The following is a 271,774-nucleotide window of genomic DNA, read 5'->3' on the forward strand; positions in this document are numbered from 1 at the left end:
CACATGAAGGCGCGTGCATACTTCAGGTTTTGACAGGGCTCTCCTCCAAGAACCAGACCTCAGAGGAAGCCTTTTTTTTTTTTTTTTTAAAGGGGTGTGAATTAAAATGTCATGAGCTCAAAGGGGAAGTCCCCCCCACTGCATCCAAATGACAACATGTGCATTGCCGTGCGTGAGTGTTTGCCAAACCTCAGGATACGCAGGCGCCGCATCGATGGGCTACTTTTTTTTTTTTGCTCCGGGAGGGCGAGGATGGATGGAGGTGGAGGTTGCAGAGTGGATCCTATGACAAAATAAAATAAAATGCCTTTAATGTCAATGTAGACAGGTTCATTCTATCAATCCTTTATTATCATTCTAAAGATGCGTGCTTGATCCTCAGAATGAAATTTTTTTTTGGGTGTACATCCTGGTCTTTACTCTCCCGCCTCTTCTGGTGGAACTCACGGCGGGGGTTTAAAAATAACCAGCGGGCCGTTTTCTCGGAGGCAAAACATAGGGTGCCCGCACCCTCCAGCGCCACCACTTCTATTTGGGGAGACGTAAGACGCTCCAGGGGTGGGAACTGTTGCCTCACAACATGGAGCAAAAAGATGGTGGGGGCGGGTGTTAAGTCTTGCGTCTCGGGGCACTTATTGTAAATGTCGCTAATAGTTAGCAGACGCCGCCACCTGCGTAAAAACCAGATGGATTCAGGGACGGCGAGCTGAACAGACAAAGATTTCTTTTCTTCTTCGTCGACTCGTGCGTGCAAGGCCAACTATGTCCTCATCGGCGGACTAAGTATACAGTCCTCCGAGCGGCGACCACAACGCACAGCTGGCGTGGAGCGAGACCCCAGTGTGTCAGTAGCGCGGTCAAACCGGGGGCCCCCGTCTCGTCCTGCCTTGTTTTCGACTCTCGGTCACATCCTGGCATGTGGACGCGGCTGTCTGCCGGTCTGCTGCAGACAACTGCCCCCCCCCCTTTTTTTTTTCCAGCTCCTCTCACAATGCAAACTCCTTCCAAAGCGTTGTTTCAAACCCAAAATGGCCGACTTCCTGTTCACTATTTGCCAAAATGGGACTTATTCTCATGATCTCCATATATTCTAAAAATGAAACCTCCAAACAATAAAAAAAAATGGCTAGTATTTGTCCCAAAAACATGAATGTCATGAAATTTTTTTGCTGACGCCGCATTTTTTTTTTTGGGGCCGCCGCTTTCTGTCGTGCGAGCGACCACAATACAAAGTGCTCAAACAAAACAGTGGCAGTGTAATACAGAAGTTACGTGACCGCAAGACACTGCCGTCTAAATAAAGGCAGGTCAGCACAAGTAAATGGCCGGGTTCAGATTCAACAATGTGACACGGAGGGGGGTCACGAGAAGATAAACTGGACTACAATTGTGTGAAGCCAGTCCAGAGATGAACAATGACCCGTCTGTACACAACATATTTTATGCATGATGCATTTTCAAACATGATAGTTGTTTTTTTTTTCAGGACAGACATTCCCTCAGGCAGAGAATGCACAAATTAGATTATATTATTCAAAAACAAAAAAAATGATTCGAAAGTCTGTCTATTAAGCTTCCCGACTGCCATAGCTCGTCACAAAGCCCCTGACAACAAGCATCTTTCATCCATAATGCGACACGAGGAAATGATCACATCAAATCTAATTAGCCTAGACATTTTTTTTTTTCAGCTAGAAGCGAGCCACAAAAAGATCCCCGCTGTCAGCGAAATGATTTATTCACATCCGATTACAAATCATGCCTTGCCAAATATGTTTTCTTTTTCTGGCCCACGGAATGACCTTGGTAAGGGAATTAATTGCTTTTGTGGTCAATTGTACATGGAAACAAAATGGCGGCTCGATTACAAATGGTGGTTGCAGTATTTAGGGCATTGGATTTTTTTTTTGCACAGATAAATTGAACATGTCGGACATATCCGCAGGATGACGGCAATAACTTTAGAGGAATAAATAATAATGATAATAATAATAAAAAGTGGTGATATGGTATATTGTGACTCATCTTGCTGTGGTTGTAACATGGCAGGATCGAGCCATTTTTGATTGTGGGGTAGTGAAGGACATTTCCGTTATGTCAAAAATGGCAAACTGAGTCCAAAACCAAAGAGAAGAACGGACTTGTTGAAATATTCCGTCTTATTTAGGTTATGGAGTTCTGCTTTCACAATATTGTTACCTTCAGGCTAACGATTGTGAAATCAATATAGAGACGCATTTACGAGACTTTTAAATTTCATGCCAGATTTTTTTCTGGGCTTGTTTTTTTTTATTTTGATGTCTGGGCTTGATTTAATCGAGGTGATGCTGAGCTATCGAGACATGTCGCTTGTAAGCAGACGCTCGGGGGCAACTTTACTGATCTGCGAAGAATCCAAATCTTATTTTAGAGATGCAAAGGAGTTGCAGTGTGCCAAAAAAAACAAAAAAAGTCATATCAAGTATGTTTTCCTCAATGATACGTTCGTGAAATCATGCAGCAGGATTGCGTTCTCTCGCTGATGACGATTGTTTAACGAGGACGGCGTGTACTTAATACCCCCTCTCGCGTAACCCACTTTGAATCAACGGCTGACCTACTTCTTACGCTTGACCTGCCGCCGCTAACGGCGTTGCCGCGCTAGCTCTCTATCCTATCCCCCCCCCCCCCCCCCCATCTGCAACACACTCGCCCAAACGTGTGATTGGATGCAAATCCGACGGAGGTGAAAATAAACCAAGCGTTCAAAAGTAAATATTTCCCACGGCGTTGAAAACATCCTCTATATGCACGCTCTTGATTACTTGTGTAAACATTGAATGTCACATTACGTGCTATGCTCAGTGACCCCGAACTTTGAAAAAATAAATAAATAAATTGCTAGTTCAATTTAGGCTTCAGAACCTTCTGGCGCAAAAGTCATAAATCAGCTCGGGGTGCGAGGCCCGGCTCATGAGCTCATAGCTTTCAGCTGTTTGAGGAAGTATTAGCCGCTCGTACAAGTGGCGTGATTGCTTAGAGAAACAGATTTATGTCCCAAAAGACGAGCGGCTGGAAACTAAAGGAAATATTAGTGCGGACATTTGTAGGAAAGGGGCCCCCCCCGAAGAAAAAATTCCTCAGCGAGCAGATGTATGGACGAACGGCATATGCGTACATATGTTGTTTGTGTGTGCGCGGCGGGCGTGTTGTCGCGTTGCGTGCTTCTCCAGAAGTCCGTGTTATTCCGTCTCCTCCTGGCCGCCCCGGTTTACGGAGCTATTCTGGGAAAATCCAAATGATAGTCTTTCGGCGTGTGGTCGGCCCGTTGCGGTAGCGTATTTGTACTTAAAACCCGGAGCCTCCTGCCTCTAACTTCCCGCCCCGCTCTTCTTTTCTAGTGCATTCTTGATGTGACTTTTTGTGAATTACATTTACAGGACATCTGAGATTTTATTCATTTGTTCTGTCCTGGTGGGCCTGGTACGAGTAATTCATCGGACAGCAATGAGCCAGGCATAGTAAGTAACAAATAGGACAGGACAGAAGGAGCCGGGACAATTAAGCTAGCTAGCGCTAAATTTTACGAGGAAGGGCTGTGACAGGACGGTAGCATGAGCCAGGCAAGGCAGTCTGTCTTTTGTTTTTGTCTCTGTTGCTGTGTGCATAGACGTCCCCGATGCATCTAAAAACATACTCCAACATTTCCTGTCTCTCCCTCCAGGCCTCGCCCGTAATTGCTACCTTCACCTACGACGCTGCCCTTGACATTTTCACTCTGTTTGACGAAGGAATGAGGCTAATGTGGCTAAAAAAAAATTACTTTTCAAGCCAAGTGACTTAAGTCGGTAGATGAAAGCCTTCTAATGTGCCGTCAGAGCCAATTGGCAGCGGATTATATTTTTAACTTTTCACTCGGACCCCAAAAATACCAAGATGGAGCACGCCGACTTGTTTGCGCTACGCTAACATATGTTAGCGTTCAAAGGAGAGCGCACTCCGCTTGTCAAAACCGAGATCATCGGCGGTGATTTAGCTGCCGGCCATATGTGCGATAGGAAGCAACCGCAAAGCTATTTTATGCACGCGTAGCCATTTATAGGGCGAGGAGCCATATTTGGTCACCTCAATAGATGCCACGTGCCTGGCCATATAGAACATTAGCAAACTTTGCAGCATTGTGGACAGTGCCGAGCGGCACTTGTGTTGCGATGACCAACTCGGCTTTGCATTACATCATCGCCAGGCTTCGTCCCAAAAATAGCCGGGCCGAATCTGCCTGACACGTCTCATCATTGGAGAAACTAAATTTAGAGCCTCCACGGTGAGATTAATGGACTCCCCCCCACCCCTCACATGAAAGCGCTCTTTAAATCATACAAATGTGATTTTTTTAAATCTCTCATTCATCTCCGCTGTCATCTCCCGCCTCACCCTTTTCCTCGCGTCCTCTGATGGCCTCGACTTCCTGCGTAAGCGTTTTGGCCTGGGACGACGCATGGAAAAACAAAAAACATAACACTGGCTGACATTCTGCTGTGGTCCATTTGTGTGTGTGTTTCGTCTTCTTCCTCCTCTCTGAGCTACAAAAAAAAAAAAGCGCCACTCTCGGTGCAGTCGCATGGTTACACACGATAAATAAATAAATATGCATAATTATGTAAGTTGCCTTTGGCTCAACAGCGACCGGAACTGCCACCGCGAATGATACGCTAACGTCTTTAAAAACTTGAGTCCGGGGTGGAAAAGGCGAGGAGCTTGCAATAACAAATGTACAATACTGTTCATTTTTTTTCAAATATAAGTCTCAAACTAAGTGGGATGCTATCTAGTGGTTGCAAGTGTAATTACACCTGATATAAATGAGCGTGTTGGACAAAAATAGTTACTCAGCGTAAAAAAAAATAAAGAAAATACAGGGCATCCAAAAGAGATAATCATCAAGACATAAATCTAAAAGTTGAAATAACTCCACCCGAACTGACAAAAACAAAGTTAGCCCGCTCGACTTGTCATCGGCTTAAACAAGTCCACGACAACAACAAGCGAGAAGCACATTGATGACCGTGACATTTGGGATAATCCTCACAAACGCTGGTTTGCATGTAGAGGAAAAGGTCAAAACTTTTTTTTTTATTTTGGCCAACAAAAAGTAGACTACCCGCACCGTGTGAACCAACAAGCTGGAAAACAACAGAAGAGACAAGAGCTTGTGTCCGCCTCATCCCGTCCGCCATTGCTCATCTCGGATCAGCGGACGACATTCCGCTGCTCGCCTCTTTGGCCTTTCCACACTCCCCCCCCCACCCTTTTCCTCTGATGTGTGTGTGTGTGTATGTGTGTGTGTGAAAGGGGGCTTTATCAGGGGCTGTGAATGGCGCGGGTCCGCATGGAGCCAGTCACAATGGGCCCGTCATCAGAGTTGAGCAGAACCCGTGAACAGAGGAACAAAAGCGCCTTTGGCTAAGAGGGGGCCCCCACTCGCCACTCTGCAAGCAGGCAGGTGCACCCCCCCCCCCCCCACACACACACACTTGGGATTCATACAGTATGGATTTGCCACCCTTCTTTTTTTTGACTAGCATCACCAATGGTGTGTGGGTGTTGTTGTGTAAAAGCGACCCCCCCCTTCCCCCCCTCCCACCTCGACATGCCCTCAGTCAACGTCGGGTTACTGGGTGTGCGCTTGCCTCCGTCTTTTCTTTCCAACATGACCAAACACGCAAACCGTCATGAATGTCTCCTCATTCTCTGAGGGCAGCGCACACGCTATCAAAACAAGCGTTTTTTATATTTCATCGATATTATTTACTACTTGGAGTCTTTTCGGAATGTCTCCCTTTACTAATTATTATTATTATTTTAACTTAAGATACTATTTTACTTGTAGGTATTCTTAACATTTTTCTACAAATAATTTGTACCAAATTATTTATACGAGACTACTTTTTACTTTTGGGACTTATTTTTGGATGATTTATGACTGAATATTACTTAAGTATAATGTCAATCATGATCTTGGTCTATTTTAGTTACCCCCAACGCAGCAAAAGGGTTATCTGGTAGCTTTAGCTTTAGCGGCTAATCCTCACCACTCGCCTCTCAACTAGCACAACAGCTGGATGACCCGTTTACAGCCTTTCCCTGACCCGCCTTTGCCACATATGGACACCATCGAGCATGATGGATTTCTCCCAGTGGGCTTTGGTGCGCCTTCATGAAAGCTTTGTTCATGCTACTCCAAATCATTACACTTGACTGTAACAAAATGGTATTAGCCCAGGATTAATCCGGGGTCCATGTTGGCCAATGGGATACTTCATAGACCTTGCTGGCTGCTGACCTACTATTAATGGACTGCAGACGAGAGATAAAAGGCAGAGAAGCTTCTGAATCTGGAGAATATTAAATTGACATTTACATGGGGAGAACGTTCTGGAGATAGCTAGCTAGTTAGCCAAAGTTGGGGTCTGATCATCAATTGTGAATGATTGTGTAAGCGGCACTCCACGCAGACAAGTCAAGTCGTGCTTGGACTCATTTTTTTGATCAAGTGATTCCTATCGCACTTGCGTACACACACGTACGACTTCTCCACACAAAGGCCGTTCTCAATATCAATTCATATTAAAAGATAGGCCGCGACATGAGCGTGTGCGCACTGCAAATTTCACCTCCACTTGATCCCACTCAGGAAAATCAATAATTTCATAAAAGCAGCTTAGCCACACGGGCACGGGGTCATAGTAGCTGCAAAGCACCCCCCCCCCCTCCCTCCCTCCACCCGCGTTGCTCATATAATGACACATATATTACATACATTGTGGTCAGCCCATTGAATTACATCGAAAATATATAATATATATATATATATAATATAGTATGGCACTCACCAATGGGGGTTGGGTGAACTCACTCGACAAGGCAGTCGTATCCCCTCGAAACAGGCTAATTTCAACAAGACAAAAAAAAAGAGAGTGTAAAATGTGCTGCAATTGAAAATACTCGGAATATTTAGCTAAAACTAGGACCTGATTACCACTTCTTTGAAAGCCAGTATTTTTAGTAGAGGATTTCCACTTTTTTTTTTAAGCCTTGTTTACAAAGCAGGCAAAGTTTAGTCGTGTATTTTTATCCGCTCTAAAGTCTTCCTTTTGATTTTTTTTATTTGCGTTCATCTGCAGCATGACATAACCATTTTTATTTTTTTTTTGGGATAACAGTCATGAGTTATTCTCGGGCTTAAATTTTGACCAGATGCCCAAAATGTGGGCACATCTGTGCACATCCACCAGAAAAAACACACAGACACATTGAAGGGAGGGGATTACTGTTAAATCTGCAGGAAAGAGGAAAGAAGAGGCGGCGATTAGCCAACATTGCGGTGACTTGCGAGAAGGAAACGACACGGTTGCTAATAAGAGGCCTGACAGGAAATGTAACCTTGTCAAAAACAGACCAGCTTGACAAGGAGGAGGAAAAGTCCACAAAAACATCCGCGACAGTCTTAAATCTTAATGCAGGTGTGCCTTTCCAAAGTTTTCATTATTATAATAATATTAATTATTATTATGATAATTATATTAGTATTATAATTATTTATTTACATTTTTTTTGTATGCAAATTATTCGATTTCAGCGTAAAAATGTTCCCATTCTTTCACTTCAAAATAAAAGTTTCCTATTTTTATTTTTTTTTTCATATCCTCGGGGTGTTTTGACAAACGCACGTTATTGCGGTAACGTGGGACTTTTTAAATGATGTGTTCATAATAAGCCACTTTTGGGGGAATGTAAATAAAAATGACGTTCTCCCGATGCACGTGAAACACCGATGCCAAGATCTTGTGACTTTTTATATGGTCCAAATGTTGCACAGCTGTGCAGGGATGGAAGGAAATGTCTTTAATTTGCCCTTCAGAGTTGATAATTGCCCCTGGCAAAGTGCGTCACGCTCAAATGTAAATATGCGCTCAGCGTAGAACAACAGTTACTCACTACATGTTGTTTTATGTGTGGATTAAGTCAGTTCTCCAGAGATTTGGAATTCATCAGAGCTCTCGCGCTGAAGGGTGGAGAGGAAAGTTATGTGCGAGCATCGCGCGCACGTCACCCACAGGCGCGATACGAGACGACAGGTCATGATCGGAAATAAGAGCGTGTGGTGGGGCGCGCATTTTAAGCTCTTGGTTTGCATGCGTCAACGCGACTGTCAACTCCAAACTTGTCGACCCGTGAAAATGCATCTCATCATAAAAAAAGCATGGTGGGACAATTGAAGTGAGACATCAATTTTGGTGTGGGATCGAAATATACTGGAGGAGTCACTGGAATGGAAAGTTGCCTGGAACAGAAGGTCACCCAACCGAGCTTGTTTTTTTTTTTTTCGGTCACTAAACTGTAATCGGTCTGGTTGTTTGACTCACCTTTATCAATGATTGACAACTTGCGAAGGGGGGGGGGCGGGGCTACGGGTCATGATGGAGGTTCTTGAGATGGCGCTCGAGAGCTATAAACAACAGCGTTAGGGTGATATGTCAGATTGATTGGAATAGAGACATGTCAACTATTTACGCATTTTTTTCCAGGGGGGGGGGGGCACCTGAAGGCCGTTGATGGTAAGCTGGGAACATTTCCTTTTTACAAGCGGGCCATCTGGTTGCATTGTCGGGGACCAGACGCTGCCATCGGTGCTTGGGGAATTCTCCTTCGCAGATGGGGCCCGTCTCACACTTAATGACGCCCTAAATGAGAGCAGCATCGCATTGTTTATTGTTTAAATCAAGACTTCCAGCAAAAAAAAAAAGAAACAAGGTTGCACTTGATGCTGGAGTTGGCAAACAAGTCCAAACTGGCAGACGGGATCAAGTCGGGGAATAACCATGAAGTGAGAATCTGGAGCAATCAAACTGACATTGTTGTCAGTAGGCCTCATCGAGTGTGACTCACGCCGTGTGCATGAATGCAATCGAGTGCCAAGTTATACGAGGGTGGGAAAAGATCGATATGGCAACACACCACAAAAACGTCACGGATCCTTCTACTTTCTTGACACACTTTTTTTTTTTTACGTCACTTTTCTCTGTCGTGGCTCGGACGCACGAACTGCAACATAAAAAAAAGCTGTAAAACTTAAATTGAAGCACATTTGCAAAATGACTTTAATTGTCATTGTTTTTGCTCATTCCTTGATCCATTTACAGACAATTTTTTTTTTTTTTTTGAAGTCATTCAAAGTAAACACATTTCTGGCGGTTGTATTTAAACATTAGTAAATGCTTTTGATACCTCCTCACTCCACCATCGATAAGAGCACATTCTTTCGTTTGCATATTAAGATCCTACAAACAACTCCTTAACAATTTTCTAAGTGCCACAAAACTGGAAAAAAAGCGTAGACGCACGCACCCAGTGCACATTGATGATGTCTGCGCAGTAAAAATCCCCACAAGTTGAGAAAATGGCACAGTAGCTCAATGCAATAAATAAATCAATCAAATAAATAAATAATACATGTTAAATAAATTCATGTTTAAAAAAAATAAAATAAAAAAAAAAGACCTCCCCCCCTGCATTTTTGCACATTCACACAACATCTGAAGCTTTACTTTGACAGTCAAAGTCAATATAAAGGAAAATCTCCTCAGGCTGGATGATGGGCTGGTTTCCATGGCAACTAGCCAGCAAGCGGGCTGATTGGCCGAGCATCTCTTAGGCGGCTACAAAGTGGAGGCTTACAGGGCCACACTGAATGTAGCTTTTATAATTCCTTTGTAGGCGGGATTGGGGTGGAGTGCGGGTTTGGACTTGGTGGTCTTGAGTGGATCGGGGGGGGGGGGGGGGGGGTACAATAAACAGGGCGGACAATCGTAAAAGACTTTGCTGCGACCCCGAAACATTTTTAAGCACATCTACTGCACCACGGCTACGCAAGGGCCATTATCCAAAGTGTTCTTGAGTTGTGAAGGCAGGAAACAGGCAAAAAGGTCTCACGTCAGCGCTCGCTATCCTCTAACAAAGTCGACTTTATTTTTATTTTTTTTTCCATTACAATGATTTCCATCCCCATGCTAGCATTGTCTATATCCGGCACCATTTCTGTCCACATCCGGCACCTTTCCAAAACATTCTTAAGATATCTTGATGCTAGCTAGCATTGTCGGTATTTTTTGTCCAAGTTGTAGTCTGCATCCGGCACTATTCCATAGAAATGTAAACATACAGTACTTAACCCATCCCAATGTCGTCTGGATCCGGCACGGTCCCGTTAATCCTCCCAGGAGCGAGTCAAAAGATGCTAAGGCGGGTCTCCCGTGTTGCTTGAAACGTCACGTGACCACAACAGATGGAGGAAGGAGGGAAGATGGGGGTATTTTTCTGTTCATTTGGATTTCACGGCGTGTATTCGCCATCCCGCCCCGTCTCGTCTCGTTATGACAGCAGGTCGGCGCTGGCGAGCAGCATGGCCGCCACGGTAAGCAGGAGTCGGTCGCGCGACGGGCTGCTGCCGCTCACGCTCTTCTCCAACTTGGGGACTTCGGGGTTAAACTCATCTGGAGTTAAAAAGTAAATAAAGAAATGAAGGGAAAGCAAAAAAAAAAAAAAAAGAGCGTTCATTCAGTGATTCACAGACATGATGCAACTATCAACAAAGCGCTAATTATCATCAGAGTGTTGCTAATCTTGCCAATTTGTCTTTTTTTTTTTTTTTTTTTTATTCGAATTATGTTTTTGTCCTAAGTGTGTGTATGTGTGTGTTCAATCAGGACGAATTAGCGCAGCCTAGCCATTGATTAGAGCCGACGAGAACATTAGCCGCGGGCCAAAAGAGCTCCGAGAGGACATCTTGGGTTATTCGGCATAAGAGCGGACGAGAGGCGCTCATTAAGCCGGCGTCGTATTACATCCACGAGGTCAGTCGAGAAAAGAGACAAACGTGAGGTGATTTTAACACGCAAAATGGTCGTCGTGGCGCTTTCGGACTTGTTGATCAAGTCACAAAACTCTTCACTGAGAAGCCATGAGGCATTTTACTGTTGACCTTTTTATGTTTTCTTTAAAAAAAGAAAAGACCTCAGGCTCTCGCTTTTTTTTTTTTTTTTTTGGCAACCGTTTGACCTTTTCAGTCATCAAACCAAACCCTGTTCTTGTCACCCGTGAGGCCCGCAAGCTGCCAACGTCTATTTTGGTTGTCTTTACATATGAATGAGTGATCTGCTTATTGCGGCCCCCACAAAAATGCGGCGGCGGGGAATTCAGTCACAGCCCGACGCGACGCTTACTGTCGGGCCCTTAGCGCGTCACAGTGGCGGCGGCGAGGCGGTTCAGCGCAATGGCTACCCGCGCGTGTTCGCCCGCCTACGCCCCGTGCGGTGTTTTCTCTGCGTAAGCCGTTTTCCCCCCAAAAATCCTAAAACATGCCAGTTGGGTTCTGAGAGGAGACATAAATGGTCAGATTGATGCTGCACAGACTCCACGCTGTAAATGTTAGTGGGCCGGAACATGCAGTCAAGGGCTAAAGAAAAGGTTAGGCCGCTCATAAAGTGTCTTTAAAAAAAAACACTTACACACAGGAAATACTCAAAATGGCTGTCAGCAATGACTATGCAATTCATTCTATGCTGCTCTTTCTCCCATGCACGTTTTGGCCACTAGGAGGTAGTATACTAAACATATAGAAAACTGCAGCAATAGTGATTCTTTGGAGATGATAAAGAATTGATGACTATTGTCTATGGTGTTTTGTGTTGTTTGCTAGCATTAAGCTAACAAAATATAAATTGCAAAGTCATGAAATAAATGTGATTCTTTGCAGATGATAAAGAATTGATGACTATTGTCTATAGTGTTTTGTATTGTTTGCTAGCATTAAGCTAACAAAATATAAATTGCAAAGTCATGAAATAAATATGATTATTTAAAAAAAAAAAAACTTGCTGTCCCTGAACACTGTGAAGCTTAATTGTAATGTCCTGTTGGTGCGCTATTGATTTGTCAAATCGTCCTCGGCTCCCCTCCCTGAGCGCTCAAGCTAACGCATCCAAGCAAGGCGACACATTGTTTTACGCCTCGCCGGGAGTCCACGGCGGGATTTATCCAAGCGGACAGCCCCCCCTTCTCGCCTATCGACTGATGTGTCCGATCTCGCCCGGGGGGAGTTCAACGTGGCATGTTCGTCTCGCGCTTTGTAAAGTCGAACCCGACTTTGACCTCGTGTTGGAAAGCTTGTTATGACATGAACGTCTCACACGGTCGAGGGTGAGTTTTATTATCGAGACGACAACCACCCATGAAACATTCGGATATTTATGTAGCTAAGATGAAAAAAATTCAGTGTATGGGAAATGACTCACCGATGTTGTGTATTTTGATGCTCGGCCTCACCGTGTAGGCGCTAGCCGTCTGGCTGGAGTCGTCGTCCGAATGAGACACTGAGATAAAAGCGACAGCCAATCAAAATCTTAAACGGTCGAACTAATACTCGACTGGGGATCGTTTAAGAAATTCCGAAACGTGATTAACCCCAAAACAACTGCGTCAAAAGCCAAATCTGGAGGAACCAAAATGGCCGACAAGTAGGCGCTATTTTCTCACCGGTAGAGCAGCAAACGTAGACCCTCATCCTCAAGCAGCTATGGCCATGGTGGTGATGAGTGGGCGTGGCTTAAGAGCAGGTAGACAGTGAGTATCAGAAAAATAGAGAATGGATTTGCATAATCAATACAATGACACTTTTCAAATCTTCACAGGAGTATCCCACTATTGCTGTTGTTAGCCCCGCCCACTTTATCATGTATGTGCAGACTGACATATGTAGAAGTACTCTTGTCCCACGGTGAATTCGTAGCCTAGCGAGAAGGCGCTGTAGCGTTGGAACTTCTCGGAGAACTTGATGGGCGAGTGCGGCGCGTGCGGTCGGTTGCACTCCCAGCGCTTGGAACCCAGCCGCGGGTCACAGGTCAGGTAGCCGCGGTAGCTGACCATGTACAGGATGTATTGCTCGGCCACGCTGCGCTCCAGCGTCCCCCGCAGGCTGGTGTTGTAATGCGGGCAGTAGATGTCCAAGTAGTCGTTGACGCTTACCTGCACCGTGTAGCCCTCCCGCCGCAGCCTGGGGGGAAAAAAACCAAAAAAAAAACAAACACAAATTGTTAATAAAAAATCTAATAATAAAGATGAGTGGTGTACAACCTTCACACCATTTGTGAAGTGCATAGTCATGCCCAGAGGTGTAATACTACAATTCACCAGCAGATGGGAGTATTGTGCTGCTGTGGTGCTTACGTCGCGACGCCGGCCTTCCACACTTTTGTTTTTTTTTTTTTTTTACATCAGAGCTCATCTCTACTTCTCTACACCCGCGCACACACAAGCACAGAGTTACACAAGCGTAACCATGTTATTAGTGGAATCCTCCAGAGACGAGGCTATTTAATTAGAAAATGAGGAAGGAGAAATTTCTTACCTTGATCCTGATCATCTTTCCCATCAGAGCGTGAAAAGTTGCTTTTTTGTTTTTACCAGTCACTCATTCAGAACGTCACAAACAAAAAGGCAGGGGGGGGAACAGACTTTTTTTTTTTTTTAAATATGACAATTCTCATTAAAGTGTTTTACTTGGTACAACTGCCCTTTGACCTCATCTCATCTTTTCTTATGTTACGACTTTCCTGTGAATTTACGACATCGTAATATTCAGACAATTTTCAAAATGTTACGACTTTGATTTCCTAACATGCGCATCTCGGCAGCTTTACGTTTTTGTACGATTTCCCACTAAAACCTTCCGGGTTAATCGACAAGGTGGAATAGGTAAATGCATAAAAGATAATGTTCCTCAATTTCACCAAGGGGGGGGGTTGTAATTTTTTTATACGGAACAAAGCGACGGATGACCACAGCAGCCTCGTATTGGCTGCCGGGGGGGGGGGGGCATTGCAGGCCAGATTTGCCTCAGCACTTCTACTCCACCCCAGCTCGGCTCTGGCGCTCCCGATCGAAACGTTGTAAAACGGCCTCTTAATTGTAGCACTAACTCAATCAGCCGGGACTCGCAGGACGAATTCTGTGTATGTGTCCTGATGGGTAATGAGTTGAGGGAATATCTTAGCTTGTTGGCTTTTGGGGGGGGGGGGTGCGGGGGTGTCTTGTTGCGAGGATCGGCTTTTGTCAAGTTGTGAATGCTACCATGATTATTCTGGGGGTGGGTTCACTTGACATGAACGTAATTGCATTCTGGCCCTGGATTATGATTTTGGGAGAGCGTACAGTGAGTTAGCGAGAGTGCAAGAAGCAGTGGAGACTCTTTCTGCATCAGCAAGTCAAGCTTCTCCACATCTCACAAGCCGCATACATTATGCAATACTATCTGTGCCATCCTTCCGACAGAAACACACAACTGATTGCCGTACATTGTGTCGAAAAAAAAAAAAAAAAAAAGATCCAATACCAGTTGATCACGTTACAAGTATGCAAGTTGCTAATGTAATTCATAAAAAAGCAATTCATACCTGTGAGCTGGAACCAAGTGAAAATGATGGCGGCAATGCACTACTTTTGTCTCAATAAAGCTCCTTCCAATCCTAGCCTGTTACCAAGAGGCCAAATGAAAGTACAACTGGCCACGCATTCATTCTTTAAGTGTCTTAATAGGTGCTGCTGTTTTGGTTAGCAACACAACGATATATATATATATATATATATATATATAGCAAATGATCACCAAATTAATTATTCAAGAAAAATGAAGTAAAAACCCAAAACACACCACCACCACCACACACACACACATCGACATGCCAAGACGTCCTAGGTACGGCCCGCATTAATAATTCAAGGCTTTTTTTTTTTTCTTAAAATAACCCGTCATCCTTTTCAGAATTTCTCTTCTGCTGTCGCCTTTGCGCAAACACGCCCGTGGCCGGCAGAGTGGTCATGGAGTAATTATTTACACGTTGCGCCAGGGAGCACTGATAAGGAGCCCTCATGGGAGATGGTGGGATGCGGAGGCAGCATTAAGCGCCGGGGGGCGGGGCCAGGCTACAATGGAGGGCTTTTTCTTCTGAATAATTGACCGGCCATGGCTTAAGGTTGCCTCGCGTGCCTTTGCACATCACCTGGATGTTTGCCACCCCCAGGCGCTTACTCACCGCTCGCTCTCATCGTGCAAAAAAAGTGTACGGTACACACTGTATCGCCTCAGATAGCATCCGGGGGCGGAAACACATTCACGCTGAATGAGACAGGAAGTGGAATACGAAAAAAAGGATGAGCCACTGACAACTAGAGTGGGCTTGTAACTAGAAACGGCAAGCTTCGCCTTCAGGAGAAATGATCCCGTTCTCATGTTTGGAGGGGGCAAGCCGGGAGATGGAGAGAAGATTTGATGCAAGGCGGACGAGCGAGTCTTCGGAATACAGAACAGGCTGAGGCCAGATTGACTCAGGGATGGAAGGAAGCTCGTGTTAACAAGCAGGCTACAAACTCCATCTGCCGACGCCGACAGACGGCCGCGCTCACAACACTTCCTCTGAAGCAACATTCTTTTTTTTTCATTTTGTGAAGCATATCTACAAGGTGCAACCTCAACAAGTTGAGTCACGTTTAAAAATTCATAACCTACTTACTCTTATTTTACTTCAAACTCACAAAAGCAAAGCTGTGACTAAGGCGAGCCAGAAACTGAGCTGCACTGTGTTTGTTTACTCTTTACAAATACAGCTTGTGTGTTTGTGTATTTACATTGTATCCTTCCCAAATGTAAAAAGCAGCTGGTCAGATTTGCCATCTTGTGTACAAAACACAAAATGCAAAGCCTTGACATTTTTTTTTTTTTTTTTTGGATTGAGATGAAATGTCACATTAATGACATTACCGGACAGGAACATTTGTTTCGTCAAACATGGAGAGCTCGCCGGTATTAAAAGAGTCTTCAGTTTATGACAGCGGATGTTCACTTTCAAAACCATTTTGATAAGCACAGTACATCAATAGGATCCACTCGAACACGTTGACACCTCTTGAACTTTCTCAGGCGGGTAGAAAAGTTGCGGACGCACGCCGACGGAATCAAAAGGAGACCGCTTGGCTTTGTTAATCCGCGTTAATCGCCTCACGCTGTCAAGACTGCGGCTGTCTGGATGAAAAAGGCCAGCCAGCGTTGCATGGCCAAATTGGAGTTAGAAGAGGGTGTGCACACTTATGCAAGCACACCATCTCAGTAGTTTATTTTTACTTCAATTTGTAAGTCACTATAAAGGTAGGAAATATTTTTGAAATGATTGATCATTTTCATCACAAAAACTGGCATTTGAACAAGGGGTGTGTAGACTTTTTATAATACATAACCAACCTCGTTACAAATTTATATCAAGTTGCTCAAGATTTGGCATGGCTCAGCTCAATTTCAGCCAGGAACTCGCCAAGAAGGAAGATAGAGCTAAAATGTCCAAAGGGGCGGGGGGGAGAAAAACCCAGATGAAGGAATATTAAGGCAGCCAGATAAGACTCGAGCCAAAACGTGGAAAAGCCAGGGAGGGAAATTGAAAGATGAGAGCGGAGATTACTCGGAGAAGATGCATAATGCAAACACAGGTGGCTACAAAGGGGAGTCGAGCTGCTCAAGGTGGGGCCGTATTGAAGTCGCCCTGATTTGCTTGCTCAATACGCCGATACGGGTTAAGCTAGGGTGGGGGGGGGGGGGTAATGTTGTGTGAAAGCGTCGTGGCCTTCAAGGTTTTCCAGCAAAACTTTAGTGCAAAGCGTAGCCGTTTGTGGAGTCTGCCGGCGGGGGGTGCAGACGGAATAGTAATGACTGAGAGCTGCTGATTAGAATTAAGGAGAGACACGCTGGCGCACAAAAGCCGTGATTGGCCTCAGGTAGCCTCCGCATTCCAAATGTGACCTTTGGTGGAGCTTCCGCCGCCATCTTGTCAATACAGCGGTGCCTTGAGATGACTCTTGAGTTTCAATCGAAATTCATTTAAATGCCATTCACGTTGAAATGAAAGCATGCTTCAAAGTATCGGGGATCGTGGAGTCTGCTGATACCAGGCACCGATACTAAAAACAAAAAATCATTGGCAGTGTTGGGACATTTAAAATGATTATTATTATCTGAAGTGCTACATTTGCGCAAGCTAACAGGTGTCACATATTGAAGACACACACACACACGTTGCTCATTGATGACCAGCAATGACAGCCAGGAGACGGTGGGAATAAGAAGAGGAGAAGAAAGGGCGATTTAGAGATTGCAAATGAAAAAAAAAAAAAGTGAGGGAAAGACAGACCGAGAGATAAGAGGATTCCCCCCCCCGCCCCCCCTCCCTGTCGGCCTTTATGATTGTCTCCCTTCCCCCTCGTTTCGTGGCGTCTATCGGCCGCTCGGTAACCTTCAGAAGAAGAAGAAGAAGTGGAAATGATGAATTGCGAGAGGGGGGGGCAGATTAGCAAACATGGATGGCGTGATGAAAAATGACAAATAAGGAAGGGGGGGGGGCAGAGGGGAAGGTGACATTGTAGTGGTGGGGGGGTGAAGTGGAGACGCCGGCGGCTTTTAGTCGCTGGAGGACGGCCGTGGGTTGACATGGGAGGAAGGCACTTTGACTGCTTCCTGCTGGGAAGCGCAGAAGGTGGCGGCTAACCTGCGGGGAGCCTCCATCTACGTGCCTGCACCTCCAGTGGCCCGGCCAGATAACCTTCACGCCGCACCGGCTCGACACGTTCAGGCGGAAGGTGTGCAGTCAGTGGAGCTGCAAAAACAACCAGAACTTTGCCCTGATGGAGACACCCCGGAAGGTTTGCCATTTAATTCCATTTATCGCACTTCACTAAGGTGGATTTTACACGACATGTGGAATTTAAGATTTATTATCCCCCCCACAAAAAAATATATATATAAAAAAAAAAAAAAATATATATATATATATATATATATATATATATATATATATATATATATATATATATATATATAAAATATATATATAAAATAAAATATACTATAAATTTTATAAATTTTAATTTTATAAATATATAAAATATATAAATATATATATAATATATATATATATAAAATAAAATATACTATAAATTTTATAAATGTAAATTTTATAAATATATAAAATATATAAATATATATATAAAATATACTATAAATTTTATAAATTAAAATTTTATAAATATATAAAATATATAAATATATATATAAAATATTATATATATAATAATAAAAATAAAAATAAAATATATATATATATATATATATATGGATTAAATTTGCATAATGTTGAAAAATAATCATTATAATGTATGACATGAAAGATGACTCAATCATTGATAAGAACCGTTTCGCCTCGGTTTTAAGTTAATTATCTGCACTCTTAGATGAGCTACCTGACACACGCGCACACATCGCCGACTCAGCACAAGGCGCTCGAGTGACAGGCACAGCGATCCGACGGGCCGCCTCCCACGGGAAGCAAAAGGCACTCATCCATACTGATCTTAAAACAACACCCCCCCCCTTCCTTTCTCCTCCCCCCCTCCCCTCCTGCGTTCCATCACTGTCATTCCGTCTGGCCCTTTTTGTCACTTTCTCCAAATATGATCCTTTATTTTGTTTTCCACTTTATATATCTCTATTCAATCACGCCATCATCCGTCCTCGACTTCCAAGAAGTCTGCTTGACCTTGTTATTTACGATGAATAGCGAAGAAGTTTTGTATTTGGAAGTCTGGCATTTTCATACAAATGAACAGCCCCGTATTTAAAAACAGCAGGCTCCGATTGTCATCTCCACTCGGATGGCGAGGAAAGCGTTTTTGTTTCTTCTCGTCCAGCGTTTGACAAATGAGCCGACAAACGGACCGCTGGAAAGCAACAAAAACGAAACAAATAAACAAATCTCGCTTAACTGAATGAAATGGCGCGATGAAGCATGGCCGAGCTATTACCGATGTTTCCGGCAGAACGCTTCAGCTAACCCTCATCTCTTCGGTTTTTGTTTTGTTTTTGGTGGTCTTTCTGGACTCTACATTGACCCTGACAATCTCCAGCCACCGGGGGGGGGGGGGGGGGGGGGGGGGTCTTGTCCTTCTGCGATACTCCACTGCACATTGCTGCAAGACCTCCTTAAGGGAGCAACAAGAGGAAGAGGAGGATGAAGATGCCGGTCCAGTGTATTACTGATAGCATTACGGTCGCCATGGCAACGGTGTGTGGAGGAGGCGGGATGGTGATGGTCATGACGACTTGGGGGGTGGGGGTCGAAACGTGTCAATCCATCACCTCCCGACTTTTCAGGGTAACGCTTAAACGGCCCCTCACTTAGCAAATCTAAACAAAAGCATGATCGCAAATGGAAAAGCAAGCGTGAGCTTCCACACGGCGCTCGCCTCCGTCCGAGTTTATTACAGAGGGCAGTTCAGAGGGCCAACGCCCTCCATTACACCCATGTCGCTTCAACGCCGACTGCTAGTCAACAGTCAATACACAGTTGGAGCAGTCGAGCGCAACCGAGAAAGGGAGGGAGGGAGGCAGGGGGCGAGCGAGGGGTATCGGATTGGAGCAGAACGTCTCAAACGGTTCCAATTACACTTACAGCAAGTGATCAATTAGCCCGGTGCAACGGTTCAATCAGAGGCTGCTCATTGCAAATGGAAATCAGCGCCACTCTATTTCCCATGCGTGGACAGTGCCAGGGCATGATGGGTAAAAAGAAAAAAAAATAATCTTTTCAGCCTTTTTAATTGTTGTAACATTTGCCGTCGCTCCATCGTAATCTAACGTGTAGCATCACTGATCAATAGGAGATGCTATCGAGGATTAGCCCGGCCTGACGCGCGACACGGCGGAAGGATTAGCAAACGTTAGCTCCCGGGTCACTTCCTCTCTATTTCGCTCACAGCAGCCGCTAATTCTCGAATTAAGAGCAACCTACTTAATATGCTAATTGTGGCCTTTTCAATGAATAATCCATCATTTTTCATGTCAAGCCCCCACTTGCTTAAAACAAGTCCAATTTGGTTTTTTTTTTTTCTTCCCATTGTCCTTATCTGGTTGCCAGGTGGATTGGATGCCTGGCGTTGCGGCCAAATTGCATTGCGGCCATTTGGGAACAATGAGCGGCAGGAATACGCCCACGCCGGTCCACGCAGCAATGGCCGCCTCTTGAGTTCGAGTCGGAATGCAAATAATTACGCCATTCGTACAAACGTTGAATCAAAATACACTACGTTTGCATATTTCCTCTATAACAGTTACTACCTTCCTATATGATAGTGCTTTGGCGGCATCTTGTGGCGATTAAGGCTAGCAACTAGCATTGTTGCTCTTTGGCATTTCAAATGAAAAGAGGCGGCGTGTTCGCAAAATAAGGGCAGATGGATATTTTGAGTCACAAGCAGTTAGGGCAATCTGCTCCACTTAGCCACCAAATGGCTTGCAGACAAAAAGATGCTCGCTGCATTATTGCACACAAGACACCATCGACTTTTTTTTTTTTTTTTTTTTTACTGCAACGTCATCCTGTCGTGTTGCTGCTGAGTTTTGAAATACACTTGTTCTGATGGCCAAAGAAATACGTTTCAATGGTTCGAGCATCTTAGTCAATAACGGCCAGGTGAAGCTTTGCCTTCCCCGGGAGGGTGACAGACATCTTCGGCGTGGCGACGGGGGCAGATCGGCCTATAAGCTGTCACAAAAACGCGCCAGCCTTGACAACGCGTTCCTGTCGCTTCTCCCCCGCCACCTTCAACTTCCTGAGGAACATGTCACTTTATTTATTTTCGGCAAGGCAAAAAAAAAAAACGCAATTACTGGTAAATAAAAAGTCCCCGCCGCTGCCTATATGTACCTCAGCGTCTGGGATGATTTCTCACAGGGTGTATTTGTGTCTCACTAATCCTCGCCATGTATCGCCGGGGTGTTTCCAAGTGGATATGACGGCTGTTGCCAAAGCCCACGCAGTCGTCTCCTGCTGACCTTCGCCGGCTCGCCAGCACAAAGGCATTCTATAAATTCTCAAACGGAACTAAAAAAAAAAACCGATCATGTCCTGTCATTTGACTTGAAATCTACTGTCAACCTTTGAACAAGCGATAGCAGACAGTTCTTTTACTCTTACTTATCGATCCGACCTTTTTGATGTATTTACTTCCAGCGAGGACAGCGACTACTGTAGATTTTTATTCTCACTTTCTTTTTCACCTTTAAGCACGACAGTTGAATTCTAATGGCGTAATTAAAGGCCCTCCCGGTATGTGGCACGTCACCCCCGCAGTCATTTTGCTCTGCCTGCACAATTCGCCTTGCCCATTAAACACATTCGGAACAAGGAATTCGTATAAAAGCTGTGCATATGACGCAGAGACGCACTCAACTATGTTTACAAGTACAAATATGATGTTGGTATAGAAATGTGGCATTGATCGAATGGAATGAATAACAGTCAGACGTTGAAAGAAAAACAAGCAAGTTTTGCTCAAAAGGGTTTCCAACACGATAAAAAATGGAATCTGTTTATTAGCATTTTTTTTCTCCTCCCTCTCTTTAATGGTGCTTTTGCAATCAGTGTGATTTGAACGGAGCGTGATTGCCAATTGTACGTAACAATGAAATAAGTGGCCTAAATATGTTTTTGTTGGTCTACTGAAAAACAAAACAAATACGAGAGAAGCTCAATTTCATTCTAATTATTATTCCTCACTATAGTATGACATCTCCGACTAAATGAATTATTCATTTTTTTATAACTCCCCATCATCGATCTTCCATAGGTGTGATATCACTAACAAACATTCCAGTCGATAGCTTTTTTTTTTGGAAAGCAGTGAATTAATCTGCCGTTAGTGCCAGATCAGCAAAAAATGATGAAGACAAGGTCCTCGACGCAAATCAGTTTTTGACAGTACGGGGCTGCTAATTTGTCATACTAGCTCGACCGTCAACATGCGAGGTCGTGCGTTTTGACGCACATTTTTAACGAGATGGGAAGATAAGTCGGCCTTCGCCTCGAGCTGTCACTCAAAAAAAAAAAAAAAAAAAACACTCCACTGCACATCTGTCTCCTGAAGTATCCTCCGTTATCAATCAATGTAATAATCTCACCGGATAATTAAGAAGAGACGGCGATGGGTGGCGAGAGCCGCATGCGATCAATCTGCGAATTAGCGGACCCGATTATATCCGAATTCCAACTCGGGTTTGGCAGATGGCGAAGTTTAGACGGCGTGGGAGACAGACACCCGGCCACGTTGGTATCGAGCCTCGTAATTGGGAATTAATGGGACGCTAAAACTTTTAATTCCGAGTTTCGGCCCGAGGGGGACAAACATACATTTGCATACAAATGAACACAATTTCCTGTTTGTTTGTGTCACGGCAAATACAAAAGGACGCAAGATAGGAGAATAAAGTGGCGGCTCTCAGAAAAGCGACGAAGCGAGCACTCCAAGCACATTTTGTTTTTCAGATAGCACTTGAGCACGTAACTTTTTTTTAAGATACCCTTCAACAACAACAACAACAAAAATCAACACTATTCACAGAAAATTGCAACTTCATTAAAATAAGGATAAAGCACTTTTCGTAACGAGCTGCAAAAAAAAAAAAAGCACCTGACCGCTCAACTCCAAACGTTGCTTCTGTGTGTGCGTTTGAGATATTTGCTACTCCGATGCTCTCCTGGGGTGAACCTTTCTTTTGGCTGCTCTCTCATTTACACCTGGAAATAACAAGCGAGGGAGAAGCTCTCTCCCAGCTCAAGAGCCAATTAAAGTGGACTGATCAGAGACGGAAGAAGACAGAATGACACTCATCCCGGGGGGGATGGTGCACAAATGCTAATAGTAAAAATGGGGAGTGGGGTGGGGGGGTCGTTTTGCAGTGTAATTAACAAATAGTGTCTCTGTGGACCTTTTTGGTTCCTGATCTTTCTGTGCTTGCACAAGCGTTTTGCATGTCAATGACTTGCATGACTATCAAAACTCCGCCAAGGTTGAACCCGTTTGCGTTTTGCTTACAAACCACGAAGAAGAAGTAAGATGGCCAAGCAAAAAAAAAAAAAAAAACTTTGGGGGAGGAATGCTTGGTTAGATAGCCAGCCGGAAAGCGTATCGCAGAGCATGCACGTCGCCGTCGGGCCGTCCACCACCGACCTCATCAGATTGCATATTCAGCGCTCTGATTAAATCTAAACTTAATTGGACTGGATATCTGGTCGTGATGGAGAGCTCCCCCCAACCGTTTAACCCGCTCTGTCAAGTCAGCATGGGGAAAGCCTGCCAGGGGAATTACGAGCGGGTAAACGAATACCAATGAAGCGGACCACCATGCGGCGTCCATAGGGCCCTCACTAGCCAGACGGAAACGGACCGCCTCGGACGATACGGACACGGCCCTCCTTAATTAGCACTCATAAAGACACTAATTAGCTTGATTAGTTGTCTTTAAGAGTGCACGGAAGCAAGAGTGGCTAATCAAAACTTTAATCAATATGCCTTTTGGGCAAGGGTGGAATAATCAAATGGACTTGATGACGAGCATGTCTACAATTTCCGCTTTTCAATTCGATTACTTACAATCTTTGTGTTGAAATGATGTGTTACTATGTGTACTTTAATGGCACCAGAGGCTTCGTCTATGGAAACAACACCAGCGGGTATTCGAGCAATTTTCACACTAGGAATCTATCTTGTGTGTCACACTTGCTTTTACCGCCATAAACAACAACCTCGGGCTGGATGAAATATTGTCCTCGCCACGCTGCTGGACTCCTAACAGCCCGGCCCAGGTCGTGCTGCATTGCCTACTGTGAAAATAAATAAATAAGTAAAAGATTTAAAAAAATATATAACGATTTATTCCTTCTGTCATTTGTGGCTCGTGCTTTCATATCATTCCATCTTCAACTGAGGCGGTATCTCAATTATAATAAAATATGAGGTAATTACTGCACGCCTTGTACTCAGAAGTCGCCCTTGTGACTAGAAGAAAAGTTTTCCTGCACGTGCCCATATTTGGTCATTGAGTCAAAATTTATGAGGAATATTTATTTTTGGCGGTGCATTAAAACAATTTGCACAGACTGTAGCTAAGGCGCTAATTGCGCGGAGGCGAAGCTGCCGGTATTTTTACAAAATCAAATTAAAACTACATTTGGACATGACGCGCATCCATCGATCCCGGCTCACAAAGCAACCTTGTTGTGTTTTTTGTTGTTTTTTTGATGGGCCATGCACTTACGCTTATTCGCTTAGCCTTTTACAACATTGCGATCCATGTAAATCGTTATTGATGCTTTTACCGCGCTCAAAAGGAAAACTAGGATTCAACTTAATTTCCATGATCAAATCCTTGGTCTTTAAAAGAACACAGAATTCAGTGAGAATGGTTCTTTTGCAAAAAAAACTTTCCCATTTCAACATTTGACCAGATGAGCTTTTTGTCCTCATTCCAAACTCGGTTACAAAAGGCTTTGCAGCCACACAAACAAGCCAGATGAAAACCTCGGAGAAGAACAAGAACACCCCGACATTAATCAGGTTACAGTGCGGAATGTAATCCCGACGAGGGAGAATTCAATTTAAAAATCCAAAGAAAAAGGAGCTCGCTTTACAATATTCAATCAGTGCAATTCCGCTTGCTCTTGAATGCGTAGCCCTCGCTGAGTGATGCGGCCCGCTCCAATGAACACCGGGGGGGGGAACAAAAGAGGCCGAGCTGCAGGTGGACCGATGTAATCAGGTAGCCAAGTGTGCTCTGCGCTTTTGTCTCGGGGTACCGGTGCACACGAATAAGCCGGCCCCCGTGTCCGCATTAGCACGGATCAACTCATCCCACCGCCTATACCGGACCATTCGGAAATAAAAATAAATAAAAAAAGCTGCCCGTGCACTTTACATCTTTCTACGTCAGCCTCCGTGCTGAGATATTGAACGTTCTTTTTCTGGCAAGGAACATCCGACTCTGCGTCTCGATGAGCCCACGCAGCAGAAAAACACTTGGCGGACAGCAAGTAGGACAACACGTCGCAAAAGATTTGGCAAAAATGTATAATAATAGCAAAATTGCTTCTTCTAGTGTGCATCTTGGCCACTAGAGGGCAGTATAATGCATGAGTAAATATCGACATGAAAATCTGAAAAACTTAAAACTTAATAGCAAAAATCAATGCTAGCTTTGTTAGCACGTTTATGACATTTTGCATTAGCTTTAAGCGAGTTGACAGGCTAGTTATGTGGTTTGGTTGAATTGGCGAGGGACGGGGTCATGAAATACCACGTGGGGGAAGAAGGCGAGGCCTGCTGCCACCTCACGATGCTCTCAAGATGTTCCACATCATTGGCAGATGGCCTCCGATGCGAGATGATTTAATGGCCGGCCTTCCTATGTGTGTGATTTAGTGTCTAACCGTGTTTGTGTGTGCAGATGTGTGTTTTCCCACCTCCGTCAGCCATTAGCGGCGACATCTGTAAACAGTTGGCCAGTGACGGACCTGGGCGACAATCAAAGCCATTACAGTTGGAGCAAAACCATATATGTACCTAGATACCGATGCCGCCTTATTTTGGGCCAAGAAAAACCCTGCAAGAATCATCAAAGTGGAAATTGGGTAGCGGGAATAAATCAAAAGAGCACACAGCGACGCCAACGGCGTGTCAAAGCAGCTTTTCGTCATTCCCGGCTGCGCGTTATCATAAAAAGCCATTTTCAGCACGTTGGCACGCACAGCTTGCTTTCGCACTGATCTCATTTCTTGCAGCTGTGCCGAAGCCATCTGCACTAACGCCGCGCTGCCGCGTTGCGCCGCAGGCTCAAACATTAAGTCCGAAGAGTTTGCATCTCGGAAGGGAAAAGGAGCCGCACATTTTGAAATGGTGAAGGCCGCGCCGGTTCCCTGATGTAACCTCGTAGGATTTGTCTGCTTTTGCTGCAAATTGGGTCACTTTTTGCATTATTTTAGCTCCCGCTAGCGCTCGCCTGAATTCATTAACGTGATCACTTTCTTAAGCGAGCTAACATCAATTCTCGATGCTACCAAACGGCTAATTAAAATCGATTCATAAAATGAATGATTGAATCTTTGAGGGTTTTTTTTAAATCTTGTATCCATTTTTTTGTATCTTATTAGATTTTTTTTTATATTGACTCTTTTCTGTTTTGATGTATTTTGATTAGATTTTACACACTTTAATTTTAAAATTTGAATTTATAGGCGGGCTCTGATTGGATGATGACTCTCCCCACCATTTATCGGTATATCCTCATCAAAGTATCACTTTGGCTTTTGGGGACATATTTTCTCCTCATTTGAAAAGTTCCCACAAGCCGTAAACGCTGGTCCGCCAAAAAAGCTTTCCGCCAATCCTTAATATGAATCATCTGCCGTATTTGTAGTCCCAGCTGAGTAGTTTTGGGGGGGTTTGCGGGCAGCAGATGGAGCTTTTGGTAATGAGAAGCAGGAAATTAAAAGAAGGGGGAATTGAGAGGGACGTGCCCGTCTGGCTTGAGACGAGGCGGGGGAGAAAAAAAAAAAAAACAAGAAAATAAGCAAGTATGAGATAGAGGCTGGCGATAGGGGGCGAATACAAATGGACACACGGGATGCGGTGATGGGAGCCAGATAGACGGGAGGGGCGAGTAAAGGGAGGGGGGGGGGGGCTTGTTGAGGTTGTATGAGGAGAGCACATAAAACATTGTGACAACCAGCGACGGACTAATGAGACAAAAGGCATCGATCTCGCCACTATGCGGTCAATCGGACCTTCGGGGGACTGAGCCCAGACCTAAATGCAACTGGAAATATTGCTTGATAATTCAACAGTAAAAGTTGATGAAACAAAGTCATTATTAGATGAGTATTTTTTTTGTGAAAATGATTTTCAGAAGAGTTTGCAAAGATGTTTGAAAAATGCTGTGTGGGGGGGAAGATTTGGACATAAATTTGCCCATGCGCCATAGGTTGCACACCATATGGAGAAGGGCGCAAAAAAAAAAAAAAAACCAACATCCACGTTCTCTCTCGAGGTAGTTCATGCTTGCACAGTGTGAATGAACGACCACGAGTGTGACAAACAAAGAGCAGCACCCGCCCAGGCAGATCGGCGATGTGTTAGAATAATTTCAAGAAGCTGCACACTTACAATAGGTTGGAGCTGTTCCAGTAGACCGCGTGCCGGTTGCTGCTCCTGGACGGTTCCAAGTTGGACAGCACCAGGGTCAGGACGCTTAGGCACACCGTCGCCACAGCCATTGTCATCATCGCCAATCAAAAAAAAAAAAAAAAAAGGAATAATCCAGTCGGACACTTTGCACAATAGTTGACCGCATCCGAGTTACGTTACGTTCAAGTCAAACGCCATCGCGACGACGCCTTTCTTCACTTTGGCACCACTTGGTCTTCTTTTTTTTTTTTTTTTTTTTTTTAAATGGTGCACAAATTGAGCTGGAGTTGTTTAGAGGAGGAGCTTGCACAACTGCTACCTGTCTGGTTGCCTCCTGTCTGGCTGACTGCCTTGCCTGCCTCTCTTTCATTCAGCAGCGCCACTCGCTGGATGCGTGCGCGCACACGCCGCCACGGACGCGCCCTCTCCATGCACCCACGTGTTCATTTTCTGCACAAACGCGCGCGCGCACGTTGCACCGTCTCACGCACAAATAAACACACCACGATTTTAAGCGCATCTGATTAAAAGTACAAATGTTCTAGTAGGCTTTCCCTAACGTCAACAAACACTTTGGACTACTTAATTAACTGTGCAATATGGCGATGTAAAAGCAATAATTCATCATCTCCCTTTCCTGGCCCCTCCCCTTTTCCTTCACTTATCCTGGTTGCTACTACGGGTTGCCTGCCACCTGTCAGGGAGCCCGTGCTGAATCTGGATCCGCATTAATGATTCAACGGGAGCTGGAGCACGGATCTCCGTGTTCAATTGTCTGCTCGCTCCATTTCATTACCCGCATGCAGCGATGTCAGGTCGGATGTTTACGGCCGTGTTTGTCAAATTCTCCCGTCGCCATGGTAACGTCAGTCCAACGCAACTCTCGGTTTGCTTTGAAACTTTACGATTGTGCTGGCAAAATGAGAAATAGGATGGAAAAAGTAAGGTGTGTAAATTATAGATAGCTTCCACTGAATAGTCGTCAGAAAAATAAATACTCAAGTATAGATACCCGAAATCCCCCCCCAGAAATTTTTTTTTTTTTATCGCTGAGAAAATTGAATATTCAACACCCAATCCTGCACACAGTGGTTGAAGGTTAACTAAGGTTTGGATTATTATAATTATTAGTAAATGGGGGGAAAAATGCGAAATAGAAATGGAGGCAAGATGCATTAGGAGACTTTAATTAACCTGTTTAATTCTGCCTCCGGTGGTTGAAACCACTCTATCAGCCTTGCCATATTAATATCTCGCTTAATTCCAAACATGAAGCATCTGTCTGGGTTGGATACGGTCGGTCAATTTCGTATCTCGTAATAGTCTTTTTTTTTTTTTTTGGGCGGAAACGTCATTGGAAAGTAACGAGTAGCCTGGAACATCTGCGGCTACAACACAGGAACAAAAAATTCTAATCTTGGTCAATGTGAGCCAAAGGAACAGTGAAGAATGACTCACAAGTATGTGATTGTTATGCCAAACATAGCTCGGAGAGAGATGTTGACTTTGGGACTGTATTTAAATTCATTTTTAATCAGAAAAAAAAAAAAGATATGCATTATGTAAATTGAGCAAAGAACTCGACCATGGAGGGAATTAAACCAGCGAGTCAAGGTTGCTCTGTACGACACATGGCGAGTCATGACACGAACGAGCCAGAGGCTGAGCTGCAGCGTTTTTGTTTACCAAGTACACTTAGCACCCCGGATGACCCCTCCGGAGGGCAGACGTAAAGCAGTGCGTAGTTATCTCTCACGAATCTTTTCGTCCGCATCTTTCGGGTGCCCTCCAAGCCCGTTGCCGTGGCGACGAAGAGCAAAGCATCATCCTTACTCCCCTCCGTTTGTGACACGCTGACATTTGTCATTCTCTCTCCACCCTCCCCCCTCATAGAGGATAGTGACAGATATATATAATACAATATATACGAAGCCCATTCCGCCGTTTGCCCGTAAACTGATGATGTCTTGCTTTTTTTGCGCCACGCTGCGCCAATGAAAGCGAGATGAAATTATGGAGAGTGACATTTAATATGTTTCCGGGACCCGGCGAAAAGCAGCAGAGGCCGGCGGATGCATATTTATGATGTGTGCTTTGTGCGGGTGGTAAAGCTATGCTGGTGTGATAAGTTATTGAAGACATTTGTTCTCGGGATGCTGGAGCTTTCCCCTCGAATGAACTTTTACCTTTGATTGGGACAAATTCATAAATGCGAGCGGCGTGTTTATTATATAGATAATTAGTTGTCATCAATCAGTTTCAGCGCTTACTATTGATTCCCTGACCAAATTTATTCTGCATAAGCAAAATTGATGAAGGGAGGGAAAAAAAAATGTTTTGCTCCTCTGTGGATTTTCCTTCCTCATTTCCGACGCTAATCTTGTTTTTTAACGTTAATTAATGTTCTTTTGATTGAGCCGGATGTTTAAACAATGAGTTCTTTTATTCATCCGCGAATTTGTCACCGAATGTATAAATTTGATTTATTAAGGAAAAAAAAAAAAGTGGCAAAAATAACAACGGCGGCGACAGCGGCCTTTTTGAAGTCAGGACAGATGGTGACAAATGAACATGTGTTGAAATAAGAGCATAAAAATGTATTTCGGTCTCCTTTCATCATCTACATTTTTTGTAATCCCTGTGATGCGGTTCACTCGCTTTACAAAAAAAAAAAAAAAAAAAAGGTTCAAGTTTATTTCCAAAAGACTCAACAGATATAAGTATGCCATAACAGTCTCACATTTGTGGAGCCAAAATTGCTATCCAAAGCTATGCATGGCATAACAAACGCAATGTCAGCAAAACAATCAATCATAAATAAATGATAATAAATAAATAAATTAATGAAAAAAATATACATATATATGATAAATAAATGGATAAATAAATGTAAAAATATATTTTAAAAAATACCAATAGATGATTTTAGGAGTCTCCAGTAAATTAATAATATAAATAATAAAAATCCCCATCACACACCCTTGACATCGCCCTTTTCGCGGAGGCAAGAAATGCGGCGAACCCAGCGGCCGTGCGATTAGTTTGCTGCCACAGCAGAAACGGAAAAGTTCACGAATGGAGAGGGCAAGGTTAAAGAAACGGCCAAAGAGGAGTGGCAAAGACGTGGATGCATTAGAAAGTGTATGAGGGCCCTTTAAGTGTCCTGGCCTGAGCTGAGGGTGCAGTGCGTCCATCATTTTGTCCCCTCGAGTGCCGCCCACACTTAACCCAGCCCACGTTTGCAAATGGCTAATCTAATTGTGATGATACAAGCGGAGGATAATGTCATCTGCCCGGCAATCAGGAACAGTGCTCTTGAGGGATGAAATGCACTAGAGAAAGCACCTACAGGGGGGGGAGGAAGGGGGCGGGGTCACTATTCCGTTGAATACATGAGACAGGAAATGGATGAAAATCGTATGTGACCGTAATTAATTGGGATTTTTTTTTTTCAAATGATCAAAAATGTTTCTCCAATTCCACCTGTTATTTTCTCCCTATCTTGTTTATGTTGCTGACTCATCAAGTATTAGAGGAGACAAATAGTCATCCCTCAAGTGATAGCACGAGGTGTGCTAAGTGGCCTGATGAATCAGTCCCGGGATTAGTCAAGCCTGTCGCGCCGCCTTTAGAATAAAAATGGACTCCCAAATCAGTGGACGGCATGGACCGGAACAGGGAACATTAGGATTAAGCTTTGACCCCTTCTCTGATAGCCTTTTGTGTTCATAGAGAGGTCGAGTCACGCTAATCCTTTACACTCACCTATCCGTCTTTTAATATGCCGCTAACGCTAAAGCCGCAACGTCTTTCGGATGGACGCCACGTGCAAATGTTAGGTCGAGAAGAGAGTCTGCCCGGGTATAATAGAGCGCGTGACCTTTTTACATTTTGCTCGACAGGAACGAGAGCATTTTTGGGATGAAAGGATGTACGGTCGAGGCGGATGACCGGGGTCTCGAGGGACAAGGAGAAAATGTCAGAATTGAGACGGGGGAGCAAACGTGCTGGATGAATCTGGGCTTTTTTTTTTTTTTTTTCCTGGGTGGGTTTTACTGCGAGGGAAAATAAAACAAGATGACGACGGCCGGATCATAACAAGTTATGATTGGTCTCCTTCCAGCCATGTTATTGTATGCTCAGGCACTATTAACTCTTATTTTTATGACTCGGGCTACTGTTGCCAAAAGCCGGACTGGATTTTAATGACTCCGCTATATTCGTAGCTTGCTAAGAGAAGAAGAAGAAGAGAACCACTGAATTATCTCTGTTATGTAAATAATAATCAACCAAAAATAATAAATACTAAATAAATAAATAAATACATAAATGATAAATAATACTAAAAAATAAAAATTAAAAATATAAAAGTAAAATAAATAAAAAAGTATCGACCCAGATGTTGGAAGTCTCTTGATTTATTTTGAGGCCAAGTATCAGAGTGACACATGGCAGCGGGCCCAGATGGTCTGCCTGCCGGCTACTCGGGATTTCCATCATGTCCGACTGATGCTGGGGTCACCGGTTGCTTGGCGACAGCCCAAAACCTCATCCGAGTGATGCCGCCACGAGGTCACCGTGTCAGGCCAGACCGCTGCCCCCCCCCCCCACGCCTGTAGGACCACCGGAACCGGTTGACCCAATTAGCTCGTTGAATAACTGGCGCGCTAGTTTTCTGTCGACTCCGCTGCAACCTTCTAAGACCTTCATGTTCGACACCGACATGTTTGTTAATTAGCCTCATTAGCAAATACAACTATTCAAATCTAATTTGTATCGAAATGTATCAAAATGACTAATTGCTTGATTTTACTTAATGAGGTATAAAATTGACATTTGGTTGACAATAAAACCAAATAGGCTCACAAAAAAAGATGCAAAACAAAGACAAATAATATTTTTCAATGGAAAAACAAATACGTTGGAACGTTTATAAGTCGAAGGTGTACCTAATTCAGTGTCCGATGTCCTCTAACGTACTATTGATTTAAGGGTTGCGCAAGGGAGGGAGGCGGGGTCATGCCTCTCCGTCTTCCATTAAGGTAATGAGGCTGCCCTATCGTTGCCTTGCACACCTTTTGTGGCCCCTTGAATGAATAAAAGCGCAAATAATTGAGTTGCCCTTTAATGCCGAGCTCAAACGGGCCGCTCGTAAGGCCTCGGGAGGGGATCCGGGGTATATTCGGCGGCCGTAAAACTACAATCTGGCCCTGCAGATGTTGCGCGCTTTAAAAAGAGACCATTTAGGCGTAGGCAGCAGACGTTTTTCGCAACATCGCCCCAAAGGTTGATGCCCACCCTCCGCGGCGTCGCCCGCCGAAGGCCTTCTCCGAGGACCTGTTTTGTAGTTTGCTAGTTTCTATTAGCATTTTCATAAAGGGCAATCGAGTCAGCGCGTCAGAAAACAGAGAAAAGGTCACCAGGTTTCCTGAAGCTTAAAGTCGCCTCATATACACACACACACACACACACACACACACACACACACACACACACACACACACACACACACACACACACACACTCCATCACCTGGCCTGCTGCCACGGGCCGCTTCTTGCCAAATTGAGGGATTGCCCATTTTTCTCCTCGCTGACATTAAGGAGGCTCATTTAGCAGCAGCTCTGGCAACCTCGATAGGACCCGAACTTGACCTTTAGCCTAGCGAAGCCGCTAGAAAGCACCGTCGGAATTTAGCTGGAGAATGTCCCGGAAAAAAAAAAAGCTTGGTAAAATATTGATCCAGAAAAGCATCATCATACCAGCTACAGTGACGCAGTAAGAAATTATTATGAAATGTTTTGTTTTTCCATTTCAGCGAAACCTAGTTTTAGACACATCCTGTTTGTAACGCATCAAAGCGTACCGATTTTGCTGTTTTGTGATTTGTGTTGTTTTCAAAGTCTCCTCTCACTTCAACTGTGACTTGTTCCTCTTATCATCAAGGCGTTATCATCACCTCCACACTCCTCCTTCAACCCTGGCTGCATCCTTTCTTCCCTCTCTCATTACCTATCCTCTGTCCTTTTTTTTTTTTTCCCCCTCCTTCTGCCAAGCGGGTAAATAAATCACAGAGAAGCCCCGGGAGGAGATAACGAGGCGACGGGGGATACATTGTGCTTGCTGCAGATGCGTGCACATGCTTTTTGCTCACCGGGTCAGACCACGACAATACAAAAAAAAAAATCCTGCCAAAATCTATGTGGGGCGAACCATTTAACAGTGAATAACCTTAAACATGGTTGAACAGTAAGGTTTGTCCCGAATCATTCGTATCAGTCCACTAAAATACAAAGAAGTAGCTCACAAGCTAACGTGTCATCACAACGAGGACGTTCTGGTCAATGCTAGCAAACATGCTTTTCAAGAGTGTTTGGGGCAGTTGGACCATTACGCAATGTTTTGTTACTCACGGGGTCCTCATATTGCCCACCCCTTTGGAGGAGTCACACTGACGACTCAGTAGCACTTTAGCTTTGTAGTGGGACGCCTCCGCTTCAACCGCCATCTTAAATCGATGTGAATCAGCAGCGGTACATTCGTTTTTCATGAGACCACCTACGACTTGTGTTGCTTGTAAATCGCCTCTGAGGCAGACGCGAACCCACACACACACACACACACACACACACACACACACACACACACACACACACACACACACACACACACACACACACGTGTGTGTACAATATTGAAACAATCAGCCCTTGCTATAGATAGTTTTCCCATGACGTCACACAATGTCAACGGTCGACGCATTGCTTTCTTCCGGCGCTTCTTAAAACTCTTGGCGAATCCTAAGAGTGGTATTTATTATTTGTGTATGCTTAAGTTCTATTCAACCTTTAAGATTTGAATATTTGAACTGTTTTGGCACATTTTATTTGCTTCATTTGAATCGACATTCATTTGATCCCTCTGGTGTGTGCTCCATGGCCAGCAGGGGGCTGTATAAATACAGATATGCATTCATATTGTAGTCTCTTTGCAGAGGATAAGGAATATACGCCTCCAATGTTGCTCCGATAATTGTTGTTAAAGGCTTACTTATTATATTCATTTAGCCTTGTCAGTGGCGTTTATCATTGTTTGTTAGCATTAAGCTAGCTGACAACTGTAAGGCAAAACGTCAAGGAAAAGGGGACAAAATAGTTTGCCGTGGCCACAGTCAGGTTTGTTATTACAGTAAAGAAAGATGTGGAGGCGGTGGCAGCAGGGTAGCATTAATATTAAAAGAAATGAGGTGTGAAGAAGGACTTTTATGAGGCTTTTTTTTCTCCCCGCGCACTCCTGCGGGGGCTCTATAATTCTGTGATTGCCGTGCACGAGAGGTGGGGGGGATGATTACGCGCTTCCATTCTGCCCTCGCTACACTAACGACAAAAATAAGGTGCGAGGTAGAGGTCACGTCGTCATTGTGTTGCGCGACCACTGAGTGATTGCACACAGAGGCAATCACGCGTTTAAGTGGGCCACTCATGTTGCTGCCGTGAAGGGAGGTAAGACCGCATGTCATTCGTGTAAGTAGGTGGGAGGTATGTGAAATGACAAAGTCAAGCTTATATTACTGACAGGTGCTTACATTGTATTCCCCGAGTGAAGAAATACACACAAGAGGTTCAATGACTACCAACAAGTCAGGCAAATGTTTACATTCCGCGGTTATGCTAGCTTACATTGCCTGAATGGACTATTGTTATTTTAGTTCAACAATAAATTAAAAAAAACAAAAAAAAACCAATGCAATACAATGACAATTTGAATGTATTAAAAAGAAAAATGAATGTGTCCGAGTCTCTCGAGCTCATTCGAGAAAGATTTTGTTTGGCCACTCGAGGCCCGGAGCGAGCGTTATCTCGGCTCTTCTAGTCTCAGGCGACGCTGGCACGCTTAATCGCGTTCAAGACCGGCAATCCTTCATCACACTTCCTCATCTCTTTCCCTCTTGCATTGATCGCCTCCCTTTCATTTTTTTTTTTTTTTCCTAGATAGCTAAGCGTATTCCGCGGGGATCCCCTTCTCGCATGATGCTATGTATCGCGCCGCATTCAAATAGATCTACTGTACGCCGCTTACGTTGACAAGAGTCATGATGCGAGTGAAGACGTATGGGGATTTTTTTTTTTGCAAGGAGCAGGGCAAATATACATAATTCATTGAGAGGAATAATAACACGTGAAGACGATAGAGATGTTGGAAGAAGAAATATGGCGTTAAAAGCTCAGGAGGATGCCGTGACAGAATATCAGTAATGCTCTCATCGGCATTAAAGTGTCCATGGTATCTTTTTTTCAACGCAATCCACTTTGTATTCATTTGTACTTGTCTCGTTCTAATATGTGGGACAACGTGCCAACACAATGAAATATAGTGTATGAGAATGGACAGCCAGATTTAAATAATAATAATAATAAGAAGGGATCTAAAATTGAGCCTTGAGGGACACCGCATAGTCAAGAGTACTTCTAAAATCTTTTAAAATGACTATTCTACAATTGACCTAAAACCAGAATGATATCTTTCATAAATAATACAATTCCTTTATTCATTTACAATATATCGACAGCAACACAATGTGGCCGCTCCCTGAGGACATCACACAGAAAAGCCTTTTTGTCTTGTCTGTGTTTCTCAGAAGCAAAGAAAAGAAGAGAAAAAAAAAAAACAAAGTGAGGAGGACGAGGTGGAAGAAACTTGGCAGTTTCCCGCTTCTTCTCATCCTAAAATATCCCAGCGATGGTTGCCCACTCGTATCCTGCCGGGAGCAACTTGTGTGTGATGAACACACTACTACTACTACTACTACCACAACGAGAAGCCGAAAGCCAATATAATGAAACACTACAATATCTTAATCTCGAGTATATTAAGACAAAGCCTACTCGCATTATGTGTCGTTTTTAATTAGGACTACATCGTAGAAATGTTAAGTCAGCAACTTGCTTCTGACAGCTTAATAAAGAGCAGACAGTCAAGAACACAAAGGGCAAATTCAAATTTTACTCCAGCGGGCCAATCACTGTTCATTTCCTCTTATGCCAATTGTTGTCCAGTGCTACCTTTTTATTTTAAGATATCAAGGATGCCGATACGTAAACATTACAATGAAAAATTTGGGGCCTATTACAGACCCTTGAGGTACGCCATGACTTATATATTATAAAACGCAATCAATTTTTTTTCCCAAGAGTGATAATACGATCAAGGATGTCAAATGGTTTTTTTTTTTTATAGATGTATATTTTTGCTTGTATTAAAAATCCATGTGAATGGACAAACATGGCTAATACATTTCTGATATTGTAGTTGTGTGTGTGTGGTCTTTAGTGTGTTTGTGTATTGCCATTCAAAAGGCGCGAGCTCTGCGGGGCTGCGATAAGCGTAAAGATCAAGATTTGGCGTTCTCCGCGAGGGCTAATTTTCATAATTAATTAAAGCGAGTGGTAAACATTCGCATCACGCCGCCTGATAAGCTTCCCCCTCGTCGTTGCTGGCGTCGGCTCGCCCGTTGGCTGCGAATTCATCAGCTATTGAAGTTAAGCGAAACGTTGTTTTGGTCGTCATTGACAGGCTGGCAATCACCATGATGAGCCTGATGTTGCCTTGATGATAGGCGTAATCAGACTCCTAATGTTCTGTCAAGTTTTCAGAAGCATCTTCTTTGTCCTCTTATATTGACAGTTTATTGAAGGCGAGCAAAGCAAGATTATTCAAATACATTTTTTTTTTTTTTTGGTTTGTTTTAACAATCCCCTATGATTTAGGAGCTTCTTTATGAGCCGCGACAGCAGATTTTATTCCCGGCATAAAATCAACGATTCATAGCGAACGGCAGAAAAAAAAAAAAGTGTTGAAACCTTGAACCGAGAAGTTCTTCAGAAAGTTCGATTGGTTTGCAGTATCTTGAAAAATATTTGGTAAACAAAACCGACCAAAAAACACTTCATAAAAATAAAAACACAAATAAGTATATCGATAAATATCAGACAAACGTTATTTTTTCTCACTCAATAAAGGAGCAGCGTGGCGAGGGAATAAAAGTAAAGATACTTTGCGGTTGATGAGAAAAAGCGCTTCAAACATTTCCGTGGCGTTGATACACAAAGGTCGCAAATATTTTCCTTTTCTTAAATGTATCGGGGGAAAGGAAGACAAGCCAAACGTAATAACAACACGAGTCTGTGACATCATCTAATCCAGATCCTGAAAAACGAAGCTAGTTCGGGAAACATTAACCTGTAATAAAAACAGGAAAAGACCGAAACTACCCACGCTAACAGCCTCGCTCAACGTCAAGGTGGGTCCCTTGAGAGAAACCAGAACGAGGTGGAACTCGGTCCGCCGAGGCCCCGTGGGGACGCCTCGAATCCATTACGGCGAAAACTACCGATATTTGATCTCAATGCTGGAAAAGAAGCTGTGTGTGTGAATATTTGAAAAGCTCTCATCATAATTTGGGGAATATTAAACAACATTTGCCCGTTCATGAAAGCTTTTTCCATGTTGTTGTAAAATGCATTGATTAAACATGGCTGCCATTATTTGCCTATACACTGGGAGGAGGAAAAAAAAAAGTTGAATTAAACTATCCTCCAGCAATTGAGAGCAAACAATATGGAAAGCAACGTTATCCGGATGTTGTAATGAGTTAGCGCAGGTGTCAGTTGGGTAGCTGTGTGCAAAGCGTAACGATATATTTTCCTCTTGCCTTTTTATGCCTACTTGTGTCTGTCTGGCCCACTTTCCCAGCTAAAAGGCTCCCGGGACGAAGGAGGCGAAGCGAGGGCTGTGAAGTCCTGAGAGGAATTGTAAATCTCAACAAAAAAAAAAAAAAAAAAGGGAGGAGAGAAATGTAAGAGCCTAGGGGGGGGTTAAAAAAGGAGGTTGGCGTGTTCCACGCAGACGCCGCCGAGAGTGTGAAAACTCGGAGGCCAATTGCCGGTGCACGTTTTTTTTTTTATTAAAGGCAAAGAAGACGTACGAGACGCCGGGTAGATGGTGTGTGTCACCGCCAAATTTGATTATGAAGCGAGCCGGAACGTTGCTGGCTTGGGGATGTGTCAGGCTGTTCAAAAAAAAGAGGAAAAGGAAGCCAATGAGGCTGGAATGAGAGAAAAGGCGTCACCGTGATTGAACGGCTGCGGGAGAAGAAATGAAAATAGAGAAGCCATGTCAGCAAAGAAAAGACAGATGACGCTTCATTGACTCGGGGCCCACGTCGATAAAACACCAAAAACGAACTTTTTAGTGTTGACACTGCAGGTCGTTGGCGTTCCTCCGTGCGATTGGCTACTCTGACCCAATTGACACTTAGTACCCGTTTTTCTTCCCCCTGATGAAGAAATAACGAGTCGACCGAAACACAACCGAGGCGAAGGAAATTTCGAGAAAAAAACTTTCTGTCATTTGCACACCTGAGCACGCCGAGCTCCTAATGAGCCCGGGCTTTACAACAGGGCCCATTAGGCTTCCATTTTTTTTTTTTTTTTTGGGTCCATATCTCCTCTTCCACCTCCCGAGGGGATTAAACACACAGAAATCACGCTAACGATCTGTTGATATGCAAGAAAAGTCGTCAGCGGCTCGATATCGTTAGCAAATCTCCCGGCGCGGTGTAATCACGCGCCGATAGATTGGCTTTAATGGCGGCGGCTACTCGGCGGGGTCAACTAACGTCACCCGGAACACCAAAGCATGCATCAACGTCAACGCTAGCGCCATTAGTAGCGACGTATTTGTCTTCAAGGCTCATTTACGCGCAATCATTTTACATCCACGACGCCGACCTGGACTTGGCGTCGATGGAATGTGTAGCGCCTGCCTCATTATTTGCTGCGAACGTACAGAAACTTCAGTCGAGCGCAATTAGCGCACATCTTTAATTAAGACCGCTGAATTATGTTGTTTTTAATCTACCATATGTTTGTTGAAATTACTTTTCCGGTCCAGATCATATTTTACTTTGTGTTTGAAACTCGTAAAAAGTGGACTTTGACGCCAGTGGCAGTGCTAGAGGGGTGGCCACGGGGGGCACTGACTCCCCCCTGAAATATGCATGGAGGAACCCTTTTGGGTTTATATTTTGATTTTTTTTTAGGGTCAAGCATGCATAAGAAAACGTTTTTGGGGAGGCGGCTAATTGAGACAGCGTGTTTGTCCGACGCCGAAGGCCGTAATATCTTATCGATCGGCAGGCCTTGTTTATGTCACGTTTGACGGGGTGTGATCAATCAGGCCTTGGCATTTTGATTGATCACCAATACGCTGTCACCCGTATTGATCGCTATGCTTAGAATAATGTTCCCTAAACAGCAGTGGGGTGAAGAACAATGTGCTGAGGTGGTGGGAGCGTTATCGGCGCCTGGGATGAAGCGAGCCGCCGGCTTTTCCTTTCACGCCGCACTCCTTCCCGTCTCTGCTCATTATCCTTCCCGGATTTCTTGTCATTTTTTTTTTTTTCCTTCTGTGCATTGCGTCTTTCCTTCGTATGTGCGTGTGCGCCCTGGTAGCGCCCGATGCTTCACTCCATCCATCTTTGTCGGTGTGCAGCCCCCCCGCCCCCCTTATTCACATCCTCCCGGCTTGTTCCGCCGCAACCGAATTTCTCCTTGACCTGTCGTTCTTTGCATTTGTGCAGAACGACATCACTAAAGAATACAATAAAAGCTAGCGAGAGTAGCCTCAGATCAAAAAAATAAAATAAAATGAAAGTAAATGGACAGTATCAACCAAGCGGACAAAAAAAAAAAAAGGGCAGCTGCTTTTTGTTCGCCCCTTTTTTTTTGTTCTTCTCTATCTGTCTCGTGAGCTTCAGAGGAGGCCCAATTAAAGCACTTCCATGCTTGCTACTCGGCTCAAGCGAACCTCTCTCCAGGGCCGCTAATTAAACAAGCCTTCTTCTTCTCTCCCGTCTTTTCGTCCTCCATCTGCCACCTCTCCCGCCTCAACGCAACCTTCCCGTCCGCCTAGACCATCTTATTCGTCCCGGCGTGGGGGCTTGATGTCCGCGCCGGGACGGCCGCCCGAGTCAATTTGTACAAAGCGCCGGACTTGTTATTCTCTCCCGATGGCGGATGGCTGCTGGGCCGTGTCCGCCGTCCGTCCGTTGACACTGACAGGCAGCCCTGTTAATGGGGGTGTCATGTTAGTCCCGCTCGTGCTGCTTTCACTTTGTACACCCTCATCACCGTGCCAAGAGACTTCAACGGTGTCACGTCGCTTACCGTGGAAACGTCCTTTGACTACACGAGAGCGGACCGTTACTCCCTTCCCTCACCCCTCCCCTACCCATTTAGGAGTCCCTGTTTATGCCTGTGAAAACTCACCTAGTCGCAGTTTGGCAAATTAGCTTTTTTTTTTTTTTTTTGGCCACTATTTTGAGATCCCTTAAGACACAGGTGTCAAACTCAAAGCCCGGGGGCCAGATACGGCCCGCCATATCATTTTCTGTGGCCCGCGAAGACAAATTGTGTATCAAATTTGTGTGTCATGACTAGAATTGCAAATTGTCTTCATTTTAATATCTTTTTTTAAATATTTGACCAGTATTTACTCGTCCGATTTGAAAACGAGTTATTTGTCCATTTATTTTGTAGCTTTTACTGTATATAATACGAGGTGCTCATAAATTTATTTGGGTCGACAGTCGAAAGAAGCTGATGACAACAATGCGGCCCGCCCCCCCCCCCCCCAAAAAAAAAGACTTTGACACCCCTGCCTTAAGATGTTTAGCATTGTGAAAAACGCCGGCCTACATCATTGTCATTTAAATGTCCGCAGCGCCGCACGAGAAAATAAGAAGTTGTTGTTGCATTGTTTTTGCCCGCCTCCATGTCGAGAAAATGGACCCCAGGTGAGTGTTATTTTCCTGTTCAGGGCTCCCCCGATGGTCTCAATAAAGGGGCCAAATATCTCACAGGCAAGCCTTCCATTTGCAGGGGAAAATAAATGCCTCCCCGTGGACAAAAGGGGCGCAGATGCTCATTGTGATTCATGCACCGCCGCCACAAAGTCACTCCGGACCGACCAAGGTAATTAGAATGCTCTTTTGTTAATGGCTCTCCAGCAGAAAAACATATCGAAACACACCTGGTGAATTGCCGCATGCACTTACTGTACGCTGACAAAAATATTGGGACGGTGACAGGCGTGAATGGGAATCATTGTTGTGGATTTAAAATTGGGGTTTTGTTTCATTCCGTATATCGGGTAAAATAAAATTCCTTAATGGGTCTTCCAGAAGAAAAACATATCGAAACACACCTGGTGAATTGTCGCATGCACTTACTGTACGCTGACAAAAGTATTGGGACGGTGACAGGCGTGAATGGGAATTTTGTATTTCAAATGTGGGTTTTGTTCCATTCCGTATATCGGGTAAGATAAAATTCTTTATCCGACGCCCTGGGAATCATGTAATCTGTGAAAATAATGGTTTTTAAGATAAACCCGAGGCGTAACACTTTGGAATTCGCCGAGCAGATCGGTGCGCACTCAGCTAGGCCCAGTAAATAGACACATCCCAGCAGACTGGGATTGCATGGCAAGAGATTGTACCTTGCTCTCACTTTGTCCACAATTGATTGATAAGAGGTTTTGTTTCCCTGACGCCCACCCCCACACAACTCCTTTCTCCCTCCAGCAAAACTAATCCCACAGAGACTGGCGGGATTCCCACATCTGCCATCTTACTTCTCTCTTATTTTGTCATCCCTGAAGTGGCAACTAATCCTGCAACCCTCTTCCTTTCCCTTCATGTTTTTATGATCTGCTCCCACCAAAATAATCTCATCCTCTACTCCCCCGTGGTCTCCTACCAACTCCCTACTGTTACTACACATGGACATCAAGGTATTTACATGGTGTATTTCACACCCCGAACACTAGGTGGCGTCTGCAAACGTCTGGCCTGTTAATCACCTTTTATTAGATCATTAAGGAAATTTTTTAATAATTTTAATTATGTACGGGCAAAATGGTAGAGCAGGTAAGTGGGCTAATGGCGACGGCCCCCCCGATGAAGCAATTATCTTTGAAGCGAGACATCCTGTTTGAGCCAGCGGTGCAAGTATTGTCAAGGAGACCGCGGCGGCTTTGACAGCTAATTCAAAAAGAGAAGAGGCTAAAAGCATTAAACGACGAGATAACCGCCGCTTGTCATCACCCGGGAGAAGATTACAGTTTTCACGTGCGTGCCTTCCATCCATCCACTGATGTTTCTCCTACGATAATGCTGGACATTTTTTTTTTAGCATCCCCCCCCCCCCTGCTGCTCGCCTGTTTAATAGCTGCTAAACTCTGCAATTTTTCTTCCTTTTTAAGTCATTAGTTTCTCGCACTTTCGGGCTCCATCTGTGACACTGGCGAGAATTTGAGAAGTCTCACCCACCTTATTTCCATTTCAAACAACCCAACACAAAGCTTTGGAATGACACACAAATTGCAGCATTAATATAGTCAAAGTTTTGCGATCAGCTGGGGACCCACACACACACAAAAAAAACAAAACAAAGAAAAGCATATTATTGCCTACACTGATCATTTCGGCATTAAAAAATAACAAACTGAGTATTCCAATGAATCTCTGTAACGACCCAGGCTAAACCTATTTAGGTAGCACTTCTCGCTACAGATAAAAAAAAAAATCCTAGCAGGATTAATAAAGCAATTATACAATTATTTTCTGTAAATGGGTCAATTTTGACTACATGTCATCCAAGCTAATTCTAAGCATGCACAAATGAACAAAGCTACATTGGATGTTGTCTCTTTCTGGCAACAATCAACACAATGAAAGTCGTACATGTTGCCATGCATTATTCATTATTTTTTTTTTCCTTCTCGACCATTTGACGAGCATCACACCCAAATGTGTTTGTGGATTACAAGCAGGGGGGGGTGTATATGGCGCCTATCTCTTATGCAAAGAGGCTATTTAGCAGACACCAGGGAAGAGCTTTAGTTCATAAGCTCTCATCGGCCGCGTCGGACATCCCCGGGGGAGGCCGAGTAGCCTCGCTGGTGGTCAATATGTCAGACGGCGGCGTAATGCGTCATGATGAATCTAAGCGGCCCGGCCAATTAATACCACTTGGGTTGTTAGAGCGCTTGCGATTGATCACTTTCATTTCAGAGAGGAGTGGCTGGTAAAGATCGGCGGCGCTGATCAATAGAGGCCGTTTGCAGGCTTCGACGCCATTTTGCCGTCCGATGGCGTTGTTCTACACAAAGAGAGCAGTCAAACGAGTCGACCCGATGCCGTCATGAGTGAAAATGAAGATGAAGCGCTCGGTTATGTCGAAATTGATTTTGAGCTTGTGTCGTTTGGTTGAAGGGGATTTTTTTTTTTTGCATGTTTACCAGTGGTGGCTAAATGCAAGGTAAGCAGAGCTGCATCGGCAACACAGTTATGTTCAAAAGGGACACGTCAGGGTTGGAATCCAAACCAGATCGATGACTGGTCCATTAGGGATTTTCTTTTTTTTTTTATTTTATCAGCAAAAGTGCTCGGGGAAGGCTGCCTAATGCTCGGCGAGGCACTTAAAGAGATGAAGTCGAGTGAGGCCTAGCAAAGACGTGTCAAGGATGAATTCCAAAATGCTGCTAGAAATGGCATGCCTGGCTGGAAATGACCTCATCGGGACTTTTTGTTGAACAGGACTTGAAGGTAAATGTATTAAAAGGGGACATCTAAAGAACCAACACTTTCCTGTAAGTGATGCTCTCAATTTGTCTCATTAAAAAAAAAAAAAAAATACTCTCAGCGCACACTCGCAGCTGACAACGAGGCACTCTAAAGGAGCTACGCTAACCTGATTCATTTCAACTAACAGATGTTGGTTGATGCTGCTAATGTGTATTACAAAATTTAAAAAAAATCAAAAATGCTTGTTCAAATTGCTGGCAGGTATCCATTTTGAAGCAGGCGATCAATTTAAATCCACTTCACGAATTCACCGTCGCGCTCCAGCGACTTTAATGCGACGTTTAACACGACGGCTGTAAAGTTTCATTTATATCCTCGTTTGGTCCTTCGCCGCCAATTCTCCACATCTAATCGGCAACACTCGAATATGAGAGTGTGATTATTTTAAATCTCAGGTGAGAACAAGTCTTTTTTTTTTTTTGCCTTAATCCAATCAAGCGCCATTGTTTTGGTGATCTGACGTGTTGGAAATTGCCTAAATAATTCAGAACCTTCACCTAAAAGTTGTGAGTCATAAGAGGCGACGGAGCATTTTGGATTTTCAGTAGCTAAATAATATATTTCATGGGGAGGGGGGGGGGGGGATGCATTATTCATGGCTTAATTTATCTCAGGTTAGTTAAAGCATAGACTCGTCATTCTAGATCTCGCCTTCCCTATCTCACTCTATCAAAGTTCTCGAAGGAGACCCACCCCCGCCGTGTCCGCGACACCCAGACATAAATACTCTTCTCCCTCTCCTATCTGACCTTCTTTCTCGCCTCGCTCGGCCTTTTTGTACTCTTCATCCAGTCGCTCCTGTCTCACCTTTTACCCTTTAAAAAGCCCCCCCCCCCCCCCCCCCCGCCACCCCCCCCGAGCCATCTCTCACTGCTGTTAAATCTCCTCCAGTCACCCTCCATCACACCCCTGCTGGCTCATTTCAGTCCATTTTAAAAGCTCAATTTTGTGGTATTTTGTAATGTCGATGACGTCTTCTGAGTTCCATTTGAAAGATTTCGTTCCTGCCCAAATTCAACAAAGCAGCACTAACAGTCCCTTAGGACAAGAAATGTACTTTTGAGTTCAACATAAATTGTTTGAATGACACAATTTTTCATTTATTGTGACATGAAAAAAAGGCTGCCAATATCTTTATCGAGCATTCCAGACCAACCATGTAATAACTTTAGCCACTATATAGAAATAATAATCGTAAAAATAATCTAGGCATGTTTTAATCGCATTTATGGCCCTTAGTCTTCCAACACACAAATAAACATTAATTGCTTGACAAAAATATTGTATAATGCAACTTTGAACAATTCCGTTTAAAAAAATATATATATTTTTTTTGGTAATATACATCAATGATGACGCTGAAATGTATATATGCACATCACAAGTGTGTCGAGTTTAGAAACATGTCAAATTATAAAGCTAGGTGATGACTTTTCTTTTAAATTTACACCGGTGGCACCACCTACCGGACAATAATATAATTACACCCAGAGTAGACATTTTAGAACAAGTTATTGTTTAAAAAGCGGAAAACTGCCTTGAACCCGGACCCCACAGGGGAATTTCATTTACAATACTTATAATTCAATACTTGATGCTACAATTTTGAAGAAACGTTACCAGCGGGTTTGAAACGTTTTTTTTTTTTTTTATCATCATGAATTTTTAAGAACAGAATTTTTAGCCACTTCTTGTGGTATCACTGCAGTAGTATCGACACACTTTTACAATATTTACGGCATTTCAACTTTTAACACTTGGTTGAAAGGTGCAAAGCAAGTACGAAGACAATAACATGGCTGCCAGAATCATTTTTCAAGCTTTAGGAGTGGCATTCGGTGACATTTTCCACTTTAATCCAAGATGCAAAAAGTGTATGCGGCCAACTGGATGTTTACCGCAGGCGAGACTTTGGGACCGGAGGATAGAACTAACAACCTAGCAGGCACATTTGGAGTAAAAGGTCACCTGTCACATAAATTGGCTCATTTTGCCACTCTTTGCTATTCGGTAAATACAGCTCGGGTTATCATTTGCCTTTACGGCAGCAACAGGAAGCAATTTTAGGAGCTGATTCGCAGATAGCGGCGGCAGATGCACAAGCTTTTTTCCTAACGCCCCATCACACCTTTAAGGCTTGCAAGATTGCGCGTCTGGATCTCAGCGGGAAGCTGCAATTGCCGACCGGCCAGCGTGATTACCTCGGAAATATTTTCTGGGAATTGTCAGACGGGCCTAAAGTCTTTCTTTGCTACATTAGCTTTGACATGTGGCGTTGACCCCCTGCTGTGCCGAGACCAACTGAAGCAAAGTCAAAGAGAGTGCATCTGGGATTTTGTTTGCTCACAGTACTGAAAGACCAAAGTAAATAGCTAACGGATGGTTTTCTTGCAAATGGAAGGCATGAAAAGAAAAATAGGGAAGTTCAGAAGATGAATACCAACAATGTCACAAAAAAAAAAATCAGTTTAGTACAACAAAAGAGCAGACTGGGGGTTTTGTACTGTCCCCTATTGTTCACATAACAAAAAGAAACCTTAAAAATAAAAAAAAAGCAAATTTCAGTCTATTTTAAAAGCTCAATTTTGTGGTATTTTGTAATACCACAAAATTGCCCCAAAATTATTTTGGTTCATAATTTGTTTGAATTCATTTGATAAACTAAGTCAGATATTTATAAATAAAAAGATCACATGCATGTGCATTTAAAAACATTTGATATTTATTTCATAAACGGCACAACATTCATAGATGCCGAGGAGCTCGTGTTCACAATTAGCCTACATTCCGGCATTTCATTCTCTTGCAAGGGGATGATTTATAAAAAAAAAAAAAAAAAAAAGCAAACAAGAATGATCAAATCCACTAAAGCAGCTTCCATGACAAAAATCAGCGAAACATTTATTTTCACCTAGCAGCAATGTCACGCCGCATGTCCGTGATGTTGTCGGATGAACACCACAAGTGAGGTTCCAAACTTTACTTTTTGGCTTTTCCCCCCTAGAGCTCGACCCAATATGTAAAAAAGAAAATTAACCGCAAATAACTTTGACAGAAAGATTAGTAGACAAGCATAGCAAAAGTTCAAAAGTCTATTTTTACCCCCATCAAAACTGAAGTGATACTTTGACTTTTCTTCCATTATTTCATAACGCCGATGATGTTCAAGTCATTTTACGATCGCCCTTTTCACTCCACGACATGATCCATTTCAAGTCAGGCCAGTGCCACAAAGGAGCTTTGTAATCCAACAGCACGACTGCTAGTTTTCTTTCTTTACTTTTGGTTGGGCAGGGGACGCCTGAAGAGCAAGATGTGTGGCTCTGTGGGGTGGGATGATAAAAAAGTGGATTATTAAATAAATTACGTGTAAAAGATTAGAATGTATCATCAACTAAATTGCCATTAAATTACTTTGATTTATATATATATTAGAAAAAATATGGTTACTATGTCAAAATTGGGGGGGAAATTAAGATATTATTGTTAACTTACTGTCATGTTGAAGGTCATCATTGTTTTCAAATAACTTTGCTGTTCTTTTAGTGAACTTGGAAGCAACTTGCCCGACATCGAATATCAAACTGAGCTTTTCTTTTTTATGAGTGCAGAAATTGTAGTACACATTTCCAACAATAAAAACTCAATTGTTACAGAAACACCTTTTTGATGAATACAGAAGTAACAACCCACAATGTTCTGCAGTTATTAAAAAAAAAAAAAAAGGAGATTTTTAATCAAAATGGTGGCAATATCTGCACAATGAAACCACAACCATGACAGGACTATATTATTTTATTTTCAACATTTAGATGCCCTCGTGTGCTTAGAACCATTTGTTTCCATACAATGAATGTGACATTGTCATTCCAAAAACTTACCTGGGTGGCACTATGAAATTGACATTTTCATTCCAAAAAGCTAAAACTTACCTGGCTGGTACTATGAATGCGACACTTTCATTCCAAAATTAATAACTTAGCTGGCTGGTGCTGTGTACTATGAATGTGATCATTTTCAATAAAATAAATAAATAATAATAAAAAAAAACAATAATAATAATAAAAATCTAACTTACCTGGTTGGTGGATCATGTAGTGCACCCATCCTTGGCTCTGCTGCACGCCAAGGTTCCTCCATTCGGATTCTGACATCAAATGAGTCTTTGGCACACGCTTTGCTATGTCCTTGGGCAGCATTACGTGTCTACATAATTCCACCAAAGAAATAGAGAAAAAAAAAAATCACAAAGCCTGCAGGGTTTCTAGCAATTGGATTTTGCCAACCTAATTGGTTTGAAAACTACAAATGTACTTTAGCCATGCACATACCTGTATTCATATTTCTCATCGTCATATTTATCAGAGTAGTATATCTGTTTGTGCGACATGTTGACAGCCTGGTGGAAAGGAAATAAAATAGCGTCAAGGACAGCTTCAGGAAGCAAATTTTTTACTTATCAACTTAATAAATTGTTAAATGTAACCGTTTAGCGGTAAGTCGTCGGCAATTTACGTTTTATCATTTAGCTAGGTCAGCTAAGCTAGCCACGAAAAGGCGAAAGATGAAAAATTTGACGTCATGAAAGTGGCAAACAAACACGCAAAGTGTTGTAAAAAAGTACACATTTTACCTTAAACGATTCAACAGAGGTATATTTTGGAATTATTGGAGTCTTCTGTTGTGTTTTTAGGAGCTCGACGGCTTTGAAGGTGGCGCTCCCTTGAGTTGACCCTACAATAGCAACGAGAGCCCGCTTCACTGTTCAAATGGACTTGGCATCGTCTCATTGGCTGACACAACCTGGAAGCCTATTGGTCCAATTGTCGCGTCGCGGAATGATGACGTTTCTCAATGGCGCCTCCCAGTTAGCCTGATAGCAGGGGCGACTTCCCTGTCAAATGCAATTCAACGTGCAAACAAGCCATAACTTGCTCATTTTCCAACGAATTTATTTACTTTTGGGGTCCATTACAAAACGTGTGCTGTATAAGCGGAACAATTTTAAGAAATACTTTTTAGTTTGGGGGTTATGATCCACATGGAATGCGCTTATTTGCTCTCAAATTGTGTTGGTGCAAAAAAAAGATCCGTTTTATTGTACATTTAAAACATGACGTGCTGTCAAAAGAGCATTAAAGATGACAAAGTTGACATTTTGCACTATTAATTTGCAGCCCTTAACTGTGCCACAAAATTCAAGCTCGACATGGTACACTGCTTTTTTTGCAAAAGCACAACTTATTACTGAGCTCAACAATGAACAGTAAGGTCACTATTTTTACTTAACTTTAGTTTAATGAAGCAGTTGTTTCTTCAGAATCCCAGCAGTCATTAAGAATAAAGCACTTGCCTCAAAGAATCCAACTCGTTCATTTAGCCAAAACATTTTATTGAGAAACAAGAAACGGAGGGCGGCGGTTACATCTTATGCCATGGTGGCATCTTTCTCCCGCGCTCCGTCCCTTCGTCACCTCTTCAATGCAAGAAACATTTTAGTGCTGCTTCCTCCTGAACGAGCACCCTGAGGAACACAAGTCAAGAGACCAAAAAGTCAGTGCTCATCTGTCAGCTAACTGCACTCTGACTCCAAACACAGAGTTTAAAGGCTTGTTCTCAATCTTCGAAAGGGGGGGAACCGGTGGTCAAGCTCAACCCTTCTGCAAACTGAGGTTTATCTGGCACATCAGTGAGACTAGAAGACCACCAAACAGGAAATCCAGTCACGTAGTAGTGCGGGAAAGCAACAAAGCTAATCCACATTTTACTCTTCATAATAAAGGATAGTACTAGTCAGTGGTACCTCGACAGACATTTGAAAACTAGAGGTGCAACACAAACAACCTAATATTCTTGATCCTCTGTGGAAAAAAAAAATATATTATTGCAGCTTACACAGCAGTTGTGACAGTCTTCAAACTAACATTTTTAGCCTGTGGGCTCCTTATGAGTTCTTGGGGGCTACTTTGTCATTTGCCTTTAGTAGAGCCACAAATGTATTTTCTAGCTGGGCGATACTGACCCTCTGTTAGACGTGCTTTTCCGCCTGTGGGCTGACACAAGACCGTCGAGCAGCCGACACACAGCACGACAGTCTGCGCGTGGCTGAACACTGTTGTAATCTTGTAGCATCCTGCACACACACAAAGTCAAATTCTAAAACTGAATTTTGCCCTAAAGTCATTTTGCAACGTTGCAGCATCTTACCTGGACATTTGACATCCATAAAATAAGAGTTGGGACTTTGAACAAGGCGCTTCTTCTTGTGCCTCCTCCTTGTCTCCTCTGGAGATGGGTGCAACAAGTCTTTCGCGAGCTATTAGGGCGACATTAAATCATTGGCAATTGTGGTGTTAAAGGCGGGACATGATATGGTAGTGATACCACAGGGTGGAGATTTAATTGAACCAAACCGGTTGTTCCGAATTTGTCTTACAAGTTGGCCAACTTGATAGGTTAGGTAACCTGCCCGTTATTTTTTAGGGACATTGAATACCTAATAAATGTTCTTAAAAAGCGACCCCCCCCCAAAAAAATGGGCCATTTATTTAATGTAGAGAAGCACAGAGGGAGTCTTCGAAGAACAAGGCTCGGCACGACTCTCTTCATGTTTGCCGTGTGCGCGCCGCCATCTTGAGCCTCAATGCGCTCGAAAAAAAATGCAGTTTAATTTCGGACAAAGTGCGTCTACAAGTCAGCAAGGATGGCTGAGGAACGCAGGAGCGAAATTGCATAGGTCTACGCTAAACGTAGGGCCGCAAACGGACGTCAAAAACGCTATTATACGAGGAGAAATATCGTTAGATAAGGTGGTGCGGATACTCACTGGCATGTTGGCGAGGAAAGCCGCTGCCGAAAAGGAGGAACGACCGGAAGCGAGGCCTTAATATTCCTCGTTGCGTTCAGCTTCTAGCCGGAAATGACGGATTCGGTGCGACCACCGCGGCCATCTTGGTGAGGTCGAAACTTCTACAACAGGCGTCACTCTATCGACATCTTCTGGTCAGTATCTGCCAGTGATCACTTCCGGGAATCCAAAACATACGAGTTTTTCCATATGTATTCTGTGCCATATTCTAATTTAGTTGCAGGAATAAAACCTAAAAATCAGAACTATTGGACTTTACCTTACTTGTTCCAAACAAACGAGATAATTAAATCGTTGGGCGATGACGTCACCACGCAGGTACTGAGTACACCTACCACACCTGTCATGCTAACTTCTTTGTATCACTTCCGCCTGTGACGAACGATTAAAAACACAAACCAAGTTTTCACTTTTCTCGACTTAATTCGACTCACTTTGGTGTGTTTGGGTGGACTAACAAGGTGAGTGGACAGTTTACATATATTGCTGTTGTTAGTGTGCGAAAGTGGGCCAAATAAGTTTCAAATTCCTCCGCATTTGTTTTTTAGCTCACACTTGCGTCGATAATGCTCAATAGGTTTGTTTGATTTGGTTCAGTTCCCCACACCAACAGTGACGTTCAAATGTTCCTGTCAAAACACAAACTGGTATTTAAAGGTTATTAACGCTGGTAGAGTTTACTGTCAGTATTTTTTTTTTCGAGTTTACTCTGGTCAGACTTTGTCCACAAGTGTCACCATGAAGTAGCTACGTATACAACAATTACTTCCTGCTTTATTCAATGTAAAATACAGGTAGGTTTTAATTTTAAAGTATTTAATAAAACATAAAATCAAAAAAGGATTAGGCGTGATAATAACATCCCAAGTCACAAGCGTGATTATATAAAGTCTGCACACCCTTATTCAATTGTGTTCTTCTACAAAGATGAGTCATTTCAAAAAATCTTTTCTAGTATTATTCTGACCTCTAACTTGTACAGCTCAATTGAATTTTTCGAATGTTCTCATCATGCAGCCATGACCTCGTAAATAACAAAGCAGAAAATCCTTGCATTTGAATAAAGGTGTAAGGACTTTTTTTTTATACCCTTTGACATTGTCTCAAAGATGTTGAAGTGTTTACTCATTTTGAAATGTTAACTTCTCACAGGGGAAATTAAATGATGCTACGGTGTATGTGGAGGACGTATTTTTGACGGCCTTACAACTTAGCATTCACAGACAATTTTGCAAATTTTACTTCGAAGAGGATTAAACATGTCTGGCCCATTGTCCGACGAGGAACTGCATAAGCTTCTGCCAGTCGGCCCGATTGCACCAAGCCAACTGACGGGAGGTAACAAGATTGCAGAAGATGATTTGAAGGAAGAAGATGAAGAAAAAGTAAAAACAGAGGAAGAGGTGGTTCCAGGAGCCAGCGACGCCACCCTGCCGTGGCCTGGCGACAGGGGGAAGAAGAGCGAAGACACGGACGGCGTCTCATCGGGGGTTTGCATGTCCGACACCGATGACAAAGACGAGGGGCTGAGCAAAGCCAAGTGGCGCGAGAGCATGCCCGAGGGCGACAAGTGGAGAGATGATCTGGTTCCGTCGCCGAGAGACAGCAAAGGAGATGGATCCCTGGCCGACGATGAACACGAGGAAGAAGAAACGTCCAATTGGGTCTCGGAGAAAGGTACCACGGGTTTCACTCCTCAGGTGAAAATAGTGCGGAGGCAGTCCAGTGAGGTCGTCCCCCAAGAGAACAAACTGGACGTGGACATAGATGATCACGATAAGGAGAACCCGAGGGAGTTTCAAACGCCGCCAATTTATAACGACTGGGATGAACAGCCAGACTGTGAGTAGATCTCGGAATCAGCATCGCGGCGTTTCTTCCATCGTATTCAAAGTGCATCCGTGTCGTGTTTAGCTTTGTGCAGCGAGAAGCTGAAGTTGGCCTTGTGGACGGCATCAGCGGCGCTGGTGTTTCCTTTCTTGGTGTGGGGAGGATACGCACTCCTGCCCTTTGACTCCCCACTGATGGGCAGCGCCCCCCACAGGGTGGTGTACACACTGCGATGCGCCATCTTTGCCTCAGTACCCATATTGCTTGGTAACGTTGCCTCTTAGCGGTCATCCTGGGGGAAGATCAAGTTCGCATTGTGTTGTTTTTTTTTTTTTTTTTTTTTAAATCCATTCTCACTGTGTCGTAGGCGTGCTGGTACACGGCGTGGCCAGGGTTCGCTACGGCGAGGTGACCCCTTCCTTCCAGAACAAAGCGCCAAATAGAAAAGTGTCAGTGCACAGACATTACGTCAGCCAATCGGTGGGCCTCTTCCTCTTCTACTTCCTCCAGCTGGCTGTGTTGGCGTCCTACGTTAGCCACAATCTCGTCAAAATAGTGCCGCTGCTCACCATCATCTTCGTCTTTGGAAGGTACTACAACACCACCATCACCAGTTTTGTATGAAAACTTGCATACATAGTGGATTTTTTTTTCTCCCCCCCCCCCCGCCTCAGGTTGATCTACTGGCTGTGCTTGTCGCTGGGCAGCAGCGCCCGAGGCCTTGGTTTCGGTCTGTCCTTTTTCCCTATGTTGGTCATGCTGGCCGCCAACCTCTACTTTGTCTGCTCCTCGACGGGGACCGATGCCGTCTTTGACGTGGAGCCGCCCGCCACGGCCTCTCCGCCCCAGCAGCGTTGGTGGGGCTGAGTACTAACGAAAAGCTATCTCGATATATTGCCCTCGACATCCCTAAACTCGCATTAGACTGGATTGAATTTTGATCTCCTACAAAATTACTCAAACAACACTGTACATCTTAACAGCAACTGTAAATAAATCTTTTTATGAGGTTGAAGTATTGCAGATATATTTTTTTCTGTCGCTTATTTATAAGCAGCTGATTTGTTTTGAAAGTTTGGAATGTTTAAACGAGGCCAATCAATACGTGTCGAGACCTGAAAACTTTTCGAATAGACGAAGCACACAGGTGAACTTCACTCCGTTTGTCATTTAATATATAAAATACAGTAAAACATACGCAAAAAGGAGAAGGTTTCAAGGGACTTGGATACTTTGGTACAACAAACACTTTTTCTGTAAAAGCGGTATAGAATTTCAATAACATCAGTGCATACTTTTGTATATGAAAATATACACAAACTGTATATCGTTCAAGAAAAAACAAAACGGCAAAACATCATCTTTACATCAAAACCCATAGCAGACTAGCTCAACACAATATATTAGCTATAAATTTCATCTTTAGTATTTTATTTGCTACATCATTCTGACTGCGTGTGACATTACGGTTACCTGCGTCCCATGCGTCTAACCATGTTTGAATTTTCACCAATTATTATTTTTTTTCTTTATAAATATATTCTATATCTGGATGAAAACTGCAGCATTTAACTGGTACGTTCCTTTTATTGCATTTGCTAATACCGCATTGTCCGATCGTGCAAGTTGCTTTGAATCAAAAAGGAAACCAGTTTGGATGTGGGTGAAAATGATGAAAAAAGACAGTTCGATGTTTCGGAAATTACAAGCTTCACAAACTAAAAGGCTTTCCTAGATGTTTGGCGATGCACTGAAGCGGCACAAAGAACTTGAACATAACATCATACACAAGTAACAGGGGCCCCCAAGTGTGTTTCGCTCCCCTTCGTCGAGATTTGTCAATTGACCACAAGGGGGCAGGATTGAACCAATCGGAGTGGTGTCACTTTGCAGTCAGCTATTGCGAACTGAGCTTGTTTTGGCGTCTCCAATAAAAAGCAAGGTACATTTGATGCAGTCTTAATTGAAAGATACTTGCTTATTAGTTTTCTTTCGTCATGTCATTGCTATATAATATTTTTTTAATCTGAACATAAAATAAAGAGGGGGAAAACAACTGAAGTTCATATGATGTTTTCACTTGTCAAGGAAAGTCATGCTTGTTCAAATTTTGAGGTTTGATTTAATTCTGTAAAAAAAATGTGCAGGGATAAAAAATATGTATCGTAAAATGTCGATACGTGCTTTTTATTGGACAAACTCAACTAAATGGTGGATTTCTTTTGTCAATTAAATAATCTTGTCAATGTATTCTATTTTTTTGATATCATGCAATTAAAAAAAATCTCAACAATAAAATATTTTGGCAACAATATCACTATCAATTTCCAATGAAAAACATGTATCTTAAATTGTGGAAAAAAAATGAAAACAAAAAAATATTTTTCGTAAGAGATAAAAAACCTTTCCGATGTAAACGATGCATCTGTTAATTAAATGATTTTTAAGATGCATAAAAAGTGGCGCACAATGATATTTGTAACGTGCTGTCGCTATCCACTAAAAGGAAAACATTTTTTTTTTTTCCATGATTGGCAAAAACTGCTTCGTCTGAGACATAGGTACATTTTTGGCAATACATGCTGAATTATTTTTTTGTGTGTGTTAACTCTGAAAACAAGTCCTGCTCATCATGCCGACTTTGATTGTCCAATCAAAACATAACACCGTGGCTATCCTGGGGTTCAAATTCACATTTGTCAAGCCCCCTTTTTTTTCTTTTTTTTTCTTGCGTGATATCGATTTTGAAAGAAAGTGAGTTTTAAAATGTTGTAATGCAATAACAGTCAGTTACAGAGCTTACTTAGCATTTTAAAGCTCTGCTAGAAACATCTGCTTTTTGTTGGATTTTTCTTTTTTTTTTTTAAATCAAGAGTTACAACACAGCTAAGCGCTGCCAGTTCATGTGTGGGCTTAACAGTCAAGTGACCGCAGACGAGTAGGCGTGATTTTTTTTTTTTCGGGTGGAGAATATAATTGGGGGAATTGGTGAATAAGGTCTGACGGAGTAGACATCATCTCTTCTAGTTTGACTAAATAACTTGTGCACACACACACACACATTCACGCACGCACCGAGATAATGGCGACGAAACAAATTGCTATTTAAATATGACATCAAACAATCTTTTTTTGACTTTACTGGTTGCCGTAGAAATCGGGCTAAATGTGCCTTTAGATATGAAGCTAGGCTAACGTGAAGGGCAGTGATTGTGTGCGAGTGTGTGTGTTGCGTTTCCAATGTGCGTGTTGGATGCGTAGCAAAAAATGACAACAACACGACCGAGCAGGCGCTAAGTGGGGGGGGGGGGGGTACGCTACCCAAACATATCGACGTCACGCTTGTTTATAATAATAATAATAGCGGACAGATCCACTGAGTTGACATTATTATTTTTTTTGTGCATTTTTTTTTTTTTTTTTTTAGGGCTAACTGGCAAAGTCTATGCAAATATATGTACATACACGCGCTTGAGGCCAAAAAGCTAACGGAAGCGTTAGAAATATAGAAATTGTCCGTTCACTTTGGGGGGGGGGGGAAACCACAGGAAAAGAAGATGGGAGGGTGAGCTCGTGCAAAAATTTGGACATCAAAGTTTTGTAGAGGGTTTGTCTACAAAGTGACGGATCTTCAGAACCAGTACTGACGGAGAAAGAACACAACAGCGTGTCTTGCACAACAGCCAAGTCGTAAAGAGCCACATGGGCGTCGGGGTTTTGTGTGCGCCGCGTTTCGTTTTGGCATTCCGAGGACTACGTCGGCCTGAAGAGCTTCCAAAAAGAAGAAAAAAAGTGCAGCGTGGGAGGGACTTGCTGAAGAAAGGGAAATGTTGCAAAGGGGGCGGCGTTCGCAGGGAGTGATGTCCGCTGAATGTGGACTGAATAAAATGGAGGCGAGAAACATCTCTCAAAGTTGAAGGGACCCGACTGGAGGTTTTTTGAAACCCAAAAGGCTTCTTCACTTTGAAATCTTAGGTGTGGACTTGACCTAAATAGCTCGCCATTTTGTTTTTGATGTTATCCAAACGATGAACCTTGCCTTGTCGTTTTTCATCCCTTGATGAAATAAGCACCAATTAGATGACTTCAAAAAATTGACAATCAGATTCCTACTTGTTTGATTTAAGTGTCCACTACAAAAATGTTTTGCCAGCCAGACCAACGATTCTGAAGTGAAGAAGCTTTTCAGATGGAAGGCCAAGTGTCTTCAAGAGTCCACTTGCCTCTGTTCAACTTCCGAAAAGTACACAGACGCGAGCGATGGTGTCGAGGCTCAAAGCGCGCTGCTGCCGAGGCATTTGAATGCAACGTCCTCACATGTGGCGTGTACGACGTGACGTGACGTGATGTGTTTCGGTGTCGTCCAAACCTCCCTGCGTGCTCTCCCTCGCCGCTTATGTGACCCAGGTGTCCAGTCTCATTCGCTTGATGTTGCCACCCTCTGGCTCCGGCGAGGGGCTGAAGTCAGAGCGGCCCGGCCCGACGCTCCCCGTGGCGGTCATGTCGGCGTTGTTGTTGGCGCCGCCGCCCGTGTCCTCGCGGTCGCTGCCTTCGAAGGAGCTGGCGTTGCTGCTCACGCTGTCTGCGGGCGAGCGTCCCGTGGGCGGCTCCAAGCACAGCAGTGAGCCCGGGTACTGAGGTGGCGCCGTCAGGGTGGCGCCAGCGGACGGAGGCGGCGGCACTGGCGGCGGCGGTGCCGGCGGAGGGCAAGGGGTGCTGCGGTCCCGGCCCGGCGACACCGGCTCCGACTTGATGCTGACGCCGCTGCTGGTGTTGACCGTCAACATGGCGCCTTGAGGTATGTGCGCCACCGGCCTAAGTGCAAGAACATCACCAAATTAAACTAACTCAGGCAAATGGTATGACATCATATTTTGAAGGCACGGCGTAAAAAACAAAACAAAAAAAAACACACCAAGAAGCCATTTTCAACAAGCCTGTGATGCATTCAGGGGGCCCTGTGGCTTGACACACAAACGAGAAAGTTCCAGAAGTGAAAACGCAACAATTTGGATTCTTAGCCAGAGCACCACAACAAAACAAAGACGCTAATGCTAGCATGCTAAGCTAAAAGACAATAGTTTACATGCGTTTAGTGCTTAACGGTGGAATCCATATCAAATCAAACTTGGCGACAAAACCCGGTTGCTTCGGTGAGTTCTCATACAAGTAACGGCCCAGTTCTGACTCGCGTGGTACGTTGCCGCTGTCTTATAAACCAGGGACCCTCGTGTACCTCGAAACTTTGGATAGTCAGAGGAAACGGAATCCCCCACTTGAAATGGCAACTCTGATTAATGATTGTTGAACTCAAAATGTTATGGTTAGTCTGTAATCACGTTTTGTTTTGGAAGCTTCTGGTGAAAAATGAGTGATGTGTGATATTGGCAATTCACTTCCAGAACAATCCGACACGACAGCCCTGGAAGGCGGCGTGACATGACGTGTAAACGGGACAACGCATGCGAAGGAGGACGGCGGGTGCGGGGATTTCAGCCAAAAAAGCGGACATGATGACAAACGGGGGGAGGGGGGGTAGGAAAAGGAAGTGGGATACAGTACCGGCCCAACCACTCATCTCTACCCAAGAGCAGGTTGGACGGAGAGCCCAGACTGTGGGGAAGAAAACAAAAGGTTGGAGCTTTCCCTCCCACCAAAAATGCTGAACCAGACATAATTGAGCGTTATCATCAACAAACCACAATCAGGACAATTATGTCGTCTGAAACAACACAAACTCTTCCGTGCTAACTGAGGGGGAGGGACTCAACACTAGAAAAACTCCCAATGACCACAATGACACATTGAGTTCCTTCCTGCTTCACTAAAATTGAAGCAAATAAATGTGCAGCGGCTAAAAAAAGACAAAAACAACCTGACAGGGACAAACGCAACACCCACAGTGACAACAAATTGTGTTTTGTGTGTGAGGGATTCTGTACAGAGTCCATCACTGCTACTTTAGCAAAAAAAAAAAAAAAAGGTTTCGCTATCTTCCTTACAGCCACAAGGTGGCGACATTGGACGCACGCACTCTCGCAGACACACAAGACAGGTTTAGTGGTGGCCGTTCACCTCAGATTGGCAGCCAGACTGGACACCTGGCTAGACAGCTCGCTGCTTTGTTTGTCCACGCCCCACATGCTGCATGGCGACAAGAGCACAGAGTACACTTCAAGGACCTGCCGTTCAAACTAACGTCTCCGAGCCCAACCGCGTAAAGGAGCCGGCCGGCCGGCCGGGGGGTGGGTTGATTTGTCTCTTTGCGTCGCCGACAATAAATAACCCAAAAAAGTTGTTTTTTTATTATGTAGAGAGTGAAATGGTGAAATGTTGGAGAAAAAAGGTGGAAATGTGTCGTATGAACAGCGTGCGTGTGGATAAGAAGGAATAGCTGAGAGGACTTACACCAAGTTGCTGAGCGACGCAAGATTGATTTGCTGCTGTTGAGTTTGCTGCTGCGGCGGCGGCGGCGGTTGCTGTGAGACGACGGGCTGCTGCTGCTGCCACGTCGCCAGGCTGGTTGGCAGCAAGCCGCCGGGAGACGCCAGGGCGTGAAGCGCCGTAATGTCTGCGCTTGTCAGCTGGTACTCTGCGTTAAAAAAAAAAAAAAAAGAATGAGGACAAGGATTTTAAGTTGAAATGAAGATCATTTGGATTTTCAATTGACCTGTGTTGTATGCCGTGGGCATGGCGGAGAAGGGGAGGCCCTGCGCTAGGAGGCTGGGCGTGGCCACCGACACCACGGGCGTGGTGAGGGTCTGGGCCACCTGGGCGCCGACCGCCAGTCGCTGGGCGTTCTGGGGAGAAAGAGAGTTGTTGTTGTACATTTATTTGTAAAGGCTCACGGTGAGACCCAACATACTCAATTACATTAAAGGCAATTGGATATTCTCATCTCATTATTCCTGAGAGGCTTAAGTCAACCGCTGAGGTCCTATTAAAGTGATTGCTAACCAAAACAGCAGTCCTTACTCATATCAATTTCAATCTAGAATTTACTGCCCTTGAAGATTTGACCCCGACGATGCCTTTAATGTAATGGCAGGAAACGATGCGTGTGTAAACTATCATTGAAGAAGGTGAAGATGGATGCATACTTGTCGGTGAACGAGGATCATGCCAAGCGGCGTTTCCCTCTTTTGGGTGTAAAGAGTACAGTAAAGCCTCATCCATTTGAAGATGACCATTTCACGGTCGATTGTTCAAAGTTTTTTTTTTTCAAATTCATCTTTCCCCCCTTAACCCCAGTGATTGAGGGTTGACTGTACTCATTTCTTTTTGCTAGTAAACTATCCTGGATGATGACGTTTATGACACTAGGACCAGAGAACAACAGTCATGAGGCCTGAACCGCATGCAGTCACACACTGAGGAGGATCATCCCGAGAAACGCCACGGAAGCAAAGAAAAAAACAAAAACCAAGCAAACAAAATCGACAACAAAACCAATGTGTTTTCTTTTCCATGGCGACCATGCTAAGAGGCGGACATTCACCTCATTTACCAACTCCAGCTCATCCTCTGTCTGCAAAGGGTGGCAACAGAGAGGGGTACATGTTTGTCAAAAGTCACAGGGCTTAAAAGCAGGAGAAGGTGTGGCCGCCTCACGCGACAGGCCGACGGGAAATACGGCGTTTGGTCTATGTGTGTGTGAACCACAAAATATGGTCAGCGGCGACACCTGCAAGAATGCGGCCGGACTGCCCGCCGTTGATAAATGACAAACACGCGACGACGACCAACAAAATAAAAAATTAGCGGCTCACCATCTGCATGAGGCTCTTCCCGCCCTGCGAGGTGATGACGCGGAGGTCCGGTTTGCGCCCGCTGACCATCTGGGGGCTGGCGGGCGGCGGCGGCGACTTGGCCGGGGCCACCTTTCCCAGGCTGTTGCCGTTGGACACGGCCAGGAGGCCCGGCGAGGCCCTGGCGCTAGTGTAGCCGTTAGCTGCGCAAAGAGGTCGGGGTGAATACGTCGTCATGAGCAAAAACGCAAATGAAACACTTACGGACTGGACTTGGACAGCCTCCGTTTGAATTGTTCAGGTCACCTCCCAGGAGCGCACCTGTTGGATTCAAAGGAGAGCCAATTCCCGATGAGCGCGCACACAGAAAAAAAAAAAAAAGGTTCGCGCTCGCCGACTTCGGCGGAAGCGCTCACCTGCGCTGGCCGGTCGCTGCGGCAACCCGGGGGAGACTGTGTTCCTCGGAGGAGCCGGTTGCTGTGGCGACAGGAGGTGGGTGTCGGCGAGAGACGACGCCGTCACGTAGGAGGTAGTTACCAGCGCGTTGCCAGGGTTGCTGAACTGCAGCGGGCTGGGATTGGACGCCTGAACGGTGACGGGCATGGAGAAGGTCTGCGGCGGAGCCGTCGACTGCTGCTACGGTTCAATTGACGCGCGTGGGTGAGTGAGTGACGCGCGCAGCTTTGGAACTAGAAGACCGCATTGATTTCACACTCACGCCGTAGCGCTTGAAGAGAACATCCAGGTCTTCTGTAGTCTTCCGAAATTTGTCATCATTTAAGGGACTTTGATCGATGGAGTCTTCGCCGTCCGGTTCCGGACTGTCGCAACCATTGAAGCCTTTCTTTCGCAAAGTCTACAAATGCAAAAATAAAATAAAATAGATATGTCAGCAAAATTTGATGCTGTAAAGTGTCAAGTACAATTTGACGTCACCTCGATGATGTCGGCGTTGGTGCGGCTCTCGTGTGGCTCGTTGTACTCGGTGTATTTGAGCAGAACCTTGTCCATGTCGGTGCTGGCGTACTGGAAGAGCTTGTTGGCGTGATTAAAGATGATCAGGGCGATCTCGCAGTCGCACAGCACGCTCAGCTCGTACGCCTTCTTCATCAAGCCGAATTTGCGTTTGGTGAATGTCACCTAGGCGCATCGACATGATTGTGATCAACATTTTCGCCAAATTGAAAAACAGCCTCGACCTTTTTTTGAAATGTGTCATTGAAACTGCTGTTATTTCCTTTGCGTGCAAAGTCTCGGGACCGGGCCCGGCGTATTTCGTTTCAACTTCGCCACGACAGCTGCTCGCGCAAGTGCACGGGTGTCAAACATGCCGAGCATTCAGCTGCCAGTAACTGGGATGAAACTGGAAACCGCCGCAGTCCTCAATCTAACTCGGTCAAGCTTTAAAAGTTCACTCAGCGTTTAGTTACAACCTGGAGGTCAAAAACAATCCTCACTTACCTGCTTGTTTCTTTCATCTGTGATCCGCTGGATCTGAATCTTTTTCCTACCCATGATGCTTAGAGGCGGTCAACTCAAGTAAAGAAGATCTTTCTCTCTTTCTCGTGCAGTCCTGAGAGCTTTTTTTTTTTTTTTTTTTCTTTACTGCGCTGAATAAAAAAATAAATCAGATGCTGGAGGGTGGCGGAGGACAACAACAGCAGCGATGCTGGCACATTTCTCTGGCCAGGTTGAAGGTGAAGCAACGGGCGGAAGAAAACCGCTTCGGTGAAATAGCTGACAATGGAGGAGTGTGTCGCTCCTCACCTGCGGGGGACACACACACACAAAAAAAACCATCATTAAGTTGTTTTTCGCTTTCAAACACGAGGCGCTAAACTCGCTTGTTCATTGTCCTCCGTGGTGTTAACGGAGAGGCGAGGCAAGATGATGCGCTGGATGCTGAGTGATTATCTAGAACATAGCTGTTCTTATCTGACATTATTCCCGAGGGGGTTTGGAGTAGATGTGTCACACAATGACATCTTTCTTCTTGCAATATAGTATAAAACATCATCTTTGATTGGAATGACTCAGGCCCTGTGAGCGTTCTGAGCACCCTCATTAATGAGTGCAATTGACACTTTCATGCAATGTACCCCCAACTTCCCCCTCAAGGCACTGACGGGGCTCACTCAATTAGAAGCGGCCCGGCGTACTGATTGGACTCGGCGAGAACGAGGTCAATTCGGTTCTTTAATGAAATTTGTCCAAACTGAAATTCATCTTGTCAGATACCCGGAAGGAGAAAACCACAATGGCCAACTTGTTATTTCAAAAAGGGATGAGTGGGGGCAGTCATTTGGTTTATTACAGCGAGATCAAATTGGTTAAATCAGCCAAGTGATGCTCAAGTGAGCCTGATGAAGGGGGGGGGGACACAATCACGCCGAGGGTCTTCATCTTTCTGTTGTGGAGTGCGCTCATTAGTGCCACTGACCTTTAAGTGGACTACACACTAGCCAATGAAACATGGCTGAGCAAAACACACGCACAATTATTTCCACTTCGTGTTTATTTGTTGCAATACCTCTTTGCGTAACCTTCACATCAACATAATGGCCAGCAGGGATTTTAGTAATGGTTGTTAAATCTGCAACTGGGTAGCAACCAATCCAGGGCTGTACCTGGACTCTCTCCCAAAGTTTGTTATCTTCAATTGTCTCACTAAATGTAATAAACAATGGATGGCTGCATAATCTGAATGATATTAAAACAGAATCACATCAAGTCAAACTCATTCCAGGTAAATATTAAGATTCGCCGCCTCCAGTGAAGCCTCAAGGACAGAAACGCAACGAAATGTGCTTTGATTAAAAAATGCTCTTTGAGTGGATCTCACAAGTTTAAAATAAAAATGATTTTTTTTCACCCAATTCTATAGTGTGGACATGTTTATTACGGTTCATATAGCATTTTTATGGGGAAGACGTCGTGGTGTCCTTTGACAGATCGGAGACAGACAGGCCCCACTGACGCACGAGACTTACCACTAGTGTCATTTGGGGACATTTTAGCAAAACTTGAACCGTGGGAAAATAAAACGCAAGTTAAAAAAAAAAAAAAATGACGTTGAAGCGAGAGTGCACAGGAATCGAGGCCATTAGACAATCCCTCCGGAACGAGCTGCGGCCGACAGCCATTACCTTCCGTTACAACTCGATGGACACGCACTACTTTAATTCACATCACAGAAACTTAAGTTTGATTAAAGAAGCGAATGAGCGTATTGGATAAGAGATATGAGTCGTATTGCATTCGAGATTTAAATAAGCAAAGCAAGCGGCGGCAATGGGGTGCAAAGGAGGAGGGGGGGGAAGACGCAGGAAGGAAATGTATCACTCCACTTACCCTGAAATATTGCCGATTAAAAGCCCACACAAGACACGGCTGCCGGGACGGAATACTTCGATTAAATTACGCTTGCGTGACGTCTCGTTGTGAAAGAATCCGCGACATTTTATTCCATTTCATGTTTTAAGTAACTATACTCTCCACCAAGGCGACACAGTGCAACCAGCGTATGATAGACGTCATTGACATCAGATTTTGATGGACGTCCGCGCAAGCCAATGGGAGGCAGAGGCAAACTACATCTCAGCCAATCGGCGCTCATCACGCAATCGCGGCCCGGTCCCACAGGAGAGGACGTGACGGTGACGGCCATGTTGTGCCGTGGTGTTTGTATCCCTCCGCCACAGTATTTACATTTTGCATGATTTTTGCATGTGGGCAAAAATATCAGTGGAGACTAAAGGCGCTATGCTGGTGTCCGTTAGCTTATCTATTTCTGCACATCCCCCCATGCTACTAATTCAGTGTCGAAAAATGACAAAAACGACGTTTTTGTCGCCGACATTGTCCTGACAGACGTGACGGCATCATATCACTGCACACTGTATGACGTACACGCACTAAGTGGTTTCTATGGACATGGTGCAGAAGACTCAATATTCTGTTTATCGTCTTTAGTTTTTCGTGCTTTCATTTCACTTCATGTATGTGGGAAATATTCAGGCAGTCCGTGGGTTATATCAGGTGCTAGACTAGTGATTCTCAAACTGGGTTTTTTTTTGGACCACTGGAGTTTAAGCAAGCCAAAACTTGGGGTTCTGTGAAATATTTTGCAAAATAGAAAATGAATTAGGTCTTTTAACGTTTTTTTAAAAGTGCATTCCAACAAATGGATGCTGGAGTGCCCATTAAAGCAATAAACCAATTATTCCTCCCTCCCTTCGCAATTTAAAAAGCCCTGAAGGGATTTTAATGTATCACAAATATGACATCCATGCATGAGTATTTTTTTTAAAGGTGTGTTATTACAGTTTCCACTATTGGAGGATGAAGGATGGACGGGTGGTATCTTTTCTGTAATGAAAAAGCATTGTACTGTAATGTTTTTGTAATGAGCGGCTTTGCACACTTTGGCCCGACGAGGGCGCTATTGTGTCAAAGATCTTGGATCATTCCAAAAGTTGTCATCCATAATCGGTACACACGATGGCAGCATTGTGCCTGAAGAAATAAATGCTCATCGCTTTCTTGTTTCATAAAGCGGATTATTTAAAATGACTCGTATCAATCTGAACCATTGATTTAATCCAAATGAATATATAAGATAAATGGGCATTTAAATTCAATACACATTACCGTGAATGGGCATTACAAAAGTTCTACAAAAGGCATACATTTATGCCGAGGGCAAAAAAAAAAAAAAAGCTTTCACAGTTTAAGAAAACAAAATAAAAGTATCTTGACAAGTAAAATTCTCAAGTTAAATTTTCATTTGATTTTAAGTTTAATTATATTTTGTAATCATCAAATATATTTTTAAATATGCATTTGTCATTAAGTTATGTATATTGGTGAAAAATCCTGTTGAGGTGTGTTTTCCAATTATATCAGATGTAAAATAAATTTAAAGTTATTGTTTTACAACCAGAGAAATTCAACACTGCAGCTTCTAATTGTTTTCATGCATTACTGGTACTTCCATTAAAGCAGTTATTTAAAAGGTGTGATTAAAAACATAGATGAGCTTTCCATTTAGTCCACTATTGTGTTGCAGTGGAGATTTATGGCTATATGTTGCATTTCAATGTGGACAACACTCGAGAGGTGCAACCTTCAAAGAATTGAGGATACAATTTCGAAATTCAACCTGAGACTTCCTGCAGCACACCATTCTTCCATTCCATTGGGGGCCAATGATTTACCTGAGGAAAAATAAGTAGAGAAAATTTAGATGGAAGAAAAAAAATAACATTGTATGACAGAGTATGTAGTTTGTTCATAATGTCAATGAAAAGGAAACAATGAGTTGTATTTTTTTCATTACAAAAAAAAAAGATTAGTACACACTGCTGAGGCCATCTGCATACTGTTGCTAACCAAAACAGCAGCAGGTTCCGAGGCGTGTCAACAGTGAGCACATATTGTTAGTGACACAAGTTGTGGGAAAGTCCGTCGGCAAATAAACGCATGACTAAAATGTGGAGTTGCATTTAAACGGTTGAGAAAGTTGCTTTAGAACAAAAAGGAAAAAAAAAAAAAAGAATGATGAGTTGGATGGCGTCTAAATGGTGCTGATTTGCATGTCTGGTGCTACACGCTGTGCATATTTTAGTGTGGAGCAATGTGGCTACTCATTGAGGTGGTCTAGACAGACATGACATGGCCGGGTCAACTTCTTGCATGCAAATGTTCAGACGACATGACTGCGCACACACACACGCACACACAATGGTCTTTGGGTGGATTGCCTTTCATTGACGGACTCCCAACATTTGGGATTATCATGTTAATTAAGGGAACCTTGTCGAGACTGTGGCAGACATCGGCATCTTTGCAAAACGAGAAATTACTTCCCGATGTGTTTGCAAGAATCTTAGATCTTTTAAATGTGTTGGTTGGTATGAAACTGAATTTTATGGAGATCCAACAATTTCGAAGTTCTGTGTATCGTGTCCATGTAGCTGTTATACTGACTTGGTGGATATAACCTAATAATGATTTTTTTTTTAAATGAGAGACCACATTTATTTAAATGTTATTAAATTGTATTATTATTAAAGTATTTTTTTTAATTTTAGGTTATTCATGATATTCTGCTGAATTATTTTTTTCCTTTTCTTAAAAAAAAAGCTCAACTGTAGTTTGCATGTTGTATTTTTTTCTGCAGTATTTTTTTTTTCAAATTAAATATAGAAAACACAATTGACAGATATTGAAAGTGAGCAAAAAAAAAAGTCCTTGATAATTCATAAAGTCATCATTTTTGCTCCTAACCCCTACTTTGGGGGACCCCTAACCCCAAATTGAATCCCTTAAGATGCTGCAATGATAAAGATATAAAAATAAAGACCTTTTTTCCCATTTTCTCGCATGTCACTCAAAAGTGAGCGTTTGTATCTTGCGCAGAGGCATCTCAGTGGAGGATGAGGAGGGTGTGGACCACTGACTCACAAAGAGGGGGCGTAGCCTCGGGGGGTGCATATATGATTTAGGACAAATGAGTTGCTCGTGCACTCCGAGCCACTCGACGCTGCGCGCTGGTGCTGATGGTGGCCATGTAGTTCTCTGCGGCGTGGACCGTGCCATCTCCCCCTCCTTGAATGGAGGAGGGAGGGGGCGTGGGGGGGTAAGAGGATGTGATTTTAAGAAAGAGAGAAAATCAATGGACGAGACCGTCGGGACGTCACTACATGCGCCGCTCGTGGATGCTCTCATCTGGGACGCCGGCCGAGGGACCACCGGTAAGAAAACGTCCTCACGCGTGGATTTTTTTCAAGCGCCGTCTGGAAGGCGTCTTTATGCTATAGGGAGGCTGAGCGAGGATTTACACACAGGCCCGTGTTAGCTTGTCCCGCATGAATCCAAATATTTTTGTCGGGGGGAAAAAAAAAAAAGTGAGGATGAAAAATAGCTTGGAGTTTTTGCTACTTTGTAGAGTTTTTTTTTTTGGTGTCACAGGTGCATCTCTTGCACGACCTAGAAGACAAGTTCATCATTGTATTTACTCTTGCGAGGTGACGCCTTATTGCGTATATTTGAGAGATTAGCGTTCAATAGCTCTACAACTGCGTGTTCGGGTGCACGAGCATCTTCAGTTTCCAAAAAGTGCGCAACCATGGTGCCCAAAAAAATGTACTTGAACTCAGCACATCTACAGCAAATCTTTATCGACATGCACTTTATAGGCACTTTTATTAAACATAGCTTGAAAGTTTGCATTGAAAAAAAAAGGAATTGCACTATTCTGGAACTCGAGTGTAAAGTCACAGTTGACACAAAGCTCAGTGTAAATTGAAAAAAAAAAACAATTAAAAAGTATTGTATAAAATTAAATAAATTAAAAGTAAAATAAAAGTATTGTATAAAATAAAATAATAATAATAACAAAATTAAAAAGTGCTGCTAAATATAATAAATATAAATTCCACTAATTGTGCATTGGGATCCTTTTAAGGTAAAAAGCATGCCCCCCTTTCTCTTCTCAACCATATATAGTGCACTTGAACTCAACAGTTGCATTCAGGGTTCACGCAAAAGTCCCTCCGCAGCGTAATTACATTTAACGAATTACAAAACTGAAAATGAACAACAACAAAAAAATCTGTATTTAAATTTAGCGATTGCAGTCGTTAGGTTTCCTACATGAACATGCAGTATAATTGCAAACCGATGAGTCTTTTTAAGACAAAAAAAATATGCACACACACACACACACACACACACTATGACGACGTGCATTATTACATAAGGCCCTTCGCTTCATACCATATTGATCCTTTTGGACCATTGTAATGACACTAATCAAGATTTTTTTTATTTTTTAGGAGTTTAATTTTGCCCTCAAGCCATACATGAGACGATAAAATGATGTTTTCTTGTTTACGACCTCTAGGATCCTCAACTACAAAAGCCTCATGGTTAAAGTTGGATTGAGTAAGGCGCCTCTTCTTCACAGAGGTAAGTTCTATATTATGATTATTAATACACAGGATTATTACTTTTTTTCCCCCACCCCGCCCCTCAGTTGACAGCATTTATGGCGCCTTTTTATGTTCCTGACTACATTTTGTCATTTTACTGCCACAACACACATCGCAGTGTGGGCCATCTGGGAGGACTACGAGTGTATCGATAATATATTGTCATTATAAAGGCTATAAATATGTATTTTGATGATACTGAGCCTTGCTTGCATGTTGGGGAATGTATTACATATTCTATACACAGATATGATTTAAAGATTACACAGGAAAAGTCGCTTTTGCTATTCATTCATATTTGAAAGTTTCACACAAACAATAAAGCTCAATTGTCTTATTCGAGAAAAATATAATTGACATATGGATCTAAAAAAAATTAATTACATAGATAGTTGCTATCTACTTAATCTGTGTATATGTGCGCGCAAGTGTGTGTGTGAAGTTATACAGGCTAGTAGTATTTTTTTTGCACGTTGCACATCAATTAATTTTTAGTGGCCTTAGTGTGTGTGTGTGTGTGTGTGTGTGTGTGTGTGTGTGTGTGTGTGTGTGTGTGTGTGTGTGTGTGTGAGTGTACTAATTAGTGATCACACTTCTGTGCCCACGCGGTAATGACGTCACTCTTGCTCACTGTCTCCTCCCCCTTTTTTGCTTTGAAAAATGATAGGAAAAAACCCCAATTGGCAAAAACATAATTCTAGAAAAAAATGAACATAAACGATATTTCAAAGGAACTGTTAAAATGATTGTCAAACAGATTTTTTGAAGAATAATTAAATGAATCTCATTCTGACACCTGATCCTTAACACAAGCTAGGCAGCATAAAGTTAAATATATTGAACCTTTAAATGTTCTATCATTTTTATAATTTACATTTTTTTGCTTGGTCCTCGCAGTTGCACAGGAGGCTTCATAGCATGCGTGTGTGTGTTCAGGCCCGAGGGGTTGTCTGTTATCTTTGGTTATCTAGCTGTATGAGTGACGTACATTCTTCATAAAGCTAGATAACCGAAAGTAACAAGAATCCCATTACATGCCTGCACCGATGAAGGAAAATCAACAAGCGCACGCGCGACACCATATGATGTCGGTGGAAAAAAAAAAAAGGTAGGATGGTGTGTGACAAAAGGGTGTGAGACATGCTAATCACTATTGGAATGGTCCTTATTTTTATTTTTTAAATGTATATATGTGTGTGTCTATACACAATTGTTTGAATGACGCACAACTTTTGCGTGGTAGTGAATGAATAATTTTAGTGCAATTTTTCACATTTTAAGGAAAGTTACAAAATCATTTCTCAGAGGGCCTTGATAAATTTAGGAAAAAAATACAATATTTTCATATTTTATAAATTGCCCAAGTCCTTTTTTTTTAACACTTTCATAAGAAAGAAAAGAACACAACACATTTTACACTTTACATTTTACATCTGTTGGGCCTTATCAGGTGTTAATACACTAGTAACGTTAAAATGACTTTTAACACAAAATAATTTGCTACACATAAGCTGTAAATTGTGGCAGTATTGTTCGAAATTACCAAATGGTGATCTGACTCTTGTACCGTAAGTCATTTACAAAAGTTTATCACACATTTATGGCAGATTTATTAACCCTTTCATACACTAGCAATTAGTTTTAACCCAAAATTATGACATAAACAAGAGCTGTAAAATTGCAACATTATAAAACATTTATGAACGCATTCTATTTTTAGATTCATCTCACAAAATTCCACTCGTGACATCTTCCCAAAAGAAACCTTGCTCCTCCCTGACATACGCCGCAAAGCTCGCGTACTACTTTCCTATTAGACGGTGATGCTTTGAGTAAAAAGCACATCTTGCGTCATCTTGCGGCCATTTTGTAGGACCTCTTGTGTTAAAGTGGTTTGTTGTGACCGTTCGGTTTGACGTCGCAAAAGTGTCGACACTTTTTACGCTATACGTCCTCCTTTCGCTTCGCTTTCACGTCATTCACGTATTTTCTTTCTTCTGTTTTTCTTTTTTTTTTTTTTTACCCCAGCTTGCCTTCTCAGATGGTCGGGCCTGATTTGTATGCATTTGCATAATGAATGTCATTTGCATGCTCGGGGGCAGACCATACCATGAGAATGGCTGTGTTGTGTGCGTGTGTGTGTGTGTGTGTGTGTGTGTGTGTGTGTGTGTGTGTGTGTGTGTGTGTGTGTGTGTGTGTGTGCTCATGCATAGTTAGTTAATGTGCGCGCCATATATTAAGCTCACGCTAATGTACACGTTTTTTTTGTTGTTGTTTTTATTTTAATACACAAAATGACCACGTGTGGTTTTTGTAGCCTTACGACGTGTGAAGGAAAATAACGTGTGTGTCGGTGGTGGCATCATGCCCGCCACGGCAATGCGACTCGCTCTTCAATCCCATAATCCTCCTCGCTCTTCCTCCACCCCGCCCTCTCCCACGCATGCAAGTCGCAGCCCTGCCACCATCTTAGGAGAAAGACTGGCACAAAATGGCAGCTTGTGAGAACGTGCATTGATGACCACCCCCACTTCGCCTTTACATTAGCCTACGCGCTTTTCCGTGCCATTGCCCAGCCTCGAAAACGTTGTTAATTACCGCCGCTGTGTTAATTGTAGCTCAGCCCGCCCCACCCCGAGGGGACGAGAACGGAGGAAGCTGAGCGGCGATATCTTTTAGGTGTTTGCAATTTTTGAGGGCAGCTGCGACTTGCTACGCTTTTCTTTGCCGTCCGACATTTTGTGTCACTTCGGCATGACGCTTGAGATTTTTGGGGTGTAAATAACACCTGCCAGGTGCCGTAATTGGCAAAAAAATTGTTAGTATCTTAAAAAAATATATCAAGTATTGCCCTCTGAACGAGTAGGTGGGAAAAAGATTCCCGCTCGTACGTGTTGCCATGGAGATATTTCAGCGTTACACTTTGACTTTCACCCCTAACTGCAAGAATGTCGCGATTGTCTATTTGTTTGGGCGTTTTCCAACGGGTATAAAAGCGGGAGGTTCATGATTCAAGATGACTTGTGTGTGTGTGTGTGCATGGGTGGGAAAAAGTAAGTAAACGTGAAAAGAAGAGGATGAGGATGGAGGGGGGGGCAGATAGACGAGGCCAGGCAGCCCGCGACAGTGAGATCTCAATAGTGAGGGGCCTTCTTTGTGCTTGTGTGTGAGGTTTATTTGGGGCGGGGGGGGGGGGGTGTTTGTTGGGGGGGGGTCCTTCCCCGGGTCCTCAGACAAGCGACACATTGTCCTGCCCAATGCGCGGCGGCACTTGTGGCGTAACGCCATTATTTAGGCCAGTGGAGGGAGCGGGAGTCTAGCGAGCAGCTTAACCAAAACGCCAATTAGAGCTGGAAGGCCTTGATTAATGGACGAGGGAGATTGGTAAACAATGGCGGCCATTGTCCGAGCGGGGCCCCCCGCCGACCAACCCCGCGCCCCGTCTCTAACGCATAGACCCCTACCCTGCTGATTCCGTTCTCACAGTCCTCATACAGACGAGCCAGTTTCACACAGAGATCCAGCCAAAGAGTCGCATCTACGCCTAGCTTGTCACGCCGCAATCAGCTAGCTGCCGTTAAACCTTTATGAAATCCAATATGGCGATGAGTATATAACCCGAGGGGTTCCTCCTCTTTTATTAATCCCCCAACCACGCAATGCTTTATTTAGCGCTGGATTTCAATACAGCCTACACATTGTTTGATGTTTTTTTTTTTTTTTAAAGCATATGAGCTGCATAATTAGCCCGCCACGTACGCCAATCAGGACTGTTCCGATGCAGGGTTGCTATGGCGACCCAATCAGGGCTTGTAACCCCCCCCCCCCTTGGAATAAGAGCGTGGGAGAAAACGTGTTGGGTAGTTGAGACAATGACGGAGGGATGAGGAGGAGGAGGCTGGCGGCCATATTAGTGTGCCATCTGCGGGCAGTAAACTATAGTTTACAATGTGTGGGGAGCAAACAAAAAAACCCGATTAAGGCTTTGTATTTATTTAGCTTCTCGTTATATGTGCAGATTAGAATAATTCACCTGTATTAATTAGGTCTATATAATCTATTTAATATACGCTTTCTGTCTTGCAGGTGGCTTTTTTTCTGGACCGCTAAAGCTGAAAAAGTGGAAAAAAACAACAGATGATTGGACTTTTTTCAGATGGACAATGTTAAATACTTTGATAATATGTTACATATCATTCTTTGAAACAATAATACGTGTAGGAAAGGTCAAATTATTGTGTTAGCATAATTATTTGCATTTCTTATTTAGTTGGGGCAAATTAGACCGAATTATATTAATATTTTCGAGTTATGTTTTGCTTGAAAATGTTTCATTTGTGTAATGATGGTAATTTCATGAATGGACAATCTGATACTATGGAACATATTTGTTTGTGTTTGTTCCCCCTTTTTTTGCACATATTTGCTGAGTTTGCACGTTAGCGTCTTAATACGGGTTCGGTAAGTTTATGAATGTATTTAAGCATATGTGCAATTTGAAAGATTGTAATTTGAGTCATTTTGATTGTCATGGCATTTGAAATATTTTGTGTTACGAGTTTGTAATGATAATTGGCGACTCGCAAATGACCTCTGACCTTTCAATGCACACATCCAGAGCTCTATTTGCACAAGACTTTGTACTATGCAATTTTTGTTCCTGTTGTTTACACGCTCAATAAAAACATGTTTACAGTGAGGCAATAAATGTCTGCATCTATTTTGTTCATCACTTTTCTACGTACTCTGGCGCATCGCCATAAAGTGAAATATTGTTGAAAAGCTTCTTTAAATTTAACCTGTGCGCCAGAGTCACATCTGGAGGCACAGCTGTTCTCGGAGAGACACAGGCCACTGCTTCTCAGACGCTGTTTTGATTTTTAGATTTAGCCAGAAAATGATGCAAAGGTCATTATGTGACGAATTTAAAGATGTCAACCATAAGCTGTTTTTGCGACTTCACATAAAGATTTATTTTTATTGATATGAAGTCTACCCAGGAACAAGTGGAAGTGCAAAAAATATATATCTTTTCCCGCTTCAATTCAATTATTACTGCAACTCTGAGCACTATTTCAAATTGTGTAAACTCGAGCATCCTTGACTCTGACTTATTAATGAGACCCTGAGTCCTGATGAATGAATGAGGAGGCGGGGGGGGGCATATGAGCGGTCGGCCCGCCGGCCCAGACGGCGGAAAAGTTACGGGAACCGTCTGATTATAATGGAATCAATAACAAGACAAAAAGCTCACGTCTGGGAGGGAGAATCGTGGGAAGTGCCGCCAAGAGCCTGATTAGCATGCTGCCTAGCGAGTCCCTGTTGGAGGGCGGGCGGGACCCTATGGTGAAGAATGGCTATAGGTGGGGGGGGGGGGCATGGAGGGGGCCAGACTGAGAATGTGGAAAGTCAAGGAAGACAGCTTCACAAAGACTGACATGGTGCTCAGGAGGGGGCATGTGTGTGAAGGAGGGGGGGGGGGTACTGGAGGGGTTCCTGGGGGCCGTGAAATCCGGCAGCGTGAGGGAAACGAGTTCAAGTTCAAGAGCAAAATGCCGGCAGATGAAGACAAAATGCATCCAGGGGGAAAAAAAAAGGTGGTGTGACATCTATGTGGCAACAATTTATTTTTGTGAAACGTAGAAATGAAATATTACATTTCCTTTTTTTTTTTAATACTTTGAATGAAGGCAAACAGATAAATTTCACTTACGTGGCGCTTTGGCAAGCAGCGGAATGCGGCAGGTGTCTTGGGATGGGCTCAACGAGGAAATGATTTCCACACAGGTCAGAGGTCAATAAACTTGAGCTTAAAAGGCCATCTGAGAGGGTCATGCAGAGCCACCTCCCACTGCACACACACACACACACACACACACACACACACACACACACACACACACACACACACACACACACACACACACACACACACACACACACACGGGGTCAATTATGTGTTGTGAGGTGGTGAATTAGGGAGGAAGTGACCATTGTCCATCCGCCCCTAGGGGTCAACATCTTTTCATGTCATGCTCATTTACTGCCGCCCAAATATGTATATCAGAGTATTCGTAAAAAAAAATGACTAACAGAAAGAAGAAGTCAATTAACGAAAACAAAACAACTCTCCCAATGCAATCACCAAATCGTACTTTTAGTTGAGGATGTTCCTTGGCTGATTTCTTCAATGTGACAAAGAGCCTGTGAGTGAGAGGAGCATGCATTTTGACCTGTCGAGCAAAAGCGTTCCCAGACCATCGATGGCGACGAAACAATAGCACGCGCCTCGCTCGTTGTAAGGAACCGTTTGGGTCAGACGGCGCAGACGGTCAAAGAAAAGGCAGGGGAGATGAGGCCCTTCAATACCATCCTCGTGTGTGTGTGTATTGTTTTCATATTTTTTTTTCCAATATCGAAACATATTCCAACAAGACACTCATGTATATAATGCTAAATAAGACTCTATAGACTCCAATAATGCTACGCTTGCCATAAATATAAGCCAGGGCTCAATTCATTTGAAGAGAAACTGGAGTTTGCGAGAAAATGATCAAGGAATAATGTGGAGAAACGGTAAGCATCAATTTTAGTCGCCATCATGCGTTTAAAATAGGGCCCAGTATGTAAGTGAGGGGTGTCAGGAGCACACTTGTAATGACCACTTATTCCCACTCACTCTGCCGCCTGGAAGCAGAAGCCGACAGCTCAACATGGACGGCGCTCTACTGCTGCCGCTGGTGGGGAGAACCGACTGGGAGTTCTCCATCCATCCCAGCTGTAGCTTCTTTTTTTTTTTTTGTGTCTGCAACACACAGAGGAGAGGGTCAGAGTTCAAATAAGTTCACAGGATGGAGGTTCTTTCACATGGTAATGGCTCAAAGGGGAGTAGCAGACAAACACAGCAATGATTAGGACATTGTCGCCAAAGTGTTTGTTTTCAATGCGACTCTCTCACGTTTGATGGACGCGTCGGTTTAGCGAGGTGGATGGACGTCAGGGACTTTCGATGATTCGGCCAAATGTCAAGTGTGAATATTGGGCAAGAATGAATTCTTTAGCTATTCAACTTCCACTGATTAAGAAATCATTAAAAAAATATATATTTTGCTATCGTAGTTCCAGAACCCTCCTGAAGGACATCAGACCACTTAGTTCCAGAACCCTCCTGAAGGACATCAGACCACTTAAGAGGGTTCCATTGAAATCTGTTGTTGGATGATTGGTAAATTGCAAATTAGAAAATGAACGCACACAGCCCGGCTAGCTCAGTCGGTAGAGCATGAGACTCTTAATCTCAGGGTCGTGGGTTCGAGCCCCACGTTGGGCGCTGACCTTTTTGCTCTCTTCGCAATTTATTGCAACCATGTTCACAATGGACGAAAACTATGCTGATTCCACGTCTGGCAAGATGGTGGTCGAACTACGCAAATGTTTTCCAATTTTGAAGTCCGTACAGCAACCGGCACCTTTGGACTGTATTACATAAACGCTAGTAATGTGCCGGAATTGTATCGCCCGGCTAGCTCAGTCGGTAGAGCATGAGACTCTTAATCTCAGGGTCGTGGGTTCGAGCCCCACGTTGGGCGCAATCTTTTAACATCGCTCAAATTTAATTTCTAAATTCATATTAACTAATGACATGTTCTGCAACGGCAATCAATCCTTTTTCATCAAACGTGATTTCTTTCATACAAAAAGGACGCCTCGGGGAATGACGACATAAAAGGCTGTATAATACAAAATCAGATCACAGAGACCTCAAAAGGACGCTTGTGGTACTGCAAGTCTTAACACTGACCACTGCAGGAGAACATTTATTTAAATCGTCGTATTTCTGAAAACAGAGCAATTTAGACCAAAACAAAAGTGCAGTTGAAAACTAAATATAAAAAAATTAATTAAAGACAAATTGAGGCAGACTGAGCACGACAAAGAATGTTGCTGTTGTTTTGTTTGGCAACAGATTTGGGAGGTGATTAGATCCAATTAAAATAAATAAATAAATAAACTAGAAATCATCCAAATTCTCTCTTTCTATGGTTAAATAGAACAAGTGACATTTTGCTATTTGCTGTTAATTTTTCAACATAGATATTTAGGGTTAATCAATCTCGCCGAACAAACGGTTTCACCTCCCCGACATACTGTGCGCTCAGCATGGGTTCAAATTAGAACCTGTTTGTGTGTTCACACCGCCGCCTGTCAATCCGTCCTCCCCCCACGACGACATAGTGCAAATTGGTGCAGCGTGAACACAACCACTCCTCCTGTGCCGTAGGTCTAATTAGCCAGGATTAGAGGAGCCATTACCACGGCAAATACAAAATGTTGGATGAATTCAAAACTCTCTATACTGTATTAACATGATAGAAACACACCAACACTGATTTTTGTAATTAGCAATGCTAACAGGCTATTTGGCATTAACTTGACTCGTTCTATTCCAGTTAACACCAGCTATGGGTCATTTTCGGGTGTCAAGGACCTTCCATTCACATGCCTTCAATTTGGGAGCTACACGTGCTTGGGTCAAAAGAGGAAGTCCACAAGGAGTCCTTAAAGGTTGGCTTCTGTTCACACTCCAGAGTGACCTCTTCACCTCAAGGTCTCGGGTCACAATACGATCCCATCTGGAAGGGTGAGTTATTTGGACCCATTGACAATTGGGGGGGAAGAACAGCCAATTACGTTATTGAAGGGCCGAGAGGAACACCTTGACACACATATTGGGTGCCAAGACGTGGGGGTTTTGCCACTATGGGGGGGTGGCTTCAAGTTAGTTGCTTTGCTCAGAGGCACACTATAGTAAAGAGCAGATCTGGGTATTTCATGTATTTTACATTATTATTTGGGAATTCATGCTTACAAAATAACTACTTCAAAACATGTTTAGTATCAAGGGAAATCAAATCCCAGAAAGGAAAAGAGACATAGGAATAAAAATACGTTTTCCATATATGAAAAAATAAATATAAATGGGAAATGCTATTTTCAAACCACACTGCCAAGCCCTGCAAGAGGCTATAAAATAGCATTACATTATTATTACAGTTTTAGATATATCACCACGTCACTAAACTAAAGAGAGCAGTTCGCTGAATAAGAAACGTTAAACGCAAAATAACGAGAAAGGTACAAACGTAACATTTCGCTTAGAACGGCCACATTCTGTATATATTTGAAGCAATGGCGCTACCTTGTGGTAATAAGACAAAACTGCGACTCCAATGTCAATATAGTTTTGTACACACACGTTTGAACGTGCTTCACTATTTAATTATTTTATTGAACTTAAACCCAACGACAAACACACAAAAATACAATGCTGCCATCTTAACGAGGCTAATTTGGCCCAAATGCAAACACACGTTCACGTTAAACATTCGAATTATTCAATAACTTTATCAAAAAGACAAATATAAAATAGGAACACAAAAATGAACGCTTACCTTTTACAATAACACGTACGTTGAGGTCACGGGAGTAAAATAAAAAAAAACAACTTAAAAACGAATTTTGTTTTTGTCCGTCGTTAAGGCGCGTCAATTTTAAAAGACTTCCTGGTGTGTGACGAAGGCATCTTTATGAGATCAGTCACGTGACCCAATTATGACTTTAACTGACTTTGATACACATGTCGTTACGTCATTTATTTAAAAATATCAACAAAGATGTAAATGTACACCGTTTTGAACGTGCCAATAAAACAGAGCATTATCTTTTTAAACGTAGGATTTCATTTCATTAAAGTATTACACTGAATAAATAAAAATAAACCTCTCAAGGGTACATGCTTAAAAGAACATATCCTAACAAGGATACAACCTTGTAAAGACATAGTAGCAAACAAATGCATCACTATGGTCATTTATCTATTTTTGCTTAAGAAATAAAAACTACAAGAGAAAAGCACTGGAATAAGTGAACCATTTATTCTTTGCTCTGTTCTACAAAACTTTATTACAACATAAAGCTGATGAACAAAACTGCGTCTCCCAAAAACGTGCACAGGATTGTTTTGAAAAAAGCGGGTATGTTACTTGACACTTTTAATATGGACAAACAGAAAACATGAGCGCGTTGTGTATGTAATATTGACGTATTAGCACCATTCTGCAATATGTATAACTAAAGACGGTTTGCCATGTATGTCAAAAAATCGGTAAAAGCACATTTTTTCACCTTGTCAAGTGAGAACAGCAGAATGTAATGTATATGGCAAGAAAAGTGTGCAAATGTTTTCAAAACTTGATGTCCCAGTAAAGTGGCGGCTCCGTGGTGGTTTTAAAAACATCTTGAAATGCAGCCAGATTGCTATCCGTCGATGATGTCATTTCAGCGTCAGGGTTTACCGCGCCGTTCTCTGAAAGGAGATGTTTGTATTTTTATTTTTTTTTTCTTTAATCAACAGCCATCAAAAGTTTCTCCTTGCTCTCACCCGGAATGCACTGGAATTGAGGCCTCTCCCAGCTCCCTCCGGACTTACAGCGGATCAGCGGATTGAATCTTTGTTGGAACCCTCGAGAACAATAATAACGTACCACGGCGTCTGTCTCGTAGCGCTGACGAGGTTTCCCGAAGATGGAGGCGTTACGGACCTTAGGCGGCGGGCCGCATGATGCTATGGAAGGAGAATAAAAATATTACCGTATTTTCCAGACTATAAGGCGCACCTAAAAACCCAAAACTTTCTCAATAGCCGACAATGCGCCTTATAGTCCGGTGCGCCTTATATAAGGACAAAGTTTTAAAATGGGCCATTCATTGAAGCTGCGCCTTCTAGTCCAGAAAATACGGTAATCCTATAAATGGAATCTTGAGTGTGCTAAATACGCACATGTGCTTTTCTTGCAAGTGTAAGCCAGGTGGTAGTTGCAAGGCACGTCGCTCCAGCGGCCGTCGTCGTGCCACACCATCACCACGCAGTCCTCGCCGGACAGGAAGTAGCTGTCCGGCTGGCCTCGGTACCAGTTTTCGTACAACTGCGGGAAAAAAAAATCACCCGGTAGATTGCTGATTATCGGAGAGAAGTAAAAATCGGACACCAAGCGTTGGCGACTCACCAACAGGTTGCCGTCGGACCATCTAAAATCATTCTCGATGGTTTTATCGTTCAAGCCGGTCCACTGGTACTCTTTGTAGTTTGCTGGCGGCGATAAAACAACATGAAGGATACACAATGATGTGAAAATACAACGTGGCACTCGTACTGTTGATGTAGTTTTGCTCCTCGGGTGTCATGATGGAAGCCAGGTGGGCGCCCTGCATGCGGCAGTGTTGCTCGGCCACTTCCCAGCTCAGACGCTGACTGAAGTGTCGGTAGCAGAAGCCGTGGAACTTGTCCCAGCCCGGTTCGCAACGCTCCAGTTCTGGAAAGAATATCGTGTCAAGTGGAATGCCCGATGGGGTGAGGTCAATATTAGCAAGCTCACCCAGGTCACACAGGTCGCCACTGTAGGTGGGCAAGCAAAGACATTGAATATGACCTTCACGATCCGTGCAGGTTCCTCCGTTGAGACACGGGTCATTAAAGCAAGCATCTGGAACACAAAGAGGGAATTGACTTTCTATTTTTTGGGGGGGATAAGCTCCCGAGATCCACCTTGGATGCTTTGATATCACCGTTGACACCGTGCAATGTTTTACCATTCGATATGATTTTTTTATTGTTGACTCGAGGGCACAAAATCATGTCGCTGCTTGGAGAAGAAAAAAAAAAAAAAGATATTCAACATAGAAATTAGAATTAAACAGGAAAATATTACATTCATTTTCTATACAATCAAAATATTTGTTGTGCACGATTCAATACATTTACAACATTGTGCTTCTAAACATTCTAAAAAAAAAAAGCATGACATCATTATGTAAAAGTGCTAAAATTCAATCGTGACTTAATAAAAAAATAAAAACATTCAACATAGCGAGAATCTCTTTTTGGTTACTTGCTGATTGTGATCATACATTTAAACATGTCAGCGTATTTTATGACAATACTTCACAGAAGTCAAAGAACGAGAAGGAAAACATCACAATGAACACCACAGGACAGGACAGTTCGTTTCCCAGTTGACGGACAAAAAAGAGACACAGAAAGACAAGGCGGGACAGAAGCTCAAAGTTTTTTTTAGTGCGTGGCCAGGAGGAGGAAAACAGTTAGGCCGAGGAGAGTGATGTTAGTGTTACCTGCGATTTTAACTTTACCGCCCGCCGCCACCCTCTCGTTGGGCAAAACGCGGCCGCTGGGAACCTGGGTGGGGTCCGGTTGGTGGCTCGTTGATCTCCAGGGCTCAGTTGTCTGGCGGAGAACGTCGGGAGAAGTCGTAGTGGGAGGACTCCAGGTGTGCTTTGACCGCCATGTGGTTGTCCTCACGGTGGAAGAGACGGAAGTGCTGATTTCCAAGTCCTTCATGGATTCTTGAGGTCTAGCCGTGGTGGTTAGCAGAGCCCAGTTGGCCGCTCCGGAATTGTACGGGAAGACGGTGATCTCCTCTTCGAATGACTCGCCGGTGGAAGTGCTGCCGTCAAGGGTTGTGGTAGTTTGGTGAGTTTCCGTATCGAATAGTGTGTTTTGGTGGAATGGAGTAGAATTTTCTCCAATGATGGAGATGATACGGTTTTCAAACTCCCTCGTTGGTGAGATGGTTTCACTGTCGTAATTTGGGCTGATTGTAATATCGGTGGATTCTTCGGGGTTCAGCGTAGAGTTAAATTCAAACATCTGTGTTGATGTTGGGCTTTTTTGGGTTTCGGTTTCTTTGGTATCTTTAATTGTTGGGCTAAAGTGAGTTTCAGCTTTTGGGCTTAGCGTATGTTCTTGAAATATTGGTGTGAGTGCAGATCCTTCTTCAGAGCTTTGTGATGTTTCGGATTCTTCGAAGATCTGTGTTTTGGTTTTATTTGTGATTATTAGCGCATATTTATTTTCATGTTTTGGGGTTGACGTCGCTTCGAATGTGGGTGGACGTGTAGATTCGTCTTTTGGGTTAGCGGTAGCTTTAGCTTCAATTATTGTTCCGACTGATGAAGCATCCTCTTCTTCTGTGACTTCTTCCATTGTGGATGGTATGCTAGCTTCTCCTATTTCCATAATCGTATCGTTCGCTTCCTGCTCAATTGTTGTGATGTTTACATTTCGTGGAAAATTCCACGCAAAACTTTTGGAAGCATTGATTTTATCTGCCATGGTATCTTCATCGATCTTCTGCGTGGTGCTGGTGGTTTTGTTGAAAGCAGTACGCCCTGGAGCTAAATGAACTTCAAGTCCGCTTGCCTCCTCATAGCTCACCGTGGAGCTGTCAAAGAGAACTGATGGTTGCTCCGTTGAGGTCACAGAGTCTGTAGACACCTCGGAGGACATCTCAGGAGCTTCGGTGGTGGACGGGCTTACCCTAAAAGCGGTGGACATGGTTGGAAGCAGCTGTGGTTCTTCGCTATCTTCAATTTCCAAACTGGTGCTTCCCTCCTGTGTGGAAACAGACTCCCACAAGTGTGAAGCTGTCGAGAGATTATCTTGAATGCCTGTCAAAGACTGTGAAGAAGCATCGGTGGGGGAGGGAGAAGATGTCTGGAACGTGGTGGATTCGGACTTGGGGATGAAGGCCAAAATGGTGACTTCCTGATGACTTTCTGGAAAAAGATATTTTTATTTTAAATACTAACTATCAGTCTTGGTAGAACTTGAAGATATTGGATTCTTACCTTGAGAAGAATCTCCAGAGCCACTCAGAGGGATCAATAATGAGGAACTATCTGCAGGGGTTTCCGTTGTTGTAGGTTCTCCTTTCTCCAGAGTTACAGGAGCTTCCAGAAAATCCTCTTTCGTTTCATCTTCATACATCTCAGTTCTGTTCAAATCCAAATCTTCAAATTTGACTTTCTCTAATGGCTGCGTGCTTTCAGACAAGTTCTGGCCATGGGTGGTGTTCAACTCATGGAGATTTGTTGTGCTTTCTATTTCCATTAGCTGCTGAGTAAAGTTCTGATATGAATCTTTGATGTTGTAAAAAGTGGACTGGAGTGAAATGTTTTGAGGGGAATCGTAGATTTCCGTGCTTTGGATATTGTTATTTAGACCTGAGTCGTATTTGTTTTCGGTAGAAGATGGGTCAAAATCTTGAGCATCTGTGGTGGTCAAAGAAGGCTCTGATGTGGTGGACAGCAATGTCAACTGATTTTCAACGATCTTTTCTTTAGTGGGAGGGCCCGAGAAAAGGGGTACGGTTTCTAAAACGCTCAGAACCTCCCTTTCGATTTGTTCTGAACTTTGCCCAAGTGGGAGTTCTTTGTCTTCGTCCATTAAGATGACAAGGTCTTCTTCAAGGGTGCTGGGCTCGGGTGTGCTCGTGACGTCCATGGTTGTGGAGTCGGTCGGTAAAGGTCCAGTTCCTGGAGATGAGATGTAAGTAAGAAGTCAGATTCAAGACATTTTATTTCAGGTTTTAAGCAGAAACTCAAACGCAATTCATCCCAGAATTGTTTAAATTAAAAAAAAATTTTTTTTTTATTTATTTAGCTTGGTTTCCAAATTTTTGAATTGTCCCGCCCACCAAAATATTCAAGTTTCGAGGGTCCACAATGGTTACATAGCAGGTCTTTTGGTCCACAAACCTCTGAAACAATACACGTCGTACAGATGGGATGGTTCTGGGAAGGCCGTTCGGTTGCTGAAGCGATACACGGTCTTGACACCCGCCGTGGGGCCTCCACAGCGCTCTCTGGGGGTCCTAATGGGGTAGCGAACGCTGCCGTCAGAAAGCCAGCCTCGGCTACAGTAGTCCAGACCTTCGCTCCACGCCAGGTAAAGTTGCGCAACTGAGGCCAGCTGAGCTCTCGCGGCCCTGCAGTACGATTGGGCCCCTTCATAGGACAACTTCTGTGGGTTGGGGTCGTGGAACACCTCCCCTATATATAAAGCAAATATTACAAAATTGCAAAAAAAAAAATACGACGTTGGATAGGTTGAATGGGTGTACCGTGCATTTGTTCCGCGTAGCAATATACGTCAAAATTATCTTGTGGAGCCATCCTCCCGTAATTTCTCACGCCTGGTTTTTCGACCATGTCTCCATCGCAACCTTTGCGAGGTCTTTGGATCGGGTATCTAGGGAAGTGGTGCAAAAAAGTGGAAACGTGTTCTCCTAAAGTTTCGACTCAACTCATGCATTGATGAGTTTAACGTACCGGACAGTCTGGTCTTCTAGCCAACCTGCGTCACACTGCTCATAGCCATCATAATAAGCCGCCCGAAGCTGGATCGGATTTGCAATTTGGGCCCCGATGGTCTCACAAGCCCTCTTGGCTTGATTGAAGTTGAGAGCATATCGACCCATGGAGTCCCTATAGTGGATTACGACACCTAGAAAGAAAGAAAAATTGCAAAAGTACTGTATTTTCCGGACTATAAGGCGCACCGGATTCATTTAATCATTCATTCATTCATTCATTCGCTGATTCATAGTCTTCAGCGGGCCACTTATGATTGATTTCATGACACAATGCTTCGGGCCAGTTTAAATTTAGGAATTTGGTCCATATATAAGGTGCACCGGACTACTGTCGGCCTTTAAGAAAATTTTAGGTTTTTAGGTGCGCCTTATAGTCCGGGAAATACGGTACTGGAAAAAATGGTCACTTCCCACTATTGATTTTCATTACCTTTGACCTTGAGTTGGACGATATCGCTGCTGTCATCCAGGCCTTGCTGCACCTCGCAACGATAGTGCCCCGAGTCACCGGAGCGTGTTTCCAACAGCCGCAGTGACAAATCTTCCCGCCGGGAGCGGTAGTTGAGCAAATCGGCGCGGTCTCGATACGCCTCGTTGATTTTCACCCTGTCGCCACGCGCCACCAAGATTTGCTTCTCAGAACCGCCGGACAGCAGCGTCCACTTGACCCTCGGCAGCGTGAGAGGTGACGAGGACGCCGAGCAGGGGATGATGACGCTTCGGCCCAGCGGGGCGTAAAGGACGCCCTGGTGGGAAATGTTCACCCGAAGAGGCGTCTGGACGTCGTCTGGAAAGTCAAAATAAGACGTGAGGATTTTTTTTTTTTTCTTTTAATATTGATGTTAAGAGACAAGGATTACTCACCGTTTGCAGACGGGAACTGAGTGGGAAAGGTCAGAGAGAGATGACAAAGTGCACCGACAAGGGCGACGATTCTGCCGAGACAACGACAGCCATCACTCAGGGTTGGAAGAACGTATAAAGATAATAAAGAAACATGATCCCCCCCCCCCCCTCCTTACTAGTTTCAACTTTCCAATTTCACACATGTTTAAACATAAAGAGCTGTTGCTTCAAGGAGCACCCACTAATCTTAACTCAGATTGAGTCATCCTGAGTCATTTTAAAATGGCCGCTAAGCTAACCGCAAACCACAAACAAGTACATTACATATATGTCCAAATTTTCAATTCAAGCAAGAAAAAGAAAATACAGAATAGTTTGCAACTTTATCAGGTTGATTTTTTTTCAAACTTTAAAGACAAAGCTGAAGTTTTTTGGGGTTTTTTTGTGTAGTGCTCATTTACAATCAAATTCAGCCCTTGTGTCAAATTTAAAAGATTAAGCGCAGAATGACAAAAAAAAAAAGTTACAGCCAATGAGCTTTCCCCTCTGGGAACTGTGAATAGCTGAGAATATCCTCCCATGGAAAATGAGCGGACTGGTCGTTGAAAATTGGACCATCACCGAAAACCAAAAGACCGAAATAAACATTATGCTTGGAAGTTGCGTATCAAGAAAACTGCAGATTTCTTGCACAGCCACTGCTTTCTCGAATTCTGCCTGACAAAAAAAAAAAAAACAATCACACAAGTCTGCGTTGAAATCATCCCAGCCTGCCTAGGTGCTGCTGTTTTGTTTAGCAACTGCTATTTGAGGAAATAAAGCATTGTGGCTTGGACAGGGAAAAAAAAAAAAGTTTGGTTCCCAAGTCCAGGCTCCAAATAACCGCAAGCCATGCAGCATCTCCAGCCGATGGCACCTTGCCACCATTCTGTCACCAGTCTGGCCCTGTTATTAACCCTCCCAACAACCAGTATGCTCGCTGTGCCCTCGTACGACCTCCCCGGGCAAGCCGACGTCGCTCGTTCATCACGGAAGATCTGCTCTCGCACGTGCACGTAATTACACTTTACAAGGGCTAGTCTATACTTTGTCGTCGTAATAGAATCCGGGGAATGATCCCGGAATTCCTTCAATGCGAGGAAAATGGAAGGAATAATCGATGACATACCGATTGGTTATTTTGACAACTTAAAAATTAAGTGGATTCATGATTTGTTTACAATGGTGCAAGTACTGCATGCCAATCAGATCAGTGGACAACAAGTAGCAATAAAGTTGACTTTTTCAATTGCTTTGGCCCTCAAAGAAGCTCATTGAGGGCCAAATAGTTGTCCTAGTGTGCGTTTCCCGGCCAGCTGGGTGGGCCGCGACCCCACATCACTATTAGTATGCTCCTCAAGAAAAGCGAGAAAGAAAGCCATGGCAGCTGCATAACACCACTGTGCCGTACTGAAAAAAAAAAAAAAAAAAAAGCAGCTGAAAATGCCTCTGGGTGGAAATGAAAGGAGGCACACTGGCACATTTGCTTGTTTGTTTTTTTTTCCCTCCCCTTTTTACTTCTTTTGAAATTACAGACAGTGCTGTCTCTTGCTTGTGGGGCCTTCATTGCATCACTTTCACTTTGGGGCACATACAGCTTGTCACCAAAACAAAATGGTGCGCAAGAGAAGACCCTTTGAAAGAGTAGGACCCGCCACATGATAAAGAATTGAAACGTGGTGCCATTTTGCAGGACAACAAATGGCGTTCAAATGAACAGCCCTGAGCTCTGTCGCTTTCACTCGACTGGATAACGGCTGACCTCAGGCCAGTGGAACATCAACTGTCCTCCCTTTGCTCCATCTTCTTACCTGCCCATTAAGCTGCCAAATGGGTGGATCCCTAACACTGGCCCGAAATCTGAACAACAAAGCCTAGACCGAAGAATTCACATGACTGAACAGTATTTCATAAATTAAATGAAAAATAATATATATTATAATATATAATAAGATAATATATTCATCCATCCATCCATTTTCCATATATAATATAAAAAATAATATATTATAATATAATATATAATATATTCATCCATCCATTTTCCATATATAATATAAAACATTATAATATAAATAATATATTCATCCATCCATTTTCCATATATAATATAATATAATATAATATAACATAATATATCCACACTCATTTTTGGTCAACCCAAATTAAGACAATAAAAATTTTAATTGTCACCTGAGCCACAACTTGCAAAGTTTTCCCTTCAAAGTAAATGTGAATCATTTTCCTCCATTGAATTGAATGGAAAGTGATGCACTGCAAACCACAGACAGGGACAAAAAAAAAGACAGGAACGGGGGGGAAAAAAAAACAAAACTTCTCTAACATTTAGAAGACAATGAAAAGTAACCAGCTGCGTGCACTTACTTAAAAATAGAACTAAGGGCGAGGAAATATGTGCAAACAATATCTTAGCGGATTCCTTTCAAGGCTTGCACCATCAATAACAATTCTGAGAACCTTACCTGAGGGTTTGTAGCTGCATGGTGTCGCCGGTGTTAATAAGCGCCCGGGTCTCTCTGCTGTGGTGCGTTTTGAAAAAAGTGCATGTAGAGGATTGTGTGTGTGTGTGTGTGTGTGTGTGGGGGGGGGTTTAGTTGCACCGCGCTGCAGGTTTCGGAAGGGAGCTGCGACCCGCTCGATGCGCTCGGGGGAAGAGAAAGAGAGATGCAGTTGAAAGTCAAACTGCCTACTTCTTCTTCTTCTTCTTGCGCATGCTTGGCAAGCAGGGAGGGAGGGAGCGGGGTGGTATCAAAAGCCTCATGCTGATGTCCTGATAGTTGAGTTTTAACCTCCAGGAGGAATCTACAAACACATAAAGGTCCGAATTTGAAAGATTTTGTCAGTTGAATAGTGAGTCAAAAAATTGGTTGCATCATTAGCTTGATCATTAAGCTGGGAAATTGTTTAAAATATGACTATTGCAGCACTCATTGGGTAGTCGGTGGTGGGGGGGGGGGGGGGGCTGCTGTTTTGGTTAGCAACAGAGCTCTTTTGTAGTCTCTCTGTGGTCCAGTGAACGGCGCTTTGTACTGCGCACCTGAGGAATCTAACACCCGGACACCAGCACGGTGCGGTCTGAGAGGCCAACGTCAAGGCTGACCCGGCGGAAAAGAAGAAGCGCCGCCGTGTGTGCGTCCTCGTTGGTTTGCCAATTCCATTTTGCCGCTGTTAAAAGTGATCTACGCTGGTTGTTAAACGGAGGAAAGACAGAGGGAAGGTCATTCTAACATGTTTGAAACTAAACGGCAAATTCATCATTCATGTAACCACGTCATCTATCCTAACCTATGAGTCACGTATCCGCCCTAATTTACTAAACCAGATAACATAAAAATGCTCTTTGGCTTGGAATCTCACCACACCGTCAAGGTCACGCGCACACAGGAATCCATGTCAATTAAAACAAACGCAAACGACCTCTCCGAGTAGCACGCAGGCTAACGTGACATTTTCCAGCGTTGCCTTCAAACAACTCTATGATTAAAATACTGCCCAGTTTAGATCATTAGGTCACTGACATGACTCCAACGCAGCAATTTGGGTTCCTCAAAGCATCTTCAGATGTTGGGGGGGGAAAAAAACCCCCAACTCTGCACGTTTAGTACTAAATATGTCTCGTTGCATATTTTTATCACAAAATGTTGCAATTGTATGCCAACGGGGAGGGGGGGGGGGGAGAACAAAATCTCCTCTATTCACCTTATCCCAGACAAACACTTTGAGTCATTTTTCCTCCTGTAAGAAGCAAAAGAACCTCAAAAGCTACTTTCCGCTGACTGGCCAGTTTTATTCCCTCTTGGATGTGAACAAGACAAAATGAATGGGGATTTAGGGAGGGGGGGGAGAAAAAAAAATGCTGCCCTCACCACCACGTTGGCCACGTTACTGCAATGGCGACTAATCTAGACTATGACGCATTCAATGACTTAGGCAGCTGGACACGTAGTCAAAAAATAACTTTTTTTTTTATAGGACATCACGGAAAAGTAATTAATTTTTTTTTTCATGAACGATTTCACATTCGTCACTGTCATTGATTGTAAAGTTGAACTTACCAATTTGAAGTTTAAGACATTTTTCATGAGTTGTAAAGGGAATATTTCAAGTAGAAATTTTAACATTACAAAGAAGTGCGGCATCATTAAACTAACAAATGACTCACCCTTTTGATAGTAAAGTGATCTTAACCTGGATAAAGGTGAACCTAAAATGGTAAGAGGAACATAAATCACTAATTTGCAGTAACAATTTTAACATTTCGGTCATATGAGTGTAAATAAAAGTAAGATAAAGCTTAAATACTCACCCAATGATGATGCAGGACACAAAACTCGGGTATGTTTTTCCTCAACATCGGTTACTACAGAGAACAACTATTTAAAAGCCATTTTGAACAATTTTGATGAAACTTTTTTTTGTTGACACTGAAATAACTGGTCTTTGTTTGACTTTTTTTTTTCTCAGGTTGCATGTAAGGAAGAAGGGGCGTATCAACAGGATGCCGTATACGGCGTTAACAGTCAGTTTTATTGCATGTGGGCTTTTGATGAAATCATTGCCAATGGTTAGCATAGCAACCGTGCTGTAATTGGCACTTAAAAGCATGCGAGTTGCTTTAAAATGGAGCATAATGATTTTCAAGACCCCAGGCTGTGCAGGTTTACCCCCCTTAAAGATAATAAACCACCAAAGTGCAGGATTCCCTGCAGGGATTCATGATTGTGGCCACATGAGGAACGTCAATCCCATTTTTTTCCTGTCGCTTTCTCTCACGGTGAAAATTCCTGACCCGTTACTTTTTTAAATTATACGTCTGCCTTTGGTTTTCAAAAGTGGAAGTTGTGCCGTGCAGTCAACAAGGAAAAAAAAATAAAATACAGACCAAAAATAAATCTGAGTATTCCCGAATAAATGTGAAGACTAAAGTCAAGTTTCTCTGTTTGGGCAAAAAGATGCTTGTGACATTTATTCCTGATATAACAACAACAACATACAGTCCTTAAAACAAACCATCCTGTGATGGATTTGGTGGAAACGAGAGTCCTGGCTCAGTACCAGTATGTGGGCCCGTGTCTCCTGTTCTCCTGAATGCCCATCTTCTCCATCACCTCCTCCTCCAGAGTCTTCAGAGAGGGCGTGTAGGTCTTCTCCAGCGTGTCCTCTGGGCTGGTGTCCTTGGGACCATCTGAAACAAACACCAGAATTGAGAAAACAGCAAAATAATGAAATCAATGATTTCTTCACCTTTCCACTGCTCAGGGACAATCCCATCCCGTCGCTGCACTAACGGCTTGGGGATGATACGACCGGTCCGGAGCGACACTCTCACTCGCTCGCCCTCTTCTGTGAACCTCCACTCCACCTCAGTCGGCTTCCTGGAAAAGAGAGCGTGGGGGGAGGACGGTAGAAATGTTTGATTTAGTTCCAAAGTACGTCAGTTTCAAAGAGTGAACTATTTAATGCGAGAGTGAGAGACACACCGAAACCATTACAGTCAACTGAATTACTATGAGACATCTGTAGGAATAAGACTTTAAAATAAAACTTAGTGACAAACTTGGAAGTACCTGTCGGAGGGGTCCACGAGTTCAACGTCCCGGAGCAGGATGGGAGCTTCGCTAGCGATGTAGCTCCCACGATAATCGCCTGTTTTCCCGATGTATCTGTAATGCTTCAATACAATCAACAAATTGATCAATGTTTTAAAATATTTGTTAGTTGTAGCTTGCAGATGAGCATTATTATATAGATATTAAAAAGAAATTCAAGCTTACTGTGTTTAGACCTTCCAATATGACCCAGTTTCTGCGTCTGAGGACTTGGATGACTTTCCCCTGTTTGCCTTTGTCCTTCCCGGATAGAATCTCTACCTGAAGGACATCACCAGACGAAATATTTCATGACAAATATAAAATATTTTTTTAGCAGCATATGTAAAGGTGATGGTGTGTTTTAAAGACAATTAAAATGGCAGCCATAGCTAACACTAAATAAGCCATTTTACATTGAGTTTGTGCTCACCGTGTCCCCTCGAAGTACCCACCAGTCCTGGTCGGCGATGGGATCGACGAACACCTTGTTCCGCCTCTTGCCCGGCGGATTGCGACGCTTTGCAGCAAAGGTCCACGGCCTGTTAGTACCGTAGCGGTAGTCCTTGGGAACCACCACCCGGGCGGCCATGGATAGCAACGCCGTCAGCCTCATGATGCCGATCGGGCGCTGAGGAACTGAGGAATGGATGGAAACACAGTTAGCCGAGATTCCAAAGTGAGAGATGCTACGCTAACGTGAAGGTAAATTGCGAATGAACGTCATCTGTGTTTTTAAGAGTAACCATTTGCATTTGTGTAGGCTCAAAAAATGTGAGAAAACAACATATGAACGTAAACCAAAACAAGTTTACGACTCTTACCTTCTTCTCAATGTCACGCAGCGTGGAGTTTAATAAGGCAGCAGCGCCACCTTTTGGCCTGGAAGGTCATGTCTTTTACGCATGCGCAGTGCCCAAACGGCGTATGGCAAAGCAATAATTTTGGCGTTACTGCACATGATCCAATCTACATACATGTGCAGTTATCAAACGATGTGTCATAACTGTAGTTCGAACATTTTATGGATCTTAAAATGAAATTGAAACATGTTACAGATTACATATTTAATTATACAAGACGGAGCTAAAACAATATTCTTTATTGTAAACATGTTTATTAAATGGACCAGCGGCTACAATATTAAACTAAGTGCAGCATATTAAAATAATGGAGAAAATAAAAGCAACAATTACTCAATTACACTCAGAACAAATCAAATTGCCATGTACTTTAAGTAGCAGAATGAAAAACAACGTGATGTGTGTCAAGGTCTCATAATGACAACATTATATACACATTTTAATCTATTTTTAGTTGTTCTTATATTTCATTGACTCCCGCTGGACACATAACGGGGGCGAGTTGTGGACCAACGACAATGTCATATATTGAACAAAACAAAAAAAAAGAAACACTCCTTGTTTAAAACATCACAATGTTGTTCAACATAAGACATGTACATAAGCACAGTGGTGGTGGTATAAAATGCAAGACTCAAATTCCAGTTAAGCAATTTTGAAGATCGATAACTAATTTTTTTTTTTTCCCAGATGCCTCACTACAAAAACAAACACTTGCAAGCACATACCGTATTTCTGCAAATTGGTGGCCAAGATGAAGAGTTCAATTAATTGTGGCTATTGCAACTTATACCCAGTGAAGAGAGATTTTAAAGCTTAAAGTTTTAGCACTGCCGTTTCGGTTGATTAGAGTATGAACTGAGATAACTACAGTCAACCGGGTCACGAGTTAAGGAAATACGATACATGTGAAAGATGAGGGGGGGGAAAAAAAAAAAAAAAAAACGTCACAGTGGTTAAACGCAATGCAGTCAAATGTTCACAATTACATCAACACTTTATTTTTTTCCTAATCATATTTAATGTCTGTTAAGATGAACTTGAAGAGTGTCAATGTTTGAAATTGTTTAACTGGGCTACACGCTAACATGGCAGAGCATGCGGGAATGTCATTCAGTTTCCGAATATGACGGCGGTAAACGATCCTCAGAAGTAGTAACATAATTAACGCTTAAATTGTTGCTCTGAGACAGGGTCTAAATATATATATATAGATTTAATTTATATATATTCAATACACAATCAGATGTTAAATTATTCACACGTGGGCACTCTCAATGAGCACAACATCACCAAAAAGGAAGCAACCAAACAGCACACAAGAGCAATGTTGAATGGCAGGGTTTCCCCAGAAACAAAATGGACGCCAACCGCCGTGACGTATTCATGTTTTATTCGAAGTGAGAATTGACGTTTTGTTGTAAATGCACATCTTCTGTGTTTATATACATTTGGATGTGGACGTGATGTTTGCCGACGGGTACTTTGGGGAAACCCCAGGGACGTAAACGGAATTACAAACTGAGATCTCCGCATTTTGAATGAAAGTGGTGGATGCAAAACAACCAGCAGCGAAACACTTCAATTTAAAGCTGAAAGCATGAGTGATTTTTTCTTTTTTCTCTTACCATATACAATATCACAATATCCATGATCGAAGACCTTAAATGAGAGTATTTTCATATCTTGAGTGACCCTTTTCGCTTGACGTCATTTCTTTGACACCTGGCCGTTCACGCTGCGTAATTACTTAATTGCACTTGGAAATAAAAAATATGTACACACCAAAATCCCCATTTATAAATGAGCCCCAAACAGCTCCATTGGTTTTGATATCCGATTGTTACTGTAACTATTGGGATATATGATATCCCAATTTGACAAATAAACATTTGCTTGTCTATTCATACAAACCCCTTTTTGTTTTGTTGAAAATATTAATTGAACTAGTGAAATCTGACTTCTTGTACGTCATGGCGTCCACGCTTCTATTCCAGATGAGAAGCATCTTACCGGGGTTCTTTTTTTTTTTGTAGGAGGCTGATGTTAAGCACTCTCTGTCACAACCTGCAGTGGTGGGAAAAGAAAAAAAAAAGTTAGTATGACTCAGACTGTATCAGTTCAATTGAAAATCTGCTTCTTTGTCCTCTAAAAATGTTTCCTACTCTTCCATTAGAACGGGGATTTGGCGCCACCGTGTGGCATGTTAGGACATTTCAGAAATGGCGACTTTTTGCAAATCAAGTAGGATAAGTTTCAAAATGAATGTACATGTGTGAACTTGTGAATGCACACGTGCGAAGGTGAGGAATGCAAACGTAAAGTAACTTCCTAATCCAACCAAGAAAGTTGTGCTGATTTCCAAGCCTCTCGAGTGTATTCCCTCAACTTGCCTTATCTGCCGTTTGCTTTCCGGGCGCCGCGGCGTTGTCCTCGGACGCTTTGGGCGCGGCCACGTCATTGACCTTGCCTTCCACCTTCACATTGTCTCCGTCGGAGGCACCCTCTGCGTCCTTCGGCCGCTTGGGCGACACCTGACAAGAGGCCGGACAGACTGGATAATAGTACCAAAGTTTACCATGGGTTTGGAACTAGTTAGCAAAAAAAGCTAACAGCTTCCATTCATTTTCAGTTTGGATACCAGTCTTGTGATTGGTGGCTGACATTGCTGTCTATGTGATGTGCTCAGTAATTGCCGATTGTTTTTCCAATATAAGAAATAAGTATGTGCGAGATGTTCACCTCAGCCGACTCGTCCACCTTGCGCTTGTTTCCCCCTCTGTCGTTCTTCTCGTCAATGACCAGGGCGCCCTCGTCCTCGTCACTGCTCCCCTCCGCGTCGGCTTTCTCCGAGCCGGCGGCTTCTTCGGACGCGTCGTCCTTCTTTGACGACTGCGAGAGTATTGGCGCAAGATTTGTAAAATGTTACGTTTGAGCCGAGTACAGAAGAGCGCCGTCTCACCTTGTAGCCTTCGTGCGTAACGGTGGGGTTGTTCTCAATCTCCCAGAGGCCCTCGGCGAAACCTTTCCTCTTGTTGGCCTTTCCGAACTTCTCTTTGCATTCATCGTATGGGAACAAGTCCTTAGCCCCGAGGGATGCCCTGAAAGACCAAACGCTTATGTAAAACCTTCTGCTATGTCTACTTAGATCACAGCAAAACCTCTCAACACCACTTGTTTCTTCATTGTGTGTCCCTCATTAAAATCATCTGGTGTAGTCATGAAATTCTTTATATTTTCCTGAAATAGTCGGAAAGAACAAAAAGTTACTGCTGTTACTTACGTCTCGTGTGTCCCAAAAAAGAACACCTGGTACTTGTTGGAGGGAAACTTCACTGCTCGCTCTGGGAACTCGTCAATCTGCAAATAGAGGAGCAGATGTTCTCCTTAAATGTTACAAAATGGGACAAGTAGTTAATTGGAAATAATGTCATGCCCTGTTAGGAATGTGCCATGTGTTGATAAAATTTATTAAGAACTTGTGGGCACTTCCAGGCCAAACATTACAGACCTCCTGTAATTTTTTTTATCATCATTTTCGTTTGATGACCCAAATGCTTACAAGAATACTTTAATGTTGATCATAATTGTGCTGTTTAAGATGGCAAAGATTTTTTTACGCAAAGCGTTTGAGCACCACTGATCTACAGAAATGCTTCCAGCATTTGACTTTGATCCCACGACCCACAGGTTGGAGAACCCCAATGTTTGCATGGCATCAATACAAAGATTCAACGTGTTTGTAAAGTAGCTGATGTTTAACTCATTTAACGTATTCTCCCAACGTCTGCAAACGGCTTGTTATGCTACGCAGACATTAGTCAAGTGGCACCTGAAATGACTAAAAGCAGAAAACGTAGCGATAATTGTCATTTCAAATGGGCTCTTAGACATTACGCTTGTGTACGCTAGCAAGGGAGCTAGTTAACCAATAAGCGCGGTAGGCTAACACGCAAGCTAGCAGGCCTCTCATCCAAACAAGCGCCGTTTCAATGAAAAAATAAAAAGCCTGGCATATTCCGCAATGGTGCCCGTGGAATGGCGCTTACCCTGGCGGGCCAGTGCGGGTAGCCCTTCATTTTGGCGAAGACCAGGTCTCCTGGTTTATACTCCCGCTGCCAGTTGGACCTCGGCATGTTTTTTTTCCCGCAAAAATCGGCGTCGAGACGTCGTCGTCAGAGCGGCGAAAAGGGCACTCGGAACAGGATTATACACTACACCTGAACCCGGCGTCGTTTTTTTTTCTTGTTTTTTTTTTGGAAAGAAATCAACGGCGAGAACGAATCAGTGATTTTTTTCCGGCGTGAAATGAGCGACTACGCGACCTTTGACGTTTCCCCCCCCTATATCGCAATCGTTATGTTGTTGTTTTTTTTTTTAATAGCGTCGCCCAATCCGTCGGCGCTGGTTCTCAATGGCCAGAGTTTGAAATTGAATCCCGCTTTTCCCTCCAACGGACGCGCCTCCACCAAGCAGATAGCGATGAGGCTGCTTTACACACGCCGTCCATTAGGGGGCGCAACTATGTCAGTGCTTGCTTTGTAGGCCAGATGAAGAAATGATTGACGTCATTGTCCTGCGACTTTAAGTGGAAAGACTGAAAAACAAAACATTTCGCTTTGTTGACTCCGATTCCAAAGAAAAGAAACATGACCGTGTGCAACTTTTTTCTCCAAGGCCGTTGTCGTTACGGTGATAAATGTTGGAATGAGCACCCGAGAGGAGGCGGTGGAGGATATAACAACTATAATCGCTCTTCGGCTCCGCAGCAGTCCCGAGGAGGCGGAGGTACAGTACTGAACTCAAGGCAAACTATTTAAAGACGAGGCTCTTATCATAAGTATTTAGAAAGTTTAGTTTAGAGTCTAATTAGTGTGTTTATGTAAAGCCAACATTGTGCATCAGATAAGACCAATGTTGATTGTTTGGCGTATTTATGTTTCAGGTTATGGCAACAAGGTTTGGGTGAATCCCTCTCAGCAGAAAGGAGGCTTCAACCAACAACAGCACTCCAGCCTAAGGGATCACAGGGGCGATATAGGACAGGACGTGAAGAGTTCCGAATTTAGTTTCTCTTCCCCAAACAGATTTTCAGCACTCGGCAACAATAACAACTTTGAGAGCGAACGAAGGGGAGGAGGGGGAAGAGAAGCGACGGTAGCTGGTGAAGAAGACGATGAACAGAAACTGTGAGTCTGCGTTTTGTGATATTTTTTATTTGACATTTTGGCCAAATACAGCAATTCCATACGTGTTCTTTTCCTGATCATCTAGGGAGATCATTCAGAATGACATGAAGTCTTGGGAGAGCTCGGGCCAGTGGGGCTTCTCCTGTTATGGTAGCTTCAAGACACAATTATCTGGTTGGTATCAAATACATCATCTTTTATTGAAGAAATTATCATTTATAACTAATCTAGCTTTCTCCCCTTTGTAGGTTTTGCTGATCTATCTCCAGAAGAGGTTCGACTGGAATATTACTCAACCAAAGCATCAGGAGACATGCAGAGTTATGTAGGTGTAGTATTTTTGTATTTAAAGTAACTTGTTGTGTGTATTTATATGCTGTGGTTCTCCCGATCCGTTTCTTTTAGGTGAGTGGTGTCAATCTGTTGCTCAGTCAATGGAGAAACAGAATCCAGGAGCTCCTGCGAATGAATCCACCCACTCGTGCAGCTTTGGTGAGACACATCACCCTTGAGCATATTTTTTACACAAACATGGTGTCTTGAAAGGCTCATAATTTAAGTCTAGGTACTACTCTAAAACACAGGAAGTGAAGTTTTGATTTTTTTTTTATTGCAGCTTGCAGAACTAAAAAATCCATCACATCAGGCATCGTCAAGTGGCTTTGTCTCAACAGCTTCCGGATTTGGGTCATCTTCATTTGGTTTGGGCAGCACAGGTAATTTCCCTTTGATTTATAAAATGCGAGAAACCCCACCCATTGTGCGAATGTTTTTATTTATTTAGGATTTGGAGCAGCACCAGTCCAGGCAAGCAGCACTTTCAGTTTTGCTGCTCCAGCAGGTGGATTTGGCTCCTCACCAGCGCCAACATCCAAGCCAACGTTTGGCACCGCCAACTCAGCCCCAACTGGTTTTGGTGCCCCCCCCTCGTCGTCTGCTTTTGGCTCTAGCGCTCCTTCACCTGCATCGTTCTCCTTCGCTTCACCATCCAGCAACCAGCCGGCGGCTTCATCTTCAGGATTTGGCTCGGCCGCGGGCTTCAGCTTCTCCTCCACTACCAACGACAACAAAGGCTCATTTGGAAGCGGTTTTGGGTCCGAGGCACCTGCGGGAAGTTTATTTGGACAGTCGAGTTCCTCCGCGAGCGCCGCTGGAGGTGCCTCGGACATGTTGTTCTCCCCCGAGAGCGAACTGAGCCCCGAAGAGCTGGATCAGTTTAAAGCGCAGAGGTTTACTCTGGGACATATTCCCTTGAAGCCTCCTCCTGCTGAACTGCTCCGGGTTTGATTTAAAACTTCAAATTATTTTATGATCACACCCAAATAAAAAAAAAAACATTGATCTGTTTTCCCCGCATTTCAAAAAGGATTCATTTTGCATTATGCAAATTATGTGCAAATCGGCCCGCCCCTTGTTGATTGAAACAGGTGCATGGATTAGGAGTAAAAGTTTGTTAAACTTTGTCAACCGTGCTTACAGGCCACAGTTTGTTTTGTTTATAATTTATGCAAACTGTTGGTTTTGATTAATAATAACTGTTCAGATTATAAACTTGTTGCATATCGCATGCATGCACACACTGAAACGAAGCAATGGATCTTGGAAGGAAAGTGGTTGGGAGACCAAAGTCCTCAAAAAATAAGTCAAACAAAACTTTTATGTTGGTTGGCAAATTATTTGTTGCTACCTAAAAAAAAAAAAACCGTCAGTTTCTCATTTTTTGTATTGGACAAAAAAAATTCTGCGTGCTTGTAATATAAAGTTGTACTTCCACATCAAGCCACACGATGTCGCTGTTTTCCCCACCTCGACTACCGTCTCGCTTTCATCCCATTCCTTTCTCATCCTCAGCAGCGCCCCCTCGGCTCTGCTCAACCCCACCTTGGATTGCAGCTTCAGAAGCAGCAGAGTGCAGAACGAAGACGCCGTGCAAAGCTTTTTCCCCCTCCAAATTTTTTTCACCAAGACGTCAAAATAGCACTTGAACGATGACATTAAATCACGCGGGACACAAGCACAACATCATTTGACAACCTGCGACCTACATCGCTCCTCTTCTTCTCCGCTCCTTGTGGTAAGTACTCATGCAGTTTCAGCACCACAATTGTGCACAATGCAATGTGCTGTCACTGGGATACAACGCACGTGATCAACCGAGCATCTTTTATTATAGCTCACAATGTAAAATATAAAAAAAAAGTGCATGACTGAATGTGGAAATTGATTATCTTCCAAGTATTTAGCTAATTGGCCCGTTTTGACATCTGACAGTAATTTAATGACGTCTGCTTAAAGTCACTTAAATATTTCAAAAATTAAGTATTTCTTTTTTTGTAGATGTCATTTTTTTTTTGTACAGGTGCTCCAAAGTTTAATATCACAAGTGTCTACTCAAAATGGATTTGACAATTTACTAAGTTGTGTTAAATCAAGAAAAACATTGAAACATTTTTAACATGTATTTTTGTATGTTTTTAATTCTTAATATGTTTTAAGGGTGTGTGTTTGGGTATGAGTTGAGGGTGTCAGGCAAAGGGAGTGCAGAGCACATAAGCATATAATTCTATAAGGACATTACCAGCACGCACTTTTCAGATGGCTCGTCCTCTCCGCCAAGCACTAGACGGGCTGGGCCACACTCATGCTGAGGTGCGAGATTATATCAGATGGCACACACACACACACACACACACACACACACACACACACACACACATGCATCCAGACATTGCACCTTAACCTCCCATCTGTGGGTGGTTAGTGTGTGAGGTCAACATTTGTTGTTGAATTGATTAAAAAAAAGAATAAAAAAACCCTTTTTGAAATTTATGACACTTGCTACTGTCAAACTCCACGAATGGCGTGACTACTTAAACCGGCTCAGAGGAAAGCAAGCACTTTTTTTGGGGGGACGGGAGAAAAAAGGATAATTATCCATGTGCTTAACTCCTGAAATCCAATGCCTGGCTCCCACTTGATCCTCTGTGTAATCCACCGAGACAGTCAAACTGGGAAGAGACTCAAGCTCCGGATAGCTTGTCTTGCGTAGAACAAACGTAGTCTTTTCACTATAATCGTACAAATAAATATTTTGCAACTCCTCAAGACCCTTGAAAAGTAAATCCCAAGATTTATTTTGAATGACTCCAAGTAAATAATATTGACATGTTGCTTAAAATCACATGCAAAATGTTGATGATAATTATTGTAAAATCATTCTTGGCAAGGTCTGCCAGATTTTGCGCGTAGCAAAAGTGATGACTCCGGTCTCTATCGCGAAACGTTTGAAACGAAAGCCTCCTTGCTGATAATCATCAAATCCCTTGGCTCCGTGTGTATCATTTTGAAGGCTCATTTGCTGGGCCGCTATTTTACACGCTAATCCCCGCTCAGCTGAGCTAGCGATATAGCGTTCTCTTCCCCGCAGTGAATTGATACCCCCCCCCCCCCCCCCCCAGTAGTCTTTTGAAGCCTCCTACAGAGCGTGTCTCTTTAGACAAAAATATTGGGACGCCTACACGGAGTAAAAATGGCTGACATTGGGTCCCATATGACTCGGTCAGCAGAAATGAGTAGAGTGAGGGGCCGGGGAAAGCTAGACATACAACAAATGGAATGGAGGGAAACTGGGTTAAGAGTGACGTGAGTGATGAGGTCCAGCGCTTTCCTGACTCATGGCCGCGTTCCCCGGTGACTAATGTGGTCAGTGACACATCTCGTCTCCTTCCCCCTAGCCTATCGTCTCATGATGGAAGTCGGCCTGGGGGCACTGTGGCGCACCCCACTCTCATCCATAATCCCATTTTAGAGCAATAGTTCCTCATTCGTTATCCTACGTACTCATCGTTTTTATTTTTATAGGAAGGGATCCCTCAGGGATGCGTTCCAGGCCCACTTGCAATCAATGTAAATATGTAAAAATGTCTTATGACTGTGATTCCAAATGTCAAAAATCCTCTTTTGATCAACATTGTGACGATGTGGCGTCTTTTCCAGATGTCCCCCCCCCCCCTCAAAAAAAAGCACAAGTTATTTCCATCCAAGTCTTAACTTCTAAGGACGTATTAAGGGCAAACTCACTCTACACTATATGTATTATTGAAGACATCCCGCAACAGGAATAAGTGCTGTAGCATAAATAATATGTGCATTCGTCCGTACAACCGTTCACCAGTCTGTTAAAAAAAAAAAAAAAAAAATGTGCACACAGTCAGAGTGCATCGTTTGCTTCAATTTTGCTTCCTCGATAAGTCAGGATGCATTAAAAGGGATTTGGGTCTAATTTTTATGAGACGCACAAGTATGAGATCTGGTGATAAGGTTGAGAAGAAGCACGGAGGTTTAGGGAAGATGTCACGAATGACAAGGGGAATTTTTAAAAAGGTCATTCTGATGTAATAAAGTATGATCAGATAGAAAAAAATGGCGTGTGAAGAAAAAGGCTGGGTGACATAAGAGAAATTCTTGGGATGCTTTGATGGCTCTCTTGTACAGTTGAAGTAAATTTATGGAGTAGATATGAATACACATGCGAGCCCAGCGGCAGTTACTGTTTTATGTTGGAGCCAAAATATGATTGCGGGGAAACACGGGAGACAAATAGAAGCTGACAAGGTTGCCCGCCAACAGCAGGCCATCCCTGACATTTGTGTTTGTGTGACTGGAGATTTTTCTTACCACCCACTGACCACCACCTCTTTGTTTTGCACGTACTGTGAGTTATTTTGAGAGCTTTAGGAGAAGGTAGTTGTACCTGCTTTCCAAGTCTTTGTCATTTAAATATGGATTTGTTATGAGTTAGTTAGCTCAATAATAAGTTATTTGTATTTATTTATAAAAAAATTTTTTATTTGTTTTATTATTTTATTTTAATTTTCTATTTTATTTATCATTTATTTTTTATTGATATATTCTTCAGTACTTATTTTAATTATTTTCATTTATTATAATATATTTTATTTATTTTAGTTATTTTTATTAATTTATTATTTTATTTATTTTTATTTTATTTTATTTATAAAAATTATTGAAATTTTTGAATGTTTTTCACTCACCACCTTATTCTCAAATCATATCTTCAGTACTTATTTTAATTATTTTCATTTATTATAATATATTTTATTTACTTTAGTTATTTTAATTAATTTATTATTTTATTTATTTTAATTTTATTTTATTTATAAAAATTATTCAAATTTTTGAATGTGTTTTTTTACTCACCACCTTATTCTCAAATCATATCTTCTCATCTGCCGTTTCCTCAGCACCCCCACTCCAACGTTCCTGCCCAGCCCCCCCACCGGTCCTCTCAACCAGCAGGACCATGATGCTGAGCAGCTCGGTGGAGGTGCCCAGCCCGGGCGGATTGAGCAGCCTCAGCGGTCTGAGCGAAGCGGCTCGGAACGTTGTGCGCTCCTCTAGCATCTCGGGGGCCATGTACAACCTGGAGAAGAGTCCTGGAGCCGGGGGCCCCGAGTCGGCGTCTCTGGCCGGCAACAAGAAGCGGCGCTCCAGTCTGGGGGCCAAGATGGTGGCTATTGTAGGCTTGTCGCAATGGAGCAAGAGCACACAGCAGCTCAACCAGCACGGTCAGTCATTTTCACCATCCGTTTTTTTCTTTTAGTGTTCTTCTAGAAGCGGCAATATCATGTTAGCAGGGGGTGAATGATAATAATAGGGACGTTATGTTCTCCCGCGGGAATAATTATACAGGAGATTTCATACCAGAGCAAACACAAAGGCCTTAATTCCTGTTAGGGATAACTCGTCACATTTGGTAAAGGCCCATTTGATTTTCAAATTTCAACCATAAAAAAAATTGGGTTCATCTCACATTAATATTTTGGTCAGTTCAAGTGCATCAGTGCCCATGTGACCTTTTCAGATGTCTACAATTTACTTTCTGCTTGCCTGCCTGCAATGTGGCTGGACATTGACTGTGTTTATTTTTTGGGAGACCATTCAGCCTTAAAACTCAATCTGAGTCTTGTCGCTATCTGCTCTGTAAATCCAGCAGAGTGTGACATTTCATAGGTCCTGGTCCAGATGGATTTTGTTCAAATGCCAAAGCACTTCATTTAGCAGAAAACGATTTTCTGTTGCTTTAAAAAGCTTAGGATTGCATAATGATTATTTTTTTATATATATATACCAAGTTTCTCATCAAATAAACACAGCTTTCATAGAGATGAACAAACAAACCAAAATGGTTTCGGCCCCCTCTATTTTAAATCCACGTTTTCTCATCCGTGACAGTAAACGGAAGCGTGACGAAAGGTGCGTGGATGTCCAACACGCGTTTGTGATGCCAGCGCTAACAGAGTCACCATATGTCCCACGAGCGGCGTAAACAGGAACACATAGCGTTATTCACGTGGCCGCACGGATTCATCTGAATCCCAAATCAGACACATGGAGTCTTCCCCACCGCAGTGGGAATTCGCAAATTCATCTTTTTGTCAAATTTTGTGGCTTCTCAACCCTGAATCTAATGTTATAAATAATTATACAAATATATATATAAAATATTTTATTTTTTATTTTTTGACATATATATATATATATTAAATATTTTATTTTTTATTTTTTTACATATATGTATAATATATCTAAAATTATATATTTTTTACACACACACACACACTTATTTATTTATTTATTTATTTATAAATATAATCTCCACGAATGGCTGGTGGTTCTTCATGCAGACAAAACAAACAGCAAAGTAAGCATGAAGGAGGAGGCTCATTGTGGCCGAGGATGTGAACAAGAGGGAAAAGTGTAGTGGTGGTGGTGGGGGGGTGTTCTAAATTTAGATGTTCTCAGCTGCCAGGAGAACATATCTCGCCTGGAACTAAATGAAAGGATCACGCACCCACCGTGCGTCCACCTTGGTTCGTATTATGGCTCTCCTTGTTATGGTGGCGTCACCTCAGCTTCACCTCCATGACGCTCAAACGTGGCTAAAAGCACAAAATGTAATAGCCACTGATGGGATCATGTTGGGAAATTACACAACAGCATCAATTTGACCAGGCCTTGTAAACTATCACGCATGGCAAAATCTGTATTGTTCTAACCCAAAAAAATAATCGTAAATATAAAATTAAATAATAATCAAATATAATAAATAAATAATAATCAAATATAATATAAAGTAAATATCTATTACTTTATAGAATTCTCTAAATTCAGATTTGACTGTGCACTGTTAAAACCTATTTGGAAAAAATGGCTGAAAATCTCAGGAGATAGCAACGGAACACTGCATATTACATAAGAGTGATCATTTATTCTGTTCAAGAACTCTCCCCTTTAAACATTGTGCTTCATTTCAACCCTTTCAAATTAAATAACAGGATTTAAAGCGGAGGCTTAACACAATGAATCGAAATGAATACTCTTCAAGCGTGCTGAGATGGTAAACGTTAGAGTGTTATTGTGTCTGTGGGCCATGTTCTGGTCATGGTCCATTTTGTGAATTGGATCCAGTCAGTTCACAAACATCAGCGGAATGAGCTCTTGAAGTGTTTTTTTTTTTTTTGTAGAAAGCATACATTTAAAAAATAATGGCGGACATTTTGAAAAAAATCCTCATGACACAAATCCGTGTGTGAAATGACGCAAACACGCCTTGGCTGCTCCATTTCTGCCCTTTCGTGCTTGATAGATTTTCTAATTCGAGGATTTGTGGCTTTTTTTTTTTTTTGCTCAGTTTGTTGCTCTAATTATTGCCTACTATTATCGGCAGCACGGAAAAAGGAGCTCACAAAGTATTTCCATAGGTTTCAAAGAATGACTCAGTCAGTCTTATCTCCTGTAGCTGTGGCTCGCACGAAGGGCGACCCCTCTTGAGACTAAGGAGCGCTAGATTAATGGAAACCGGGCAAAAATAAAGATGTTGATCGCAAACCAATCACTGCTTGGCAATCCGTCTCATAGTTGGCTCAATTATTTTTAAATCGTCTTTTTCAATCTCTGATAATGGGCAAGCCGAGACTAATTTTGGGTTTCCTTTTTATAAGATGAATTGTGCAGCAGGAAGATGCAAGCACCAAATAGGGTAAAACCAAATGCTAATGAATTAAATCCCCGATGAGTATGCCCTAAAAGTCAATAATACTGTATTTTGACCTCTAATTAGTTCTGTTTTCATTTGGTAACTGTGTGTGGGGAAAAGGGGGGGGTGGTCTACATCTAGCTCTTTGTGAGTCATCAGTATTTTTGGCAGCAGCACTTGAGTTTTCACCATGCTGCTTGTTTTTGAGGGAAAATCTCTCCCTAAAGAAAATCGCTTTAATTAAGATGACTCAAGCCTTCTTGAAATTTGACTGGAAATATTTCACAATAAGCTCTCTGTCGGGTCACACCTCATCTCCGGGTGAAAGCCATTCAAATGGAACAATCTCTGGATTTTTTTTTTTTTTTTTTTTTTCGACTTGCCTTAAATGCAAGGTGGCTGCTCCCCTTTTGAGTCACTGGCTCTCTCGATAAATGTCGACTGAGACCTTTCTCAGTACTCTTAAAAGCTTTCTGCTCCCCACTGGTGCGATTCAGAGGCTACAAAAACAGTCACGAATGTGAACTTTCAACTTTTCTTGCTCCCTTGATAGAAATACAAAATAGCTTATGACTCACAGATAGAAACAAATTTGATTGTATTTTTTTTATTCAACTAAACCGTCTAAATAAGCCTAACAAAAGTCTTCACGCTAACTTTGTAAACGCTAACCATGTAAATAAGTCTAACCAAAGTCTGATAGCTTCATGCTAACTTTGTAAATGCCAAACATGTAAATAAGTCTGATGAAAGTTTGCTAGCTTAATGCAAACTTTGTAAATGCTAAACATGTAAATAAGTCTGATGAAAGTCTGCTAGCTTAATGCTAACTTGTAAATGCTAACCATGTAAGTAAGTCTAACAAAAGTCTGATAGCTTCATGCTAACTTTGTAAATGCCAAACATGTAAATAAGTCTGATGAAAGTTTGCTAGCATAATGCAAACTTTGTAAATGCTAAACATGTAAATAAGTCTGATGAAAGTCTGCTAGCTTAATGCGAACTTTGTAAATGCTAAACATGTGAATAAGACTAATGAAAGTCTGCTATCTTGATGCTAACTTTCGAACATCACAGTCGGGCGATTGGAAAATTGCATAGCTAGTAACTCTAAAACTACTTTGCTGCTACTTTATTATACTCAGACATACACTCTTTGAACTGCTGTCACATTTGCGGCCAAACACCAACACTTGATTGAGTCTTTCGTAATAAAACAAACAACCTGAAGCGACCTACTCCTTCTAAAAATTACGAGCGTTACATCATTTTCCCAATCACAGCTTGGTCAGAGAGAGATTCGAGCACAGCTGATATGCAGCCATTATGTTCAATCAAAGATGGTCAAGAAGCTGTGCAATGAAACCTTCAAATAAACAACATCAACAATACAGGAAATTGCTCCGGAGAACGGTAATTATGTTTGTGTGTTTGGGGGTCTCAGGGGTAAGTGTGTGTGTGTGTGTGTGTGTGTAAAAAAAAATAATAATGTGAGCATTTGGTGCATTGAACCAACACACACCTCTTCTCTCAGCCAATGTAAACACACAGGCGGGCTTATTTCTAAATCTGTTTCATGGCGTCGGCAGGCGGCTGCTGCACCACAGGACGCTCTCGGCAGGTTCCTCTCCCAAAGCCCAAATGACATTTTGCTCTTAAGCCCCATTGCAACAAATCTACAAAATGGTGGAAAAGGTCATGCTAATTTTCCTATTAACCTTTTTTTTTTGTGTGATTTTTATTTCCTTTTTCGAAATCATATAGCTCTCTCGTATTAAGTTAAATCAATATGATTAATACATTGACTAAATTGGTTTCCTCTCATGTACTCCGCATAAAGTCCAGTATTCCGGGAGAAATGACTTGAGAATTAGATTGGCCTTTTTTTTTTTTCCCTCATTGTAATGAAGTGACATTATACAGCAGCCACTGCAGCATATTAACTCATCGGCAGACATCCTGCACTACATGAAGAATTGCCATTAGTACAAATCATTTCCCATGCAAAAGGCTAATAGCGTCTTATTGGTCACTATTGGACGGTAGACAGCCTGTTTTACAGAGATCTGTTTTCAAAAGACTAAATGTCAAACATCTTCAAGCTCTGACCCTCAAAAGCTCTCGAAAAAGGCTTCATAAGAAGAAATAAATATAGCCAGAGCCAATTTTGTATCTTTCTTATGTAACTGACACAGATTCAACTACAAATAATCTCTATTTTTACCTTCTACCTTTTTGAAGCTTTTTTTTTTTTTTGGCTACCGCCAAATTTAGCAGAGAGGCTCAGCAGTGAAGACGCCACAACAAAATCTTTGATCGCAGACACCCGTGCTTGGTTACTGTTGCTACGCGCGGCGGCTCGCTGCCGTCACGGGCGCATCCAATAGGCATGTCGGCGTAGGGAGGCTAAAAACAGCATTCTATATTACAGCTCATAATGAGAAAGGCTTCATCAGTGTTCTCTCCAAATGTCAAAGCGGCTTTAATGATCCTCACATACACACACATCAAATATATGCGTACTTTTGTCTGCAATTGAATCAATTAATTTTCTTCCACCATGTGACTTCAACTTTATCATCTCATATCTGGATTGTTTTCTTTTCATACCTTTTATGTGCACAAATGTTTCTTTGAATTCGATGCGGCGTGTTTTCTGCAATCTTGCACGTCTCCTGGGGATGAATTATTTCTCATATCAGCAGACAATTAAACAGCCTCTACTCCAGTCGCTTATGTAATGGTTTTTTTTTAGCAATCGGATTTATGTCAGGCTCGCAGTCATTACGTGTTTGTTTTGGCCTCGGAATAAAAAGTGCGGAGCGGAAAGGAAAACAATGGATTGAATGTGCATTTATTGGTTTGATAAGCAACTCGATGCACTGGCGGAGCTAGGATTTTTTTCCGGGGGGGGGGGGGGGGGGGGGGATGGAGGGGGGCCAGTCCCGTGTGTCTTCCAATCAGCTCCCTCAGCCACCTGTGTCTTTTCCAGGTGTTCCTCAATGTTTCTATCTGGGGCCGCCATAAGCTTTTAATTTGAAATGTTTACTACGAGACAAGAAGGTAGATCTAAAGTTAGACGGAGGAGATTTTAAAGGCCAGGAAAAGGCACTCGAAGAAGGGGGAAAAGGCTGGTCGAGGCTCTTGGTGCAATGCAGACCGTGTTGCCATGGCAATGGAAAAGGGGGAGAGCGCAGAAAAGGAGGAGGAGGGGATTAAAGAGGAAGGAAGCCATCGCTGCATCTTAACAGGGTGCTGTTTTGATATGAAGGGAGAGCCACGCTAATAAATGAATCAATAGTTGAAGGAGTCGCTACTTGATGCATCAAAGAAGGCTATGGCATCATTAGGAATTTAATTAGGGGGATGACTTTTTTTTTTTTTTTTTTTCCAATAATAAGGATGAGCTTGTCTCCATGGCGCCAGCTGTCTCAGGTGGCATCATCTGCTTCTCGATCAGAGTTGCCACAGCAGCGCTCGAAGTTTGCTAGCAGCCACTTGGCGTCACTGTCGGCTACCTCGTCCTCCTCCCCAAGTCTCACTGAAATCATTCCGGTCCCATCACGCGGCTTTTGTTTGCCCTTGGTGACTGTTCCGGGGCTGCGGTTGTCATGGCGATAGGGGCGAGCATGGTGAGGGATGCTTAATAAGCTTGGAGTTGTTCAAGCCTAATGAAGTCCGATGGCTGGACCTGAGAGTTTGTTTTCACTAGCAACGAGGGGCAAATCCAGAGTCGATCAAACAAACACTAGATGTTGACGGAAAACATACAAAACCTCAAAATAAAAAGAATCAAACATCATTAAAATGCTCAAATAAACCTCAAAGTCCACAACCATAAATGCTAATGTGCTAACAGAAATGAGCATGGGTGTTACGGTAATAATAGTGTGCACATGACCTTTGACCTTTTACATTTCTCATTAGACGGTGGGACCAAGAAGCTTCGTAGCACCATCCGACGGAGCACGGAGACCGGCATCGCCGTGGAGATGAGGAACCGGGTGACGCGACAGGGTAGCAAGGACTCCACTGACGGCAGCACCAACTCAAACAGCTCGGACGGAACGTAAGCCATCCGCCTCGTGCGACCGCTTCACGCGAATCTCCAGCGTGTCAACTCAATGAGCTCTCCCGTCTAGGTTTGTCTTCCCTACCACACGCCTCGGGCCCGAGAGCCAGTTCAGCGACTTCCTGGACGGCTTAGGCCCCGCTCAGATCGTTGGGCGGCAAACATTAGCCACGCCTCCCATGGGTAAGCCAAGTGCAAGGAGAAAAAAAAAAAAATCAAGCAAAAAAAAAAAAAACCGAGGGGAGCGCCCCGGTGATAATCCTTTGTACCGAGTAATGCACAAGTATGTAAAGTTATCAGGCATGAAATGTGATTCGTTAAAGGAAAAGCTCTGAAAGACTCCGGAAGGACACATAGTGGACATAGATTGTTCTATGGCTCCCTCTAGTGGAGACAAGTGTCAATTGAACACTTCATAGCCTCAAGACGATTTGTTGGCTGAAATGTATGAGAAAAATGTGTCTCTCTCTGCAGGAGACGTTCATGTTGGAATGGTAGACAGAGGAGGCCAACTGGAGGTGGAGGTCAACCAGGCCAGGGGCTTGATCCCCAAACCGGGCTCCAAGAACATCCCGGGTACACCGACCTCCCTGGGATATGTGCGGCAAAATCGATTCGAATGAGTTAATTATTATTTTTTTTGCTGCACCGTATTTAGCAACCTACGTGAAGGTGTACGTTCTGGAGAACGGTGTGTGCCTGGCCAAGAAGAAAACCAAAGTCGTGAAGAAGAATCTTGACCCCAGCTACCAGCAGCCTCTGTTGTTTGACGAGAGTCCTCAGGGAAAAGTCCTCCAGGTATCCGACTCACTAATGATATTTCCGCTGACGTCAGAGTCGTCTCCATTTTGTCCACGTGAAATAATTTTTGATGTGTAGGTCATCGTGTGGGGGGATTACGGGCGTATGGACCACAAGTGCTTCATGGGAATGGCCCAGATCCTGTTGGAGGATTTGGACCTCACCGCGACAGTGGGCGGCTGGTATAAGCTGTTCCCTACCTCCTCTATGGCGGACCCCAGCATCGGACCACTCACTCGCCGTCTCTCGCAGTCCTCCCTGGAGAGCGCCACAAGCCCTTCTTGCACCTAAAGCTGAGTCACTCATATTTGTACATAGCACTCCAGACTGTACCTCGAAGCGCAGGAGCCGACGTACACGCTCCTCTGAACGCGTCGAGCAATTTTCTAAGTAGGGGGAAAAAAAAAAAAAAAAACTCATCCATTCAACATTTTACCTGAAAACGTAGCATTTTTCCTCCGCCATATTCCAACATTCCCTAAGCGAGTGCCATAACCTGCATTTTGAGGTTCCACAATACCATCCCAGGGCCATACAGATGACACTTTCTAAACTCTCTATGCCAAACATTAGAAGAAAAAAAAAAAAAAAACATTTTTTAAAACCAAAGCAATTGTTATTGTTGTAGTCTTAGATGAAGCAGTCGAACAATATAAAAGTATGGATATGTAGCAGAGCCAATGATTTAGAAGTGACTTTCTGCGGGTACAAAATGGCCGCCAATATTTAAATGAAGGTATGTGAGGCTATTGTACAGGGCGGGTTTGAGTTTATACATAGTTATGCATATTCACATTTAGAGTTTGTTTGTACTCGCGTGTATCGGCCTGCATGTTTGCTTGCGACATTTAAAAAAAAAAAAAAGCAAGATGGTGGATAAAATATGGTGATTGAAAATTCTGCCTTCATAGTTCTGCCACAGGTGCATTGTGGGAAATATGAAGAGTTGAATTGAAGGTTTTTGGAGCTTCCCTTTTTCCTGCGTAGCAGCATTTGGAGTTTTGCGAGGCTTTATTTGAAATATGATTGAAATATCATAGGAAGGCGACACCAACAATATTGGATTTTACTCACGTGTTGCACTACGCTTCTTTTAAAGACGGCACTTTAATACTTTGACATGTTTGACGCTGTTTCTCATGTAATGTGGCGATTGCTTTCAATTTGAATATTAGCATGGAAATGTAACTAAAACGTTGCTTTATTTATTTATTTTTTAATTGGCTTTATTCATTTTTCACCTTTATGAGAACATCAGAAACAGGTCTGGTAGCACTTTCGATCTGACACTTGCATCTTAATAATAATAATAAAAAAAAAACCGAATTCAGCATAAGTTGTAGCGGAAAACTTTCACGTAGTTTTTCAATAATTTCAAGCAAATAATTGACATTTAAAAAAAAAAAATGTTTATTGATGGAACCAGCACTCAATTTTACTAAATCTTTTTAAAAGTGACATGAATTTGCATGTTTTTACCGCAGTACATTCCGTTGATCAGTACGAAATGAAGCTCACATTTGTATTTTTACTTTCCCTTCACAGCACTTGAGAAATCCAACAAAATTCCACTTTGGATTTGAATATAATGTAATATTTTCTTGACATGATCTACGTACGGTATTGTAGGGTATTCTATACAGTATATATATCAAAATCTTCGTGTCTTTTTGTGGCATGATAATGTAAAATGAGTACAAATACTGTATTTGCACACAATCTCTTCAGTGCACCTTTTTGTGATTCCCCAAAAACTTTGATGATCCACTCTTGTTAAAAAAAAAGAGAGAGAGAGAGAAAACCACCTTGTATAACATCCATGTTCACTGCTGAATGTTTACTTCTAGGCAAAAAAAAAAAGAATTGCTATGTAAATTCCAGCATTTTGAAGCTTGTATGAACGTGTTTAACTTTTTGCTGTACAGTGCGGTCGGTCATTCTGAAAGCGGAAATGCAAAGTTATCCTCGAAAAATATTTTCTTTATTTCCGAATTTCCAAATTGATTGACTCCCGCTAGCAAAAAGCAAAATGTAATATTGCCTTTTCATCAACATGAGTGTTATTGCTTCCAAAAGCAACAGGGTCGACGGTGACAGAGTTGAGTCCAGTTCCGGTGACTTTTTTGAATGTGATGGTACTGAAACGGGTCAAGCGTTAGTGGGAGTGTTTTTATTTTTATTATTATTATTATTATTTTTATGCTGCACTCTGCATGTCAAGCTTTTTCCACGACAGCTTGACAATGAGATTTGAATGTCCACATCCGGCATTTTTCAACCAAATTTGACTTATGTGCAAAAAAAAAAAAGTACTGTACGGTTAATGAAGCTGTTGCAAATATGTTTTATTTTTATAATTCAAGAGGAATTTTAGAAAGGAGGCAGTGAGTGGGCGGGGCAAACCCGTGACGATGAGGGCTTGTTCAGTTTCCAATGGCCTTATTACTCTTCTTGATGATTATTGTATTTTAAAAATCAATGCTTCACTATGACACGTTTGACACAAACGTGTTTTGCTTGAAATATTGTTACAAATATTGTTACAAGAGTTCTATAAACACTATATAGAGAATATGTGTGTGTATAGTTTTCTGAATGTATTTCGTAATCACCGATAACAGAAGGGTGGTTGAGGGACGCATGCGCAATGTTATTTTTTTTTATTATTATTCATCTATTGTAATTGCAATGATAACATTTCCCTAAAAACGATGAATTCCTCTTTTGGTTTGAGTTTTATACGTGAAAATTATCGCATGCTTACACTGATTTTTTTTTTTCGATGGCGTCGGAGAATTTTGAAGAATGCCGTCGAAGTCACTGAGCGGTGAGGGATTTTGAAGAGATGCTGGGAAAGGGAAGATGATTTTTTTGTTGTTGTTGTTGTTGAATTTTTGGTGTAAATTCCTGCAAAATCCAATTAGAAAGTTGGACCCTAACCTTAAAGTAGCATTGGCTCTGCCAATTTTCTTTCGGCAATAAATATCGACTGTAATCTAAGTTGCTCATGAAAATACATACTTGGAGACTTTTAGCATGTAATGCAAAGATAAAGTAGTAACTTTTTTAAAAATCCTAGCGCCCTCAGCAGCCTTTTTCAAACTACTTTTTATTGTAGCAAAGCGACATAAACATACCATCGTCTTATAATGTTCTGTTCATGTCAATCTGTCGACTTGTCTCGTGTCTATAAAAGTCACGTGAGCATTTATTTGATAGTCTTAAAATCCAATTACGAGTCACTTTATCAAATTCTAATCAAAATTTGTTCATATTTGCAGCCATATTTAGGAAATAAAAATAAATACTTTACCAAAATAATTTCTCCCAAAATTAATAAAAAAAAAAGTGAAATACAACTGAATTGCACTTAGCTAGGAGCGCCTTTGTCGTTTTGCAACTGCTCTGAATTATCTTACGAGCAGTATACTTCTGCAGCTTCCGGGTTTTAAGGCTATTGAATAAATGGCTTTTCATGTTGCGAGACCACAACAGACGATACTTAACCCCCCCCCCCCCCCCCCCCGTAACCCCATTTAAGCTACCTGCAAACCATTAATTCCCGCGCCAGCAAAGCACAAATTTCCCTGAATGCAACAAAACAATTTAAGGTCGCACACACACGCGGAACAGATGAATACCTCGGCGAGGCTACAAAAACATTCATCCACATTACTGGTGTTGGTGGTCTTCTCTAACTGGCCTTAAGCTTTCCACTAGCAAAAGGGCAACGTGTAGCAGAGCCACTTTGTGATGGGAGAATGCATCTCACGATAAATGTAGAGAAAGCGAGGAGCTGTAATTTTCTACCTGTGCTTTGTAAATGTTTTCTATGTGCGGTATTTGATAATGTAAAACTGGTATTTTTGTGGTTTGTAAGCTGCAAAATTGATTACTTAAGGTGCACGTTGGTTTTTTTTTTTTTAAGAAAATGCTATCAAAATGGGGATACAAAAAAAATGAAATGTTCATTTTGGGTTGAAGCCTGTATTTGCATGCCCTTTGACCAAGCAGTCAATAAAGTACATTTGAATCACTAATACTGATGGGGTGTGTCCTGTATTTGGTTCAGTGGGTACCACAGATGGCGGCAAAGCACTACTTTTCCCTTAGATAACGCAAGGTCAGTCAAAATCAAATTTCTCCCATAACAGCTGCCACAAGATGGCGCCAAAGATTATTTTCCATCAACTGATTAGAATAATAAATATATATATATATATATATATATATATATATATATATATATATATATATACATACATATATATATACATATGTAAAAAAAAAAAAAAAATATATATATATATGTAAAAAAATATATATATATAAATAACTTTAGCTGGATCAAAAAATTGTTAAATGTGATTATTTTCGATCCAATTATTATAATAAAAATAATTAAAAATAAATAACTAGCTGGATCACAAATAGGTGACAGAATATCTCATATTGGTGACACAATTTCTAAGAATGACCCGTCCCCAGAATGCTCAAAATAGAGCTTTTAATCAAAACAAAATGTATTCATTCCATTTCCGCAGCATCTTATCTTACATTCTCATAAATGTGTAAATGAATATGACACCAAAAAGGCAACAAAAAAAAAAAAAAAAGTCCTAATAGAAAGTAGCTGATAAAAGTCTTGGTTGAAAAACATAATATACAATATTTACCAAGTATAGATACATTCCTCTTTACTTTTCTTTCTTCTTTTCTGTCACATAAAACAAAACAAGAATAAAAAAGATAAAACAATTATGATTTCATGCATCGGGTCAGGAATACATTCCAACCAGGATCGGACATTCCCCCCCCCCCCCTAAAAAAACAGTTATTAATTTGTCCTTCACAAGGTGTTTTGGTCCAATTGTAAAAACATAAGAAAGATAAACAACGATATAATTGCATTTTTCAATTCTGATCTGCCCTTGACACAAACGTACATTCAAGCCATGAAAGCAACATAACATTTTACATTCTCGGCATGCAGTTAAGTGGAAGTGTCATGATGTCATAAACTCATAATGTCATACTTTTTATTTACAAACATTCCGTTCAAGTCTCCATGAAGCTTGTCTTGATCTTTGGTGTGCCAAAATCCAGTTTAGATTTCTTGCGTACTGCCGACCCAATATTGATTGTAAAATAAGGGACGATTAGCTGCCTGATTTTTGTGCATGTAGGAACTCGTCAACATAAAATATAGAAGCTATAAATGAAATTAATAATAGTTCATTTTAAATAATAATAATTAATTTGATCAAAATTCATTATTTAATTAATTATTAATTTAATTAATAATGAATAAAAATGGACAATTTTGTAAATGTGACTTGCAGCTTGAAAGGGGAAAAAATACAACAACAAAAAAAGAGACCAAAAATACTTTTTGACCCTGTTGCTGCAAAACATTCCAAAGGCAAATGTGGACTTTTGTGTCGCTTGGCCGAGGCAGGAAGTAGATTTGGGCCAGCGGCTAGGGAGAGGAAGAGGTAGTTGTACTTTTCTTATTATCGTCTCCTCTTCAGAAATTGGAAATTGGAGTCCCGTCCGCACGGTTCTCGTAAGTTCACTCTCAGGGCGGATCCAATTTATTTCCAGACGTGTGCTGTCATATGCGCTGAAGTCGGGGCCGCTGCGTTTCCCGAGGCTTGACTATTACTGGTGAAAAGATTCATGCCGGACATGTGCTGAGTCATCTGGAAGGTATTAAAACACATTTACAAACTTTATACTGAATTGTTTTACTAATAAGAACAAAGACGTACATGTCCAATGTTCCACTGCTGCGGATGTGCCATCATGGCCGCCGACGCGGCTTGCTGCTGCATCACCATTCCGCTTTGCTGCTGTGTCATGGCGCCGTTCTGCATGTTTAGATGATGTCCGTGATGAGCCAGGCTGCTTTGGGCTGCCATCAAGCTGTTGTGCTGCTGTGACACGCCCATGGCTCCGCCCATCCCGCCGACCTGCGCTAACGAATGGTACGAGCCGTACGGATGTGTCGGGTATCCCATTTGGTTTATGTACAAACCTGTCGGGAAAAAAAAAAATATTACGACCCCATTGTAATAGCGACTTGATGAAAATCGCTAACCATGAGGGGGCGCCATACTGCTAATGTGCATGGATGGGGTGGAGCCGTAAAGGGACAGAATGGAATCCTTGGATAATTTCCTGACGGTCCCTTCTGCCTTTTTGGGTGTCGGATCCAGGAAGAGGCTGAGATTTTCAGGCACGGAGGCGGTCACTCTGCTCTGAGGCAAGAAGGTGGAGGCAGCCTGGAATCGACGTACGTTGTTAGAGAACCAAAACCAAAACTAGATCAGAATCTGAATTCCATACTGTGCTCTTTGTGGAAGAAGGGTTCGAATCTGAGAGGTGACTGAAGAGATCCAACGGATTACAAAGTGGACTCTCATGACTGCCTGGAAGACCATTCGATGTTGGCGGACTTGGAGCAGGAGCATCTAAGAAATGTGACAGCTCATTGATCAACTTTGTCAACGACGTTAAGACGAAGAACACGAAAACGGTACAATACCTAATCCCAGCAAATCCGTGACACACTGAGAGTCTATCTTTGGGCTGACGTCTTTTTTCTGTCCAAACCAAAAAAAAATGATTCAGCACTTTTTATTTTATCCATCAAACACGTCATTCATACTTACAATTTTCATTTTCTCAAACACAACCGGTTCCTTGGGGATGTTCTCGCAGCTCTTTTCTTTCTGTATTCACAATGTTTTTTGTTTTTTTTCCAGTTCTGAAATTTCCAGTCATGCTGAGATGATGCTGACTCACCCTGAGCATCTGGATATCAATGACCTTATCCATGTACTTTTTCTTGTCGTACTTGTCCCTGATGAAGTTCTCGGCCGATTGGTCGCTTTCGGGCCGTTGGAAACATTCGGGTAGAAAAGCTTCGTAGAGACGTCTGGCCTTTGCGTTTCCCATCTCCTGCACACACTGGAGTGAACAAAATATAAGCATGGTATGGAGTGACTATTTGGAATGACCTTAAAGCACAACCTGGACTTGCTCTTGCGTCCACTGGTCCAAGTTGACAGACTTGACTTTGGAGATGTGGACCCCGAGATTGCGATGAATACCCGCGCATCGTATACAGATGAAGATCCCCAAATTCCACGAAGACCATCTCGGACCTGCGACATAGATTGATTTCGACTCAATGTCGGATTTCGCTTACCGCGCGGACGAGATGAATCTGATTATTTTTAGTCCAATTAGAAAAAAAGTCATGCCTGAGACCTCAATTAAAAAATCCAATTCAGCAGGGAACTCATTTAATCTTGTGTCCAATGAGATAAGTAGCCTAGATAACTGCTTCTCACTTTTTACTGCAGTGTGTTTCTTTCAACACTAGATGGCGGTAAAACTCTCAAATTGTCACTTCCTCAAGCCTTCTGATGCAAGAGGAACTTTCGTACAGTATTTGTGCAGGGGTCTGATGACACAAACGAAGAATTGCATCAAATCTCGGTTCTATTTTGTTTTTTTCTAGGGTTCCAATATATTGTCTTGGGGAAATAATCATCCACCAAACAAAAACAAATGAAAGGTTAAGACATAAGTCTGTCTGGTTCAAGCATTAGCTGTCACGTCGTCTAATCATAGAATTACTGAGCAAATCCTGCTTAACTGTGAAAAACACTTGTGAGGGATTACCAAATATGTCTTCTTGACATATATCATGCTAGCTTTAGCCTCTTTATTGATATTCACAAAAAGAACATGTCAGGGTTAACATATGTCCCATGCAAGGCCCCACCCATGAAGCTAATTATGCACGCGTGGTCCTGATGTTTGTAAAGGTAGCATAGCAACCAGATAAGCTCTGAGCTGGGGGAGGCACGAGATGATTTGGACGTGTGTGTGTGTGTGTGTGTGTGTGTGTGTGTGTGTGTGTGTGTGTGTGTGTGTTTGTGTGCAATGAATCACACTTGCACACTGCACCACGGTTTGCTGACAATCTGTAAGAAGTTATGTTATTTACCCGAACCACGTACACCTCCGGGTACGGTGAAACAGAAATAGTCGGGAGAGTAGGAGTCAAAGTTGGTCAAGAAATGAAACCGCTTTGACAAATGCATCTGCAACTAGCTTCGATAACATGGCAGGAAAAACAAAACAATAAAAGATGAAAAAAAAAAAAAAACACTACAATTATACAAGATGGCATCAAAGTCAAGCATTTTATCATGTAAAAATTTTCAATTGGCTCAATATTAGTCGAAAAACATCATGGAGCAAAAAAAAAAAGTTTGCTTTAATAGCCATTAAATAGCAACGGCTATGCTAATCGCTATCCACAGAAGTGCAATAATAACACTCGCGATTCATTTGCAAAACACACTTTCTGGCTAACACACACACACACACACACACGTGTACAAGAGGGCTGCAGGTGCATATGGCTCATTAGCCGACATCCCACAAGGATAAACGCTACTTTCGGCAGTTAATCCCGCAGAGCCGTAGCGCTGCTTACTATCACCGCCCAGACATGTGGCTCTGCAACAATCTCACTCATTTCAATGTCATTTTTTTTTCCTTCCACTTCCCAGCACCTCAAGCCCTCAAGGTGCCCCTAAGCTATCTAGTGACCCAGCAGTGCTAGTTTATGCTAACAAGCAGATGGACCCTAATTGATAATTCATTTCCATACGCTCCCACCATATGCTTTGCAATGTGAGGACCAACTGTTATATTTTGTTGTTCAATTACATGGTGAACCTTGTTTCTCTTTGTGCTGTATTCATTTTGGCTGTGTCATCCTCTCCTTGACTCTGTGACTCAGGGGATGCACAGATGAAAATCCCTCCTTATACCTGACACGTGAGGGGAGGGGCCGAGTTGCACGACATCAACAGGTGACGTCCACACGGCAACACAAAACAGCCAAGCTATTAGATTGAAATGAGAATTTTTATTTCGCAAGTTATCACAAGAACTATTTCTGAAAGGGGAGACAGTGCCCCTGCAGTCCCCCCCTGTAACTCCGCCAGTGACTTGAGACTCACAATGAAACAAATCGTATTTTTTTCACAGCAACATCGTCGCTTTGTACACACTCGTGTGACCACTTCCTCTTCGAGCACCCCCAAGGGAGGGAGGGAGGTGAGAAATGCACAGTAATCTTTGTCAGGCTAAATAAGATTACAAGCAAACCCAGATGAGCTGAGTTGAGAGGCGGATGTGGAGCGGACGAAAGCTTTTAGGTCGAGTTTGTGAGTATGTCTGTGATAGAAGCTCGCTCACTTAAAAATGCACCAATCACAGAGAAGGAAGAAGAGTGCCAGTGTATTCATATGATTTATTATGGAATCATAACATATTCACTTAATGATCAATGAATTGTGGTCTGTGCAGACTTTTTAGGTTGCATTACTGGAGCGGTTCAGAGTCTTTTTTTTTTTTTTTCAAATATTTCGAAAGAGAAACAATTTAGATGTGGTTGCAAAAGTGTACACATCCCCTCCAAAATGTTTTACCATTTCCTGTATGATTCCATTTAGCTACATCATAGCCATGTGAGACAAGGTGGAAAGGACTAATGAATAAATCACAACATTAAAGCACTCAAGAGCCCGCTTACTGATTCTCATGAAATATTTATGCGGCCATCGACTCTAAGTTGCATTTTGCAGGTAAATAAGAAACACACACCTGGAACCTGCTTAGTCATTCCACAATTCATAATCTAGTCAGGATGCCAGCAGCGACTTTTATTGGAGGATTTATAGCCGAGATGAAAGTGCTGCTAAGTAGTGAGCGAGGCAAAAAAGGGTACTTGTGCTCCCATCGAATCATGTCTCTTAAGGTTTCATTTGATATTTTGACTCTTGTCTGACTTTCCTGCTTGTGTTCAAAACAGAAACGTTTAGCCACGTGGAAAAACAGGTTGAACAAATAGAAGCCGTCGGGTCAATTTAATGGACACACAACAGAGTCCAAAAGACCAAAAGAAGGTAAGACAATTTAAAATACTTGAGTCAAAATGGCATTTTTACTTTTCTTTAGTTCATTTCAAGAATGTCAACCTTTTTACTTTTATATTTGGCACCCCCTATTTAAGGCAGTGAGTAGTTTTTTCCCACCAGATAAGGTAATAAAACATGCATGATAATATGACATCATAACGTTCTTAACCAGCTTCGAAGCTTCCTTCGTGTTTTGTTTTATTCTAAATAAAAGATGTATGCAAACGGCATAAAATTAACGACTCGCCATGAGACAGCAATGCACGGTATGCAGGTTGCGGTTCATGCAAGAAAACGGGACCCACCTTTTGATTCGCAATCCGCGCAGAATTTATTCTCCTCCAACGCCAGCAAAGAGTTGAGCACCGATTGGTACCGGTCGACGTCTTTCACAGATTTTCCCGTCATCATTGCACAATAGTTGACCTCACCCCGGTCCACAGCAACTACGCCGTCCGCGGATTCTCAAATAACCTCGCTGATTCCGATTCCTGGAAGCGGTGAGTGGCACACTGGCGCTGGGATGAGGAGGAAGATGAGGATGATGATGTTGAGGATGGTGGTGGTAGGGATCGCCTTAAGTCAAACAGCATGCGGCTGTCTGCAAGGACTGGACTGTTGTCTCATCCAAATGGATATTTAATGAAAGCAATTATTCATGAGAATTTAAAATAAAATACAAATAATAAAAAAAAAAGAATAAAACCCATACCACCGCTGACTTTTTTTATAGTTCCAAAATACTCCACCCTCGCCCCCGACTTACACTCGCACTAAATATGTAATTGATCACAGCAAGACAAACCTCTGCTCTCCCCAGAGACATCAAGTATACAGAGATTATGCCTTTCTGCAGAACCATACGTCAACTCCGCTGCCATATTGGATGTGGCAAGATGTTATTTGCGGGTTTTCTTCTTCTCCTTCCCTCCTGAAGACCAACCCAAATTTAAGTTATAAATAAGTGTTTTTGTCCTGTACAATTTTGGCAATGTCTTCCCTGTAATATAAAAAGAAATAACGTATTTATGTATTTTAAATTGGAGTAATTATGCCTTGAAATTGTCTCCCAAAATACACACAACAGTAACTTGATTTTTTTTTTGCCAATTAAGTTTGTCTATTTTGTTTCTTTCAATTACAGTACAATTTTGACACGTCCAAATAACACCCATTTCAGCAATTCCTATAGCGGCACTGCCATCCTGTGGTCAATACAAGCGTGACACCCTTGGGAAATTTAATTTTCTGGTTGCTATGGTTCCTCCTAAACGCAAGAGGGCAGTCTATAAATGGGGAGTGTAGAAAAAGCAAGCGATGAAGATGTAAACGGAAATAAAATGATATTTTCTTCAAAACAAATTGAGAATTTTGCTCCTATTTTTGTAAAACAGTTCAAATGGTGCGCAAAACTTACCCGATATTGACCGTGCTATCAAAATATATTTTATTATGTTTTTTAGTGCTTTGTCGACGAGCGGACCTCTAAAATGAAAATAAAAAATCAAGAATAACCGGAAATTGTTTTTTATAACTACAGCTTGATTGGTGACAGCTGTGGCTAATACGGAAATAGTAGCATCGTTACGAAAAAAGCATTAGTAGCCTGATTTTTATTTTAAAACCGTATACATATTTACTGCTTTCCAAAATGTCTCGACAGTCCAACCGCACAACAGACAGCAAGAAAATGGTATGTTGACTCCTTTTTGAAGAATGATTAAAACGTTACAACGTAGCTCGAACAATGCTAACCTAGCATAAAATGCATTCGTTTACTGTTTAACTTGTTACTTGTTTAACCCTCGCCCGTTTACGCATTTGCGTCGTGTCAAATTGAACTGAGAGAACGAATATGTTGCATGACTTTATTCCTTTGCAGAATTCTGAGTTATTCACACTAACCTACGGAGCTTTGGTCACTCAACTATGCAAAGACTACGAAAATGATGAGGAGGTTAACAAACAACTGGACAAAATGTAAGTGCTAAAATCTGTCAAACGAGTGTGTGCAAGGTTGTTTTATTTAATGTTAATTTTTTTTTAACCCTACAAATGTTCAGGGTTTTACTTTTTTTCCTCACAATTTTCTCTATTTCCAAAAGTTTTTAGAGGAGTTACATCATCAACTCTTTGAGATGTGCTTATGATTAAGGGCTATCTAAATAAATCTGTCTTAACTGCACATAATGTGCAGCAACTTGCATTAAATTATGGGCGTTCTCGCCTTATGTTTCCTGACCTCAGATCAGTTTGTCAACATAGTTCAGTCGGCCAGCGCATCAGAATCGGGACCTTGTAGAGAATTAAAATCTCCTGCCAAATGTTTGAACCCCCACCATGTGTCGTGTCTTATTACAGAAAAATCTCTGTTTGACTTCCTTTCTTCCCCCCCTCCTTCTCGCTTTCATAGGGGTTACAACATCGGAGTACGTCTCATCGAGGACTTCCTGGCACGCTCCAGCGTCGGCAGGTGTCAGGATTTCCGAGAAACTGCTGATGTCATTGCTAAGGTGATTGGACTCTTCCGGGCTAATCAGTGCGTGAAGGTCTTCCGAACAGAACCAATAAATCTGATTTAGAGGAAAGGCATCTTGATGAGAGGATGTAAAACGTTTTACTTTTACACCCATATACAGTAGCTAGCAAGTTTGCAAAAATGATTGAATTGCCTTTTTGGACAAAAATAAAAAAAATAAATAAAAAACTTAAGTCAAATTTAGTTTAGTATGCCTTCTTATTGACCTTCATATATAGCATACAGCTGGCCAGGACATAATCCTGTTTCCATTTCCTATAAAACATGTTCACGGCTCACTTCCTTTCTCCTCCGTCATGTTTTGCAAAGGTTAGCCTTCTCTTTGTGACCCCAGAAAAAAAAAAAAAATTGGAGAACCGTGTGTGCAACTGCAACACTGCCACCTGTTTTGAATGAATTCACTGATTCTTTCTCATAACTAAGCAGACCGCAATAGAGGCATGGATGAAACAAAACATTGTTCAGATCATAAAATCGCCCAAATGAGTATTTTTCCGTATGCATTCTCACACTGTGCAAGAGCAGAAAACGCGTTTTAATTTTCTTGGCTTGTTCACCCAGGTGGCGTTTAAAACCTACCTGGGGGTCACCCCCAGCGTAACCAACTGGAGCCCGGCCGGAGACGAATTTTCGCTCATTTTGGAGAGCAACCCGCTGGTGGACTTTGTGGAGCTGCCCGATAACCACAACACGCTCATTTACTCCAACCTGTTGTGTGGTGTCCTCAGAGGAGCTCTGGAGATGGTAACTTCATGTCACGGAATGGACACTGCAGAATAAATGTGTTGGATTAGTCATGTCCAATGTCACTATTGGTTTGAAAATTAATCTATGCCTGCAAACAGTCGCGTGAAATCTCAAATATACATATTTATTTAAAAAAAAAAAAAAAAAGGCCTAATAACGTAACAAGTGACCTCGTTTTTTTAAAATGATTTATATTGAAACACCGCCATCTACAGGACTAAGGTGGAATTTGAGCCACTGAAAATAGTATTTTAGTAAGTCTTGCTACTTTTACTAATAGTTGTGTGTGTTGAGGCACTTTACGCAATGTTCTAATTCGATCTAGATCTGATTTCATATTTCAAAGCCATTGCCTTGTGTTCATTGTCGTACGAGCGAACTAAAATGTGATGACACTTTCCAACGTCCAGGTCCAGATGGCTGTGGATGTGAAATTTGTCCAGGACACCCTGAGGGGGGACAATGTGACAGAAATCCGTATGAAGTTTATCAAGAGGATTGAAGAGAACCTCCCCGCAGGAGACGAGTGATAGACTGACAAGTGGAAATTCTGCATCGCTAGCAACAGTTTTGTTTCCTGGAAAGCGACAATTTACAGACTGGAAGAGACAGTTGAGATTGACTCAAGACAACACTGATGTGTGACCCTGCTATGCTATGGATAAAAAAAGTACGCTTACATTTTATCTTCAAGTGCAGGTTAAAGGGGGCTGGCTTCCCCCCCCCCCGACTTTGAAACACAATGAAATAAATATGGTTTTATTTTGCTGTCATAAATCACTTATGACAGTCACTTATGAAAGTTGTATTATATGCTGCCCCCCTCTTTTTTTTTTTTTTTTTTTTTTTAAATGTCCATTTTCTGCCAGTTGTCTTAAATGTTAAATTAACCTCTATGCTAATAAATGTCACAAATTTGATTTGCAATTTTTTTTTCTTCCTAAACACAAACAGCTCCAGTGCACCGTTTTCATGTCGACGGCTCCTCAAAGTCCCGCAGCCAGCCGCCCCTCCAGAGGTAAACAATAACGTGTGTATGCATATGTGTGTCCACTGGGAACGGGCAACTGGTTCTGGTCGTCACACCTGTGAATGGCTTGATGGTAACAAGAAGTAATGGACAAACTTCCCATTTATATGCACTGCAAACAGATGGCTAGTCACACTTAAAAAAAGAAAAAAAACTAGTTCATAAATATCTCGCATTAGGAGAAAAATATGGGGCTATTTTTGTCTGTAAAGCAACGCAAACAAATTGAGTTCCTTTTTTTGTCGAAAACGTGTTTTCAGATAGTCCGCCAGAGGGCGCTGTTTACATGATTTAGCCGCTTTAGCGATGATTCTTCACCGTCAAAAAACAGAAACGGTCCACTTTGCATTTCTGCTCCTTGAAAACGATTCTGGCAGCTTCGAGTGCCATATTTGAAGGAGTTTAATAGTGGGCCTGCCAGTGCACATAAATCTTAGGATACAATATCAGGTTTTGAATATGGAAAGTCAAAACAATCCATAGCGGGTGGCCGGTGCCAGTGTGTCGACTCACTGGCGCATCTCTCTCCTATCGGTTATCAAGTGAGCATCATCAGCATAAAGTGGATTTGTATCTGTTATTTCACCCACTACTTTTTTTTTTTTTTACGTTTTTACCCACCCATGAGCCCCAGACATATCCTATCCGACATATTTCGTTTTTTGTCAATGTCAAAAGCAGGTCCATTTAGTGTTCTGAAATGGCCCACTTATTTCGTTACAAATCTGTCCATATTTTCCATAAAACTGATAAATAGTCCCAAAATACTAGTAGCAAATGTCATAAGGCTGAGACAATGTGCTCCGGTTTGATTTTAAGCCAGCTGGATTTTTCCATGTGGTCTTTATGGGAAACAAATGGCGGAAAGCACACTGTGACAGTCGAGCCTGCCGTAGTCTGCTGTTGACCTAAACAAAAAACAAAAAAAAAAAATCCAGGACTGCTATTTACTGCTCATTTGCATATTTGATAGACATATATTGAATATTACTGGCCATGTCTTCACAGAACTTGAATGTTTAGTGGATTTTAGTCACTTGGATCTCTGCATGGTCTTTTTTAAAAAAAAGTTTTTGGGATGAGGAACTGCTAAGCCACCTTGGCCCTGCTTCCAATTTCCTCCAGCTCCTTTTGTTCTTGGTCTTCTCTCCTGGATGAAGATTTTTTTTTTGCCATGTTCCTTATGGTAGAAGCCTTGATCCTCTTTATATTCGTGCCCCATTTTCTCCGAATACTTTCCCCAACCTTGCTTTTCATCTTTTTTTTTTTTTTGGTTACTGAAACCGCAGCCGTTCAAGCTGGAATTTCATGTAACAGCCGCAGAAGTTTCCAGATTGGAAACACTTCACTTGAGGATGAAGTGAGTAGGCGAGAGAGAGAGGAGGGAAAAAAAAAAAATCCAATGTGTAAGTTTACACCAGGCGACCTTGAGGGCAAACTGCACCTGTCCTCATTATTGCCGGGGCCCGTTCCTCGGAACGCAAGCTAATATTTACACGGCTTTCAGAGGCAGTAACGAGAACATTAATTCCAATTGAAAAGCAGGAATGCAAACGTTCTGCTTTGGCTCGGACTAAAATCCAACCAGGCCTTCCACGCCGCAGCTGCGGCAGGCTGGATGTCACCGATCACAAGTTGCAAGCTTGAAGTCAATGCGTGCCACCGCTTTGGGTGACAAACATGCTGCTAAATGGTTTCATCCAGCCATTATTATACCATGTTTCTACCACTACTGGGGAAAAATAAGAAAGCTATTTAATATCCATAATAGTCTATGAAAATATTGCTTTCAGCCTTTGTATTTTTCACATCGAGCTATTCCTAACATATGTTTTCGTTCAACGCCGTTTGAACGGCACAGAAGAACTAACATCTTTTTTTTTTTTTTTTCTCAACAATCCACTTGACAGTAACCCGCAAGGTCTTATTTTATTCTAAATGTTGTTTTTGGATGATTGTTGTTACGAGTTGACAGCTAAATCCCGATTCAGTGTTGTGATGTTCCTAAAAAAAAAAAAAAAAAATTACATTCCTCGCCATTAATCCACGATTTTTATGTTTGCGTTTATCCTGTCAGATCCGCCCATGATTCCTTTGATGACTTGGGTTTCATAACTTTGCATTCAACTCGGCTTGATCCAATTCACATTCGTCATTTTTCCGTTCACTTCTTGCCCTGCCGTTTGCGTGTATCTCTGCAGAATAGACCTCTAATCAGACTGTCATTACCAATTTGGATTTTGACTTATCATCTGATAGCTTTCCCGAAAAAAAAAAAAAAAAAAAAAAGGCAAAGATATAAACCCGGAGGGAAGATTATTTTGCCAATTTGTTTAGAACTGCTTTTCTTTCTCATTGTGGTTCTTGGATGTTTTTCCAACTTTTAGATCATATATCTCGTGAAATTTTGCCTCCAAGTCTGCCTTTCCCATCCACCCAAGCAAGTTGAAATCAATTGAAAAATTGTACACACATATTTTCCCATGTCCTTGAACATTACATTTAATTTTTTTACATCCCTTTAGATGAGCTTTGCACATGCCTTTGGCACACGTGACCCAACACGGCGCATATGCTTCACCTGTTAGCCTCCATATCCACTCTCCATTCAACACGGGAAGTGTTGAAAGCTCACTTCACGGTCCTCGTAAAGAACAAACCTTTTTCCAATTAGCCTCCCGTGTCGTTTTCGGTCAGGCTTGCATCGAGTGCCAATGTTTGCCAGACCGACACCCGCTGCTACTCGCCCCCAGAAGAGAGAATAAAAGATGAGCCTGTCAAAGACTGTGTAGCATTTTGTCAGGACTCCCACGGCGTAGGCAGACTGTCAACGTCCGCATCAGTCAAACGGTTTAAGGACACTCATATGGTTCCTATAAGAGGGAGGGGGGGGGCAGATTTTTTTTTTTTTTATGTCTGCACCGGGGCAGACAAAAGGATGCGTCATGTCAGCACCGTCATCTGTTATTTTCATTTTACAGCATGCTGATTGTCGCTAATAGTGCTTTTTTTTGTCTCTTCTTCTTGTAGTCTTTCCAGCTTCCACCATGTGTGTAATGTCCTCCATTAATCACATCAGCCAGCAAGGGAGACAATATAATTATTTTTATAACCAGTGACACCATAATTGTATACCCAAAAGGCATTTTTCCCCCCCTATAATACTCTACACATATGTATGTTGTGGGAGGCTCTGATTCAAGCTACTGTATTTTTTTTCACAGGCTTTGAACTTTGGCTAAATTTAGTCCAGTGCGTCTTATTTATGGATTTTTTATTTTATTTTATAATTTGTGCATATTCTCATACATATGGTAATTAAACAATAAAACACCTGCGGCTTATAGTCCAGTGCGGCTTATATATAAAAACAGAATTTTGTTTGTTCAGAAATTACAGTAATTATTTGAATTAGACAAAAACAATCAAAATATGAAGTAGTGTCTTGGAAATATAGCAATGTTTATACACGAAGGCCAGTCCCGTATGTCAGTGCGTTGAAATATCTCTACAAGCATAACATGAATTGCCATGAAATGGCAATGTGTACGTTGGACATTTATGCCCCTCACATGAATCATCCCGCCAAAAATACCGACTGCTCGTAAATGCCGCTTTGGAAGTTCCCCGGGGAATACTTTGCCATAACTCTGTAGCTCACGTACCTCCACGAGGTGAATATTTTCACAACTCTAGTTTTATGACAGCTACTGGGCTACGCTTAATATATTCCCCGTCAGTTCTTGTATCCCGTGCGTGTGTGTTTTGTCAAAGTGGTCATATTGCATGAGAAGAATTTCCCGGCACAGTACAAAACAAAAATGTCACTTAGTATAGAAACTCAAATCATGATCTCGTTTCAATGTATTCACATTTAGTTACATTGTGCGTGCCTCGACTTATTTTGTTTAAATAATTGGCAATGGTTAAAAATATACATATGTAATATTTTAAATGTAACAATGTATGACTCTGCCGTCTTAATTGGATTCAACTCGTTTGTGTGCCAAGAGTGCCACAAACGAAGCTGTTTCCAAACGAATTTCAATTTTGAGATTGAACAAATTAAAGTCATATATCAAATTTTGGACCAATTAGCTGATCTTGAATACTTTTTCAGGGCTTACTTGATACTATCTTATTCGTTTTGGGGATTGCCAACATTTTTTTTCCATGTTAGGCCTCATTTTTGCTCGAGTGACCTTTCGAAATGTTGAACAGAGAACCTCTCTTAAAGCTAGATTTGATTAAAGTGGGTTGGGTGGGACATGTGGTAATGGTTGCTTTAATGAAAGGCAAAAATTAGGCCGCAGTCGAGTGGTCTTGGTCAGAGGCACTTAGCAATCCCGACGGCGACACCTCCGCCATGAACGACCACGAGGGCGGACCCGCAAACGGGCGCTGAAAGGGCGGACTGTTTACCGACACAACCCCCTCATTGACACCCACCTCCGGCGCTGCACGGTCTGGGTGAAGTTTACAATATCTAGGGGGGGAGGAGGGGGACTTAAAAAACATGCCCTGTCACAACTGGGCTAACCCCCAAAAAAATGTCACTGATTTGCGACAACACACCCGCCTGTCGTCGTCGACTAAGGTGGGAGCAAAAGCGCTAACAGAATATTTATATTATGATGACATCATCAGGTAAGATGATGGAGTGCTGTGTCATGCTTTGTTTGCTTTTCCAGCGCTAAGCACATTACAAGTCATAGCAGCTCCGGGAAAACATGTCAGGATAAGCCACTTTGATGCACGACTGAAAAACATGAAATAATACAGTAACTGGAGAGAGAGAGAAAACATAATTGTAGCGAGCTGTTGTCAATCACATCTCAGCTTGGCCACGCGCCGCTAACGTTACACCTCGGGGGAATCCTGTACGTTCCAGACCCAAACGTTGAGGTGACGTTGTTCCAAAACGATGTCTCCATAGCAATGACAACAAACGGGGCTTATTATAAACCATAAGTCACGATCTTAAAACATCCCAGCTACCGAGACCACCCCTACTTGACAAAATATTAAATGAGTGTAATTAATTTTGTATGTTTCGAACAAGCCTGACAACTGGCGGTAATTAGAAACACATTTAATGCAATCAAGCAGTAAGCGTTAAATACATTTGTGGGTCATATGATGGATGCTTGAATAGTCCCATTGTGACCCTGCGATCAGCTCTTATATCATCACAATAAGAGTGTCGAACGTTAAAGACGGAGCGTGACCGCCACTATTTATAGCGATGATGGGGGGAAAAAAAAAAAAAACTGAAGTGGAGACTAAGAGAATGATTGTAGTTGACGATGGTTAAGGAAAGAGTGACAACGGTTTGTTGAACAGCGACTCTTTCATGAACATGTCTTTCTAGATTTTCAAAAATGCTTTACTGCATACTAAAAATAGAGCCACTCCTGGAAAAGAACATCTCATATTTCCATATTCACTCATACTTGTAAACTGTATGAGGCTTTAAATAAAAATGAGACATATTAAATAAACAACCGTTGCAAACGGTAGAAGGGCTTCGTTTAGAATGACTTAAAAGCTCATTATGCTTCCATAAATGGAACGTGTCGGAGGTCATTTTGGAAATGACGTCACCTGTACAGTTGGACATTGACATACTCGGTGTACTCGTCTACAAATACATTGACTCCATTGAGTTGTATTGAATTACTATTAATCCGTTCCCGTCATCCAAACGACATTTATTTTATTTTGTTTTCTTTGTTGTTTTCAATTATTTGTTGTAAATCAAACCTTTTCAGACCAAGTGAAATTGATGACACGTGACCTCCAAAACATTTGAATTCATTTCCAAGTACTTTTGAGAAGTGCCTGTGGCATGACTGACAATTGGATGTCCACCATTTTTATTCCAGGTCACTGAAAGATGGAGTTGGGAGGATGATCATTTCCTGGCACAGCTCGTGGATGAGGTCACTGTAGGAAAAGGAAGCGGAATGTACTTGCTTGACCTGTCAACTGGATATAGGAAATGTGAATCGTCATCTCGGAGCAAGCCAGCACAAGGTCAGTCTGGGTCATTTTCTTTTTCGTCACACCAGATGCAACTGGGACTTGGACAGTTCAGGTTTGAAGAACATATTTTATTTTTCTATCTCCCAATCTGACTAACCAAATTCTTGCTCTGGTACCAACTCGAGAATTCTGACCCCTTTAGACCTCTTTTGGGTCTGGCTACACATTATATATATATCTATCATATCACATAATTGTACCCCCTGACCCTAAAATTCTAACTTCCAATCCTCCTTGAGGTCTAAGAGTGTAACTTTTGGACTAGCAGAACATACCGCTGTCAACGAACATGAACCCACCACAAAAATCTCGCAAGGTCAGCAACTCATAAGGACCTTAATTATAAGCTCCAAACAAACTCAACGGCTAAACATTAGCTTGCGGTGACAAATTCCAGTCCGGTTCTGGTTCTGTTGACACGCTTATCATTGGCAGAAAAACAACTCGATTATTTATGAAGTCAACGGCCGAGCTCATTTGACGAGTGTAAGCAAACAAAAGTCGTCCTACAAACAAACGCCGGTCCCGTAAACCCAAGCAGGGCTTGAGGTGAAACCGGAGAAGAACATTACACTGCGGTAGGCCTTGAGATAGCGACGAGCCGGCACTTCGGAAATGAAAGCGGATCTTCCGAGACGCGGGATTTGGAATGGTTGTCTAATAGTGGTGCCTCTATTTGTATGAAAGGGAAAACCGCAGGCAGAAAGTCATCTGTAAGTCATTCTTGAGCCGTTTCTCGGTAATCATCTTTTCAACACGCCGTTGCCATCATCGTCTTTCGCTCATGTTTTCAATTGCATCCCTTTTAGCTAATATTAAAAATTACCTTCAAGCGCTTGTTGACACACAGCGCTCTTCAACGCGGGTATGCTAACGCCTAGCGAGCGAGCGGGCCCAGCCCTTTTTTTTTTGGTAAAGCCCTCCATCTTTATTCTCCACCAACTATTATTATGCTTGCGTATTTCAATCGGCGAGCGAGAGGCGGAGGAGGAAGGAGAGAGGAATGAAAAACACAAGGTCATTGAGAGAGATTTCTTTCTTTCACACAATGTGTTAGCGTAAGATATTCATTTCCTCTGCGATTCCTCCGCCTCCCTCCAACACTTTGTTTTTCTTCTCCATCACTGTCAGCGTTTGCTGGCTGAGGTGGTCCAGGTCGCATCGAGTCCACCGGATCCCGTTTCGATCTTGGAGCCGTCCCTCCCAATCGGCTTCCTCAACGGCGAGCCGCGCAGCTGCGCTAACTCGACCTTTGCGTCGCACTTCTCCTACGCCAAAGGCCATTAAGAGGCGCGTGTTTGACGTCCCGCCTTTATTTTACCATTCAACTAAAAAAAGACAATTTTATTTCGCTAATTTGTGAGATTTAAAGCTTTGATTGACCGTGTAGCAACAAAGCCAGTCACATAATTCATTGACGTCATCTTAATAGTTTGATAACAAGCAAATGCAACGGCCGTAATTTTCCTCCTGTTCTGTTTCTCCTCACCTTTAAAGTTGATCCGCTTAGCCAGAACTAGTTCTTCAAACTTCACGGGTTTGTCTGTGAGTTATGAGACAGTCTCATCATAAATCTGCAAAGCAAAAGCTAACAACAACGCGGTTGTATTTCTAAAGGCTAATTATTACAGCACATGGAAAACGAATTTCTTCCATGTGGCAAGCAGAACGATTCAAAGTGCCACATGGTTCTTTTGTCGCTCCCCGCGCACAGAGAGTCCATTTTCATTTCAATCCTTAATGGGCTGATTTCATCAGTGCAGACAATCAGGAAAAGGAAGAGGATGTTTTGGAAATCCAGACCGATCCAAATGAGATCTACTTTCCCAAAACGGATGGAACTTAATATGCCGATCCGAGGCCACACAAGTCAGTCAGGTGTTCGATTTATCGTTGTCTGGCGGGCTGGATCTCGATCAACCTGGTCTATTTACTTTTTTTTTTTTTTTTTTAAAGTGGGTCGATAGAGGAGCGAGTTGTGGCAGGATAACTTGGCAATAACATCCTGAGCATCTGACACTTCCTGGCATAACCGAGCTAGTCACATGACCCGACTGATTGTGACAACACTGCATCAGTTACTTCTTTTTTTTAAAGTTTCTCAAAAAAACATTCAAGTTGTATTCCTCACCAAAACTGAAAATATCTAGCGCAGTGGTTTTTCCATGTGTTGCTAATTACCCGACAATACGCAGAAGTAGCCAGCAGACCTCCAGCGCCAAGGAGAAACATTGTTAAGTATATTAGACTTTGAGGTTAAAGGTTTAACAAAATAAAAGCCACTCCACTGTCTTTTCTCGCTGTCCTAAAGCCAACGCTGGCTGCCTTGCAGACTTTCGGGTCATGTTTGCAGCTCTCTCTGGACTTTTACTTACTCGCCAAAAAACTTGTCGTGGCAAGAATGAAAATACAGAAGTTGCCTCCCATGGTTGATGACGATCAAATTGGGGATATTTTTTTATTTTTTTCCCCGTAATCATACATCCTCAAGAGGGTGATGTACATCTTCATGAAAGTCAGAGTAGCAAGGTTTTTAAAGTCCTCCAGGGCTAATTCGGCAGCTTGGGTTACTTCAGCTCATTCTTCCCTCCTTTTTTTTTCCACATGCATAGGAAAACTAAGTCTGACTAAGAGGTGGGCCGCGGTGGATCGGATTGGCCTTGGAAAAAAAAGACAAACGTACCGAGCCTTTGACACGTTTTCCCGCTTTCATCCCGGCATCTCCTTCTTAGTATGCCTTGCTATATGTAGCACTTGGCTTGCAACATGACCTTGTTGACCTTTCTTGATAGGTCGCCACACGACTGCATTAGACTTGATCACTTTGGCTTCATAACTTAAAAGTACGCAATAGCGTTCTCGTTTTATGTACTCAAACATTTTTTGACATGAAACATAAACGAGCCCAGCAATTCATTCAACTGTTCTCATCTGCAGGCCATCTCGGCTGCACAGATGTTCCCTCTCAGGGGGGATATCCAGGATTTGAGGATTGTTTTGAAGCGTCGGGCCAGTGACGCGCTCCAAAGCCTTTGGAGATTTCAGTGGCGGACTTAGACGGAGTCCATTCGCGCTGCTTGTTGAACTCCACAAAAGATGCTGAGCTGGTGCTGACAGCTGTTTTTAAGTGAGGCACAAAATGTGTATGCGTGTCGATTTTTTTTTTTATTAAGACTAACCCACTTAACCTCTGACTTTTTCACGACCCGTTTGAGTCTTTCCGATATTTGCAATAAGGCCGCTCCCGTTCCTAGTAGTCAAATACAGATGCTGTGTCACGGCCTTCTGTGTTTGATTTCATTTTTGAATCGGTTCAAAATCCCGAGTCGACGGCTCGTTTTACACTCCGATTCATCTAATCCCAAGTTGACAGTTGGCAGCTTCCTTTTCAACGTAACGGGAGGCTGAAAAATGGACATTTTAAAAGGGTGTTAAGGAAAATATCATGATCAGTCGAAATAGTTTTTGCTTTTTTGTTGACTTTCACGCCTATTGGGGCATCTGGTTTCCTTTTTTTAGGTTTGTTATCTAACTCGCAGCGCCCACTGCAGACAAACGTACACAACTTGAGGATTTCAATGTGTTTCCATTTTGAAAGCACTCTGGAAAAATAAAGTCCCGGCCAAGTGTTATTTTCTTTCTAAGTACACTTGAGTGGGTGTTAAAACATGCAAACATGTTTTTTCTTTATCTGTTGCGAGGGCCATTGGAACCGCTTTAGATGGTAAGAACGACAAAAAGCTTCAACAGAGATCATCTCGTGATTTAGTAGGGAAATCAAATACCGTGAAAATAATTGAGCTGAAAGCTAAATTAAGACTGTTCGGTTTTGCTTAATGCTTTTTGACTTTGGATTTACATGGCTGAACTTGTTCTCCGTTGTAGTCGAGCTCGACCAATCAGACGCGAGTATTAATTGGCTCAGGAACAATTCCATCATATGCAAAGTTAAACCAAATGTCAAACACCGTTGAGGTAAAGAATCAAGAGAGTAATTAAGACCAGATTTTTTTTTGAAAATGTTCTTAAAATGAAACGTCTAGACACAACAATGCCTCCGCAGCTGGGACCGGTGGCACCGAACACTAAAACCTTACATTTGATCCAAACAAGATGATTTCCTTTTATTTCTGCGGTTTTGAAAATTTCCACTGCGTCGTCGCCGAGCAAAACTCTGCCGTTTGAAAAAAGGATGAGGTCGGGATTCGTTGAGGTTTCAAATGGGAAACAGACCAGCGGGGGGGGGGGGAATCTTCCAGGAGTGATTATGTGGGACGGCGAGGTCGGGAAAAACGTGACGTCTCGCCCCCTCTTGGGACTTGAATACTTTCTGCATTTTCTGACAATGCTCATATTCAAATTATTTTTGTATCACACGGTGCCGAGCTGTTCTGGCAACACATCAAGAAACTGTAGGCGGACGCTTATTTTATTAAGAGTGAGAATATGATCCCTGCGATTTTCTATCAATTGTCATAATGACTTATTTGCTTACGCAGCGATTCCTGGCATAGCTTCATTTCTGGCACATGCTAATGTAGCGTCCTGTATTATGCTGGTGGTCCTTTCAGAGTTCTCCTTTTTGTATTTACTTTTGGCCAGTAATCGTCTGCGTGCATAGAGGTCAACTATTCCTATTAGTTGAAAATTATTCCTACTTTGTGTGATGACTTCAAGATGCTACCTGTTTATCAGACAGCAAAAATAAATGAAAGAATGATGGAATTTTTTTTTTGTGTGTGTGTGTGTGTCTTTGCCACGCTCGCAGGATACAGCAGGTTGGCTTTTTTCGGTGGCATGGAATCGTAATGTGAACCGCGTGTGCCATGACTGCTTCTTCCTCCTGATTTCATCGACATTCCTTCCCGCTTTCATTTGGCAGGCCGCTTTATGGAATATTTCCTTCATCATAATATCCGAATGATTCTTCACCTTTGTGAGCTTGAACTTGAATGTATATCAAATTCTCGCGGCGCTATGTCGCGTATTCCTCACGTCGGCTGATGTGAGGCACATCTGTACCCCAGCTGAACGTTCCCCGAGGCAAAGTCTGCACTTTTTTTTTTGCCTTTCAACATCGTGTGTGCGGAGGTGTGCATGCGTTTATGTCCGCCAGCTACGATAAAGCAAACTTGAAGAGTGATTGGGGGGCGTAAAAAAAAAAAAAATGAATGGATGTCTTTCACAGGGGTGTCAAACTGTGGCTGGCGGGGGCAAATTTGGCCCAATCAAGTCATGTGACGCACGTGAGATGGCCACCGTTGCTCTGTGCTTTGATTTATTCGACTGAGTCCCTCCTTTGAGCATGTCCATGCATGCTTCATTGATGGCGGAGGTGAAGCTAGTGACCTTTTTTTTTTTTAGCATCGTTTTACAGTCTTGTAAAGACGAGACCACCCATGAGTCGGTTACACTCTGCGTAAAAACTGAGAATGAGAAATACATTTTTTTTTTTTTATATGTTCACCTCAAGGTTGTGTTTATTGACTCAATTACAGCGAGTACAGGGCGTCTATATGAAGCAAGTCCTTGATTGTACAAGAGAGCTTTATTTACAAATGCGTGTTTCGCGTATGAGCGACGTTAGCTTGACGCTGTCTGTTGACCCGAGAAGAAGGATGCTTCTTTAAAGTGGGCGAGGTGTTTATTTAAGTGGAGGCCATGCTTTAAGATCTACTATTTGCACCTTTTTATGCTATTCGAACAACCTTGGGAGAAAGAATAAAAGCACTCAGCCGAGAAATAACCGATGGATTGACTAGCGTCGAGCATTTGGCTCTATTTGGCGAAACGATACTAAAAAAATAATAAATAATTAAGGTTGTAACCCCAAGATTAGGGAAAGCTTCAGAGGACAAACCACTGATGCACATTTTGGAAGCATTTAAATAGGAAGCTGGGAAGATTTATTTCTCGACATCACTTTCTGCTACGCCCGCGCCTTTGAGTCTTTATCTCCTTTCGCATCTTTTCCAAAAGTAATTTATGAAAGTCTATAATTTTAACAAGATGGGTCTGAGAACAGTAAAAAAAAAAAATCTCATCCCATTACTATGGGATTAAATTATTTAAATGTGTTTTTGCCATCAGTGGTCAAATTTATTGATGTCTACTTGAAACTTGTAATTTACAGTAAATGTTCCTTAAATTGAATCCAGTAGAGTTCACACTGTGATATGTCTCCGGCCACCAACAGTATCTTTTCTTCAGTGTTGTTTTGAAAAATAAAAAGTACATTCTACTATCTGGGCTTGAGTGCAGACAGGATATTATGATAGGCATACTTTCCCCAAACAGGAAACATTTAAAGGCGAGTAACAATGTGGTTTGTTGTGGATCTGGTTTGTTTAGACCACAGACGCCCCCCCTCCTTCATGACCCCCATTTTGATTGTATGCAAATTCGTGTTTTATTTTGACTCGCTCCTTCAAGTGATGAAAAGGAATTAGTGTCTATCTGATTTTTGTGAAGGCTTATCAGACCAAGTTGTTGTGTCAAGTCCATGTTGTGTTATCACGCAGGAAGTGGAAAGTAGAAATAAATGACTGCAAGCTTACCAATGCAGTCCAGTTGCAATCAATTTATTGCACATAGAGGGAGGTGACCTATTTATAGATTTCATCCATCATCTATTCCAAAATTGTCCTGAATTTCTCGAATACTATTTTCATAATATAGTGTTGCAGGAAGACACTTTTACTGTGAAGGTTCTTCCATATTTGGAGTGAACTTAAATCACAAAAGCCAATACCAACACACCAAAAAAAAGAAAAATTCTTCCATGTAAGGAATTCAAATCATTGGCAAATATTTACAAACTCTTTTTTTGTAAATACATTTCTGCGGAATGAAACGACAGCGGTAGGGAGGAAAAGTATAGATTGCTTCTGCTGCAACCTTTTGAGAAAAAAAAATAAAAAAACAAGGATAGAAAATGAAAGGGTGGGGTGACTGAGAAAATTAAAGGAAAATAAATGGGAGGGTTGAGGGGGGTGGAAAAAGTGAAGATGACTGGAGCCTGGAGGGGAGTGACCGCCAGGCTCGCTTGAGATGGAGTGAGAGGAGAAGGTTGAGCGACACGCCGATATGTTGAAAACCTCACAATTGACGGTGTTTGATTTCCCAAGTAATTACCATTCCTCAGTCTCGGCACATTCCCAATCTGGGCCTATCTTATATCCATGCCGCATTCCCTAAATGATTAGCTGGACCGCTGGTTTTCCCAAAAAAAAAAAAAAAAAAATGGCGCTTATTCGATCCAACAGCGGCTCCGCTCAACAGCGTGAAAAGAACTGGCGTCAATGACCGTGTTTTTTTTTTTTTTGTAGTTTGAGAAACATAAGCGGGCATCCAAGTGAGCTATGACTTAAACCCGGTAGAACTGGAGGTGCGTCGTATATCTCCGTCACAACCTGGCGTGGGAGAGATTCGATACCGCCGCATGCGGCCGAGCGCATCAGCGGGACCTCGCACTCTGGAGGTCCAAAGTCCCGCTGCGATTCCGTCAGTCCGCTCATCAATCACTGTCGGAGGCTTTGCCGGGCGTCCCTGAAGTTTGCAGCTCAATAAAATCGCACTCATATTTTCCGATATTTTCGCAAGGGCGGCGTGTGAACGAGCCTTAAAGACATGCGGGAGCTATTGCACATAACTTCCATGTCCCAGTCCGCTCCTATCGCAGGCCCCTCCCTTCCCGTATTTTCATTAAACCCAATGTGCTTAATTATGACAATGAAAATTTCCTAAACAAATAGCCGAAAAGCTTTTTTTTTTAAATGGAAATAACGGATTACTTTATTAGTATCTGACTCAAAGAGATTGTATGTATTTATTTGACTTGATGGAATAACGGAATGTTAAAGAGGCCCCCGTTGAACCCGTGGCTGCGGGTTGTCGTATGAATGAGCAATGGCGGCCGCATAAAAGACAAGAGCTTGCTTCACTTGGAAATCTCTCGGGCATATCATCAACATTTTTTGTTCTTCCACAGACGGTGGATGTTTATAGAGGTGACATTTGTGTATTTGCCGAAGGATAAGGGGATGAATTGAGGCAAAACAGAGGAGGGGGGGGAAATAAATGTGTGAAAACAAACAGTGAATTCAGATGCAAGGATGAATATAAAATACATTTTCTCTCGCTCTCTTCCAAGGCCCATCTTTTATGACTTTTGAATGATGGCTGTTCCAACCTTGGTAAAGCCATTATTTGCTCTTTTTTTTTTTCCACCTCCTCTGTGAGAGCGAGAATAAATATGACGCATTTCTCTGTTCCAAACCGGTGTCCCAAAATATTTCTTGGTGTTGCGCGTTTTTTGGAAACATTTACATTTGATCAATACATTTGGCGAAAACTTCCCGGGAGACGGCTGACTTTGCAAAAATTTCCCTCGGATGCTAATAAACATCTCACGTTTGTGCGTTCCATTTGAAACATTCATGAAGAATGTTCTAGTTTTTCTTTCTTTTATTTATGTTCCAATGTGACCTGAACTGACGACTCCTTTGGGTTATAAATCAAGTTGAAAATGTGTTGGACCAGACGTCATGGAAACGTCTACGAGTTGTGAAAGCAACAGGCAGCGTATTCGACATTGTTAAGCGTATGGCCAGACCACAGGGGGATACTGGGAGAATAATACACTTCCCTGGGCCAGCATTCATCTGTTTTCATTTTTTCCCCGATAAATATTGGCCTTTTCTAAACTGGCCCTATTGACTTGTAGCAAGAAACTCAAATGGGAGACAGTATTTGAACTTCCAGGTTGAATCGAGGTCAAAGGTCAGCTGTGTAACGTCTGATCTCGACAATGCATCTCGAGGAGGAAAATATTCTTCACCACAAATTGCTTCTGATTGAACCACTGGCTGTTTAGAAAATAATTTTGGTCCTTTTAATCAAAATTAGCTTCTTGATGCTCTGGAAAAAAAAAAGACAAAGAGCAACCCAAAGTATCAAATTCTGCTGACGTCGGGTGTCCGCATGGACGAAGTGAAACAAGGCAAATATTCACCGGTTAGGGTTTATAGGCCGCAAACCTCAAATAAAAAGAATAAAAATATCCACATTGCTCCGGAATGACCTCATTCCTTATATGGCATTTCCTGAGCGGGAAGTTAGCGGAGACATTTTTGTTCCACCAATGAGCTACTTTGATACGGACTCATGTCTTTGCGATTTGTTTTTTGATTTGATTGACGTGTGTGTGTGTGTGTGTGTGTGTGTGTGTGTGTGTAGCGCAAGTGTTTACATGGACTTGATGTCTTCATTTGACGTAGCGCTGCGGTGGGGCGCTCCTTGCTGTGTGGACTAAGTGTGTTGCCGCATACTGCTGTGCTAATTTCCTCATGCGTGAGGTCTCGCCAGATGAAGTGCTACATGTGGCCGCGGTTACAAGTGTTTTCAAAAAAAAAAAAAAATCTTCACACCCCCAGTCTCGCCTCGCCTTGTCACCACCGCGAGCGAGAAACAAATGGAGCCTAATGGCATTCTTGGCATAGTTGCTCGTATAGAGACGCCCGTTTCCTTCTTTGGTGGATCTGGGTGGTGTGGCCTAGGCAGTCTGGAATTTTTGGGCCGGGAGATCAGATCAGCTTTGATTTATCAGGATGTACTTTCTGGAAAGGTGTTTGCACGCTCAGAAGTGTGTAGAAAGCATCAATTGGAAAGTGGAGATTTGGGATTTTTTACATTTGAAGCTCAAGTTACTTTTATGGATGAGTAGAGTTGGAAATGGATGGAAATGTTCTGTAATTTTTTTTTTTTTCGGTGTTCTGTAGTTCTTGTCTTTTTGTCCGTTGCTAAAAACAGAGTTTAAAATGAATACGTACAGTCATCGGTGTTGATGGCGACGATTAGTCCTCAGGAGGTTTTTTAACCTTTTGAGAATTGATGTGTTATTTAGAGGGAAAAAAAAGACATTTGGAAAAAAGTGGCTGGAGCAAGCGATGCCTAATGCACTTGAACAGATTCCCCATTGAAGGCTAAGTTGGGCGGGGCTGCTGAGTCAAGGCGGCCATGTTCACCTGCGTTGGTTTGCTTCGACACACACACACACACACACACACACACACACACACACACACACACACACACACACACACACACACACACACCACCTTTACTTCTAATCTCAACAAGGTGTTCACCCGCCCCTGAAAACATAAACTGATCTGGCAAAGTTTATCAAAATAAAGAGTGAGGTGAGTGAGCCGGTTTTTGCTCAGGACTGGAGCCACTCTTGACACACCTGTTTTTTTTTTTTAAATGGAGGTCTGGTCCTCTGGAGTCTTTTAGTATGTTGGGCTGCTTTTTGTAACATTTGGTTCTAATCTCCATTTATTGAATGTTGCACGTATTCCCTTGTGATCCTGTTTTTACCACAACATCACTTTTTGCTTTTTTTTTTTTTTCCATTTGGAAAAAAAAAACGATGAACACCTCTTGACTCAGCCTAAAAATGCCTCGCATTCCATGCCGATTCTCCGCTGTGGGTCTGCTCAAATTAGAAACGTCTTTCTCCTCAGGTATCAGGTCCTGAACCTTCCAAAAAAAAAATAATAATAAAGCTGCTAGCAAGATTTGAACGTAGCCTCACCCGCTAGCTTCATACCTGCCTTAAAACGTTTGCGAGTTCCCAGGACTTGTATGAGCGCTGCGGTTCCCGTGAGACTCCAATCTTTCTAATGAGAGAACCTTTCAGGCTAGACGTTGTGGGCTCTGGCTCAAGTCTCCAGCCCATGCTGTTCCCACCACAAAGAAACATGCCAAGTTATTCACTCAGACATCTCTGGCCAAAATGTCTCCAACTTGACTTTCTGTCCACCGCTCTCTTATCCACTTTGCTACTACTTTATTCACTTCTTCCAGATTAAGAGCCAAATATTTGATACAACAAAGGAGATACATCTCAAAATGTAAATGGATGAATCGTGCAAGGTTTGATATATCATGTTCTATTTCCAGATTGTTTCACGCTGCTTTGGCCCTCAAGACTGTTGTCTTGAGTACGGAGATGGAGTGCTTTAATACTCGACATAACTATATTGAAATATTAATCTTTGGGATAGAGTGCTGGATGGAACAAGCCGCAATGATAATACTCATAAACCTTTTACGAGACGTGTTTCTTTTGAAATTTATAAGAAATTGCCTTTGTATGATTATATAGCTTAGCAACACGACCTGTTGTCCCGTTTCACCATTTTTATACTTTCACATTTGTCTGTTAGTTGTTAGGGCTGCAAAATAAATAAAAAAATTAAATAATAAAAAAATAAAAAAGTAAGATATTAATATCTAAATGAAATAAAATTACTTTAAGGGCTGCAATAAAATAAAATAAAACAAAATAAATAGACAAAAAATAAATCAATACAAAATAAAAATTAAATAAAGATATTCAAGTAAGATATAGATACCTAAATGAAATATATTTTTCTACTTTAACCCTACGCTACCCTAAACTCATAACAACATGTAATTGCTGCACGCAATCAAATATATTTACGAGAAACGCAACAAACTAACAGACATATTTGGACATATACTACGTGCGAAATGACTTCCATAAATCTTGATGGGTATAAATTTGGCCAACGCTGCGGGCAAATACGTCTTCCAGGATCATTGCTGTGCTTGGCGTGTCTGTTGAGTGACGGTGTTTGCATAGCATGTGATAGCTCGGGCTAAGCGGCAGAGAGGAAATAGCACCAGCAAAAGGGTGGCCAGTTGTGAAGGAGGTGCTCCATCTGTGCAAACAGCACCAAGCGAAGCCAGTCATTTATTACCTCTGGTCAACAGTGAAAAATTTGGGCCCCGACACAAAACAGGAGGCGGCTCGCCAGGTCCGTTTGGGCCAAGTCGGTATGTAAGGTGCAGACTTATTTGTGGATTTGGAGGTGCCGTGTCTTCTACCATAGCAACAATTTTCTCTCTTTCATGTGCGCTCGTCTCTCTCCTTAGCAGAGCTCTTAAATTTTGCGAGAGAAGGCTCAATGACTCTTTTCTTTTCTTTCCCTCCTTTTTTTTTTGCTTTCAAGAATGTCTGCAATGCTTCCCAGGAATCCCGCCTTGTTGACTTTGGTTTGGGATAAAAGGTACGGGTCTCCTCTGTTCTCCCGGTTGATCCGAAAGGTGATTAGGCCGGCCTCAACGTGAGCCCGTGCATAACCCCGCACGCTGGCCCAGACAGATTACTCCACGTTCCTGTGTGCTCCCAGATAGATAGATAGAGAAGCTTGCTCCTAGAAAAGTCAAAAAGGTCAACTGTCACTTTGTGACTTGACAGATGGCCGCTACTGAATGGATGGAAGTTCAGAGCAGTATTTTGTCATGTTGTAATCAGCTCTTAAATCAAACTTTAAAATAAGCCCCAAAAAACTCCCAGGTGCTAAAAATGTCACTTTTCCCATTGTTTCAAGAAATTAGTGGTGTTTTCAAACGATAAAATTTTGGGAGACGCGCCCGCCTCTGTAGGATCAACAAGCTTGTGACGGAGTGCCAGAGACAGGAATGGGAAGTCTGAAAGGATTGCAAGTTGGCTTTATCTAATGTTGCTTTTGGTCCAATAATTGGCAGACACAATCTAAGATGACAACAGTTTGATCCATAATAATGGTTTGGATTGAGTCGTCCAATAGGATTTGACCTTCATAGTTGTCCTTTTCCCTCAATGCTTCAATTACCATCACCTCTCCTGACTAATAATGTATCAGGACGTGGGTAGAAATATTGAGGTGGGAGGGCGGGTTCACACTTACCATGCATGCTTGAGAGAAATCATGATTGGCTTCCAAGGGCCAACAATAATATTGTGTTTAATCTAGATATCATTACATGCAGAAAAGCATGCGGGATTCAAGGTCACCATTGTGTTGCTCAAGCAGTTTTTCAGTGGTCTTATGATGAGCTGTTTCCTTTGGAAAACCCAACCCAGGAGAGTTCACAACATTAATAAAGTCATTATTTCAACTGTTTTGTTATTTTAAGATCAATTTAAATGAAAAAAAAACGAAATTATTTTATAATAAATAATTTAATTCAATAACAGTAGTATTATTAAAATGAAAATTATAAAATAAATCAGAAAATAAAATTTGAAAATAAAATTTAAATTAGAAAATAAAATAAAATATATATTTTAATTTAATTTAATATTAGTAATGATATTACAATTAAAATGATAAAATAAGATTATAAAATGAAAATATAATAATTAATTAAATTTTTAGATGTAATAGTGTCGGATGAGTTTGTAGACATTTTTGTTTGTTTTGGGGATTATGACGTGTTCTATTGAAGGCAGGGCATCAAGTACTCACGACAGGACTCACCCCCCCAACCCTGAATAGATTAATTTTTATCGCGAAGGTTAAGAACTCCAAGCGTCATATGCATCTTTTTAAATCATCCCAAATATTGATACTAAAAATGTTAGCCAAAGAGTGATTTTTTTTTCCCACAGCTGATGCATATATATATATATATATATATATATATATATATATATATATATATATATATATATCAAAGTGCATCAAATGTCTCGATTTATTTTGGAGCCCAGTCTGCACTGTTTTCATTTGCTCTTATTTAAATGTTCAGGCACGTGAAGTGCCTCCAAGCCGTGTTTATTTGCATGGAGCGAGATCCCGACGCGAGTGGTCACTGGAGACTCGTGTTGAAACATCCGTGCCAGCTGTGAACACACGTACTTTAAAACGATCCCTTTTTGGGTCACATCACTCAGGACTCGTGTTCGAGATGTCGTAAAAGGTTACAAAACTAATGTAGAGGAGGAGGAGAAGAAGAAGATCGGATACGGAGCTCACAGCGTGCCATGCCATGCGATGGAGCCGAACCCATCGTTTATGATTTCTGCATTACAGGCACCGGGTGCCAAAAATTCCCTCCATGGAAGGAATGTCCTCCTAACCAGCTCCATGTGAAGTGTTTAAAAGCGGACCACAGCCCCGCCGGTTGGGTTGAGGGCTCAACCTTAAACACACACACGAAATACGGAGCCGATGACGAGCGAAAGGAGAATGTGAGAGATGTCGTGATTGTAGATTAAGAAGAAACAAAGATCTGGAATTTTAGATTAGAAGAACTGTGCTCGTCCTTGGACTCAAGGAACAAGGGCAAACGTTTCCAGATCGGTTCTGAACTCCATTTTCGGGCTGGTATCATCAGACACCAGATGGAGACGCTGTGGAAAAAAAAGTGAACACGAGATCAGATTCCCAGATAAAACCAATTGTAGTTAAGTACAAAGCGGTTCTCTGAGATTCGAGATCCTAGCTTTTATTTTTGAAACATTAAAGACGGAGCCATTAACATAATTTGGATGGATGACTAATGACGAATCGTTCCCAACCTTTTCCAATATGTGTCTGGTAATCCCCTCTTGTTTATTTTCTCATCATTTTCAAATCCCAAGACCGCCCTTTTTGCGTCTTTCCTGAACACACGCTCGCTCGCTCGCTCCCACACCTGCGCAGCTGACAGAAAAATTCTGACCTTGTCCTATACGAGCTCCTGGCCCGTCGCTCCAACAATAATGTTTATACGTCTGTCTCAGGAAAGAAAAGACACGCCTGCTGCTCGCGGCTAGTCAAAGCAGGAAATCTACATGTCCCGAGCCGGCATCTCGTGAAGATAAACACCCCGAGAGTGTACAAAACAGGGACAGGCCAGAGCAGCGGGCGTTTGGAATCCGAGAAGGCGCTAATTGGTAAAAGTGAGTCGCCGTGTTGTCGGATGACAACTTGGAAAAATCACATTCGACGTGTAAAGAATGGAGAAATACCAAACGAAATGTGCTGAAATTTTTCTCGCACCTCGTATTCCGTCATTTCCCACCATAGAAATAAAATCAAACGTTTTATTTCAAAGCACCACATTGCTACATCTCAATTTATTCTCTTTGGCACTTGGTCGTTTCTCGTAAAGCTGTTGTTAGAGCACATCTGTCTCTCCATCCATGCAAGTTATGCCCGTTATCTGAATCGGGTTTTGACGGCGTTCTCCAACTCGACGCCTCCGTGGGTGGTCCCTTGCGGCAGTTTGGATGCTACGTGTTAGCGAAGAAAAGCTAAAGGCCCGCTGTCTGTTTTCATTCACATATAAAAAGAAAACACAGAAGGATGATATCTGTTAGCTAGCGCCGTAGCGTCATGCTAGTTAAATCAAATCACTAAAAAAAAAAAAAAAAAAACATATTTAAGAAAAAAATGGCTTTTCATATCCAAAGCAGATCGATTTGGTGAAGCGAAGACATTTTCATTCTGGGACAGAACATCAAGTACTTTTGGGCTATTTTATTGTGACGTACGTAATCCTGAAAATTTAGAAGAGTTCAAACAATACTTGTGCCTTTGGGTGGAGAAACTCGAATGCCATCTTAGTGCCGTCTTTTCTGTCGTGAGGAAACAAGTGGAGGTCATTTATTAAAAAGTCAAGTCATGGATGAAACTCTTACGCCCAACAAGGTCACTTTGTTCCCGCTTTGTAAGCCCGGCGTGATCAAGGCGGCAAAATGATCCTCTTTGACAGTTGAGAATTCAGAAATGGTTCCTCGCTGAGTCTCGGGTTTTGTGTTCTTGAAACGTTTGCACATGGCGCGTTGGAAATACGAAGCGGCTCACGTGACGATTCGGAGGTGACGCCGGCGTGATTTCTCACTTTGCTGATGGTGGGTGGCGGAAACAGCTGTTTAGGGAGGAGGTTCCTGTGAGCATCACGGTCAGGGTGCGTCATAAATCGGAAGTTGACCCCGTGTGTGTGTGTGTGTGTGTGTGTGTGTGTGTGTGTGTGTGTTTGTGTGTGTGTGTGTATGTGTGTGTGTGTGAGCAGGCCGCTTGATGCCATCGTGTCACTTTAAAGACACAAGTAAGACAAGAGGTCGGCAGGAGGTCAAGTGGCCAAATGTTTGTTGTAACAGACTCGTACAAAAAGTAAGAGGACGACGGCGAGGCCCTCACCAAAGCCTATGGGAATGTTTCTTCGTGTAGGGGTCAAAGGTCAAGGGAAAAGCTTGCAGGCACAGCTCATTGTCTCTCTTGAAATTTCACATCAGAATTAGATGAGGCCATCTTACAGATGTCTACTATTAAATTGAACATTTGTAATTTGTAAACATGTTTTGCGTGAGTTGATCCCACAATATGGAACTTTTGTCGCCCCCTTGTGGTAGTTGGAGAACTTTCAAATGTTTGTATTCTTTCAACTTGGGCATGTCTGCCTACTGCAAATCTTGCATCACCGACTCCTGTTTTGTGTTCTCCTTTTGTAATCCTTCCCTTCAACACTGAGGTGCTTGTTTGAGTTGCTGCTTGCTTTTTTTTTTTTTTTTTTTTTTTTTGGGTCAGTCTTGCTCACAGCTGCTTCAGCCTACGCAATTGCTTCAGTGAATTCTGCTAAACTAATCATTGCTTGTTTGCATAAAACACATCTTGAGCCCGGGGCATGGGAAATCTGGATTGTGTGAACGGCAGACAGATTTGTCTTATGTTCAATCAGTTCAATTTGTCTCAACTTGTTTGGGCTACAATTGTCTTTTCCTCACTGATATCAATTAGGTAAATTGCTGGGGGAAAATTACAGTTGAAAAGTGCAGTTTCTGAAAATCATAATGTGATTTTTATACAACTAAAAAGCCAAGTGTGGGGAGTCTCTGTTACTGACATTCACGTGAGTTTTCGCCACAAAAATTCCATTTCTACTTCCAGCTGCCACCAATCTGTATCCATATTATATCTTATTCACTTTTCCTAAATAGCCACGCTAGCACTAGCGCAGTGCCAGCTGAGCATAATGGCAGAATCCCAAAACCCTCACAAAAGAATTTCCTTGGACAAGTTGGGTTTGAAAGCTCTTAATTTTTATCCAGCATATAAAATCACATTCCCAATGGCGTGCCATGGCTTTTTTCAATGCAACATTCCTTCTTTCTCATGCTGCCTGTCCACCAGACAGACATCTTTGACTAACACCATCATCCTCTTCCACACGATAATTCCCTTCGCCTTTTGTGCACGTGTGAATGCCTGACATTCCTTTGAGAGGCTACAACAAAGGTGAACCGCATCACCTGAGTGAAAATGGTTCTTTTCAATCCACGCTGGTGGGAAACTAGCGACGTATAAAAGGCCCGAAAGAAAAGAGCGAACGCCCTGCTGTCCTCGTGTGAACTTTAACCTTTCCAAAAGGTTGAATTCAATTCCAGACCCAGTTGCATTCAAAAATGGGCCTTGAGCTATCTGGGCTTAGATTAAAACGTATTATACCAATTATCAACATACAATCCTTTCCTCAGAGTGAGATTAATTGAAACGAGTTTGACCCTAAAGTGATTTGGAATCAATCTCACAAGCCGTCTTTCAACACACGCCAAGCATTCACCCCGAAAACCGAGCTTGGACACACACCCCTTTGACGAGAACAGATCCACCCCCCCCAAATTTGAAAACATAGTGGGTCTATGTTTGGTGGGTGTGGTGTACAGGGTGGAGTGTATCGGTTACGCCAACCTGCCTTTCATGACTTATTTCGGGAAGACTTTGACGTATATCAAGGCTGTGTGATGCGACGGAACGGTTTTGCCAGATTGTTTGTTGACACTCCTAACTGCTGGAATGGAATGAAAGGGAGAGTTGAGTTGAGGGGGGGGTGGAAAAAAAAAAAACATGACATCGTCAGGTGCGTCTTGTCGGGAATGTTTCACCTTGTAAAAGTAATAGCGGAGTGGGAGGTGACTTTTTGCTTTTCCAAGAGGTGTGGAAGGGCTGACCCGGAGTTTTGATATATATTTTTTTAAACGGACTATAGCTATGGAGACGATGTGGTTGCTTGTGTTTTCCCTTTTTTTTTTTTCCCCTTCTCAAAAGAGGGAGTGCGCCAAACAATAAGGTCCCACTTGTTCCCGCAGGAACACACACCCCGGGATGAATGAATGGCGGGCCTAAAAGCCACACAGGGCTCCTATTGATGACATCATCACTGGGCATCTGGTCACTCCACCCTTTCCACCTTCAGAGAACGATTCAGTGAGGGCGACGCTCACAGACGTGACGGCGAGGGTTTATTTAGTTTCACATTATTCCATTTCAACAGCTCATTAAGTGTGGACCCATAAACATTTGAATTAATTTGATCATTTAGCCCTTTGGGCGATAATCGGTTTTGAATCGTAATTTTTAATCTTTTAAACAATTATATGCTTCCAACTTTTTGGGAACTACACTGTGTATTTATTTATTTATTTATTTATTTATTTATTTATTTATCTATTTATTATATTCATTTATTTTATTTTGTCCACCTGCTAATTTCTCTTAAAACGCCATTTGGGAATTGCTCTGATTTAATATTGCTCGATGAAGCACCTGGCACGTCATCAACCAAAAAAAGAAAGACGTAATCGATGCAACGATTAGGCGGGCGAGCTAGCTATCGAATGCATCGCTCGGGGTGATTAACCCCGAGAGATTTGGATATCATGTAACAATTATACGCAAACAGCAGCAGCGGGCAGTGAGGGGAAAACAACAAAAGGCCTTCTGTGCGTTGCGGCGGTTCCCATGCAAGCGTTATGTCATGCCGGGAGATTATTAATTGCCCATTGGAGCTGCAGGCAAGGGAAGAAAAAAAAAAAAAAACTGGGAGATTTTCGGATTAACATCTCGGGCTTGCTAAGTGCCAAAATCTACACGTTGAATCCCAGCAGCAATGGGATGATTTCTGGGGAGGTTTGACGTCTTTTTTTTTTTTTTTCCTTTTGGCCCTCCTCTCAAGGCTACCCCACCCCATCCTGCACACTCCCCTCGTCGTCCGGCACGCAGACACTCGCTTTTTGTACCAAAGGGGGGTGAACAATCCCGTCTGTCTTTTCCCAAAATAAGCCTGCGAGGGATCGAGGAAGTAAGCCAGGGAGATTGGTCCAACGAGGTGCTCGGCCCCCCCGGTTATAAGTGGTGCTAGTGGGAGCGCACCCCGATCGGACCCTCAGCCTTTCAGCTCGGGACTACCTGAGTGCCTGATCAGCAAAGAGTTTGACTTTTGGCACTTTTTTGCTCCCTCTCTCTCTCTTTTTCTCCCGCTCCAAACCTGCTCCCTCCTACTTTCCACCCTGGAGTACGGGAGAGCGTAGTTTGGGAAGGTGCTCCCCAGACCTTCGTCTGGACTCCTTCAACGGGGCACAGAGAGGATTTTCCCCCTCTTTTTTTTTTTCCCTCCACTCCATCACATTCTTACTCAGCCCCAAAAAAGCACATGGATTGATTTTGTTCTTTTCCTCAGGCGACTTTTAAAAACCAGTTTGCTGCACCTGTGGTTGAATTTTTTTTTTTTTTCTTTCTTCTTCGCTGGACCGGTTCAAGGTTCCAGAGGGGGCTTCATTGAACATCTGATGCCACCCCATCCCATGGGAGACACACGTGGCTGAAGGTAGACGAGAAGATCCACCTGAAGATCACACCTGTGTTGCCCCCCCCCCTCCATCTCCTCTCCGCCTTTGAACACTCTGAGCAGAAAAAGGTAAGCCCATTCCGACCTTCTCCATCGTTTTGTCCTATCACTTGCTGTCTGTCAAAAACAAACTTTTAAATTAGTGTCCATAAACATATGATGTTGAATTAGGTGGAACATTTCGATACTTTTGATCCTATAGTGAGGCTTGGTATCTATTTGGTGGGACGTGAAGAAACAAACAAGCCACAAACACGTGGCCCTTATTTTATTTTTTGCTCTTTTCTTTTTCAACACCGCTTCTCTCTCTGCATCCTCCGGGGACGCCACTGGCAAGCGCCACCGCATTCCATTGAAACGACATCCGTTTATTGCAAACAGGAGGTGAAGCTGTTCACTTCTCAGGTGTCCCGACAAAAGTGTGAGGGGAAAATTAAAAAGGAAAAAAAAAAAACATCCCAGGCATAAATATCTGCATATTTCCTATGTTGTTGTATTTTATTTTATTTTTTTGGGAGTGCACAATTTGTAGAATGAGAGTAACAGAAAGAGGACAAGCGCTGGAAAAGTGAGCGGACTCGAGTTGTGATTTCCAAAAAACAATTGGCAGCCTCCATCTGTTTCATCTGGATGTGCGCCCGCCTGTGTGTTGCATGCCTCGAGATGACACTCCATGTGGAAATCGAGTTTCGCTGCAGTAGTAAAGGACTTCTAGGACCCTCCGTTGCGTTGACTCGTAATTCAGAGCTTGTGTTGAATTGTTCTTTTGATGATACTCGCATTCTTTGTCGCGGAAACGCACCTGCGGTATGGTGCCGTAACCACGGCAACCTCTTTGGCATGTTCTCCAATGTGTGCTCGCCAGGCGGCCAATCCTAACAGTGCAGGCACACGTTTCAACCAGATGAACTCGTCTTCCATCACTTTGACATATAGAGCCGATTATAGGTCAGAACATGCTGAAGTGATGTCATAGCAAAAGAAGTATTTTTTTTGCAGGGGTCGAAATATTTCAAAATGACCACCTTTTCTGGACAAAATGAGAACTTTATAGTAAAATGGACTGCATTTGAAAATAAATAATACATAAAATAAGGCGTTAGCACCTTTGGTCCACGAGAGGGCAGTGTTATAAGTGCCCCCTTCCGCCTCTAAAAAAAATATATAGAACCAGAAAAATTACCATAAAAAGGTCAACCGGTTCATTTGTTTGGTTTAAAAAGATGCAAGAGCAACAATAATATATTATAATTGCTCTTGGACGCCCTCTAGTGGTTGAAATGTCTTTAGCAGGTGCTTAGTTTGTTTATACCTTAGCGTGGCTCTGAACATTTTGCATGTGAGGTAGCTACCTGCCTGTACTTATTTGCTTTGTTTGGAAACTTCAGACGCTCCAAACATAACAAATGGAAGAATCATTTCAGTGCCTGAAAAGTCATTTCTAGTCAATACCACCATTACCAATCGGTGACATGAGATTGACTCGGTCTCATTAACATGTCTTCATCTTCCTCGTGGGATGCCGTTTTATTTTTCTGTCGACACAAACGTGTTTGACACATCGAGAAACCATTAACATGCGCGCGTGCGCTTACGCACGCACCCAACCCGCCAGAGTGAAAACATGTCCCTGCTTTTAGAACCCGGCCAAGGCTCATGCTTTCTTTCAAAGCGTTTTCCTGACAGAATCCTTTTTTTTTTTTTGCCCGTAATTACAGCCACATTAATGCATTGGCTTTTTAATTCCATTCTATCGCTGATACTGAAGAATGGCTCGGAAGTGGAATGGAAACATTGACTCCATTAACTCCTCCGCTGCCGTTGACGTGAATACACGTCACGCTTCACTTTGTACTCCCCTGCCAAGTGGATTCAGATTTAATCGCCTGAATTTGTTTTTTCGTGAACAGTCATTTTTCCCCCAGTATGAGTTGAGTCTTAAGTCTCTAAAGTCTCTCCCACCTAAAAAAGCGACTCGTCAACATGCTCTGTGAAGCTTATCGCTAGGCTCGCTTAGCAGACATAAGCAGGAAAAAGTGGAAAGCTTTCATCGTTGCTTTGTTTCTTGACTTCCTTCCACACGTCTTCCAGACGTTCCAATCTTTCCATCCTGATTTACACACTAAAAGTGCCAGACATTGCTTTTAGTCACCGAACCCAGAAAAGTGCACAGGCTAATGTTAGCCGTGGAAATTAGCATGCGTAAAATCTAAACAGGTAGATTTATTTAGCTTGCTCACTTCATTGCCCTTCGTTTCATGACTAACTCGTAACAGGGGTCAGCACCTGAGTTGTATACAATCCCTCTTTTCATCCTACGTTTATTTTTATTATTCCGCTTTGGATGCAGAAGGCTGAACGGATCCGTCTCGAGACGGGTCAGAGGCTAAGAAATTGGAAACAGGTCTTTCGGGACCATTTGAAACACTCCAGACTTTGTTATTGTTTAAGTCTCAGCCCGATTTAGACTCATGCGAGGCAGTTTGTTGGGAAAAAAACATTTGTTACGCTGTTAGAATAATTTTAAAAAGCCGTTTTATTTCAGCACCGGATGGATTTTCGAGTGACATTTGTGTTATCCGAATCGCTTTCTGTCTGCCCTTTAACTCGAAACCGACTAACAGAGTTCGTCCACATCTAAAATCCAACTTGACTCCATTTCGCCTCCCACCGAGGTTTGAACACAAAGCCAATTCATTCTTTAAAGTAAACCGGCGGACATGTTGTGTGGTATTCCTTCTCAAAAATCTAGATTTGTCATAAGCTATTACGTGGCGGTTTGTCCAATTTAAAGTGCGTAGCCATTTCTGCCCGCCGCGGCCCCGCGTTGAATTAGTCGCTGAAGAAGTTTGACAATTTAAGAAAACAGCCAATTTGAGCTTGAGACGTTACGATATCCCATGATTGTTGCTTGGCCGGCCGCAGGATGTTCCTTCTCTTTCGCCTTGGCTCGGAAACTAAAGGCTCTCTGTGCAGACTGAGCCTGTTGAGCAACATGTTTTATTGTGCAACCTTCCTCGGCATTAGGCCGGCCGGTGTACAACACTACCGGTTCTTTTTTTTTTTTTTTTTTTGCAGCTTTTCTTTTAATCATTTCCTGTAATCAGCAGGGGGAACAATAGGGAGGTGGGAGGGGGAAAGTGTTCACTAGGCTGAGTATACATCAAGAATATTTATCCCTCCAAATTAAAAGTTCAAGAGTAGGATGAAGTGTAGAAAAAAGGAAACTCGGTAGGAGGAGCGTTGGATTTGTTGGGAAGCATGTGGCGCCTTTGATCGGGCCCGACGATTTGAGCCTTTGACAAGAGAAACACGCAATTGGTGGGTTTCGTTTTGCCTGGATTGTGCGACTCCAATTCTTTGTTTACCTCCTTCGGGAACACCCGGTTCGTTTTTCCAATAAGCTGGCTTAATACCTCAAAGCTGCAGCAATCAGCTAAGTCATTCATAACATTCTCATTCAGTTTTTCAAAATAGCACATCCAGTCACTGTCTTCCTTTTTTTTTTTTTTTTTTAATCTACAAGACGCCTTCTCCCGGTAGCAGGGATGACAAAAGTTCATGGAAGTCTCCAAGCGGCTATTGCTCATCATTTGCTCCAACGGCTTCTGACGGGAAGGCTTGAATTTACTTCACGTGGAGAAACTCCACAAGTATTTTTCTTCTCTCTCTCTCTCTGTCATTCAGGATGAATGTTGGAATTTAGCTTGCCTTCATCATTCAATCCAGCAAGCATTTTGTTAGGGAGGGTAGACAATAAAAACACACAGACATGTACAGACAACCAGACAAAATAATGCAAGGTGATATTTCTTTGGCTGAATCATCTGGTCGGCAGAACAAGAAAAGAAGCACTCAAGAAAATCAGCATTGGCAAGATTCTCATGTAAACCCAGATGCTGGGGCTTTGTCTCCCCTATCGGTGGAGACGTGATTAAACATCTGTGTTTATGTGATAAGCAAATTGTAGCAGTTAGCTTGCGCGACGCCATTTGAGTTGTTCTCAGGCAGACATTTGACTAATACACGCACAAGTGAGGAGCAAGCAGCCATTATTAAAAAGTGCTTTTTTTTTTTTTTTAAAGTCATACGTTCTAATACATTCTCCAAAGCGGAGACACAAGGGGAGGAGCGAAAAGAACAACGTGACAAGCGTGTTCACAGCAACACGGGGGCGAGTTTATCCGTCAGCCTCGGATCTCAAATCTTCATCCAAAGCCAACAAGCACTTTATGCCGCCTTGCATTCCCGCAAGTGTTATTCCGACATTTGGGTCTATTTGTACTGCTCTTGGATGAGGGGGCTGCGCAAAGCCGTCTAAACACAACTCTCATACCACGATCTGTGTTAACATAGCTGGCCAAGCGCAAATACGGAGACATCGCTAAAGCCTCAGCATCTTAGCTTCCTCAATTTGACTGCATGTCTCCCGATGAGTTTTTTTTTTTTTTTTTTAGGAGTCCACTCGGAGCACAGATCAGTCATCTTTTGATGAAGTTATTGCACCCTAGCATTGCTCAATTGGGAAGGTCTCAAATTCTCCATCTGGTAGCAGTTTGAATCCCCACATCAGTTTCATCAGGATTAATGTTGAGACCTGAGAGGGGCTTGAAAAAACAAGTGCAGCTGAAAAGACTGGTTACATTTTTTATTATTTTTTTGTGCCGCTACTGTGACAATAAACACACGGCAGTCGGTGTTGAGTGTTTTGCATGACATCACGTTTGGTGGCGGATTCATATTTTGTGACTCAGGCGGCATCTTGGAAGAATGAGATGATGCATGCGTTCACCTGGTTTTTATTTTATTTTACATTCAGACTAATGACAGAGAGAATCCAATCCTGATTTGCTTTTGGAAGCTTCTGAAGTGATTCATTTTTTTTTTTATCTGAATACAGTAGTGAGTTGAGATAAGAGCGGCCCGAGCGAGATTGAACGGTCGGATGCTCCAAGCAGACCCATTTATTCATGAATGATGATTTGAGATGAGTGTTTGGAGTTACGAGCGTGGTTACAGTACAAATTAAACTTGTATCTCAAGGTGAGGTCAGGGATTGACACTGCAAAACAAAACAAAAAACAAAATGTTCACACTGTCAAGAACCCAAGCAGGTTTTTAACATCGACGTATGTTTTCAGATTTTTTTCCCCCCTGAAATTCTTAATGAATATGTTGGAAACATCCCATAAAAGGGAATTGCAATTCTCCCTTTGAGTGACATCGCGCAATAAACTCAGACCAGTGATTTATTCACCATCACGTCATCTGGATTAACATCTTAAACTGAGCCGAAGAGGAAGTGCGTCTCCTTCCCAGTCTTATAAAAATTAATATTTATTACTCCCTCCGCAAAGATCCTTATAAAAAAAAAAAAATACCCCTCTCTGTGTTTGCGGTAAAGCACCACCGCAAAACAATGAAGAGTGACAGCGCGCGCAAACCTGATCCCGGTTGAATGACCAGCTTCATAATTAGCGATATTTCCTATGACGTCATAGCGGGAGGGCGTTTGAGTGACAGGTGATAAACGGATGGACAGTCGAGAAGTGTGAAGTGGGAGCAGAGGCAACAGGTTCAAAGCGAAGATTAGCAGTTGGTTGTTTTTACAGTCTTTGAGGGTCGCATTCCTCCCCGGGCGCAGACCTTTAAATCCATCCCGGGGATGTTTGAGCACAAGCTGTAAATGGATAACAGAGGATTGAGTGAATATGTTTCGCATCAAACGCCGCCGGGAGGAGCGTCTTGCCAAGTTGCGTTCGATGATGAACGCGTCAAGCAAACGCCTCGTTCACAGCTCTCTTCCGTCACCGCAACAGGATTTGAAATCCCCCCCCCTCAATGTCAGCGGTTTAAAACGACCAGGTTATTATCGTGTCTAGCCTTGGAGAGGCTGGACTTTTTTTTTTTTTTATTGGCTCTTGGCGGCGCTGCAAGAATTCCATGAGCCAGGTAAACAAGCGCACCGAGTTCATTCAAAGCAGGACAATTATGGGAATTTTGTTGTCATTAAATGCATTTTTCCTTTTTTTTTTTTTCATGCTTTTTGCATGATGAATAGCAGTCAAATATGACATTCTGGCAAGAAAACCAGACACATTGTGTCCCGATTGTTTCGAATTTGCAGCTGCAACATACGTGCAACATCTTGAGAATAATTTTACAAATATGCACTGATAACCCGTTGATAGACTTTTTAGATTTTCATCTCGAACATAACAAATGAAACACCCCGTTGCGTATCTCCAGATGGCTCCGTTGTGGCGAGAAATCAAATATGGAGATCTGGTTTGAATAGAAGCGCAAAGCCATAAATCACACAGCGGGGGGACGATAAACCCGGTCCACCATTTGCGTCAAGGCAACTTTTTGGTCACACACTTTTACTTCCTCCACCGTGTTGAGCAAAGTTTAATTATTGCTTCTGGCAACCTCAAGACTCTCTCTGTCTCCATTTGATATCAAGCAAACAATCAGCAGTGAATCAACAATAAATAATTTGTCTTTTGGTGAATTTCCACTTGCAAAAAAAAAAAACGTGTACTGTACTACGAGTTTATGTTTCTAGTGCCTGCTTTGCTCGTATTCCGAGCATGCGGATGAGTTTTTGGAAGGAGTGAGGCCAGTTCTGGTAAAGTATTCTATAGCCAAAAGCTAATAAAGTCGTTCACTGACCCTGATGGGAGGTGCAGGAGCCCCTCCTGCGTGTGAGTTGGATTTGAAGGGGGGGTTCTTGTGGGTTCTTTTCTCCTGGAGACTAAAGCATTCAGCTGTGGTCGGCAGCTTTTTAACAAAGTGATCAATCAAAAGAAGGCCAATCAACAGCTAATGGAGCTCAACTGGGATTCAGCTCATTGAATTTCCATTCCGACTGGAAGTTATTTCAGCAAGTTTCATTTGGACCTCAACAAGAAAGAATAATATAAAGACTCAAGGGCAAAGAAAAATTTTAGCTCAATGCGCTACATATGCCAGTGAACTCTGAGTTTCAAAATAAAATGCTAGCTTAGCTTTGACTGATTAATTAATCGATCGAATGCGAAATTGTTTGATTGTGACTGCAAGTTTAGTTGTTTATATTTATAGTTAATATGTCAAATGTATTGTTATATTGTGAAATGCCTGGAACGGATTAATTGAATTTACATTAGTTTCTATAGAAAATATTGCTTTGCATTTTGTACATTTTGGTTTTAGTCAAACTTTCTGAAGCGAATGAATCATAAAAACAAAATCCTGCTGTATTTTGATTGGCAGCAGTGTAATACGATTTGTGCAGGATGCATTTTGGCTCGCCTCCGCGCACGGACGGCCCTGCAGAGAGCTCCCAGGCTCCAATGCTCATTTCCTGGTTGCAACATTTTTTGGAAAAGCCCATGGCACTTTTTAGTCAATTCTTTTTCACTCAAGACCATCTTGTGTCACTTTATATCAGCTTCATCTTCGATTAGAACAATGATCAAACAATAACTCAATATTTTGTTCAGTAGCCTGAGCCTCAGATTTCCGCCACTGATTACTAAACCCTTTCTTTCCATTTCAGGCTGAAAAAAAAAAAAAAAAAGTTCTTTCCTTCCATGTTTTTGTTTGCTTGGCACATGCGAAGCTGTTTCAGACGGCAGAGGACGCTTTGGTTAGCTAACACGGCATCATGTTGTTAGTGGCTTGCGACGGGCTCAGCGTTGCAAATCCTTTGATAGAAGCAGACCGCAATGAGGACGTTCCTCTTGGAGGCCATCCTTGGCTGTACTTCTTCCTTTTCCACTTCCAATGAACTCGATGAATCAACTGACTTCATAAAGCACCACGACAAATAATTTTCTTTTTTGCTCGACCGTCTTTAAAAATAGCGCATCTGCTTTTGTACTCAACTGAGGCTATTACAAATGATGTCACGAAGAAGGCCAAACCCCTCAAGTAGACCCCCATCTGTTTTTTTCCACACTGTCCCTGTCCTCACGCGTTCTTCTCCACCTCCTATTTCCTTTTCAATTGCCTCCATTTACGCACTCCATCAGCGTCCACTCAACTTTTGCTAACCTGGAGGAATCCGAAACGCGACCAACCCCCCCCCCCCCCCCCCCCCCAAAAAAAAAGGATGATGAGACTCCCCTCTCCATTAAATGAGGTGTGCTGTCTTTTCCCTTTTAGCATCAATCCAGAATATATTCAAATGGAACGTGTAGTTTCCTCCAAAAGTATTGGAACATCAAAATAGTGCTCATATTCAAAATCCCCGTTGACTGATAGCGATCGGATGTGTTCGCTTCTGTTTTTCTTCGGCAAACTGTAAAATCCATTATTATGCATTTGTCTAGACTTGTGTTTTTTTTCCTCCTCCTGGTGCTGAAAGTTCCCAAGACACAAATGTTATGTTAAATGAGGATAGCTGTGGTGGACTAGAAGCTAGACCACCCGTGACTTGTTGTGTGTGATCATGGTTGATTAGGGTCAAGGTCATAGCTGTATATATAAAAAAAAAATGTCTTCCAATCGAGGCGCCGCGCTTTTCTCCTCAACGTGACACCGAATCCTCACCCCGGGTATAGCGTTTATCTCCCCGCGGGCTTGCGGTTGAGGAAATAGCTTCGTCGTCTGGATTCGAAAATGAAGGTCGAGTCGCTTCACCTCGGGTTCTGCTGATTTCAGCGGCGGGTCGACGGCGGTTGGCTTGCGGCGTCTTCTGTCTGTCTTGTCTCGATATGTTGCACGGGCAGAGAGCTATCGTGACGGGTACCTGGGATCTCCTGATGAATCACATTTGGAGCAAAACCGCAGACCCCATACCAGACATATTTATGTGCCAGCCAGCCTGAAAGTCTTCCAGTAAATTAAAAAAAACGCTACACCAAAAACTGCTCTCTTGGCATCTCTGCCATTTTGACATTCTTACTTTCACTATCAATTCAGTTTGATCGGTGTTTAGTCGCAGGGGGAGGCTGCAGACGTGTGACTAATTCTTTAAAAATGCTCAGTGACCCAGGCAAAGTTTTTTTTCAAGACTGTAAAACACGAATTGGACTGTCGAGCTCGTGCGGTTGCTTGAAAAAAAAAAAAAAAATCGACGGCGGCGGCACCTAACGCCAAGCTATAAAACAGACTTGATCTCGGCGCAGATGTGGCAATGAAAACACCTTCAAAAAAAAAGTTGAGTCAAGAAAATCTTGGCTTTTTCTCAGCGGTGGCGTCAAATCACAGGTTGACCAAATATATGCAGATGAAAATCTGTGTGTGTCCTTGTTGCTCATATGGTTTTCCTCCTCTCATAAGCGCTAATAGTCGTGTTTGTTTAGTAACTCTTATCCCCCTGTACAACTCTGAAGGCCGCTTAATCCGTCCGTTCCTCGCTTAGGAGGCACGGCGTTGAGTTTTTCACTTCAGCTGTTTTCTTTGGCGCTTAGACCGTTTCAAGCTTAATGTAAGCATCGCACATCATCTGTCGGCAAAAAAAAAAAATAATGCATCTCTGGTGGATTTTTGACCTGTCATTTTCTTTCAGTTCATCCGATGCCTGGGATGCTGTCCACCATGCTGCTGACCCTCGTTTGTGTGCTCCTGATGCTAGGGGGGCGTGTCTTTGCTGGAGGCTACCCCCCCATGACTCACATGAAGTACATGCAACCCATGATGAAAGGACCCGTCGGACCACCGTTCAGAGAGGGCAAGGGACATTATGTCGGTGAGTTGTGCTCTGGCCTTTTGCAGCAATCGGCATGTTAGCTTTTTTTTTTTTTTCAGAATCCTCCAGTCCAGCATCTGGGAGGTCTTAGTGCACCTTGTTTGTAGAAGTGACTTAAAGTAGCCATCTGGATGCTGTTTCTGTGTTGTTTGTCTCGCATTCTTGAGTTCTGGGATGGAGAAAAGTAGGGGGAGGAGGGTTAGTGGAAGAAATACAATTCCGTTTAGTCAGGTTAGAATGCGGTAATCCCTAAATTGTGCTTTGTTATCATCAAAATCATTATCAGGGTCATGAAAATGACTTTCAACGACTCCCTTTGTTTCGTCCCAAGCACCACCATTCAAAGATTGCGTTTACAATAGGAACCTGTATATGATCAATATATGAGTCAGACAAATACTTTTCTTTTACTGCCGTCTAGTGGTTGTACGTGGTGTGTACAACTTTAAGTCAAACTCGTCATTGTTGATGAAAACAACAGTTTTGATCTCTGGCCTTTTACGTTTTGGTCTTAGGTTTTAAGAATGTCGATTTTTTTAGGTACAATTGTGATCTTAAAGGTTGCATGTTGAATTAACTAATTAACTAATGTTTTAATTATTTCTTTTTTTAGACAGGCCACCCATGGTAGATGTAAAGGGAGAGCCAGGGCCCCAAGGCAAACCCGGACCAAGAGGACCACCCGGTCCTCCAGGAATTCCAGGAAAACCTGGACTTGGGAACCCTGGCCTCAACGGGCAGCCTGGTCCTCAAGGGCCTCCTGGCTTTCCAGGGATTGGTAAACCAGGACTCCCAGGACTACCAGGAAAGATTGGACCAAAGGGGATGCCAGGACCTAATGGCGAGGTTGGTCCTCGAGGTGAACCGGGCCTCAGGGGTCAACCGGGACAGCCGGGACTTCCAGGACCGGCTGGTCTGTCTTTGAATGGGAAACCTGGGCTTCCAGGTGTTAGGGGCCCGCCTGGTAGTCGGGGAGAACCAGGATTAAAAGGTATTTCTGGTCCTCCAGGTGAGCGTGGGGTTAAAGGTGAGAATGGATACGGGACACCGGGACCTCCTGGTATAAGGGGTCCCCCTGGGTTGAAAGGTAGTGCAGGACCACCTGGTATTCCAGGCATTGGCAAACCTGGACCAAAGGGTTTGCCTGGACTGTTTGGCCCTAAAGGTGATCAGGGACTTCCAGGGGATCGAGGGGAACCAGGAGAGGCTGGGCTTCCAGGTCTACAAGGTCAACCAGGTCCTATTGGGATAGGGAAGCCTGGAGTTGATGGAACGCCAGGAGCACCAGGTCACATAGGTCAAAAAGGTGAGCAAGGCCTCAGGGGTTCCCCGGGATTTCCAGGTACTCCAGGCTTTGGAAAACCTGGCTTAAGTGGGCCCAAAGGAGAAAAGGGCCATCCTGGGTTGACTGGTCTACCCGGAGACAAAGGAGAGCAAGGAATGGTGGGTCCAATTGGCGAACAAGGTCTTAATGGACAACCAGGACCCCCTGGACTCCACGGTCCCATGGGACTACCTGGAAAACATGGCATGCCAGGACTCAAGGGAGAACTCGGGCCCCAAGGACCTCCGGGGCTGCCTGGCCTCAGAGGCGACCAAGGTCCAAATGGAAACGCAGGAAGACCTGGTATACCTGGAGACAAAGGACTACCTGGTCCAAATGGAGCAATTGGAAAACCTGGGCCCAAAGGTGAAGCAGGACATATCGGTCTCCCAGGTAATCCTGGGTTGACAGGTCATCAGGGACCTAAAGGTGAGGCTGGATTTATGGGAACACCTGGCCCCAGGGGCCAATCAGGCATCCCTGGCCTTCAGGGGCCTATGGGTCCCATGGGACCACAGGGGGCCCCTGGCTTGAAAGGTGAGTCTGGACTACCAGGGATTCCAGGACTGGGTAAAGTGGGGGAGAAAGGGCCTATTGGTCCCCAAGGTCCTCCGGGGAAACCAGGCCCTTCTGGACTTAACGGTAACCCCGGCCCACCGGGCCTGCCGGGTCCCCCAGGTCTTCCGGGAAATGGCCAAACAGTCGTTGCGGGTCCAACAGGTTCCGAGCTGGAAGGGGGGGAAGTGCCGGGAGACCGCAAGGGGCCGGCGTACAGTCAAGTTCCGCTCTCTGCCTCATTAGCGCCGGCCTTCACGGCCATCCTCTCCAAGCCTTTCCCTCCCTCCGGTATGCCAATAATATTTGACCGGACTCTGTACAACGGGCAAAACGCCTACAATCCCGCTAGCGGCATCTTCACCGCTCCCCTGTCGGGTGTCTACTACTTTGCGTACCACGTGCATGTGAAGGGAACTAGCTTGTGGGTAGCCTTGTACAAGAACAATGTACCAGCTACTTACACCTACGATGAATACAAGAAAGGCTACATGGACCAGGCGTCCGGCAGTGCTGTCCTCGAGCTGAAAGAAGGCGACAAGGTCTGGATCCAGATGCCCTCGGATCAGGCCAACGGTCTCTACTCCACCGAGTACATCCACTCGTCATTCTCAGGATTCCTGCTCTGCCCCACATAACCTTGCGCTGGATTCCAACCATAAGCTCCTCGGAGCAGACCAAAACCTAAGATACTTGCAGCCATACCCATTTCCCCAAAACAATAAAATGATCAGTACAGTTCATATTCCTGTCATTGTTTTGGTTTGCTTTACAGCCAAGAAAGAGAAAGTCGAAATCACAATAGGAGCATTTCAAAGGGGGTGGAAGGAATTTTATTCAGTGTTGTTTGCTTTGTTGTCATTCAAATGTGTTTTTTGGGTTGTTTTTTTTATGTTAATTATTGTTGTTTGTTATTATTTTTGTCATTGTTGTTTATTTTAGTCAGACTGTTGGGTGCCTTAACTCAAATCGTTCGATGCCACATGCCGACAGGACCAAAATCACCTGACATTTAGGAGAGATGGCAAATTTCTGTTAGTTCATGAATGACAATCCTGGCCAAGTTAGCATCAGTACAACATACAATTCAAAAAAAAGGATGAAATATCACATTCACTTGTGCTAAATTACTTTAATCCAGTTTTCTCATGGTTGCTTTCTTACATTTGAAACATTTTTTTTTCTTTTTACTTAATTTATTGAATTGAACTATCCATAAAAGGCAATCTCAATATACAGCAAACATTTGACATCCCACAGCTATATTCATGTAATTGACAATGTGTCAATCATGTTTACACAATTCGTCATTTGGTGCCAGAGCAGTGGAATTCATGCATTTGACTGAAGGCTTTTTTTAATCAAGTCGCTGCTTCCAAAGTTGAACCACCCACGGTGACAAGATGTTTCAGAACAAAAAGTAGAGCGATCCGCAAATGCAAATCATTCCACGTCGACTCTGTGAACTCGTAAAGGGAGTCCGAACCCTGCAGGTTGTCAAATACAAATTATGTAACTTTTAACAAACCCACTGGCAGATTTCTTTGTCAGGTGGGTAGGCCAGAGAGTCAGAGCTGTCTCTGTACTCGTTTCTGCTGATTGAAGCCTTCAAGATAAAGATACATGCTGTGTTTGCATTTCTGCCTTCTTTTAACGTTAAAAAAAAAAAAAAAAGCACTTGTATCTGTCCAGTTTGTCTCCATAACGCAAACAAGCAAATGCTATGAGTCATTATTGTAACGTGAGTCTGCAAGGCAGTTCAAGGCTCGTGATGTACTGTATGTTGGCTTATTTTGCTAGCCTTCTATTTTTGGACATATGAAATGGTGATGTGAATTATGTGTAGTTATTATTCTCTGTCCTTGTGTTTTGTAGACAATGTCACTTACTTGCAGAGTGTGCAGTGACAATAAGTACCATCTTATCACACTATGCGTAAAATATATATATATAATACTTTGCTTCGGTTTTGAAGGGAATTTTGTTTTAGTTGCATTCGATAATTACACGGCCATTCCCATTTGCACATGAAATTAATGATATTTATGCATTTATGATAATTTAATAGGGATGCCAAAACTGACCACCGAAGCCAAGAATCTATAATTGGGATTTAACTTTAACAACAACATTGTTGAGTTAATAGAATTTACAATCTGTAGTTAGCATCCTAGTGTTATGTTTGTTGAGGATTATTTGTGGAGATTTTATTATTTGTGTAATGTACAATGTATACATTTATCAGATTTTTTTTCACACAAGGCTATTGCGTTTCTTTTTGCGCAGTAAAATGTGAGTATAAAATGCACTCATTCTGATTTTGGAATTGTTTTTCCCTCCTGCTTATCAAAAATCTACAAGTACTTGATTGTATTGATACGATATCAATAAAGGCCTACTTTGTGTCGGACTGAAGCTTTCTCTTTGTTTTCTGTGTAGCAATATTACAAAATATACAGAGAAAAAAAAGTAAGCTGACTGAAGAACCGGCTGCATTTCCCATACTGACCAGGAGATGGCAACAGAGTAGCGCCTGAAGACGACGTAGTGTTGTGCAATGTCAGCCAGGTTGCCATCATTTATGGAACGTGATTTTGATTATGTGGCGTGCGTGCAATTGAAACAATAATGAGACCTTTGAAGTGTTGAAAGGAAAAAATATTAAAGTTTGAAACTTAATCACTACTGTATCAGTGCCAAGTCGAAACAAACTTTGGCAAGAATGCGCTTGGTTCTATTTGAATTGAACTTTCTCGGTTACCATAGGCACGCCGGTTCACTGTGCACTCCATTAGTTACATCGCCATTTTCAGGTGTACCTAATCACAGGCCACTTCATTAGGGAAAAATCATGGTCAAAGTTTAACGGAGTGAAGTGCCACACCCGCCCTCACCCCCACTTTCTGATTGGCTGTTGGATCTGTGACGTCACTCGGACACTCTATTAGGTACACCGCCATTTTCAGGTGTACCTAATCACAGGCCACTTCATTAGGGAAAAATCATGGTCAAAATTTAAAGGAAAGTGAAAAGTGCCACACCCAAACAACCCCCCACTTTCTGATTGGCTGGTTGATCTGTGACGTCACACGGACACAGGTGTACCTAATCACTTCATTAGGGAAAAAGTTTAAGTGAAAGTGAAAAGTGCCACACCCGCCCTCACCCCCACTTCCTGATTGGCTGTTTGATCCGTGACGTCATTCGGACACTCCATTAGGCACACCACCATTTTCAGGTGTACCTAATCACAGGCCACTTCATTAGGGAAAAATCATGGTCAAAATTTAAATGAAAGTGAAAAGTGCCACACCCAAACAACCCCCCACTTTCTGATTGGCTGGTTGATCTGTGACGTCACTCGGACACAGGTGCACCTAATTACAGGCCATTTCATTAGGGAAAAAGCTTAAGTGAAAAGTGCCACACCCGCCCTCACCCCCACTTCCTGATTGGCTGTTTGATCCGTGACGTCATTCGGACACTCCATTAGGTACACCGCCATTTTCAGGTGTACCTAATCACAGGCCACTTCATTAGGGAAAAATCATGGTCAAAACTTTAAATGAAAGTGAAAAGTGCCACACCCAAACAACCCCCCACTTTCTGATTGGCTGGTTGATCTGTGACGTCACTCGGACACAGGTGCACCTAATTACAGGCCATTTCATTAGGGAAAAAGCTTAAGTGAAAAGTGCCACACCCGCCCTCACCCCCACTTCCTGATTGGCTGTTTGATCCGTGACGTCATTCGGACACTCCATTAGGTACACCGCCATTTTCAGGTGTACCTAATCACAGGCCACTTCATTAGGGAAAAATCATGGTCAAAATTTAAATGAAAGTGAAAAGTGCCACACCCAAACAACCCCCCACTTTCTGATTGGCTGGTTGATCTGTGACGTCACTCGGACACAGGTGCACCTAATTACAGGCCATTTCATTAGGGAAAAAGCTTAAGTGAAAAGTGCCACACCCGCCCTCACCCCCACTTCCTGATTGGCTGTTTGATCCGTGACGTCATTCGGACACTCCATTAGGTACACCGCCATTTTCAGGTGTACCTAATCACAGGCCACTTCATTAGGGAAAAATCATGGTCAAAATTTAAATGAAAGTGAAAAGTGCCACACCCAAACAACCCCCCACTTTCTGATTGGCTGGTTGATCTGTGACGTCATTCGGACACAGGTGCACCTAATTACAGGCCATTTCATTAGGGAAAAAGCTTAAGTGAAAAGTGCCACACCCGCCCTCACCCCCACTTCCTGATTGGCTGTTTGATCCTTGACGTCATTCGGACACTCCATTAGGTACACCGCCATTTTCAGGTGTACCTAATCACAGGCCACTTCATTAGGGAAAAATCATGGTCAAAGCTTTAACTGAAAGTGAAAAGTGCCACACCCGCCCTCACCCCCACCTCCTGATTGGCTGTCTGATCTGTGACGTCACGTGGACACTCCATTAGGTACACCGCCATTTTCATTTCACTTTGCCTGTGACAACGTGCTGTCACGTACAATTATATTAATTATATAATATATATATATATATATATATAATATATATAATTATATTATAAAAAATAATCAATCAAAATCAAACCTTTGTTAGCGTTTTACTTGATCGGTCCAGACAGCAAATGAGAAAATCAATTGATTGGCGTTTTCCTTTCAAACGAAAAACATTACCTGTCGATTTTCCATTTTTTATATTTCTGTCTTAGACGTAATGATGAATGGTCAAAGAGACAGCGATCGCCAAAGGCATGTTCTGTTTCCAAAGTTGTATGAATTTAAATCTGCTCATCTGTGTGATGCTTTTTTTTTTTTCTTCATTCAATATTTCAATAAATAATGGCCATTTGAGGAATGGCTCAAAAACACCATTTTCAATTATTACTGGAAAAATCCACACCAAAGCTCTTAGCAAGATTTAATGTACATTTATTCTTAACACGTGGAACATATAGTATAAAGATTTGATACTGAATAAATGATATTCATTGAGCCAAAAAAAAAGGGGGGGGGCAGGAGGGCTGGGGAGGAAGAAACAAAAAAAAAAGGAAGGGGGGTAAATTTACATCAAGTTTTTAGCTACATCTGAAATACAAATATGCAGAATCCGCATCACTGAAAAAAATAAAATAAAAAGTTTTTCTTCATCAAGGTCTAGTTGTTACTCAAGACATTTTTTCTCTCGTTATATTCTCTACAGCCGCACCAGACAGTCTCGTGTGTCTTGTGTGTCTTAAGTGGTAATTTTTAAAAACGGTGAAGCGATAGAATCGAGAACAAAAAGAAAGAGGGAGCGAGAGACAGAGAGCGAGAGACAGAGAGCGAGATAGAGAAGGGTGTGTAATTCATGTACAACATGGGATATATACAGCGCAGCCGGGTGGGTCTGCTTGGATCTAGCGCCGAGGACCAGTCCCAGTACAAGTCATACAATCAAGGGACAAAAGAGAAGGAGAGGTCGGGGTGTTGTAGGTTCACTGTACTTTGGGGAGTGGGGGGGGGGGGGGGGGGGGGGGGGTTGGTAGCCGTCGTCCTCGTCACTTTCCACATAAAAACTACAGTTTGCTGCCGAGTCGGCATATCTCAGTGTGAAACAGTATTATTACAGTATGTTGACACTTTCTTTGAAGGTGTACAGTACAGGGAAAGAAAAAAAGAAAACAGTCCTACAATCTACTGCACAGGAGAGCACATGTGTGTCCGCCCCCCAAATGTGGTTCCTGTGTGTGTGGGGGGGGGGCAGGGGCGGGGCGGCCGAGCAATACAGCAATCCCGAGTCCTCGGGAGAGAAAGCAAGCATTCCCAAAACTGACTGTAAACGAGACAGCAACTTTGGTTACAGTTATTTTTTTTTTTTCCTGGTCATTTTTCTTTTTTCATTGAAAAACAAGTCCTTTCGGGGCTAAGCGCGCACGCGGGTGGAAGGAAAGTGGTAGGGGGGGGGGGGGGTCCCCATCCATTCGTCTCCTGCGGTTATCTTCATGGTATTCCTTCCTGTCCGCGGTAGAGGGTGAAAGACAGTGGAATCTGAGGTGATTTTGCATAAATAAAAAAACAAAAACAAAAAAAAACAAAAAAAGTAGGACAGTCTAAAATTCTGCTCACAAAAAAGTCGGGGCGCGGCGGGAACGGAAGGAGGACCTCAACGGCTGTCATGACTGTCCGACCAGGAAGAGTACGTCGCAGATGACCTGCGACACGGCCGAGTTCATGAGCGGCGACACCGACACGTCCAGCAGCCGCGATTCGTACAGCGTGAACTCCGAGTGGTTCTCTTCCAGCCGGGCCAGGGCGTGGAGGGCCCGCGCCGCCCTGCGCATCATGTCCACGCTGGTGGGCTCAAAGTGCGCCTGCATCTGCAGCAGCGTGCTCTGACTCTGCTGGTACTGCGTGGCGGCCAGGCTGTCCTCCAGGAAGCCCAGTAGGTTCCCCACGCTGCCCTTCTGCACGGCGATGGCGCGCGCCGCCAGACTGTCGCCGTGCGCCAGGTTGGCCAGCAGCACCACGGCCATCTCGCGGCACACCGCCACCTTGCGCTCGCCCACCAGCCGCACCAGAGCGCCGTACAGTTTCTCCAGGCGGCTGAAGGGCGGCGTGGCCAGGATCAGGTCCACATTGTTGTCCTGGATGCTCAGCTTGCTCAGCGTCTCCAGAACCAGTCTCTGCGGCGATAGCGAGCCGTGCGGGCCCAGCGTGGGAAAGGGGTCCAGGGCCTCGGCCGAGGGGCACACGGCCCAATGGAGCAGGCCGTCCAGGAGCGGCAGGCAAATGCTCTCCGAGTACACCGAGAGGTCCAGCTGGCCCGATATGTTGGCCAAAGTCACCAGGCAGTTCTCCCTCAGGACCTCCAGGCAGTCCCACCACCACTCGTCACGCTCGCAGCTCACGCCCTCGTCCTCCTCATCCTCCTTCTCGTAGGTGACGGGCGCCTGCTTGCGCTCGGGGTGTCGGTGGTGCAACAGCACCAAGCGGCCCAGCAGCAGAAGCAGACCCGGGTGCTTGGACATCTCCTGGTCGTTACCGGGCACAAAGGAGAGGCTGCGCACGATGTTGGACACGCAGATGCAGCGCCGCGCCAACGAGTCCTGCCAGTTGGCCAGGGTGCCGAGCGGCGTCTCGTCTTTGCTGTGCGGCTCGTCCTCCAGGATCTTCACATTGCGCCGGCTCTGCAGCTCGGGATTGATGCTGAACAGGAACTTGCCGTTCTCCTTCTGCTCCTCGGCGCCGCCTCGCACCGCCTCTTCCGTGACCGAGCCCGGCCTTGCCGACAGGACGTCGTCGATAGTGGCGGTCACCGGTGCGCCCGCAGCCAGCGGCAGCTCCGTAGCCCGGGACACCGGGACCTCTGGGCCCGAGGTCTCCTGTCCCGGTCTGTTCTCCTTGGACGAGCGCTTGCGGGCCTTTGGGCGCGCCACGCGGCTCTCGAAGTGCGTCTGGATGTGCTCGGTGATGTCGCCGCCGCCCACGCTCCAGTGGACCAGGCCACTGTCGAAGCTCTGCCGCTGGCCCATCTTGGATGCGTGGCTGCCCTGAAAGGGGTTCTTCTTGCGGACCACCTTGATGGGGAGTTTGTCAAACTTGCTCGCCTGCCTGGGCCTCTCCGCGTTGGGGTCCTGGGAAGACCCTGAGGTAGCGGGTTCCTTGACCCTCGGTTTCTCCTCGCCTTTATCCTCGTCTTTCTGGGACCTCTCCTCCGTCACCGCCCCCTCCCCCGACTGCACCCTGGCGTCATCCGGCTCATCGTCTTCGTCCTCCTCGTCGTCGGTGTGAACGACCTCTCCTTCGGGCATCGGCATGTCGTCGTCCGAGTCTTCGGCGGCGTCTGGGTCGAGTAGCGTGCGCTGACCGGGGTCGCCCACTTCGTACTCCTTCAGGATGCCAAAGATCTCGATCAGGCACCTTCTGAAGTACTCCACCACCAGCTCCAAGAATCCAGGCAGCTAAAAATCAAAATTAGTTGCCATCAAACTTTCACTCAATCTGCTCATACAGCTTTCACGACTTTATGGACCGTACCTGGCATAAGTTGAAAGTGGTGATGCTATTGTCGTCATAGAGCAAGATGTTGATGGTGTCCAAGGCCCAGGTGCTCTCTGCTAACAACCCTGACTTTAATGACATCATCACACGCCATGCTTCAGGCGTGCCTGCCAAAACACAACAAAATCAGAAAGAGCCACAAACATACGTAGGTCGGTGTTTTGGTTGAAGTTGCTTACCGATGTCCTTCATGGTTAGCCGTCTCCGTGGCTTGAGGTGCGGTTGAGAGCATTCCACAGAGCCGGGAGGAAAGCCCACGTCCCGCCGCATGAGTGGCTGCTGCACGGGCGCCTGCCCAATGTGGGAGGCGGGCACCGGGGGGCCGGCTTTCTGCACTTTGATGCCCGGATGCATGTAGGGCGACTTGCTGGGTGACGTCCTGCTCTCCAAGGGCCGCGGCATGGGGGCCGGACTTGACACCTGAGGAATATGGTTCTGCGACGTCTGATAAGTCGACGGCAGGGGCCTCGTCATGGGCGGGCCGGAGCCGCCGGGTCCAAAGGGCGGCTGTCGCTGGTTGACGTGGCCGGGCCACGGGCCGTCGTGGTTCATTCGCTGATCCGACGGCATCATCTCCTCGGAGCGGTTCATGCCGTGGTAACCGGGGGTCTGGCCCGGCACGGGGGGCCCCTGGCGGTTGTGATAGTTGGGATAGCCCATTTCATTGCGGCCCTGCCACATGGGGCCCTGGGGCCCGTCGGGACCCGAGGGCATTGGGCTTGCCATCATCTGCGGCGGCATCGGCGACTGGGAATTAGGCCCGCCCGATGACGATCCGCGCTCCCGGCCAAAGGGAAATGGGAACTGGTTCTGCGGACCCGGGGGTCTCCTCTCCCCTCCGGGGTAGGCGTTGTACTGATTATACATTTCCTGCTGGCCCTGGGGCCCTGATGATTGAGGTCCTGGAGGCTGCTGACCACTATAAGGGACGTTGTACATTTCTCCCTCGTGACGCTTGGCGGGGGGGCCGTAAGCGCCGTCAACGGGACGCTTGTAGTTCTGGTGAGAAGCAGGCAGCCAATTTAGCCATGCTCAAAACCATCATATTTTGAATCGTTTTGTTCGAATCCCTACCGGTTGCTGCTGTGCATACATTCCCGGTTGTTGGTTTGGATACGGGCCACCAGGGGGCGCTCCTTGGCCAGGGTACTGATTGGCATAGGAGTCGTGCCTAGGGACCCACAAACTAAAGTCAATTTCATTGCATATAGGGATGAAACGGAAAGCGCCGCTCGAGAACATTGAAGGCGCATCTGATGAGCTCAGTATTACCGTTGCTGGGGCGGCGGGCGACTGGGCGAGTACATCCCCGTGTCGGCTCCGGAAGGCATCATGTTGGGCTGAGCGGCCCCGGGTCCCATGCTCCCGTCGGGACCCATGCTTGACTCTTGCCTGTGGGTTAAATTTGTGTCCTTAATCCCGGCGGACAGCATAGATTTACCCCAAAAGAAATTCCATCGTCGACTCTTGTACCTGCGATCATATCCATAAGGATATTGTTGTCTCTGACCCATTGGCAGATTTGCCATGGGCCCTGGTGGGCCTCTGCTGTACTGATCTCCCATCCCGCTGTTTGGACCGGGTGGCATGAACTGTTCCCCAGCTGAAGTGAAAACACAATGTTAGCTTGGTTCCATTTTAGCGTGTGATCAAACTTAGTCGGCGCGTCCATTCACCTTTCCTCATGCCGCCAAAGGGATCCTTGTTAGACTCGTAGGGACCCAACCGACCCATCATCTCGGGACCGGCCATTCCGGGCTGGTAGCTCTGAGAATTAGGGGTCATTGCGTTCCTTCGGGAAAACGCCCGGTCGCTCCCGTCGTCAAAGGGGTCCTGCACATTGACGCTACTCCTGAGAAAGAGAAAAAACAAAACAGTATTTTAATGACTGAAAAAATGCGGTTATTTGGTCTGTAAGGTTTCTTGCAAGAACGTCGTGTCCGAGTCGTACCTGGCACCCGGCATGGGAGGCATTTGTGTGTGTGGGGTGGAGGCCGGGGTGGGAGGCTTCAGTTCTCCCCCCTCTGCCATGGAACTACTGGTGGACTGAGGAGTCTGGGGGCCTTGGAGCGATCCAGAACCAGCTACAAAAATAAGGACACGCATTTAAAGTGTATTCGGAAAAGGAACCTGCCATCACATCCGCCTCAGGGGAAAAACAGCTTCACCTCTGACAATGACAAATGGCCGCTCGGCCAGCCGGGCGAGCTGTCAAGAGCGGTGACGCTCGCATGTGTGCATGATGCTTGCTGATGGATTGTGTTTGTGTGTGAGACACAGTATCGTGGCTCCTGCTCAGGACTCAAGTCTGATGACTCACGGCTTCCCAGTCATTAAATCGCGCCGCGCGCACATGCACGCTGGGGTCACTGCCAGGTTACGCTTATTCACAATGTCTCACGTCACCATCGCGCCTCTCTCGCACCAGCTCCCCTTCCCCCCTCCCCCCCGGCAGGGATTTCCCTTCTACGGGGGAGGAAAAGGGGGTGGGGGGGGGGGAGTGGGGTGGGGGCAGAGTCAGTGAAATTGTGTGACTTTAACACACTCGAGCTTCGTCCCTCCACCCCACCCCCCTCCCATTCATCATTTCTGGCTCAGTACTAATCTCCAGGGAGTGTTTCTTTTGTAGCCCTGGGCCAGGCACCAATCAGGCAGCGAATATTAAACCCACCCCTACGCCCCCCCCCCCTTCTTTCATATAACCAGTGCCAGCTGACAAGCACTATGATGTACAGTAAACTACATTGTAGATTATACAACCATTTCTTTTTTATTTTAAAAGTATAAAGGCAGGTCCGACTTTGGAGTTGCAGGTCTTTATTGTGCCGGAAAAGGCTGGTCAGCACTGAGCTTCCAATATTGTTACATCGAGGCAGAAGAGGTTGAGAACATACCGGGACTGGGTGGCTGGACCTTAGGCTGGTTCTTTTTGGTGTCCGTGTTGAAAAAGTCGGCGGGCGGCTCCTCGCCACGCTCGATCTTGCACTCAAAGGCGTACAAACATTGGATGTACTGCTTCTTGAGGGAACTGGCGGCGCTACTCGACGTGCCCACGTTGAGGTTGGTGGCGAGCTCCCGCCATTTTTTGTTCTTGTTCACCTGGGTGAGAAAGGATGCGCTTCAATTATGCTGCACAAAGGGTTCCAAGCAAATCCTAGCGTACCTGGGTGAGGCCTCCGATCTCCTTGACGGATACGTAGAGTCGGAACAAGTCGAGCGGCTTGCGCCCCACGGCGGGGAGGTTGTTCATGCCCATGGCTTTCTCCTCGGTGAAGGCCAGGTAGCGGTCAACCCACATCTTCCTCTCGGGCTCCGGGCCGAGCTCATACAGGCGAGTGATCTTCTCGTTGGTGATGGTTGAAGAACTCGACTTCTGCAGGGAGTCAAAGAAAATTTAATATGACTCGAAACAAGGTGACGAACGAAGTGCCAGGATGTAAACGCCCACCTTTTTGGATTCAGTTTTAGGAGCCCCGTCCACTTTGTTGTTCATCTTCTGGGCCTGGTTTATTTTGTCCATACCAAACTCGGAACCGGGAGCCATTCCTGAAAAGTCAAACAAATAAGAATACGTGCCACGGGGCTCACTAAATATTGCGCCGTGCGTCGTGTGCTCACCGGGGGTGTTGTTGCCCATGTTTGCGGCCATTGGATAAGGACCCGGGCCGGCCTGGTTCATCATGCCGTGCATGCTGTTCATCCCCGGGCCGTACGGAGAAGCCGAACTCATCATGCCTTGGGACATGGGGTAGCCGGGGGGCCTGTCGAAGACACTCTTATAGCTTAAAAAAACTCCTGCAACGTGTCTTTCCAAGCAAGTCAGATTTCTTTTTTTTGCAACAACTCAGCTCTTGTTTGATCATTGTGGGGAGAAAAATAAATAAAGCACCGTTTTTCTATCGAGTGACTCTAGCGTTTGCCAAAATCAGGATGACTGAATGTCTGGAGGCTGATCTGGCATCCTCGCTCAGGAAGGACGCCTTTCACTGATCCGCTTCGCTCTCTCCCTCTCTCTACCTCCCTCCACCTCTCTCCCTCTCTTTCTCTCTCTCTGATAAGTACTTGGTCTGCTGCCATGTACTCGAACTAAACACAGCACGTGGGAAAAGCTCATCATTTTTCATGGTCACACAAGCAAAATAAGCGCACGCATGCACCGTCTCATTCTGCTGAAAGGATTTGCGCTCCAAACGCAGCGAATCACATGTTGCCTCGCTGCGTGGCACCCACCTGTTGTGGATGGAGTTGGAAGGTCCGTGGTGCATGGAGGGCCCGCCGTCTTTCCTGTTCATTCCCGGAGGCGGGCACATGCCCGATACCACCTGAGGAGGCATGCTGCCCATGTTGGAGCCCATGCCGGGACCGTAGGGCCTGGCGCCCATCTGGCCGGGGCCTACTCTGCCACCGGGGGGCATGTTTGCGTAGGGTGCTCCGCTGCCCTGGCCGGGCATGGGGTTCATGGAGCCGCCCATGCCGGGCCCGCCTGGGTAGTTAGCATTGGGCATCCCTGAGTAGCCCGGCGGCCGAGGATAACCTGGAGACATGAGGAAAACATACTCCTTTGAATTTTCAGTCGTTAACTACTTTTTGGGTTTGGAAAATTTGGCACACCTGACCTTATTCCAACCATCTCGCAACTTTAACCAAACGCCCGCCGCCATTGCTTTATGACCACCTACTGTTTTCAAAGGTGAATTTTAAGAGGATGTCAGGATACTTCAGATTACATCTGCTCGGTCCCTGTGGTCCGGTTCTAAAATTTACCTCTGTGCCGCCTATTATGACAAGTGGGGCTTTATCGGGCCCCGGTGGTCTGTTGCTATGACTCACGGGGACAATTTCTTCAAAGTTCACATAAGACTTCAAAGCAAAGTGATAATTTGATACGTAGTGGGAGAGTGAGAGGAAAATGGAAATGTGGATTATCTGCATTATCACCTTGAGGTCCGTACTGGCTCCCCTGAGGGCCGTAATTTCCCATGGAGTTGTTCTGGGGGTAGGGTCCCATTCCGCTATGCATCTGACCCCCCGAAGACTGGCGTGGAGATAAGGCAGAGCCAGGTTGTCCCGGGGACCCGTAAGGAGGCATCTGTGGGTTACGCATGTACACTGGAGGGCGAGAAAAAAGGGAAGCGCCGTCATTTGAAGTTATTCTACATTATCGATGGCTTCGTCAATAAAAATTCCCAGCGCGCTCACCCCTGTCTTGGCCCATGGCTGACTGGTTCATGGAAGAGTGCATGATGCTGTCAGACTGGACACTGGGCGGCCGGGGAGGCATCTGATTACCTGTAAGCGGACGTGAATTGGATAAACATGAAGTGAGCGTAGGAATTGTGAGAAAGGGCAATTTCCAAAGAAATGAAAAAGATATCAAAAGCAACGCTGTCTCTGACACAGTGGCTGCTGTTTGGATGCTTTACAGGCCTTGTGATAGTGGATGGAGACTTAATGTTCCCATCTGGCAAGTGGCCTCATGAATTACAAATGAGAGCGTTCGTGTTTTGGAGTGTGCCAGCGTTCGCTTTGCGCTCCGAAATATATCCTGCGATTTTGCGGCATCTGACAAACATCTGACATCAACTCCTCAGTGGAAATGCATTTGGAATTACGCGGAGCTCCCATTTGTCGTCGTCTTGAGGTACTATTCTAATATTTGGATGTTTTTATTGACCTGGCACAGCGGCGGGGGACAGAGGGCCGGTGCGAGAGGGCGTGACGCTGGCGGGGGAGCCCACGGGCGACGGCGATGGCCCGCGGATGCCGGGCAGGTGGGGCGACGTGTGTGGCGAGAAAGGCGACTGGGCGGGGTTGCTCTGCTCCCCCTGGCTGCTGGACACTCCCGAGGTGCTGACGCCCGGGCTCAGGGCGCCCTCCGTGCCGGTGGGAAGGTCGTCGATGGAGCCAGACAGGTCCTGCAACAAACATTTGTGATTTGAACGCCTCTGTGAAATGAATGCTTCATCTTCCTGGCGGTTGCTCCAGAAGCGGCACCGTTATCGTGACTTCCCGGCCCGAAGCGCTTGTGCGAAGGTGAATGTTTACATGCCGGCTTGCTCACGTGGAGCCCATGTGCTTCCTCAAAAATGCAAACTCATCTGCCAGTCACGTCGGAGGAAGCGGGGAGGGAGGCAGTTAGGGGAGGAGGGGGGGGAGAATTGGCTGGAAGGTGGCCAACAATTCCCATAGAAATTTCACACACTCGCAAGGCTGGCTGCCGCCCCTGAAGCCGGCGGTTTTTTGCACTTGAAACGGTGCCCGTTGCTATTTTGGGGATGTGACCTGATGGAGTAACCACAAAGGGAACGACAGGAGAGTGCTGATTCACAATAACCCCCCCCCTCCCACCTCCTCCTCCCTTCCAGACTGCCTGCACAAGCCAAGGCCTCTCTGACCTGCACGGGTGAAGCACATGACACACAGCAGGCAGGGCTATTATCTTGGATCATTTTGCACTGAATTGAAAAAGCTCTCAAATTTTCGCAACATGTTCCTTCAACAAGGGTGTACAATTTTTTTTTCATTGCAAATATTTATGGAGACCAAGAGGCTCACAGACCCAGAGTTTGAGGACCACTACTTTCATCAACCATGGTTGTGTCTACCATTGTTGTCTGCTGACATTTAACCCTGCCCCCCCCCACTCCCGTCTCCGACACCCACCCAAGTACCACTGAGACGTCATAAGATCGGTCATGTGTCTGCCGGCCAGCACAATGACCACCTTGGTAGCTGCCATCCTCAAAAGAGTCCTTCCATTGTTACGGAGAAAGAAAAAAAAACGCCCGACATTTATCTCTGCCTGAGACCCCGAGGTGAAAAAGGTCAAGGTTCAAGTTGTGTCGCTACCTCTTAGGGGCCAAAGGTGAGTCAGGCCTGTTGGTCAGGAGTGGTTGCAAATGGGTGACACACTCCAGTGGGAGTCAAAAAAATAGGCTACTCAAGTTCTACTATGAAAAAACAAGCTTGAATAGTTATGTCTATTTTAAAACACGTTACTCTGTCACATCTGTTTGCAGATCAGTGCCGAGTCAAGGTGCTTAAGACAAACCTTCTTAAGCAAACACCTGCTAAGCGGCAGTCCCGGCCTGGCCTCGGTCCCGATGGATGCACGCTAGCCCAGCCTGGAACACACAAACGCTCCTTTCCACACTCCCACTCTGCAGCCATCGATTTTTCCCGGCTCAATATTGCACGCAAGCACGCACACACAGCAGCCAGTTCTGCTGACTGCACAGGGCCGGACCAGCGAGGAGCAGGGGGGGGGGGGGGGGGCTTATTGGCGGTGATAGTAATGCTGCCGTGGCCGTGATATTCAACAGTGTTAATTAGAAGGGAAAGGACGGTGAGTCGCGAAAATCAGAGCGCAGTGGAAGAGAAGAGTGAAGGCAAGGCTGTGGTGTAAGTTATAATCATACTAATATTAATTCAAATGTTGAACACGCGCGCGCACACACACACACACACACACACACACACACACACACACACACACACAGGCAACTAAATGCTATTCTTATGACATTGTAAAAGTGGAGAAAGGACGGCGCAGAAAGGAGAAAGCCGCAGTCCTTTCCTGCAGAGCTTCAAGCTTCCCTCTGTGGCAGCCATTTTGTGCTTCCCCAGCTCTGCCTAACATGGACCTTCACAACGGGAACACGACAAACTGCAGCTTGCTCGTGATGGTTAAAGACAGGGATTTTTTTTTTTTTTTTTAATTTAGAATAGAAAGGAGAGGGAAATTAATTTTAAGGACATTTTTTGGAGGGGGAGGGTGAGAAATGCAATTATGGTTGTATGGACGTAGGCCAATTCCCGTGTTCACCACATCTCCTGAGTCATGTGCACTCTCCTCCGCCTGTCTTAATGTATTCCATTTGCAGATTACTTCACTGAGTCAGTCAAGCCCGACCACAGCCATTAGTCTGCCGAGCCAGCCGCTCTCTCTCCTTTTTTTCTTTCTCTCTCTCTCTCTCTCTCTCTCTCTTATTTTTTTTAAGCGCCTGCGAGTGAGCGCCGAGAGTAAGCGGCCTTGAGATAATGACACATATCTGGAATGTGTGACACAGACCAGTCGTGGAACTAGATCTGGCGTTAAGGAGCCCGGCGTGACCTGGTCAGAGTTCACCTGTCAGTCAAACTGTCTACTAGGCAGATCAGCAGGGGTTGGGGGGAGAGAACCACCTCTTCATGTGCTTAAGAGGGAGAGGGTGTATGGCTTGCATCTCCACGGTTGCCATGGTTACCGCAATCCACGTGCTTGACACATTAGGGCCGACACAGCGCCTCGCCTCCCCCTCCCCTGCAGCCATCTCTGTCTTGTCGCTCACTCCTGGGCCTCCCTGTGTGCTTGCCAGGGTCACTGCGCAGTCAAGCTACTACAAAAGGAGACGAAGAAGAAGAAGAAGAAGAAGAAGAAGAAGAAGAAGCAGCAGCCTAGGGGAGGCCCGTGATTGGAACGGGACACGACGCAAAAGGCGCCACTTATTTAATCACACACTCGGTCGAGCCTTTGCAACCGTGGTGGATGGAACCAGTCAAGCTCAAAGTCTTCACACATCTGTTTGTTTGTCACGCAATCTGCTGCTGCAATTAGCACTACAGACAGCCATTTTCTTTTACATTTCAGCCTCTGAGGCTGCTAATGACTCGGTATCATTACGATGACAACAAAAACCCTCACGGGTGTCTGACGCTCACGAAATCATCTCCGGCGTGTAAACAACAGCATCTCGAAGCGTGGGATGGTAACCCGGACCTTCCCGGGCCAGCAAGGCTTTGGTAGAGGCCCGATTCAGCCCGGACACGTGATTTTGCAGGGCTGAGCACAACCATAAGGGGGCACTCCCATTCCACTGTGAGGGAAAGAAGTGACGTGAAAGGAGGAGAAGCAAGGCAAGGCAAGAAGACAAGGCAAGGCCCCTGCCTCGTGCACCAAGAAGCAGCCATTACAGGATTTTACATCCAACACAGGCAGATGGGACACTTGGTACTCGTCGAACCTGTACGGAGCATCAAAGAGGTGTCTCGCAATCACATGACACAAGAGGTTCTCTCCAGAGGTCACCCATCACACCGCTGCTTCATCACTGGCAGCCATATGGCCAGAGGAATATAGAATGAATGGGCCTAAGTTGGAAGGAGGACATTTAAAAGGGGTCTTTTTTTTCTCCCCCAGGTGAGAACAGGGAGCAAATGGTAAAGAGCTACTTTTTAAATGCTCCACATTAGTCTAATTGGAGTTCTCTGTGGGGGGAACAATGAAGGTGGGACAAACACTGCAGCAGTCTGTGTGTCGCCTGATGGAAGGGGGTGGGAGGAGACCGTGTGTGCGTGTGTGTGTGTGTGTGTGGGGGGGGGGGGGGGGGGGATTCTGACTGTTGTGAATAATGTAAAGATGGTGTGTGTGTGTGTGTGTGTGTGTTGGGGGCCCTTTTGTGGTAATCACAATGGTCACGGGGAGTCCCAGAGCAGAGCACAGATGCCCCAGCGAGGCAGGCAGCTGCCCAGCCTTCGTTGAGGGCTTCTGGCCTTCAGAGAGCTGAGGGATGGAGGGGCCTGAGGGAGATGTGGACAGAGAGGGGAGGTGATTACAATCAGTCTGCCTACTTCACAGAGAGGCATCGCCCCTCCTCTCGGTGTTGTCACACATTCCGGGTGTCTAGAGGGCGCTGCAAAAATCGCCTAATATCTAGCAGGGGGATGGTTGGGGGGGAGGGGGGGGGGGTAGATAGCTCAGAGTGAGGGGTAATTTCATTGTGGGGACCCTCTCATCCATCCAAGCCAGTTCCGGGAGGGGGGGGTGGGGGGTAGAGCCGATAGAACGCCGAGGGGACAGACAGTGCTGCAGTCAGCCACAGTCTTTGTGCTGCAAAACTAGCTCAGCCTAGCACAAATGGAGGCAGAGGGGAGGGGCACGGGAGTGTGTGAGAGTGAGCAGCAAAGAAGGGAGGCGAGGGGGGGGGGGGGGGGTGTTCTATGTGCAAGCTCACAGTAGAGCTCAAACAGAACGCGTTCGCTCGCCGCCGACAAACCGATTCACCCGCGCGAGGAAAAAAAAAAAAAGCAAAACAACACACTTTGTCAGCACATTGAATTTTCTCGAGTACATTAATTAAAAATCACACACTGGAGGGAGGGGGGAGGGGGGGAGAATGAGAAGAGAGGACGCGTAGAGGCAGGAGTGAGCGAGCGTGAGGCGCCCGGGAATCTGAATAATACAAGTCGACACAGGAAGCGAGGCCCCCAGAATAGCAACAGGAAACCGGCCCCGGACTCTGAATAAGCCAGCACAGCGAGCGTCACAGCCCCGCAAAACAAGGCTGTGCTGCACAGCGTTATGAAAGCTGATTTACTGAAGGAGGGAGCCAACCAGAAAGCGGGGGGGAGGAGGAGGCCGAGCGCAGGCAAGGCAAGGAGAAAGCAAGAATTTAGAAGGTTGGACGACAGAGGCTTCAACACAAAACTGAAAAGAAATGAAGCAAAAACACTAAAGTGCAATATTGGAAGAAAAAGAAAAAAAAAGCTAGGGAGGGGGTTGGGTTGGCTTACTGAGAGAGCGAAAGAGGGAGGGAGGGAGAGGGAGGGAGGGGGGGCGGCCCTGTCAGGCTGATTGCTCCGAAGCTATGTCGCAAAAACAAGCTTAGCTGCCGCAGCAGCGCCGGGCTGGGCTGGGCTGAGCAGGGAAACGGGAATCTTTGTAGAAGGGCAGAGCAGGCTGTGATCAGGGCCAGACTGGAGGATCCACAATTGTGTCTTATTAAAGATAATTTGGTCAGATTTGACTTGTGTATTTTTCATGTGGGTGGTACCAGAGCTTTGGTTGTGACTAAAATCTGTGATCAAGCAAAATTCGGATAATCACTCAATCCTGGCGAGAGAAAAGAGAAAACTAATAGACGAGGGGGGGGGGGGGAAGCGGGTGGGAGGCGAAGAAAAACAAACTCAAAGTGTATGACCAACATGTGACCTTCCTCGAGCACATGAAAAAGACGAGTCGAGGAGTCAGTGGGCGGCCTTTGACGGGATTAAGCCAACAGTGGAGAAAGGGGCTACAAAAGACCTACGAGAGGACAACGGGGAGATTAAAATACAAGGTCCCGCTTTCGTAGGTCGACATGGAGAGGAAGTCTCACTTCCAGGGGGGGGGGGGGTGAGAATCAAAGATGTAGCTGCAGAGATTTCCAAGACTTTTAAGGCCCTGCTAAGGAATATGATGCAAAACTAAGTGAAGTCAACTTGGTTTGAAAAAATTCCGTTGGATGTGACTGCAGTTAGGCGCGTGTGTTTCGGAGCCAGGGGCAGAAAGTAAACCAGGAACCGGTTCAACCTGCTAAGCTAGTTGGTTGTCTGCTCTTTTGCCGCCTGTTTTGCTTTCCTTCAGCCCTATGAGGACACACACATGCTCACAAGCACTCAAATTCTGCCCCCCCCCCCCCCTCCTTCACAACTTTACAGGTGCAGAATTTGTCTCTGTTGAGTCATTCGCTATTTACTTGCACTCTAAAGATGACATGACGTCGGCGGCGAGACGTTGAGCTACATCATGACATGATCAACAAACACCCGATTGGAATAAGTGTCTGTAGCGCCGTGCCGTTCGTTTTGTTCCAAACGGTAAAGGGCCACCTGACCTTAACAGGCTGTCAGGCTCTTTGAATGTGTTCTAATCTGTACACAGAGTCGCGGACTCCGACACGCCGACGCAAGCAGATTAATGTTTCGCAGCCAATCAACGACCACAGATAGGGAATCCCCAATAAGACTGCCGGAGGGAGGGGGGGGGGGGAGAGAAGGAAAGGAGGTGGGGGGAAGGAGTGAAAAAGTAAAAATAGCCCAAGCATGGCCAGCTCAGCCAATGGTTAGAGCCCGCAGAGATGTATAAATAAATAAAAGGAGAGAGAAAATAAACAGGAGGGTAACACGTCCTGAGGGCATCCCTTATTGGCAAAGACAACCTTCCTTATCATTCCTCGCTCGCTCGCGGCAGCTCCCACGCCGACGGATCGCTTGCACCGTTTGAAGTCATTTACTCACTCGCCCCTTGATCACCCCCCCACCCCCACCACCACCCCCCTGTCCGTCCGTCGCCTCGCTGACGTTTGCTCTCTCACTTTCATTGTCTCTCATTAATGATCTCATTACTCACTCGCATTTCCCCGGGAACGAGGTTAGCGGCAGAGACTGGCCTATAAACACCGCCGACGTGATAAAAAAAAAAAAAAACTATAGCGTGGCGCTTTGTCATGTGCGCCGCGTCCGCCTTGCTAATGTGTTGCACTTTGAGATCTGTTCCGTTGTCTGTCGCCTTTATCGACGCTCGCATTATGAGTAGTGAACATTACGATAAATCGTGTTGGGAGCAGAAACAATTTTGTTTCTTTATTTTGAAAAAAATGGCTTTACAAACGACACACAAAAGGACTCACCGGCAAACTGGACGGCCGGCCCTGCATGCTGTCTTCTTGGCTGCTCTTGTTGGAAGGCATGGGCTGGTTGGAGGGAGGCGCGCTGGACTGGGAGCTAAAGGAATCTTGGGACAGCTCCTGAGAAAAAAAAAAAAAAATCAAGAGGATATGACATGAACACCCGCAAAATCGTGCTTCGCTATCATTTTTTCCCAAAAAATTGAAGTGATATGCGTGAACATTACAAAAGCAGCCATGACAATCGATACCTGCGGGGGTGGTGGGAACCTCTGATATGGCGACTGCTGCTGCTGCTGAGGCGGCAGTGGCGGTGTCTGAGAGTATGGTGATGCCTGACTCTGCTGGCCATGACTTGGTGGTTGCTGGGATTGAGGAGCTTGACTTCCTGCTTGCTGTTGTGGCGGTGGTGGTTGTTGTTGTTGTTGTTGTGGTGGTGGTGGTGGTGGTGGCTGCGCTGGTGCGCCTTGTAGCTGCTGCGGCGGGGTTTGCTGCTGCGTAGGCTGGCCTGGCGCGGAGGCTTGAGGGTAACCAGGTTGGCCTTGAGAGCCTTGCTGGTTCTGAGGACCAGGACCTTGCTGCTGCTGGCTCGGCTGTTGCTGAGGAGATACATAGGGCGCCTGCCCGGCCGGAGGAACGTGAGGACCTTGGGATTGGGGGTAAGGAGGCCCGGGTTGCCCGTGTTGGCCGGCCGGCTGTGAGGGGTGCCCCTGCTGGGGGAAGGGAGCTCCAGAGCTGCTCTGGGGTTGGCCGGGGTAAGGTGTGGGCTGCTGACCCGGGTGAGGAGGCCCACCGTGTTGACCATAGTAGCCCTGCCCCTGCTGCCCGTAGCTTCCGGGCCCTTGTTGTCCATAGGCTGACATCTACGAAAGGAGGAAGGTGAATGGTCAAAAAGTTGGTAAAATGGAGATCCGCCTTTTACTTCTCAAACGATGGGTTGAACCGAACATTCTAATCAAAGCACTGTCAGATTAAAAAAGAGAGGCTTGACAATCTGACTGTTGAAAGATACAACTCCTTATTGCTGAGTCAAAAAGTACACACAAAATCTCCGGCAAGGCACTTTAATTTAGTGACGTAAAAAAAAAATAGAAAATGTTCAACTTCATCCCTCGAGCTTCAATGAAAAGCTTTCCTTGTGCACACCTTCATTCAAGTCAATTGAAACTGTATCAAGAGTACTGACCTTGTGAGGAACACTAGGGGGGAAAAAAACAAGCGGTGCTTTGGAGAGGTTTTCAAATAAATGCAAAAAAAAAAAGTTGGTAAAAATTTGCCGTACATGAAAACACCGTCAAGTACTGCACTGCACATACCTTCAACATAAAAGGGCATAGAAACTTTTTATTAAAGGCCTGGAGGGCACTCGTCAACAGTCAGACACCGAGCGGGCGAGCATGACAATGGCTACACACAACAGGCATAAAAACCACAAAGTGGAAGGGAGGCAAGGTTTTGACTCTGCAGGATTCATGAATGCATTTTTTTTCCGCTGGCAGGGAGAGTTCATTAGAGGTTTTGTTCGGCGCAAACTTGCTGTCGATTGTATGACAAGAAAGCAGTCTACACACACTGTGCCGAGAGAGTGTGTGTGTGGGGGGGCATGGATTTCCCAAGCCCTCCTTTTGAACACATCCTAATGGCTTCTTGCGGTTTCATTTTCTACCGATGCAGCCAGCAAGTATTATTTCCCAAGGCACCAAACCTGCGAATTTCCTCAAATGGCACCCCTCTATATCCGTGTGCTTTAAAAAAAAAAAAAGCAACTCTGTATTGGAAGAAACATCCTTCAAATCAATAAGTACTGACCTGCTGTCCATACTGCATGCTCCCCATCGCGCCCGGCGTTCGACCTTGCATCCCCATCGGGTATCTTTGGGGTCCCGGAGGTCCGTACCCCTGCGCTGGGTAGGAGCTCGCTTGCTGGGGTCCGGGCCCGGTGGGAGGCCCTTGCTGCTGCTGTTGTTGCGGCTGCTGCTGGGAATAAGGGCTGGGTCCTCCGTATGGTTGGCCGCGCATCTTCCCCACCTGCTCCATTGGGCTTGCAGGCTGGAGGACACATAGGAAGAATCCAATAAATAAACAGATTTTTTTCTAAAAACTTTCAACATGAAGGAGGACACAAACGTGGATTTCATTTTCAACTAGAAAAGAAAAACATTGGCCATGAATGAATGAACGGGGGGGGGGGCCTAACTGCCAGGAGCCTTTTCCTACTTGGGCTCATTGTGCCAGTGGGTGGATTTTGTTACAGCAGGCGAAAACGGCGGGGAGGAGTTATGCGTGAGGAAGCGCGAGTGTCTGCGGTGGCTGGACGTGGGCCCGCCGCTCAGCTGGAGACACGTCAGGATGGTGTCTGGACCCCGGAGGGAGGGGCCGTAGTGTAATGTAGAAGTTACGCCGGCTGTCAGCAGTCGGGGCCAAGGTCATAAAAACAGATGATGCGGAGGGAATCCCCGGCACGTGACGCAAACGTAAATAATTAAAACCTGGAATCCCGCCGGGCCATTCCTGGCGTGGTCGTTTTCTTGATTTGTGGTCAGAAATTGGCAACGGGGGCGGCGGCGCCGTGACCGCAGCAGAAAGGCACGAGCCACAATGGCGGCTTTGAGGAAGCAACACCTCCTGGCCCGCTGACCCCGGGCAGCAGACACAAAGCTTTCATTGCTTCCCACGGTTATTAATCGGTGTGTGTGTGTGTGTGTGTGTGTGTTTTTCCTCTCCCCCCTCCCAAAACCTCTTTTCCTTGGTTAAGGGAGACAACCACCGCGGGCTATTTATAGCCCGGCAGACAGAAAGGGCAGTCTGCCGAAAATGTAACAGGTCCCAGCTGCGCCGCTGTTTGAACCTGGGCCAGGCCTTGCGCTTCCTGGTCTTTAATAAAGCAGCAGGCTTTGGCATTCTATGAATGACAGTGCTGCAGTCGGAGGCGAGGCGGTCTGGAGGGGGATGGCTAGGGCGAGCGAGCGAGAGGTGGTCCGCATGCGTGCGCTTGGAAGCTGCGTAGGTGTGGAAGAAGATTGGGGGGGGATCAACAGGTTGTCAGAGTGGTCAAGCAACATTATCCATGATAACTAATTCCACGTCAGGTTTTCTGGCTATCCGAGACCCCCAGGCCACATTCCATTGAGCTCCTCCAGGTTCAGGGACGTAGATATGACGAGGGGGGGGGGGGGGATACTACTCTTTTCTGGGTCATTGCCAACTGCACCATAGGGGAAAGACGTAACAAGCCTTGGTAGTCACACTCCTGTGACCTCTAATGCACTTTTAACTTCAGTTGGCGAGGAAGCACACAAATCACCCCCCCCCCCCACGCGATGTGACACGGGGCCTCGACGGACAACAGCTTGGGCTGAAGCTGTGCAGCGGATCCCGATGTATCACCGTGGAACGGGATGGCCGCTTGCCTTTAAGAAGCTTGACAGCTCAGCACAAAGAGAGAGCTGGAAAGTACAGCTCAACTATAATCGGCGTTTCCAGCTCCCCGAGAGTCTTCGCTGACACTGAACCGCCACTCGTCTCTCCTAGTCGTCGGTGAATAATTAAGCGACAGCGTCGTCCTAGCCACCTCGGCTTCAAGGCTACTCGAAGAAATATTAGGCATGAACAGTGAATGGCAACGAAAGCTGCCAAAATCGTTCCCTTATTTGTTGCTCAGTCAATGTCATCCAATTGGCGAGGTAACTCCTCCCCCTCACTTTTTTTGACTCCCATAAGCAAATAAATAAATAACCACAATTAGCACATGGCTAATCTGCATAGAGGAAAGCCCGATTACTCTTGGCAGAAGAGGTTGGGCTGATGTAGTGTGTCACGACAGGCCTGCTGGTGGAGATTGCAACTATTCAAAAGTGTCTGTGTGATGTGGTGAAAAGGGCAGGGGGGGGGTTGTAAAGGGCTATAGAGGGAGGGGGGGGGAGCAGATGGGCCGGAACGGCAAAGGAGAGGGGCCGATAAACAACTGCCGCTAATTTAATCCGCCACGGCGCACACACCATTGTTCGTCGTTAAAGCCCCTCAGCACGCAAGGCGGCAGCCCAAACACACGCCGCCGAAAGGCCGGCCCTCGCGCGCATCGCATGTCGCACAAAAGAGGCGACAGGATATCCGATCCCGAGACGGCAGGAGTCAATTTTATGGCTCCGATTGTTGTTTTCCAAAAGGGCAAACCACGTGGACGTGTGCGCACGGCGATCTCGCCGGCTTACGTCACACAACTGATGTTATCCACAGTCACGGTTGACAGAAGCGCACGCTTGCTTCCGCTGCCGGGACACTTTCTCGACTTGATGAAACTTGAGACTGAGAACTGGCTTATTTGCACAGATAACAACAACATAAGGACTTTACCAGACATATGACCTATGACCTCTGGTGATCTCAGTCTACCCGAAATTACTACCTTCAAAAACAGGATAACGATCAATGACATCTTCTCAGAACCAAATAACGGAATGGATCTCAGGAGAGATAATCAGCCAGACTGCAAATGTCACAATTTAGTCATCATAATTTATGCATCGTTCACTAAAAAATTCAGAAACCTGTCCAGAAATATCCTTCCCTAAACATGAATCCATTTTCACACCAAAAAACAACAATACCATAAAAAAAGAATTCTGTGTTACCTCAATTCAATTTGAAACAATTCAAAACACAATCCAAAGTTATTAAAAGTCAAATTGAGTTCGTCACGAAATCACTCACCGAACCAGTAACATTTGTGACACTGCGTACTTGAGGTTAAAAATAACTTTTTAGGAGAAGCTTAACCGTTAGTGACGCCCAAAGTGCTCAAGACGGGCCCATAAATGACAGTTAGTGTAAACGGGCGACCGCCAAAAACAAGCAGAGAGGCCACGTTTGCAATTAAGTCATTAGTCTGGCGTCCAGACGCATCAACCTTGGGAGCTCGCCCTGACCGCACGACAACTCAGATGAGAAGCGAAGGCTGGCCTGGTGCTAGCTTGCAGCGGGGGGCAAGCTCTGTATGAGGAAATACAGTAAATATATATTTTAATATATATTTTAATTTATTCAAATTTTTTTTTTTTCCATATATTCTCGCCGGAAGCGTCATTCCCTACCTTCCGATAGCAACAGCGGTTTCCATTTTTAAAGGTTAACTATTTCAAATCCGGAACGCCTTGGCAGCATATGTCAAAAAGTCGATCAGCTCGCCCCTCGAGCACAAAAAGGATATTATTATGCTAATCTGGAGCCTTTAAGGAGGCAAATGTCAAAAGGGAATGAAGGCTCCGTTTAGGCCTCGTCCGTAGCAATGATATTGCTATGTCGTCGCCATGGCGCCTCAGAGGCTTCGCTGTCTTGAGGGGTTACAGTGGCGTGGAAGCGAGCGAGGAGGCGTCACTTAAGGAAGATGAACGGCTGGTGATGCGAGGAGCAAGAGCGGGTCAGAGAGTTTCCCGAGGCGGCAACGACAGCAGACACGCACACGCGCTTACGAAGCGCCGCCAAATAAGTGCAGCGTAACACAAACACACACACACAGCTGTCAGGGGGCAGACGAAGATCATTCACAAAACAACCCCCCCCCCCCCCCCCCCCCCCCGGGTATCGCTGACACCGTTTCTCACAGCATACGCACACACCCTCACGTCTCATACGCACGCACACACAAAATTACACACAAAGTGCCGGAAGGCAGCATGCTGTCCATGTGGCCTGTGGAGAATCATTACTCAGCAGTGCGCGGCTCAAGAGCGCAAGAGTGAACTTCCTCCTGAAAGGGAGCACGTTCCCCTTTTGGACACAACGGGAAATTGTTGCAGTTTTGACAAGAGATAGAATTTTTTTCTTTTTAGGGAGGGTCAAAATTAATTAATCTCATTTACTTGGTAATGAAGTGCTGCCTCCGCGAGTGAAATTATGCCATCTTGCATGTAAAGAGCATTTGTGGAGCAAATGCCTACGCCTCTGGTAAACGGCGTTGCTGTTCCGAATGCTACGGCGCCGATAAATATCGTCCACCTTCATTACACGAGCGTTTGATTTGTAAGCTACTTTGCGATTTGCAGCGGTTGGGGGGGGGGAGGCGGGCTCCCTTTTAGACGGCGGCGGAGTAGCGTGCGCATCCATTAGCGGCAGGCAAGTCAATAAATAACGCCATTTCTTTGGTGCGTGGATTTCAACCGTGGAGTTTTAATTCAAACTTGGGCGTCACAGCGTTGGGCGGGTAACGACGCCAAAACAAGCCCGCCGCCGTCAAACTTCAACTCAAGTTACTTGAAAGACACTATTTATCGACAATTGATTAGTATGCCCATCGCCTCCTTCCATATTATCCTACAGTTAAAGTTTTACTGTTATAACTGTGACCTTCGTCAATGTCGCAGACTTGTGCAATCACCAGTCTCAGTCGAGTCTTGTACAATTTTTAAAACAGCTATTTTGTATATTTTGCCTGTTGACAACGCTTCGACGGCAACGTTCCAGAAAAAAAAAAAGTCCATTAGCACTTGGGAGACCAGACATCTTTTCTGTTTCCAGCATGTAAGGTCTACTTGAGAGAACTCGTTTGCATACAGAGTTCAAAATCGGCGATGCTTGCGGATCATTTTCTTACGCCTACGTCAACGCTGGACTTCATGTGTTTAAAAAAAAAAAAAAGAAATAAATAAAAAAACAAGCTTCAAAAAAGAAAGTCGGGAGATCAACAAACTAGCATCCGGTTGTTTTCATAGATAATAACATAATATCGGGAAAAACATTTGGCTCTTCAATTGTCATATTACGCAATACTTGATTATTGCGGCTAACGTTGTCCAGAAAAGTACTACTAGAGAGCCAACGCTGTCCTGTCTGTCATCTCTCCTGTCTGTGCAAATGACATAACCAGAATGTAAACAAACACCAAATGTGACCGGTATTACTCGAGGGAGGCGCAAGGGTGAGTGCTGCTTGCATGGTAATGCGCGGAGAAAGTAAATGAGGCCATTGTAAACCTTGGCGAGGGAGGGAATGCCGTGACACTTGGCTGACACCTTTCCTGTTTGTAAACAAATGCAGCCAGTGCAACAATTTCTGATAACATGAATTTTCTTTTACAATTTACCACAAACCCCAAAAAAAGTCATCTTGTTGAACAGCCATGATAAATTACAGATAATTTAATCATAGGATAACGAATAAGCAAATCCAATTAAAACCAGCCTAATTATCATTAACAGCAAATGTAAATAACAGCTTCAGAGCTAGCCACCTATTTCCTGTTTACACCTGAAAATTGCAAACTAAAAAAAATACTGAACAAATATTGTCTTTGTATGACTACAACCATGTTAACATGATTAGATTGCTCATAGGTACATTTTAAAACCACGCATTTGCTGATAATTCCTGATATAAAGGCATAAAAAGGGGGCGAAAGGCAGGACTATTTTGTTTGGTGGAGGAGTGTGGAAGAGGCTAAAGTGGCGGTGGTGAGGCTGCAGCCCTTTTTTTTTTTTTTCCATTAGATTCAATTATAAATGGCCGAGAGCGGAGGGACGGCCAGCCAATCAGATCTCGGCTCGCATGTCAACCTAAGACCAACTGTCTTGTGGCTCTGACAGCACGATTTTTACCTCCATAATTCAAATCCCAAAGCAAAAGGCAATCTGCGCCGAGCCCGAGTGCAAGCAGCCGGAGTGACAACGCGGAAGCGGGAAAAGGGAGGGTGTAAAAAAAAAAAAAAAAGAAAAACCCGGGTAACACTCATAAAAAGGACGTAATCAGGCGTTTTGAATCCGAGTGAACGCTTAATTGGTGGTCATTTAAAAAAAGAAAAAAAAACACACTTCCATCATGCAGCAACTTCCAGGACGTAGCTTTTTGCTTAATGAATATGCAAATGCAATTTTCCAAGTCCGCGGCTGTCATTTGCGCCCTATTTAAACGATGACAAGTTTCATAAAGCACATCACATAGTTTGGAACGTTTTGCAAGCGAGACGGAAGGCAAGGCTCGGCTATTCGCAGTCGACTTCGCTAAATGGAGGTTGGAGGAAAACAAGGAAGAAAACGGCAACATCACCTCCTTGCTCTTTAAACGCACACTTTCTCCTGCCAAACTCCTCGCCGTACTTGGCCAAACTCGTCCCCCCCCCCCCCCCCCTCTCTCTCTCTCACCTCCAAGCCTCAAAAAGTTGCTTTTACACGAAAAACACGACTCGTTGCTCGCTCCGAAGCACTGTTGCAGGGGGTGGCGGTGTGTGAAAAGAGAGAGGCAGCCATTTTAGAGCTCTTGCTCCATAGACAATGGCTGGTAAGCTTAGCGTGGTAGGTTTGCGAGTGCGGGGACTTACCTGGTTTCTACTGGGGGGTTGTGCGGTGTTGCCCGGGCTCATGGGTGACGGGTGGTGGGCTCTTTGTTGCCAACCCGGATGGACCCCGCCGTATCCACTCGCCATCTCCCCCGCCGCCGCCTTGGTGCCCCCTTCCTGGTTGTTGTAGTCTCCTTGCGGGTAGTTGGGGTAGCTCCTGGCCAAACTGGGGGACGTCAGCAGCTGGTTCAAAGTCGGCGTCGACGTAGGCTGCTGGCTTCCCATATTATACCTCTGGTTGTTGTAGGAGGTAGCAGCCATTCCTCCTCCCGCCGCTGCTGCTGGCTGCTGCTTGCCTGGCTGCCCCCCAGCCGCCGGGGGCTGGTTGTTCCGCGGGGAACTCATGGCCCCGTAGCCCTGACCCTGATATGAAGTCCTGCTCTGGAAGGGGCTGTAGTTGTTATAGTGGTTGGGGTAGCCATGTTCGTGGGAATTGGCGGGGTAAGGGTCCATCATGCCCGGCCCCGACGCAGCTGCCATGCCAGGGCTTTGTTGTCCGCCATGTTGATGAAAAGGGGCCCGGCTGTAGTGCTGGTTGTAGCCGTAAGGAGGTGGTGGGAAGGGGCCCGTGTGGTGGTGTCCCACGCCGGGATGGTTATTCCCTTCGGGCCCGCCGGAATCGTTCTGATTACTGCTATTATTATTTACCCTGGGCAAATTCCCGTTGCCGTTCTTCATGTCAGGATCCCCTCCTCCCCCAGCAGCGTCGCTGCCGTCCTGCAGTTCCTTTCGGCCGGGAGAGCCGCCGTCGGGCCCCGCTTCCTTGTTCTCATGCTGCTGCGGCTGCTTCTCCCCCGGCGCCGACTCCTCTTGAGAGTCCCGATCTGGCTTTTTGAGTTCGGACGGCGGGCTTGCGTTGAGAGAGGCGACGCTGGCGACCTGAGCGGCCATGATATCCCCCCTCTCTCGCCTCCCCACTCCTTCTACAGCGCCCCTTTTCTCTCAGCAAGGCCACTCACTCGCGATTAAACGCCGAATAGTCATTGAATATAACTGCATTGAACACAACGTACCCGTCGTCCCGGTTCATCCCCCCCTCCCCCGGTTTTGCCCTGCGTCCGGACCGGTATCCGGTAAATCCACCGCGACTCCGTTTCAACTTGAGGGGGAAAAAAAAAAAAAAAAAAAAACAAGGACGGGGGGAAAGTTTGGGCGAAGGAGAACACGCGAAAAATACGGAGACGGCTAAACTGGGGGAGTGCAAACGAGTTTGCAGCGCGTTAGTGTATTAAAAAAAAGAAAAAACGAAAGGCGATTCTATCGCACAAGTAGAGCGCGAGCGAGAAATCGAGCGAACCAGCACGAGGCTCCGCGAGACACAGCCATCTTAGTGAGGGGCGAGGAGAGACGCAAAACCCGGAAGCGGATCTCAACGCCATGAAAACAACACTGGATCCGGACTGCGGGAGCAGGACAAACATTGTTTACATTTAGGCCACTCTTTTTCCCAATCACTTGATCGTTCGTCCCTCCCATTTTCAAACATTTTCTGACCTTTCATATTTCAATTTGGGATTCAGATCCCAAATTGTGGATTGGAGAGAATTGTGGACTGAACTCAACACTGTCACAAGTACATACCAGGGGCATTTCTTGACACCCTGGGAGTTTTTATTTTTAAACAGATCAAGTATTTGTTATAAGTAAATCAGAATTTTGGTATCAATTAAGTGAAATTGGATCATTTCCTACTAATGTGTCGCAGCACAGTGGTTGGGATTTACATTGAAGAGCCATTATTGCTGCTCTAATGCCTTTGAACCGAAGTTGCACATAAACACATCGCCGGCCATAAAAATCCCAGTAGTTAGCATCGAGCTCCATTCACCTATGCAAATCAATTGACTGCAAAAATAAACTTCATGAATTTCCCTCCTTTAGACCCAAAGAAAGCTAAAATAGCGTGATGCTTCTTTTCAAATATATACAATAGGCTCATTTAATAGCCACTTTTCTGTGTGTTAATGCTCGGAGCTACAGATGTAGTGTCTGCATTCCTATTCACAAAGTGACAGTGCGCTTTGATGTTTTTCTATATTTTATTATTGTATTTCTGTTTTTTGTGGCCATCAACATTGCCACAAAAATTTTTTTTTTATGTATTGGTATCCTGGAGGTCCGTGCGGATGGAAGCTTTTTCTACACTATGATAATTTAATTTGAGGGCCCTTTCTATTTTTGCATATTCCATACATGCAGTTTGGTGTACTTTCCTCTTGATAAACCGCTTTCCATTGGTTCTGCATTGCTTATTCTATTCTAGTGCAAAATAGCCACATGACCATTAGCAAAGATGCATGTTATTTCATGTGTGTGCAGTAACAGAGGAGAAAAGCAGAGGGAAGCATGAAATTAAAAGAAGTGTGCGTGTGCGTGTGTGTGTGTATGTGTGTGTGTGTGTGTGTGTGTGAGGAAGAGAGTGATGGGGGAGCACACACACACACACGAGAAAGTGAAGATAGTTTGTAAGAAAAGTGAGCATCGTGGAAGGCCTTTGAAATTCACATGTTGCCAGTGGGGGGGGAGTAAAGTGAATTTCTATGGAAATTCGGAAGCGGAGCACTTTAGTCAGGACATAATTGACAAGAACACCCCCCATTCCTTCTTCTTCGTTTTCTTCTTCTACTCTTTCTCTCCACCCCTCCTCCTTGTTCTTCTTCGTGCTCCCCGGCTGCCTCCCCGCTCTCATGGCAGCAGTAGCAGCAGCCGAGGCGTTGCCTTCCAGGATCATCGGAAGCTTTGATACTCGGTCAAAGACGAGTCTTGTTGAGACGATAAATTGATGATTTGGGAAGATGTGATAAATATAAATCATGATGGAGCAGATGGGACAAGAATGTTTGATGATACAACATGTTGATGAATTTAGGTATCAGAAAACATACACACACTTTTATTTACAGACTCTGGTTGTCATATTATGATCTTTTTCTTTCATAAATTACTTTGCATAAACTGCTTCTGGACACACTGACCAACTATTATGAAATTAGGTGACAATTATTTCAAGATGGAACCTTAATTCTGGGACAAATTGCATTTCCGAGCTACGGGTGGCTCCATTGAACGCAGCAGCAGCAGCAGCAGCAGCGCTTGCAAAAGCAAGCAGAACTTTGCTATGTGAACGTGGGGGATGGGAAGCAAGCAAGGCAAGGCGAGCAGGCTCTGCTTCAGCCCTTTTTCTCTCTACAATGCAGAGCGTTCGGCTCTCATGGCTCACTCATCCAGTGAAATCAACATTTGCTAGTTTGCACACAAACATTTGTGTGAGTTTCAGGGACGAAAAGGCAAATTTTGCAAGGGGTTTAATAAAAGAGAGTGTGCAGGGTGCAAGGGAGGGGGGGGGTTCAATTCTGCTGCTGTATATAGGCTAGGGGAGGAGTGTGTGTGCGTTTTATCAGAAGAGACAAGGCTATGAGGGAGGGGGGGGGGGGAGGGAGAGCGGGAGTGTTTTCTTTTAGCATAAACTTGCTGTTTATTATTATGGGGGCGCATTGACTCGTCATGTTCACGTTGGCTCATCTCTGCAATGTGCTCTCTATGTCCTTGTTCTGAATCTAGTTTTCGGTTTCCATGCCGTTCTCGTTCTGCCAAGTCTGGACAAGCTTAATGGGGAGCACGAGGACCCCCCCCCCCACACACACACTCACAATTAATAGACATGATGATTCTTCAAACTGATATGACCTGGAATGCTAACGAAAGGAAGGCGCTTCTATGTACGAACGCTGTTTCTGTTTTACGGCCCACGTCATCATATTTGTACGTCTTTATACTTTAATAATATTATTTAGTTATAGCCATCACAAACCGTCAGATGACTTTGATGTGGTTTGGGGTTTCTTAATTGGCTTGACTGCACCTCATTGGCTGAGAAATTTAAAGTAGGCCTATTAAGATTTGTAATCTGATGTCTTGGCTGGCCAACAAATCCCAGATCCGATTAATGTAATTTAAATGCCTAGGGATGCTGTATTTGAAATGTTACATTTTGGTAAGAACTTGGCCCAACGCCACTGGTGGCAATGTGTGTGTGTGTGTGTGTGTGTGTGTGTGTGTGTGTGTGTGTGTGTGTGTGTGTGTTGTGGGAGTGGCAGAGGTGACAGTGGTGGGGGGATAGCGGATGATTTAAGAGTGTTTACTCAGTCGCCAGCAAGCCACCCTCGGTGAGTGTGATGCATCACCCACGGCCGTCACCAAGGCAGCCGCTTGGGCCTCATCCAAGCGCCCCTTCCTCTTGTAATCATTTAACATAGGTGGGCAATCTGCGGCCCCCGGGCCGTCGATGGCGTATGAGGCGGCCAGTGGCGGACGGGGAATTTGCTACATGCTTCGTTCAACGAGGACTTGATCTACTTTTGAGTGTCGGCACTATTACTGGGCAATTACAAAAACTTGTAGACAAAATTACAACATAACTGCATGTAAGAAATTAATAACAAATATATTGTAATATAATAAATTATACTCACGAGCAATGTTAGCAGATTGCTGTTTTGCAAGTCAAAGTTGGTCGTACAGATTTGGTCTGATTGACCAATCAGAGGATAGATAATTGGTGATGTCATCAAGGCCAACGCTCTAGTCCCTGTGAGGGTGAATATGAAATATGATTGGTGAATAAAACAGCCCTACCAAAGATTCTAAAGACTGTGATCAGATTAGATAGAGGCTGACATCTGATTGGAAAAAAAAAATGTTTACTGACACATTTAGAACATTTAAAAATGTTTATTCAAGTGATACGTCATCACTGAGGATTCCAATCGATTGGCTTTCTTGAGGATTCAATCTTTGGGAGGCGGGAAAAAAGTATTTTAATGGCCGGGACAACGCTGCGGAATTTCCTAAAAAGAATGTGGTTGAATTCAAACACACACACTCTGACACTAGCGTACACAATTTCACAATTGATGGCCACAAAGGCTCGGCCATCACCCTCACCTCAAACATCAGCGGGAATCTTAAACTAAGCTTGACCTGCCCCCAAACACACACACAAAAACACAACAGTTGGATCCTGTCCAGATGGTTGCCATGCAGCCGTTCAACACGTCGTCTGGAGTGCGTAAAGGAAGGAAGTGCCACTTAGCAAAGTGCAATGGCCAATCGACTCTTTGCAAGACAGTGTGTGTGTGTTGAGTGACGTTTAGAATTGCAAGGAACGAAAATATTATAAAAGTGAACCAGAACAATTCTGACTGTTGCCGCTGTTCCTTTACACTCATCTAAAAAAAAAAAAAAAAGGACTGCAACAGGGGATGTTGAAAACAAAACAATACAAAACCGTTTGTGAAATGAAAAATCTTTTTTAGGCTGCGTCTTACCTGCGTCCTCTCGATCCAAATTGATGAAGTCCTCGCAAAGTTGTCATGTCAGGACCTGGGTGTGCTAAGAAGACAAGCTTTCAAATCAAAACCGATACAGGTTACATCTGTTTTGTTTAATTTTTATTGGTTTGTGTGAATTGGCTCTCAGGTTTTATATTCCTGTGGTTTCTTATTTTCTTTTTGAAGAAAGGCAAAGAAAAAGAAAGCGGCGTGCATGTGAATGGAGGCATGTGAGCCGAGGTTAAGAGCTCTCCAGAGCGAGGCGCAGTCCACTCTGCAAGGATGCTTGCTCTTTTTTTTTTTTTTTTTTTTTGCACAGGGGGGATGAAAGGTAACGCAACACAAACGAATAGTCTCTTTCAGTCACGGAAACTGGTCGCCGCTGCTTGAGAATTGTCAGGATGGGTTTGAAATAGCTTACGTTGCTAATTCCAAGGAAGCATGTTGACAACATTTGGCACCTCTCAGACCTGAGATCTGTTTGCTAATGAATGCTAAGTTTCAACTCTGACTACTACTGAGATGAGCGCCAAACAAAAAAGCTGTCTTTGGCGCTACCGGATGGGCACGGCGTCCCTGCCAATCGTCTCTTCGTCATGGCCCGCGCCAGCCTTTCATAAAAATGCCCCATTTGGCAGCAGCCCTGCCCGGCAGGTTCAAATATACCCTCCTCGTCGCTTGATCCAAATCCTAAAATGGTCCAAAGGAGCGTTTCATATTCAGAGGGAGCGCTTGTGTTTTGAATCGGCTCCTCCGGCAACAGATGGAGAAAACTGGAAAGTCATATAGGCACATCTTCCTTTTGACTCTGCGGTCCATGTTGCCGCTTAATCTCATCATGATAACGGCTTGGAAAAAAAAAAAAGGTGACACACTGCCAAAAACACTAGCCGCAAGCTAATGTTACAACTCTTAAGTAGCGGCTCGGGCGAGACGCTAGCGGCCTACATCTTGAAATCTGACCCCCAGCTCCACCTTTACAGCCCTATCATCACGTTGTCCCATCAAAAGCCTCCAGGCCGGTAATTAAGGGTGGGACTCCTTGCAGGCCTCTATCAACGGGCTCCCCCTTGGAGTCTTGAGAATAAGTTTGTTTTTTTTGCAATTTAAAACACGGGCAGAAACTCCGCCCCCAGCTCTCCACCTGCTCTCTGCAACCACCCTGGAGGGACAATGCCTCAACAAGTATGGTCGTGTCTCATCGGAGTCAGGTTTTACCTCAGTTTGTATAATTGATGGAAACACTATTGCTAACCAAAACAGCAGTTTGTAAATGGAAGGATCGAAAACTATTCCAGATGCCTCCCGCTTATTTTCTAAAGCTCCAATGAATGTTTTTTGTTTGTTTGTTTGTTTGTTTGTTTACGATAACGTTGCTTTCGAGAGGATTTGGCTCGATGCCTCTTTGAGAGATTTCCATATCCCTCGTGAGACAAAACACAATCCTCACTGAGACGGTGACAAATTAAGGCTACGAGGAAATGGCAAAAGAGAGGAGGGGAGGCAGGAATAGTATTTTACTCAATTATTTTAAAGATTGTAAAAAGGAGGTTTTATATTTGACTGAAACTAACTAAACGCACCTGTAGCTTGGAGAGGGGTGTCGACAAAGCGCTTTGCATAACAAGCCTTTTTTTAAAAAGCATATCCCTCTACATGCAGCATTTATTTGTTGTCATGCTGGAAAAAAAATCGAGTTGATAGTGAGGGACTAGCTGCAGAGAGCGAGGCGGAAGAGGGCCCGGCAGACTGGAGAAGGGGACAAGGATGGGGAGAGGTGGGGGGGGGGGGCATACAACGTTGGTTATGCAGAAACACAGATTTAATGTAAGGCTTGGCTCTCAGTTATAAGCGGCTAGAGCAAGAGAGACAGAAAAGACGGTCTGGATCACAGGATGGAGGAGGAACCCCGATGGAACTGGCTCTTAGGGGAGAGTGCCACCGGGAACCCTGTTGAACTACCCCACCCTTATTTTTGGGGGGGGTAAACAGGGCTATAATACACTGAATTATCAGAACAAGCCCAGGGGAAATCAGATCCCTCTTCAATAAATGGTTCCACCACCACTCGCCCCACCCGGCTTCCAACTCCCACGCATACCCGCATAGCATCCACACCATGACTTTTATGGTCTCAGGATCAGGGACGAGTGAAATCCTGATGAATAAGCATGGCGACTCATTGACTGGGGGGTAGGGGAGGATTATTTGGTCTAGGGATGGATAGCTGGCCTTATTTGTGGGTTCGGGAACTCGCGGAGGCTTCTGATACCAAGCGCCGATACTTAATTTGCCATCAGGCCAAAATCATTTGGCGTAAACCAGGTTTCACCAAAGACCTAAACAGGGTTAAGTGGTAGAAAATGTGAGCTGAAAAAGTGTGTCCAAAAAACCACATTTAATCCTGGATGCTCACTTGCTGGTCCCCCCCTTGGAGGTCTTCTTTGGGCCACTACATAAAACACCAGCGAGGAGCAGTGCACATCAAAGCACAAAGGAAGCAACAATACGCCGACTTGCCGGGCAGCATTAAAGCTCGGCGTAGACCTCTGATTCAGTTTGTTCTGACTCTCTCTGCTGGAGATCAGGTAGGAAGCCCTTAACTGCGCCTTCTCACCCGCCGCTTAATCTGGGCCCACAATCGCATCCAGTGACAGGAACACAAAGCCGTCTGGCGAGCGCAACAAGGCTCCGCTATTATGTAACCACTGACAGCTGGGCTTTCAAGGGAGGGGGTGAATCCAGCCCGCCCGATACCCCCCCCCCCCCTCACCACCAATCCTTGTGGCAACACTTTGTGCCAAACTGATGTGATCGTCAGGGTTAAGAATTGGTATCATCGAGCCGACGTGTATCGGAATTCATTTTGGTGGAATTACTCGTTGAAAATAAATCTGCGTGGCCTTCAAATTCAACATCTCACTTTCCAAATATATATTTCCTTGTTTTCCTGCAGATGGCTGTCGTGACTTTTCCACTAATTGGATGACCTTAGGTAACTCGCTGTCTAACTGTTGTCGTGAAGTGACTTCACGCCAATCAAGTCAAGTCACTCAATCTCAAGCCTGTATTTGTACTGTACTTAGTTACTTTCCATTACAGTCAATCAGGGCATGTTAAATCAAGGACGAGAGGGGGGGGGGGGCATTTTAATGTTAAATAATGTATAAATGTATAGATATACATTGCCACAGTCCATGTATTTAAGTGTAAGATGACTAGTTGATGAAGACTGACCTTCACGCCGCCTGCAACCAGTTGTACTCCTCCATGATACAACTGCAGTCTGGAGGTCAGAGTACACCAACCGTTCGTTCCCTGCCTCAGACACACAAAGTGGCTATTTTAGTAACAAAAACCTTCAAAAACCGACATTATCATTCACTGATAGGGTATTATGTTCAACTTTCGTGTCATTTGCCCATCATAAAGCCCTAAAGATACATTTGTAAGTGTTTTCTCGTCGTTTAAAGTACGATTAAAATCAAAATCCAGTCCGGGTTTTCAAATCCTCCTCAACCTTCAATTTACTGTGTGCTTTCAGCGGGCCGAAGCACTCGCTGGCAACCTTCAGTAACCCTCCGCGGCTCGTGAATGCGCCTGTGTTTTTTATAACCCCAAACTATTACCCGGTTTTTATCGTCAAAGAAATGATCATTTCGCCTAGTGCTTTTTATTAAACACCTACTGTAACATGCTAGGGTTATCTTAGGCAAGCTTTGGGTAACTTGGGGTACTACTTCGGGCCCAGCTGTCCTGTCTTTCCAACACGCATACAATACATTCCTGTGTCACTCCGCCCGTGTGACAAGGCCCGCTGTTCCTGTAAACTCCCGCCTTGACTCAATGGTCGAGAGAGCTTGTGAAACAAGGGCAAAAAGAGAGAGAGAGAGCGAGAGCAAGCTATGAAACAAGCAGGCCTACAAGCTCCCACACTTGAGTTCTGTTCCATATTAGAGTGCACTCGTTGCAATGTCTAATCAAATCACAAAGTAAAAGCTTTCATATATAGAGAAGTAGTAAATTTGCAGATTTTCTCTCTGGTAGAGGAAGTTAGATTGCAAATGCAAAAATCAACCCTTTTTCATCAATAACCTACAAAAGACATTCCTTATGTTTTACATCACTTGTAGCTAAATAAAGGTAGCAGAATGATAACTCTTGCAAAAAACTAATAAATAGCGACAGACACAAATGAACAGCTTTGTGTCTGCATCAATTAAAATGGAGGAATTTAGATGTAGCCCTGGTAGATAATTGTCATTTAATTGTATAGGACTGCTGGCGAATGATTTCACAAATTGTGTTCAATCGTTAACCCCAAACGTAGTTAACATACGAGGCAAATCTGACGCAAGACATTCAGATTTAAGCATCACATTACTTTCAAAAAGCAGATTGAGTTGACGAGTGGATGGGTGGTCAGGTAACAGGAGAGAGAAGAAGCCATTGTTTACGTTGGGTTGTAAAGCAGGTCATGCTAATCCCCTTGTTCGGTACTGTCACACATTCTCCTGGTGGATATTACATGCAGACCTGCACAAATGTCATCCATTATAAGAGATGTGTTGAAAAAATAAAATAAAAATCACATTGCACCCACCCAGGGTCAACTGGATTATGTAGAGAATTCAGCTCTTGCAACCGGTTTCACTTAGTAACATAAAAGTTGAGAGACTTGTCCATCATAAGTAAGACCCACAAAAAAAAAAAAATCTAAAGGAGTCCGCTATTTTGGATTTAACTCAAGACACTGAGGCCTGTTAAGCCCACACAGTTTGTTCTTACAATGGCTATTGACTGCAAGTGCATGTCATGATTTATGAGGAGGGGGGTGTCTTATTTTTGTGTCCCATTCTCAGCCCACGTTGCTCTGGCAGGAGACACACTTGTGGGATAAATCAGCTCCGAAATGAAAAAGCCGCAGAGACAATGGTTCTTAAACTTCTTGCAACCTTTACATCACACTCGCTCTCTCATTGGGCTGAAATATGTGGAGCACAGGGACAAGATGGTTCACGATCGCCGTCTTGTGGCGACACTTGAGTAGTGCACTATGAGTTGTGAAACAACACAAAATATGAGGTGGGACATTTTAATGCCGTACAGAGGTTTGCTCTTTCGCAAATTAAAAAACCAGTGCAAAAAAAAAAAAAAAAGCAATGTGTTTGCACATTTGTGCACACCCTCTTTTAACAGTTTTTTTTTTTTCATAAAAATTAGGATTCAACCAGGGGTGTGGAGACTTTTCATATCCGACCCAGGATGGCTGATGATTCCCAGTAATAGGCGAAGCGCTCAAAAGGCTCAAGAGTTCAGTGGATCGACCCAGATTAAGGTTTGATTATGAACGTCGTCTTTTCAGCCCACCGAGTATTCTCTCCCCTACTTGTTCATCATCTTCACAATCTTCTTCCAGACGGGCACCACTTAGAGATATTGCCTCGAGGGTCGCGCTCACCGCTTGTTCAACTCATTGCCACCAGGCATAAATATCACTAAGTGTCTACTGATTTATGGACACCCTTTCCTGCCTAACAAGCCTGTGGACAAATAGAGGAATTCTGCTTTGATTTACAATCAGGCCCCCAGGAAACAAGGTATGTGTGTGTGTGTGTGTGTGTGTGTGTGTGTGTGTGTGTGTGTGTGTGTGTGTGTGTGTGTGTGTGTGTGTGTGTGAAATTTTGACATGTGAGGGTCAGAAGGTCTGAAGGGTGTAAAAACATCAGTTTGTAAAGTTTTACCACGGCAACAGATTTTAAATATTTGGTTGAAAAATAATTTGAGTGGATTTGTTGCTGTCCCTAAAAGCATAGAGCAGATTTATTTAGTGTTTTATAAATTGAATACAATAAAAAAAATAGCAAACTGAACTGTTTGCTTCAATGACTGGCAGTTTTGTTCAGACCCCCCTCCCCCTTTCCCTTTTTTCTGCCAGTGCTAGAATTGGCCGAGGCATCCCGTACTCACCGACAGGCCGTTAAAGGCAGACTATATGCAATTACAGCTGCCATCCCGCCGGCATCTTTTCATTTGGCACCGTAAAATTGTCCATCTCATGCGGTTGTAATTGGCTGCATTTGTTTGAGGTTAGGCTTTCACAAATCAATAAAAGAGGGTGACTGGCTGCACACTTGGAGGACGGAAATGAGGCAGAAGCACTGCAAAAAGAATAAAAAATGTTAAAATGATTTTTTTTTAACTATATACAATTTTTAAATCTAAAAATTAAAAATCAATGTGCATTTAAAAAAATAACATGTTTACAAATGTAATGCATTGATAGTGCATGTACATTTTTAAACATAAAATTGTAAATCTGAAAAAAAAAAGTTAAATGTTTACATCAAAATATATTTTTGTTGCCTCGGAGCCCAAACTGTGTCCCGCCTCCAACACAAATGACAAACAACCCAATGCAATTGCAGTTAACTAAAAGTAACTTTTATTATATCATGCGCTTTATACAAAAAAAGTAATAAATTAACCATGTCAGACAAAGATCTGTATAATCATGATTTAGTGGTGAAATGGGAAAAAAGTGATTGAAGGTAAACAGTACATGACAACGACCCGCTTTTCTCACACTGCACTGTACACTTAAGTTAGCGCTGCACAGACACCAAAAAAAAAAAAAGTAAAAGGTTACAAATAAAAACAACCAAATTAGCTTCTATATTTAAACCAGTGCCACTAAAAGAAATGTGTGAAACAATACAATGTAAGATCTGGTCCAGAAACCAAAGGCCCCGTACGAGTACGAGTGTCGTCTGAGGATAGTTATTTAAATAATGTAACAGGTCTCTCAAGTGTGAACGTTAATATTCACGAGGAACATGGAAATGTTTCACGCTGTTGAACATGGAAATGTTTCACGCATTCAGGATGCTCATAAAAAAAAATAACAACAACAATAATAAGTCAACGCAACCTGTGGCGTTCAAGTGTCGGCTTACTTCGGTACATCAGAGTCCAGTTGCTTCCCACGCAAATGAAAATTAATGAAGTGGTAGCGAACAGTAAGAAAACTTTGATGATGAATTTGTGCCTTGAAATACAATATTTAATTCTCTCTTTTTTTTTGTCACTTATGGAGTATAGGCTCAGAAGCGACCGTCAGAATGCGCCACTTTTCGATATCATGGCCATTTTATTTTTGCGAGGCACAGAGACCGTAGATCATCTTCAAAAAAATAACATGACAATGAATTATTGATAAAAGAAGTCCTGCAATGTGGTCTTCATCAATTTAGGCAGCCTTTTTTTTTCTTCTCAAAGCATAGAGAAAAAAGCCTACCCCCCCTCGTTTAAGGCAACACAATTTCTGATTGTCTTTGGTCACGAATGTTGCTTACTCATCAAACTATTACGTCTCATACATGTATGCGTGTGTGTGTGTCACCGGCTTTAAAAGTTCTGCTGCCGCCGCTTCTTGGCATCCATGGCGTCGAGGATGGGCTGGCGCTTGGCTGTGTAGCGCTGCCGCAGCTCCTCGATTTCCCGCTCCATCATGGGGTCCAAGGCGCTCAGGCGCATCTGAAGTTCCTCAAAGTCCAGATTCTTCAACTGAACAAATGATAATCGCGATTATATATATTGTTTCCCCATCATCTCCCAGCCCCCCCCGGATGAGTTCACTCACAAAATCAAAGTCTCCGTCCTGGGGCACCTTCCAGTTATCGGGGAAAATGTTCTTAGACTGGACGTGGTAGCCGGGCTGCTCCTGAGGCTGGTTGTGGTTGTAGTTCTCCTGCTGGTGCTGCTGATGTTGACGTTGCTGCTGCTGGGCCACTTTGTTGGAGTCCTGCTTGTCAAAGTAGTCCATGAAGGACGGACGCATAGGCTGTTGCGGGGTGGCGTGCCCTGGAGGAGGGGTGGGGGGAGTATGTTAAGTTATGCCACGTTCTACACCTCACGTTTCACAAGTGACGGCATGTGCGCGCGCACTCCTCATTGATCCCCGCTCCTCCTCTTCCTCGTCGTCATCATCGCTGTTGATGACCATGGTGCCCAGGTCCGACTCCAGCATGGTGTTGCCGTGCTCGATCATGGTCTGCGCCCCGTCGCTCATGGTTCCGCCGGCGCGCATGGTCCCGGCGCCCTCCGAGCCGGACTTCACCATGGTGTGAGAGTCCACCTCAGTCTCCTCCTCCTAGGATCAAAACAAATCAGTCAGCCGTTTTGTGTCTTTGAACATGTGAACAAAAGTCAGCAGGTTGGACTGACGGAGTTGTCGTCGTCTTCCTCCAGCTCTCTTTGCTGCTCCTGCTGTCGCTTGGCCTTCATCTCCATGGCCTCTGTGATCAGGTCCCGCAAGATGGAGACGGGCTTGGCCTGGTTGATGAACGGGTGCTGGAGATGTGCGGGTAATAAAAATGAGACAAAGCAGACAGTCATGGCACTAAAAAAAAAACACAAATGAGCTCTTGGGTTTCATTCGGGAAATGTTTTGTCATGAACCTGCAGGAGTTGTGTAGCCGTGGCTCTCTGTTCAGGATTCTTCACCAGACACTTCTTGACAAAATCCGTGAAATCGTCTGACCACAGCTCGGGTTTCCGGAAGGTTGGCGGAGGGTTAGTGGGGATCATGAAGATGGCCTAAAGTGACGAGACAAGCAAAAAAGGATCAAGCACGTCACGACACACGTCTGCCAGATCACCCGTGCTCACTCTCATGGGGTGGATGTCAGCGTAGGGGGGCTTGCCCTCAGCCATCTCGATGGACGTGATGCCCAGCGACCAGATGTCGGCCACGCAGTTGTAGCCAATCTCCTGGATCACCTCCGGGGCCATCCAGAAAGGCGTTCCAATCACAGTGTTCCTCTTCGCCATGGTGTCCTTTCGAAGGAAATTAAGACTCGACTCAAATTTGATATTTAGTTTATGGAGTGGACCACAACTATTACGGTACAGTAACGAGTGTCGTATTATCGGAGCATTTTTACTCACACGAGTACAGACGAATCGTAAAACAGAATTGGTTCACCGCTGGATCCTGTTTGTTTTTAGCATGTTAGCGCTATTACCGTTAGCTGCCCTGCCACGCCAAAGTCAGCCAGCTTGGCGTGTCCCTCGGTGTTGAGCAAAATGTTGCCGGCCTTGATATCTCTGTGAATCTTCCTCATGAAGTGAAGGTATTCCAGACCCTTGAGTGTTGACTTTAAGATAGTGGCGATCTCATCCTCTGTCAGCTGAAAGAATAATCAATACAATTAAACACACAAAAACAACCAAAAAGATTATACACGATATTTTGGTGTGTGAATGTGCTTGCAATAAGATCAAAAGTTTTTTCATGCCTTCTAATGCATTTCTCATGGCAACAGAGCACACATTTTTGGATCGGACCCACCGTTTTGTTGCGCAGCCTGATGATGTCAGAGACAGAACCGGCTCCGCAGTACTCCATGACGATCCACAGGTCTGTGTTCTTGAAGTAGCTGCCGTAGTACTTCACTACGTAGGGGCTATTTGGAAAGACATCAGATCAATTAGCTTCCACAGGGACGAAATGGAACATTCATTTAAATTTTATTTTGGTTTTCTTTGTGCAACCTGTCACACTGCTGCATGATGGAAATCTCCTTAATAATCTCTTGCAGGTCAGATTCCACAGGGACCTGCTTGATGGCCACAACCTGTCCAGACTCCTTGTGGATGGCTTTGAATACACTGCCATAAGAACTAACATACACAACAAAAACATGTGTTTTTTTAAAAAAGACACAATATTCACTTGGCTCCAAAAATAAGAAGGAATATTTATTTTTCATAATAACTAGTGATGAGGGGGAAGTAAGAAAACTTACTCACCCTTCACCAAGTTTTTCCAGGACATCAAACACTTCCTCTGGTTGTTTGGTCAAGCTGTCTTCACTCAGCTTTTTCAGCTTACTGCTTGGTGAAATATATTGAAAAACAATATTAACCACGTAATTAATTGACAAGTTTATAATGAATGATGATGAGTCACTGATGTGTATCAAAGCTATGGTTCTACTTTCTACGGGAGTCAGTATGTATCCCGAAGATAATTTAAGAAGTAATAGTGAGAAGTGATATGATAGAGTTGCAAATTAAACATGTTATTTCTCGTAATAATTGGGAAAGAAAGAGTTGAGAGAACGACAACGCTAATTATAATTAGCATCACCGGCTAGCGCAGCAGTAGCTACCTTTACAGCTAGCAAGTTAAAAAGCTTTAAATTACAAACCTTTTGGAGGCAGACTGCTCCATGGTTACAAATGGCAAGTTGCACAAATAGGTGACGGAATGATGTCCAGTTGTGATGATTTTTGTCTTCTGTAATTACCGAATGAACATTGTCGTCGTTGTTAATTAAAGAAGTAGTAGTCGCTGGGGAGTGAAGGGCCACCAGCTAACCGTGTCTTCTGACCAATCACGAAGCAGGTTGCTTCGAGGTGAGCGCAACAGTAGTACGCATGCGCACCATCAGTTGAGCATCAGATAATCCTATACGTAAAAGCGTTTGCCGTTTTGAATGTGGCAGAGCTGCCACGTAAAACAATAAAGCAATCTCCGTGCCACTTTCTTTGTAGCGTCCGTTTGCTTCGTTTGGGTGTGTGTGCATGCATGTGATATTGCACGCACAAGTTTGTAAAATCTAAATATAATTGAAATGTTTTTTTTTTTAAAAGAGTCATTCACATGCCGTCCGTTGGGGGCAGTAGCGACAACGGTTGATTGTTGTCAACACAGAAGAAGAAAGTGAATCGCTGCTCACCGTCGATAAACAAGGCGAAGAAAAATTACCGAGTGCAAGTATGCGCTGAAAACGATCATTTATCTGTCGCATTATTAATCATAAGTGAATCTAAAATAAATGATCTAAAAACAATCAATTGCATCCAGAAGATTTAAGTCAGAAAGGCCAAACTATCTGGTTACTTTTAGTGGCGGCTAGCGGCCTAAGCTAACTATAGTTAGCATACTTTCCATCATCCCCATTTGCTTTCCTGTTATTTGACGAAAAAGAACCGCGTTATTTCACACTCATGAGGATCTGGACCGAGAAGATTTGAGGGAATAGTGGTGGTATCCATGCAGGTTAGCGGCACTTCATACCGCCCGCTAACATGTCTTTAGTCGCTTATGGCAGCAGTGATGACAGCGATAGTGAAGGAACGTCGAGCAAACCAGGCTCAGGGGGACTCTCCTCCCTCATGCCAGCCCCCCAAAAGCTTTCTGCGGTGGACAGGACGTCGAGTAACGACCCCCGGCAAGGCAAGACGAGTTTATTGTCAGGTTTGCCCAAGCCCAAGAAACGCACAGAACCTGTGAGGATTTCCATACCACAAATCGAGAAGCGCGACGTGAGTGTTGTGATCCGAGCTGATGCACGATGATCATGAGATTATAAATCATGATTGATTTTTGTTGTTATTAGTCAGACTCAGATGATGACGAACCAATAAAGAAGAAACTCCAGCCCCAGGTAGGGACACCTGCACTTACTTTTGCATGTTTAACTAGTGCAAGGCACAAAAAGTTAATCGATTAGGAATGGATTGTACAACGATAAGTGATTTGATCTGTAGTAAACTTTCCCCACCTTTCTGTGTAGGGTGCAGGTCTGTCTTCTCTCCTGCCACAACCCAAAAACCTGACTGTGAAGGTGACCGACAGACCTTTAATTCCCCACACGCTCACCAAGCGCTCGGACACCCACGGAGTTAGTCCAAGCACTCCCGCGCCGGGCCTACTGGGCCCCAGCGCGTCACCCTCCGCCATCAAAGCAGCGGCCAAATCGGCGGCGCGGCAGCTGGCCAGACAGATCGTTGTCGCGGACGAGCACGAAGAAGACATCTCTCCACAGAATTACTTCTCGTTTGGTGAGAGCCCAGAGCGGCCGCCTCCGGCCGTCATTCCGAATTACGAACCCGAGCCCGTCGTCGCCGCGGTGGAGCCGATCCCAGTGTCTCTTCCTCCACCCCTTCCTCCTCCACCGCCCGGTGACGAGCTGGGTCAGTCGGACGCCCCTCTCGACTTTGGTGGAGGGCACGAGGGAGCCGCCACGTGGGGAGGCCAGTATCCTCAGTATCAGCCGCCTATGGCGGGACCGGAGTCTTACCCTGAGGTATACATGCGTCAAGTTTCAACAAATGGAAACTAACATGAACGACAACAGTGACACTATCTCTCATTCTACAGGGATACGACAGCAACAAAGCATACTACCAAGAACCAAGCCCCGGCTTGCCCGAAGACGAAGAACCTGGCAATTCGGCTATGTTTGATGACGAAGCGGTAAGATATGATTACAGCAAATGGAATGATACGCTTGTTAAACACAGAACAGGAAACAGGGTATCGGTGATGGCTAAGTGATAACCATTCCCTTTGTTGCATGCAGTTCATGCGCCTTCAGGGCAAAAGAAACCGGGGCAAAGAGGAAGTGAAGTTTCTGGAAATAAAGGGCGACGACCAGCTGAGTGGTCACCAGCAGTGGCTCACCAAAAGCATGTCGGAGGAGAAGCAGACCCACGGGTCCTTCAGCAAGGTACGACTCATAGGTAGGATTCATGCAACGACCATCATTTCTAACTCTCCTGTTTTTCATCTACAGAAAAGGGGAGGCATGCCCACGGGACAACAGAGGCGCAAGCACCAGATTACATATCTCATCCACCAGGTGAGGCCGCCAAATCTTCCTCATGGCCATACATGGTCAATGTTTCCTCTTCTAACGAGAGGCTGACCACATACATAGATGTCAAGGGTCACAAAAATCCAGCAAGCTATTCAGTCTTTTTTTTTTTTTTCTTCAGGCCAAGGAACGTGAGCTGGAGCTGAAGAACACCTGGGCAGAAAACAGGATGACACGCCGGCAGACGCAGGCCAAATACGGCTTCTGAGCGCCATGCCGTTTAGGAGTCTAGCGTCGAGGAGAATGGAGCTTCCAATAAATTAGAAAACAGAAACTGTAATGCACATTTTCCCCAACTGTTCATTATTATGACTCCTTTGTAAAGTAAACTAAGTTACCTTCCAGACACTTGTGGGTGGGTTTTAGATACCAACTGGGTTGGAAATGTATTCCTTTGTACTACTCTTATGTATTCCCGATCACGTAACAAAAACATTTAGTGTTAGTCTCGGTTTAGTGAAGAGCCATCCCGCTTCCCAAGAAAGTACCAGTGCGTTCACGTTCAACTCGAGACAGTGGAATTTTATAATAAACATGTTGCTTCACAAATGTCATACGTGTCAAAATTATCTACCGTTCTTGATTTGTATTGCAAATAAGTCCACCTTTGAGCTGGGATCAGACACCACCTGTTGCGCCGTCTTCGTCGAGCAGACGAGTCGTTCCGTACGATGTGGTGCGGGTTGGCGTCAGCCGGCGTCGGGCCGTGACTGTCTTGCAGCAGGTCATCGACACGAAGCAAGCGCAGCAGCACAACGACAGCGTGGCGCTGGCCCATACCAGCGTGGTGATGATAAAAGCAAAATTGTAGGTGCTCTTATGGCAATAGCGAGCTTCTCCGGGCGTGAAGCTAGGCGGGTACGCGCCGTAGACCCAAGTGGATCCTGCAACGCATGGTCCAATGAGGACAAGCCATATAGAAACTGATTAGATTGTTTTCATACCTGCGACGAACCAGCAGAAGGTGAAGAGGTGTAACAGAACCACGCCGATGGAAGTGATCGTGCTCATCAGGCCGCTCTCCCAGATGTAGCGGCAATAAGTCACAGACAAAGCCAGCAGGCTGGAAAAACCCAGAACCACCAGGTAGATGGGGATTCTGGACTGCACCGGGCAATGGGTCAGGTGAGTGGCGCCTGTGATGACACATTAAGTGAAGGCCCACAAGCAATTTGGAAAGTGACAAAGCAGCTTACCCAAACCGATGCCTGCGAGCATCACCATCCACCACATGATGTTAACCACCACTGCAAGAAAATGGATTCAGGTTAAATTGGTGAAATCTATACAAGGCTGAAAAAAATAAATAATTCTGACCGATGGATGAAATCTGAACGTCAGCGTGAGGCATGTGGTCCATCTGCAACGACTGCGTTAAAATACATTTGAAAATAAATCCCCCTTCAAAAGCGTTTATTCCGAGCGATGCTTTGATGCAACTCAGGATGTGAAGACACGCTTGTGCAAAGTCATTGCAAGAGTGTCACAACACAACAAAAAAAAGGAAATCATTTTGATAGCATCGAAACGTGGCAAACAAACTAGTCACTTCTGCAGATACTGGACAGAAAGCATTTTTGGTTTTATTTCATATGGTGAATGATTTTTTTTTTCCATTGTTGTTGACTATAATATAACAAAAATCAGTTTAGTGACCATCATTTTCACCCAGCAAGTGTCCTTTACAATCCACAGATGTCCTTTTAGTGTCCTTTAATCCTGCTTCTGGTTGTCACTTGTTGGCTCAGTCACACTGACTTGACTTGTCTCCATAGCAACCTCCTCATCCACATGTTGCGGAATGTCCTTAGCAGCAGCTTCCTCCAAGATGCGCTGCTGTCTGACCGACTTGTCCTCATACGGGACTAAAGAAATGGGGACGCGGACTGTGTCCATTCCGTTCACCTGTAAGAACCAAAGATAATTCTTCTTTAATTTGCGCAATAAAATAAAATAAAATCTTACCGTTACTTCACACCAGTAGTCGCCCAACTCTGTGATGGGCTCAAATGGAAGCTTCAAGGCGTGAGGAGGAACCATGATCAGCTAAGAACAAAGTGAACATTCAATACATCTGTTTTTTTGTAAACAAAATTAGACCCATGCAAATATTAAAAGAAACTTAGAAGGTACCTTCCTAAGAAACTGCCTCCTCACAACCTCACTAGTCATCTTAAAGTCTTTAGAGGGCATTTTGATGATTCTCAACTTGGATTTCTTCAGGAACTCGACTGTCTGGAAAATAGAAAATCATTATTTTCATTCCAATTAAAATTCGAGAGATGTGATCTTGTGTACATTATACTGGACTCACCAGTTGTCCAGTTCGAGTTTGCACTCTCTCCTCGCTCGTGCCCTCCCGCAAAAGCTGAACATAAAAAGAGAGAGAGCAGCATTTAATAACCACATTGGAATGCCTGGAAAGCCTCCAAAACGCACCCTTAACTCCTCCGCAAAGATCTTCTTGTTCTCCGGAGACGGATACACGGCCAGCCCCTGCGACAGCAGCTTGTTGCGTCCCACTGACTTTTTGACAAACACTTTCTCTCCACGACCACCAAGCTCTGTCAAAAATGTAAAAAAATGAAAGTAGATCTGTGTAATTATTATTGAATGCATAGAGTGAGACTCACTGGGGACAGTCTGTGTGAGGATGAGCTCCATCTTTTCCTTGGCAGCATGTTTTGTGTCCTCCACCAGTTTGTAGATGCGGTGCCTGCGGGGGTGCAACCTTGGGGGGCTGCCCACTTTAGATAGGGGCACCTGCCACCAGCGCTCCACCACCACGGTGCTCTGGGAAAAACCACAACAGAAGGACAACGTTCAAGATTCACCACCCAAAGTCGCCCATGCAAAACAAAGCGTCTTAAAAAAATACCTAAAAGATTCAAATAAATCAGACACTAACCTGGACAGGAGTCACAGAAAAGCTCCTGATAGTCATTTGGCCGAGCAGATCCTGAAGGGCACGGCAGCTAGAACTCAACATGTTGAACTAGTGTATAAAACGTGATCGTAATTGCAAGTTTTTTGTCAGACTTCCTTAAAAAGTGGGCAAAAAAGTGCTTATTTCGGAGCGTAAATTGTTAAATTGTCGTACGAATAAAGCTGCAGCCAGCAATGATAGCATGCTTATAGTGACGTAAAGGACCCCTTCCTAAATAGAAGTCCCAAATATTGCCTGACTAAAAAGAAAGACGGAAAGAATAACGTCTTCTCTGTGTAACACGTTTTAGTAGCCAATCTCATATAATTTTGAGTTTTCCAAGGACCCTACTAAACCAGTAGTTAGGTCAACATGGGGGAGATCCTTAAAGATTGTACCTATTAATCCCCCCCCCGGGTCTGCCTGTCAGACATCATTGGGGGCACAATTAAAGTATATTTACGGGCACACAGCCACTCACTAGCAGACCGTTACAGTCTCTGAATAGTAAAGATGTCCACTCTCATCAGAAAGATTATTAACACCGCGAAAGCACCAGCTGCCATCGGCCCCTACAGGTAACAAAAAATAAAAATATTTTGAATGCATAAAATGATGGGCGTGTCCAAGCGGTCGTTGCACTTAACCGATAATGCTTATAAAGTGAAACTTGGAGCGAATAAGGCCACAAAGTCCAAACTCTCTTCGAAGAGCTGCAGGTGACGTAAAAGAATGGCGACAATTCGCAGGCAGATTACATACACGGACAAAGCTCCAGTAAGGCAGGGAATATACAGGTAAACCCAAACTGCACACACCTTTCTATATTATAGTTGTTTTCTTTGTGTTATTGTTGTGGTTCCGTTTTTTTTTTTTATTGTCTAACGTTGCACGCGTGCCGAAGGGGAGTAGGGACCAATCAGGATATTTGTGGGCGGACACCGACCTTCATTGTGTTACTAAGAGACAAATATTTACACTAAATGACATTCCAACCACAATGAAAAGTTATTCATCACATTACTTTGTTACACGTATACAAAGAAATTGCTATATAATACAGGAATACATAATTTACCATGCAGAGAGAATGACATGCTTTCAAATACTGCGCGTGTACATGAAAGTTGTAAATCCATTATTATCCACATGGGGTCGCCATTCTCACCAATTTCACTGATTTCTTTGAAAATGTAACATTTAAAAATGTGTCAGCTTTAATCTTGCTGTTTGATTTTGCTCAGCCAAGCAGTGCTGGTGGACCGAACCTTGTACATCTCTGGTCAACTGGGGATGGATGTAGCCTCTGGTCAGCTGGTCCAGGGAGGAGTACAGGCTCAGACTAAACAGGTACACGTGCTGCATGGACTCTTTAAGAAGTGGCAAAAGTACACACACTCTGAATTTAAGTGGAAGTACACATTAAATGGGGGGATTTTTAAAAAAAAAATTATTCCTCAGGCTCTGATCAACATGGGGGAGATCCTTAAAGCTTCAGGCTGCAACTACACTAATGGTAACATCTCAATTGTCACAATAACTACTTTTTCTCTCATAAAAAAAACTATTTATTCCATTTCAGTGGTGAAGACGACCGTCCTCCTAGCAAACATTAATGACTTTAACGACGTCAATGAAGTGTACAAGACATGTAAGTCAATGCTGTTATCCTTCATGAGGGTTGTTTGGACTGTTTATGAGTGCATTGTGCTGGTTGACAGCTAGCCCTCACTCATTATATGAATAGAAGACAACAGATAGGTGAAATGGAATCTCATGAGCCCACCCCTGCATTTGTAAGTAGACACCACTACGCTGGAGGTCACCGTGTAACGTGACCTCCACCAGAGCCACACATAGCTATCTATCAGTATTGTGTAGCAGAGACCCACTTTTATGATTTTTAAATTCATTTATCTAAAAAAAAAAAAAAAAAAAAAGGATCAAGTTGACACCTTGGGGCACTTGTAGTTAAGTTGGCTAATCAATTCCAATAATTGACTTTTGCAGTCTTCAGCAGCAACTTCCCCGCCAGAGCGGCTTACCAAGTGGCGGCACTTCCCCGTGTGAGTACATTTAGATTCCTCGACATTCACACAGTCGCATCTTCACTTACACTTATGTACGGATATTATTATCATTTTTTTCCAATCTCTCCAGGGTGGCCTGGTGGAAATCGAGGCAGTGGCGGTTGTCGGTCCTCTTGCCGACTCCTGACTAGGCGGCCATCTTGCAAACAAGTTATAGCTTCACCATTTTTTTTTTGCATGCATCTTGTCATTTCTAAATCTGTCTCTGAGCTCGTACAGCCGCTTTCAGTACTGGTCTAATCACAGAACCCCATAAAATGGAAGAAAGCACTTAATTTGCCAGTTCTTTGGACTGTGGTACAATGTTTGACGAATTATGGAATTAAAACAAAGTCACGTAGCGCTGTGCCATAAGTCGCTTTCATTCATGCAACTGTATAACAATCTCGAATAATAATAAAAAAATAATGGCCAAGAAGTGTTTTGAATTTGATTATTTATTACATATTGTGAATCACTCTTAATTATGTTTAACATGTGTTGCGGAAATGTTTAAAAAATAAAAAAGCGAGTGAGTGAGAAAGAAAATGAATGGAAATAAATTGTATTTATTATTTTATATTACTTTTGATAATAAAGGAGTCTACTGATTGTTTGACCTGCTGTATTTCCGCAAATGGTGGAAATAAAAATAATTGTAAACTGCTGAAATAGGGGACAGTTGTTGCAGTAATCCGCCGACTTTTTCTTTTGGATGAAAAGATGTATTTAATTTAAGATAAGTGTTTATTTTTCTACGATAGTAGGGCATTGAAGTGTGCAAAATTTGTGACTTCTTTTTTACGGTAATAACATCCATATTGATTCATAATTTTTGGCATTATGGCTGCAATGTCGCTATAAATGCAAAACGTTCTCTCAAATGGATTAAGTGCTGTCATGTTTGGGGTGGGAAGGCACACAGTGATGATGTCACAGCTTCTCCATCTTGGCAATATGAAAATTTGTGTACAGTCTGGTGGGTGATGTGATTCATCATTCACTTGAAGCTAAATGAGGGTCGAACAGAATGTGAATTTGAATCAATCGTTCAACTTCACTAAAAAGTGACCTCACCTGGTGTCTCTGTTGTTTCTTGCTTTGGTTCCGTCGAATCGGCGGCTTCTGCTTGAGCTGAGATGGGATGACCATCACAACAACTCAACATTAGAAGAAATTTGGTTGAGATTTGGTTTTCAAATTTTAATGTACCATTTTCTGGAGGTCCGGTCTCAGCGGTGGCGTCCACCTCGGCCGGGGAGTCGGAAGGAGCAGCATCTGCCTCGGCATCCATCAGCTGCAGTTCCTCCTCTTGCGCTGTTGCCGTATCGTCAGTGGGCTTCACATCGGAGGAGTCTACCGGCGTCTGGTCGGGAATGGTGTCATTGTCCTCGGGCACGTTGCCGTTGGCTGTCACTGTGTCGGCAAATTGAAGAAAAGTACATCATAAAAATGTGGGCTACAAAGATTTGTACTAAATGTAATTAAGTAAATATAGTTAATTGTATGTAGCTGGATTAAAGTAACTGCAGCTATTAGCTAAACAAATTGAAGTAGCGTCAGGAAAAGCCTATTTGAACAGCTGAACTTTATTCGGGGAGAATCCCGGTCGTTACTACTTTACTCGTTGCTGAAGGGGAGGTGTTTATTTGACCAAGGCGTGAACCCGCATGACCTTAACTTGATTGTTTATGTGTTGCTATGTGTTTCCATGTTTTCTCAGCACGGCGACTTTAATGATTGACATACGGGAGAGGAAACCGACATACTCTCTGCAGGGGGGGGGTCCAGCTATTTGGTCTTTTTTTTTTTTTCCAACCTTTGTTACCATTCACAACATAAACGATACGGCATTAGATACTGATCTTGATGTTATTGGGTTGTATTGAGTTATTCCATGATTGTCATATCTAATCCACGCTACAGCAAATATTGTGTGCAATTATGTCCTGCATGAATATTATTCTGCTACTATAATCTTTAGAAATTCTGAAAGTTGAGTCTTAAAAGGCTTTTAATACCTGTGGTGTTGGTTCCATTGCTTTCCTCTGGTTTAATTCCAGGTTTGGTCGAGTCCACGGCTGAAGTCTGGGAGCTTGTGGAACATCCCATCCTGTGCTCTCCACCGGAATTTGCAAGGGAAAGAATGAAATGTGGAATTTGGGTTCGTCCCTTCAGTGTCGTGCGGAGTTACGCATCTTCTGATGGTTCCTGTGTTGTTGTTGTGGTGGTGGCCTCGAGTTACTGGGACACGCCGGTGCAGCCAGTGTCGGATTTGTTGTTGACCGTAACTGAGGCTGTTTCCAGGAGGCTGGCAACAAAAATACATTATTCAAGTGGTCAGTGGTTGCTTGCATGCAGAGGCGGCCCCGCCTCACTGGGTGGTGACATAAACGCGTGTAAAGGAGGAGGAAAACTCCAAAGATTAACATTTAATGTTAATGCAGAGTTGACCCTAATGACTTAACTACATCATCAATGATGCTACTATTAAAACTACAACTAATGTTTGTCAGTAATTCTAGGTTTAGCTCTTTGGACAGTATTACAAATGAAATTAAGCAAAAATAACACGATTGACAAAGTTAGTATGTCAAAACAGCTGACGAGTGTTGGCAACTTGCCACCAGATGCGCTGAAGTCGTCTGCGCATGCGCGCTTCAACATCACGCCGCAAAGCATGCTGGTCCATCCTTTCCTTCCGAGGCCATATTGAAGTAAACTCACCGTAAGAATCTCTCGTTGTTGTCGAATAAAAAACACCCAAAATTGATCGATTGTGCTTTTTTCACACACACAAAACTTAACGAAACTTCTTACTGTTTCAATCTCGTCCGTAGGTTGGCCGGCTTCGGACTTGAAACCGCAAAAATGGTGGCTGCAAAGAAAACGGTGAGTGGCAGGCAGCTTTTTGCTCTCGGCACGCGCTAGCCGCTTCACGTGGAGTTGAATGGTAGTCGAGGCCTGCTAAGCTAACAAGCTAACACGACATTTAGTAGAAATTATCGCCATTTATTAACCAAAGGATATTATGTGACCCATCTTGTGTAGTCGGTGAATACTCGGCAAATGTCAGCTGCGGCTAATGCTAGCTTGGTGCAAAATACCATTTTAGCTACGTCGTGTTTTTTGTGGCAGCCAGACATTGACTGTTTTCAATCTGCTTCCGAATGTAGAAAAAGTCGATGGAGTCCATCAACTCCCGACTCCAGCTGGTGATGAAAAGTGGCAAGTACGTGCTGGGTTATAAACAGGCTCAGAAGATGATCCGACAGGGCAAAGCCAAGCTGGTCATCCTGGCCAACAACTGCCCGGCTCTCAGGTAAAGAACCGGCTATCAATTGTATTGAGAATACAACGATGCTTAACTCTATTGACTTCTAATGACAGACATGCACCTCGGTAGGTGCTGCTGTTTTGTTTAGCAACAAATAAAATAAGCTCAGCAGTTATTTGAGAGAAGCAACATTCATTGAGTGACATCATTTCGTTCGTTTTGCGCAGGAAGTCCGAGATCGAGTACTACGCTATGCTGGCCAAGACCGGCGTGCACCACTACAGCGGCAACAACATCGAACTGGGAACCGCCTGTGGCAAATACTATCGTGTGTGCACGCTTGCCATCATCGACCCCGGTGAGTTCAAAATTTGGATCTCATTTTGTTTTGGGACATCACTGAGAGGGAAAACTAATTTTTGCTTATTTGTTTGTTCTTTCATTCCCCTCCCAGGCGATTCCGACATCATCAGGAGCATACCTGATCAGCAGCAGCAGGCTCAGTAAAACTCCCCTACCCTCCCATCACCCTGATTGTCATAAATAAAGTTGGTGTTGACAATATCTGCCTTTGGTTTTTTATTTTTAATATGAAATCAACAGTACTACTGTGGTAGGTACTGGATGTGTCCACACGAGGGCGCCAATGTACAGCCAAGTCTATACTGTAAGTGGAGCTTTGTTTTTAAGATAGTATGACCTAGGAGGATTCTGTGAAGAATTGAATACAAAATGCTAAGCTGTTTCTAATTTACTGGTGACCTTATTCAGTTGCTGGTAGAGTCCAAATATTAATAATAAATAAATGGTGCTTTTACAAGCACGGCCACACATTGGGTACATCACTCTGGGATGAGTGGGGGATTTATCCCGCGTGGCTGTTCAAAATGGAGTCAGGCATTACCTTGGATAGAAGACTGATAGGCCGCTCACCTACTTTGCCGTGACGGATGAGCATGTGGGTCACAATCTGTCTGTTTTTGCTCGTGATGGTTTTTTTTTTTTTTTTTTGCTCAATCAGCATATCTGACCCGGATTTCTCCAACTTGTAACAATTTGACCCATAAAACTCCGCAGTGTATTTTCAATGGTGAAAATGCATACAAATTCAATTTTATGACAAAAAAAAATGTTAGAATGATAGCATAACTGCTTCAGTCATTTTTATCTTGAAATAAGACAAATAAAATCATGGGACCCATGTATTTTTAAAATGCTTATTTATTATAATTGAGAACACATTGCTGGATTGTAAAGGACAGTCAAAGGGATTCTGACAATTACACACTGAGGCATCAGTCATCCCAGCTTTCATCTTTGTGTTTTTCACACTTCCGACTTGGAATATCAAACCGCTCTGCATCTTTGTCTTTTTCGGACGCGACGTCACAACGACAAGCAATGTCATGTCTGCCGCTTTAAAGTGCGAACTCGATTGCATGTGCAGAAGCACTGGTCATGAAGGCGCCCACTAGTTACTCTGCTTTTCCCTTGAATAAGACTTGCAGGTTGAGTTTTAAGCAAAATTTTATTTATTTTTTTAATCTTTTTAAATGTTATCATTTATGTACACAGTACTATACGCCGATATTATGACAATAAACAACGCATTTTAGTAAAGTAATACATTTTGATGGACAAAAGAGAGCAAAAATTTGTGTCTTGGCTATTTTATTGATTGGTTGTTAAAAAAAAAAAGATTAATAGGTGATCAGCCACTACTAAGACTGCATAAAATAGATAATAAATTATATTCGGATATATAGGTGCGCTATTTAGTTCATGAGATATTACTAATTTGATAAATGTGCTCTACCAGTTTGTGCTATTATGCTAAGCTAATGCAGCACATGAATCAACAGTTGTTTGGAAAAAGGGCAGTGATACACACAAAGAGCTCCCCATGTTACGTCACTATAGGAAAATGCCCTCAAGGAGCCCCACCAAACTCGTTCATAGAAAAATAAAAGACACAAAAGAGGAAGATATCACGGTTTGCGTGTAAATCCTCTTAGAGATGGACGCGCACATTTAAAAGGAAGACTTTTAGAAGACTTGATTTCCTCGCGGGGATGACCACCAACCCCCCCCCCTTACAGTTATACAAAAAAAAAATAATCATACAAAAATACCCCATCGTTACATTCAAAGAGGGAGGGGGACGCAAAAGTGCTCTTGCTCCTCACTCAAGACAAAAACACGAGGGAGATTCACAGTATCGAAGGGCTAACAGTTGGCGGCCGACTCAAAGTGCATGTCCGTGCGGAGGAGCAAGACGTCATGGTGACAGAAAAACCGTCTCTAAACTAACGGAAATGTCAACAATCCACGTCCGAGACTCATCTACGGCTACCGATGGAGGTGCAATGGGGGGGTTATAAGAGACTGGACGGGTTGGGCTCAAGCCTCCACGTACTGGGGAGGTGGGGGCTCCTTAGGCGGTATGGCGACCACGTCCTCGTAGGGTGGAAGCAAAACCTAAACAGAGCGCAGAACACAAAATTTGAGAAAGGGGGCGCTGTGTTGTATGGATGTCAAGGAAAAGCAACAATCTTTCATTCTTTAAATTCTCTTCTATGCACACAGGCTGCAGGAATGTACAATTGCTGCCGTTGCTAATTCAGGCGAGCGGGAGAAATGTGCTCCGAGGGGGGGGATGCGATTGTGAGGCATCAGCTGGGGGAAGGCCTTGCGAACCCATCACGGCCGGGGATTTGAAATGAAGCGGACAGGCAGACGCTTATGTAACGTGTCCACGACAACAGAGGACGTATAAAGAACACACGGAGGCTGCGTGTGCAAAATGACATTTTGTATATATATATATATATATATATATATATATATATATATATATATATGAAAAATATGAAATATATATATATATAATATGATATATATGAAAGGAACGCTTTTAAGATTCCTAGCTTTTTTTTTTTTTTTGCCACTCTGCTTAATGAATGCGCCGCCTCGCCCCGTTATTGTACGACCGAGCATGAGACGAACGACGGCGATGATGAGCTTGGTGACGACAGCGAGGCGAACGCAGATTAATGTCTTATGTATCAGTGTTGGTGGGGGGGATTAGCGCAGACAGGCAGATGGAAAGTGTGACCGTGCTTAAAGCCTTACGAGAGGACCCGACGGACGCACAAAGTGTACTCTGGACGGGCGGATACCGTATCTCTAATCTGACAACCGCGCCGATCCAATTTCAATTCACGCGGAAAGCCTCACAAAACACCAAGGCAAACTATACATTTTAGAAACAAACAAAAAAAAGGTGTTAAAATTTGAATAAATATATATAGGTGTCCCACAGGGTTGTCTTTTAAGCCCTTTTTGTTTTTGGATGTAATGATGAGAAATAGGCTTGAGGACTCACCGTGGTGTCGTTGGTGGTGACATAGACCAGGACCTCAGTTGTGCCTCGGCCGCTTACGTATCTGTAGCAGTTCCACACGCAACCGATTAAGTAGGCCTGGAGACAAATGAATGGACTTAACTACAAAGCATCCCGTTGCAAAAGCCATCCAACTGTTATTTTTTTTCGACGAATACTGATTTGGGCTTATATGTAAATGACTTTCTAGTTTTTGTTTGCTAAGCATCTGTTTTCTTGCTGCGCTCCTTCAGTTGTCGGTGGGACTTGGCAGGCTAACAGCAGGTTCATTGTGTCTGTGTGTGAAAAGACCGAGTAGCGTGCTGGGCCCGCACCCGCGCCCAGCATTAAAGCGGCGAGCCGCTCCAATTTTACCCCCCCCCCCGAACCATATGTTCATTCTGAAAAGTGAGGAAAGGGAATGCGATCCTTCTTCCTCGGCACAAGTATTAATAAAAGCCCCTCTGGTATCGTTCACCTAATTGAGTGTTCGGAAAGTTCGTTACCTTGAAGGAGAGGATGCCACCAATGAAGAGGAGGACTGCGATAACTAGGCACATATTATTGGTGGACATGATGTCCTCTTTGTAAGGGAAGGTTCCCGGCTGCAAGGATAGGGGGGGAAAAAAATGTTAGGAAAGAATCTTCTGGAATGTGATGAATTTGCCTCACCAGCTGCTGGAGGTAGTCCTGCACCGTGCTGGGGTACACCAGCACGCTGACGGCCACCAGGGTGTTAAGGGCAAAGTCGAAAATTTGGTAGCAGAAGAAGGGAATGATCCAAGCGGCGTGTTGCTGTACGGGATGAGGTGGAAATTTTAAATGAGGTGAATATTTTGCCATGGCAAAATTAAATGTGGGCTCACCTTGTAAGCGCCATATGTTGCCATTCCACATATGAGAATCATGAGGAGGGAGATTGCTGTTGCTATGCAGATATCTGAAGAAAAGAAAAAACGTGTTTGGAGTTAAGTTCTGTCTGCTCATGAGCTGTTAACAAGTTTGCGATATCGGCTGGTGGAATCTGAACTCGCTGTGATCTGGCAATCAAATTGGATTTGCCGGGTTCATTCAGAGGTGCATTGATAGTTGCCAAGCAACGCTATCAATAATAATATTTTGAAAGTCTCAAATTGACAAAGTGGATATTGGCTGAATGTCCTTAAAAGGTCAACCAAAAAAAGCAGAAATAAAAATGCACAGAAGCTAATCCTTTGATTCTGGTCAGCGAACTTTCTTTCTGCCAGGGTGCTTTCATTTTTCATTAATTAAAATGACTCATCTTGTTTGTGTTTTCCAGCGCTAAAGCTAAAGACATTTTACACCCCCCGAAGCGCTGGTGGCGTTTTATTTTTTTATTTTTGACGATTGCCCCGGAATGGCACTGTCAGCTCGGACACAGCTGACGTGCCTCAGAGTGGCTGAGCGTCCCCTCAGGCTAACGCAAGGCCACACGCATGCGCTAATATGTCATCTGATTAAAAAGCAGGATCTCGTTCCACGCTGGATTACGGCGTCCATCTTGAATGACTCACCAATCCATCGACTGATCCCACGAGGGGATTTGTTCAATGTTACCGCGAAGTGACGAGCCGCATGACACACTGAGATGAAAACTAGACAACGAGATCGTGTTTATGTTTGAACTCACTAGCGTCGTCCATGACATCGACGTCGGTGCCCAGCTCGGAACTGGTGAGGTGGTAGCGGTACTGAACGGGGTCATTGAGGGCCGACAACAAGATGAGTAGCACGACTGCGTTGATGAGCTGCAAAGGAGAAGAAAATAAAGATTTGAGGAATGTGACAGTTTAAAAAAAATAAAAAATACACCATGGTTTTTAAAAATGCTATTGTGACATGTTAGTCCAGACGAAAACAGTATGCAGACGGGGGGAGGGGGGGATATAGCGTAAACACTTAAAAAAAAAGCCCAGGCGGGGATTTAGCAGGCTTAGGAGGTACGCTACTATGTTTAAAAGCTCAGGTTAGTCCAAAAGCAGCAATGCTAAATTTAACCAAAGTGCACATGAAGGGTAAACAGTGCAAAACAACTGATGGCTATTATACAACATGTAAATGAAAACTGGCACACTTTTGTCCAATATTCCACAATCGAGTCACTTTATGTCAAAACATTTGTGTTCAGAATGAATGTTCGAAATCATATTCAATGGCACTCTACAGACATTCGCCACCTTTTAAAACGGCTCCGATTGAATCCAATGTTGATGTTCTAGAAGGCTTTTCCTGACTTTTTTTGTAGTCACATCACATCCCATACTGGAAGAGGGTGTGCACACTTGCGCAACCAGATAATGTCAAATTTTTCTTTTATTTCCCCTCTCTTGACAAGATTTTTTTAAATGACTTAAATAGCGTATATGTCATAATGGTGATAAAGTTTTTAAATCACCCCAAGAATAAAACGCCATAGTGTTCCTTTCAGCAAATTGGCTAGATTTATTCTAATAAAGCCAGATTTGTTTTTGAACAGATTGGTCCCAACACTTGAGCCGATTTGTTGGTGTCACTGCACTGTTTCTTAAAAACATTGAATACTGTTTATAGATGTAAATCACGATGAGATAAGGAAGTGCAAACATTATTTTAAGGTGAGAAACAACAGAGGTTCAACACCATCGCAAGCTAGTTCAAGTCAAATACATCGGCATGTGACGCGCATCCAACCTGACAATGGAGTCGATAAATTCGGCGTGATTGCTTCAATCGAAGTCCTTACCATGTACCAAATACCCAAAATAATGGTGCCTGTCCGGACATGGCAGCAGAGGCAGCAACTCGTCGAGTACCAGCGGTCCCACGGCGAAATCATTCTCAAATGGGAAACCGAAACGAGCGCAAATTTACATGAAGGCTGTCAGGAGGGAGGGGGGGGGGGACGCTGTTTATCTCCGCTTGTATGTTAAAATAAAATATGACAATAAAACAATAAGTGCCAGCTTGTTGTCACATCGAACCGATGTCGTGCGAGATGTTCTCCTCCTGCTTCAGTGAGAGGAAAGAGCGAGAGAGTCCCTTAAATCTAATCTGGCTCATCCCAGTCACGTGACCAGCGGCGTTTTTATTTATTTATTTGTTTATTTTAAAACGCGATGGTGGTTAAATGAGTAATACAAATGATTATTTTAACTTATTATTTACGCTTTCTAATCTAATTTGAATGTTTTTTTTTTTTTATTTCCATGTTTTGTGTGTCGAAATACATCAGGTAAAGTCTATAATAAATTTGCACACCCCTGTTTAAATTATTATTATTATTATTATTAAGTACCCGTAAAATAAAGTTCAGCAGTTCTCGTAGTTTAGTTTGGGTTGTGAAGTAAAATACTGTAAATTACATTGAATGAGAATTTATGTGACTTGACTGGCTTTAAGCAAACGCAGGATGAAGGCTGACAGATGGACCGGCGAGAACACAGCGCTAAGCTTCGGCGTGGGTGGACCCATGTCATGCACGGTGCTGACATGAGGGGATTTTACTGTGTACTACTACAAGCTCTTTAGCTCTGGGGAAGAAAAAAAAACTCAATGAGACTATTTTCCTTAGTCGTTTTGAAGGCCAAGAGAAAAAGTGCAGGGGAAAGGAGCTGACTGTGACAACCTGATAGCAAAATTGGTAAAGACGATTTATTGTGGCCACTTTTAATGTTATTTTATAAATATTTCTTATTTCTTTTTGGGTAATATTATTGTAAATCAGTTATTCCTATAACGGTTATTTGAAAATTATTTCACTTCATTTACTATTACTCAATAATTGGAGAACCATTTATTTGAGTTATAATAATTATGTTACTTGAGTTTACTGTTTGGCTCCTTTCATTAAACGCTGGAACAATTGTATGTAGTAACCCACTACGTCCACAAGACGGCAGTAACGTTAAAAGGATTGACGCGGTTGACGGTATGGCAAAATAGAAGAAGAAAAGACCGGAAGTTAGCATCACGTCGCTAAACAGAGCCAGCGTGAGTGTTAAACTGTGCTTCCCCTCACTTTTTATCACCACGACGGCTGTCCTTTCACTCCACATGTGACATTTAACAGACGCAAAAGCACTGCATCTCCTCTGTGTTGCTCCGTGGCAGCCTCGACGTTGTATGAATTAGCTTTAGCCAAATAGCTGCAAACAAAGAGCTGCGGAAGTTAGCAATGCATGCTGAAAAAAAAAAAGACAGCCAACAGTAGCACCGCGTTGAAAATGTGTAAAAGTTCAAATGCTGAGAGCTTTGGTGCATCAGCGACTTAAAACGGTCGTTAAGGAGATATGTGGACAGGTATCAAGTTCGACTTCATCATTTGATCCCTGATTTGAGGGCGGGGCGATATTCAGATTGCGCAAGTACATGTTTCTTTTTACAATCAACAGTGTTTGTGTAAACCAAATGTTCGCAAGTCAATGTTTGGGATGCAGGTGACTGTACTGCGATGTAATTTGGAGGCCCTTTGCAATTGATCTAATGCACTGAGACAAATGTGATCAGTCAACATTAAAGTCAACCCTTTTGTTTTCTCATGTCTTTTAGATCTTGCTGCCGGGCAGCAGAAGTAGAGCTCCACGATGGAGCTGAAGGAGCCCGAGCCAACCCACATCAAAGTGGAGGCGCAGGAGGACGTGTGCGGGAGTCATGAAACCAAGCAACCAGAGGAGACGGCCGACGACGCAGAGTTCCAGGTGACTAGCATCATTGTCAAGAGTGAAGATGACGAGGAGACCCGTGCCCAGTCGCCTGAGGACAAGGCCGGTGCCACTGTGGAGCCCCTCGTGGGAGTGCAACCTCACAGCCGTGTGGCTCGGGTTACACGGTCGCAGCGAACTGCGTCGTCCCTTCCTGACCCCAAGACCGCAGCTCCCGGCGACGTGACGACATCCGGAAACACGTTGTCAGGTTTAAACTGCACGCGGCGTGAGCGCCACCCGAGCGGGAAACCTTTCACCTGCCCGTTTTGCTGCAAAACCTTCAACCAGCGCGTCCACTTGTCCCGCCACTTAAGCGTCCACACGGGGGACAAACCCTTCCACTGTACCATCTGCACTAAAATGTTTGCCACCAGGGACCGCTTGCGCTCCCACACCAGAATCCACACGGGAGAAAAACCATTCAGCTGCCCCGTTTGCGGCAAGCGCTTCTTCCACCGTTCGCATTTAGTCAAACACTCACACATTCACACGGGCGTGAAACCCTTCTCGTGCCTGTTTTGCGGCAAGCGCTTCTACTCCAACGGCGATCTGATTAAACACACGAGGACGCACACAGGAGAGAAACCCTTTACCTGCTCTATCTGCAACACCAGCTTCAGCGACAGCTCCACGCTGGGCAAGCACAAGCGGCGACACACCGGAGAGAAACCTTTCAGCTGCACCGTGTGCGACAAGCGCTTCCCCTTCAAGTTCCAGGTCAAGAAGCACAAGTGTGTTGGGGAGAACAGCAACGCCAAGTGAACTCAAAATAACCACGACAGCATATATTATGTATATATGTGGGATTTGATATAGGCGTGGGGCTACACAATTTGGCCTAAAAAGAAAAAAAAATCTCTGCATGCTGCTGCTCTTTGTGCACTTTTCTATGTATGCATGTAACAAAAATGTAACTAGCCCAAGAGGGACAAAAAAGGACGTTTTTGTTCAACACGTGGTTTATCGTTAGCACCATATTGCATTTTCGGTTAACCCGAAATGTAATTTTTTTTTTCATTATTTATGCTCACATGCACACAAGCTGCTGTTGACCCCAGCTCACACCTCAGCGCTTGCATGCGGACTTGATGATGTCACACGCCACCCAACTCTTAAAGGCACATGCAACTTCACAGGCACTACCATATGCAGTATTTTCTTGACATTTTATGTTGGCAAAAATGTCAAATTATGTAATATTTTTTATATATACATATGGTTTGTATCATACTGTAACAGAAGTGATAAAGTGATCAAAAAGCACTTGACGAAATCTTACTGGACTTTTTAAACTAATTTTTAACTGCATTGTGATGCACATTACTGCCCCCTAGTGGATTGGAGTATTTTGTGTCAATTTAAGAGGACTTTTGTTTTTATTTTTTATAAATGTCTTGTATGGAAAAAGTTGTTCACTTGTGTCACCCATCAAGTGTGAAATTAAACAACCAGGTGATCTCCCTGTTTCTGACCAATGAGCTGTCCTGGATTATGTTGAATTGTGACATCACAGTTGGGCTCATCAATATAACTCAAAAGTTTCCGAGACAAAGTTGTTCATTGACTAATTTTTGCATATTTGTGTCAAACGCAAGGGAAGTGAACGATATTAAAAAATAGATAAATAAACTTAACAGGAAACCAAGATGTCACATACATTTTAGTTGAGAGCGTCTTATCTAAAACACCTCCAATTCGTTTCCGTTTCATCCTCGGTTGCAAACGTGTCTGTGGAACAAAATCAGTATTAGTATATTTTATTTTCCCAAAACAACTTTACAAACATTACACAAACTGGCAAGACATTCAATCTGACATGCTAGTCATGTACATTTTTTCATTTCAGCAAAAACTCCAACTGTACCGAGCGTCACTTTACCTGTTGGGGAAAAACGTCATCATTTGCTTTGTAAATTTATTTATGCTGCTGACTACATCGGGTGCACGTGTGTGTGCATGTATCACACATGCCACAAAAGGGGAAGTATCAAAGTGTGTGTCTTCACTTGGTCTCGCCACTATTGAGCAGACAGCAGACCCAATTCCTCCCGTCCAACAAGTAGGTGGGAATTTTTTCACGATTTATTGCATGGGCCCTTCCTACCAATGTCACATACAAGTTAACATGACTAACTATTGCTACAATTGTTTACATTGACATATGAAGTATAGCATTGACATAATTCATGTTTTTATGTCCACCAATTTTTTTGGTGTAGTTTATTTTGTGATATAAAGCTGCCGACTCTTATTACCGCTTTAAAACTATTCATGTTGACTTTGTCATTCACATTCGAATATTTCATTATTTATGTAGGGAGGCCGCGTGTGGCTGATGTAAACATGTACATTGACATTTTTGGATTCAGGATTTTCCTTTTGCAGGACTAATAAGAGCTAATTCGGTTTTATTTACGCTTACATCTGTGTTTCAAAGTTTTTTTCCTACAACACTTCTTACACATTGCAGAATGTGCAGGTGAAATTGTGCTACTTTATTATCTACACAATCAAATTGTCCAGAGGTGTGACTGGATACTGTTAAGATTGAGTACCTGATGAAGTGGCCTGTGATATTCTTAGATTTTTGCTCTCTCAATTGTCATTTTTAAATTTCACTTATAATGCGTGAGGCAACAGCAATTATTTCGCAAGAGCGATTTTCTGCGATTCCAGAGAAGAGAAGGGAGAATGAGGAAGTTACAACTTTAGCGAGATGAAATGAGACAGGAGCAGGGGTGTCTTTTTGCGAATGAGTAGGGGCGGAGCTACGTGATGGAAACAACGGGGGAGAGCTGATGAACACGACCGTGACTCAACGTGTCTCGATGAGTTATCGGAGGTGCCGACTGGACTTTGGAAACTCAAAGCCCTCCCCCACATGACCTCCTTGTCTTCCTCAGATCCTCAGATGCTCTTCCTCAACACTTCCCTCAGCATCTCGGCGGTGAAGGCGAGTAAAGGAGGCGACATGGATATGGTCTCCATCGTCCTCGGCGCGTTCACCATCCTGCTTGGAATTCCGGGCAACTCTATTGTGATCTGGGTGGCGGGATTCAAGCTCAAGGTTTTTTTTTTTATCTAAGTTTGCTTTCTTTTACAGCTGTAGCGTGAATATTGGGAATGGATTTGTGACAAGATCCCGAGCAGAATGTCTTATTTGAGGCTTCCTGCTCCTCAGAAAAACGTCCTCAACGTGTGGTTGATCAACTTGGCCGTGGCGGATGTAATCTTCTGCTTCACCCGAATCTTCTCCCTGGTCAAGAAGCTCTTCTTGGACCACTGGCCCTTCGGCTTGTTCATCTGCAAGTTCAACGGCTTCTTCAAGTACGCCAACATGTTTTGCTCCGTCTTCATGTTGGCCGTCATCAGCCTGGACCGGGCCGTTTGCGTCTGGTTCCCGGTGTTCACCCGGCGCCACCGCACCGTGGCTCACGCCCGAGTGGTGGCCGTGTGCGTGTGGGCAGCGTCCTTGGTCTTCAGCGCCCCTTACTTATATTACCGCCAAGTCTTCCTGGGGGCCAAGAACCTGAGCAAGTGCACGGTGGAGGAGGTCAAGGACGCCGACGCTAGGACGGCGCTCTACTTCATCCGCTTCCTGTGTGGCTTCCTGCTGCCCTTTATGGTCATCCTGGCCTGCTACATTCTGGCCGGGGTGGGCATCCGCCGGACCCGCTTGTCGGGTAAGTCGCGCCCCCTCCAGATTCTGGCACTGCTGGTGATCGCCTTCTTCCTGTGCTGGGCTCCCTACCACGGCCTGCTGATGGTCCGGATGGTGGACAGCAAAAGCTCGGTGGCCAAGAATTGGCTTCACCTCGCCAAGGCCGTGGCCTACTTCAACAGCTGCGCCAATCCAGTTCTTTACTTCTTTGTGGGTCTCAAGATGAAGGGCCGGTCCAAGAAGTCCTTGGCGGGCCTGTACAAGAGCGTTCTGGCTGACGACGTGGGCGGGGGGTCGGGGCAGAGCAAGGAAGACTCCGTAGAGAGCAGATCCCAGCTGTGATGAGGGGCGGGGGGCTAAAACAACTGATAGATAATGTGTCGCTGCCTTTGTATGTTCAAATGTAATAAAAAATGTAAACATCTCTTCTTATCTACCATACTGTCTTGTCCAAAAGGGAAAAAAAAAGTATCCTATACTTGAGAGAGAAGTTAGATGCAAAACAAAAGCGTATCGCTCTGTTTGTCATAGCGCCGCCTACTGGACAAGAGGCTGGCTGCTTTCAACAAGTTCATCATGGTCGCTCCCCCCACCCCCTCGTCTGGCTCCGCCTCTCATGCAAGGCTTAAAATATATTTGTGGACCAACTTTATACATTCTCAGTGATGACAAGCGTCACTCACAGTCCTTGAATGTTAACATTAAAGTAAAAAATATAGCAATACTGTCAACGGAATGGTGAGTTGCCTTTTTAGAATGAGCTTTCTGGTGACATAATAACAAATCTATTCTTTGTCTTTACACATTTTCAACAATTACCTTCAAGTATAAATAAAGTAAGCCAATGAATTTACGAGGACTTGAAATCTTACCCGAGACGAGCGTGACTGAAGTCTGTCGACTTCCTCAGGTCTCAAGATGACTCAACGTGTGGATGAAGCATCCGCTCTCTTCTTCAGTGCCTCGTCTGGTGTCACAACAATGCAGATGAGCGACGATGGTGATATGGACTTGGTCTCCTTAATCTTCAACATACTCACCGTCCTGCTTGGCATTCCGGGCAACGCCATCGTGATCTTGGTGGTGGTATTTCGGCTCAAGGTGAATGGAGAACTTTTTAATTAGCTACTCACATTTAAATTGTTGGGAAATGGAAGTTTGGTTGACACGGAGTGAAGTTTCCCTGTCATTTTTGCTCTCAGGCAACCGTCCTCAACGTGTGGTTGGTCAACCTGGCCACGGCGGACCTAATCTTCTGTGTGACCCGAATCTTCTCTCTGGTCAGGGTTCTGTTCCTGGACCATTGGCCCTTTGGCTTGTTCATGTGCAGAGTCAAAGCCTTCTCCAAGTACACCAACATGTTTTGCTCTGTTTTTATGCTGGCCGTCATCAGCGTGGACCGAGCCGCCTGCGTCTGGCTGCCGGTGTTAACTCGGCGCCGCCGCACCGTGTGTGCCGCCCGGCTAGTAGCTTTGGGCACTTGGGTGGGGGCTGTTGTCTTAAGCTGGCCCTTTTTTCATTATCGAGGGATCTTGATTTGCAACAAAAACCTGAGCAGCTGCATTTTGGATGACAAGAACGGCACACAGGTAAAGACGGTGCTTTATATCGTGCGCTTCCTGTGCGGCTTCCTGATACCTTTCACGGTCATCCTGGCTTGCTACATCCTGGCCGGGGTGGGCATTCGCCGCACCCGCTTGACGGCTAAAACGCGCCCCCTAAGGCTGATGGCCTTGCTGGTGTGCGCCTTCTTCATCTGCTGGGCTCCCTACCACGGCCTGCATATTCTCCGGTTGCTGGACGGCAGAAGCTTGTGGGACCTGCTGATGCCCACCGCCAAGGGTCTGGCCTTCTTCAACAGTTGCGTCAACCCGCTTCTTTACTTCTTCGTGGGCTACAAGATGAACGGCTGCCGCAAGAAAAGTCTGGCGGGAGTGTTCAAGAGCGCTATGGCTGACAACTTTGCCAACGAGATGGGGCAGTCCAACTATAGCATTAGAGACAGAACGGAAATAAAATTGACTGAAAAATAGCAACACAGTAAGCATGTTCAATAAATAAACAAGTCAGTGTACTTTAAAAAAAAAAAAAAAAAATTCTCGTGTACCTGTAGGCCGCACTTCGGGTCCCTGGATGCATCGTCACAAAGATTAAGGAAAGGTGTCATAAAGGTTAGGAGAATTGTCTTTTTGAAGAGGCCCAAAGACTTCTGCTGTCTTTTATCTTTCATCAGCAGTCAATCAGGCAAGCATCACCAATTCCACTTTTGTCCACACGTCCAACTGCACTCTAATTTTGGCGTGCCAAGCTTTGCATCTTGATGCCACGGATTAAAGTAAAAAAAGATTACAATATGTTCAAGCGGCTGGTGAGTTGGGTATGTCTTCACAATTTATGTGAAAGGTTATTGTGATAATTTGCATGATAAAATTATTGAATTTCTTCAGCTTTAAAATCACTTGAACCCTTTGACAGAGTTCAGTTTTGTTTTGGGTCCAGTTAATACTGCATGTAGATTAAAAAAAAAAGTACTGCATGTAGATAAAATAAAGACATTGCTATTTTCAAATGGAAAGCATCTACCTTTCGAGGTTGCCACCTGTTCTTGGGGTTAAATTTTGGATGGTCACATCTTATTCGTAGCTTCCTAATTGTTGAGAGGATGTCCTTTAAACTGCACAAGGATAAAAACAAACTTGAAATTGAAATTGAATAGGTGCTGGTTTTAGAGTGACCATTTTGATATTGTGGTTCTATTCTAGACACAACAAGGACAATACATGAAAAATACTAAAATGTTAATTTTCATACTTACCTTGTCTCTAAACAACTTTAGGACATCAACAATATTAAACTGCTAAAACCGGTTAGATCTGACTGATGTCAAGTCATGTGACCGCAGTGCTCTCCCCTCAATTTTTTCCTTTTTTTCCCCCTAATTTTGTTTCACTGATTAATGGTCATATTAATGAAGAGGAGAAAAAGTTATATTTTTGGTCTCCTATTTTTAAAATATCAAAAGTTGAATTTAAAAAGGTTTTTAGAATACAAGTGCATGTATGGTACTTTATACAGTATAGTACTGTTCTTTCTGTGCTATGTTGATGTTTGCAATCATGGGAGAAGTTTGGTACCTTAATCACCCTTTATTACTGGTCACAGTTGTGTACAATTGTGTTGTGGTTTGATTTCACAGTCGCTAATAAACAAAACAAAACAAAAATTCTACTTCCCTGCAATCACTCGTGATCATTTTGCACAGAAACCCAACCATGACATGTAGAGGTGGTGGGTTAAAAACAAAAATAATCTGAACCGCACGAGAATTAGCACATTTGTGGTCAAAAAACAAGTAGAACACAAATACTTTGTGGACAAATAGGCAAATGATGCACATCTTTTTCAAAACTGCAACATGCCATTGTCAAAACCAAAATGACTTTTTGTGCACAAACTAGCGTATTTTGTGCTTATGTGCCACAAATTAATAATTCGTTGGCACATTATACCAGTTCCTTAAAATGATAAGAGATTTTCCCCATGTCACGTCTGAAGCTCGACCTTTGACCTCTTACGTTATGTAAAAAAAAAAAAAAAAAAAAATCCATCCGCTTTAGAGCAAGCAGCTTCTTTGAACAAAAACGTGCGTGTGAGAAAGTGTCAGTCCTCTCCCGATGTGTTCATCAGCTGATGCTCCTCCACCAAACACAGACAGCTTTTGCCCCACAAAGGAATTAAAAAAGGTGACGACAAGGAAAGAAAAAGCACATTCCCTTTTTTTTCACTCGTACTCTGCGATTAGAACCATCATGCCGACCCCGAACAACAGCGCCAGAATCTCCATCAACGACTGGCCGAAACTGGAGCGGCCGGCCAGGAGCTCCGGGAGGACAGTCACCGTGGCGATGTAAACGAAGCCGCCCGCCGTGAAGGGCAGGATCCAAGCGGTGGCGGCCGCGCCCACGCCTTCGGCCAGCAGCGAGCAGGCGGTGCCGGCCAGCGCTCCCAAGGCGGTCAGCAGTTGCAGATACATGGCCTGAGAGAGAAAAATCGCAAGTTATCGACAGGAAGCATGGAAAGTAGATCAGCGATGGAATGGAATGCGCCGGTCGAATGGAGCACCTTCCTCTTGGTGCATCCGGACTGGACCAGGATGGCAAAATCTCCGATCTCGTGCGGCACCTCGTGCAGCAGGATGGTCAAGGTGGTGATGGAGCCAACTGCTGGATTAACGAGGAAAGACGCGCCGATGGCCAGGCCGTCCGTGAAGTTGTGAGTGAAGTCGGCCGCCAGGTTGAGGTAGCCAGACACTTTGATGTCTGCAAAAAAAATAAAAAAATAGAAATCAAAATCGTTTGATTTTGATCGATGAAATCCTTCGACTCACCGGCACTCTTTTCCAACTTCTTTTTGGGTGCCTTCTCTTCACCGTCACTGTCCTTCTCCTTCTCCTTGACATCTTACCCCAAAAAATAAAAGTGAGCTGGGTCGACTCGGAAAATTTCCCCGCGTTCATCTTACCGTGCGAGTGACCGTGCGAGTGGCCTCCCTTCATAAAGCGCACAAACTTCTCCACGATCAAAAAGGCCACGATGCCGCCCAGCACCCACAGGCCCACTGACATCATGTTATCGTGAGCGACGCCTGCAGAACGACGTCACGTTAGCGCAGTTTTGACCTTTTGAGTATCGAGCAAGTCATGATTTGAGATGTCACACAATCTTGCTCAAAGTCAAATTGAGTCTTTCCATTGTTCCAAGTTATGGTCTGAGTCCGAGTTACCATGCGAGTGGCCTTGGTCATGTGATTTCTCGGCGGTCTGCGTGTTGGCGCTGTCGTGCGAGTGCGGCGCTGCGTGAGGGGCAGAAGCGCAAGGTCAGTTTTAAAACCTTTTCTGCAACGTTTGGACATTTCCAGTAAAAAAAATTGCAAACATACCCAGAGCGTGTGGAATGAGGTGAAGGAAAGCGTCGCCGAGCAGGCCTCCTGATGCAAAGCTCAGCAGGACCTTGAGCAGGTTCTGGTGCTGGTCGCTGTTGGACTGAACTGGGATGAGGAAAAGGATGAGGTATGGCGCGGCGCTAATCAGCAACGTGGCGGAGATGGCCTGAGGGTAAAGATGGACGGTTGAGAGTTAGGGACGGTTCTCAAAGTCAAAGTGGGAAGGTCGAGGATGGTCTGGCCTCTTACCTGTGTCCACAGCTCCATCGTGTCTCTCTCCTCGTCATCAATCCCCAGCCCTTCGGCTGTGAGCCAGTCGTCAGGCACGTGGTCTCCATGGTGGTGGTGCGAATGACCATGGTCATCAGCGTGCGCATGGTCTAAAAGTACAACAAAAGTCATCAAGAAACAATTCATCAGTACCAAAGAAGTAGCTTTCAATTTCAAAAAGGTCGGCGACGACGTCGCTCCTGCAATAGGGTTAGTTGTTAAACCGTTTAACAATACCGGATAACTGTCATTAGTAAAAAAAAACATTTGTTCAATCCAATTATTCCATTCAACGATGGAATAATTTAGCATGAGCCCTCACGAGGTCATTGGCATGCCACCTCAGCGTCGTGTGCATTGTTCGGCATTTTCTTGGTCAGTGGCATGCTCGTGTTCATCACCATGTCCGTGGCCGTCGTCATCGGCCCGAGTGCGCTCATCGGCATCATCATCGTCTCGCCCGTGATCGTCGGCATCGCTTTGTACGTGGTGGTCGACCTGCTCTTGGTCGTCCTGATGGCCGAGGTCTTCTTCGTGCTCATCGGTGTGGACGTGGTCACCGGTGTGCTCATCATCAACCTGCTCTTGGTCATCGGCATCGCTTTGTACGTGGTCGTCGGCCTGCTCCTGATGGCTGAGGTCTTCTTCGCGCTCATCGGTGTGGACGTGGTCACCGGTGTGCTCATCAACCTGCTCTTGGTCATTGATATAGTCTAATTCATCTTCACGCGTAAGGTCATCGGCCCGAGCGCGCTCATCGGCATCATCATCGTCGCCGCCGTCTCGCCCGTGGTCGTCGACCTGCTCTTGGTCGTCCTGATGGCCGAGGTCTTCTTCGTGCTCATCGGTGTGCTCATCAACCTGCTCTTGGTCATCGGAATAGTCTAATTCATCTTCACGCGTAAGGTCATCGGCGTGTTCGTGGTCATCGGCATACACGTCATCGGCGTGTGTGTGGTCACTGGTGTGCAAATCATCAACATGTTCTTGGTCATCGGCTTGCAGATGGTCATCGGCGCGCTCATCATCATCGGCGCGCTCATCGACGTCAGCCTGACCGTAGTCATCAATCTGCTCTTGGTCACTGACATATTCATGGTCATCGTCATGACCACGGTCATCAATGTAATCGAGGTCCTCGGCTGGTTCTTGGTCACTGAAAAACTCATCGGCGTGACCCTGATCATTGCTTTGAACTTGCTCATCATTTTGTGCCAAGTCATCATCTGTCTGCTCGTTATCATTCTGGAAATCATCAATGTCATTACCCAGGTCATCGGCGTCATCATTTTGCAAATGATCGTGGTCGTGCCAGTGCCCGTGGTGCTCCTGCACCTCCTCCTCCGGCAGCGGCAGGTTGGCCTCGGCGCTCCATTTGCTGGCCCCGTGGAACATCTTCACCTCCGGGTCGTGTGAGTGGCCGTGGTGATGGTCTTCATCTCCGTGAGAGTGTCCGTGGTGGTGATGCTCATCTCCGTGAGCGTGGTCATGATGGTGGCCATGATGGTGGTCGTGCGAGTGGCTGTGAGCGTCACTCAGGTGCGAGGCAAACAACAGCACGAAAGCAAATGTGGCCAGTGTCACCATCAGGTGTGGGCGCTCCATTGTTCTTACCTGGGAGAGAAAATAAAAATCACATGAATGAAAATAATTTCAGGAAACATACTACTTCTTAAACTATGTGTCAGGACCTTCAACTTCCTCCTAACTACCATCTCAAAATAACGTCACATTGCAACAGGCACCATGTTCAACGCCTTTCCACTAGATGGCAGTAGGAGCAACATTAAACTCCATATGGAGATTTTATTTCTTCCCAAAAATGCATGCACATGTGCATGCATGCATATACAATCTGGAATGGTTACCACCCAATCGCAGTTGAGGATAAGTCCTGAAAAGGGGGGAAGGGGGGGGGTCCAACTGAGTTATGTAATTGCACTACAATTCCAAATGTGTATAAAATGGGAATTTGGCGGGGAAACTGCTTTGGCAACTTCAATTCCAGAGATACATTTCTTTATGATTCTCCAAACAACCACTACGTTCATCTCTGTGTGCAAACAATTGATGGATAGAAACAAGTGGCAGGTTGTATTGCATCAAGTTCTGTTTGAATTGATTTTCTTCAAAAAAGTCCAGGCAAGAGTCTGCAGGCTTCAAAGTTTTCAACCTGACGTCAAAGAGATGCTTTTCAAGTTTGGATTCGGAGTTGACTTTCTCGTTTGACGCCCCAGTCGTGACCGACTAAGCAGATTTAGCTCCTGCCTGACTTTATCACCACTTAAGCTGGAAAACAAATAAACAAAAGGAACGCGAGAATGAACGCAGCATCTGTTGGGGACTAAGCGGCGAACCAGCCTATGCTAATAGCAGAAGTAGCACCAGCCAAATGAATATAGAAGCAAACATTGTTGCGGATACATACCAATGGTGTTCCGGTTGCCTGGAGGTTTGTTTGTCTTTTCCGCGTCGGAGAAACTGGACGCAGCTTTACCTCGGAGGATGTATCCTACCTGTAGCTATGCTAGCTGCTAGCCGAGACGTGGCATTCGCACAAGCCCTTAAATCTCGCGGGAAGACATCCTGATTCAGAGCGCCCGTCCCCCTTTTTCGCTCTCTGTCTGCAAGTATTTCTACGTGACACTGGATTTGTGCAATCTTTTGAATTATAAAGTCCTACACAGATATGTTTTAAAACGTTGGAGACACAGTCCGCTGATTATTTAAGGCAAGAGCCACTTTAATAGTGTCGGGTTGCTAACAAGAGAAAGTGTGTGTGTGTGTGTGTGTGTGTGGGGGGGGGGGGTGAGTTTAGGGAAAACCTCGCGAGATGTTTTCCTGAGGATTGTTTGGAGGCGCATCCTTTTTGCGATTGTGACGTCACATCACGAGCTCAAATTGCCTGGCAACGAAATAAAATACGAAATAATAAAATAAAAGCAAATGTAAAGCTTATCACAAAACCATGAAAAAGAATAAGAATAAATAAAATGTCACCCTCTGGAAAAACAATGATATCATCACCAAGAAGCAAATCTTTTAGTTTTTGTCAAATATGCTTATGATATTTAATGCATTCAACACGTGAAGGACACTCGGACGTTTTATAAAAATACTTCCTTGTGTCTTATCAGTAGTTACGCCCCCTAAACCCACAGTTGAGCTCAAACGATATCACGTGCAGTATACTTAGGATGAAGAGCACGATGAACAACATCTTGACGTTACTGCTCGCCTTGGACGTATGGGGTGTGCAGGACACATCTGCAGGTAGCTTGCATTTACTTGTTTTAATTTTGCCCCGATTACACATATTTACTCCCTCTTTAGTTTATCCTCGAAGTGCGAAAAAAACACGCAGTTTCGGTTTCACTTTGCTTCGCTAACTAACGGTAATTTTTCATGCCCCACTAAAACAACATTTTGTCGTTGTTTAAAGCACTAGATGTGCTAGAGTTTATTTGGGATCAAAAGTGGTAAATAATAAACACATTAGACTGCTAAAATAATGTGAAATATTAATTTTGGACGTTTGTCTAGAAATGAATGGCTGTAAATTATGCAATCCCGCTCATTTTATTGACAGCACTGTATTATTTTTATCGATATATACAAACAAATTCGCCCATTAAATCCAGCTGTGTCATTTTCTGGTATCTTCATACCGAATTCCACATGTACAGACAGACATTCCTTAAAATACTTCATCACGGCAACTTCCGGTGTGAAAAACTTCCCCGAGTTTGTGGGCGCTGCTGAAGTGGACGGCCTCCAGGTGGGCTACTGCGATAGCGACATTCAGTCGGCAAAACCCAAACAGGAATGGATGCACCAACTGGTTCGGGACGAACCAGATCAACTGGACTGGTACAAGCGCAAGTGCTTAGGCAACCTGCACGTCTTCAGGAGAAACCTCAAGGATTTGAGTCAACGCTTAAACCAGTCTGGAGGTGAGCCATGTTCAGCAAAATGGACTCGAGTATATCGACTAAGCGTGTGTTAGGGTTGAATAGATTAGGTTGATCATATTATGTTGGAATGTAATCAGTAATAATTAACCTAAGCTTGTCCTGTCTTAACAAAGTAGTAGAACAAAGTGCTAAGATCTTTTGCACTGATTGACCAATTGTAGAAGACGCAATCAAAGTTGTTCTGTCTACTCAACATCGTAAAACATCCCCCGCTATGATGTGATCAGAGGCCAGGTGTTTCACCCCCACCTTGGCCACCACACATGTAAATTGTCACCCCCACCCTTCTTCTCTCAATAAATACTGTCTTGCATGAATGCAACGGCAGACTTTGTTCGGACACTGCTGTGTCTACAGCAACGAACAAATTCTCCACTTGCAGAATTTGTTCGGACATTGTTGTATCTACAATGACGAACAAATTCTCCACGTGCAAGTGTTCAAAGGGCATACTGTCTCCTGTGTGCTTCTTGCTCAATAAGTTAGAGTCGGAACATCTCTAACAGCGTGTGACTTGGCCGCCAGGCAGCCACGTTTTACAGCGGATGAACGGTTGCGAAATTGACGATGAGAGCGGCGAGGTCGTGGGCTACAACCAGTACGGCTATGACGGAGAAGACTTCATCGTGCTGAACCTGGAGACACTGACATGGATGGCGCCCTCTCCGCAAGCCTTCACCACCAAGCTTATTTGGGACAGGGAGAAGGAAAGACTGGAGTACAACAGAGACTACTATAAAGTCAAGTGCCCGGAGTGGCTGAAGATGTACATGGACTATGGGAGGAGTGTCCTGAAGAAAAAAGGTGGGGTCTGACGCCACTGATGTTCCCCACACGTGTGACTTATTCACACCTCTGCTTGTCTCCCACAGAGCTTCCTTCGATGGCTCTCCTCCAGAAGACACCCAGCTCGATGGTCTGTTGCCACGCCACGGGCTTTTACCCCAGACTAGCCATGATGTTCTGGAGGAGAGGCGGCGAGGAGCTCCACGAACACATAGAACATGGCGAGCTCCTGCCCAACCATGATGGAACCTTCCAGATGAGCGTGAAATTGAACGTGTCGGCGGTGCCGCTCGCTGAGTGGCCCGAATACGAGTGTGTGTTTCAGTTTGGTGGTGTCAAGGAGCAGCTGGTCATCAAACTGGATCAAGATGCCATTCAAAGCAACTGGAGTAAGTCCATGTGCATAGAAATGAAAACCTTCATAACGCAAGGAACGAGCTCAACTTTCACTTTCAGTTCCTCCCCAAAAGATTCCGGCCGCTGTGGTCATCGGAGGCGTCGTGGGGTTACTGCTGAGCCTTCTGGCGGCCGCCGCCGTGGGATGTTACATCCGGAAAAGAAACGTTGATGGCGGTGAGAAGGATGTGTTGAAACTTTATTGAGTCATTTTCAGAAAGATAACAAAGTTCAAAGTCTATTCAGAGCTGTTTATTGTTTGTCTCATCATTGACTGTCAGCATGACCATTTGTCTTTTTGTTTTTCAGAATTTCATGCTGTTGACGGTAAGTGTTGATTAGCTTAATAGTGAACATTAAATTGGGGGGTTGTGTCAAAACCTTCCATGATCAGCTGCATATTCCATAATTTCATTCTCAGCGGGCCCGGAATTCGCCCAATCTCACGTTGGAGACTGAGCAGTGAGCCCTTGAAAAAGAACGGCAGGACCAGAACTTGTTCCAAGAGAAGCTAGCACGTGAAACCAAATCAAAATGAGCCCTATTGTTGTGTGATTCTTTTCCACCCCAAGTTTGTTTTTTTACATTTTTCACTTGTGTTATTATTTATTTCAACGATTATATATTACCTGTCAGTATAAAAGAGCAGAATTCTGTCAGCCTAAAGCACTTTTATTTCCAAAGACAAACTTTCCCTGTAATGTGATCCACAATTTTTTTTTTGTATCTTATTTTTTACCTTTGTATTGCTTTGCAAAAATAAATTAAAAAAAAATTGTGCTGCATGACTTAATAAAATGCCAACCATATACTGTGTGAGTTAGGCTTGATTTTATTTAGAAAGTCAAAATTTGATCTCACACTGGACAGATTTCAGACGGGCTCCCAGACGGACTGGTATAATCAGAAGAAGCAAACCTTTCAGTTTTTGTCGAATATGCTTGTGATTTTTAATGCATTCTACACGTGAAGGACACTGGAATGTTTTATAAAAATACTTTCTTGTGTCTAAACAGGAAAGTCAAGTAACCACGCCCCCAGATTCACAGGTGAGCTCAAACAGTATTACATACAGCATTCTAAGAAGGGAAGAACACGATGAACAACATCTTGACGTTGCTGCTCGCCTTGGCCGTATGGGGACTGGAGGACACATCTGCAGGCTAGCATGCCATTACTTATTCTAATTTTGCTCCGATTACACATATTTACTCCCCCTTTAGTTTATCCTCAAAAGGCGCAAAAACACATAGTTTCGCTTTCACTTTGCTTTGCTAAGCTAATGTGAAGAATTTGACTTAAAGGTTGACATTTGTTTTGGACGTTTGTCTAGAAATGAGTGGCTTTAAATTATGCAATCCAGCTCATTTTCTATCCAGTACTGTATTCTTTTTATTGATATATGCGAACAAATTCGCCCATTAAATGCAGCTGTGTCATTTGGTATGTTCATTCCACATGTACAGGGAGACATTCCTTGAAATTCTTCCTCACCGGAACTTCCGGTGTGAAACACTTCCCCGATCTTGTGGGAATGGCTGAGGTGGACAGCGTCCGGGTGGGCTACTGGGATAGCGACATCCAATCGGTGAAACCCAAACAGGAATGGATGCAGCAGCTGGTCCGGAAAGATCCGGAACACCTGGAGTGGTACAAGCACGAGTGCTTAGCTTACCAGCACTTCTTCAAGAGAAACCTCAAGGATTTGAGTCAACGCTTAAACCAGTCTGGAGGTGAGCTGTGTTCAACATAATGGACTTGAGTATAACGACTAAGGGTGTAACTTGGCCGCCAGGCGTTTTACAGCGGATGAACGGTTGTGAAATTGACGATGAGAGCGGCGAGCTCGTGGGCTACAACCAGTACGGCTATGACGGAGAAGACTTTATCGCGCTGAACCTGGACACGCTAACGTGGACGGCGCCCTCCCCGCAGGCCTTCACCACCAAGCTTATTTGGGACACGGACAAGTTCAGACTGGAGGGCAACAAACACTACTATACAGTCACGTGCCCGGAGGTCCTAAAGATGTACCTGGAGTATGGGAGGAGTGTCCTACAGAAAAAAGGTGGGGTCCGACGCCACCGATGTTCCCCGCGTGTGACCTATTTTCACCTCTCCTTGTCTCCCGCAGAGCTTCCCTCGATGGCTCTCCTCCAGAAGACACCCACCTCGATGGTCTGTTGCCACGCCACGGGCTTTTACCCCAGACTAGCCATGATGTTCTGGAGGAGAGGCGGTGAGGACCTCCACGAACATATAGAACATGGCGAGCTCCTGCCCAATCATGATGGAACCTTCCAGATGAGCGTGAATCTGAACGTGTCGGCGGTGCCGCTCGCTGAGTGGCCCGAATACGAGTGTGTGTTTCAGTTTGGTGGTGTCAAGGAACAGCTGGTCATCAAACTGGATCAAGACGCCATCCAAACCAACTGGAGTAAGTCCGTGTGCATAGACATGACAAAGTAGAAAACCTTCATAATGCAAGGAACGAGCTCAACTTTCACTTTTAGTTCCTCCCCAAAAGGTTCCGGCCGGTCTGCTCATCGGAGGCTTCGTTGGGTTACCGCTGAGCCTTCTGGCGTCCGCCGCCGTGGGATATTACATCCGGAAAAGAAACATTGATGGCGGTGAGAAGGATGTGTTGAAATTTGATTGAGTCATTGTCAAAAAGATAATAAAATTCAAAGTCTGTTCAGAGCTGTTTATTGTTTGTCTCATCATTGACTGTCAGCATGACCATTTGTCAGAGCTTGTTTCAGCGCCACCGGTTCCGCGGCCGCCGTCGGACTTCGCTCCAGCGACGCCGGACCTGCGGCCTCCATCGTAGTTCCTCCCGGCGCCATCAGCTGTTTGTTGGTCTCATCATTGACTGTCAGCGTGACCATTTGTCTTTTTGTTCTTGCAGAATTTCAGGCTGTTGACGGTAAGTGTTGATTAGTTTGATAGTGGACATTAAATTGAGAGTTTGTGTCAAAACCTTCCATGAATTGCTACGTATTCCATAATTTCATCCTCAGCGGAGCTAGCCTGCTAAACCAAATATAAATGAGCCCTATTGTGATTTATTTTTTTCGAAAACCAAATTAATTTTTTTACATTTTTCACTTGTGTTATTTATTTCAATGATCACATATTCCCCGTGAGTATAAAAGAGTTTAGTTCTGTCAGCCTAAAGCACTTTCATTTCCAAACATATTTTGCACTTCCCTGTAATGTGATCTACAATTATTATTTTTGTATTCCTATACAAAAATAAAGATATCTTTTTGCTGCATGACTCAATAAAATGCTAACCATATACTGTGTGACTAATCAGTAGAAACAAACCGTTTAGTTTTTGTCAAATATGCTTGTGATTTTTAATGCATTCTACACGTGAAGGACACTGGAATGTTTTATAAAAATACTTTCTTGTGTCTAAACAGGAAAGTCAAGTAACCACGCCCCCAGATTCACAGGTGAGCTCAAACAGTATTACATACAGCATTCTAAGAAGGGAAGAACACGATGAACAACATCTTGACGTTGCTGCTCGCCTTGGCCGTATGGGGACTGGAGGACACATCTGCAGGCTAGCATGCCATTACTTATTCTAATTTTGCTCCGATTACACATATTTACTCCCCCTTTAGTTTATCCTCAAAAGGCGCAAAAACACATAGTTTCGCTTTCACTTTGCTTTGCTAAGCTAATGTGAAGAATTTGACTTAAAGGTTGACATTTGTTTTGGACGTTTGTCTAGAAATGAGTGGCTTTAAATTATGCAATCCAGCTCATTTTCTATCCAGTACTGTATTCTTTTTATTGATATATGCGAACAAATTCGCCCATTAAATGCAGCTGTGTCATTTGGTATGTTCATTCCACATGTACAGGGAGACATTCCTTGAAATTCTTCCTCACCGGGACTTCCGGTGTGAAACACTTCCCTGATCTTGTGGGAACTGCTGAGGTGGACGGCGTCCGAGTGGGCTACTGCGATAGCGACATCCAATCGGTGAAACCCAAACAGGAATGGATGCAGCAGCTGGTCCGGAAAGATCCGGAACACCTGGAGTGGTACAAGCACGAGTGCTTAGCTTACCAGCACTTCTTCAAGAGAAACCTCAAGGATTTGAGTCAACGCTTAAACCAGTCTGGAGGTGAGCTGTGTTCAACATAATGGACTTGAGTATAACGACTAAGGGTGTAACTTGGCCGCCAGGCGTTTTACAGCGGATGAACGGTTGTGAAATTGACGATGAGAGCGGCGAGCTCGTGGGCTACAACCAGTACGGCTATGACGGAGAAGACTTTATCGCGCTGAACCTGGACACGCTAACATGGACGGCGCCCTCCCCGCAGGCCTTCACCACCAAGCTTATTTGGGACACGGACAAGTTCAGACTGGAGGGCAACAAACACTACTATACAGTCACGTGCCCGGAGGTCCTAAAGATGTACCTGGACTATGGGAGGAGTGTCCTACAGAAAAAAGGTGGGGTCCGACGCCACCGATGTTCCCCGCGTGTGACCTATTTTCACCTCTGCTTGTCTCCCGCAGAGCTTCCCTCGATGGCTCTCCTCCAGAAGACACCCACCTCGATGGTCTGTTGCCACGCCACGGGCTTTTACCCCAGACTAGCCATGATGTTCTGGAGGAGAGGCGGTGAGGACCTCCACGAACATATAGAACATGGCGAGCTCCTGCCCAATCATGATGGAACCTTCCAGATGAGCGTGAACCTGAACGTGTCGGCGGTGCCGCTCGCTGAGTGGCCCAAATACGAGTGTGTGTTTCAGTTTGGTGGTGTCAAGGAGCAGCTGGTCATCAAACTGGATCAAGACGCCATCCAAACCAACTGGAGTAAGTCCATGTGCATAGAAATGAAAACCTTCATAACGCAAGGAACGAGCTTAACTTTCACTTTCAGTTCCTCCCCAAAAGGTTTCGGCCGCTGTGGTCATCGGAGGCGTCGTCGTGTTACTGCTGAGCCTTCTGGCGGCCGCCGTGGGATATTACATCCGGAAAAGAAAAGTTGATGGCGGTGAGATGGATGTGTTGAGATTTGATTGAGTCATTGTCAAAAAGATAACAAAATTCAAAGTTTGTTCAGAGCTGTTTATTGTTTGTCTCATCATTGACTGTCAGCATGACCATTTGTCTTTTTGTTTTTGCAGAATTTCATGCCGTTGACAGTAAGTGTTGATTAGTTTAATAGTGGACATTAAATTGGGGGGTTGTGTCAAAACCTTCCATGAACTGCTGCATATTCCATAATTTCATCCACAGCGGGCCCGGAATTCGCCCAATCCCATGTTGGAGACTGAGCAGTGAGCCCTTGAAAAAGAACGGCAGGACCAGAACCTGTTACAAGAGAAGCTAGCCTGTTAAACCCAATCAAAATGGGCCATATTGTTGGATGGTTTTATAAATTTTTCACTTGTCTTATAATTTATTTCAATGATCATATATTATCTGTCAGTATAAAAGAGCCTAATTCTGTCAGCCTAAAGCACTTTTATTTCCAAACACAAACTTCCCCTGTGTCTGGACTCGTCCCCGGTTGCTTTATTATGTTTATATGTTACCATGGATTCTGTTACCTCACAATCAATGTAATCACAGTCACTTTACTTCTTATTACCTGTCTTGTATTTAAGTCTTGTCTGTTCCCCATATCCTCCCTTCCAACTACTTTTTCCCTCAATAAACTGGTACAAGCTGCATTTGGTCGTCCTGCTCCATTCCGATCCGTGACACCCTGTATTGTGATCCACAATATTTGTGTATCATATTTTTCACCTTTGTATTGCTTTGCAAAAATAAACAAAGATGTTTTTCTACCGTATGACAAATTAAAATGCCAACAGTATACTGCGTGAGTTAGGCTTGATTTTATTTTGAAAGTCAAAATTCGATCTCACACTGGACAGATGTCAAACGGGCTCCCAGACGGACTCACTGACATTGGTATCAATCAATAATCTTTGTCGTTGAGTAAAGTCTACTTCAAGTTCACACGTCCTGGAGGGGCGTCTGCAGCCGGCTGCTCATTTGGTCCGGGGGTCGGCGCTGACCCCCGAGTCGCCGCCGCCGATTGTCTTCATGCAAATCAGAGGGGCAAGCAATTCATGGGCGCACAATTCGATTAGACATCTGCATATTGAGCATCTGCAGCCCACCAAAATCTGCCAATACCTCATCGGCCCCTCCCATTCTGCGGCCCCCCGCGAGGGCAGCGGCCCACGACCCCCCGAGAGGGGTGTGCCCCTGCCTGACCCTGTCAGACCCGGCGACAATACCTGACCCTGCCTCAGAGCGGAGTTCAAGGTAAACGAGCCTTTCTGCATAATCGTCTGCACATAACAATTTCCCTCCATTTTTTTTTTGTTGTATTCTCAAGAATGAACACAAGCGATGATACTCAGACGCAACAGGTGGCGGCTCGGTTTGAGCGAGACCATTGACATTCCCGGTGGCGTCCTCGTGTCCCGTCACTCCATGGGAGTCCACACAGAGATTCTCTGTGCTCTCCCCAGTGCACACAGGGAGAGCCACCAAAATGAGTTTTATGAGCTTCGACGCTTCCTGCCAAGAAAAAGAGATGTGAGGTTCAAAGTCACACCCATGTAAAAAGACAACATCATACTCATAAGCAAGTATTTTTTATCAAACAGTACTAGTGATGCAGTTTACTGAGTCACTTAGTTGTGTGACTCTTCTTTTCTCTGCTCTTGTTTTCTCCTGCACGGTTAGTTTTCGACTCCACCTGTTCTCATCGATCCCGTTCTTCGTTTCTACCAATTAGCTCCTCCCAGGCTCTTTTTCCCACCTTAAGTGATCGCTCAGCATCTCATGGAGGTCCACATGTGAAAAGACGTCATTTCTTGCACTGCCCCCCTCCCCCCCAAGAAAGTAAATTGAGTCATCAACAATCGGCGTTAATTTGATGTGCCGTGGAACCGGCGGCTTGCCGTTCTCCCATCGGGATGCATTTGTAGCGACAACACAATTTGTTCAAAGGCTTTTGTCCCGCTTGCCATGGCTGTGATCTGCGTCTCGGGGCGGGCGGACAAAAGGTGTCAAACGGAGCGTTGGACTTGGCCTGCTCCTAATCCTATTACTGCGGCCTCCGACGAGCAGGGATGCTGAGCTGGCTTCATCTCGGCAACGAGCTATTAAAGTCCAAAGAGGCCCCGTGTGCGTGTGTGTGTGTCATTACGTTGTTATCCACGTTGTCATAACTTGTTATCCGCTGATGTGCTTCACCATCTCCTGTCCGTTTCACTTGGCCACGGTGGAAGGTTGACATTTCAATTATGATTCGCTAAACATACTTTTTGTAACATTTAGTTTGGTTCGGAAATTGCCTGGCGAGAATCAGATGGAGTTGGAAATGGATACATTCAAATTGTAATGTCGCATTTAGTCACCTATTGATTGATTTGCGTATTGTTGCGGCTCAAAACGAGTGGAATGAAGCTGCCTTTTGTCTGCTTTGGATATCACTTATGTGGCCAAAGTGCAGACGGGGGCCACACAGACACACGGACCCCGCAGCCTCCGCCGTCCCCTCAATGGCGGCAATGCGTGGCATTGAGCACAGTCAATTGGCTGGCAAATGCGGCCTACTATTAGCCGGCGGCGGCTAATGCAGGGGAGCCTCGCAAAGCTCCTTTTTTTTTTTTTTTTTTTCAATAGGGGGGGGGGGGGTCCCCCTTTGCCCTGAACTCCCCCCTCCCAACCACTACCTTCACCCCCACCTCGCTTTATCAGTTCAATGTTAACGTCCAGCAGCGTCCACTCCTTGGACGTCTAAAAGAAGAAAGGCTATGGGGAAGGGGGTGGGGGGGGGACCTCTCTTCCCGCCTTCTTTTCTCACCCCGGCCTCCTCTTGTGTGCTGTCCAGCTGCCTGTGACCCTCGACCCGCTGACCCTTACTCCTGACCCCTGGACCCGTTCCCACGCCACGCCTTTTTGTGTCCGGCGCGCCATGGCAACACCTTGCTCACTGCTGCTGCCACGGTAACAGATGGACAGAGGCCTGGAAATAACTTCATTCACAGCCTACTGGGAGGGGGGGGGGGGCACCATGGACAATCTGCGCTCACCCCACCCAACATCCCACTCGCTCCGCACACATACTTATACACACGTCTCCATCCCAGCACTAACCTCCCGTGCCACATTCAAACAGCCCTTATCACCTCAGCTCAGCGGGGACTCGTGTACCGAGGCCCGATGAAGCCATTAGAGCCGATATCTTGGTGCAAGTGGCAACTAAGTCTCAACCTGCAAATTACAAACAAGTCATTATGACCAAAAAAAATCAGTTGAGTTGAGTCCCTGTGAAATTTTAAGCAAATCAAGCCAGTAATCTGCGTGCTAGTTGATAAAGGGTGTGCACACATATGCAACCACCTTGTCTCAGTTGTTTATTTTTACTTCTCATTTAACCAAAAAAAAGATGTACTGTTCAACTTTGATTCATCTTTGTCTGGTATTTGAACAGGGGTGTGTAGACTTTTTATTACCACTCGAAGTAAGCGTGTCAAAAATAGCTACGCTCAGATCCCTTTTCACACCGCTGCTATTTGCGGTCCAGCGTGTAGGAGAGCGCTAACTCCGTGCGTGTGCCGTTAATTATATCTCTGTGCTGTGATTAGCCTTATTGTTTTCGCTCATCCTCCGATGAGAAGGAGGCGGGGCGGGGGGGGGGGGGGGGGCTGGTTGGAGGAGTATAATTGTAAAGACACAGAGCAGAGCAACGAGGGGGGGGGGGGCTCTGTTTGGAAACTCAGAGACAAACGACAAACTGAATAGCACGGCCGAGGAACTCAATAAGGTGGCCACCACCAAATGAAGTGTGGCACTTTTTTGGTGCTAATCAGTAACTAACCTCTGAAACCTCGAAACGAGCTACGAGGGGAGAGATTAAAGAGGATCCAGAGGAAGAGATGGGGGTTTTTTTACGGGGGGGCGGGGTGGGACAAAAGGGGGCCTGAATGAGTATGTCTGCCTTGCATTTTTGAAATTTGGGGAATCTTGGCGCTCTTATCACAGGATAAATTCAACACTAGTATTTATTTGCAGCTATTGCACAAAAAAAAAAAAATCCTCGTGACTTAATTGTCTGGTGTTTTGAACTTCACTCACAAGTTCCACAAGTGTGCTTGAAGAGGGGGGGGGCGGTTCTTGGTCGCCATAAGGCCATCGAATCACATTTGTGCATTTCATACCTTCCATCTCTGCATGCATCTGCATCCTACTACCCCCCCCCCCCCCCCAAACCACCTCCTCCCCCGTGCTCCCCCACCACCCGCACTCCCCCACTCCTCACTGCCTCTCACCCACTTCATTGTGCCAAAGGAGATTTTCTCCATTGAGGCCCAGTCTCTTAGGTAACCCCAGCGCTGCATGAAATGAGGAGAGGGAGCGAGTGAGCGAGGCAGAGACGGACGAAGGCTCAAAGGGAGAGTGAGAAAGAGAGCGGGAGAGGGCGGGGAAGACCGGGAGAAGGGCCATGGAATTGTAAAGGCGGAGTGGGGGGGGGGGGGGGACGAGGGGCGGGGGTCCGGACACAGAGGGTTGAAGAAGGAGAGGAAGAAGGACGCGGGACCAGAAGTGGAAGAGGCGTAGAGGGTGAAAGATGGAGGAGCGGGCACCGGCGTGGTCCGGCTTGGGAGAGGAGCCACCGAGGGAAGAGAGAGCCTCGGAAGACACCAAAGCGGAGCGCCGCTTCTTCACGTGCTTTTGGAGGTAATTCTTCATCTCTGAGCGTTTGCAGCTGTTTTCAAATGTGAGAGGGAAAATAGATTTGACATGCAGGTTGGGCATCCGGCGAGGACGCGGAAGATGACTTCAGGCCTTCAGGCCTTCCACGTTAAGAAACTTGAAGGCAAAGTTTGCATCTTCACGTCATTTGTTCGCTGCGTCGTCCTGCTAGCCACATCTCGGATATTGAGAGTTCAAGAAATGAGACGTGTCCTACTAGGCTGTTGGGGGGCTCCGGGAGGGCTCTGGCATCCTTTGTGGCCATGCTGCTCTGCACCTCAATGGTGGGCACGGCACATGGGGGGCTCCCATGAATAGGCCCGGCCTCACCAAAGATCGCATCGGGTGGAGGAAGAGAAAGGAGAATGTCTCACGAAGCCCAGCAGAGAAGGGGAAAATGTTGGCAAATCTGATCAGGGCGGGGGTCAATCAGAACTTTTTTACATTTGCCACCGACTTTTTACCGCCTCCGCCGGCCCACCTGCGCTTTCACATCTTGATGCGCCGAGTTATCACGGCAGGCTTTTGTTTTCTTTGACGTGCACTTGTTCTTTTGTAGCAGAAAAGCAAACGGGCGGCCCGCCACGGCCTGGCCTGCCCCTCCCCGCCCCGGGTGGTGACCCCTCTCTTCATCATGGTGTCACCCACACACAAAATGAGTTAGGGCTCTGGCTTTCTGTCTTTTCTTCTCACCTTCTACTGCTCCCTCCTCTTCGTCTTCTGCCTCCGCTTCCAAACGCATGCGCTGACCTGCGGCCGGTAGGCCAAAGGTCTCCATCAAAAGGAACGAAAGGGACTACTGAGGACGACCACCAGCTGAGAATGAAAGAAGGTTCGGAGCTGATTGTCCAAACGCAATTCTTGCGTCTGCCTTGGTGAAACCAGGAGTTGTGGATGGACATCACGCCCCTGACCTCTCCTTTTCGACGAGCAAAAAAAAAAAAGTGGACTCTATTCGTCAAGCGAGTATTAAATCCAAGTTGGACCTTTACAGTACTTTGACAAAACGGGAAACGTTTACAGACAGAAAAATCTCAAACTATCAACTTTCATGAATGCAGTAGGCTAAAAATGCAAAATGAGAAAAGGGCGGGTGCTGTACAAGTGGAGAGGAAGACGACACCACATCAAATGAAAGTTTGTAAAAGTGATAAATCACAAAAAAAATTCGTTGGTTTCAAAGTCGAGGATGAGAACCGTGTCGCTGTATTCGCTTTGCTAACATTTTAAACCGCGCTCAATCGGGACTGGGAGTGTGTGCATTTCTTAATTTGCTTCCATGTGTGTGTTTTCCTCACAGGATGAAAAAAAAAGGAGTCAAGAAAGAGGAGGGAACATTTCGGAGGGAAATTGATCACCTCCAAATATGCTCGGCCGGATCATAAGGAAAGGGTGAGATTTATTAGATGGGAGCTGCAGGAAGTGACAAGTCAGTGTGGGAAGTATGTAAAGAGAAAAAGCGGGCGAGTGGGGGGGTGGATGTGGCTGAAGGTGGCGAAGGGGAGTGAGGGGGGGGGATCAAGAGCGAGAGAGCATTAATATGCTAATGGACGGAGTGAATGCACAACAGGCCCACTGACCAGGCTAATCACTAGTGGACACACACTGCAACTAATCCCTTGCGTAGCACTCACACTCACGTAGCCACACACATATGCACACACACATGCGCGCACGCATGCTAGCATCTAGTCCGTCACATACTTTAATAAAAATGAGATTTCATTAAGTTTACTATTAACATATTTTATATTATATTTTTTTATTATCTTACGAGATATTAGATAATTTGGTACATGGTTGATCTAGCAATCCAACTATCAGTCTGAACTGGTTGACTCAATGAAATAAAAATGTTCATCTCTACGAAAGGTGTTGTCTTTCATTAATGTGATGTAATGGTTAGCGTCCATTATTTGTAAATTTCTCCTCATCTCCTGAGTCTTTGCCTGCATTGAGCCTTTTCTCTGATTGTCAATAATAAGCACTCAAAGCTCACTGGATGTCTATGTAACCTCTGTGGCAACTGAGCTAAACTTGTTTTGACCTTTTCACCTCTGCGGTCAGTGACACGGGAGTCAACATGACTATGCACACGTGCAATTATAAACAGACACAAGACAGTTGCTGTCCAGCAGACAGCAGTGCAGTTAGTTAGCTAGCAGTGTAGTGCTGATTAGTTTCAACTGGGAAAGGAGGGTGTATTTTGGGGGCCTTAGACTTGGTACACAAACAAATATTTCAATTCAAAAGATTATTATCTGTGACAGAACCCACACATACAGACCCAGCCTTAAGTATCGGTGGGTGGTATCGTCAGCATTCACGAATACTCAATACAGTGAAATAAGGCCGTCATTGCCCTGATATTTAATATACAAATGCTTTACGCTACCATCTTGGACACAGAACGAATTAAATTCGATTTTCAAGGCACCGCCGTGAGTTGAAGTGGCAGCAAGGAGTGCATTTGAGGTTCCAGCACCGCCGCCGCCACCATGTTTTCATCCTGGCGGGGGGAAGGTGGGCTGTCTGCAGGCCAACGTGCGTGCTGGAGGTGGTGGTGAGTGAGCGTGTGGGGGGGGGGGTCCAGACAGACATTCTGGGCCAACATCGATTCATGGGAGGAAGCTGCGCCGCTAAACGTTAGTAATCCGCATTTATTTTGAGGTATTTGCTTTCCGTGTTATTTGCGACGCCAACATATTAGCTTCTGAGTTAGCTTTTTAGCTAAGTCGCATACACGTTAGCGCCCAGCTAACCCAACTAGCATTGGTTGGCGTCTCGCTTTTGCCAACTTTGGAGGATTAAAACGTATTTTTCGGGGGTGTTATGGCGACATGGCACTTTGTCCGTGTTTTCTGCCCACCAATATAAGAAAAAGTGATCCAGGCTGAAGGTAAAGACGTTCAAAGTGCGAGCTAACATTGAAGCTATGTGAACGCTAGCTCTAGTTAAACACCAGAGACAAATGTTCTTTCTAAATAATTATTATTAATATAGCAGTCAAAGCAAATCCTGCACGTTTTGCGTGTGGCCTAAATGCGTTTCATGCATCATTTATGTCGCTTTAACATGTTTTCATGCACAAGTAAGCGAGGGTCTGTCGAACAGCTGTCTGTTGTCGCAAACTTTATTTAAAAGGACAGCAAATTCAGCAAACACTCACAATTTAGTGTTTGGGACATAAACACCGACTGCACGGTGGAAGACACTCATTGATGATTTACATATTTATTTTACTGTCTTCCCTTTTGGTAGCTAAAGCATTCACTCCCTTTGCATGTGTTGGCATTTCAGAGCCGTTTTTGGTTCCGTCAAAGCAGCTTCGGCCCGGGCCGCAGTCCGCGGTCTCGAGTTTGAGGGCTGGCTGTTGACGCAGAGAATCGACGGTGTGCAGCAGCCAGTGAAAGCAAACAGCAGCACCATGGGAGACAGTCGAGGTGACAATCAATCAGCTGCTTCAAAAGTGCAATGTCGAAACTGAATCTTTTTTCCTCTCAAGTCAAGAATATTTGTCTACTGTGTATTCTCTTATTGTTTTGCTGTCAAAGCAATGTCTCATTCGTTGGTGATTTACACAAATGAAATGCTTCTGACCAGATTCGAGGAGTCCGGACAGTTCGTCAGTGTCCTCCCCACCGTCAGGCCAGCGCTCGCCACCTTTGGCGCAGTCGGCGGCGGCCTCCATGACCTCCCTGCCTCCCAACTCCAGCGCAGGGGTCAACAGCCCCATCAGTAGCACGGGTTCCCCTTTTTCGGTCATCAGTTCCTCGCTGGGCTCCCCATGCCTGCCAGGAACGCCGTCGATCGGCTACGGCCCCATTAGCAGCCCGCAAGTAAGGTTCAGTCGCTATTCTGCGCTAATGAGTATTGAATTAGGTTTAAATGACGTAAATATTCCTATAAGGCCATTTTTTTGGTACTCATCTTCTGCTGTGCTTCATTCAGATCAACTCCACAGTTTCCATGTCAGGACTTCACACGGTGAGCAGCTCAGACGACGTCAAACCTCCGATAGGCCTGAAGCTGTCGGCGCACAGCCCGGGCCCGATGCTTTCGCAGAAACGCCTTTGTGCCATCTGTGGCGACCGATCGTCTGGTGACTACTCTTTTTCTCTGTCTGAGGCCTATCGAGCATTTTCCAGCAGTTGGCACACGTTTGTTGGGTTCTCCCACCAGGAAAGCACTACGGCGTGTACAGCTGCGAGGGCTGCAAAGGCTTCTTCAAGCGGACGGTGCGCAAAGACCTCACCTACACCTGTCGGGACAACAAGGACTGCATGGTGGACAAGCGGCAGAGGAACCGCTGCCAATACTGCCGCTACCAGAAGTGCCTGGCCATGGGCATGAAGAGAGAAGGTGATATACGTGTATTATTACATTGTGATTGCGATTTAATATGTGATTATTTCTCCAAGTGTGGTCGCGAAGCAATTCAATTCGCTCCTCTGTAATTTAACTTCCAGACTTGAATGTTGACTGGATGTGAGATTTTGAGTCCCAAATTCATTGGCAGATGGCTTTTTGTCAGTCGCCACGGCAACACTTCACGCTTTTGCCAATTTGAACTTAGTCAGAGGCATGAAAGAAGCCCCACGTCCACTTTCGCTCTCAAACCCGACCTAACTAGGGTGTGCGTTGTAAATGATTGGGCCTGAGCTGCCGGGGGATAAAGCGGCGGTGGAGGGGGACATGGGGGTGGCTGAGCTTTGCAAACACTAACCCCCTTTCCCCCCCCCCCTCTCCTCCTCTTTTTGTTTCCTCTCACCCTCCCTCTCCTTCCCCCTCTGCAGTGGCTAAGATGAGCGACAGATGTAAGGACAAGAGGGTGGGGGGGCTTGCGTAGGTTGGATTGAGCGAGCAAGGGGGAGCAATATGTATTCATACCCAAACTACTGGAATGGTTTGCTGTTCTAGAAATTCCCAAATCATGCACCAGACTTTTTTTCAGACACAGGCTGAATTAGCGTTTTATTTTATTTTTTAACCTTTTCTGTGTTATTCTCTAGAACACTTAACAGTTTGCAGTACTCAGTGAATTTTTGTGGTCCTTTTGTAATACCGTAAAATGCCACAAGATGGTGCCAAACCGTGTCTTATAAGTAACCTGTTTTGTTGCTTTGACTAGTGTGCAAAATTTTTGAGCATTAGATGGTCAGCTTGCTTAACTAGCATCCATTTGAGGGTTTTGTAAGTTAGTCTTGGGCTTTCTTTTTTGTCCAGTGTCATCCCCAATATTTTTTGTTTGTTTTATCCCCCTGGGCTCGTTCTCTTGTTTGTTCACCCCCTTCTCCCGTCCCTCAGCCGTTCAAGAGGAACGCCAGAGGAACAAGGAGCGTGAGGGCGAGGTGGAGTCCACCAGCGTGGTCAATGAGGAGATGCCAGTGGAGAAGATTCTGGAGGCGGAGATGGCCGTGGAACAGAAGACGGAGCTTCACGCCGACGGAAGCTCCGGAGGCAGCTCTGTGAGTCGACCGGATGCGGCGTTCTTCGTCACGTGCCACCTCATCACATGTTCCTTTCCGCACCTCCTCAGCCCAACGACCCCGTCACCAACATCTGCCAGGCGGCTGACAAGCAGCTCTTCACCTTGGTGGAGTGGGCTAAGAGGATCCCCCACTTCTCTGAGCTGGCCCTCGACGATCAGGTTATCTTACTACGCGCAGGTGTGTCTCATCACTAAAACTCCCCCTCGGACTGACAAACGTAAAAAAACATCGATTGACTTAATGAAGTCCCTGTCCAAAAAAAAAAAAAAAAAAAAGGCACAAACGGTTGCCGACTCGGAAAGAATAAAGTCAAGCATGGCGTTGACAGGTTGGAACGAGCTCCTCATCGCCTCCTTCTCCCACCGCTCCATCTCAGTCAAGGACGGAATCTTACTGGCCACCGGCCTCCACGTGCACCGGAACAGCGCTCACAGCGCTGGCGTCGGAGCCATCTTTGACAGGTAGCCGTCACATTTTGCCACTGCGTCGTCGCACTCGACACACCCACTATTTTTTTCCCCCAGGCCCATTTTGTCGCAAAGGTTCAAACACACGCGTTAGTCTGTGTCGGCTTCGCGGCGCCCTCACATTTCCGGGGTCACATGACTCGCCGAGGAGGGTGAAACTGGCTGTGCCTGCTGTCGTCTTTTGGCTGCTGCTGCTTCCTTCCCTTCTGCCTTCGATGCCGGGAGGCTGCTGACTAACTAATCTAGTTATCGTTCTGCACACACATTCAACCGTGAGGCACTTTGGCGACTCAGGGATCGCTGCCCGACGGTTACTAACTCCATGAAAGTCAAAAATGCTTGGCTGGTCTGATGTTTCCCTTGGCAATAATCAGTTGACTGACAATCCACTGCGCACATCATGTCGCCTATCCAATCACAATGTGTCGCTTCTCTGTTAATTACACAGTCCTCTTGTCACCGCGCCTGCTCGTTTTTCTAAACAAGCTCCAAAACAAATGGCTCAATTTTTCTTTGGAATGGGGGGGGGGGGGTGACAAAGGCAACCGAAAGAATTGAATACACACAATTAAAAAATGGACAATCGTCCGTCATTGTTCACATTTACATTTGTCAAAAGTGCAAATGTTTTCTTTGTGTGATTCTATTTTGAAGTAGGTGCCGAATGTCTCTCAGCAGGGCTTCTCAAACTTTTGGTGTTCTGGCCATGTCGCTGTGTAATGACACTGTAATAACACATTGTGATTGCATACACAGGGCGCACAATGCTGAGGTTGGGGCCATATTTGACAGGTAATTACGCCACGACACAAACACTTTCCTTGAACCCCTCCTCCGCAGTCCCCTTTCAGTAAAATCCACAAGCTATACGACCGATCGCAAACATAAATATGTGTGCTGTGCTTTGTTTCGTGTGCTAAAAGCTCTTGTCGTCGTCTGCGGGTTCTTTTTTTTTTTTCTTTTCTTTTAAATCTGGTTTAGGGTTCTGCCCCATAAAAGCCATAAAGTGTACACAGTGGGTGTAAAAAGTCAGAAGAGGTTATTCAATGAAATGCCCTTTATCTGATCCAGCCTGCAACAGTTTTGCCCAAAATAATCAAATGTATAAATTTTGGTTTTATGAAGTGTAATGAAAAATCCATTTGTTCTCCTTGTCTCCTCTTCTGTGTTCTTGCATGACTGATTTGTTTCTTGTAAGCTTGTTGTCATTCTGCGCTAACGTAAATATGCTGTCTTCACTTTTTTTATCACGCATCAGCGACTTCAGTGGCCTTCTGTGCGGCATCCGTTGACGACTGGCTTTGACGAAGCGTGGTGAGAAAGTATGCCCTTCTAACCTTCTTCTTCACCTTGCAGGGTTTTGACCGAGCTGGTGAGCAAAATGAGGGACATGCAGATGGACAAGACTGAGCTGGGCTGCCTGCGAGCCATCATCCTCTTCAATCCAGGTAGAGGAGAGCAAGCACGACCACTTTGCCGTCCACCTCCACGTGTTTCTCAAGTGTGTCTCGTTCGCTCTCTCTCTCTCTCTCTCTCTCTCTCTCTCTCTCTCTCTCTCTCTCTCTCTCTCGCCCAAAGACGCCAAGGGATTGTCCAACCCCAGTGAGGTGGAGCTTCTGAGGGAACGGGTATACGCATCTCTGGAGACTTACTGCAAGCAAAAGTACCCAGACCAGCAGGGCAGGTAAGCGCCACAAATACAAATCCCAGAAATAAATCAATGTGTTAAACGTGACAAACGACTCGGAACACATTCTAGAAACTGACAAGGCAAGTTCTTTTTTTTTTTTTGTGGAGCTTTAGGTTCGCCAAGCTACTCCTGCGGCTGCCGGCGCTGCGCTCCATCGGCTTGAAGTGCCTGGAGCACCTGTTCTTCTTCAAGCTGATCGGCGACACGCCCATCGACACCTTCCTGATGGAGATGCTGGAAGCCCCCCACCAGCTCACCTAGACGAGCGGGAGACCACGTCGCACAGCGGGTTCGGCCGCCCTTTCGCCCGCCGCCTGTTGGGCTACACTCAATCCAACCGCAGGGGCTTAAAGTAGCCCTCACACTTATCGAGAGACACACACACGCACGCACACACACAAAGAGATCTAACTTGCAGAGGCGATCCACTCATCTCACCGTCTTTCTTGCACTCGGTCTTTCACCGCTTCTCATCCGCAAATACCGTCGACAATACGCTTATGACGGCATTCGTGATTCTGTACACGCCCGTGTACATGCACACAGGTAAAGGTCTTAATCATCAATTAGCCTTCATCTCAGAGCGCCTCTGTATTTTGGATCGACTCGGTTTCATTGATGGTTGTTTTTTCTTTTTTTTTTTAGCTTCCAATCAGGTGCGTAGCATTTCAATCAACTCTCCAGCGTGTCTCCTTCACGACTTAATCCGAAAACGTGTTCTCCAATATGCTTTGTATTTCCGTGATCATGCCGTGTTTTTTGGGGTTTCTATCTTGAAGTACTGTACTCATGAAATGAGAGCTTTTATTCCCCCCCCCCCCCCCCCCCCCCACCAAGGCATTTGAAAACTAGGAAGGAGTATTTTGACTCTTAACGTTGTCCTTCCATCTCTGATGTGCGCACAGTACGGCTTTGTAAGACAAACAAAAAAATGACTTGAATTTATCTTCTTTTTTTTTTCCTTTTTGTTTTATTGGTTTGATGCTCTGTTTCTTGTCTATTCCGGCAGTAGCTTGGCAGGTTGGCGAGCTTGAGGGAGTTGAGAGCTTCACGCCCGGTGGGGCGGGTTTCTTGTTTTTATTACCCGGACGTCGTCCTTCGCCGGCGGTCATTAATGCACTTTTGTGAGTCGTACCTGTGTGAACATTTCCTCGCAATGGCCGCCGCCACTGAGACAAGGTACTCTGCGTTGGCTTCTTCTCTCAATTCCCATCTGTTAGGCACGCCGAGCTCGATGTGATGCTGAGCAAATATCTTTTTTTTTTTTTTAAGGCTTGCGGTGAAATGAGCTCGGTGCACCTAATAGTTTGTAATCATCACTCCCTTAGAGTGATGACATCACCGGTTCGGCGTTAAACGTCGGATCGGTGTTGGCCTCCCAGAATTTTGGAAATGAATGAGTTCTGTGACTGACTACCTGACAGCTTTTCTACGTTAGATGTGTAAATACTAGAACTTGAATGATGGTGGCTCCAACAAACATTTAAAATATGATTTGTTGCCCCTCCCTCTCTCCCCCCCCTTCATCGAATCAATAAGTGTGCTAAAAAATGCAGCCTTTGCACCCGCGTCCTTGATTGGCACTTGACTGTGATTTGCAACCAAGCCTAGGTCCAATTGTGGTCAGCAGTAAACAACGCTGCTCCATTTATGATTCTGAGCAGAGGTTTTTAGTCCTTTTTGTTATTTTTTTTTATCGGGTGCTTTTAGCGTACGGGCAGGGAAAATGGGTGCTAAATATGGAACACGCTGTTGCGCATTCACACCTTTGAGTATGCAAGTGCACGGGCTGATCAGACGACCAGACGGACGGTCAGTGGAAGCAAATAAGAGTATTAGAGAGTCCAAATACGTCCTCTCAAAGAGGACCCCCCCCCCCCCTCATTGTAAGGCGACCTGTCAGACAGGTGAATTATTTTTTTCTTCCTGCAGTGTTTACTTTTCTCTTCCAGCGTGCGAGTTGCAGGAATGAAGGCCAAGTTGAGTTTGCGTTTCGTGCAGGGGTGGGCAAACTACGTAAGGCCCCGCTTGGTGCTTTTTTTAAAAATTTTTATCTGACCTGCTGCTCGTTTGCGCCATCAAGAAAGTTTTTTTGTCGTTGTTGTTCTTAAAGCGGTTAATTGAAATGTAGTTGATCTCGGTCAAGAATTTAGTGATTGATTTTGAACAGCTTGATATCAATTTTTATCATTTATAATTACATTAATTATAAATACAATAAGATCAACTTGAATTATTTTGAGAAGAACGACTTTGATTAAGTTTCTATATTTTTTTTTAACTAAATTATCATGATGCTGTTGATTTATTGTAAATAAGTACATTACATTTTATAATTGTATTATGAAAACATCCTATCCACTTTAAAAAACAAAATACATCATCGCTCTTTTGTCCAGTTTAAAAATCAAATGTGGCTCTTGAGCACAAAAGATTGCCCACCCCTGTTTTACAAAATGATGCTTTTATTTTTTTTCTAATTGCTCTTCTTAGAAGCTATCCCCCAAAATTTGATTTCTAACGTGGCGACGCTTCCTTGTCCGAGGTGTCAAAAATATGCAAGGTAGACTTTAACCAAAAGGTGCAAAATTGAGCCACTGAGAAATTGAATGTGCTGACTTAGTTTTTGTGGGGTCTGTTACAAAAAGCAGGTCTCATCCCCCCCCCGAAGCTTCCCCCCGCTGCGTTGAGGCGCCTTTCCGTTCTTCCAGATTGCGTTGCAGCTTGCGTTCTTAACCGTGTCTGGCCGGCCTCGTATGGACACCTCGAGAGGGATGGGTCGCTTGCTCTATTTTACGAGGTCACGGCTACGATGGTGGGCGCTTTGAAGGTCAACTAAAGGAGGAAATTGAGAAAAAAAAATAAAAAATTTCCCCTGTAGAGCTAGATTATTTGTTAATTGTTTACTCTTTGCTAAAAAACAAAAGTCACTATTTGTGTTATTTCCCCTCCATGTGCTTCCAGCCTTTTGTTAATGACAAAAACAAATGCATCCATCTGAATGAAACCTGTCCCTCTTGTTTTACGTCAGTTCTTGGTCTCATTTGTATCTTACTCCATCGTGCACGCGGAGCCGCGTGACTATTGTGTGCTTTGGAGTTTTGAAAGAAGAAAAATATGAAATATTCCATTTTTTTTCTCCCCTTCCCACAGTCATTAATTCTGACTCTTGTTTCTGTTTGTTGTATTATGTCTGAGTAAAGCTTTTAATACTGTACACAAACTGCTTTTCTTTGCATTATTTAACATCTCGCTTCACATCTCAGTCAGTCCAGCAGGACCCCCGGGGCCTCAGCTGACCACTGTCTGGCTGCACCGCTACCTTTAAGCCTCTAGAGGGAGCACTGACCTTTTTAGTCTTGGCAAACTTGGGAGGATGGGGTCATCTTTTGACTCCGCCTCCTCGCGGCATACTCAACCTTCCCATCTTACTCTGCCAGCCTCCAGGAATGTGAACTTGCATCCGAGCGGTTAAGAGGAGCTCCTCATCGTCCTCGCGATTATTTCGTTCACCTTGTACAATGCAATCTAATGGTCAAAGCTGTTCACCCCAAAAAAAAAAAAAAACATTTTTGCTTGGCCCTAAAATATCATCTTGCATCATTAGGAGTGCTGAGCGTGATGCAAAGGAAGATGTTTTGCTTCTGCACAAGTCTGTCGAGGGGCGTGTCTGCACGTCATCTGCGTGTCAGCAAGCTCAGGTAACACAAGTCGCCCCACACAGGCTCAACAGTTCTCAACGGTATCAGAACCACTGTTACATATTGGCAACCTCCATCTCTTTATTCCATCTTATCAACTCCAGGCTCCTCTCATGCTCCTCCTCCTTGCTTCTTCACCCCGCTCAGCCCCCCCCCCCCCCCCCCATCCCCGGCAAGTCTCTGTCCCTCAAACTCTTTTAGCACTAATCACACGACACGCGTCGCTGCTCGGCTGCGCTCAAAGCTAAACTGGGATGAGACGGACTTGAAAGGACGTAATTGTACATCAGTCGTCGGCTGGTTTTCTGCCGCTTTCTAATCGAGCGGGGGACTATGACATAACCTTACGGACAATGAGGCCTCCGTCTTCAGGCTTGAGTGCAAAATTTAACGGGAACCTTAAAAATGTGATCAAGTAGTTCAGTTACAGGTTGTGAAATAAAACTTGGAACATCATGTGGACTGTGGTCCAGAAAAATGTCTAAATTTATCTAAATATTTTAGAAAATTGTATAGCTGGATTAAAAAAAAAAAGACAAAAAGAAAACAGGAAGGACATTTGTCTGATTGAGGGGCAGGACTTTTTTTTTTGTGTGCAATTTTGTGATTGTGAGTGTTCACATAAAAGGAAAAGCTCTCATTAACGGCAAGCCACATTTTTCCTTTTCCTGCTCGGCTCGCTTTCACTTGATCAAGCTTGTCAGCACCGTTTTTGTCCCCCCCCCCCCCTTTCTCCTCAACGGCGGCAATCAAATTGCCTTCCGCCTATTTGCTTTGAAGACCACACCAAACATTTGAAGAACCATTTGAGCGGTCCCCTTTCACCTGACAAATGACCTTCAAATCCAATTTTCTCCACGATTCTTTTTGAGCCTCAAAACCAGGAAAAAAAAAATCGATTAATCGGCAATCCCATTTTCAAATGCGAATCTTCGCTTCTTGGTTCCGACCCTCTTTAAGGGGCCGGGTTAATCCATCGCAAATGCTTGCAGGTGTGTCCTTCGCTTATCTACTGTAGCTCGCACCCGCGGCGTTGCGAGGGCCCTGCCGCTTCCTGCCTCACAAAAGCCGCCTCTGTTTCTCCCCCCCCCTTACGTTTCCTCCGCCGACACCCCTGCCCCCTTCCTCAACACACCGGTGGTACATTCCCTCTCGCTCCACCGGTGCATTCCTGCAGAGGAGTTCTCCTGTCACGCTAATCCTAACAGCATTTTATTCGTGTTATTAGGAAGTGTGTGGCCCGTATACCCCCCCCCCCTCTCGTTTCGTGGGCGGTCACGCCGCTTAGCGACACATCTGTCCATCCCGACGCGCGCTAATAGCTTTTGATCTCGTCGTGCCCTTTACCTCCGTGTGCTCCCTCAACCTCCATCAATGGCCCTCATTCATTCCTCACCCTCGGCATGCTTCTGTGCCCCCCCCCCCTCCTCCTCCCGCCACTAAACATCCTCCAACTCTCGGGCCGGTACCTTTCCACAGATGCTTCAGTTTCATCTCCTGAAACTGGGCGACATTTTTGGCACTCTTCCATCCATCTTCAGTCAACTTCAGGTGTTTTAGGAGTTTTGTGTAGCTTCACTTACAGTTAACGAATACATTCTCACATTTATAGTAACTGCACAAAAAAATTAAAGTTGGGTGCATCAAGTGCAAGCCCCAAAATCGCTCTCCGTACTTTATCGACACAAACAAAATGTTCTATTTCTCATTTTAGAGTCAATGTACTTACCACTAAAGTGTACGTCTAGTGTACATTACAGAAATATGTCCATACATAGAATATATTTTTATATGTAATCGTGCTGACTGCCACATTTCACACAAAATAAAAAAAATAAAAAGAACATTTGCGGGCTGTTTTTGGCTGCCCCTCTCTCCATGCCCTGTGCTCACCCAAATTCAACCCCGCCCCCCTCTTTCCCTCCCTCTCTGCCTATTTGAGGTATGTGGCTTTCTGGGCGTGTCCTGCGGCCATGGCCCAGAATCACTGACCCATTCTCCGTCTACATTCCTTCTCTACCTGGCACCCCCTCGGCCATCGCGCTCGGCGTGCGTGACGCCGCCGCTGCTTCTTTGCGTGACCCTCACAAGCGTGAAAAGGCCACCCCTGACCCCCCTCTCGCCCCCACCCCACCGTTTCATCCCTCCCTTCCTCCACCGTGATCTATTTTGGTGAACTGCGGTGTGTGCGTGCCCTGCCCAGCAAAGTACAGACTTTTGAAGGAAGTCAGCAATATAACATGGCTGCTTTAGTTTAATTACTAGCTTCTACTTTTGGAACACAGAGAGAGACGCCCAAGAGCCAAATATTTCATCTCCTAGCTCGACTGGCTCACGTTTTCTCCTCTCGTCTTTTTTTTTTTTTTTTGCACCTGTCGCTCGCCAGAGATGTACAACACCTTACGTGATGTCATGCAGTTTGAGGCTGACCTTTTATCACCTTGTGACTGTTGCCATGGCAACCACTGATGACATTGCCGTATATTTTACTGATAAAATTTTGTGCTGACTCGCATTTCATCAAAGTTGGAATGTGATCGGTTCCTCCCGAACACAGCCACATCCAAGAGGGTGTCTACACTTATGCAACCTTGTAAGCTCACTTGCTCTGTATGTTTTTTTTATTTAGCCGTGCAGGTCAACGTTTAGAAATGATTTATCTTGTTTTTTTTTTTCGTATCTCAAAAAACTGGCATTTGAATAGGGGTGTGTAGACTTTTTATATCCACTGTAGATTATTTTCTTTCAAACTTAGCATCCACTTCCTGTGTCGCTTCCTGGCACCCCTCAAGGTCTGGTCCAAAAACATTGTTCACTGTCCAGAATTTTTCTGCTTGAGCATTTCTGGCCTTGTTCTCATTTTTGTTCTGACGGTAAAACGGTTAGTTTTTTGCTCCAGACAACATAAAAATTCATATTTTACTTAGTAATATATAGGTATGAAAACCAAACTAGCTTTTTTTATACATTCCTTTGAGATAATTGCTGGATGCAGCCGCCCAGATGATAGTTTGGGTGTGCAGCTGCTCGCTCGCTCTCCTTCGCCATCAAAGCTCACCCCCCCCTCCCCTCCCCACATCGCCCCTTTTAAACTGTTTTCTCGTTTTCTTTTGGGGTGATTTTTTTTTCTACATAAACTCACTGACGATGCATTTAACAGAAACCGCATTTTATCTTGTATTGTAAAAGTAACACCTATAAAAGTTTTTAAGAGTTTGATTGTTGGCGAGGAAAATACATTTTATAGTCGTTCAAAACTTCAATTAGGGAGACATTTGACATGAATTGATGGATTGGCATCACTTTGATCAACCGAGCGGCGAAACTGGACCACGTCAGAGAGACCAATCAGCTCCCATGTGGCTTGGGGGGGGGCGTGGCTTAAAGCACGGACAGAGCTCCGGTTGGCCGACCTGATGCTCGCTCGCATGTCCCGCAGGGGACGTGATGATTTTAAAACCGTATAATTTTTTTTCTTCAAAGATGGACTAGATAATCATAAATAGATATTTTTATATATATCAGTCGTGTGTGCTAGTTTTTTTTTATTTTTTTTTTAGAAAGTCTCCACCAAACAGACGCACGCCCTCACTTTTCTCTCTCTCCCTCCCACATTGTCTCTCTCCCTTTCCCTCCCGCCCTCCCTCCCTCCACACACACACTCTCACTCGGGTGGGAGAAAGTGAAGCGGGAAAGTGAAGGAAGGGTGTGAGAAAGCGCAAGCTTCCAGGTGTCTGTGACCCGCGCTTCGGCGGACTCCATGGAGCTTTAAGGGCTGCCCCTCAAAGCCTTCTCTGCCCCCCCTACCGTCTCTTTGGTGGCTCTGTCCTTCCTTCCTTTTTTTCTTTTTTTTTTGTCTTGTCACCTCGCAGGAGGTTCAGTCGGCCGCCTCTCGTCGGCTGGCTTTCTGGGAGAGGACACCCTCGCATCCAGCAGCAACAGCCTCCGCTCCGCGCTCACTATGGATATTGCAAATTGCCCCTTCCGGAAGAAACGGAGGCCGTGGAGCCCGGACCTGACCTCCGTGGCCCTTGTGGCCCTGGTGCTCACGCTGTGCCAGAGCACCCTGGCGCAGGCAGGTAAGACCACCTCCATCAAGTCTTTATAGCACTCACCTGTCCTCCACTTTGCTTCTGGTCGAGATGAATTTTTTAGAGGTCATCTATGAGGACTTTGATGAGATTGTCCATAACGGATGCAAATGTATGAAACAATCGAAAAATATTTAGAAGGTCTTTGCTTGTGCTCTCAATGGTTGTTAAAAAAAAATACATTACGGGTGCTTCTCTTAACCTTTCCGCGCCCTTAAAAAAAAAAAATCAAATGTCAATTTTTGCTGTCACGTATTATTTGGCCGTGCCCACGCATGGCAGCCTGAGCACCAGGGCGCCCATTGGTGCCTCCTGGTGCGCTTGCACATTGACGCCTGCACTAATAATCGGCAGCATCGTGCACGTTGACCGTCGATTACAACTTAATTGTTCAATCATTACAATAAGAAAAAAAAAATCTGATTTAGCACAATGTGTTCAATTGTGACGTCACCCCCCCCCCCCCCAAATGGCATTTCCCCCTCCCCTCAGGTGTGTTCTTTGGCCGTCCATGTGGACTTTGCATCTGATGAATGGCTTCTTATGGGAGCTGGTGCGGAGGAGAATGCGCCCAGTGTCTCTCACGCGTATGTGTTTACGCATGCGCCATGCTATAAGTTTCTTTTAATAATGACAGAATGACGTACACAGCCCCCCCCCCCCCACACCTCCTAATTCAACTTTTTCTTGTACCTGTGTAAGACATAGTGATGGGAAAATGACACCTTTGAAATGATAACAAATGTGGAGGTGAGATGTCAGGTGAGCAACGAGGACGCATCTCCCTTAAGGAGCAATGAAAGAGGATCTGTTCAAAGGAGAAACATTTCGTCCACATGGATGTTCCTCCTTCGTGCGGGTCCTTTTCAAAGCGTCAACTGGAGCTCCTCAAAGGACGCTCTGTGCCAGTCCGTCTTCCTGGGTAAACACAACACGGCCTCCTGTGAAAGGAGCGTCTGTGAGGGCGTCCTCCGCCTCCTGAATCATTTCTCCAACTCACTTTCACCTCCAGTGTTAAGTCAACTTTACTGGTCTGAGAATTTCTTGAGGATTCCGAAGGGTCACCGTATGCTTTTTGAAGCTCGGCCTCACTTTTTCTCATCTCTGCTGTTTTGTGCTCACATGTTGTAGCTACATTTTAACCACAGTGTGTCAAGTAAATAAGGAAGCGGTGTTAGCATTGAATGCTAACATCCACAAATTTGCTCATCTCTTCTGCAGTCCCAGCTGATCTGACCCCCCCCCCCCCCTCTTCTTCTCAAAATCGCACCATCCCTGCAGGTTTGAGGGAACACATGGAGCGTCCGCCCACACTTTTGGGCGGTTTTGAACGTCGGTGATCTAGGCGTCGCTCCACGGGGGAGACAGAATAGCCAGCCAGCGCCATAATGATAGGCCGCGGTCTGCGGACGAAGCTATTCCTGCTTACTGTAATTTGCGGCCGGGGAGGTCAGCTGGAGCTTTTTCGTGTCGCGTCCGTGTACGTCATGTCTTTTCCAGACATTGACACGCATGCGTTGCACAGTTTGGAAACAAAAGTTCACAGGTGGCAGCTATAGGATTTACATGTTAATTGTTTTTTTTTTTTTTTGGGTTTTCTGTTAGGTGCAGAGAGCCTATGAAAGGTGTATTCTGGGATTTGTAGTCAACTGGCATTCCGCTGTAGAAAATAGATTTCCAAAATTTACTTGTATTCTTCCAAATGTTTTGCTTCAAAACACATCGAGCTAGTAAAACTTCTCAAAGTAGTCCAGATGAAAGAAAAAAAAAAGTGGCGTGGAATTCTGGTAACTTTGTCCTGCTGCAGGCCTCCAGGTTCCATCCACTGGGGCCATCCGTCGCTTCCAAAATGGGACCGAAACCGCACAAGACACCAGAGTGCCACACACACACACACATATGCACAAACACAAGCACCACTCGAAAACACTTTGCACAGTGAAACGTGGCAGGACAGTTTGGACTCATAATCCCATAAATTGCCCTAAATTATCTTTTTTTTCTTTTCTTTTTTAAAGCTGATTCACCATCTACATAAATTTCCTCATACTTTTTTTCTGAATCTTTACTATTTACTCACTTCTTCTGTGTCTTCTTTTAGGTCATTAAAAAAAAATCTCGTATGTCTGTTAGCATCTCCGTATATTTAAACCTGTACTTAACCGTCATGTGGTCAACGGATGGGTGGAAGCGTTTTCTAAATCTGGAGCAAATGCTAACTTATAACAAAAATGTCAGGTCACTTGGAAAATGACTTAAGATACACTATTACAGGATTTGCGGTCCAGGCGGTAAAAGTTTGTTGTCTTGACAACAAACTGTTGCCACCTGAACCTTGATAATAATTTCCAGATATCACCGACAAGTAATTAACACCCCCCAAAAACGTTTATACTAATATAAAAATTATACTTACATTAAAATTTGATTTTGAATTACTACTTTCCTCTTAGCCAGGGTTTTGACGCCATCTAGTGGCATCTTGTAGAGGCTAATGGTTCACCGTCATCATTTGTGAGTCAGCTTCCTGCAACCTCTGCGTACTCTAGACTTTGTGTGTGTGTGTGTGTGTGTGTGTGTGTGTGTGTGTGTGTGTGTGTGTGTGTGTGTGTGTGTGTGTGTGTGTGTGTGTGTGTGGCGCCGGCCACACAATGCGACGGTTGTGCGTAGGTGAGAGGTGAGAGGTCAGCGTGTCAGCTGGAGTGTGTGTCTGGTATTTGACATTGCGGTACCACCAGAGCAGATTCTTCCCAAACAACTCAAATGATGTTTATCAGGTTAGCACAGGTGGAATACTAACCAGCAGTGAGTGTGTGTGTGTGTGTGTGTGTGTGTGTGTGTGTGTGTGTGTGTGTATACTGTCTGTGCATATGTGGTGGGCGCGGCCGGGGCCTGCCTCCTGTCCTAATGACCGCGTGTAAATGGTGGCGGACAGCTGTGAGCGTTTATGGTGGGGATGAAGACAGAATGCCCCCCCCCAAAAAATTTTTTTTATCCGCTTTCATCTTTGGGCTGGCTCGAGTCGGGCGTAGGGTGGCGTGTTGTTTTAGCGGGCGTGTTGGCGGCAGTACTGCCTCACGTGAGTTGGAAACAGAGTGCCGCATTGTACTGGTGGCACAGCAGGAAAAATAGTATAATTGCCATTTAAAAAAAAAAAAAAAAAAAAAAAAAAAAGAATACCAAAAAACTGAAATAATTATGCTGCACACATTTTTTTGTAATCCTATGTGGAGTTGGGGTGGCTGGTGCCCTTCTCAGCCCCCAGCGTTTATACACCCCTGTTATTGACTCATATTGGAAATGTATAATGCAAAGAATTGTTTATACGTCAAATAGAGGCAGCAAAGTGGCTCACAGTTCTGAGGTTGTTTGTAACTTTGCATTTTCTCAATGTGTTTGTGAAGTTTTTTGGGTACTTTGGTTTCCTTCCATGTGCCGAAAGAAAGCATGTCAAGTATAATGAAGACTAAATTATCCTTAGGTGTGACCAGTGCAGAAAATAGAAAAATTGCAAAATAGTTGGAACTGCAGTCACCATCTAATTGTTCTGCCTGTCACAAAACACTACTGGGTTTAAAATAACTCAAATTGGATGCTGGGAAAATAACCCTGCATTTTTTAATGTGAATGCCACTTTTTGTGAAAAATGGAACAAACTGATGAGCTCTTGGTTGGGAATCATGGTTTCACTCTGATGATGTCATCACTTCCCACCATTTTTTCCTTTTCCTCTGTGACACTTTTACTTTCTAAGCACGGAAATGTGAGTCTGGTGAAACATGAAAGCGGTCAAAATTGGTGACTCAGTCCCGGCTGACAGTTCCACTTGCTTCTTTCCAACGTTTGGAGTTGTCCATCTTGCTCTGAATGAAATCTTTGGTTCCCTCAAGGTTGGCTTGTGACAGCACAATCGGGCCCCCTGCCTCCACCTTGGTGCACACTGAGTCTTACTGTAGCTGCCACGTGCATGGGCGCCACTTGCTCCCCCCCCCCCCTCCCCTTTTGCGGTCTCCGCTCAAAGCCAGCATTGTGCACCTGTGACCTAACCTGCTCATTTTGACGCGTCTGAGCATCGGCGGGTCAAACGGTATCACGTGAAAGCCCGGCATAGCAAGACGTTGATCTCATTGGGTCAGAAAGAATCATGACGTCGTTCGGTTAAGCGGCGTGACGTGAAAATCCCTGATCTCTTTTCCTTTCCAGAACCCGTGGACGTACTGAAGGCCATGCAGGTTACCACCCTCCCTGAGGGCGTGAAGAAAGTCCCGGGCTTCTGCACGTCCCGCCGCTCCAGCACCCCCGACCACGCCTACCGCATCAGCAAGAAGGCTCAGATCTCAGCCCCCACCAAGCAGCTCTTCTCAGGTAAGCCCGAGTAGAAGCGCTCGCCCACATGAAAGTAAACAAAACTTGATCTCTGTCGGAATTGCGTCTAAGTGTTGGCGCGGGGGGCTGGACTTGCAGCACCGCTCGATCCGCCGTGACTTTTGTGATGAAATTCCAGAGCGTGGCAAACCTGCAATCATCATCATCATCGTCGCGCGTTGATGTTTGGACCTGCTTTGTAATTATGTGTCTGAGTGAGGAGACACGCGAGGGTCTCAAGTGAATTTTTTTGTGGTTTGACACCAACTGTCATTTTGGGTACACCACGTCAGCTCCCATAACTCCTTGCTCCTGATGAAAGTATATACCTGAAAGATCTGCACTTTCTTCCTCACTCTCACCTACGTGGGCGGGGCTCTGATGCTAGAGTACATACAGAGCTCTTAAACAATTCAAATTACTACTTTCCTATTATCTTAGCTTTGGTAGAAAAAAAAAAAAACCTGGACTTTCTTCATGTCTTGTCAACTGCAGGTCGCTTCCCGGAGAACTTCTCCATTATGGCGCTGGTGAAGGCCCACGCTGGTCTTCAGGCTTTCCTGCTCTCAGTCTACAGCGAGCAGGGCGTTCAGCAGCTGGGCGTTGAGCTCGGCCGCTCGCCCGTCTTCCTGTACGAGGATCAGCACGGCAAGCCGGCCCCCGAGGACTACCCGCTCTTCAAGGGTGTCAACCTGGCTGACGGCAAGTCAGTAACCAGCGCCGGGGTTGAGGAGGGGTCAATGTTGTGTCGTACCCTTCGTCACATCACACGTGTATTCCTCCCGCCCGCAGGTGGCACCGCATCGCAATCTCCGTCTCCAAGAAGAACGTGACACTGATGCTGGACTGCAAGAAGAAGATGACCCGAGCTTTGCCCCGTAGCAACAACGCCGAGGTGGACACCAACGGTATCACCGTGTTCGGAGCCCGCCTGCTCGACGAGGAAGTTTTCCAGGTGAGGACTTTGAGGTTTAACAAAGTGGGAGGGGCTTCCCTTCTGATGTTTTGTCCTGGCTGTGTTTGGGCTCAGGGAGACATCCAGCAGCTGCTGATCGCACCCAACGCTCAGGCCGCTTATGACTTCTGTGAGCACTACAGCCCCGACTGCGACTCCCCCCTGCCCAAGACGCAGGCACAAGACCCCAACACATATGTGAGTAGCTTAAGCGTATTCCAACAGGATGTCTAAACGGTTCCGCCGGCCCAAACGGGAGTGCGATCACCTTCGGTATCTTCAAGGGCAGTAATGAGCTCCCCTTATCAGCAAAGGTTGAATTTGGACTTTTCTTGGTGTCCTCTGATCCAGAAGGCTTCCTTTTTTAAATGAATAGGGCGAGAAATCAAGAAGCCTTTTGGACTACAGATGAGCGCTTTTGTTTAACTTCACTGAGAATACACACAGACATCCAGCTCCTCTCCTCTCCCTTCATATTTGGAATGAAACTCAAACCAGAGAGTCCACGTCTAAGCCTGAGAAAGTTCAGAAAAGCAAATTCGGAAGGTTTTGATGGATCATCAAAGTATCCATGAAGAATAGGACCGCCACCAATACCCCAAATATGAGGAGGAAGCAACAGGCCCCTTGCAGCTCGTCTCAACAATTTAACATCGCTGCTTTTTATTTTTTTATTTTTTGTTATTTACACGTCATGTGTGTTGATGTGTCCACATGGCTGGGTTGTTGCGGCGGTGGAAAGGGCGTGGCTGTCAAATATAAATTAATTCTTCTACTTTGATTCCCAATTTATTTCTAGAAAACATTTTAAAAAATCACAACTTGACTTGAGTATTTACCAGGTGATTTTTTTTTTCTACCTGTAACAGCCACACCCTCCATGCCACCCCCCAACAACTGGCTCAGTTGTGATTAGGCCATTTACGCCGCTTTGTTGTTTCATGTTGAGAATGGCATTACTGGAGAGATCAGTCACTGGAGTCAATGATGAGAAGTTGAATGTGTTCCCGATTGGTTGAAATGACAAAGAAGGACTCGGCTGTATCCAGTAATGCCTGAGCAGTCTCAGTAAATCACCCAAGACCTTTGCCATCTTAATGTCATTGTTTCTCAACACAGCCACTCTTGTCTTTTCCCTCCCCCTTCTGTGCCCCCCCCCTCCCAACCCTTAAATGTCTCCTTCTCCTTTCTGTGTCTTTGCCACCTCGCTCGCACACATCACACATCTCAACCCACGTACAAACCGTTAGAAGACAAATGGGAAGGCCACGCCCACCAAAACCGCCGCCAAAACCAAGCCCACCCCAGCTAAGCCCGTCAAGGGCGGAAGCTTTAAAATAGTCAAGCCACCCCTTCCCAATAAAGCTCCTAAGTCTTCCACAGCCAAGCCGCCCAAATCCAAGCCCACCGCCAAGCCAACCGCCAAGGCCACCGCCAAGCCCACCGCCACCGCTGTCTTCATGTCCAAGATCAAGACCACGTCAGCCGCTCAGGTGAAGACCACGAGCGCCCCGGCAAAGAGCGCCAAAGTGGTTGTTGAGAAGAAGACCAACGGAAAAGCCCTCGTGGGAAAAAACGCGCAAACTTCGGCCGAAGTCAAAGGAAACGGAAAGGTGGTTGTCGAGAAGAAGGTTGGGGGAAAGTCCCCCGCCGAGAAGAAAGCCGCGTCCAAGGCCGTGGAGGTGAAAGAAGTCAAGGTCAAAGTGAACGGAAAAACCGAGAGCAAAGTTAGCGGCGAGGCTAAAGCTACGAGCAGCGGCAAAGTTACTGTGGTAGAAAAAAAAGGGGCAAAAACTGAAACCACTACAAAGACAAAAACTGTTGTCAAAATAGAGAAGACGACTGCGAGCGCAGCAACGTCCGCATCCAAAGTTCAAGCTACCAAAACACCAAAGGCCACAAAAGCAGCCAAGGCGGAGCCAACAAAGGCATCGAAAACCTCTCAAGTCAAGTCCGAAGTCAAAGTGAAAACGGTGATCTCCAAAATCCCCGTAGTCAAACCGACCGTCAGCAAATCTATGAATGCGGTAGTTGAGAAGTCATCCATCGTGAAGAAGGTCCTGACCACCGCCGCTCCTGTCCGACCCACTCCCCCGAGACCCACCAAGTCCAAGGCGGTGCTGGACATGAACATCAAGTCTCTGCACAAACCATTCCCGCCTTTTGACAAGACGGCGCTGAGTGGCACCGGAGTTCCGGCCAAGAAATATGAGACCGGTTACCAACAGGTACGACTCTAGTTTGGGTCGGAATGTCCCCGACATCTGGAGGTCAGATTCTGACCTTCAGGATGCCGGGCTTCTATATCATATGGCTGTGCGGCCGGCTTGCCCATATGATATGAAACGAGGGTGCACAGTGAAGCATGGCTCGCTGTGCACGTTCCTTCTTACCTCCGAGCTGCACAAACGGGGACCTCCTGTCTAGAAGAATGTGGCACGGATTGGCGATAAACACGAGGGAGAACCGGGACGACACACGCGGTGCCGCAGCTATGGCCTTTTTTTCCCCCAATAAGCTCCTCTCCCTTCTGTTCATGCCAATGAAGCAGCCTCACGCAAACCTCTGGAAGTCAATTCATTCTTCACAGTGAATTGACGGAGATCTGTTTTGTGAGGCTGCTTTTTTTTTTGTTTTGTGTTCCGGTCGGGAACGCCGCTAACATCACACTTGTGATGTTTTCGTCGGCTTTCCTAGGCCCACAAACAAACCCCCATCAGAATTGTCCTGCCATACAGTGAAAAGAAATGTCAACTCGGCGACTCCCTAAACGTCATCGACGTTTATAGTCGTCGGGCGGTTTGACATTTCTTTTCCGAAATGTTTGTGAAACATGTGAGTTGCCGTGAGACAACCACAATGCTGTTTGTGTTCTCTTCTTATAACTCATCATCACTCACAAGCAGACTTTTGAACTAACCTTCGCTTCTTCCGGTCAAATCTGCTTACTTCCTCCCTGCTCCCCCCCTCTCTTTTTTGCCCACACGACCAATCAGGATGTAGACACTGAATATTCCGAGGCTGACAACACCCCCACAGAGACCGATTATTTCTATGAGGAGACGCTGCCAGAGCCTGAGGGTGAGGCGGTCGCACAGGAAGAGAACCCCACGCAGGTAACACACACGTCAACGATATGATTCCCGTGAGTCGTTTAAAAAAAAAAAAAGCATTAAATGGAAAGAGAAGGCTTTAAATTAATTAGTTATTAATTTGTGATAATTATTCGCCTTATAGTCTGGTGCACCTTATATATGGAGCAAATTCCTAAATTTAAACTGGCCCGAAGCATTGTGTCATGAAATCAATCATAAGTGGCCCACTGAAGACTATGAATCAAAAAGACTATGGATCATTATTTTGTGATTATAAATATTTTTTTTGCGTCTGAAGTTGAAATAAAAAAGATAAAATGGAGAAGGATTTGATTTGGATTAAAAATCTGACATGATGCATTAATGGTGTGCCTTATATAAGGACAAAGTTTTAAAATGGGCCATTCATTGAAGGTGCGCCTTATAGTCCAGTGCGCCTTATAGTCCGTTAAACACAGTAATTAGATTATTTTTTCAAATATATGACATTTTATAAAAATCATGTCAGTCCCCCTCAGACTTTCTACTTGTGTGCCTCACACCTCACAACAGTTTTGTTGGCGTCCGC

The 271,774-nt window shown here is 44.4% G+C and overlaps 30 protein-coding genes, 1 long non-coding RNA gene and 3 other non-coding genes across 68 annotated transcripts in view; 17 read left to right on the forward strand and 17 right to left on the reverse strand.

The window, feature by feature from the left end:
- Positions 1 to 9,984: 9,984 nt before the first annotated feature.
- efna3a (ephrin-A3a) lies at positions 9,985 to 27,994 on the reverse strand. Its single transcript, XM_085901494.1, has 5 exons — positions 27,127 to 27,994; positions 12,789 to 13,090; positions 12,574 to 12,642; positions 12,333 to 12,410; positions 9,985 to 10,532 (listed from the first exon to the last, which is right to left on the reverse strand). Exons 1-5 carry the CDS (start codon positions 27,243 to 27,245, stop codon positions 10,411 to 10,413), a joined length of 690 nt encoding a protein of 229 aa, XP_085757620.1. The 5' UTR covers positions 27,246 to 27,994; the 3' UTR covers positions 9,985 to 10,410.
- An 18,678-nt stretch (positions 27,995 to 46,672) lies between these two features.
- LOC147041090 (cyclin-dependent kinases regulatory subunit 1) lies at positions 46,673 to 48,636 on the reverse strand. Its single transcript, XM_085900781.1, has 4 exons — positions 48,489 to 48,636; positions 48,187 to 48,254; positions 47,934 to 48,061; positions 46,673 to 47,178 (listed from the first exon to the last, which is right to left on the reverse strand). Exons 2-4 carry the CDS (start codon positions 48,243 to 48,245, stop codon positions 47,132 to 47,134), a joined length of 234 nt encoding a protein of 77 aa, XP_085756907.1. The 5' UTR covers positions 48,246 to 48,254; positions 48,489 to 48,636; the 3' UTR covers positions 46,673 to 47,131.
- A 594-nt stretch (positions 48,637 to 49,230) lies between these two features.
- On the reverse strand, positions 49,231 to 50,825 carry rps27.1 (ribosomal protein S27, isoform 1). Its single transcript, XM_085900274.1, has 4 exons — positions 50,682 to 50,825; positions 50,063 to 50,171; positions 49,878 to 49,988; positions 49,231 to 49,379 (listed from the first exon to the last, which is right to left on the reverse strand). Exons 1-4 carry the CDS (start codon positions 50,685 to 50,687, stop codon positions 49,351 to 49,353), a joined length of 255 nt encoding a protein of 84 aa, XP_085756400.1. The 5' UTR covers positions 50,688 to 50,825; the 3' UTR covers positions 49,231 to 49,350.
- Positions 49,464 to 49,594, reverse strand: LOC147041092 (small nucleolar RNA SNORA35). Its single transcript, XR_015063046.1, has one exon. It is a non-coding gene; the product is annotated as a small nucleolar RNA SNORA35 (small nucleolar RNA).
- Positions 50,826 to 51,044: 219 nt separating the features above from the next.
- Positions 51,045 to 53,568, forward strand: tmem79a (transmembrane protein 79a). Its single transcript, XM_085900269.1, has 5 exons — positions 51,045 to 51,184; positions 51,876 to 52,565; positions 52,638 to 52,820; positions 52,921 to 53,143; positions 53,228 to 53,568. The coding sequence occupies exons 2-5, from the start codon at positions 51,983 to 51,985 to the stop codon at positions 53,418 to 53,420; spliced, it is 1,182 nt and encodes a 393-aa protein (XP_085756395.1). The 5' UTR covers positions 51,045 to 51,184; positions 51,876 to 51,982; the 3' UTR covers positions 53,421 to 53,568.
- Positions 53,569 to 53,706: 138 nt separating this feature from the next.
- On the reverse strand, positions 53,707 to 77,864 carry LOC147041094 (myocyte-specific enhancer factor 2D homolog). 7 transcript variants are annotated; one of them, XM_085900263.1, is made up of 16 exons: positions 75,631 to 75,964; positions 75,254 to 75,503; positions 74,975 to 75,100; positions 74,009 to 74,146; positions 65,463 to 65,517; positions 61,763 to 62,068; positions 61,238 to 61,441; positions 61,020 to 61,157; positions 60,718 to 60,937; positions 60,566 to 60,622; positions 60,323 to 60,504; positions 59,224 to 59,353; positions 58,962 to 59,145; positions 58,629 to 58,697; positions 58,116 to 58,166; positions 53,707 to 57,368 (listed from the first exon to the last, which is right to left on the reverse strand). In XM_085900263.1, the coding sequence occupies exons 6-16, from the start codon at positions 61,814 to 61,816 to the stop codon at positions 56,948 to 56,950; spliced, it is 1,710 nt and encodes a 569-aa protein (XP_085756389.1). In that variant the 5' UTR covers positions 61,817 to 62,068; positions 65,463 to 65,517; positions 74,009 to 74,146; positions 74,975 to 75,100; positions 75,254 to 75,503; positions 75,631 to 75,964; the 3' UTR covers positions 53,707 to 56,947. The 7 variants fall into 7 exon arrangements, with proteins under 7 accessions (XP_085756389.1, XP_085756387.1, XP_085756388.1 ...); XM_085900261.1 differs by lacking the exons at positions 75,254 to 75,503; positions 75,631 to 75,964 and adding an exon at positions 77,748 to 77,864; XM_085900262.1 differs by having other exon boundaries at positions 75,254 to 75,964.
- Positions 75,553 to 75,625, forward strand: trnak-cuu (transfer RNA lysine (anticodon CUU)). The gene has a single exon. It is a non-coding gene; the product is annotated as a tRNA-Lys (tRNA).
- On the forward strand, positions 75,812 to 75,884 carry trnak-cuu (transfer RNA lysine (anticodon CUU)). Its single transcript has one exon. It is a non-coding gene; the product is annotated as a tRNA-Lys (tRNA).
- Positions 77,865 to 78,215: 351 nt separating the features above from the next.
- Positions 78,216 to 87,094, reverse strand: LOC147041097 (brevican core protein-like). The gene is made up of 14 exons (XM_085900259.1): positions 86,894 to 87,094; positions 84,390 to 84,460; positions 83,956 to 84,312; positions 83,482 to 83,656; positions 83,274 to 83,401; positions 82,909 to 83,202; positions 82,000 to 82,686; positions 80,485 to 81,927; positions 79,731 to 79,838; positions 79,509 to 79,667; positions 79,362 to 79,444; positions 79,136 to 79,280; positions 78,737 to 78,919; positions 78,216 to 78,661 (listed from the first exon to the last, which is right to left on the reverse strand). The coding sequence occupies exons 1-14, from the start codon at positions 86,911 to 86,913 to the stop codon at positions 78,540 to 78,542; spliced, it is 3,975 nt and encodes a 1,324-aa protein (XP_085756385.1). The 5' UTR covers positions 86,914 to 87,094; the 3' UTR covers positions 78,216 to 78,539.
- Positions 87,095 to 88,870: 1,776 nt separating this feature from the next.
- Positions 88,871 to 90,924, reverse strand: mrpl24 (mitochondrial ribosomal protein L24). Of its 2 annotated transcripts, XM_085900272.1 has the most exons (6): positions 90,844 to 90,924; positions 90,453 to 90,658; positions 90,206 to 90,301; positions 89,999 to 90,102; positions 89,676 to 89,806; positions 88,871 to 89,616 (listed from the first exon to the last, which is right to left on the reverse strand). In XM_085900272.1, the coding sequence occupies exons 2-6, from the start codon at positions 90,633 to 90,635 to the stop codon at positions 89,480 to 89,482; spliced, it is 651 nt and encodes a 216-aa protein (XP_085756398.1). In that variant the 5' UTR covers positions 90,636 to 90,658; positions 90,844 to 90,924; the 3' UTR covers positions 88,871 to 89,479. The 2 variants fall into 2 exon arrangements, with proteins under 2 accessions (XP_085756398.1, XP_085756397.1); XM_085900271.1 differs by lacking the exon at positions 90,844 to 90,924 and having other exon boundaries at positions 90,453 to 90,836.
- Positions 90,925 to 91,102: 178 nt separating this feature from the next.
- Positions 91,103 to 95,392, reverse strand: hdgfl3 (HDGF like 3). 2 transcript variants are annotated; one of them, XR_015062868.1, is made up of 6 exons: positions 94,932 to 95,392; positions 94,166 to 94,242; positions 93,845 to 93,983; positions 93,625 to 93,774; positions 93,276 to 93,436; positions 91,103 to 92,949 (listed from the first exon to the last, which is right to left on the reverse strand). XR_015062868.1 is itself a non-coding variant. In XM_085900273.1 (6 exons), the coding sequence occupies exons 1-6, from the start codon at positions 95,016 to 95,018 to the stop codon at positions 92,929 to 92,931; spliced, it is 615 nt and encodes a 204-aa protein (XP_085756399.1). In that variant the 5' UTR covers positions 95,019 to 95,392; the 3' UTR covers positions 91,103 to 92,928. The 2 variants fall into 2 exon arrangements, 1 of the variants encoding a protein (XP_085756399.1); XM_085900273.1 differs by having other exon boundaries at positions 93,276 to 93,416.
- Positions 94,887 to 97,754, forward strand: nup42 (nucleoporin 42). 2 transcript variants are annotated; one of them, XM_085900268.1, is made up of 7 exons: positions 94,887 to 95,670; positions 95,828 to 96,071; positions 96,157 to 96,245; positions 96,320 to 96,396; positions 96,477 to 96,563; positions 96,688 to 96,772; positions 96,856 to 97,754. In XM_085900268.1, the coding sequence occupies exons 1-7, from the start codon at positions 95,532 to 95,534 to the stop codon at positions 97,356 to 97,358; spliced, it is 1,224 nt and encodes a 407-aa protein (XP_085756394.1). In that variant the 5' UTR covers positions 94,887 to 95,531; the 3' UTR covers positions 97,359 to 97,754. The 2 variants fall into 2 exon arrangements, with proteins under 2 accessions (XP_085756394.1, XP_085756393.1); XM_085900267.1 differs by having other exon boundaries at positions 94,889 to 95,670; positions 96,688 to 96,787; positions 96,856 to 97,747.
- Positions 97,755 to 97,945: 191 nt separating this feature from the next.
- On the forward strand, positions 97,946 to 112,981 carry rims3 (regulating synaptic membrane exocytosis 3). The gene is made up of 7 exons (XM_085900270.1): positions 97,946 to 98,145; positions 101,336 to 101,659; positions 108,058 to 108,199; positions 108,273 to 108,385; positions 108,677 to 108,778; positions 108,861 to 109,000; positions 109,082 to 112,981. The coding sequence occupies exons 2-7, from the start codon at positions 101,395 to 101,397 to the stop codon at positions 109,292 to 109,294; spliced, it is 975 nt and encodes a 324-aa protein (XP_085756396.1). The 5' UTR covers positions 97,946 to 98,145; positions 101,336 to 101,394; the 3' UTR covers positions 109,295 to 112,981.
- Positions 112,982 to 113,555: 574 nt separating this feature from the next.
- Positions 113,556 to 119,786, reverse strand: smap2 (small ArfGAP2). The gene is made up of 9 exons (XM_085900847.1): positions 119,316 to 119,786; positions 116,039 to 116,172; positions 115,811 to 115,975; positions 115,678 to 115,737; positions 115,551 to 115,608; positions 115,352 to 115,476; positions 115,104 to 115,287; positions 114,775 to 115,040; positions 113,556 to 114,705 (listed from the first exon to the last, which is right to left on the reverse strand). Exons 1-9 carry the CDS (start codon positions 119,419 to 119,421, stop codon positions 114,598 to 114,600), a joined length of 1,206 nt encoding a protein of 401 aa, XP_085756973.1. The 5' UTR covers positions 119,422 to 119,786; the 3' UTR covers positions 113,556 to 114,597.
- Positions 119,787 to 120,415: 629 nt separating this feature from the next.
- Positions 120,416 to 123,047, forward strand: trappc3 (trafficking protein particle complex subunit 3). Its single transcript, XM_085900563.1, has 5 exons — positions 120,416 to 120,703; positions 120,893 to 120,990; positions 121,424 to 121,523; positions 122,111 to 122,293; positions 122,707 to 123,047. Exons 1-5 carry the CDS (start codon positions 120,662 to 120,664, stop codon positions 122,824 to 122,826), a joined length of 543 nt encoding a protein of 180 aa, XP_085756689.1. The 5' UTR covers positions 120,416 to 120,661; the 3' UTR covers positions 122,827 to 123,047.
- Positions 123,048 to 123,247: 200 nt separating this feature from the next.
- Positions 123,248 to 162,799, forward strand: col8a2 (collagen, type VIII, alpha 2). Of its 4 annotated transcripts, XM_085900541.1 has the most exons (5): positions 123,248 to 123,314; positions 129,212 to 129,362; positions 148,751 to 148,907; positions 158,338 to 158,517; positions 159,131 to 162,799. In XM_085900541.1, exons 4-5 carry the CDS (start codon positions 158,346 to 158,348, stop codon positions 161,032 to 161,034), a joined length of 2,076 nt encoding a protein of 691 aa, XP_085756667.1. In that variant the 5' UTR covers positions 123,248 to 123,314; positions 129,212 to 129,362; positions 148,751 to 148,907; positions 158,338 to 158,345; the 3' UTR covers positions 161,035 to 162,799. The 4 variants fall into 4 exon arrangements, with proteins under 4 accessions (XP_085756667.1, XP_085756669.1, XP_085756668.1 ...); XM_085900543.1 differs by lacking the exons at positions 123,248 to 123,314; positions 129,212 to 129,362 and having other exon boundaries at positions 148,639 to 148,907; XM_085900542.1 differs by lacking the exons at positions 123,248 to 123,314; positions 129,212 to 129,362; positions 148,751 to 148,907 and adding an exon at positions 154,236 to 154,790.
- Positions 162,800 to 165,324: 2,525 nt separating this feature from the next.
- arid1ab (AT-rich interactive domain 1Ab) lies at positions 165,325 to 190,617 on the reverse strand. Of its 3 annotated transcripts, none has more exons than XM_085900412.1 (21): positions 189,440 to 190,617; positions 189,190 to 189,364; positions 182,691 to 182,930; positions 181,133 to 181,744; positions 180,885 to 181,001; positions 174,131 to 174,371; positions 173,656 to 173,745; positions 173,395 to 173,565; positions 172,687 to 172,990; positions 172,075 to 172,217; positions 171,905 to 172,002; positions 171,620 to 171,829; positions 171,351 to 171,555; positions 170,408 to 170,540; positions 170,133 to 170,308; positions 169,930 to 170,059; positions 169,729 to 169,848; positions 169,531 to 169,627; positions 168,636 to 169,455; positions 168,433 to 168,563; positions 165,325 to 168,356 (listed from the first exon to the last, which is right to left on the reverse strand). In XM_085900412.1, exons 1-21 carry the CDS (start codon positions 190,096 to 190,098, stop codon positions 166,569 to 166,571), a joined length of 6,660 nt encoding a protein of 2,219 aa, XP_085756538.1. In that variant the 5' UTR covers positions 190,099 to 190,617; the 3' UTR covers positions 165,325 to 166,568. The 3 variants fall into 3 exon arrangements, with proteins under 3 accessions (XP_085756538.1, XP_085756537.1, XP_085756536.1); XM_085900411.1 differs by having other exon boundaries at positions 189,190 to 189,373; XM_085900410.1 differs by having other exon boundaries at positions 189,190 to 190,617.
- A 10,337-nt stretch (positions 190,618 to 200,954) lies between these two features.
- Positions 200,955 to 204,982, reverse strand: stk3 (serine/threonine kinase 3 (STE20 homolog, yeast)). 2 transcript variants are annotated; one of them, XM_085900557.1, is made up of 11 exons: positions 204,752 to 204,982; positions 204,351 to 204,434; positions 204,093 to 204,221; positions 203,890 to 204,004; positions 203,564 to 203,728; positions 203,208 to 203,375; positions 202,998 to 203,135; positions 202,764 to 202,889; positions 202,485 to 202,689; positions 202,180 to 202,400; positions 200,955 to 202,103 (listed from the first exon to the last, which is right to left on the reverse strand). In XM_085900557.1, the coding sequence occupies exons 1-11, from the start codon at positions 204,772 to 204,774 to the stop codon at positions 201,945 to 201,947; spliced, it is 1,533 nt and encodes a 510-aa protein (XP_085756683.1). In that variant the 5' UTR covers positions 204,775 to 204,982; the 3' UTR covers positions 200,955 to 201,944. The 2 variants fall into 2 exon arrangements, with proteins under 2 accessions (XP_085756683.1, XP_085756684.1); XM_085900558.1 differs by having other exon boundaries at positions 204,351 to 204,431; positions 204,752 to 204,981.
- Positions 204,983 to 205,200: 218 nt separating this feature from the next.
- On the forward strand, positions 205,201 to 207,759 carry prcc (proline rich mitotic checkpoint control factor). The gene is made up of 7 exons (XM_085900560.1): positions 205,201 to 205,871; positions 205,946 to 205,993; positions 206,123 to 206,635; positions 206,710 to 206,805; positions 206,912 to 207,058; positions 207,125 to 207,190; positions 207,327 to 207,759. The coding sequence occupies exons 1-7, from the start codon at positions 205,635 to 205,637 to the stop codon at positions 207,411 to 207,413; spliced, it is 1,194 nt and encodes a 397-aa protein (XP_085756686.1). The 5' UTR covers positions 205,201 to 205,634; the 3' UTR covers positions 207,414 to 207,759.
- On the reverse strand, positions 207,677 to 208,609 carry LOC147041108 (transmembrane protein 272-like). The gene is made up of 4 exons (XM_085900562.1): positions 208,523 to 208,609; positions 208,402 to 208,452; positions 208,150 to 208,341; positions 207,677 to 208,089 (listed from the first exon to the last, which is right to left on the reverse strand). The coding sequence occupies exons 1-4, from the start codon at positions 208,563 to 208,565 to the stop codon at positions 207,824 to 207,826; spliced, it is 552 nt and encodes a 183-aa protein (XP_085756688.1). The 5' UTR covers positions 208,566 to 208,609; the 3' UTR covers positions 207,677 to 207,823.
- A 154-nt stretch (positions 208,610 to 208,763) lies between these two features.
- Positions 208,764 to 210,520, reverse strand: mrpl9 (mitochondrial ribosomal protein L9). The gene is made up of 7 exons (XM_085900561.1): positions 210,114 to 210,520; positions 209,839 to 209,998; positions 209,645 to 209,769; positions 209,520 to 209,573; positions 209,339 to 209,440; positions 209,171 to 209,251; positions 208,764 to 209,110 (listed from the first exon to the last, which is right to left on the reverse strand). The coding sequence occupies exons 1-7, from the start codon at positions 210,192 to 210,194 to the stop codon at positions 208,919 to 208,921; spliced, it is 795 nt and encodes a 264-aa protein (XP_085756687.1). The 5' UTR covers positions 210,195 to 210,520; the 3' UTR covers positions 208,764 to 208,918.
- Positions 210,521 to 210,543: 23 nt separating this feature from the next.
- On the forward strand, positions 210,544 to 212,715 carry rida (reactive intermediate imine deaminase A). 3 transcript variants are annotated; one of them, XM_085900567.1, is made up of 7 exons: positions 210,567 to 210,709; positions 210,843 to 210,928; positions 211,376 to 211,481; positions 211,593 to 211,647; positions 211,714 to 211,782; positions 212,142 to 212,197; positions 212,292 to 212,715. In XM_085900567.1, the coding sequence occupies exons 2-7, from the start codon at positions 210,864 to 210,866 to the stop codon at positions 212,346 to 212,348; spliced, it is 408 nt and encodes a 135-aa protein (XP_085756693.1). In that variant the 5' UTR covers positions 210,567 to 210,709; positions 210,843 to 210,863; the 3' UTR covers positions 212,349 to 212,715. The 3 variants fall into 3 exon arrangements, with proteins under 3 accessions (XP_085756691.1, XP_085756693.1, XP_085756692.1); XM_085900566.1 differs by having other exon boundaries at positions 210,605 to 210,709; positions 210,796 to 210,928; positions 212,292 to 212,714; XM_085900565.1 differs by lacking the exon at positions 210,843 to 210,928 and having other exon boundaries at positions 210,544 to 210,709; positions 212,292 to 212,706.
- On the reverse strand, positions 212,647 to 214,594 carry LOC147041111 (uncharacterized). The gene is made up of 5 exons (XM_085900568.1): positions 214,579 to 214,594; positions 214,222 to 214,511; positions 213,413 to 213,616; positions 213,278 to 213,334; positions 212,647 to 213,210 (listed from the first exon to the last, which is right to left on the reverse strand). Exons 2-5 carry the CDS (start codon positions 214,310 to 214,312, stop codon positions 213,197 to 213,199), a joined length of 366 nt encoding a protein of 121 aa, XP_085756694.1. The 5' UTR covers positions 214,313 to 214,511; positions 214,579 to 214,594; the 3' UTR covers positions 212,647 to 213,196.
- A 219-nt stretch (positions 214,595 to 214,813) lies between these two features.
- On the forward strand, positions 214,814 to 216,041 carry rpl30 (ribosomal protein L30). Its single transcript, XM_085900564.1, has 5 exons — positions 214,814 to 214,928; positions 215,041 to 215,092; positions 215,377 to 215,522; positions 215,705 to 215,835; positions 215,932 to 216,041. Exons 1-5 carry the CDS (start codon positions 214,852 to 214,854, stop codon positions 215,982 to 215,984), a joined length of 459 nt encoding a protein of 152 aa, XP_085756690.1. The 5' UTR covers positions 214,814 to 214,851; the 3' UTR covers positions 215,985 to 216,041.
- A 657-nt stretch (positions 216,042 to 216,698) lies between these two features.
- laptm4b (lysosomal protein transmembrane 4 beta) lies at positions 216,699 to 221,909 on the reverse strand. Its single transcript, XM_085900844.1, has 7 exons — positions 221,603 to 221,909; positions 220,511 to 220,628; positions 219,726 to 219,799; positions 219,532 to 219,654; positions 219,366 to 219,464; positions 218,863 to 218,958; positions 216,699 to 217,955 (listed from the first exon to the last, which is right to left on the reverse strand). The coding sequence occupies exons 1-7, from the start codon at positions 221,693 to 221,695 to the stop codon at positions 217,878 to 217,880; spliced, it is 681 nt and encodes a 226-aa protein (XP_085756970.1). The 5' UTR covers positions 221,696 to 221,909; the 3' UTR covers positions 216,699 to 217,877.
- An 848-nt stretch (positions 221,910 to 222,757) lies between these two features.
- On the forward strand, positions 222,758 to 225,028 carry LOC147041114 (uncharacterized). 3 transcript variants are annotated; one of them, XM_085901209.1, is made up of 2 exons: positions 222,758 to 222,849; positions 223,408 to 225,028. In XM_085901209.1, exon 2 carries the CDS (start codon positions 223,443 to 223,445, stop codon positions 224,322 to 224,324), a length of 882 nt encoding a protein of 293 aa, XP_085757335.1. In that variant the 5' UTR covers positions 222,758 to 222,849; positions 223,408 to 223,442; the 3' UTR covers positions 224,325 to 225,028. The 3 variants fall into 3 exon arrangements, with proteins under 3 accessions (XP_085757335.1, XP_085757336.1, XP_085757337.1); XM_085901210.1 differs by lacking the exon at positions 222,758 to 222,849 and adding an exon at positions 222,874 to 223,223; XM_085901211.1 differs by lacking the exon at positions 222,758 to 222,849 and adding an exon at positions 222,874 to 223,158.
- A 281-nt stretch (positions 225,029 to 225,309) lies between these two features.
- LOC147041115 (uncharacterized) lies at positions 225,310 to 229,287 on the reverse strand. Its single transcript, XR_015062977.1, has 3 exons — positions 228,862 to 229,287; positions 228,264 to 228,781; positions 225,310 to 228,190 (listed from the first exon to the last, which is right to left on the reverse strand). It is a non-coding gene; the product is annotated as an uncharacterized LOC147041115 (long non-coding RNA).
- On the forward strand, positions 225,613 to 227,565 carry LOC147041116 (C3a anaphylatoxin chemotactic receptor-like). The gene is made up of 3 exons (XM_085901208.1): positions 225,613 to 225,621; positions 226,466 to 226,629; positions 226,744 to 227,565. The coding sequence occupies exons 2-3, from the start codon at positions 226,474 to 226,476 to the stop codon at positions 227,563 to 227,565; spliced, it is 978 nt and encodes a 325-aa protein (XP_085757334.1). The 5' UTR covers positions 225,613 to 225,621; positions 226,466 to 226,473.
- On the forward strand, positions 227,868 to 229,584 carry LOC147041117 (C3a anaphylatoxin chemotactic receptor-like). Of its 3 annotated transcripts, none has more exons than XM_085901205.1 (3): positions 227,868 to 227,961; positions 228,134 to 228,324; positions 228,402 to 229,584. In XM_085901205.1, exons 2-3 carry the CDS (start codon positions 228,142 to 228,144, stop codon positions 229,254 to 229,256), a joined length of 1,038 nt encoding a protein of 345 aa, XP_085757331.1. In that variant the 5' UTR covers positions 227,868 to 227,961; positions 228,134 to 228,141; the 3' UTR covers positions 229,257 to 229,584. The 3 variants fall into 3 exon arrangements, with proteins under 3 accessions (XP_085757331.1, XP_085757333.1, XP_085757332.1); XM_085901207.1 differs by having other exon boundaries at positions 228,426 to 229,584; XM_085901206.1 differs by lacking the exon at positions 227,868 to 227,961 and having other exon boundaries at positions 227,992 to 228,324.
- Positions 229,585 to 230,349: 765 nt separating this feature from the next.
- LOC147041118 (zinc transporter Slc39a7-like) lies at positions 230,350 to 235,200 on the reverse strand. Of its 2 annotated transcripts, none has more exons than XM_085901200.1 (9): positions 234,863 to 235,200; positions 232,836 to 234,048; positions 232,414 to 232,544; positions 232,162 to 232,330; positions 232,006 to 232,074; positions 231,745 to 231,867; positions 231,611 to 231,682; positions 231,346 to 231,542; positions 230,350 to 231,259 (listed from the first exon to the last, which is right to left on the reverse strand). In XM_085901200.1, exons 2-9 carry the CDS (start codon positions 234,037 to 234,039, stop codon positions 231,005 to 231,007), a joined length of 2,220 nt encoding a protein of 739 aa, XP_085757326.1. In that variant the 5' UTR covers positions 234,040 to 234,048; positions 234,863 to 235,200; the 3' UTR covers positions 230,350 to 231,004. The 2 variants fall into 2 exon arrangements, with proteins under 2 accessions (XP_085757326.1, XP_085757327.1); XM_085901201.1 differs by having other exon boundaries at positions 233,703 to 234,048; positions 234,863 to 235,185.
- Positions 235,201 to 235,259: 59 nt separating this feature from the next.
- Positions 235,260 to 238,388, forward strand: LOC147041119 (major histocompatibility complex class I-related protein 1-like). 2 transcript variants are annotated; one of them, XM_085901202.1, is made up of 7 exons: positions 235,260 to 235,707; positions 236,121 to 236,387; positions 236,934 to 237,212; positions 237,281 to 237,583; positions 237,651 to 237,767; positions 237,900 to 237,917; positions 238,012 to 238,388. In XM_085901202.1, the coding sequence occupies exons 1-7, from the start codon at positions 235,632 to 235,634 to the stop codon at positions 238,047 to 238,049; spliced, it is 1,098 nt and encodes a 365-aa protein (XP_085757328.1). In that variant the 5' UTR covers positions 235,260 to 235,631; the 3' UTR covers positions 238,050 to 238,388. The 2 variants fall into 2 exon arrangements, with proteins under 2 accessions (XP_085757328.1, XP_085757329.1); XM_085901203.1 differs by having other exon boundaries at positions 235,632 to 235,707; positions 236,125 to 236,387.
- A 736-nt stretch (positions 238,389 to 239,124) lies between these two features.
- LOC147041120 (uncharacterized) lies at positions 239,125 to 243,300 on the forward strand. Its single transcript, XM_085901529.1, has 12 exons — positions 239,125 to 239,323; positions 239,386 to 239,658; positions 239,725 to 240,027; positions 240,104 to 240,233; positions 240,341 to 240,516; positions 241,019 to 241,051; positions 241,469 to 241,735; positions 241,798 to 242,070; positions 242,137 to 242,439; positions 242,507 to 242,620; positions 242,754 to 242,771; positions 242,866 to 243,300. The coding sequence occupies exons 1-12, from the start codon at positions 239,125 to 239,127 to the stop codon at positions 242,901 to 242,903; spliced, it is 2,127 nt and encodes a 708-aa protein (XP_085757655.1). The 3' UTR covers positions 242,904 to 243,300.
- A 6,234-nt stretch (positions 243,301 to 249,534) lies between these two features.
- rxrba (retinoid x receptor, beta a) lies at positions 249,535 to 258,222 on the forward strand. Of its 11 annotated transcripts, none has more exons than XM_085900547.1 (13): positions 249,535 to 249,995; positions 250,651 to 250,793; positions 250,954 to 251,189; positions 251,302 to 251,452; positions 251,533 to 251,712; positions 252,147 to 252,167; positions 252,658 to 252,818; positions 252,890 to 253,019; positions 253,171 to 253,303; positions 254,066 to 254,101; positions 254,666 to 254,757; positions 254,888 to 254,993; positions 255,107 to 258,222. In XM_085900547.1, the coding sequence occupies exons 2-13, from the start codon at positions 250,778 to 250,780 to the stop codon at positions 255,258 to 255,260; spliced, it is 1,416 nt and encodes a 471-aa protein (XP_085756673.1). In that variant the 5' UTR covers positions 249,535 to 249,995; positions 250,651 to 250,777; the 3' UTR covers positions 255,261 to 258,222. The 11 variants fall into 11 exon arrangements, with proteins under 11 accessions (XP_085756673.1, XP_085756674.1, XP_085756679.1 ...); XM_085900548.1 differs by having other exon boundaries at positions 249,535 to 249,913; XM_085900549.1 differs by having other exon boundaries at positions 249,938 to 250,020.
- Positions 258,223 to 262,646: 4,424 nt separating this feature from the next.
- The window catches only part of col11a2 (collagen, type XI, alpha 2), a 20,286-nt gene continuing 11,158 nt past the window's right edge, over positions 262,647 to 271,774 (forward strand). For both annotated transcript variants that reach the window (XM_085900539.1, XM_085900540.1), the window contains exons 1-7: positions 262,647 to 262,779; positions 266,995 to 267,156; positions 267,652 to 267,862; positions 267,949 to 268,111; positions 268,187 to 268,309; positions 269,362 to 270,339; positions 271,108 to 271,227. In XM_085900539.1, the coding sequence (XP_085756665.1) occupies positions 262,662 to 262,779; positions 266,995 to 267,156; positions 267,652 to 267,862; positions 267,949 to 268,111; positions 268,187 to 268,309; positions 269,362 to 270,339; positions 271,108 to 271,227 (1,875 nt within the window). In that variant the 5' untranslated portion in view covers positions 262,647 to 262,661. The remainder of the gene's footprint in view (positions 262,780 to 266,994; positions 267,157 to 267,651; positions 267,863 to 267,948; positions 268,112 to 268,186; positions 268,310 to 269,361; positions 270,340 to 271,107; positions 271,228 to 271,774) is intronic.

This window comes from Syngnathus leptorhynchus, chromosome 20, assembly GCF_054491065.1.
Source record: "Syngnathus leptorhynchus isolate UIUO chromosome 20, UIUO_Slep, whole genome shotgun sequence".
Classification (NCBI taxonomy): Eukaryota; Metazoa; Chordata; class Actinopteri; order Syngnathiformes; family Syngnathidae; genus Syngnathus; species Syngnathus leptorhynchus.

What these genes read in the sequence shown, in the direction of transcription:
- LOC147041108 (XM_085900562.1), bottom strand. Translation starts at nt 208,565, where the DNA reads ATGGACCACATGCCTCACGCTGACGTTCAGATTTCATCCATCG. An exon ending in CGTTCAGATTTCATCCATCG is followed by an intron (nt 208,453 to 208,522) that starts GTCAGAATTATT and finishes ATTTTCTTGCAG; the next exon opens with TGGTGGTTAACATCATGTGG. An exon ending in GCTCGCAGGCATCGGTTTGG is followed by an intron (nt 208,342 to 208,401) that starts GTAAGCTGCTTT and finishes GTGTCATCACAG; the next exon opens with GCGCCACTCACCTGACCCAT.
- rims3 (XM_085900270.1), top strand. Translation starts at nt 101,395, where the DNA reads ATGATGCTGAGCAGCTCGGTGGAGGTGCCCAGCCCGGGCGGATTGAGC. An exon ending in ACAGCAGCTCAACCAGCACG is followed by an intron (nt 101,660 to 108,057) that starts GTCAGTCATTTT and finishes ATTTCTCATTAG; the next exon opens with ACGGTGGGACCAAGAAGCTT. An exon ending in ATTAGCCACGCCTCCCATGG is followed by an intron (nt 108,386 to 108,676) that starts GTAAGCCAAGTG and finishes CTCTCTCTGCAG; the next exon opens with GAGACGTTCATGTTGGAATG.
- prcc (XM_085900560.1), top strand. Translation starts at nt 205,635, where the DNA reads ATGTCTTTAGTCGCTTATGGCAGCAGTGATGACAGCGATAGTGAAGGA. An exon ending in CACAAATCGAGAAGCGCGAC is followed by an intron (nt 205,872 to 205,945) that starts GTGAGTGTTGTG and finishes TGTTGTTATTAG; the next exon opens with TCAGACTCAGATGATGACGA. An exon ending in GACCGGAGTCTTACCCTGAG is followed by an intron (nt 206,636 to 206,709) that starts GTATACATGCGT and finishes CTCATTCTACAG; the next exon opens with GGATACGACAGCAACAAAGC.
- LOC147041117 (XM_085901205.1), top strand. Translation starts at nt 228,142, where the DNA reads ATGACTCAACGTGTGGATGAAGCATCCGCTCTCTTCTTCAGTGCCTCG. An exon ending in TGGTGGTATTTCGGCTCAAG is followed by an intron (nt 228,325 to 228,401) that starts GTGAATGGAGAA and finishes CACGGAGTGAAG; the next exon opens with TTTCCCTGTCATTTTTGCTC.
- LOC147041097 (XM_085900259.1), bottom strand. Translation starts at nt 86,913, where the DNA reads ATGCAGCTACAAACCCTCAG. An exon ending in CGTCCAACTCAAGGTCAAAG is followed by an intron (nt 83,657 to 83,955) that starts GTAATGAAAATC and finishes CTTTCTTTCTAG; the next exon opens with GTGTCGTAATCCACTATAGG. An exon ending in TCAATTCCAGTGCATTCCGG is followed by an intron (nt 78,662 to 78,736) that starts GTGAGAGCAAGG and finishes ATCTCCTTTCAG; the next exon opens with AGAACGGCGCGGTAAACCCT.
- stk3 (XM_085900557.1), bottom strand. Translation starts at nt 204,774, where the DNA reads ATGGAGCAGTCTGCCTCCAAAAG. An exon ending in CTGACATCCACCCCATGAGA is followed by an intron (nt 203,136 to 203,207) that starts GTGAGCACGGGT and finishes TCGTCACTTTAG; the next exon opens with GCCATCTTCATGATCCCCAC. An exon ending in CGGCTACACAACTCCTGCAG is followed by an intron (nt 202,890 to 202,997) that starts GTTCATGACAAA and finishes GCACATCTCCAG; the next exon opens with CACCCGTTCATCAACCAGGC.
- mrpl24 (XM_085900272.1), bottom strand. Translation starts at nt 90,635, where the DNA reads ATGAGGCTGACGGCGTTGCTATCCATGGCCGCCCGGGTGGTGGTTCCC. An exon ending in GGGTACTTCGAGGGGACACG is followed by an intron (nt 90,302 to 90,452) that starts GTGAGCACAAAC and finishes GATGTCCTTCAG; the next exon opens with GTAGAGATTCTATCCGGGAA. An exon ending in TATTGGAAGGTCTAAACACA is followed by an intron (nt 90,103 to 90,205) that starts GTAAGCTTGAAT and finishes ATTGTATTGAAG; the next exon opens with CATTACAGATACATCGGGAA.
- col8a2 (XM_085900541.1), top strand. Translation starts at nt 158,346, where the DNA reads ATGCCTGGGATGCTGTCCACCATGCTGCTGACCCTCGTTTGTGTGCTC. An exon ending in GGGCAAGGGACATTATGTCG is followed by an intron (nt 158,518 to 159,130) that starts GTGAGTTGTGCT and finishes TTCTTTTTTTAG; the next exon opens with ACAGGCCACCCATGGTAGAT.
- LOC147041119 (XM_085901202.1), top strand. Translation starts at nt 235,632, where the DNA reads ATGAAGAGCACGATGAACAACATCTTGACGTTACTGCTCGCCTTGGAC. An exon ending in ACGCTTAAACCAGTCTGGAG is followed by an intron (nt 236,388 to 236,933) that starts GTGAGCCATGTT and finishes CTTGGCCGCCAG; the next exon opens with GCAGCCACGTTTTACAGCGG. An exon ending in TGCCATTCAAAGCAACTGGA is followed by an intron (nt 237,584 to 237,650) that starts GTAAGTCCATGT and finishes TTTCACTTTCAG; the next exon opens with TTCCTCCCCAAAAGATTCCG.
- LOC147041116 (XM_085901208.1), top strand. Translation starts at nt 226,474, where the DNA reads ATGCTCTTCCTCAACACTTCCCTCAGCATCTCGGCGGTGAAGGCGAGT. An exon ending in TGGCGGGATTCAAGCTCAAG is followed by an intron (nt 226,630 to 226,743) that starts GTTTTTTTTTTT and finishes CCTGCTCCTCAG; the next exon opens with AAAAACGTCCTCAACGTGTG.
- LOC147041094 (XM_085900261.1), bottom strand. Translation starts at nt 61,816, where the DNA reads ATGGGTAGGAAAAAGATTCAGATCCAGCGGATCACAGATGAAAGAAAC. An exon ending in GGAAGAGCCTCATGCAGATG is followed by an intron (nt 59,354 to 60,322) that starts GTGAGCCGCTAA and finishes CTTTCTCCCCAG; the next exon opens with AACGCCCAGCGACTGGCGGT. An exon ending in AGAGATGAGTGGTTGGGCCG is followed by an intron (nt 57,369 to 58,115) that starts GTACTGTATCCC and finishes TCTTGCACTTAG; the next exon opens with GCCGGTGGCGCACATACCTC.
- hdgfl3 (XM_085900273.1), bottom strand. Translation starts at nt 95,018, where the DNA reads ATGCCGAGGTCCAACTGGCAGCGGGAGTATAAACCAGGAGACCTGGTC. An exon ending in ACCCGCACTGGCCCGCCAGG is followed by an intron (nt 94,243 to 94,931) that starts GTAAGCGCCATT and finishes CTCTATTTGCAG; the next exon opens with ATTGACGAGTTCCCAGAGCG. An exon ending in TTACGCACGAAGGCTACAAG is followed by an intron (nt 93,775 to 93,844) that starts GTGAGACGGCGC and finishes ATACTCTCGCAG; the next exon opens with TCGTCAAAGAAGGACGACGC.
- LOC147041114 (XM_085901209.1), top strand. Translation starts at nt 223,443, where the DNA reads ATGGAGCTGAAGGAGCCCGAGCCAACCCACATCAAAGTGGAGGCGCAG.
- tmem79a (XM_085900269.1), top strand. Translation starts at nt 51,983, where the DNA reads ATGTCTGGCCCATTGTCCGACGAGGAACTGCATAAGCTTCTGCCAGTC. An exon ending in CTCAGTACCCATATTGCTTG is followed by an intron (nt 52,821 to 52,920) that starts GTAACGTTGCCT and finishes ACTGTGTCGTAG; the next exon opens with GCGTGCTGGTACACGGCGTG. An exon ending in ATCATCTTCGTCTTTGGAAG is followed by an intron (nt 53,144 to 53,227) that starts GTACTACAACAC and finishes CCCCCGCCTCAG; the next exon opens with GTTGATCTACTGGCTGTGCT.
- rida (XM_085900565.1), top strand. Translation starts at nt 210,645, where the DNA reads ATGTCCACTCTCATCAGAAAGATTATTAACACCGCGAAAGCACCAGCT. An exon ending in GCTGCCATCGGCCCCTACAG is followed by an intron (nt 210,710 to 211,375) that starts GTAACAAAAAAT and finishes GATTTTGCTCAG; the next exon opens with CCAAGCAGTGCTGGTGGACC. An exon ending in AGGCTGCAACTACACTAATG is followed by an intron (nt 211,648 to 211,713) that starts GTAACATCTCAA and finishes ATTCCATTTCAG; the next exon opens with TGGTGAAGACGACCGTCCTC.
- rxrba (XM_085900547.1), top strand. An exon ending in CATGGGCATGAAGAGAGAAG is followed by an intron (nt 251,713 to 252,146) that starts GTGATATACGTG and finishes CCCCCTCTGCAG; the next exon opens with TGGCTAAGATGAGCGACAGA. An exon ending in GAAGCTCCGGAGGCAGCTCT is followed by an intron (nt 252,819 to 252,889) that starts GTGAGTCGACCG and finishes GCACCTCCTCAG; the next exon opens with CCCAACGACCCCGTCACCAA.
- nup42 (XM_085900267.1), top strand. Translation starts at nt 95,532, where the DNA reads ATGACCGTGTGCAACTTTTTTCTCCAAGGCCGTTGTCGTTACGGTGAT. An exon ending in CACCCACTCGTGCAGCTTTG is followed by an intron (nt 96,564 to 96,687) that starts GTGAGACACATC and finishes TTTTTATTGCAG; the next exon opens with CTTGCAGAACTAAAAAATCC. An exon ending in ATTTGGTTTGGGCAGCACAG is followed by an intron (nt 96,788 to 96,855) that starts GTAATTTCCCTT and finishes TTATTTATTTAG; the next exon opens with GATTTGGAGCAGCACCAGTC.
- mrpl9 (XM_085900561.1), bottom strand. Translation starts at nt 210,194, where the DNA reads ATGTTGAGTTCTAGCTGCCGTGCCCTTCAGGATCTGCTCGGCCAAATG. An exon ending in TCTTTGCGGAGGAGTTAAGG is followed by an intron (nt 209,574 to 209,644) that starts GTGCGTTTTGGA and finishes TTTTATGTTCAG; the next exon opens with CTTTTGCGGGAGGGCACGAG. An exon ending in ACTACTGGTGTGAAGTAACG is followed by an intron (nt 209,111 to 209,170) that starts GTAAGATTTTAT and finishes TGGTTCTTACAG; the next exon opens with GTGAACGGAATGGACACAGT.
- laptm4b (XM_085900844.1), bottom strand. Translation starts at nt 221,695, where the DNA reads ATGATTTCGCCGTGGGACCGCTGGTACTCGACGAGTTGCTGCCTCTGC. An exon ending in CAACATATGGCGCTTACAAG is followed by an intron (nt 219,655 to 219,725) that starts GTGAGCCCACAT and finishes CATCCCGTACAG; the next exon opens with CAACACGCCGCTTGGATCAT. An exon ending in GTGGCATCCTCTCCTTCAAG is followed by an intron (nt 218,959 to 219,365) that starts GTAACGAACTTT and finishes ATTTGTCTCCAG; the next exon opens with GCCTACTTAATCGGTTGCGT.
- LOC147041090 (XM_085900781.1), bottom strand. Translation starts at nt 48,245, where the DNA reads ATGTCGCACAAACAGATATACTACTCTGATAAATATGACGATGAGAAA. An exon ending in GATGAGAAATATGAATACAG is followed by an intron (nt 48,062 to 48,186) that starts GTATGTGCATGG and finishes GGAATTATGTAG; the next exon opens with ACACGTAATGCTGCCCAAGG. An exon ending in CTACATGATCCACCAACCAG is followed by an intron (nt 47,179 to 47,933) that starts GTAAGTTAGATT and finishes CCCACCCCACAG; the next exon opens with AGCCACACATCTTGCTCTTC.
- arid1ab (XM_085900410.1), bottom strand. Translation starts at nt 190,098, where the DNA reads ATGGCCGCTCAGGTCGCCAGCGTCGCCTCTCTCAACGCAAGCCCGCCG. An exon ending in GCATGCAGTATGGACAGCAG is followed by an intron (nt 181,745 to 182,690) that starts GTCAGTACTTAT and finishes CTCCTTTCGTAG; the next exon opens with ATGTCAGCCTATGGACAACA. An exon ending in GCTAACCATGAAGGACATCG is followed by an intron (nt 168,564 to 168,635) that starts GTAAGCAACTTC and finishes GTGTTTTGGCAG; the next exon opens with GCACGCCTGAAGCATGGCGT.
- trappc3 (XM_085900563.1), top strand. Translation starts at nt 120,662, where the DNA reads ATGTCTCGACAGTCCAACCGCACAACAGACAGCAAGAAAATG. An exon ending in CAACAGACAGCAAGAAAATG is followed by an intron (nt 120,704 to 120,892) that starts GTATGTTGACTC and finishes ATTCCTTTGCAG; the next exon opens with AATTCTGAGTTATTCACACT. An exon ending in CTGCTGATGTCATTGCTAAG is followed by an intron (nt 121,524 to 122,110) that starts GTGATTGGACTC and finishes TTGTTCACCCAG; the next exon opens with GTGGCGTTTAAAACCTACCT.
- rps27.1 (XM_085900274.1), bottom strand. An exon ending in TATGGATGTCAAATGTCCAG is followed by an intron (nt 49,989 to 50,062) that starts GTAAGATGCTGC and finishes GTGTGTGTGCAG; the next exon opens with GATGCTACAAGATTACAACA. An exon ending in AAAAGCACGTCTAACAGAGG is followed by an intron (nt 49,380 to 49,877) that starts GTCAGTATCGCC and finishes TGTGTTCCTCAG; the next exon opens with GGTGCTCGTTCAGGAGGAAG.
- LOC147041111 (XM_085900568.1), bottom strand. Translation starts at nt 214,312, where the DNA reads ATGGGATGTTCCACAAGCTCCCAGACTTCAGCCGTGGACTCGACCAAA. An exon ending in CAATGGAACCAACACCACAG is followed by an intron (nt 213,617 to 214,221) that starts GTATTAAAAGCC and finishes TTGCCGACACAG; the next exon opens with TGACAGCCAACGGCAACGTG. An exon ending in GACCGGACCTCCAGAAAATG is followed by an intron (nt 213,335 to 213,412) that starts GTACATTAAAAT and finishes ATCCCATCTCAG; the next exon opens with CTCAAGCAGAAGCCGCCGAT.
- rpl30 (XM_085900564.1), top strand. Translation starts at nt 214,852, where the DNA reads ATGCGCGCTTCAACATCACGCCGCAAAGCATGCTGGTCCATCCTTTCC. An exon ending in AACAACTGCCCGGCTCTCAG is followed by an intron (nt 215,523 to 215,704) that starts GTAAAGAACCGG and finishes CGTTTTGCGCAG; the next exon opens with GAAGTCCGAGATCGAGTACT. An exon ending in GCTTGCCATCATCGACCCCG is followed by an intron (nt 215,836 to 215,931) that starts GTGAGTTCAAAA and finishes TTCCCCTCCCAG; the next exon opens with GCGATTCCGACATCATCAGG.
- LOC147041120 (XM_085901529.1), top strand. Translation starts at nt 239,125, where the DNA reads ATGGCTGAGGTGGACAGCGTCCGGGTGGGCTACTGGGATAGCGACATC. An exon ending in CGCCATCCAAACCAACTGGA is followed by an intron (nt 240,028 to 240,103) that starts GTAAGTCCGTGT and finishes TTTCACTTTTAG; the next exon opens with TTCCTCCCCAAAAGGTTCCG. An exon ending in CGCCATCCAAACCAACTGGA is followed by an intron (nt 242,440 to 242,506) that starts GTAAGTCCATGT and finishes TTTCACTTTCAG; the next exon opens with TTCCTCCCCAAAAGGTTTCG.
- efna3a (XM_085901494.1), bottom strand. Translation starts at nt 27,245, where the DNA reads ATGATGACAATGGCTGTGGCGACGGTGTGCCTAAGCGTCCTGACCCTG. An exon ending in TGGAACAGCTCCAACCTATT is followed by an intron (nt 13,091 to 27,126) that starts GTAAGTGTGCAG and finishes TTTTCCCCCCAG; the next exon opens with GCTGCGGCGGGAGGGCTACA. An exon ending in ACAAGAGTACTTCTACATAT is followed by an intron (nt 12,643 to 12,788) that starts GTCAGTCTGCAC and finishes CCTGCTCTTAAG; the next exon opens with CCACGCCCACTCATCACCAC.
- smap2 (XM_085900847.1), bottom strand. Translation starts at nt 119,421, where the DNA reads ATGATGACGGGAAAATCTGTGAAAGACGTCGACCGGTACCAATCGGTG. An exon ending in CTTCTTCCACAAAGAGCACA is followed by an intron (nt 115,288 to 115,351) that starts GTATGGAATTCA and finishes CGTCGATTCCAG; the next exon opens with GCTGCCTCCACCTTCTTGCC. An exon ending in CAGTATGGCGCCCCCTCATG is followed by an intron (nt 115,041 to 115,103) that starts GTTAGCGATTTT and finishes TTTTCCCGACAG; the next exon opens with GTTTGTACATAAACCAAATG.
- LOC147041118 (XM_085901200.1), bottom strand. Translation starts at nt 234,039, where the DNA reads ATGGAGCGCCCACACCTGATGGTGACACTGGCCACATTTGCTTTCGTG. An exon ending in CGATGGAGCTGTGGACACAG is followed by an intron (nt 232,331 to 232,413) that starts GTAAGAGGCCAG and finishes CTTTACCCTCAG; the next exon opens with GCCATCTCCGCCACGTTGCT. An exon ending in GAAGTTGGAAAAGAGTGCCG is followed by an intron (nt 231,543 to 231,610) that starts GTGAGTCGAAGG and finishes TTTTTTTTGCAG; the next exon opens with ACATCAAAGTGTCTGGCTAC.